Source organism: Thunnus albacares, chromosome 4 (assembly GCF_914725855.1).
Source record: "Thunnus albacares chromosome 4, fThuAlb1.1, whole genome shotgun sequence".
Classification (NCBI taxonomy): Eukaryota; Metazoa; Chordata; class Actinopteri; order Scombriformes; family Scombridae; genus Thunnus; species Thunnus albacares.
In genome coordinates this window covers 13,163,716-13,452,073 of record NC_058109.1, presented here as the reverse complement: position 1 = coordinate 13,452,073, position 288,358 = coordinate 13,163,716, and the positions used below count along the sequence as shown (strand labels likewise).

Here is a 288,358-nt window from a genome sequence, read left to right as displayed (position 1 = left end):
TGACTTAAAAATAATGTAGGAAGAAGGTTAAGAGGGGGAACCATTGGCCCCTTGGACCCTCTACTTCCGATGCACTTGTTTACACATCCATGAGATACCAAACAAGATTAACATCCATTAGGAGTCCTATTTATGTCCAACTAATGAATATAAGTCTAATATTCACTCTCCTTTTCATTCTGTTTTTACGTAATGTAAAGTGAAGAAAAGCAAAACAGTAAGTTTGATGCCCAAAAACCAAAACAATGAGCAGAAAGTTGCAATAAAGCTCGGTAGAGCTGAGGATAACTGCACAGTTGTGTGCAAATTCTCTGCAGGTTCATCATTATAAGCAACTCCTTTCACACACAAGTTGTCACATGATCCATTGTTCATACAAAATAAAGTACAGTGGGTAATTCACATTAGTATACATATTATTTGATTGTGAAACTTATATATGCAAGACCCTTATAAATCAATTCTAAAACCTCTTCTGCTCTTTGACTCTGTAATTTATCTGTACTGTGCAGCAGTATCTTTCATTTAGTAATTCTGTTTATAATATACATTTAATTATCACATGTAAACCAAAAGATCTTGTAATGCTTATGTGCTATATGCTTATGTGCTAATTAATAAACATAGTTTAATTAGCAGATTTTATCCTGTTTTATTTATTCAAAAAATACTGTAATACTCTCATTAAAGATGACATTAAAAGAACCTTTTGATATTTTAAGAATGCCTATTCACTTTCTTGCTAAGAGTTAGATGAGAAGATAGCTAGATAGTACTCTTCAGTCTGTACAATAAATATGAAGCTACAGTACCGCCAGCAGCAGGTTAGCTTAGTTTAGCAGACTGGAAACAGGGGAGAACAGCTAGCCTCTCGTCCAAAGGTAACAAAACCCACCTACCAGCACTTCTAAGCTCAATAATTGACGCATTATATTTTGTTTGTTTAATTCTTACACAAACAGAAGTGGGGAGTTGTGTATGGTTATGTCGTGGACTATTCATTGGTCGGACGCAGTAACTACTTTAAGTCTCCATTGGTTGCCCGGCAACTTCGCTGTGATGACAAAGCCCCAGGAAGTGTCTGGTCCCGACAAGAAATACACCAGCACATTACCCTTGTAAAACCATGACATGTCGTTTTCACTTTTCAGTTGGAAGATATGACATCTTGATTCCAGTAATGAAGTTTAGAGGCACTGGTTGGCTAATTTTCTGGTTGGCTAGCTGTCTCCCCTGTTTCCAGTGTTTATGCTAAGCTAACCAGCTACTGCAGTTACTTCATATTTACCGACCTCTTTATCAAAATCTCAGCAAGAAAACAACTTCCCAAAATGTCGCACTATTCCTTCAATATCACAGGGCTCTTTTCACTCATTAAATCCATTTGAAAAAGATTTTGACTCCAGGGCTGCACCTCTTATGGGAGCTAAGCTTTAGTAATCCATTCTTTACCTGTAGTACCAAACATTCACATGGGCATTAATGCTGGACATCATTTTTTATGATTTCAACCAAGATTGTTCTTATCCTTACGGTATAAAGTTTTATTACAAGCAACTTGCTCAAGCCGTGGGGCAAGTTTCAAAGATAATCTACAATCTCCAGTTTGGGGCTGGTGCTATAGCTTTGAGGAAGGATGGCAGAAGGGGTGAGAGGAAGAGAGAGAGGATAGGGAGCTCAACCTCTGTCAAGCTTGCTGGCCGAAAAAAAAAAAAAAAAATGGCAGTCTGTTTGATTTCCTCCCACGGTCTCGTCGGAGCCTGAGTCACTTCCCTGCTGAGCTTCACCACTGCTGCTCTTTTAAGTGTGCAGCCGGGATGTTCACATAAACTCAATTATGTGTGACACATGTACAGAAACACACGAGTGCTCATGTCACACACACACACACACACACACACACACACACACACACACACACACACATATACACACAAACACACACACACGTAGGATACATATATGCCCGAGAACTTTATGAACTACACACAGTATGGGTACACTCTGACACACTTCACAAGAAAACGAGAAAATTATGAGCCCAGTGTAACGGTTTCTGATCTTTTTTGTCATTTTAAGTGGTTCTATTTTAGGTTAAATAACATACATCAAAGCAACTGCTGATGACAAGAACTGCCTTTTCAACTCAGTTCTGTTCTCAAATGGCTAGCCACATTTTGCATCTCAATGATTCTTTACCAATCATTATTGCCGAAACACACAGCTAACATAATTGAAACCGCTTGCAAAAAACCAGAGTGGACCCACCAATTCATTAGTTGTTGTTTGTGGAAAACAAAATGGCCTTATTACAATTTCCTTTATTATCCGAGGGTATTATTTTCTTTCATACAATCCTCCTCATGAATGCTAATACAATAAGCGGCACAGACAAGTTTTTCATTCGGCGCCTCCACTGTACATCTGATAAAATCTTATCTATCCAGGAGCATTCATTGCAGGTGTGTGTCAAAGCTGTGTCTCGTGTCTTCGGAGTGTGTCTGTGGGGAAATGAAATGAGCCCTCGATCCTTCCACCCTTTCTTCTTTTCCCTGAACAGTGAATGAACAGTGTTGTGTAGTCATCATATGCATAGTCATCTCGCCTATTTAACCAATCAGTTCCAGGCTGGGCGATAAGGGAAGGGACTCAAATCCATAGAATGAGGTTCATCCTCAAATGAAATTTGTGTTTATTGATAAACCTCCCTTGTAGCATGTAGCCTCACTGTGCCTTCCTCCCTTCCCTTCGCCCTTCCTGGCAATCTGAAAATTTAAATTGGTTCTGCCCCAGTCATAGTCAGTCTCTCCTTGTGCTCATCACTCACACTAGTGTAATATATTAGAGATAGTGGAGATGGACTAGATTATGTTGGCAGGCTCAGTGATATGTGTGTATGTGCATATAGTGTGACTACAAGTGCTGTGTGTGTAAGGCATGGTAATATAGGCATGTTTCATTTACTAAGCACGTTCATGAGGTGTGTCATTTGTATAGGAAAGGTCAACCAAGGTGAATTTAACAGCTGGTAACAACATGATATAAATAATCCCTACTTCATCCAGACTTTATATAATATCATGTGCGACCCAATATATTGAAATTGCTTACAGGAGAGGTGTCTCAGGAAATTAGCCATCTGCCGTCAGTTTGAATATAAGTTATTAGTTCGTTACAAGTGTGCATAGTTTAATGTCTTTGTATATTGATACACATGTGCCAAGTTAAGGCATAACTAAATCAGACTGGCAGTGTAATCACAGGTAGCTCCCCACTGACAAAAAAGATCATATTTGCTGACTTTGTTGGACAAGAAATAAATAAACAGCTCCTAGATGTACTGTATGAGATCACTTTTGCACCTGTAGTTGGGTTTGTTCGGCCCTTACCAAGGAGAAAGACAAAAAAAAGTATAGTTCTGGTCCAGTAATTGTTCACATTGGCTTTTAACAAATGAACCAAGAGGGATCAACAAGAAGTGGGATGGTTTTGGTGACTGTCATATCCTCCATCATCAGCATATGTGGACGCACATGGGGAAATCAACTTCTGGCATGACAGCAAGTCACACTGAGCATCACTGCGCCTTATGTTTTTATTTATGTACTCTGGTGTCACAAAAAGACCATGGGGAAATGATTGAGTATGAGCATTATTAGTCAAGACTGCCACTCAACCTCATTTTACAAATAACAACGAGCAGGTAGAACCAGGTGGAAAAACAGGCATCTTTTACTGTAATATTACATGCGGATAGTTCTGTGCGGTCATTGTCTATTACTTACTTTATAATGAGGAAATTCAAAAATACACAAAGTAGGATATATCACTTTTATTTTAAAAATCCTTTCACTGTTTGATTGAAAGTCCATGGCCAGATTTTGAATTCCTGCTCAAAGCACAGATCTACTACCATGAAATTTTATGGTTGGTGCATGTTGCTTTCACACCACTTCAAATACTATTTTGCCTGCACCTCTGATATGTTTATTGTCAACATAATTATTATACACTCAACTCGAGAATTATCCACTTTTGTCATATTGCAGAGCGTGGGCTGTTGATTCATGGGAGGATGATACACATGATACATCTGTCTGACTCTATTTTAAATTGAATTTTTGTAGGTCCTAATACCTGCTCTATCATGCAGCTCTTTTACAGTTACAGATATCACATGCCTCAGTAAGGTAATAATAATATTTGTCCAATACAGAGTACATACAGTATGTATACAGCACTAATGGAGGGTCAACACAGGTGGTTCTGTGTGTGATTAGATGAATGTTGAACTGCACCAAACACGTTTTAATATGGTCTTTACTGAGCCACTGCTGGCTATTTGCAGCCACTTCTGACCCAGAGAAGTAGATCACAGAGCTCACAGAACAGCTTAACAGAGTACAAAGGAATTCAACACAACAACAGATGTGAATAAATTGTAAATCACCATAATCGTGTTCCAGGAGGCCCCAAGAAATGGATGATGTCATTAGGGGCACAGCCGGTGCCTGGTCCCAGAACAGCCTCTCAGGTGGAATGTACTGCAGTTCCTCTATTCCCTTGTCGAAAGGTAATGTAGAGTCCAATATCTACTCTCTTCTCAGAGGGGGAGGCTGCTTTCTTGTTGAATAATTGAGACCCAGATAAAAGACCTATGGTTTTGCATTAGACAGCATGGCCTCATTGGCTCTCGCGTTCTTTTAAAAGCTGTGTTTTCACACCTTTTGTACTGTCTACTTTTTCCTTCTCAGTCTCTGTCTGACCTGTTGTCTGATACACACACACTGCTTTTAGGGGATAATTGCCTTCATAAATAATTAGGTGTTGGTGTTTCCCAAACTAATAGCTTCCCCAGCATTTGGCAGGGCGTGTTTAAAGTTACTGATAGGACTTTGCTGTAAAAGATAAACTGAGGTAATGTCTGGGTTAAAGCAATGCATCCTCATCTGTTTCTCCTAAAGGTGGGGATATTGCCATAAAAACTTCCAATTGCTAGCCAGCAGATCTTATCGTCAAGCCAACATACACATTCGCACTACCCACCTCATCTGCCCGATGACAGTCAGGGTTATTGCTCCGTTCCCTTTACTCCTGCATGCCCTGGCAACAAGCAGGTCAGTGCAACATCTCACATAATACAGAAATCAGAAAAGTACCACCACACGCCTGTTAAGGGACCTTTTACCACCCCCAAAACATGAGTCTTTGATAATGACTTTATGTACTTGGTCCACACAATCTAATCCAACTTGCCAAGGTGGAAATAAGGATCAGAAGCACAGTGAACCATTTTGAGAATTACATTCTTTGATTTCTCCTTTGCTTTCAAGACTATCCAAGTGTTGTAATTGCACACATATTCATTATGCTTAGAGCTCATTATGTTCTCTTTCCTGGTTTTAAAAAAGAAAATGTGGGAAGTCATCTGTGTTTATTTCTTAATGAAAATGCTTAGAATTAGTTCAAATTAGGTTAATTATACAATGATAATACAAAAACCCAATAATGAACCCAGGTGAAAATTGGATTTTGAAAATAGCATTTGCTGCTCAAACCCAGTATAGTATTATTATACTGTATATTTTAAATTACATTGAGAGATGGTGTCACATGACTAGCAGTTCTTTTGCGTCGTCTTCAATTTTTCTCTTCACTTTGTCTTACTGGTAGCATAATCAGAACAGTATTACAGTATTATTATTACAGTATTATTATTGCAGCAGGAAACACAACAAGTTTTACATGCATGATATATTCAAATTTCTTAAAATCTGAGTATATTTAGAGAGAATAGATAAAAATAATTTTTTAATGATGAGCCTTAATTGTACTTTACAGTATAAGGCTAGAGCTGGACTGAGATCATGAAAAGTGAAAATGAAGTGTGCACAATAATTGGCTCCAGCTTGAATTTGATGACCACTTACCTTGAAAGGTCATTGGCCTTGATACACTGAATAAGTCACCAAAGCCCAGACAGTCTTAGGTTTCTCCTTTCTCTATGAGCCAGCCTCTCTTACTGCGACAGCATCTCACAATGCCATAGTTTTCTGGCTTTGAAGTTGCCTCATAGAGAGGCCACAGTTTGTTCGCTTTTGGGACAATACAAAGCAGAAAGAAGTGGTGTCTTTCTTGTTCTTTCTATTGTTCATCTCACCTTAAATTCAACCCTGGGTCATGCAGCCTGCTAGACCTTGGATGACTCCCCTGTTGTCAGATATGAATGAATGCAGGAATGCAGGCACTGAACAAGACTGGTCTGAAAACACAGATGCTTGAGAGAGAGCAGGGGTATAGAGATGTTGTAATAGGCTATTTTTCTTGAAGAGGAACAGGTTTTCAGTGAATGCAACAAACCACATGTTCTATGAATAAGTGGTGGTCAGTGCAGTAGGTTTTAATGTGGTGTACTGGGTAGAAGAGACCAAAGTGGTGCAGGCAGGTGTGATGAAAAAAAAAAAGATGGGGAAAAAAAGGCTGGCTCTGCTGTGGGGCTGAGCTTCAGCACAGGACTGGAGGAGAGCATGATGACAAAACTGAACTCCATTTGAGATAACACATCCCACCCGGTGCTGTGATGCAGCTATGGAACACATTCAGCCTCACATATTCAGATTGTGCAATGATTTATGCCCAGATGTCCCCAGCTGGCAGGATGCCTTCCAGTACTGTCTGCATGAACTACCCTGGACTGTGTTCAGACTTGTACTGTAAGTGTTGTACCAAACCTTATAGCATTTACTTGTACAGCTAATATATTTCATAATATATGTATATGTAACATAAAATAATAATTAGGGATACTCTGATTAGTCCTGACACAACTGACACCATTTTCTAAAGAATTTGCTGATCTAATACCAACCAATCAACTGATTCCTGAGCCATAACGACTCTGTGAGGCTGTACTGAGCTAAATGCTCACATTAGCATGCTAACATGCTCAAAATGATAATACTAGAATGTTGATGTGTAGCAAGTATTATGTTTACCATGTTCACCATCTTAATTTAGTATGTTTGCTTTTTAGTTTGCTGTTTAGTAACATTTGCTAATTAGCATTAAAGACAAAGTACAACTGGGGCTGAAGGGAATGCCATCAGTCTTGCATGTATTTTGTCATAAACAAAACAATTGGGTGGAGCTAGATAAACGTTCATCCTCTTAGGGTTTATGAATGTCTGCACCAAATTTCATAGCAATCCATCCCACAGCTGTCCAGATATTTCACAAAATATCAACCTGATGATGGTACTAGAGGACTCAAGAGATCACCAAAATCATTAGAAAACATTGTCTGGGAACAATGAATGTCTCTGTAAAATTTTGTGCCAATTAATTGAGTAGATGTTGAAATAAATAAATAAGTGAAAACTTTGACCTGCTGATGGCACTAAAGGAATAGTCAGAAAACATTTATTCTCTCTGGACTCTTTTTGACTCTTTTGGACTACTTATTATTTCACTCTTGATATTTCACATTCTTGATATTTCACGTTGGATCATAAATATCAACTACATTGTATCATTACAGAAAATATCAGGATCACCAACATCAGTAGGATTCTTTCTCTGGGGACCATGAACGTCCGTACAAAATGTCATGGCAATCCATTAAATAGTTGTTGAGATATTTCAGTCTGGACCAAAGTGGTGGCCCAACCGACATTGCCATCCCCAGAGAACTAAAATTTTCTCCATCAGAGACCCAGTAAAAGTCAATGTTTTTGCCTCATGTACTGTATGTTATTGTTGAATCTGTACTTGCTGCAAAATATTAACCTTATACTTCCCTCTATGCTACTACACACTTCAAAAGTAATAGGCTACTTCACTGGGAGTAGTGATTCATTATGTCTTGTTATATTCCAAAACACCCTTTCCCCCCTCTTGATGTCTCTCTGAATCACTACTGGAAAGATGGAACGATATTACAAATGCCATTTCTACATCTCTATGAGACACCTGGTAAAACTGACAATCTATAGACAATATTGTGTTTTTGCCAATCCATCTGTCCTTATGACTGAAACACAGCCCTACATCTGTTGCGTCTTGAGTTTCACCAAAGTTATAGTTTCTCCTGTCTCAGGATTGGATGACATGCCCCGTAGCTGCCAAGTCTGTCTAGTTTACATGGACATAAGAAGTTTCGATACTGTTCAAACATAATCTGAAAGCCCACTGATGTTGGATCAGGCAGTGAAAACTGTTTTGAGTAATGTTTATCTATATATCTCACCTACTGTATTTTTAAAGAGCTACTGTCACACTATTTTAATTCATTATCTATGTACAATAATTTACAGTATCATCAGACAATTCTTCTGTGTGTATGATAGCTGTGCTCACTTTTGGCACTTTTCTGTATATTCTGTGTTCATTTAAAGGTTTTGATTGGCTGAACAGCTTCTAATGCTAATAAAGTAAATTTCTCCCACAGAGATCACTATATAGTCCTCTTATCTAATCTAACTATAACTAGTTGAAACTAGTCAGAGCCAAACAGTTATGCCTCTCTGTATACATCTTTAATATTGAAGATCAAGGCCTGTGAAGCCAGTTCAAGTAGACCAATTTAGTGCTGCTGTACTCACAAGTGACATACTCTGCTCATTGCAACACATCAAATACTTCCTTTAAAATGAGCTGATTCGTATCAACTGTCAAATGTGCTGCTTATTCTCTTGCTCTGTTTATGTTGTAGCATCATTGCTCAGTTTGTAAGTGCTGCTGCTTGGCCGCAGCTAAAGATTGATTTATGGTCACTCAGAATGGTTCTTAGACATGTTGTCTGACCATGTTGGATATCAAATGTGTTAATAGTTGTTCCAAATGGCCAAACTCACAGGCTTGCTTATTTCATTTTCCACATGTAGATACATAACAAGGTTGAATTTCTTCCTATGGTTTTAAAATCTACATTTTATTTAATTATGCATCTTTTCCAGTGTAACCAGGATTACCCGCCATTACTGGTAGGTTTGATTTCAAAATACAAAACAGTAAATGATTAATATATTCTTGCCATTCTATAACATTTTTAGATTGTATTGTAATATTTTATTTTAAATCAAGTAGGTACACTACAATAATTCTTGTTGGCATAAGCTACTTGTGTCTAGCATACATCACTGTGGTCTGCTTGTTTTCAGTTGAGCTTGGTACGCCTGTGCTTGGCATACAGTGTGTAGTACTGTATATGGCTACACATTGCAGGGTGTTTTGGCGTTTCAGCAGTATGTTTGTTACTAGCCCGTGGGTTTACAGTTCGATGTAGGCAGGAATTTTTTGGGGAGGTTTAATAGCATTTCTTCAGATCTGGTTGTGGCCTATAGCCTACATTAGATACAATGTTTGCATTACATGCTTCCTGCTGGTATGCCTTGCCATTTAACAGATGATATACAGCACAGTTATTTTTATTGATTGGAATTGTTAGAGTTTCACTTTCATTTTACATTATTTCTAGAAATCAGTGTATGTTTTGGCATTTCATATGATGCTCTCATTCTGTTGGTCACCATCTTGATGAAAACATGACTACTTAACTGCATCTCCCTGTTGTGTTTGGAGACAACATTGCATGGCTGTATGTGATGCTGTCTGAGAACAGAAGCACAAAAACAAGTATATTCACTTGAATATTATAATGCACCATCTCACTGCCAACAGCACATATAGTATGACATTTGTGAAAGGCTGTAGTGGCAAAAAATATTAACAGCCAGCTCCCCTTGGGCTTTCAGAATATCCAAAGCTTATTTTGAACAGCTGTGTGGTATGTTTGACACATTTTTGAACCAGATAATGTAAAGCCTGCATTTATTTATGCTTCATGCAATAAAAATTACTGTACTATAGTACTATATTGAACATTTTATTCATATAAAATAATAAAGCATGTCTAATATATCTTTTCTTATTTAATTTCAAAATGGTCTACATCTCACATAGCTTCAATAGTTATTATAAATATAAATGAACAGAAACAAAAACAGAAATAATACAAACCTGCTACACTATACTAGCTTCTGGCTTTCAAATGTTTTATTTAATACAGCACATCAGGCCACACATCATGGAAGCATCATATCATATTTTCTAGTATTAGGTTGTATGTAATTTTTCTCATGTACTCTAGAATATTTCAAGGGGGCACTGAACATAGCTGGTGTTCACAATGACAACTTGTCATTTTAAGGGAAAGTCTTTGAACGAAGACTTGTATGTTGCGGATATACTGTAGTTAATCAAAGCACCAGGGAAACTAAGCATTGAACAATGCAAACCACCTACGCGGCTTTTCAAAGAGAAGTCGTCAAAAGGCTTCAGGGCCTGCCCCTCTCCCTCTCCACTATTAGAACATTAAAATAATTGCCAACAATTATGATTGGATACAGTGAGTTTGCTAAGTAACTGACAGTTTTTTTCAGTTGATTTTTTTCTTCTCCCGCTGAGAGAGCAGTAGAGAAAATGGATTCTCTTCCAAGAAATATGACAGTAACAGATAAAAACTACCTATAGATTACCACCTGTAGATAGTGGTTATTTCTTTTTTTATGCTTGAAATGATTATATGATATTGATATTATTAATGATTTAACAGAAATATTTGTTCATATATGGTATGTATATGCATTGCATTTTTGCTAAAACAAGGTGATCTCTGGATGCCATACTCAATCACATGCTCAATCATTCTCAAAATAAGGTATATGTTATACAAAAACTTAACTTAATCTTAACAATACTGAAAGTGGCTATAATCGATATTTTTATAATGACAATGTATCAAGTAACAATGTGTAGTGTGAGAAGCATCACTCATAGTGATGAACCTTCAGATAATTATCACTTGACTCTGCCGCTCCCCTCAGCTTCATGAAGCTTTTGAAGTGAGTTTTGGCTCATTGTTTAGCTGTCAAGCCCACAACTTTAGTGTTATGGTTCACTCTCAATAATCTAGCGTTAATTTTGTATGCAGCTGGCAGCTGCTGTTTTCAACAAAGAAGACAAAAAAGCTCTAAAACCCCCACTGTCACACAGTTCGCTAGCTAAAGACCTTGTGGAATTGGTAGAGACCAAAAACTGAGCTAAAAGAGAGAGAATAGCTATTGGTCTCACATTTGCCAGGTGGTCAGACACACAACTCCAAATGACTGATAATGTTGCTCTGTAACTGCTGGATGTGTAGTAGTTTGCATATCAACTAAAAAGGTGATGATATGCAAATTATGTGTTCACAGCTTGCTTCCGCTGCCCCCGATGGCCAAAAAAGGTGTTATTACTGGTGTATGTAGCAGATTTAAATTTCCCATACATTCATACACAAATCTGATTTTTTTCTTCATCCCAACCATCCATTTTCTTTACAGCTTATCCTTTAGAGGGTCGTGGGGGAGCTGGAGCCAATCTCAGCTGACATTTGGCGAGAGACGGGGTACACCCTGGACAAGTCACCAGTCAATCACAGGGCTAACATATAGCATAGAGACAGACAACCATTCACATTCACATACGGGCAATTTACACTCAGCAATTAACCTCTGGGTTCAAACCTAGAACCTTTTTTTCTTTTATTTTTCATTTAAAATGCAGACTAAAATAGAATGTACCAGTGTGTTGCACATGTAAACTGATTTCTGGTCAGCACTTAACCAGTGAAATGGCACACAGTGACTTGCCACTGCTGTAATCAAAAACAGCCAATTTTAGATGTCAGACTGATGAAAGGCCACACCACACAGTCTGATGTATTTAAATTCAACAGACTAATGCAGTATGGGGGGGTTGACTGATGAAGTAGCCTATGGCTTCTCACAGGACCTATGAATAATTTAATAGAGGTCCAAGTTTAATAGTCTACATTATAAATGAGGAGGAGGAGTACTACTTAAGGTATGTCACAGTACTGTTTACCAAGTCTCACCTAAGTCTCTCTCTGTCTGTCTGTCTGTCGACTATCTATCTATCTATCTATCTATCTATCTATCTATCTATCTATCTATCTGTCTGTACTGTCAGTCTGTATTCTTCTTCCTTGCCCCATTCACCAAATGCAGCAAAACCAAAACATCTTTCCAGTTTACATGCTACATTTCCACTGCTCCATATTTTCTCAGGCCCAGAGAATCATGTTTCCTTCATCTGCTGGCAGTAGCTTATTCACTGGCGCTGACTGATTTATACAGAGGATAGATGAGGAAACATTCACACACAATACACCTTGGCTACCTGGTCTCCTATGGTTGTTGGTGAGGGAATGGGATCCAGCCAGAAGCTATTGTAGCAGTCTGACACATTGAGTTATAGAATTCATTGCTGTATGAGCCATATAGAGTATAACATAATATAATATAAGTCATGTAGACTGGAGGGGTGGTTTATTGTGTGTATTTTGTCTGTGAATAGGCAAGGGAAGAGATAAGGTATGGAACACAGGTACTGTCAGGATTCTCACTGAAATAGAGCTCTTACAGATTGCAAAAACAAAACAAAAAACCAAAACAAACAAAAAACAAAACAAAAAGCTTTAAAGTGGGAGATATTGATATGGGCCATTATTTATTTAATTCCTCGTGCAACCACTTCATATTTCTGACCTGATGCATGCCAAGCAGTGGCTCCAAAGGTCACTGCTATGGCAGAATATTTTATCTAAGCCATAAAGGCAGAAGTCAAACTAGTTGTTACACTAGATTACCTTTTAACTTTTTCACACACACATATATGTATATATATATATATATATATATATATATATATATATATATATATATATATATATATATATATATATATATATATATATATATATATATATATATATATATATATATATTATTTTTTGTTTTCTGTATCCTTTCAAATATCTGTGTTGAAATGACTGTAATGTGGGAATTAATTAGATCCTGGTGGTGGTGATTTCAAAATGAATGAATGGTACACTAAAAAATGCTTTTGTATTGAGCTTTAAATTCAATTTAGTGAAATTGATTCATGATACATGTTGAAGGAAAATTCACATCTATATGTTAGGAAACATACATAACCAAATAAATGAGACAAGTGTTTTGTCTTGTGCTATTTCTTTTTATCGTGTCTGTGTAAGGCTCAGCATTCACTCATTTTTATCTGAGAAACAGAAAGGTCACAGATGTATCATTGTCAATGCCCCTGTCAAAATGTCCCCTGAGGCCCTCCGAGGTTGTCATGATACCAGATGCTAAGTACAAACCCCAGTCTTGCCTTTATTCCACTCGAAAATAGGCTGCTGCTGCACAGTGTTGCAGCCCACACACATGAACATCTCCACCAATGTGTCACTCTCTGCGTACATATCGATCATGCTAGCTTTCACACTGTCAGAGGTTAAGTTAGGTCACTTGTTGGCTGCTTCCTGACTCTCTAGTAAAGTGTCAACTGGGTCGGGGGCTAGATGTTAGGTTAGGTCCCATTAAGATGACCTTAGCTCATCTCATACATTTCCACAACAGTATTTAGGGTCAAAAGGATTAATAACTACTTCAGCAGGGGATTTACAATGATTGCCATGTCACAGTGAGGAGGGCTGGAGCACTGTGATTTCTGTGTTTTTATGGACAGATAAAAGAACACACACAGTGTTGGGGGAGTGGTTAATTTTCAGACTGTCTTCACAAGAAAAATGACAGTATAGGTCAAAAATTCAGTTGCCAAAAATGGCCTATAGTTATGTTTGAGTGGCGGACACTATCTAGCAGCTATAGTAATTATGACTCGGAGAAGTGAAACAGTTCAACTGACGTCAATATATGATGGCTAGATAGATAGATGGCAAAAAGAGGACTTAGCTGCAGGAGACCACTGTTTGCTTCCCATTTCCAACCACTAGTGTCATGTTTCCAACCGCGCCATTACCAACAACGACTGTCGTGGTGTTTACTGTTGCCATGATGATGAAGGTTGCCTAACTTTAAGGAAGCAGTAATTTTAACTCACACCACCTTTCAAGTCATTGTAACCCAAACCATGACCTTTCCCTAACCCTAAGCAATTGTTTTTTGCGCCTAAACCTAACCAGACCTTAACCACAGTGTTGTGATTATATACAACATAATTTTTTTTCAGTTTAGCAATTACTGCTGATAGATGCGGCATATTAGAAAATGCTCCTGTGGGTTGTTCCGATCGACCTATGTGGTCATTTAATTATGAGGATGTGTTGTTAATTTTAGTTTTATTGCATACCAAATTTAATCCATATGAGTATATGTATGTAATGTAACCCTGTATTCTGTATTATGTTTGTGATTTATTCTATAAGAACTGGTTTTAAATGTAAGGTGTACAATGTTAACAAAAAGTGTAAAAAAATAAATCGAAGGTTATTTTTAGCTTTAAGCTTATTTTATATTCAAGTGCAAAACTGTGACTATGTCTGAAATCATTATACTGTATATAGTGTGTTTGCCAGTTTGCTATGTCCAGTGAGAATTATTACCATATATAGTGGACTCTCATTGCAACATAGAAAAATACTGCACAATCAATGGTTATTAACAAAAGAGGTATCTACCATCATGCTGCCACATGAAGGAAGGACCTGAGTAGTGCACAAAAGTGTTTTTTAATTTTGCTAATTATCTCACTCAACACAGAAGTGAACAAATTGACACAGTACCTTTGAGTACACATCATGCAGTTTCTTGGAAAAGACACATATTTTTCACAATAATCTATTTGATACTGATTACAACCACGAATGATCCTGACATACTGGCCACTTCGCAGCTCCACTGGAGCAGTTAGGATTAAGGGCCTTGCTCAGTGGTACCTCAGTGGTGTTAATGAGAGAAGGGCAAGCACCACTCTTACACTTTCCCCACCCAGATTGATCCAACCAGACCAGTGACCTTCTAGCCTCTAAATTTAATGATCTATAAATTGAATGGTTAATATTATGGGGACTTGCTTTTTGTCCCCAAAAGAGAAGCGAGTCCCCACAATGTGACAGTATAAACAAATTTATGTCCTCACAACATGAGCAATACAAGTATACACACACACTTACACACACATAAAAATCTTGGGTAGGAAAGGATCCCCTGCTGAAATTCTCCAAAGCCTCTACTGATCCTTTGAGAGACACCCCTGCGACTTCACAATCCAGTCCTTAGGTCCACTCATCTCTGCTCTGCTCTGCTCTGCTCCTCTCTGGGTTTTAATCTGAGAGTTTTACCCTGGATTGGTCAGGGTAAGCCTAAACATCCCGAGGCTCTTGGAAATATGAAAAACAACCTCTGGAGGAAATATCCCAACATGACAGCTTTTATTCTGGTTCATCTAGCTCTAGGCATGCACCGAGTCATGCCAGGTCTCTTCACTCCTGCTGGGATGTGCAGACCTGGCATGAATCTCCCAAATGCAGGGACCCTACAAGGGTAATCCTCTTGACCATCTGGCATTTTAAGCAGAGTGATCTTTTCTGATGAGACTGAAAGAGTCTTTCTTTGTGTAGAAAGACTCTTAGAAATCCAACTGCGTCCATTTAACTGAAACTGAAAATATCTATAACTTTGAACCCTGCAGCTAGAATAATTCCACGAATTACCTGAGGTTCTGGAAAATCCAACTATTATACGATACTAACCATTGCTGATTCAGCTCACAAGTGATACTAACACCTTTAATGTACAGCCCACATCCCAGTGTAGACACTTAAAAAGCCCATACTGTTGTATGGTACTGAGGATTATTAGGGAAAACATTTTCTATGTTTCAGAGAACAGTGTTTGGTGCCAGAAGTATCATCTTAGCATCTTGCTGTTTCTGTTGTTCATGGATGCTTCCATGGTAATGGAGACACTGCTATTGTGGTTTCTTACTCACCCTGTCATTACAGAATCAGACCGCTGTCACCTTAAAAATAGTGTGAATTACATGATTCATTTCACAGTAAGAGCAATAAAAGGCAGGCATTGCAAGTCTTTACCTTAAAAAGTGAAGGGGAGTTCTCACATCATTGTACTGGATACCTGTGTGCCCAAAGATCTATTATTTACTTCTTTAAATAACTAAATGGTTTAGGCCAAAATACATTTGTGATCTGTGTTTCAAACCATTCAGACCACTCAGATTGACTGGTACTGATTTGCTTAGTGTTTCAAGTGTCAAAACAAAGGCTGGTGAAGCATCTTTTAGTTTGTATGCACCACTTACAGTATCTGGAACAAATAAAATCTGACGTCTGGTCCAGCTCTAAACTCTTCTAAATCAAGACTACAAATATTTCTTTATGCCACTGCTTTTTATCAAATTTGGGGCTATTTATTTCACACTTAAGTGTTGTTTTTTATCCATTTGCATGCCTTATGTAAAGCATTTTAAATGGCTATTTGTCTGAATGGTGCTACTAAACAAATACACTTGCCTTGCCTTGATTGTCAAATTCAATAAATCAAATGAGGTAAACACTTATTAGCGCTCACTTTCCTATAATGTCCTCTAGCTGTATTGGTGAAAGGACAATCCACTATACTGGAATGCTAAGTATAGACCAATATCATGCCGATATCTGTAAAATGAGGAAATGTTTGGGAATCATTTTGGTTTTTACCATATTAGTAATTAAAATTGGGTTCTTGACAAAACCAAAGGCCTACAAGCCCATTACTCTACAACTGACATGCAAATGGACCAAAGTGTTTTCAATCTTCTGACTATCTAAACTCAGTATCCTTTAAGCTGTGCATTCTTGTTATTCTAAAGAAACTCATGAGCTGCATACTTATGGTAAGGTATAACTCTTGTCTCTGTTCCTCCCTCTTGATACACACCTTCAGAGGAGCACACACAGCCTGAAAAAATTGAACAGTACACCCCACACTGTAAAAACTGTGTGTGAAACCCACAGTAATTTCCTGTGTTTCTGAACAGTTAAATACTGTTAATATTTTTTACATTATAGTATTGTGTATTACTCAACATGATACTGTAGAAATCACGGTAATAATCCACTACTGTAGAAAATCACAGTAAACATTATACTAGTGTAGAAAATCACAGTAATATTCATACTAGTGCAGAAACTATTATGTTACTGTAGAAAGTCACAGTAACCATTATACTACTGTAGAAATCACAGATATATTCATACCACTGTAGAAACCATTATGTTACTGTAGAAAATCACAGCAACCATATGTAGTACTGTAGTTAAAGGACCAGTGTGTGGGATTTAGTGTCATCTAGTGGTGAGGATGCAGATTGCAACCAACTGAATGCTCCTCCCCCTCCCCTTCCAAGCTTGTAGGAGAACCTGTAAGAGAAACTCGCAAAAAGCGCAAAAGGCCCTCTCTAGAGCCAGTGTTTGGTTTGTCTGTTCTAGGCCACTGTAGAAACATGGCGGTGCAACATGGCGGGCTCCCTGGAGGAGGACCGGCTCCCTATGTAGATATAAAGGGCCAGTTTGGGACTTGACAGCTTTTCAGATAACATTATCTCATTTATTTATTTATTTTTCCTTAAAAGTATTTTCTTTTTAAGAGAGAGCTTGTGTTAATAGGGACTTATACCCTACATAAAAGGTTATAGATGTGTTTGGAAAGTGACAAAATCAAAAAGGAGACTTTTTGCACTGTAATTTCAGATATAACTAAGGAATTAGAAATCAATGACTGGGTCATCAGTCAAACTGTTTTAATGCCAGCTGTTCCACCATGGTTGCTGCCTCAACCGATAATAGATTTCTCCACAGTGGAACAAGTGCATTCAAGCAGAAATGCATTTAATTTGCAGGCTTATGTGAACACTATGCTACATGAGAGGTATGGGCATTATGTATATGTAATATTTATGTTGTTTAATTAATAAATGTAATAATTGATGTTTCTATGGGTACCAGCTCATGTAGGCATCCAAGGGAATGAAACAGTAAACCTTCTGGACATGGAAAAATGGATTAACAGCAAATCAGGCAGAGTTGGCAATACCAATAAGTAAGGCAGACACCAAAGTTTTCATATGGAACAAAATTGAGATGCAATGGCAGAGGATATGGGTTAAAGATACTAAAGGAAAGCCTTTGTATCAGATCCAGCAAGAAGTCGGAGAGGGAAGGTCACTGGGGAAAAGTAGGAAAGAAGAGTGTCTGATTAGTAGGATTAGACTGGGACACACTAAATTAAATTTATCTCTACACCTCAATGGGAAGCACCCAAGCAGAACATGTGATGTCTGCAATCAAATGGAGACTGTGGATCATGTCATTTTTCTCTGTCTTAAATATGCAAATGAAAGACACTTATTAAGGAACGAACTCGAACGTAAGGGATTAAACACATGGACCTTAAAACAATCTTTGCAAATAGCTCTGGAAATTTGGTTTTAAAGTATGTCTTCACCTATCTATATACACAGTACTGATAACAAGGATATAAGAAGAATGTAACACAACAGTTGGTGGCAATAATGCTCCGTCCAGTTGCAACTCAGCATTAAAAAGAAGAGTACTTGTGTTCATGTCTGTTTTTGTTCAGTACACAGTTGTCAGACGGATAATGTGGACTTTCTTGACATCCTACAGCTTGTTATCTCTGGCTGCTCACAAGTGTGTTGTGCTAACATTATATTGTTACCTATTGGTCTGTTAGCTAAAAGAAACCCATAGTTAACCTGACTGCATTGTGTTAAACTGAAACAGCTTCAAGTTAGAAATATAACTTGTCAACATGCCTTAACATTGCAGATGTTAGCTTTGTATCTTCTGCATTAGTTGGGCATGTGAGAGTACTGTAAATAGTAGTTACCTGGATGTAACTCCAGCTCTATGAGTACTTGCAGAGCCCCCTAACAGACTTCGCTATTGGTTTACCCTCTGAGGTTCTGCCTTGGCACTTGAGAAAGATCTTTGCACTCAGTGCCCAATCAGGAGGTAGGCTCTTCCTCCCGGTGGAGCCAGGAGGAGCCTCAGCCTGATGCTGCCAACCCAGGCAACAGAAGCAGGATTCTTGAGAATCCACCAGCAGCATAGGTGAGGCACAAGAGATGTAGGATCTACCGGAAGACATAGTTTTCTCTGCAAAACTAAACTCGTAGGCGAATCGTTCTCAAGGTAGCTGAGTGAAAAAGGGAGATAACCAGCCATAAGTGGAGCAACCGCTGGGGCAAAGGGGGCAACTGCCCCAGGGCCCACGTTCTGTACCCCAGAGGTAAAATGGGGAGAAAATACAAATCGGGTGCATTAAAATGAAAGGAGCGAGACAGTAAGAAAAGTTTAATTGTATCCTGTGCTCCTCTTACATCTTACTTCTCGCCTTGCTCATCCTTTCAACACAACCACAATGATTATGGAACAGATAATCAAGCTAAGTTACTGCTAGTGCTACTAGCCTGACAGTGGCTAATGACGAGGCTAGTTTTTAAAAGTGACTGTGATATGTACAAAGTTTGTTAACCTGTTCAGATGATTTGCTTCTATGGAGGATGGTGGGATACAGAAATGGACTACAATAAACTACAGCAGGCTGAGCAGGGACAACAATTGGTGAGTGAGGCATCTATAATTAGTTTTGTTTAACTTAAATGTTGGTTATGAAGAAATCACTCGTCACTCCTCACGGGTGATGACCTCTCCTGCTGATGAGCCCCGTCTTTCCCCATCATCCTAGGTCTCACTATACCATGTAAGATTTTTATTTATTTATAAGTAGCTCTTTGAAAATCCACAGTCAAAAACAATTTAGTCAGCTCTTGTGGATGTTGTGCTTGTTATACTGTGTGCCTTTTTTTTTTTTTTTTAGATATATTTATTATTTTATTTAATTTGGCTAAACCACAAGCACCCTAGCGCTCATCTGCTTAGATCTGTTCTTATGTACTAACTCACACAAACAATGCTGTCAAAGTTTCCTAGTTTTCACAGAGAAAACAGTACTTTAAGGTAACAGAATTGTTGTCAATTCAGTGTTTAATCATTACTCATCAGGAGAACCTGAACCTGAAATTCTGTGTGTGACCAAATGGATGCTGTTGATGGAGACCTGACTTCACCATCACCTTGGCTGTCCTCTTCACATTTTCCTTTATGCTTGCTGTTGAATATCAGGAGGAAACAACAGCATCACTGGAGTCTGTTCAATAGGTATTGCTCATCAACATTTTTACATTACATCCTATTTCCTTTACATTCTTTTTACTTTCATTTTCCCAATGATTGCTAAGATTGCTAAGGTTATTAAGATGTCTTTAAAAGCTTGTTACAATAGGTAATTAAAATCTTGTTAGGTGTAACCTATTCTAAAAAAAGCTTACTTCTATGTTTGACAGTCTTAAAATGGCATGTTTTGACCATAGCTTGGCTATTACACTGACAGTAATGGTAAAACATTTTTGTTTTTCCATCATCTACAGTAGCTCTCATTCAGTTTTCTGAAGAACATGAAGAAGCAGTGGAGGATCAAAGTGAAATCACCCGCCTCCTGACCTGCAAGGATCCAAAGCTTTTTGGCCCAGTGGACTTGTGTTGCAAAGTGGACTGAGGTGGGCTTATGGACTCTTTACAGACAAGTACGCATGCACAAACACCATTTTGAGGACTCTAAGGACACCTACCTACCTGGTGATTTGACATCTCCCACAGTTGAGTTTAGATTACCAGAGTGTTTTGTTTTAAGGAAATTACTGTGTCTAGCAAACAATAAACAATCTTTTTACGTATTGGATTTTTAATGTTATCTTTGTAACATATGCTAATGTTTGTAATATATACAGAAGATACAGAATGCAGAATGTTTTCAGAAATTATAAGAACTGGAAACACTGAAAAGGAAACATTCTTATTTACCGTGTTAAGTTGATGCCCATGCAGTCCAAACATTTCTTGCTGTTGCTACTTTACATTAAACTCACTGCTGCACTGGTGTATTGGCTCTCATCAGCCTGCACTGCCCACAGCGTCTCCCACACTGACAATTTCAATCTCTTCTGGGAACACAGACAATAGTTTAGAAACGATGGCATAAATCCTAATTGGCTGGGGGCAAAGCTACTATCCTCGAATATTTCGTATTGTGTTGCCCACTCAGGTGATTCTCTCTCACACAGCCAAAACATTTCCTCGATGTCCACTCATTCTGAGCAGTCCCACTACTACTGACGTCCCCAAGGTCCTAGCGCTGGTTGTACTGTTTCTTCATGCTTCTCTTCCGCTGCTCATGTTGAGCCAGGACCCTCTAGCAACCCTATAAATTTCCCTATTCCAGACACTTCTTTTTGTAATAGATCAGCAAATAATTTTGGACTTGTGAACTCCTGCAATATAAATACTACTAGGTCCAGCTGCCTACAACTGCCCAGTGCTCCCCGTCGGTCTACTCCTGCCTCTACAATCCCACTCATCTACAACAGGCCATATTCTCCCGAGAGGCCTCAGTAGGGAGCTCATACCTGCAACCTTCATCTGCACACAATTTTTTGGTGACACACCAAAAAATTGGCCTTCTGAATGTAAGATCCCTTTGTAACAAATCATTCATAATTAATGATCTGATTGTCTCCAATAGCTCGGATGTTCTTGTGGTAACTGAGACATGGTTGACTCCAACAGACTCGGCTGCCTCAGTAGAGGTTACTTCCCCAATTTTAAACACTTCCATCTTCCTCAACCCTTCGGGAGAGGTGGTGGCTTAGCTGTTTTTTATAAGAAGTGTTTTAAGTGCCCTCTTATTTCATTTGGCAATTTTACATAATTTAAAGTCCTGAGCTTTCTCATTTCTGGACCTGTTCCCTTATTGTGTATTTTATCTTATAGACCCCCAAAGTATAATAATTTTATTACAGACATTTCTGAGCTCTTGTCTGTTGTTTTATCCAAGTATGACAGAGTACTTATGTTGGGTGATTTTAACATTCATGTTTGTTGTCCAGCATATCCCATATCTGCTGAGTTCCTAGATCTGGTTGAAACATTCAGCCTCTTTCATTCAGTTAAAGGAGCTACACAATCCAAAGGTCATACCCTCGACTTGGTAATTTCTTCTGGTCTCTAGCCAGAGAACCTTGAGTTAGTGCACATCTTTGTATCTGACCACAAAGCTGTTATTTTTAAAGCACCTGTACCCTCTCCTGTTTTAAAACCCCACCCCATCATATGGTCTTGCACTTTTATTGCTGACTCTGTAACCAAATTCAGTGATGCCAATTTCCAATTGTTTTTTCCCACTACAACACTCCACTGACAATCAGAAAGCTAAAATCAAACACCCTCCATTGGCTAAATGATCACATCAATCATTGAAACAACAGAAAATTGGAACGCAAATGGAAGCTAACTGAGTCTGCAGTCACCCACAATACTCTTAAGGAATGTATGACAAACTACCAGAAAGCAGTATAAGATGCAAGATCAGCATATTTCTCTGACATAGTATCCAAAAACAATCACAAACCCAAAGTCTTATTCAGTGTAATCAGTTCTCTTCTCAATGGTCCATTCAGAACAGATCTGTACCTAAAAATGACTGGCCAGAGAAATTTGCTGCTCATTTTACTGTGAGGACAGAGAGCATTCAGTCTCAAATTTACTTTCCCAGTCTCAAACCATTAACAGCTCACAGACTCCATTTCCACTGATGCTTTGCAAATTTGGCACCTAGGTGGTAAACAAGAAATAGTACAACAAACAGTCCCTCATCGGTGGAGACGCTCCTGCACAGAGGAGTGTCATGATGACACAGCCGTGACATCACCGCCCCTTTAAAAAGTGAACGCACCCTGAAGAACACACACTCCATGTTGAACTGAGCAAGAGGATCTTCTGTCCTCTGTGAGTCAACTTAACTAATGGAGGTATCACCGTGCACGTGTTTTCCAACACCAATCGGAAGACTCTCTCCTCGCCGGACGAGACGAGACTTCACCCTTGTTCACCCGAACACCGTCCCTGGATCTGAGAGAGACCGCTACTGCAACCAGTGCTCTCACCTCCTGCAGAAGGAAGGAAAGGATTTTCCTTCAGGAAGACGCAGAACTTCTCTGCCCCGTTCTTCTTCAACTGAGTTGACTGCTGTTTTCTCAGCCACGCTGCCAAGGACCAGCTTGCCGTAAACCTTTGCCGACAGCACGAGGACAGCCACCGTCAGCATCCGAGCCGAGGAACTGAGCCGGACCGAAAGATGGACTTAACACACATCCTGCTTGCTTTCTGAAGCGACCAAATGAGAGGCTTAAGTCTGGGCAGAGACAGTGTTATTGTGTGTTAGTTTCAGCATCAGTGCTGTTGTTTAGCTTTTAGCTTTTTAGCTTTATTGCTATTGTTTTGTTGTGTGGATTGACGGACCGCCGAGTCCACTTGCTCTGCTTTACTCTGAGGAGTATTTTAAGTTTGCTGCCTGTTTAGTTGTGTTCACCACGCTAGACTATTTTGTATTTGTCCCACTCGGGACTACTGCTGTGTTTATGCCACTGTGAGTGAGAAAGTAAGTTGCTTTGTCGATCAGAAACCAGACAACGTGTGTTATAGACTGCCGTCTGTACGCGCGTTTTCTGTGGACAAAGGAACCGCTTCTTTCCCTCTGCTTTCTCTCCTCCTTCTTCTCTCTGTTTCGACTAACCCACACACACGCATGCACACACACATACACACACTGACATCTTTTTACACATCTGATGGTCAGATAATGTTAGAGACAGTGCTGCTCTATCTTTCCTTATCCGCCATCAGACACGTGTGTTTTTCATGGAATTGGGTGAGCGCAAGACGCCGACCACCAGGCAGCGCCATCTTGCTATTGTCTAACCAAGACACCGCCGTACTTCCGCCATTTGCTTCTCGCGTGATGTGACTTCCTCCCATAGTCATGTCCATGTCCCAGACTCGCAACGTCATCATGTCAGGTCACGCCGCCATCTTGAGACACACACACACACACGCATTCACCTGCATGTGTTCACCTTGTACATAGCTTTGTTTGTGTTTGCTTTGATAGGATTAGATTTTAGAATCATTGTTTATTGAATGGAGCATTTATTAACTTTGTTGATTCTGCTAAGTTTAATAAACACTGTTATATCTTTGAAGTTCTTTTGTCATTATTGTGTTTAACATATTGTGGAAAGTGGCTGATTGAGGGAGTCAGAGCTCGAATTCAACCCTTCTTTGTTCACCCATGAATATTAATATCTTTTAGATATTAACATTCTAGGTGAACCCTTTTATGAGACTACCTTGTTTGGTTATTGGTCCTGGTTTCCAGGTGGTGCCCCATAATTGTTAATTCATATTAGTAATTCTGTTATTGTTATAATTAATTCATTATCATTGGTAATTGATAAGTATTGCAAATAATTTACTGTGCTCCTCACAGATCCAACAGTTGGTGCCCGAATTATTTATTGATATTAATAATCTCTTGATTTCATAATTCATAATTATCTACGATAATTCAAAATTATCTATGATAATTATGAATTATTACTAATAACCAAATGCACCTCTACCAGTCCCAACACCTCTGTTGGTCATTTTATTCTTTCAGTTATTAACAGTTCTCTAACTTCTGGTAATTTTCCCATTTGTTTTAAACATGCAATCATTCAACCATTAATGAAAAAGCCTAATTTGGTTCCCCTATTACTCAATAATTACAGACTAATTTCTAAATTATTTTTTTTAATTTTTATCTAAGGTGCTTGAGGAAGTTATTTCAACTCAATTAAAATCTTTTATGAATAATAATGGTACTTTTAATAGGCAATGCAAGTTTATTTGTATAGCACATTTCAACAAGGCAATTCAAACTGCTTTACATAAAATATAAATGGCATCAATACAATGTAAAAGTAACACAAGGCAATATGAAAAGACATTTAAATACAATTAAAAAGTATTAAATTGGGAATAAAAATGAGCTAAAATAGAATAAGACAGATAAAACAGGAGAGTAAAAGTTACAGGTGCAGTGTGAGATATTAATAAAAAGCCTAAAATTTGATTTAAAAAAAAGGCAGCAGCAAACAGAAAAATCTTTAGTCTTGATTTAAAAGAACTGAGAGTTGCAGCAGACCTGCAGTCTTCTGGGAGTTTGATCCTGATATGTGGAGCATAAAAACAGACGACCTGAGAGGTCTGGATGGTTCATAACGTAGCAGCAGATCAGAAATGTATTTTGGCCCTAAATCATTCAGTGCTTTATAAACCAACAGTACTATTTTGAAATCAATTTTTGACAGACAGGAAACCAGTGTAAAGATCTGAGAACTGGAGTAATATGATCCACTTTCTTGGTCTTAGTGAGGACTCGAGCAGCAATGTTCTGAATCAACTGCAGCTGTCTGATCAATTTTTTTAGCGAGACCTGTAAAGACACCGTTACAGTGGACAAGTCTACTGAAGATAAATGCATAGACAAGTTTTTCCAAATCCTGCTGAGACATAAGTCCTTGAATACTTGATATATTCCTCAGGTGACAGTTGGCTGACTTTGTAATTGTCTTAATGTGGCTGTTGAAATTCAGGTCTGAGTCCATGACTACACCAAGATTTCCGGCTTGGTTTGTGGTTTTTAACATTATCAACTGAAGCTGGGCAGTAACTTTTAATCGTTCTTCCTCGGCTCAAAAAACAATTACTTCAGTTTTGTCTTTGTTTAATTGAAGAAAATTCTGGCACATCTAATTGTTGATTTGTTGAGTACACTCAGCACTTGTATTGGACCACAGTCCCCTGGTGATATAATCATGTTAATTTGTCTGCATAATTATGGTAAAATATTTTGTTGTTATCCATAATCTGAGTAAGTGGGAGCATGTAGATATTGACCTGAAGAGGCCCCAGAATGGAGCCTTGGGGAACCTCATGTCATTTTTGTCCACTTAGATGTGTAATTACCTATAGACACAAAGTAGTCCCTGTTCTTTAAGTAGGATTCAAACCAGTTGAGTATTGTGCGAGAAAGTTCCATCCAGTTTTCCAGTCAGTCTAGTAATATGTTGTGGTTGACTGTATCAAATGCAGCACTGAGATCCAGTAGTACTAAGACTGAAATTCTTCCACTGTCTGTATTTCAGTCGATGTCATTGAAGACCTTTACAAGAGCAGTCTTAGTGCTGTGGTTTAGTCAAAATCTTGACTGGAAGACATCAAAACAGTTGTTTAGTGCCAAGAAATGATTCAGTATTTGAAAAACAGCTTTTCCAATGATTTTACTTAAAAACGGGAGGTTTGATATGGGCCTATAAGTGTTTATTAGTGAGGTGTCTAGATTGTTCCTTTTTAAGAGTGGCTTGACGACAGTTTTCAGGGCCTGTGGGAAGACACCTCAGACAAGAGACATGTTGAAAATTTGAAGAAGATCTGAAGCCATGCAATTAGAAACATTTTTGAAAAAGCCTGTAGGCAGAATATCAAGGCAACAGGAGGAGGATTTCAGATGTCGTCTAATGTCTTTCAAGTTTTTGTGGTTGATATGATCAAATTGTGTCATGCTACTTGAATTGATTTTAAGTGGACAGAGGGACAGCACATGTCTTGTACCTGATATGTAGGCACTGAATGTTTGTCTAATTTTCTGAATTTTTTCACTGAAGAAGGAAGCAAATTCATTGCAGACACTGGTGAATAGAAGTTCAGAGGCTACTGACACAGGAGGGTTTGTTGACAGTAGCAAACAAGGAATGTGCGTTATTATTATTTTTTGCACCATAACTGTGACAAATGTGTCAAAACTGGCTGAGGACTTAAAGCCAGTGGTGGAGGTAGATGCCAAGGGAGGTTTAGGGGAGAGAAAATGGGAGCAGTGACCAGCATCTTCTTCTGGTCAGTGAACTCCAAGAGGGGGGAGGAGGGAGAAAGGGTGACTGGAGAGGAGCGTGACCTGGATAGGGTTTGGGGGGGTGAGGAGGAATCCTCACAGGTGGTTGTTGGTGAGGGGGGTGGAGACTCTTCCTTTTGGCTCTGATAACTCTCATGTTTGAAGTTCTCTTCAGTTGGGGGCTGTGATGGCTCTCTTTTAAGGTTTCTGCCATGCTGTGCTATGTCTTCTTGTTTTGATTCCTATTGTCTCTTGTCCTTGGTATAAAGAACAGATGGGTGCCACAGGAAGTTAAATAGGTTGGAGATGAACAATTTTAGTACTGACTTGTTCAGGCAAAGTCCATCTGCCTTAAAAATATGTCTGTGGTCCCAGAAAAAGTTCAAATTGACAATAAAATGCACTGAATGGACAGTACATGCATTTGTTCAGTGCCAACAATCTGCTGAATCTCTCAACTCTTCCTCTGACTGTTGTTAGAGGGCCACTGATAAACACCTCAGCATTCGAAGAGCTGACTGTGTTCAACAGATCAATAAAGTCTTGTTTTAGTACTTCAGACTGTTGTTTCACAACATCATTGGTCCCTATGTGCAAGAGGATGTTTTTCACAGTTGGATGTGGAGCCACGATATGCAGGATTCTTTCTGTCATGTAAGAGACCATATCCTTGGGAAAACATAGTATTTTGGTGTTCTTATTGCACATGCTTCTTGCACCTTGTGCAGCAAAGTCCCCCACAATCAGAGTTTGAGACGCAGTCATTAGCTTTCCCTGTAGCCTTTTACTTTCTGATTTACTCTTAGTCCTTACCCTGCTGTATAAGGATGAGAGGTTATCCAGGTCATCAGATGGAGATCCAGGGTCCTGCAATAGTGGAGCAAATCTGTTCTCCAGTTGCACACTTGGTTGTTGGTGAGGTTTGTTGCTAGCTCTCCCTTTCGCAACTGTCCACGGCTGTGTCCTATTAAGAACAGGGGTTGAAGAGGTGCTCTGCCTGGATGATAATGGAGGCCAGCCAGTCGGCCCTAACCCAGCCTGAAATTACATGCAATGTGACTTAAACTGTCACGGGTAAAGTGCAGTCCCTTGTTTAGAAACTAGTGAACCAATCAGACTAATTCTTCATATTGTAGGCTGATAAAGACTAGTACTCGGACCTTCAGAGGGCAGAACAGAAAGAGACAGCATCTGAGAAAAACACTCTGGTGTTTACTGTTTTTGGTTCTCCACTTGGCCAAGTGCTTTCAATAAACATTTTCAGCATTTAGACATCAAAAGTCTCATGTGTACCTTTCTCCACTGCTTACCATCGTTCAAAATATCCACAACAATGAGGAGGTCATAAAAATGTTGAAATATGGTAATAATCTACTGTATCTACAAAAAATTACAGTCCCAGTGATTTATAAGTTTCCAGGGGCCGTTGCTCATAGATTCTTACAGAAGAAAAACAAGAATATCAGCAGAAAAATACAAGCAGAGGCAAGAGCAAAAAGCAAAGCTTCTGCACTGCAAGAAAGCAGGAAGCATTCTGCTTTTCAGTCAGGTTTAAAGCTCGCCATAGCACAGAGACAGCCCTCATGAAGGTTTCCAATGATACACTTTTAAGAGCTGATCGAGGTGACTGCACAGCCCTGGTGCTTTCAGATTTGAGCACTGCCTTTGACACGATCAATCACTCCATTCTCCTGCACCATCTAGAAACCTGAGTTGGTCTTAAGGGAACTGCTCTTCATACTACGTTCATACCTCTCCAGTAGAACCTTCTCTGTTGCCAAAAGCCTGTTCCTCTGTTGCCAATTTTAATTGTGGTGTTCCTCAAGACTCTATCTGTGGCCCACTGCTGTTTTCACTATACATGCTTCCCCTCTGTCAAATCAATCAGAACCTTAGTACCTCCCATCACCGTTATGCAGATGACACACAGTTGTATGTCCCTCTTCAAACCAACAACCCCAGCAGCCTTAATTATCTGTTTGCCTGCCTCAGTGAAGTTAAATGTTGGCTGTCCAAAAACTTAAAATACAATGACAGTAAGTCTGAGGTCATAGTTATTGGTCCCACAAATTCTACCATCCTGCTTCACAGTAAGCTTCGTTCCTTGACCAAAATAATTAAGTAATCCGCTAGATTTGATGCAGATATCTGTTTTGATGCTCAAGTGAAAAATGCTGTCCAGTCATGCTTTTTTCAGCTCAAAAAAATCTCAAAAATCAGATCATTCCTGTCTCCTACTGATTTACATAAGGTCATACATGCATTTATTTTCTCCTTCCTCGACCACTGCAATGTACTTTATGCCGGCATCAGTCAGAGCTCCCTTCACTGACTCCAACTGGTACAGAACGCTGCTGCCCAGATTTTAACTGGCACTAAGAGATATGAACATATTACTCCGGTACTTGCCAACTTACACTGGCTGCCTGTTACATTCCGCATTGATTTTAAAATTCTACCTATCACTTTTAAAGCATTAAATGGCCTTGCTCCAAATTACATCAAGGACCTATGTGCCTGGGCGTTCACTTAGATCAGTGGATGGGGCTCTGCTGGTTATTCCTAGGTCTTGGCTAGTGACCTAAGGTTATTATTGTTATTGTTGTTATTATTATTACCACTGTGTGACTTTTATTCTTTAATTATGAAGCTTGTATAGGAAATGCAAAACTGATTGCACTGGTGCTATTGGTCAATAAATATTGGTCTACACAGCAAAATGTCTTGTGCTGTTTGGTCGTTGTTGTTTGGTAAAAAACTTATTTTGTTCTGCTGTCCTTTCCAAGGTAAAATCATTTGCACTGCATCACAGAGGTAATTGCAGCAGTTCACTATTCAGCATGGGTATTTCTGCTATATGGAAGAAGGCCATTCGATTTCTGTAAACATGTTACGCACGTACGCTGTGCACAGTTAAGTAGTAAGTATTTATGTTTGTTCCTGTTCAACAGTTAACAATAAATAATTGTTATTTAAAGAGTTGGTTCTGTACTCATTTATTGAAATTTAAAAGTGTGGTTTGAAAGTTTACAACACTACACAAATAACCATAATCTAATTTACTGCAAAATGTCTGGTGCTGTAATCCAAATACACAATACCATAAAATCACTGTATTTTATTTTACAGTTGCGTACAGCCACTGTAACTATAGATACAGTATCATTATATTACTGTGTTTATTTTACAGTTACAATATTACTACTGTAAATACAAACACAGTAAACCTACTGTAATTTATTTTTACAATAAGTTACTTGTCAATGGCTGCCAGATAGTTACTGTAAAATAAAAACACAGTTGTTTCACAATAAGTTTACTGTGTTTATATTTACAGTAACTAACTGCCAGTTAGTTACTGTAAAAAATCATGGTAAGTTTCTTACAGTGCAGCTGCAGCAAACAGGGGTAGATGGAGTGCCTTGTGACCATTCATCACCACTATTAGGTCATAGTTTCCAACCTGACGTTAGATATACATCATTGGTCAGACACAGGGACCAGGGGAAAATAGAAGAAGAGGTTTGATGGTACAGTAGGAGTCTGGTGAGATTAGATTATGTGATGTCTGAATACAAGAACATGTTAGAAGAACTGGCACACCTCTATTCCATTTAAAAACTGCCCTACCAAGGATTGGAAAACAAATTGGACAGATAGGGATGAAGTCTTTGGCAGCCTAAGGTCTATACACCAGTTATTCTTTTGAGGAAAAGGGTTTGCCAGGCCACAGGCCTGTATGTGTGAAATATTTTAGAGTGCATGCACCAAACACAGCAGGGTTTGCTTCAGGAGGAGCTTAAACATGACTGACACATGGTCAAGCACTACCTGAAGCGAACCCTAGTCAGTTTTGATGCTTTACAATATTTCTCACCCAGAATGGCCTGTGGGTTTATCTAAAGAGCTGCCCATCTCTTCTTTACTTCATTGTTGATATATATATATATATATATATATATATATATATATGTGTGTGTGTGTGTGTGTGTGTGTGTGTGTGCATATATATATATACATGCCTCTATGATGCATCCTTCTATGCATCAGCCAAAAAATGACTGTACAATGCAAATACAAGATGGTAAGGGAAGTAAACAACGGCATCTCTTTGCTAATGCTAACAGTTGACTTAAAAATGCCCCTTTTCCCTTCAAACCTCAGATGGAAGATCACAGAGGGATCCATCCTGGCAGGGGACCTTTTTTTCCACACAGTGTGGATTAGAGATTCTCTGTGTTGATGATTGGCTAAGCCCAACTCGTATTGACATCCAGGCAGGTGCCTGCCTATCATTAAGATTTAATAAGACTCGCCACATAGTTCCTCATTAATAGCTGCCCACAGGGCACACTCAGGACCTTTTGCATAGAGAAGGGGAGAGAACAAGTGAGCAGCAGAGAAGAGAGGGTGGGGTGACTTGAAAAGAGGGAGACGACACTTTCATATGGTTCTACTGACAGAATATTAATAAAGCTGGACACATGTACACGCACACACACTACACGTTTGTAAGCCCATACAGTCCTGCTCTGGGCTCCAATACACAGTGTGCAGAAATCTACTGCCTCTGAAATTCGAATTCAAACGCCAACCAATTACTTCAATTCAAAGGAAGAGTTTGAGACTCTCAGTCTAAATATTTGAGCTGAGGGAGCAAGTGGAGTTTTGGGAGTAAACACATTCTCTGTGTATAGGCCTGATGATGTCAGTTGTATGTGTGTGTGTGCATGTGTATGAGAGTGTGTCATGCATACACAGGACTGAGGACTTAGAAATACCTCAAACACTAAATCAAAGGAAAGAGTTGTAAATCTACCCTCTAGATACTCACTAACTGCTGAACTGTAAAAAAACATGAGCTCAACTGCACAGCTCCTGAAGCTAGCAGTTCCAAAACTATTTTTGTTGATCATGTTCCTGTGCATGAATCTGCAATGCCGAGTGTTTTCTACAAATCTGATTGTTAACCAGCTACCATGCTCTCTCTGTTGTTTCAGTGTGAACAATTGATTTGCCTTTTATTACACAAATGCTTAAAACTTGCCTTAAGTTACCTCCAACATAAAAACCTACTGCTGTTGCATTATATGGAAGCTTTTTGGTGATGTGCGCTAAGAAACCTCTTCACTCCACCATGATTGTGGAGTGAAGAGGAGTGCTTTAGGTGTAAACATAACATGGGCATTAGACTTGAAGGGGAAGCTCTTAAAAGGCTCTTCTTTTCAGAGTCTGAGATCCGTGAAGGGTAAAACATGTTAGGCAGCTGGAGTGTAATAAAGACAATTGAAGGTATGCACATGTCCTGTTGACATTTTGATGGAGAAGCAAGGTCTGCTGAGCTGAATTTTTTTCATGAGAAAGCTTGGTCTCTGGTGTTTCTGCATGGAGGCCAGGGAATCAGGTCAACTAAATTACCTCCTATACAGAAGACAATAGCTCTGCTGAGTTTGTAGTCAGACCTGAATAACTGGCAACCAGAAAGTGGTCCCACATGCAGACACACGTCTCATCTGTGTTGCTGCTGTGTTTTTTTTTTTTTTTTCTGTACTGACAGCAAATTTAGTATTTGGTCTGCTGATGCTGTCACAGCTTTAAATCTTGTCTTTAAACATATATTTATGAAACCCCTTCTTTACTGACCATATGATCTGTGTTCTTACTGCCAGATTTTAGTTTTATTTTTACTTGTTTTTTACCTTACGGATGGTCTTATATGTAACTGTCTTTCATGCTGTTGCCTTTTAATATGTGTGATTGTTGTCTTTTTTATGCTATCTCCTTGCACTGGAAAGCACTTTGTGCTTCTTGTTTGAAAGTGCTTATTATCACTGTTATTAGTATTATTATTATTATATTGTAACGTCTTACGGCCAACTGATCTGCTCTTGTAATATATGTATTTATTGATGAAACTCTCATCTTTTTGGACCAAGTGGTAAATTTAAAAGAAAGTGCATTGTCATAAAAATGAGCCAGACAGAATGCTTAAAAAATGGTGTATCCCTGCGTTTAAAGCAGTCTGTCAAAGTCAATCTGACAATGTAATAAGTCTTTGAAAATTTTATTTCCAAATTCTCGCAAATATTACAGTGTCTTGTTACAGAACAAATATTTTATAAACCACATATTCTAACTGTAAAGTTTTTGGGCAAAAGTGTTTCCTAATCACACATCCAGCAGATGCAGGCTAAGATGAGTATTGATTTGGATTCTGTCAAAAAATGTAAGTGCAATAAGTAAGTGCTCTAGTTGGGTCCCAACCAACAATCTTAGGGAAAACATCTGTCTGTTTGCGGACAGATATATGTTCACTAGCTAGTTACCAACTTTGTCTGTGTGCCTGCAGCTTCTGGAAACGAGGCTGATGAGAATAGCGAATAGAGTTGTGGGCAGTAAAACCAAAAAAGTGATCTTAAACATGTTAAACTGCACTGCAGAGCCAAGGGAGACTAGTGAGTCAGGTGATCATTTTCTGTGGGTTCATTACTAAGGGCAACCATGCTGACATTATAAGTAGATTACATTTAGTAGAGTACATTTGATCCATTGTTAAACTTGCAGTGCAGAACTTTTGTTTCCCTCTTCTGGCAGTGAGTCTATGGGCGTTCTTCACCTTTGGCAAACCAATCATTGCTAGTGGATGTAAAACACATCACTACTGGTGCGCCAGCGCAGAAAAGTTGCCACACACACCAAATTTAAAAGCTTTGTAGCCTATACTGTGAAATACAACAAGATTTATCTGGCATTAATCAGCATTGTGTGAACTAGTTTGGCAAGGGCTTGAATGTAACACATTCATTTATATGTAAAAGTCCTGCATTCTAGCTTTAAAATAAAAAATATTAGTGAATTCACCATGAAAGTGCACAGTTAACCTAAATACATGCTTTAAAACGCCCCTTCACAAACCAATGGGATGACATGACAGCCTATAATGGTTACATCTCTTGTTGTCAAGTTGCACACTGCTTACAAAGTGATGCTGGCTCAGAGTGCCTACTGTATGTATATTGAATATGACATCCAACAAGATCAAGCCTCACATACGATACAAACAATAGTACATAAAACTGCAAGAAGAAAATGTCATGGCTTATTCTAGACTGATGCATCTTTTTCTCCTCCATCTCTCCAGCACTCTCGTCTCCGCTCCCCTCTTCCTCCCGTTCTTCTTTTGGCATAGAAATAAAAAGTCTAAAAACTAAACAAATTCTGACAGGGACATCATTACACACCATAGAAAAAACAAGTAAATGTCTATAAATAAATAAATAAACTGCCTGACTTTCTTAAATGCATGGGGCTTTAGTTTATTCAGGGGATGGACAATAGATGTAACATTGTCAGACAGAGTTGAGACCGGAGCAAACAGAGTGTGTGGGCGTGTGAGAATGACAAACCAGAAAGTGCTTGTTTTTAAAATGCCCTCTCCATCTCGCAAACTGAGTAAAATATAGTGTGATGCCAGTTCTGCTGAAAACATATAGGCATCATATTTTGAGCGGACTACAAAGAGCAGATGAGAGAAATGTCATGCACATAGCTCACCTGAAAAGGCCACTGCTGTTTCATTGCTCTTTTCTTCAAATCAGACCCTCATAAGAGCACCATTATTTCAACAAAAAGCCCCTTTGACAATATAAGGCTGTGTTCCTCCTTGCACTCACTGGTATATTATTTTGACTTGTTATGAGACTTTGTTCCTTTCTCTGTCAGCATCTGGTTTTAAATTTTCACCTGATGTTGTTTATACTTAAATCTAAACGAATTCTGTTATTATATTTCTAATTATATAGAAGTTTGTATGAATAAAAAAATGAGAACAAATTTAAATCTCTCCATTAAATCTCTAGCCACACGGTGAGAACCTCTCAATCGATATTTTCTTCTCTCTATCAGTTCCAGGCGAGTGAGCATGGTAGTGGCATACTATTAGGTTATTACAAAAGCAAATCAGTCAGCAGAATTAATTTTCTTGAAAAATATGAGTCTGGGTAAAGGGAATTAATAACCATTGCAGAGCAAGTAGCAGCTGAATTTTCATCACTTTTCCCCAGCCATTTCTACATGCATGCATGTGTCTGCTTTGATGATGACTGGCTGTTGTTTATCATGAGGATCTTTTGTTCAGTGGGCATTAAAATGAGGAGAAATTTGCTAACATAAAATCTCTTGGAACTCTGAAAAGCATGTTTTTTCTATTACTAGAAAAATCTCATTTTTTGAGTGCAAAGTTACACTGTAAGATATATATTGCACATTCACAGGTCATGAAAAGACAATTTCATTATACAGCTCATTTGTCACTCACTTCCAATAACTTCTTAAATCTCCTTAGCTGCTACAAGTTTTAGTTGTATTTCATATTGAGCGTGCATGTGCACTGTAAACCATTTATGTGCTTGATCAAGATGAATGTCTTTATCTACCCTCTGTCTACAAAGACAAGTGGTGATCAAGCGCAGAGTTGTGATGTGTAAAGAGATGAAGAGCTTGTATGCTCTTCAGAGTGCAGTGGTGCTGAGAGTGACTGGAGAGCTGTGGGTTTAAAGTGACTGGAATGGCACAGACAAAGCACAAAATGTCTGGTTGGAAAACAGTTTAACCATTCCCAGAAGCTGTCCCCCTCTATTTTCAAAATTGCACAGCGGCAGCATGTTCTGCGGTTTAATTCTGAATCTTTCTTTATTCAGGCGACAAGCTGAAGTGAAAATTGAAGTGGGCGTCGGAAACACTTTATTAGGAAAGTTCAGTGTCGGTTCTCAACTGCTCGGTGACAACAAATACTGTAAATATTCAGCTTAGGGTCATTTCTTTATTTGCATTTTTCTTTCTATTTCTAAACCCCAAAAAAGTGGAAAGGCTGCACACTCATAACTCAGATGAATTTGTTTTAACAGGTGAAGATTAGTGCTGAAGAAGGCAGTTTGCTGAGGTGCTGATCTTCATCTGTTCAAACAAATTCAGTGGAGTCATGAGTGTGCTGCTTTTTCACTTTTTTTGATGTATGCCTGCAAGCCAGTGTCTCACTAGAATAGGAGTGCATGTTCCCTCAATGTCCTATTTCCTATTCACCTATTAAGATAAACAATAACTTCCACATTGAGTATTTATCAGCTCTCGTTTCAAAGTATTGCAAAAAAAATTACCTGAAACTCACTGATTGCTTCAATGACATTATTACTTGAGATAAAGTAGATTTTAAACAGTGAACTCTTTTAAATAAGTCTCAACTGGATTGATCTGTGCATAAAAAATGAGGGTAGCAATTATAACACAAGTTACAAATTATTTTGACCCATTATTACCCTGTTACAAAAACTCTATATTACCTAGATATAACCTATTATTTCAATAATTATCTCGCTATAATTAATTGTAAAGTGCTAAAAAATGTAGAAACATTTAAACAAAGTCAGTGAGACCAAAATGCTTGACTCCTAATTTCCTACACTGTGTTCAAAGGAAGTAAAAAAATCTATCTAATGGGTCTAATCTTATCTATGGGGAAAGTAATTGAGGTCAGCTAGTGTGGTACAGTCAACATTTCCACTTCTGCAAGTGTCCTTGCTTTTTCTAACTTCAAACACTGACTCTCAGACTATGAAACGCAGAGTAGAAAGTACTGTACCTGAGGTCAAACACATTAACAGAATGGGAATATTACTATGCAAGCTGCATAGGTAACTAATGTTTAGGCTTCGGGGATACTACAGGGCTTTCTGATTAAATGTGCTCATGCGTGCTGTCCTTATTTCCATCATACAGATGAGGACTTAGTTAATAAGAATGCAACACCATGCTCTTGCTGATACTGTGGAAGGTGTGAGTGGGACAAATTTGTATTCAACAGCAGCAGATGTTGTCATATGCTTAACTTCACTTAATCACTTCTGCAGTGTCATGCAAAAATAGCCCTTATGTAGATCAAATAATAGCACCTACGGCCCCAGAAACCAAAAGAAATACTTTCTGCCTTCCTCACTCTTTGGAATTATTTGCCTCTTGTGTTTTTCCCTATAGGTATTGCATATTTCCTGAACTCAGACACCTAACTGGAGAGAGATTTAATGACTGCATTTACATACATGCAGTCTGTATTGATCTGCCTCGGATCCTTCCCAGTCAGCAGATTCTGAATCACCACCATCAACATTAATGTCATAACATGCCAGTTTTAGAGACAGGCCTGTAATGGCACCACAAACAACTTTAATAGCACACTTAGCTTTTGGCTATTATGCATACAAAACAACCTGCAGTCTTATTATCAACTCACGTGGGGTTTTATGTGAATATTTAGTGGTATTAGAATTTTTATTTGTCAAGTTCACATTTGTTTATTGTGGTGGACATAATTCACAAAAGGCACACTGAAAAAAATGTCCACCGGTATCAGTCAATATGAATTTTTGCTGCTTTTGAAGTTGATTTTCTTTTTTTACCCCATAAAAATTTAAATATGTTATGGAGCCAAGCTCCCCTTAAAGCTTCAGAAAATCAAATTAATCACTACTATGTGAGAATTAGAGTTCATGGCTAAGCCAATAGAGGTGAACCACATCTGTAATTGCCATATAATACTGAAGCATGACTCGTTGGAAGTGAAATGTGAAAACTGCCTTGCCATCATTTTCTCTCTCATATATGTGATTTCATGCAAATGTTCTAAACCCTTGGAAAAAGAAGTAATGGCTCAGTTTGTATAATGACTTTTTATGCCACATTTCACTATTAGAGATAGGAGGTGGCCAGTGCTTTAACACCACATAAAGACTCAAAGGTAGCAAATCTTGTATATGTATGCAAAACATTTGATGCTGATGTACTTTATGTTGCAGAAAAAAAAAAGTAGTAGTAGTAGCAGTTGATGGTTTTGCTCTTGGCTGTATAAGTAAATTGTACATTGATGTTGTTTGTCTTAAAGCCTGTAAATGCCATAAACACATTACAAAAAGTAATATTTAGCAAGATAGTTTTAGTTTTTTTGGCAGGGTTTTGACATTCCCCCCCAATGAACCTTCCACAACATAGACTGAAGTAAGATGTATTTGGTTTGTGCTACTCAAAGCATTTACTATAAACCATTACATTTAAAAAACTCGTCAGCAATGTCTTGCTACAGAGCAATGTCTGGGTTACTCAAGATTATCCACAGACGTCACAGTCAACAGACAACAATTAATGGGCATACTTCAACACAGAACAAATGATTAATAAAAACTGTTAACAGTGAGGTCTGTTGATTGCCTTGAGGTTTGTTTCTGAAAAGAGAAACAATGCCACTTTTCTGTGCCTTTGAGTGTCAAAAACAAAATTCCATGTAGCTGCATTTTATTGAGGTGGTGGTGTAGTTGTGTTAGTGATGGAGAGTCCAAGACCTTGTTATATAAAATGACTTTGTGACACAAGGTAGGTGGAAGGACTTAGATGTACACTCTGAGATACGGAGACACAGGAAGGAAGGTAAGTGGAAATTCTTTACTGAAGTATAAAGAAGTAAGAAACTAAGTATAAAACTGCAAGACAAGAACTCTTGTGTACAGCAAAGAATACAGCATATATATATATATATATATATATATATATATACACACACACACACACACACACACACACACACACACACACACACATATACACACATATATACACATACATATATATATATATATATTTATGTATATATGTGTGTATGTGTGTGTGGCAGCCCCTCAATTTATTTTATTTACTGATGAGGATCGACCACAGATGTACTCTCAGCAAGCGTCCACTGACAATATTGCACAGGTGTGCTACTCCTCCCATGGAAAGCAGTCAACTAGAGAGAGAGAGAGCGAGAGAGAGAGAGAGAGAGAGAGAGAGAGAGAGAGAGAGAGAGAGAGAGAGAACCAAAACACACCACCCAGCATTCATACTAAAAGGTGACTTAAAAATAAATAGAACACACACTCACACAGGAGCTCACAGGGGGTGAGATTGTAACACTGTGCTAGATTCCACTAGGGTAAGTGGGAAAACATAATTTTATTTTGTGAATTTAGTGACCCTTTAATGATGCTCATGGTGAGTACACAAGCATGCTGTAAAAATCAAAGCAATCAATTAAAGCTGCATAGCAAAAATAAAATCTCAAAGAACATCAACATGTGCAAAAACAAGTCACTTTGCTCTAATTTCTCTCTCTTTCATGTGTTTGCCATGTCCATCCCTCTTGGGAACGTGCTGTGCAGTGTGGCTGTTTAGTCAGTACTGTACATTTTTAAAAATCTCTCCATCTCTCATTCGGTCAATCTATCAGGTTGCCCGCTCGTGTCAGGCTGTCGCATAGCAGCGAACTTGTGAATGACTGATCGCCATCTGAGGTGCGTAGTGGAGGGTGCTGCCAAGACACACCTCTGCATGGTAAAGGCAGCAGTCAAGTACGTCAATCAGAGCTCCCCATGACCTTGTGTCAGATCAGACAGCTCCAGTGCTATAGCACAGAGGACACATAGTGGAGGCCCTTTCACCACAGTGGTCAAGAAAGAGTCATTTTTCCTACAATGGATGCAAGAGGCATGGGGTCAAATGTTTTTTAATCCACACACCATTATTTTACATATCACAAACAGCTGCTATTTATCTACAAATCTGGCACACCTATACCCATTTAGTTAGTGGTTGAAATTATGGCTTTATATTACTACCTTGATAGCAGTAACTAACCATACATTCATAACCACACATTAAGCTGTTTCTAGAATAGATCCTTATTGTCCACTGGGGTGGAAAATTGTCTTCTGCTCAACAAAACATGAAGACACACTATACATGGTTCTTACAAGAGATAACGAAGCATTCAGTGGTCACATTACACATTAAAAACAGTTCATGTCATGCCTGTGACTTAAATCTAATCAGTCACTTTGCAGAGGTAAGAGTTAAGAAATTGGCTGAATGGAGGATGGGAGCTATCTGCTAGGATACTCCTCACTTTTTACCTTGTTCTGTCTGTAAAAAGTTGAATCAAGGACTTTTGGGGTTCACCAACTATTATGCTGGCCACCAGGACAAGTTTATTCATAGAGCTACAATTTATTTATTTATTTTATTTTTGCACAAGAACTACCTAGCCAAATTGTATATATTGTACAATATTTTGTTGCATCTGTGCATTTTGATTGGATGAGAGACATGAGAGTCAACCATGCTTATCACTACAGTAAAGCATGGGTACATTTTGACTGCTTGAGTGTCATCACTTTGTTTTGTTTTTATTTATGTGACATAATTCTTAACCCTTGAGCTCACTAATCATTTCTGATACTACTACTCATACTTATTACCTGTGGAATACAAAGCTTTGGATGTATTTTTTATGTAGTCATGAGACATTCAAAGAATGAGTACATCTAAAAAATCGGATGAGCCAATTGCAGAGGAAGAGCATGAGCCTTTTATAACTACCTCTAACATTAGAATTACTGCACAGTCAGTCAGTGTTGGAACTGGAAGATCTTAAGTAGGTTCAAATAGATTTTGACAGTAAGTCAGAATTAACTGTCAGACACAACACCCACTGCTGTGGAGGGACGCAAAACAATGTTGCTTAGCAACAAGGAACAATTTTTTTCTTGGCAGAGGACAAAAATACATTTGGTTCTATCATTGTTAAGATCAATACAATGTGCTACATCAAATGTTGCATAATAGGGTAAAATACCCAGAGTAATGCTATACTGCTGTGCATAGATCACTCATTTGCATATGTTACTGCTTAAATATAATGCTTAGAAAATACCCCCTTGAGCACCACAATAGATAGAGTTTACTTTAGGGGCCTTTTCTCAGGACCCAGAGTGTTGACATCTCCCTCCCACTCTCCCACCGCTGAGGCTCTGCACACAGCAGCATCCAGACTAAAGCACTTTGTTTGGGATTAGATTTAAGAAACCAACATGGTGAAAGTTTAAGGTCAGCTGCTCCCATACCTTCCCCTCGTATGCTCACATCATCAGACACAAGCCATTCGAGACAATATGACAGACTCATCTTCTTACTACCATGCTCAGATTAGTGCACATGCACAAACACACACACAGACACACACACACACACACACACACACACACACACACACACACACACACACACACACACACAATAGCGGTTACCAAATGATATCAGAATGATACATAATGTGTGATTGTATCTCATCATATCTTCTACCTACAATAGTTGATTTTTTTGGCTGCTTGAAGGCAGTGGAAACAAAGCGTGTGTGGCCGTAAAACCAAAACAATGAGCTCATAGGCGCTAAAATATTCTGTAGAGCTAAGGGGAACTGCAGAGTCTGGTGATAATTCTCTGTGGGTTTATCACTTCAAGCAACCCCTTTCACATACAGGTATTCATGTGATCCATTGTTAATATGAAAATGTTGACTACAATCCCTTTAAAGTAATATTTCACAGATAATTACCAATAAAAATTCAAAGAATGTTACAACATTTTGTAGAAATACAAACAAGGTGCCAGGAATGTTGGCATAGGTATTTGACAGGACAGCTTGTAGGATGGAAAGATTGAGGGGGCCCAGATTTTCCAAACAGTCTCTAGAGAGAGGAACAGCACAGAGTTCTGGGAACAGAGATGACCCAAGACCCCCTCTGACAGGGAAGGGTTAGCAGGTCAAGTGCTAACCACCCATGACAGACAGATTCAAGACACATTTGCCACAGAGTAAGAAAAGTCTAACCAATTTTGAAAATAAGAGGGACAATTGTTAGCAGAGTCCATGTAATGTCTGTCTTCAAGCTCTTAACAGCTTGAAGACAGGACTCAAAGATGGAGCGTACTGAGCAGTCGTTTGGTTTGATGGCACCATTAAGCTGAGTGTCATCTGCATAGGAGTGAAAATTAATTTCAAAGCTGTGGGCTACTAAGCAGGAGCATACATACTGGAACAAGTGTAGAGCCTTGAAGGATGCCATTCATTTAACTGTGGCGTGATCAGCTATTCATAAGAAAGGCACACTGGGATATATTGATAAGACATTACACAAGCAAGGTAATGGACTCCAATGCGCTGTGTAAGATACAATGTATTTCTACATTCATACAATAATGTAAATAAATAGGATTTCATGTCAAGTTACATGGATCATTATTGGAAAAGAAAGAGCTATATTAAAAATTAAATAAATAAACGTTGAAAGTTCTTCAAGGTGCCTTAATTGACCTTCTGAATTCTGCACTTCCAAAAAGTGAGCCAGTTTAAATAGGTCTATAGTGGTAAATACTGTAGTCCTGTGATTGGTGAGGCCTTGATTGGCTGCTACCATTATATTTTCTGATAGAACTTTCTGAAAGGAAAATAAAACTTGAGCTCAGTGTATGGCATCTCAGGTTAAGTTGATGTGCTTCATGGGCCTTGACTTGTGCTTCTTTCAGTATATATTCAACAGTGTAGTTATTCTTAGATTAATACACAGACATCTTTCAAAATCAGACTTACAGCCATGATTTCTTGATATGGAATAATGTGTTCAGAAATTTACACAGAAGCTTTCAACTTACTTAGAAATAGTGTACATTCACACAAAGTATGTGGAAATATAAGAACCAGAAGCATCTGAAATGCAGCATGGATCTACATATACCGTATACTAACATACTGCATATGTGTTCCTATCTAACTGTATGCACAAGCTCAATATAAGAGTTTGGTGGAATATTGCACTTTCTCCATTTGTGAGCTGTGGATCTAGAATTGCATTATGAACACAAAATGCTGTTATTTCCTCCTCACATATTCTTAACATCTCAGTAAAATAGACTGGTATACAATAAATTGCCTCTGTGTTACGAACAAGCCCTCCCCATCACACACATACATACACACACAATGTAATGCAATGCCTTGGTAATATTATGTGACTAAAGAAACTCTCTTTGGGAAAATAACTGGATTTTACCCCCCAATATAATGTCTCCGAGGAGGGTAGAGAAAGATTAATGTGGTAAATATGAAAGACTATTTTTAGGTCTCCTGGACTGCTTAGCATTGAGTCAGTCTGGTTGCTGCTCCACAATGCAACTAACATTAAATCTGATAAGGAGAATAGTACTTCACTCCTGATATTCCTGTTGACAATGTGATTTGTTAATTGATTTCCAGATTCTCTCATTTCCTCTTGTGTCGTTTCAAACTGTGATGTTGCGCTTCAGCATTGTTTAGTCGAATGAATGGATGCGAAAGCGCTGTAGACATAGAATCTGCAGATAGTTTCAACTGGCAGATTTTCTTTGAAGGAGATCCCACTGCCTGCAATAAGATAGGATCAAATCAGCACAGATTATCAAGTCATGGTACTTTACAACCCCTGCTGGGGGGACTGTGATCTAGCTGTGGGCTACGGGAGTCTCAGTGATATCTGAAAGTCTTTTCTACCCACATGCTGCAGAAGATGAACAGAGAGATAGGAGCTGATATACTTCAGATGTCTGTCAAATGGGTGAGATAACTGGGCTTGCCTGTAGCCTGAGCAAAAAGACTGGGACAGTGTTGCTCGATAGGAATTGTTATATTGATTTGTGGGCAACAATGTTTATTGATACATGGGCAATGGTGTTCTGTGTGAACATCTCATCCTAAAGCCAGATCTATGAAGAAATCACAACACTACCTTTTATATAGAGTATGCACATGTATCCTTTAATGTGGATATATAATTTTTTTACGTCTTCACGCCAACCGGCGGGGGCCCTTCTGTGTGGAATTTGGATGCTCTCCCAGTAGGTGTGAAAGTGAGTGCGAATGGTTGTCTGTCTCTATACTTTATGTTAGCCCTGTGATTGACTATCCAGGTTGTTCCCCGTCTCTCGTCCAATGCCAGCTGAGATTGGCTCCAGTGATACAAAATGATAAACTTTTTTTTCTCTTTTTATTGACATAATATTATTAACAGAGCAGGTGGTAGAGTGGAGGTTGAGAAACACTCAATAAATTGCTGGAAACTATAACAAAAACAGGTAAATGAGGAATAAATTATCCTTTTAGGTGCCGCACTTAGAAATCAAATTCATCAAACCACTGTAAGGTAAAAGAATAAAATGAAGAGTTGTCTGGAGTGACAGAAGAGCTGTCTCTTTTATACAACTTTATGGATACCAGTAGGAAAAAAAATATTGACAATATATCTTAACCCCAAAACTGCCTTATACTGAACTACCATGTTTAAATGCACTGGAGAGTGAATGCAAGTAGAAGGTAGTGGCTTGAAATCCACATAGTAAAACACGGATGATGCACTATTGATTTGGGCCTCCAGTTGCTCTTCTCTGATCTCTGAAAACTGAGAAGGGTACGTCTGGCAGGTGTGTTGATTTTAACCTGGGGCCTGTAGCTCACTTTGACATAGCTAAGAAAATACTCCAGTACAACTATAGATAGATCTGGTAGAATCTGATGAACAGTACTGCTGACAGAGGAACTGCACTGAAGCTGCAGATTGCTTTTGCTCCACTTCGAATGAGTCTTAATGTCTTGTTTTAATCTATAATGATATGTGAGATATTAATCAATGCTTGATAATAACAGTCTTTGAACATGGACTGAATAACAGTGGAGTTTACTGCTGATTGTGCTTGTATAAATTTATGATTTAATTGATAATATTTAGATGTCAAATTTATTTTGGGTTATGTAAGTAAATCTGTTTCTACTGAAATGAATGTTTGGTGAATTGGTGACTCTTTAAATTCATAGCGTGTGTGTTGTTTTAATGTATTTTTATACACCATGAAAACTTGCCTGCAGGGATAAATAAAGTTTATTGGATTGTATTAAATTGAATTGAAATGGCCCTGCAATGGCTAGAGTGAACCTTAGATGAGTCAAAGCTCCCCCCCCCCCCTAATTTGACACACAGCACAGACAAAAACTTATTAAATTAAAAAGAAAAAAGTGATGGAGTTGGTGTTTGGTGTTATAGTTTTAGGAAACAATATTGCTCAATTCTGTGTCTTGGCAAGCTTTAAGAGTTTGTTAAAGCAGCAGAACACCCCTCCTTTCTCTATGGCCATGCTTTTATTATATTTTATGTATTTTGTTGTATTTTTCCATGTTATCTATGTATGTCATCGCTTGGAAGAATCCAACCCCCACAAGGGTGTATATCACATTCTCAACCTAATGCTTACATCTTTCCTTTTTTAAAAACTTGAGTAATCTTGTCTGCACATATTTTTCACACCTCTATTGTACACTACCTTTATAAATGTTATATAAAAATAAAGTGCTAACATTTTACTTTGAGTCCCCCTATCTAGTATTAATAGGCATATAATGTCTTTGTCAACAACTGTAACTCCTACACACATGAGTGAAGGTTATAAACCCATAGTGAATGACAAACACTGTTATGATAATAATATACAATATGTCTCCATAGGAGAAGTTATAATTGTTGAGAAATTGTACATAAACACTATGTACACAAATAAACACTTTGCCTTTCTTTTGACTATAGTTGACTATGTTTTGTATAGTCTTTTTTGTGAGGATTATAAGAGGGACACTTTGGGCTCCCTCACTTCTGCCACATCTGTCCTACAGAGATATACTGTATACCATAATGTATGTGATGTCTGTGTCATTTTAAAATAAAGAAAAGTTAAGAAATAAGCTGTTAATTTTTAAACACTGCTTCTATACTTCTTCATCTACTGTAGCACTGTAGCTTTCCATAGGGAGGGCACTATGGAGGGATAAAGGAGTCACTATTGTCTATTACAACTCTATGAACAGCTTCCCATGCCACTCTAAGAGAAGAAATTCTGTTTGTGAGGCCATATTAATAACTTATACTGTCCATGGTGCTGATATGGGATCAGTTTTGAAGCAGCTCTCTCCTGCAGTCTGTTTCGAAATGAAGAGTTTTCTATGGTGCTGATTTGGGCTCAACTTTGCGATCTGCTAGTTGGAAATATGAAAATGTCCACAGACCTGATTTGGGATCAGCTATGAACTACAGTATATAGTGCTGCTATGGGATTAGCTTTGAAGCAGCTCTCTCTTACAGTCTCCTATTTGGAATTGAGGAGTTGTCCATGGTGCTGATTTGGGCTCAGCTTTGAACCACAGTCTACTATATGGAAGTGAGGAGTTGTCCATGGTGCTGATTTGGGCTCAGCTTTGAAGCAGCTCTTTCTCCCACAGGCTACTGAGTTGTACATAGTGATCTAGGCAGAAGGCCATAAACAGCAGCCTCACAACATTTTTAACCTGATGAGCCTGCTATTACAACACATTCTGACAGTTACAGCGCTGTAACTAGCTGCTCTCTGCTCTACATGTAATCATGCCAAGTTGATTTACAATCTATTGTAGAGCTATAAGCAAGAGGTTTTTTAAACCAGCTGGTTTCCTTCAAAAACACAAAGTAGGAGGCAATTGGGTCTCTTTCAAGTGGTTCCAACATTGTGGGCTATTGGTTTTAGAACAGGGCCAAAGCAATACTGGAAGTGTGAGAATAGATAGGAGCATGTGAAGAGATGGCTGTAATACACAATTGCATCTGTGGCAGTGGAACATCTCTTTATTTGGAGAAAATAGATTGCTTCAGTAACCTCTGACTAGATCCTTCCTTTATAGTCATTTCCACACAAGAGATAGACCATAGTTTTGGTACAGTAGAGTATCCCGGTAACCCCACCCTCACCATCTATGGACCTTTACCCATGATCCTCTCTCTCGCTCTCGCTCTCCCTCTTTCTCTCCCTCCCTCCCCCCCCCCCCCCCCCCCCCCTCTCTCTCTCTCTCTGTCTCTCTTTCTCTCTCTGTCTCTCTTTCTCTCTCAGTGCATTTTATTGATCTGCTGCTGTTTGTGTCTTACAGTACTATATCCACAGATATTTATGTTTGTAGCTGCTGGTCTCCGGTTCCCATTACGGGCTTGAGCGATAGGCATGGGCAGTGTTTCAACACCTCGCTGCTGAGGAAAAATGTAATATTCAAGAGACATGTCCTTAGTCAGCACTTCCACCCCAAGAGCTGGCTTTGAAAAGGACCAGGGACATCTAGTATACTGAATCCTAGTGTAATGATTGAGCTACAAGGAAAAAAAAGATTAAAAGACTAAAACTTTGTTTAAACATGTTCACCAAATTAATTAAATTTTTCCCTTTCAGAAAAATATTTTCAATCAAATTGAGTGTTTCAGCTATTGTTACATGACTCTTAAAAGCATGTGTCATCTAGATACGAGATATAGAAATCTGCACTTAGATATGTTTGTCTTCAAAGCATCATGAGGCAACCTTTAGAGATCCTAAAGGGAAAATCACAGATGCCTGAAACGTAGGAGGATGATTCAACAAAAGAAAACAATCTCTAAAATTATATATACCAATCATATACAACTAATCCATTTGCCAAAAGATGGACATTATTTTGGGGAATGACTAAATGCTTCTAACTGATAAATGGTTACTTTTTATGAATAGTTAAATAAAATAATAAAAAATAGTTAAAAATAATATTAATGCCAACAGAATGATTATGCAGAATCATTCTGGTTGATGTGAAATCCTTAGCCCATACCATGAAATTTACATTTATATGTAATCTTTTGCTTGTGTGTCGACTAATGATTAGTACCCTTCCAGTTGTACCTGCTAACCTCGGACTAACATAGAACATACAACCCATTTTGTTTTCACTTTCTCTCTCTCCCTCTCTCCCCACCTCCTCTTTCTCTCTTTCTAAGTATCCTCCTCTATTCAGCACCTCTCTGCGAACATCCTCTGCACACTGGCTTTTAAAATCCTTGTTGGTACATCAGCTTCCTAACCCTCCTAACCTTGCTGACTGAGCCTCTCAGATACTCCAGCTGGTTGTGATGGTGGGTAATCTGCAGCAGAAACCTCCCCCTCTCTATCTTTGTCTCACTCTCTCTTTTTGTCATAGTCTTGTCTCTTGTCTCTTATTCCCCAGGCACACACACACACACACACACACACACACACACGCACGTACACACTCTGATTAGCAGGTGAACCACTTCAAGGAAGCAGTCATACTTGACATTTTCACCTTCTCAAATACCCAAAGAAAATTCATCTGAAAACCACCTCCGGACTTCATCACAGTCAAATGTGCTCAAGCATTTCTTCATTTCCCCTTACTGTTGTTTTCTACCACTCATTCAAGTAATAAAAAAACGATACCGCATTTCTCTACTGCAGCTGAAACTCACTGTGGCCCCTCTCACTCTACACTGATGAGAATCAATGATTCAACAATTTACATACAAGGCTGTACAGAAAATCACAATCTTCACTTTTGTAAAGACTTCCCACTGTGGAGCAAAGTTGCATATGGGGTTGAGGAATGCAAGTGAATAACAAAGGAGAATTTGAAAACAAGGCACACAGTGGACTACAACAACCACTGTTTGCCCAAGCTGTAACGCCTTTAGCTTTGAAAGTTTGAAAGTTATGGATTCAGCTTATGTTTCTGTTTTTGTTCTCTATCAGAATACACAAACCATTTCTGTTGACTGTAAATGTAATGGTTGTAAGAACGCATAGAGTACAAACGTTGGGTAGATGTGAAACTGCTCAAACAGACAATTATCTTTTAGAGTTTACATGCATTCATCTATATGGCATACAGCAATTTTACAGTGTGTGCAGAAGAGATTACGGTCTGTCAAAAGGGCTGGATAAAAACAAAAATGCCTCTATAATTACTTTTCGTTTCTATTGGTGGCTCCGATGATAGCCATACTACTCTCTCTCTCTCTCTCTCTCTCTCTCTCTCTCTCTCTCTCTCTCTATCTCTCTCTCTCTCTCTCTCTCTCTCTCTCTCTCTCTCTCTCCTCCACCTCTTCTGTGGTAGGTTCCCTCCATCACCACCAGGGGCTTTCCATACCGCACCGTGCCGAGAGCGGCTTGGCCGTCTCTTGCCCTGCGCTTCTCGGAACGGAGACTCCAGACGCGCAACGCGGATGCAGACAGGGCGCACAGAGCGTCTGTCCCTCTGATTTTCATCTCACCGGGGATCGTATACCTTTCATTCCGGGAGAAGCGGCAAGTTGAGTAGCCCTCACCGCATCTCTCTGCAACTTGTCAAGGCAAAGGCATTTGTTTCCGCCACCCAGTAACACAGGTAGGACTTTGGGGTTGTTCTTATTTAATGGGAAAGTTCACTGTGCAGCGGCTCGCTCGTGTAACATACAACTCCACTGGACTTGACATAATGCCTTTCGATATTGCACTGTGGGAGTTTTGTGCGTACTGCAATAGGGGGAAATTGCATAAATGCATATACATCAGTGATTTTTGTGTGCTTGTTGTGTGCGTGCGTGTATGTGTATGAGGTGAAAGGGGAGCTTTTGCATTTCATTGAGCTGTATCCATCCACACTTCAAAGATGAACATCACCGTCTAACTTGTTGCCACTTGTAACACAATTAACGGCGTGTTAGTGCAGTCGGTAATGAGCGCTGCGCAGGAGTCCAGGCGTGATTCCTATCATGCAACATGATTAACAGAGTAAACAGGCTAATAGCAACGATTTCCAGTGTACAGTGAAGTAGGAAATGGTGTCCGGCGGGTTACACACGCTGTGGAATGACTGCATATTTATGATTGCGTCGCAGAAATTTGTTGTAGCATAATTTCAGTGAAATGTCCACAGTAAGATTGGACAGCGGTTGTACTGTTTTGTGCGCATGCATTCCCTTTGGCATGGCTAAAAATGAAAATTCTCGGGTGATAAGATTTTTCAGCTACCTCTAATCAAGAATGTAAATGTGTGAAAATGTGTAGTCAGCCCACAGTGGTAACAACACTGCCGACTTTGGTAAATGAAATTACAGGGGTGTAAAGCGACTGCACACACCTCCTGCACAGTGGGATGCGTTTCCCGAGGACTGCAGCCACTTGATGCGCCAACAGGATGCATTTGGGGGAAGTTGGATGTGTGCCACTGTGCACTAAAGCCATGCTGTTAAATGACTGAAGGCAGACTTACAAGCATACTGCCATCAAAACAGTTTCATCAAGAAACAATAGGATTCGCATATATCCAGCTTTGTGATAATCCTTCACAGACGCAGTTGCAGATTAAAAAGTGTCATTACAGGCAAATAACGGTCGATCCTTTCTCTTTTTGTTACTATAGTGAACGCTGCTATGCACATATTAAGATTATAATCAATGACTTCATGTTTAGTCATTCATATTTCATATTTTAATCATTTAATCTTCACGTGGATCTAATGGACATTCACAGATCAAATTGGCATCAATAGCAATTTCTATCCCGTTTGATTAATTTTGCTGGACAAGATTCAAATTTTGTTGAACATGCTTTTTTCAGCAGTTATGCTTGCTGTCTCTTTAAATTCTGCTTCTCATTTCACAACCTTTCATTATAATTTGTAACCTACATTTACCTAAAATGTTACCTACATTTACTTTCAAGTTGACCACCAATCAACCATCCAAATTATGTGTGAACCTGACATTTAGATTTACTTAAATATTATCTGATCTGTGCAGCTCATAAAACAGTCTCACATACAGCATTTTCTCTGATGAGACAAACCTCATGCTGTCATCATAGAAAAAGCGTCACTGTGCTGCAGTCTCAATGACACTGTTGCCATACATGTCATAACTACAAGACTGATCAAATTTTTTTCATCCCAACTTAATATTTGTTTTGTAGGCAGACAGACCGTTCATCTCTGTGGTATCTGGATGAAATACAACCTATTCCCAACAGGAGGACTTGTGTATGTGTTTGCTTCATATTGCAGAATATGATTTGTGACCGTGAGGTTACAGTACACTTTAAGCTTGGATATTACTGAGTGACCTTGGCTGAGGTTAGAAATGCTCAAGTTTACTCCTCTGGGGTGTCTGTATTCTTGGCCATGTGTGCGTGTGTGCGTGTCTACATGTGCTCTGTATGTGCCTCAGTTGACCATTTATCTTGAGCTAATTGGTGTTTACGAAAGTGAGAGAAATGCCTCTTGTCCCTATAGGCAATCAATGCCTTTAATTTTCCAATTAGATGCAGATCTGTGCAGGAATCTGTCAAAGAGGCAGGACCTCTGGGTTAGGACCATGACCTTTATTGACCCTATGTTTGGAAAACTGATTTGTTTGGAAAACTGATTTTGCAGGTTACAGTATCGGATGAAAAATGGTTGGTGTAAAGATCAGCAAAACTTCAGGCAGATTTAAGGCAGAATTAATGATTTAAAGTTCTCTTAAGCTTAACAATTTCTTATTTTTATTCTTATAAATAATGTAATCAATGTAAGGGTGTTTTTACACAGTGTGTAAGACAGTATTATCTGTTGTTTTTTGTGGGGTAAAAATATCTGACAACATGGGTGTACAAAATGTGTGAGTATTGTGAAGATTCCGTCATGATGAAGCCTCACAGTTTCATAAATGTGTCAAATTTCCTATTTATTCACTTAATCCATCTCACCTAAAGCCACAGTGGTCAGGTCCCGTTTGGTTACAAAACTCTGTTAAAATTGGTTGATTGTAGAGCTGCAATGATTAGTTGATCGTCAGAAAATTAAACAGCAACTATTTTGATAATCATTATAATAAATTCAATAGTTTCAGGTTTTTGACTGTTGCTCGGATAAAACAAGACACTTGATGACTTCACCTTGAGCTTTACAAAAATGTTACTGGCATTATCAAGCATTTATCAGTGTTTTCTAATGTTTTATTTGCCAAACGATTAATTGAGAAAATTATCAGCAGATTAATTGATATTGAAAATAATTGTTAGTCGCAGCCCTGTTTGATTGACAGATATGCGGAGCCACACATACAGTATGTTTGCACATACTAAACACACTCTATCTCACCTAGCTGATTGGTAATACAGAATATAAAACCTTTTCTCTACTAGACAAAAGGGAAAAGGAATACATTTGCCACCTTACTGTCCATTACAGACACGTATCTGCTTTGTATCCTGGAGTCCTCATTTATTCAGCCGGTGGTCTAACCAGCGTGTACATTACAAGGGCCATGTAGCAGTAACCCAGATGGCAGAATGGGCTGATTGTGATTTATGTACCAAAAGTGAATGCATTACTGTGAGCTTCTGGAGTCAGTGCCAATTCCAGGCAAGCATTTTCACACATTTTTACAACACACACACACACACACACACACACACACACACACACACACACACACAAATCGTAGAATCACACGCTTACTTGCACACAAAACTTTGTTGACCTTAATCCTCAGGACTGGGGTACCTTCAGACCTCAGAGGTATATGTTTTGTTATATCTCACAGGACCTTTATTCTATCATTTAAATTTTTCATGACTTTGTCAATCAATTTGCTCCTAATGGCTTCATATCGTTGTTTTCTGTTTCTGTTTTAATTAGTGCTTTTTTAAAAATACCAATGTATTGGAGTCCTGGGGGACCCCAGTCAAAAGCACCTAATTCCGTCTATGCAGTTTTAATAGATGGAGCTAATTATTGAGTTCATGTTTGCCATGGGTCCTAATTTAAAGTATCACACACTATTGGGGTGGGGGGTGAGGGGGGGGGCACTCTGTCAGTCATTCTGAAGGCTTTGTGGAAAGATTGTACTTGTTATAAAAGCTGCAATTCGTATTAAAGAGATATATATATAATTTTGTTTTACACAATCCTAAAAATAATAATAATGATTTTTTTCAGATGATATTAATTACATAACTAATAATGTTTTGAGAAGAAATAAGTTAACATTTTGCTATGATGGTTGTTTCTGACAGTGGTTTATTCTTAACCTCAGTCGGTAGTCCTTGTATGTTAAATATGTTGGTAGGATGAGGGTTAATACCGATGTGTGGACACACACTTAAGGTTCTGTCTCTCACTCGGACATTTCTTCCTCTCTCTGTGCTACACACACACACACACACACACACACACACGCACTCACACACACACATACACACACACACACAGCCGTGTTTCCATCACTTCAAAGGACATTACATTGATTTACATTCATTTCCTAGGGACTTATCCTAACCTTAACCATAACCACTACCTACTACACTACACACACACACACACACACACACAAACCCACCCATGCATGCATGTACGCACGCACGCACACATGTGCACACACATTTCTCCAGAAAAATCGTTTAGATGAAGCAGTCCACTGTTGTGAGACATTGATTACCGTTTACCAAGCTGGAGCATAAATGTAGTGTTAAAGGAGAGATGGCTTGGATAGATGTAAGGAGAGAGAGAGACAAAAAATGAGAGAGAGAATGGGTAAGAGAAAAAGAAAAGGAGAGAGAGGCTGATAGATGGCAGTCATGTGGCAGTAAAGATGATAGATTCAGAGGTAAACCAGGGGATCTTTATGGCTAGCAGAGAGGGGACCGATTAGGCCAACTAATTGATCTAGACCTGTGGTTAGGTGCCTGGTTCATCTCAGGGAGCTTAGTATATGCTCTCTCTCTCTCTCTCTCAAACACACACACACACACACATTGTCACAGTCACACTCCTCACTCCTCGCACCTGCTGTCTTGTCGTCGGTCAGGGACGGTCAACCCTTAGTCACTTCATTACCCCCTCCAGGCAGGGACTGCATCAACCATATTAACTCTTGAGCTCTGTGATGGAATCACCAGGTGGGAGGAGATAGAGAGCTGAGGGCTGTGTACAAGCTCCACAGTTGATTTACCAGCCCTGTTTGCACCTGATTTCAAGGAGAAGGTTATAGGCAACACTTTGATCCAACAATTTTAGTGTACTGTGGCTTTGCAGAGGCAACCCAACCAGTTTTTTTGATGCTTCTACTTGTGATGAAATAGGCTACTAATACAGGCATATCTGTCATTGTTGCAGCAGTGTGAGTAGTTAAGTTGCTGTGAAGGTGTACAGGCTAGCTAGCACCTGTCATGAGGTGCTGTTCACATAAGCACTATCATGTTTTTTTTTCACAAGTTATAAAGGAATAGTTGAACATTTTGGGGAAAAGCTTATATGTGCTTTCCTGCTGAGAGTTTGTTTAGAAAATTGATACCACTTTAATATCTGTGTGCTGAATGTGAAGCTAGAGCCAGCAGGCAAATAGCTTAGTTTAGCATAAAGACTGGAGGCAGGTAGAAACAGCTATCCTGGTTCTGTCCAAACTTCAAAGATTTGTGACTAGCACCTCTAGATATTACTAAATAACACGTTATATCTCATTTGTTTAAATAAATCTGTTCACAAACGGATGTAAAAACAAGTTGTGGTTTTATAGGAAGTTACATGCTGGACAAATAATGTGGTGGTATTTTTTTTTTTACTTCGGACTGAGGCAAACTAGCTATTTACTTCTGCTTCCAGTCTTTATTCTAAGCTAAGCTAAAAGCCTAACGCCTGGGACACACTGCCCTCCTCTACCTGAGCGGCATGTGTGTGTCGCTGAACTGCTGCGACTCACACGTGTGTGGTGTCTACACAGACAGCGTTGCTGCTGTTGCGCTGCTACTGGCAGCCCTATCTTTCTACATAGACTTTGACTTTGTTAATGCCCATTAATAATAGAATGTTTCATATAATTTCATTACAAATTTAATTTATGCTTAGTTTAGACAGAAAAATGTTAAGGAGTGTGTGCTCAGTTGTGAAAAATGAATAACAATATGTGAGGTGAAAGTGGCTTTGTTTCTGATGGGCATGGTGGGGTCTCGTTGGGGCTACTTCTGTGCCAGCCTCATACACTCCTCACACAGGACAGGTTTTTTTTATTGATTATATTGATTATTCCTCCAGTTAAACCCCTGCTGTCACCTCTCTAAATGAAGATAATCCCTTCAGACGACACCAAATTCCCAAACGAGCCAAACACACTCCGACAAACAAACCTGCAAACTAACTGTCAGGAGGGAATCTGACAACAAATAAGGAAAATAACAACACCAAATCTCCATCTGGAAGTAGGTAAAACAACAGGCAGGAGTCCTGGTTTGAACTAATATCACAGAAAGCAAGCAGGAGTCGAGAAAAGAAGCTCTGTGTGTCACCGACTCCAGGCTGGAGTTCCCCGCCAGAGAGGCTCCCTGCCCCGGCATGCACAGTGCAGGCTGACCTGCAGTGGTTACACTTTATATTTTTTTCATGTCTGTTACATATTCTGCAGATACAGACATTGAAACTACAGTGAAAGGTGTAATGTTGCTGGTATGATGTCAATATGACTATCAACGGATCATTTTCACTGTCTATTTTTGCTTAGAACTGCATGCGTCACATGGAGAAAATAGGCGAAACACCCAATCTCCAGATGACATGCCGCTGCAGCTGCGTGCGGCTATGTGACTGCTCTAAGCTGTTAACACAGGCACCAGAATGAAAAACAAGAGGTTCTGCGATGCACACACGCTGCTCACGCAAGCAGAGTGTCCCAGGCCTGATGCCCGTAGCTTTATATTTAGTGCATTCAGACATGAGAGTGGTAACAATCATCTCATCTAACTCTCGGCCAAAAGGTGAATCAGTGTTTCCCAAACTTCCTTTAAGTATGAGCATCTTATTCTTAATCCTGTAAAATGTTATTTAATATTTTTAATATATTTCAACATTCATAAAAACATAAAATATTTCAATATATTTTGTCCAAAATCAGCTAAATCCAAACACACAACCAGGTCATTGACCAATTATGTTATTTTTCAGACCATTTAGAGAAGTTCAAACAAAATGTAGACATTCTGCTGTATCAGATGGGTGCTCTGAAGATTTTATATTTGTATTTGAAAGCAACTCAAAGGTTTTCTCTTAATGATAATAATTTTTGATACCAAAAAACTAAAATTGCACTAGTTAGACTCACATTTTTTAACGTTACAAGTTCCATAATACTGTAACTGCCAGCCCAACCAAAACAACAAAGAACTAAGCTACAAGAGAAAACAGACACTAACAGGATTCAGATAGCTACTGAGTCCATCTGTCTTCATGATGCAATAAAATCTGTTGATATGAGATCGGACTCTAAGAGGTAAGAGGAAAAGAGCCCTATTGAATGGAAGGTTCAAACAAAATCTGAATACACCCTTTCAAATATACAGTAAAGGAAGTCATCCAGCCTGAGCTCCCAGGATAATGACAGTATAGGTCGTAAATTCAGTAACCAAAAATGACCGATAGTAATGTTTAAATGACAGATGCCATCTAACAGCTGTAGTGATGACCCAGAGAAATGATGCATTTCAGATGAAGTCTATATTAGGTGACATATTTCCATATTTGGAGGTGGCAGGTTAGGATAGATAGATAGATGGCAAAAAGTGGACTAGCTGCAGAAGGCTGCTGTTCACTTCCTGTTTCTAACCACAAGTGTCACATTTCCAACCACGAGTCACAATAGTTTTTTTAAATTTTTTTTTTTATTACACAAGGTCAAAGGAATACATATACATAACAACAAGGAAAAATATTAACAGTATCACCACCAACACCAACAACACATTAGAGAAGAAAAAGGAATGTAGAAAAAAAGTGCTTCCCCTTATCACAGTGCAGTATAGGACAAAAGGTAGGTTCATATCCATATATATACAACCAAACCCATATATACATACATATATGCATAAACACATACTCACACTCCCATACATAATTATTTACTCAATTATACAACCAAAAAATTAACATGTTTACATCCCTTTAGTTCGCCCTTATCCTCCTTTTTTATCTCCAGCCTTCACCCTGACTCAAAGCATCCCACCCACGTTCAAAAATTAATTTCTGTTCTTTATTCCTATTAGCATCTTTTTCAAGAACCCACTGATACTTCAAAAACATTTTGAAACGTTCAGTGTTTAATTGCTGTCTTTTTGTAGTTCTAAATGTATATGCTTTCTCCGTCATAATAATGATGTTGGTTAAACATTATGGTTAAAGGACAACTATAAAATTTGAGTTGTAAACCAGATCCACTCTTCAACTTTAATCCAAAATACTGCAACTTTCTACAATACCAAAATAAATGAAAAATCTACATAAGTCACATTGTTGGATGCTCCATTTTTTAAGCATTTTCTTCATAGGCAAGTATCTGTAGATTAGTTTTAGTTGTACAAGTCTAATGGAGACATCAAATACATATATTTATTTATTTATTTACATATATATATATATATATATATATATATATATATATATATGTATGTGTGTGTGTGTGTGTGTGTGTGTGTGTGTGTGTGTGTAGACCCATGTAAAAACTTGCCCCCGTGGGATACATTTGTCAAACAAATCCTCCCATTTGAATTGAATAGCTACTGATGCAGCATATATTTTCTTTAAGATGCATGTATAACTGATATATTTTATTTTTTATTTTATTCTTGTTCATCCATGTTGCATCCTTAATATAGAGGCAACATGCCATTTGTTTTGTAGATAATGATAGTTTCCTTTTCCAGGTCTGTGGTATAGCTGCCTGGAGTTGATTATATGCATGAAGGTCACAAATACTATTGTATACTTAATATTTTACAATATTCTATAAATAAGATAAGACTTGATTTCACCTCACTGTTCAAAAGATCATTTATAAATAATATTAACATTTATAAAATAACATTAATTTGATAAACAAAAACTATCAATTTTCAATCAACTATATGTAGCTTTCTATTTAAGTTGTCTGTCATAATGTATATGCATACCTAGGACCATTTTAACTTGTTAATGAATCTCCGAAGTTAAAATATTCTTAACATTTATAAATGAAATCTAAATATATGTTTTTCATTTACTTTTTTAAAGTAAGCAGGGGTATTCATAAAGCCAAAATATTCTATTATTTTGACTATTTGCCTAATATTGTCACTGATAGATCTATCTTGTTGGAATCGACACTGATCTGGTTTAGTTGTTAGTACTTATTAAAATCTGTTTGTTTGCAAGACATTTAGCTAATATTTTATCATTGTTACATTGTAGTGTAATTGGCCTCCAGTTATTTAATATAATTGGATCCTTCCACATGAATCTTGTTTTAATAATAACAAAGTCAGGACAGTTTTTTAAAAACTGTAACTACAATTGTCATGGTGTTTACTGTTGCCATGACGATGAGGTAGTAACTTTAACCCACACCACATTTCAAGTGATCATTTTAATCCTAACCATGATATTTCTCTAACCCTAAACAAGTGGTTTTTGTACCTAAACCTAACCAGAGCTTGACCACAATGCTGTCACACCATAAAACATAATTTTTTTTTTTACAGTGATTTTTAATGGTTTTGGAAAGCTGCCAATAGAGGCGGCATAGTAGAAAACACTCCTATGGGTCCCTCTGGAGTGCATCGCACAATTGACCTATTTGGTCGTTTAATTATGAGGATGTGTTGAAATCATCAAAGAACCTTTGGCCAGTGAACTGAAGAGGGGACTTTTGGGCAGACTAATGCAACTGCTGAGAAATTAAAGTACTTTTTTTGTATCATATAAGCACTGCATTACTATTATAGTAAGTCTTGACATTCAGACTCTTGCAAGCATCATGCTTTAGTTGCCTTCATTCTAAGCATGATAGTTGCACATTCTTGTATCATTGATTCAACAAATATCAGAGGACAAACCTACATTACTTGAATTTTTATGATATTTTTAAATCATAATATAATCATTGTTCGATTTTTTTCATAACATTAAGAAATATTCAGCCTTGTATATAGCTGAGAATTACAAGATTTGCTTTTGGACACAGCGATGAGCCATTCTAATTACACTGATGAACATATTGCACTTGATACACAGTACATTGTTGATGTTTGAAGAAATGCATTTGATGTTCAATTCTCCTAGTGTGCTGTTGTTTGTTTCTCAGCCTCTCTACCTAATGTGCATGATTTTCCTGGAGGCAGGACTCCATCTCTGGTGATGGGATCCAGGTATTCAATCTGCCTTCTGTAGCTGGTCTGCTGGTCTAGGTTTGTGCCTCTTGCACTGGAGTGGGAAGAACAACTGCTTTGTAAACAGGCAGTTCTTCACCTGGATGTCACGGTTCACAAAGACTCTTCCTCGGAGTCTGGCATAACACCAGTGGCAGAGCTTATGCGGTGGTGTATTTCTGCATCAGTGTCGGCTTTGGAGGGATGAAGGCTGCCAAGGTAGGGAAAGTCATCCACATTTTTGAGGCCGCTGAAATATCTAATGTGCGTTGAGACACACACAAGCAAAGTAATTCAAAACACACATATGCTCATGCACACACATGCTCATGCACACACATACACATACTAACGTACACTGATAGAAGGGGATTTTTTTGTGTGCCAGAGATTAAAATGAACAAAGGATTAGAGGAGAATTGAAGAAGAATATGTTATTATCATATTGTTTTGTTTGCTCTTCTCAGATTTATGCATGCAACTCAGTGTGAGGGGAGGCTTTGGGGTCATTTTAATAAGTAAACAGTCTACACTCAATAGTAGTTAATTTTACTCGGCAAGTGACTGTAATGCCAGTAAATATGAGTTTCATTCTGTTTGACAGGGAAAGCTCATGTTTTTTCAGCTCTTGTCTCATCTCCAATTATCTACTGGCAGTATAAGGTGACATTTTTGCAGACTGAAGATGGTCATTGACAATGAGTGTCCCTGAAATGAGATTTATGATGGGCTGTCAGTTTCAAAGACTAACAGAGTGACTCAGGTACAGCTATAATAGAAAAGATCTCTCTCTGTAGTTTAGATGGCCTGCAAACTAGACTATTAAAGACTCCATTATTAAAATAAGCTTATTTGATGAGTTAACTTGGTTCAGTAAGTTAAAATTATTTTCAGAAGATAAAAAGGCAGCCTTGAATGCCAGATTTTGTACCTTTGTGACTGAGAAAACATTTATGCACAGTGACTAAAATGGAGTATTATCTATTTTGTGATCAATTTATTAATTTGAATTAATTTTATAGTGAAAGGGAAACAAAAATAATAATTACTCCGCGGCAGACAACCCACCTCCCACAGTTCAAAACCCATCCAGTTTCACATAAACATCCAGGGGATATAATGCATCAAACCATATTAGAAGCTCGGTCAACCACTTCAATAATTCTTCAACTGTAAGTAAAATGGACTGTCGGGCTAGAATGATCTCAGTTTTAGCACCATGCATCCTTGCTACAAATAGCTACAAATGAATAATATCAGAAAGGTGTTAATCCATTGGGCTTTAGTAATTGAGAGCAAGGTTTCCACTTTAAAGCAACAAAGATCAAATCAGATCCAAGCCACATTTGGAGGTGGTTTGAAATGCAATTCCAATCAGATTTCTACAGATGTGTCTCAGTTTGGCCGCTCAAATTGGATTTCAAAGTATCTTTTGCGTCACTTGCAACGCAACACACAACGACGACATCAAATCCAGGGTGATGGAAGTGCATCAGAGCGACTGAGCAGAATCCATGCAGCTACTAGCAGAGCGGTATGGAGGACAACACAGGCAACAACAGTCAACAGAGTTCTGCACCACAACTTGACAGTGCGATTGTTTGGAGGGCAAGATGATGGATCTCCATTTCTCATGCTTTTGTGTTTGATAGCCACATCACCAGCGTATGTAGCTACTGGTGCTTTTGTCGTTACCACAGCAACCCATGCAGATAGGTTGGTGATGTCTGGACACACAAATCTGTTACGATCTCAACACTTACAAATAACAGTGTGGACAGTCTGTCTTAAAGATCTGATTTGAGAAACAAATCTGATTTGTCGGTAGTCTGAACAAAGCCTAAGGCTGATTGGAGACTACAGATTATCTATCGATGTGAATGTGAGTGTAAGTGAGTGTGTATCTATGTTAGTCCATCTGTGAACTGGCAACTTGTCAGGGTATTTTCCTGCCTTCTGTAGAATCTATGCTGGGACAGGCTCCAGCACCTTGTTACCCTGAGTAAGAATAAGCCAATAAGACAATGGATGAATGAGCAAACGTCAATACAGAATTTGTATATTTGTCAAAATTACCCTCCGAAGCTTTTCATGGAGTGTGTGTTAATGCAGCCTAGCAACAGACAGTTGGCTCAAGTGAATTGTTAATACAGGGTTTGGCTACCTTTCTTTGTCTTCCTCTTTTTCTCTCTCTTTTGCTTCTTTTTTATCCTCATCTCTTTCTGGTATGATTTTAATGTTGTGGCTGAAGAACAGTTCTAGCATAATGATGTTTGTTATGTAATATGGGACTGACTGACTGATTGCAAAAACAGTGATAGATGCCATTATACAGCAAACATGTCAATTGCCTTATAGACTATAATACTAGCTCTTTCCATTTCTGCTTTGCAGCATTAAAAATGGAAGGAAATGTGTCGTGTTAGTAAAATTATAGTCATTATTTGCAGAACTCAAAGAGTTGCAATATCAAGCAAATGTTTTCACTGTTATAATCTGTAACAGTTACATTGTATTTCATATATTTCATGAATAAAAAGCATCCATACTGGCAAAATATAAAAGAGTAAAGTGTGTAAGGAAAGTGTGCATATGTGCATGTATGTCTATGTGTGTGTGTGCGTGTGTATGAGTATGTGTATGTAAGAGAGAACAAAAATGCCATTGCTTAATTCTCAGTAAAAAAAAAGAAGAAAAAAACAAAAACCTGACAAAAAAGAAAAAAACAGTTACATTGTATCTGGACTGACAGAACAAAACAGCAGGTGTGGGGTAAGTGGCAGCTTTAAGAAATGTGTCTGCAGTCTGCATGGATATCACTTCCTCCAGGCAAAGTAATAACTCTTATTACAGCCCTTTTAGGGACTCCTTGGGAGTGGAACTAAGTTGTTTTCCAATGTGATGCTGTTGGCACCTTGCAGAGGCATAATGGAAAAGACATCCTTAAATAATTGTGGTTAAAGTGATACTGTGCTGTTGAACGAAATCTCTGTCAGGCATGCGAAAATGTCTTATAAAGTGTGGTGTGATGCAAATATTACAAGTTTAATTGTGTGGTGGAATTTTACTCGGGCTGAATGGGGTGAATGATTGAATAGTTTAGGTATGAGTGCATGATATGGTTTTATAAAGTACTCTTTCATGCTCTGTCCTCTCACTGCCACCCAGTAGCACACATACACAAACACCAAAAAGCATCCAAATTTTTAAGTTTTTATGTGTTTTCTGAATTATGCATTGGGAACATTCTCTTGGGGATAGCTGTACATTCTTACTAATGGTATTAGCTTTTGCTGGGTAAAGCATGTTTACACAGACTTGTGAAAAAAAAAGCAGGCGCACACACAGAGACACGCACACAGAGTGCATGTGCATGCATGCACACACACAGATACATCATACACATTTAGAGTAATACAGAGAGCCTCCCTGCTAAAAGGTTCAAAACTTTCTACCCTTGTGAAAACATTTCCTTCTTGGGTAAAATTAGGGAACTTTTGCATGCAGAGGCCAACCAATTTTATCTCCAAACTTTGCTTCAAATAAATATTATTTACTGCATTTACCAGGCATACATTTGTGAAGAAATCTCCATGGTCATCAATATGATTCCTGCATTTTAAAATTTGTTATAATCAAAATTATTGACCCTTTTACTCTGCAACAGGCTTCTTTGTGTGATGTGACATGCACTGAGGTCAGTCCGCTTGAGTAATCACCCTGCATCACAGATTATGGCCAGGAATCCATCAATTGAGCTGTCTGCACTGGACAACAAAGCCTTCAGTTCAACATCCCAGACAAATAGCTGATAATGCTGAGTTGTAGTTCATTTTTCCTTTCAATAGAAAAAGCATAATCTCTACAATACTTCATAATAGGACAGAATTCAATAATAAACCCCAGACATGTACCCGAGAGGGTGTGAAAAAAAGCTGTACTTAAGAAGTCATGAAACTTTGACATAATCCCCATGGCTCCCTTGGAAGTAGACAATGATAAAACTTGCATGAAACTCAAATATCACTTATTCAAGGCTATCTCAGTTCTCTAATTGTGCTGTGAACATTTTGGGTCTCGAATGACTACATAAAATCAATGCCAGATGAGCTGGCTGAAATGTCACCAAAATCAAATTAAATCAGTGGAAACTGATGTGTAATGTGGAACATTTGAGTAGTTTTTGCATTCAGGTCACTATAATTATGTGTTGTGTACACCCATTTTGCCTTTTCCTCAGTCAAGGGCTTTGAGATAAAATGCTCAGCTCCTACATTTTGAAATTATGTCCATAGTTGCCTGTTAACACGAGATTATAAAATGGCCTCCTCTTGTGTTTTCTTTCCTGTCTCTGTATTTGTCTCACCCTCTGTCCTTTTCTTGTACACTATCTCTCCCTCTGTATGACTTGATTCATAATTATTTTTCAATTCTCCCTCTTTTCCCTCTGTCTGTATTTGTGGTTCACAGGTGGTTAGAATTGTGGATTCACATCAAGAAGAGTTTGATTATGCCACCCATCCTATCTCTTTCTGTGTGGAGTCTCAATGTGTGTGTGGTTTTCCTACTAGTGCTTCTCTTTTTTCCCCACAGTCCAAAGGCAAGCAGGTTAGGTGAGAGAAACTGTAAAGTTCTCTGCAGTATGCATGTGTTTTTCTGTCTACTGTGGTAGCCCAATGCGTGCTGGGATGGACTCTAGCCCTTCAAACCCTGAACTGTATAACCTTTTTGAGACTGTATGGATGGAGGATGTTTCTGTTTCTCATGTTTTTTTTGGTCTCTTGCAACAACCTGCAACATTTCCAACAGCCTTAGCTCTGCTGAGCCCAGACCATCATTTGTCTGCTTAATGACCACTGAGGTGCCATGTTGAGTCATAGTGATGACATATTAAGGTTTATTCCACTGTCTAATTTAAGCCCTGGTGAAAGAGCATGGCCAATAATTTCTTCTTCCATTTAACCACTGCAGGTTTTCCTCTTCCTTGTGAGTTTCCCAACTAAAAATGTAAAGGTCTGAGCACTGTTTTTATTTGCAACCATGTTTTCTGGAAAAAAGCAAATAAAATTCCAACAGCACTAACATTTTAAGATAATCAGTGCTGTCTGAGAATAGACATAGATTTATTTTATTGATCTAAGTCACTATAAAACTATAAATTGCCATATTTATTGACCAAAAATGAGCAGGATATTATAAAATCTCAGAAACTGTTTCATGCCTCTGCCTTAAAGTGAAACATCTGGAAACTTGGCCAAATTTTGACATATTTCAGTAAATCTGGTTTGCAATTAAGGTGTAACCACACTTATAATTTGGTAATCAAATGGTAACCTCTCACTGTAGTTCCATAATCTGGCCATTTTGAGTCATTTTTTTTATGTTTCTTAAGTCACTATTATCTGCCATTTTGACATATTTCCTGCCTTAGTAGCAAAAATATGGTATATTATGGCCATATCCATGTCAACCAAATCCAATAAGAATTAATAAATTAATATTTGAGTATACCACAAAATTTTCAAACAATAAAGCAATATACAGTATGCCAGATAGATTAACATTTTTTGTCCTGAATTGTTAAAATTGCTAATTATATATATACAATTTATGAATGGTTAGACAGGTTATTTTGTTGTCATGACGTCTTTTATGATATTTCACACACACACTTACAACTTTTTGAGTTAATATCAGCCAAATGCATACAGTTCCATCAGTAGTTCATATCAGAAAAGTGATACAAAGGGGGGTTGTATTTACTGTATTTGTTGTTTTCGCTGTCTGATCATGCAGCCTATTGTATTTCTTTTTCATCTGATAAAGTATACAGCTAGAGAATTTAACATCTACTGTCTTTATCACATACAGTATCATCTTACCGACTTGACATGGATTTCTCGTATGGCAGTACTGGATCTTTAAGTTTACAATTATGTAAGTGCTCTACAAGGAGGTTTATTGAAATCTGAATCACAATAAGCAACCTGTCACAGTCCAGACACAATATGTTCATATCGCTAGTGCTATAATGCTGGCTGACAATAATACCCCATCTACACCTGGCATTAAAATGTGATCTTTATCTGGATACATTATCCGGATGAAGAAAAACACATTTTAATGCAAGGTGTAAATGCACTCAGAGTGCATCGTGATCGGAATGTGATTAAATCAGCCAGACCACCTTTGGAGGCAGTCAGGCTTGCGTTGTTATCAGATCTCAGCTAAGTGTAAATGCAATCTGTACAACTTTACCACATTCATAAGAAAAAAATTGTCCCAGTAAGTTGAAAGGTCAACTAGCTCCACCTCCTCCTGCCACCTAAAGCAAGCCCTGCAACGGATACAAGTATCAGCAGTGGCTAGACATCTTTCCTGGCAAAGATTTAGAAATGAATGACATTCATTTGTGACAGCTTGCCTTATTTAAATCCGATCACAATGTGGGCAGGGCACAACTGAGAAAACGAGAACAAATTTCAATACAAGGTGTAAATGCAAAGACCCATGGATTGGATATCATTATCCACATAATGTATCCAGATACAGGTCACATGTGGATCCTAAACCAGTTAACTAATTTATCCATTGAACTAACTGGATTGTTCATAGAAAATGCAAAAAAGAAGGAAATGCAATGAAAATGAAGGAAATGGGGTAACTTGAGAAAAATTGAGAGAGAAAGTGTATATTATTTGTGTGGGTTTGTTTGACTGTTTAATATATTCCTAATCTCCCCATTACTGCTTGCTTTGGGACTTCCTGCAGTATTAGAAAAAATATGCTAAGAACCCAATTTTCAGTTGAAAGAACCTTTAAAATTTGAATGTATATATAACACTGGAGAAGTTGAAACACCAACACTAGCAGCTCTGGGGAGTCATACACAGGAGCAATGACTTTTTTTTCCCTTTCTTGTACTTTGTCTTACTTTACCTTGTCTAAGATTGTCTCCTTTTAACAAACCTGTAAATACAGAAAAAAAGACATTGTACACTTAAGGACTGACTAAAGCAAATACACAGAAGAAAACACATGTAAATAATGATTCAAGCCATGAATAACATGAGAAAGAATATATGTGTTATAATAAACAAATGAGGGATGATGAGGGATAATCAGGGTAGCTAACTCTGCAGCCTGCTACTCTGGAGCAAATAAAAACTGCTGAAAAATGAAAGAAAAGAAATCACTGTGAAGTCATAGTCACCCAAACTATGCATCAGTACTTCTAGTCTTAAAAGCTATAAAACAAACCAGAGAGTAGGAAATGACAGACAGCAATATCAGTATCAGATTGGATCATGTACTGCAAGACACCCTCAAGAGTGTGTTCCTTCCCAGATTTGCAATCCTGCAAAAACCTTAAATCTCTCAGAGGCTCAGCCAACAGAGTTTGTAAGGTTACAAAGCATATCTGCCAAGACGGTTTGGGAAGTTCCCTCTCCAGTGAGCTGAGGCTCGTTTCACAGAGAAGTTTTGACTAGACTCTAAAACATAGATAAGTTGAGCTTTTAGTTGAAGATTCATGGCAGTCTGATTTGAAATATCTTTGAACAGTTGCTGTGGTTGTGTCATTTTGAGCAGCACTGTACTCTCTCACTGGGTACAACACAGCCTCAGTAGTCTTTAGTACACCATACACTGTACAGTGATTGTACTTCAACTTTATTTACATAAGGTGATTTGAAAATATATCTCATTAGATAAGATTAAGAGCTAAAAATTAAATTAGGGTATGTCTTGTACTCGCTAATGACCTCTTGAACTGGATGGCGGTTGGCTAGAAATGAGAGAGCTGAGTGGCTGACACAAATTTACCACTGTGGTGCCTGTGACCATAGCAGTTAATTGCAGAACAGCAGTGCAATCTACAGTTTTATATATATTTTATACTGCAACATGACTGCTCATGTAGCACATTTTTGGTAGACCAGGCTCACATATGAATGAGGAAGTGCATACGCCTCTGACAGTACCAGTGAATATGACTGTGCAGGCTTAATTCACTAAACACCCACAAGAAATTACAGGCTTCACTGGGTTATGTGGTGTTTTATGTATTGTTAACACATTGCTGAATTTGCTGTACTCACATTATCTGTCTCAGAGAATTTATGATATGAAGATGTCACATCTGTTTTTAATGGTGCACAGCTGCATGCACACAGTAATCTGGGGACACGCTTGGATTTGTAGTGATAATACATATCTTTCCAAAGATTAAACTACTATGTGTGCATGTGTTAGTGTGTGTTGTGTGTGTATGTTTGTGTGCACACTAGAGTTACTACAGTTCTGGGCCTGTCTCTCCTCTTTGTTTCTGCAGCATAATGGGCTTTGTAAGATAATACCCAAGAGACATAACAATACTTCTGAGCTAGGGGATTGTGAAGCCGTCCCAGTTCGCAGCACCGCTTTGGCTCCAAGCTTCAGCTATGATTGGAAAACCACCAAACCTGGATTTACCGGCAAATGATATTAATCGCTGCCGTGGTCCTCTTCACTTTATCATTTTCTCTCTTTTTAATCACTTTGCTCTCAGTTTCTAAGCTGTTTTCTCTGTATCTTCTACTTCACTCCTACAATGACACTCAATGTCAAAACAGGTTCATCCTCATCCTTATCAAAGCAATAAAGAGAGACCATGGAAGGATTCAGCTGTTACTGGTCGCTAGTGTATTATTGTTCAGCTATTGATTGGCTCTGTAGCCGTTTCTTTTTGAAAAATAAAAGCTGATCCAAAATATCGCTCGTAGTTACATAGTTACATACAAAGCACAAGTAACATCATCATTTCAAAATGACTTAAAAACTTGGATATGGATTCAGTTTCTAATCTCCAGTGTTAATGTCAATAAAAAATAAAAAAAAATAAAAAAAATAAACATGCTTTGTCAAATTTCATCATGATTTTTGTGGCGCTATATCAATCTTTGTTACCACTCTTTAGAAAGCATCCTAGAATTGACAGAGAAATACCCTTTTCCAAGTAGAGGCTCTCAACTCTCACACCGAGCTAGCTAGCACAACAGTTGAGGCTTTGTCTGGCTGACTGTTTTAGCATAATGGTGTGTTTTAGCACACTGTTTGTGAGAAAAAAAATGTGCAGACTACAGCAAGCATTTATGTAGCATTATGTATGAAGTGGGCACGCATAATAGACTATAGCATTGTTGTGCAGTTGGAATAGTCTCTCAAAATTATGAACTCTGCTAACTTGCTAAAGGTAGCGGCTAATGTTATGCTAGCTAGCTTATCAACTACATTACACACACAAAACAAACATTATTATATCACTGATGATAACAACTCAACATTTAGTTAGAGACACTGAGTAGAGACTGGTAAACTGTCTGTTTAAGCCCAACATTTTCACATAGCTCCACTCCCCAGCACAGATGTCAGTAAGACTGCCGGCTGCTGAGCCTTGTGAGCAGCCATCAACGAGCTCTTAGTGCCGCTGAGTCAAAGATAAAGCAAAGACAGCAACATGCCAACATGAATAATACAACAGTTTACTGCTGTAAGTAAGTTAAGTAAGTAATCATATACTATGTTTGTTAATAATAAATGTAAATATATTTACATTTAATATATTTTTTCCACAATTTTATTATGGATGAAATTAGCTGCCATATTGTTAGCAACTAACATTGCTTTGTGGGATGTTTGTTTTAGTATTGTTCATCTGTTACTTCTGAACTTAGTTAGCCTGTAATATATCCCAAAATTTTATCACAGTTGTTTTTGTCCATATGCTCTGGTAGGTCACTCTCAGCTGTTGTTTAAAAGCTATGTTAGCTTCCACTACCAGTGAACTAACAAGATAGCAGAATGATGTTGAGATGCCATATTGAGATGATGAAAGTGGTGGTGTTATCGGGCTCTTAAGACACATATACAGTGGGTATGTCCTTTTTTACATGTTGCCTCCACATTACAATTAAACACTTCTGTTTGAACATTGGCCAAGTGGTCCTTTAATTGGCTGTTTCATTTACAGTGGATGAAGTGGCTTGCACATTTTAAAGTGTGCTGTTGAACTATGTTGTGCTACACCAGGCTTCAACACCACTCTATACTGTTAACCAGTAGGGGAAAAAACAATTAGGTAAATAATTTTGCCTGCAGTTTTGGAAACAGCAGTTTGAAGTCACGAAGTCTTTTTCATCCCTGTTTCTGGCCTGTGATGCAACTATATGTAGTTTATTGGTGGAAACATATTTTCATAAAGACAGTTGTACTTTAAACTGTATTTATGGAGCATAATTGTCGTGAAAAGGTTTGTGCTTTTTTTGTTGCAGCCCTGCATCTCAGTCTCTCAGTTTGCCAATGTGATCAACCTGAAGCAATGACAGACTGAATGTAAATGATGAATCCTTACCTTCACTTACCTCTGTGTAGTAATTATTATTAGCTCAAATGTTTTATTTGAATTAAGCAGTATTGAGCTTCCTTCACAAAATTACATCACATACAAAGAATTGCTAATTTTTCATCAGTTTTCAGTAAATTCTCTAACAAACTTTTAATTTCAGATTGCTCTATGACTGTCTAAACCACTTTTACATAAACTATTAATGCCATTTTATCATTTCTAGAATAGGTAAAGACATTTTTTGTAATTTTTAACGAATAAATGTTAAATATAACAGTATAACTAGAGGTATAAATGATGATTTTGACAGCAGTGTGTATCAGGCTCTCCTGGTAATTGCTTTGGTATGGGAGATGTTGCACTCTGGAAGACATTGAAATAGATAGCGTAATTCTTTTTTGTGAGTGATGCACTGTTTATTAGAGATCTATCAAGTGAGATAGGGTATTGCCTTGTAACTCTACAGTACCTGTGTTTATTTATTGCCCTAGCTTGATGCCTCTAGAAGGCCTGTAATAGAACTGATAAACAGGACAATTATGCTCGGGGCTCCTTTAACTTGTATTGATAAGGACATTTGGCACTAAAACATAAACTGTCTGGCCTTCATTCCTCATGGCAGGTTATATTTTAGTATGGCCAACAATTTTTGCGGCAGCAAATTTTACACCTAGGCAGTCACTTGCTCATCCAGTCTGTTTGGTTATCCAGCCAATTAAAATATTGAAGAGACAGAAGAAGAAAGGTGAGATTATCAACTAGCCCTTCAGTCTAGTTCCAACCATCCAGCCTGCAGTTCATCCATCTGATTTTATCTGATTTACAGCCTTTCCTTCATCCACCTATCTACCAATGTGCATTTACCTTACCTTGGCTGAATGGCTGATATTGCCACCTCACTGTTTGTTTTTGTTTCAGTCACTGCTTTCAAGTACAAATTCAGTCACCCAGATAGGCATTCATTTTGCTTCAGAGGTCAAAGGGCTGAATATCCCAATCTCACTTTTCCATTTCCGGCATACTGTATGTCAATTTTTGTTTCCAGCATTCAGCCACAACTGAGAGAACATAAACTAGAGTTGGCAGCTGACATTTTCAACCTGTCTGTCACAATTCCCAGTTTACATGAAATTTTGACAGTGAAACTGCCATAACATCTCCAAGATGTTTATTAAAAAAACATGGTGATTAAGTGTTACAACTAGCTTATCTGTTTTCATTTGTTCCAGTTTTATAGAGCTGAGCTAATACATGTCCCTGTTGAATCTCCTCCTCAGCCCCTACGCTACTTGCACATTTGATCATGAATGGACAAAGCACTTGACTGTCAAAATATGCTGTTGCCTATCTGTAAGTACAGTACATGAAAGCAGACAGCATGCATTAAGTTTTAATTTGTAATAGGGGGAATTGTTTTGACTCCTTGTCCCAGTTCCCTCTGTGATGTGTTAGCATGTTTTACTTGTTATCCAGTATTGTATGCTCCTCTTCAACTATGTGCACTGTACCAACTTTAAAATGGTAATTGTGTTTGGGAAATGTGAGATGCCTTCCGGTTAAATGTTGTCTAATAGGCTTTTGGCCCAACAAAAAAAAGATGCTCTTGTTTCAACACTCATTTGAATTAGAAATTATAGCCTACCCCCCGTCTTGAATCAACTGAATTCAAAATTGTTTTGGCCACCTGCTCTGACTTACTTATCCCTTATACTCTTCCCTTGGACTGTTACTAGTGGAGATGTGACTTGACAGACAGGTTCCAGCTATATGAGTCTTTGCCCTCCTTCCTGCATACTTATGGGGGATTATGTAGCATTGCAGGTTTTATATTACATATCAGTAGTGGATTCTCAACTCTGTATGTGTTTGTTTGTGTGTGTGTGTGCTTGTGGGAATGTCTGAGGCAAAAACAGTGAAACCCTGTGTGTTTGTATGTGTGTGCACCTGGGTCTTTGTGATGTCTGAAAGGTTTTGGTGTCCACAGTGACTGGTTTGTCAGTCTGAATGACAACTATGCATGAACCTGTCATAGTCTTTTATATGCTCACCATTGTGAGCAAGATTGAACCCCTGAGTTACTTGGGGTCATTTGTGTTTTTTTACATACTGGTAATGTTGCACTGATGACACTTTAGGTAGAGCTTGTGACCTGCTCCTTTCTGAATGTGTGTGAAAGGCATCCCTATGAACATATGTTGCGAGCCTCTCTGCCTAGCATGTCTGTGAACTTCTATCCCAGCACTCTGTGATTGTACTGAAAGCAGGTGTCTGAAAGCAGGTGCATATTAAAGACGCAAACATGTCGTAGATGTTCAAACAACCTCCAAATGCTCACCACAGCAGGTGGTTAAATTCATCTCAACTATCTAGAAATTAGAAATATAGATTTTCTTCAGTTTTGCAGTTATGGGAAAATGAAGTTATCAGCAGTCGTGCAATGGAGAAACTGTCCCCTGGTTCGCTCGGGTCATGTTTCCTCATATAAGAGGTGGAGGTGGCAGATGGGGAGGAAAGGAGGACTGATGGAAAAGAGAGAAAGGGAGTTGAAGGTGAAATGACAAACAGTGTACAGTAAATGTCACTGCGGGCTGGTATAGCCGCAGCAGATTAGTGGAAGACACAATAGTAAACATTCCTGTCCATGATGAGATTGATCATGTTGATTTTAAGGATTATCTGTTGTGAAATTTTGGGTTCAACTAGAAATGTTGGTGCAGCATACAGTCTGTTGTAAGTCTTGTATTGCTGTAGATTTATCTCAACAAAATTATTATTTAAAATTGTTATATTTTAAATAAATTAGTTGATAACCCATTGATATACCCAGTTTTTCTCAATAATTTTTAATCCTAGAGTCACAACTGGCTCAGCCCACTAGCCAGTCAGAGGGATGTCACACTTGTGACAACTGACAGCTACATTAGATCTTGTGTATATCTAATAAATGAGAACCATACACATATGCCTTTTACTTTTATCAAAATTATATTTTTCTTCCCACTTTTGCCTTCATCAGGGTTCAAACACTTGGTTAAAATGTTGCACTCAATCCAGATGGCTGTTTGGAAAGGCTGTAACACCAGTAGCATGGAAATATGTTTCATGTTTTTATTTTATTGTAAAAGGAGATGTAAGAAAGCCTTAGTAATGAAAATAACACAGTTTGTCTGATTGTCTGACGTAAAAATGCAATAACGGGCACACAGACAGACTTAATTAAAGCAAGCACTATTTGGAAAGCTTTTGCTTGCTCCTCAAATAGATGTGTGAAGGAGGAGTTACTGTAGTTTTTTCAAGATTGCACCTCAGGGAAAGAGGAAAAAAGCAGAAGTGTAAACATTGCAAGCACATTGCAAACAAACAAACAAACAAAAAAAAAAGACAGGAAGCAGCTGCAGCTCCTCCAACAGAGGTATCGAACCTACATTTGTGCAGATGAAACTGTCCTTCAACACAAATCAAAAAACTCAAACAATACACTGTAAATGCAGGGCACCCACAAATTTGTTCAGGAAACTGCATAACTTTGAGGAATGGGATCAACAAAAGATTATGTAAACAAGCTACAGGGACTTTTGAAGCTCAAGGCGGGACTTTGAGTTTTATGACCTGGATAACAGTAGGCTGGAAGTCTTCAAATCCTTCATGCAACAGCTTTTTTTCATTACTTCTAGGGCATCATAAGAAGTCTACATCAAAAAGCTTAAAAAACGTACCTCGTAAATTAGCACACCAACTGTTGGTTGTTCGGTTGGTTACTCTTTGAAGCCCAGCACCCAGATGTTTGTCCCATCAACAAAGCCATATGTCTAATGGCCTTAATGCTGATATTTGTAGCCCATCTCTCATTTTATTAATGAATGCAAACTTATGAGTAAAATGCATGTATCAGCTTCATTATTTATCTCCCATCAACAATCTCTCTTTCACATATTCTGTTCTTGTGTGCTGGCAGTGAGAACCTTTATGAATCATTGGTTGTTAATGGGACATTGACTATTCCAGTCACAGCAAGAGTGAGGGAAGGGGGCAGCTGGGAGTCCCAGGGGGACTCAGACCCGTGGCAGATCCATTATTCATGGTTCACCATGGGCTTGTAGAGAACACTGACACCCGACCTGCCTAAATCAAACAGGGCCAGTGAGTTTAATGCCCCTTGGGAAATGCAAGGCTCAGGTAAAGGTGGGGGTGATGGGGGGTGGAGAGGGAGTGACGGTGAGGGTCAGATCAGAAAGGAGAGGAGAGGAGGGGTGAAGAGGAAGAGAGGGGAATGGCCTCTCTTCTTACTCCACTGGCTCTTGCTTGAAAGCTGTCAGCACAGCAGCGCTATATCCCTCTGCCTTGCTTTAGTATGCTGTTTCTTTTTCTTTCTTTCTTTCGCTTTCTTTCTTTCTTTCGCTTTCTCTCTTTGTTTCTTTCTCTCTCTTTCTTTCTTTCTTTCTTTCTTTCTTTCTTTCTTTCTTTCTTTCTTTCTTTCTTTCTTTCTTAACTGTCCCTTTTTTTCTACCCTCAGGTCAGTAACAGGTCTAATCATAAATACTAATGCTACATTTTGGAGTATACAAGCTTTTCATAGTTGTTCATCTTGCACAACAACTTCTGTCGAGTGCTGATAAACTTTACATTAACCATGAAATTCAATCCATTAATGTAAGGCAATGTGATGGGAAAACCTCATCAACTAAATGTTTTGATATTATGTTAGTGCTTTGCTGAACTACTTAAAGACGCAATCTTGTTTAAATTTTAATTCAAATTTATCCTGTGTGCACCCCTCCTTCCTTGCCTGAATAGAGGGCATCAATCAGTCAGATGAAAACAAACAAACAAACAACTGCAGCCTATAAAAATACTTTATGGTGGAAATTAGGTATGTGTGTGTATGCACAAACATTTTTTTTTTAGGAAGAGTTTGAGATCACTACACTTAAGTATCAGTAAGTCTTTAGAGTATACGGTAAAACTGTGTGAGGGAAATCAGTGAGACCTCACTGGTGTCCTCTGTGTCATTGCTATGCAGGACAGTGCGTAGTAAGGCTCCATTCAGCCTCTGAGCCAGAAGGTGACATTGTATTGAAGCCAAGCGCTAAATACCCAACAAGGGACTGATTGCCTTACATACACCAGCATTAGGTTGAGTTAAAATCACAAAAAGCTTAAATGATCATGAGAACAGAGCAAGACACGCTTACACAAATAGTCTTTGAGTCACTATTTTGTTAAAATCTAAGCTTTTGCACAATAGCAAAGATATCTGCATCATCGTCATGTACAGTAAATGGGTTCAATGGCTTCATGAAATAAAAAAGATAAACAAACTTATGTTAAATATGAATAATTTAACATTAAATTATGAGAGATGCATCTTCTTTGAATTAATTCCCTGCTCTCGTTTTTACTGAGCTGGAAAAAAAAAACCCTTAGCAGCAAACGCCTTTAAGATAAATTTTCTCTTGATAACTTCTGCCCCAATGTAACAGGTCATTACCGCCTTGTTTGTGCATGTCTGGTTTCTCTTGAGTAATTCTATAAAATCAGTGGAAAATATAGCCATGGCACAGCTACATTAATATTCTTTTATTTATTCTTTACTGTGTTCCTATATGATGCACAACTCATTTCCCACAGACAAAGCACCCCTGCAGTCCCTTGTAATTACCCAGAGAGATGTAGAGTTCTTGGGTTTGCATGTTTATCTCCTTCACCTAAACACATCCCATGGGCAGCCACTTCCTGTTCACACTGCAAACTCCCCTGTAATGTGTTTTCTTTGATCTTGTAACATTGCTAATCTAAGTCAAATTTCCTGAATTTGCTAATAAGATAATCGTTGCCACATAAATTGACATTGCAATCAATAGTCAGAGCACGTGAACAGGGGGAGGAAACAAGCAAGGGTGCTGAAGATGTAGCATATTGGCATTGTCACTATGTATTACTTGCAATATTTTTATTGATTATGAATTTAAGATGTAAGATGTTTTTAAATATAGTGGAAAGTTTGCAACAATTTGTTTATGCTTTATATTTACAAGGCAGTGAGTAAGGGGACCTTGTTCTTTTTGTCTGTTCTGTCTTGCCAAACGTGTAAGCTCTTTAGCATGCATTTTCTGGAGCGTTTTTTGGGAAAATAGCCAGGGGCACTAAGTGTTTCATCCGATCTGCAGTGTCACTTCATTGAGCTTGTCACTGCGTTAGCTGTGTTGCTTCTAATAAATATGCTTTATTGAACAAGCAGCAGTTTACAGAGTTTCAACAAGGCACAGCCAAGAAAACTGCCTTTAGCTTAAACTTTCTTCTAAGTGTTGAAAGGCTCTCATACTTTATGCAGATATGTAGTCACAACAGCAATACAAAAGGCAGAGGAAAAACAAGCAAAGGAAAAAGCAAAAAGGAAAAGCAATCAGTGTACAAAGTTGAAAGAAGTGTGTTTCTTTTTTCAGGTAGATTCAGATCATGTTTGATCTGGTAGGTTCACAGTTCCACATAACAAATTGCCATGATGAGGGAGAAATCATCTTACAAAGAAGCACGGACAGACATTTTCAAGCAATTTTTGCTTCTTTGACTAGAGGTCAGTGTTTAGACGGAGAGAACAAGGCACAAAAGGATTAGAAGGTTGATGGCCAGGTGCTCAAATCTCTGCTTTGACCAAGGATTATCAGTGATAAAAACATGACAGAATAATATGGACACATACAGAGCATGTTTTTGTCTCTCCTTTCCTCTCCCTTCCTTGTATTCTACAGCTTCCCTCCTCTGCCTCTTTCCATCCATTGCCAAGCCTCCGATTAATGCATTTGACAAACCACTGAGCAAGAAAGGGCATTAATAGCTACTCAAAGCAGAGAGCTATCATGGGATCCCTTGTTGTGAGAAAATTACGCATCTTCAGACCCGCAAGGCGGTACGGATAACAGAACACTTCTACACACTGTTTTCTAAACACTTACTTGGCCAAGCCTGAAAAGAAAGAGGCGGGAGAGATGAGGGCTTCAACTGGCAAGACCAGGCGAAGGGGACCGGGGGGGGGTCTGGTCCCTGGATGCATGGGTAAAGGCCTCTGCTTCTGAAACAGCTTAACCCAGTATCATGCCAAAGTGTGTAATACACACGCCGATCCACTAGAGGATACCATGTTAGTGTCACGTTTTGCCTCGCCTAGACGTCAAAAGTACACACATGTATGAAGGTGCAGTACCAGCAGGGGGCAACGGCAGTTGTGAAATAGTCATGAAAGCAGGACAACATAATTTGTCTGTGCTTTCCAAAACTGTTACAAATCACTGTTAAAAAATAATTATGTTTTATGGTGTGACAACGCTGTAGTTAAGGTCTGGTTAGGTTCAGCCACAAAAACCGCTTGATTAGGGCTAGGGAAAGATCATAGTTTTGGTTCAAATGAACACATGAAACGTGGTGTGGGTTAAAGGTACTACTTTATTGTCATGGAAACAGTAAACACCACGACAATCGTAGCTACGTTTTTTAAAATCCGACTTGTGGTTGGAAACGTGACACTCACAGTGGGAAGCGGGATGCTAACAGTGGTCTCCTGCAGCAAAGTCCACAAAGTCCACTTTTTGCAAGTAAGGATCTATCCATCCACCCAACATGTCACCTCCAAATATGAAAATTTGTTACCTTATATAGACGTCATCTGTCATCTGCGCCACTTGACAGGCTCTTTGAAAGTCGTACACACGTGTGCTTTTCACGCCTAGGCGGAGCAAAACATGACACTGACACGGTGTCTTCTAGTGGATCGGCGAGTGTATTACACGCTTTGGCATGATACTGGGCTGAACAGCTAGTCCACAAAGGCCTAATCACCAAATGACATGATGATCCAGCTTACAGTGGCAGGCTGACAATGAAATTGTATTCCATTCCTTCAAATACACCATGGGTCTCAAACAATATTCGTACACACACTGTTTTTTATTTTCTTTTGTGTGTGTGTGTGTGTGGATACTGTATTTAGACACAAGCATGTGAGCGTGTATGGTCATGCTTGTGTTAATTTTTTTATGCATCTTGCTGGAGTCAAAACATAAACACTTGCCTAATTCTCATGTGGTTAATTTGCAAAAAACTTGAGAGTGTTTTTGCTGTTTGATGTTATTCTCCACAATTGCTCTTGACAAATGACCACAAAAAGGCTGCAGTGTTTACTGGTGTCTAAATGCATAGTGGGTTTTGACAACTGTATGACCTTCAGCACGTTGTCCTCTGGTGTTTTCAAGTGGCATAGACACTAAAGACTCGAGGTGAAAAGAACACACATTTAGTTCCAGGCTTTGAACAAAAATAATGATTAAAAATATTTCCAAATGCATGACACATTCAAGGGAATGGTGTGAATACATTTAGCTAATTAGCTTTCAAAATGAGAACTAGGCAAAACAAAACTCTTGGTTGAACTGTCCCCCTTCCCACCCCCTGTAATTTTGAAACAGGTTTGTGAGTTTCACATTTTAAAAGATTATTGCATTTTCACTTAATAAAAAATATACAGCGATCTTTGCACTGATGCAAGTTTGCAGATTTTCTTAAAACATATGCATATATGGAGAACATTGCAGGTAGAGCTTTACTTTTTCTTCAAGCAAATCTTGGCAACAAAGGTTTGCTCACTAAGGCAATTATCAGATGTTTACTCAGTTTGTTTCCAAAGGGTTTAGTGGCACAATCCCAACTGAAGTGCTATTTGCTCCTCCTAATTAGTCATCAAGAACAACAAATGTATTGTCAACAAAAGGAACATGTGAGAGTGATGTTGTCAGTATTTACAGCGAGTAATTCCAACTCATGTAATTTCTTGCAGTTTAAAATATATAAAAGCATTAAATGGTATTTATAAATTGTGAATGACACAATTCATTATTCAATTCAATTAAGTTTTATTTATATAATGTCAAATCACAACAGAAGTTATTTCAGGGCACTTTTCACATAGAGCAGGTCTAGACTATACTCTTTATTTTACAGAGACCCAACATTCCCCCATGAGCAGCACTTGGCGACAGCGGAAAGGAAAAACTCCCCTTTAACAGGAAGAAACCTCGAGCAGATTCGGGCTCTAGGTGGGCGGCCATCTGCTTTGACTGGTTGGGTTGAGAGAGAAAGAGGGAGGGGGAGAAAGGAAAGAGAGAAGCACAATAAAAACAATAATAACAATAACAATGATAATAATAAAAGAAATATGACTAAATAGAAATATGACTAATAATAATAAAAGCAGGTGTGGATGTCAAACAGGATCACGGGGGTCCCCACATCCACAGTCCATGGAAGCCCGTGATCCAGAAGCAGGGGGTCCAAGACCCTGATCCATAGCAACCTGTGAGACGAGAAAGCATGAAATCTGCAGGTGAGAAGCCAAGTTAGTAACATGCATTAATTGGACATGAAAACTGAAGTCAGTCTTACTTATTATGAAACTTATTATTTACTTATCATGAAAACTCATGACATGTTGTTTATTTTTATTTTATTAGAGAACTTTTTATTTCAAAATGCCCTTTTCCATGACCGTGTCACCAGTGCCAACTCCATTGCTGTTGTTTTTACCCCCCTCACTTTTTAGCCATTCACATGTACCCTCAGCCACTTAGCAGGCTCATCAACTGTTAACATTTAGTCAGCTAGCTCTTTTTAGGTAGAGCAACAACAATGGTAAGTTCATTCTGAATCAACCGACTGGAAGTTGCCTCTGTAAATTAACACAGTGCACAGTTCCATACAGTCCAGTAACTAACCTCTCCTTTAATTTGACTTAGCAGTTCTACACATGCTACAAATCTAGCCAGCTAACCAGCTGTGTTGGCTTGTGAGCTTGGCTTTGTTACTCAGTATTAAAGTGAAGAGGCAGTGTTGACACCAGCAGCTACCTTGTTTATTCAGTGTTACCTCTGCAGCGTTTTGCTTTTAAAATGTTCTCTGAGAAAAATACACAATGCTGTGAAGAGTAAAAATACACAGAGGCTGTGTCACTCCCTGGTTAACTCATTCACTATTCCTTATGTCACTTAATAGTTTACTTTGTAGGAAATTCAGACACTTATGATCATTTTGTGTCCTCTATATTAAGAGAAATATTAAGCAACTATAATTTCTGTATCTATTAAGTGTAACAAATTGCACTGTAGGATTGTTAACAGAAAGTAGTGTACATGCTATGGGCGTTAATTTTTTCATTCCATTGCAGGAATTTCTGAGGGCATATATTTGTCACACAGAATTTGGTGGACAGTAAATATAGTGCATTAATTCCTAACTGCTCATGCTCCATATTAAAAAACTAGTGTAGCTGACACTTCACCTGCAACTACTCCCCCAGGTTCCTGCTGCATCTGAGAATGTTTCATATAAATTATAGTAAACAAACAATCCCGAACATGTTGTTCATAAATGGTGACATATTGACCTCAAGTTTCTGGTGTTACGTACTAAACAGCATTTTATTATGCCTGAAAGATTCCCATAGATAATGTGCTGTCCTAGCCTCACATCAAATGTAGGAGTCCCACAATTGTAATTACAGTTATGATTAGACTGGGCTAAACCAGTAGAACAGAAGTATAGAGGTAGATGAACAGAGAGGAGATGGGGAGGTTAGTGGCGTTTCCTCATATAAACTGCACCTGAGCTAGACTGTGGAAGATAAAGAACATTCAATTTTCTACCCTTGATTGAATGTTTTAGAGCTAGACTGTGTAAATAACACAGGGCTGGGTGTATGAACACATACTCACATACCCACGCTCAAACAAATATATGGGGCACATTGTCACGCACACGATGTACACCACCGAGGAGAGATTAACATTTTTGAGAACACTTGCTTTATTCATTAATGCAGTAGCTATAGACATAATTGTGCTCCCAAACTCTCTACTGTGGACGTAGTGTGTGTGTGTGTCTGTGTGTGTCTGTGTGTGTGTGTGTGAGAGAGAGAGAGACAAGGGAGCACGGGAAGATAAAAATGTGAAGCTTCATTTGAATGGCTTTGGGCTGTTGACAAGGGTTGAGAGAAAATGCTTTTCCTCTTGTATGAAAAAAAAAAAAAACGTAACTAAAACTAAAGAAAACCTCACATGTGCACACAAACCCTGACACACACACACACATGTGAACACAACTGCGCACTCACACACACATAAGTATACATCCAGGCAGTGATCTGACAGGTGAGAATGGCTTACAGCTAGGTTAAAGGGGGAGCACACTACATAAGCAGGTCACCTCTCCTGGGACACAGCAATTTCTTGCACTGGAGATGGAAAAAAAAAAGAAAAAAACAAAACAAAATAATGCAATGCAATGAATAGGTACAACCTGGTGATCCTTCAGTTGACAGTTTGTACCCCTCTCACCTTTGTCTGTATTTTCTTACAAGTGGCTTCCTCATTAAATCAAATTCTCCACTTCAACAAATGTCTGGCAGCCTTGTGAAAAATGGCAGCGAGTATTTTAGTGTATTATACAACAGCAATAAGTTGTATGACCTTTCCCTTTTAACACTTGGTCCATGCAAATGGTTTATTTCTGAGCATTTCTAAGAGTTTGCATAGCCTGGTGTAGTATGAGTAAGGCACATCTTGACCTTGACCTTTCACTTGGTGTGTGGGAGGGAGGGAAGGAGACAGAGAGAGAGAGAGAGATACCCATAACATATAGAGTTTGGGTATTTCTGGCTTTATTAGACCATTTTTAACAAGCAGTGAGAGATTGTAGCAATGAATCACCTGCTGTAAAAAGGCTAAAACCTTAATGTTTTAAACATCAACTTTATAGTAGAACTTTGGAATACAACAGCAGTACTATAACAAATAATACAGTATATACAATACAAGACAAGTATATTATATCAATTTGGACCTGATAACACCAAATTTTGCTTTGTTGTGTAAATATGGTTCTGTGAATGAGAATTAAACACCGGCATCTCATACAGATTTAAATTGTACACTGGTGTTATTGTTGGAAAACCTCCATGGCTTTGTTGTAAGATCATTCATTCATGTCCCACAAATACGCCGTCATAGATTAAAGGACTGACTTCACTCAGAATGTCAGTAATTATTTCCAAAGGCCTATATCTTATATTCATTTTTATTTATTTATTTTTTTTGTTATAAACGTCAGACATGGTGATTTTTTTTGTCATCTAAGTACTCTGCCTCTCAAGATGAAAGACTTTGTGAGCCAGACTGCTTTCACTGTGTTTGGTGTGCGACAGTGCACTCTTAACATGTAGCTAACAATGCTTTGTTTTTGCAGAGACTGGACAGGCCTTGCTCATCGAACATGTTTGACTCCCTTGTTTTATAGATTCTTCAGTAGAGACCATGTGCACTAATGGGTACCACCCGGTTAGAACATGGTCGAACAGACAGGGAAGTCTGAAAGACATCTTACAATACAGCTATCATCTTCTTCATAATGTGTTGGCCACAGGAGCGGCAGCCACTCTTTAGAGTTTTCCTGCTGAACAATAGTTCCATTTGGACGGGTCGATGAATGGTAGTTGAAGCAGGGTCATTCAGAACACTGCTTTTTTCTATTGAGAGGCTTGTGAATTTTAGGTTCAGGTAAAAAAAAAAAAAAAAAAAAAAGACAAGAAAAAACAAGACTCTCAGGTCTCCCTCCATCGCATTTTGAAGATAAAAGCCTCATGACTAAGGTGAGATGCATTTTAATATCAGGGAGCTTTTCCTAGAGAGTCGACACTTTGACACTGAAGCAGCATCTGTGTCTCCTTTCTGGTGCTTTGCCTCTAGTGTGGTGAAGTCTCTGACTGTAGAGACAGGGTAACTTTCAGATGTTGGCAGGCTGTGATTAGTCAGGCCTGTACTCAGCAGGCTGCTCATTCTCATATTAATTTTTCCATGTGTCTCTTCTAACAGAAGTAATGAAGTGGTAATGACGCACAATGATAACAGTAAGAAGAGGCACTTGAAGTTGACGATCATATGTATTATCTTTTAAAAGGGAACATTGTTCTAATGCAGAAATATTTTAATTATAACAACATGGCAGTGACACCAAAACCCTGAATGCAATTTTTTTTTTTTACTGTAGATAACTTCAGTTAAATGGTTTTCTTTCTTATTTGCAGCATATATGAATATAATATTCATAATTTTCTTTGTAGTTAAATTGGACCTGATCAGTCAATTAATTTTATTAGAATATCTGTAAAGATCATCTAAAAATTATCTTTAACAGTGACAACAAAATTATTTGTATTTGTATTTGAAAAGTGGCAATAGGAGCAACAGTTCTGTTTTTGCTTTTATTACACTTTTAATTTTAGGATATTAAAGTGTTAAAATAAGTGTTCTTCAATAAACTATTCTAATAATTATGAACACTGAAATGTAATATTGGTTTATGGTTTTCATAAACCCAGCACACGTATAACCATAAATATCATTCAAAAGAAAATCATTTTAAAACTAACATTCAGTTCCTAATCCATACACACACACACACACACTCACACACACACACACACACACACACACACACACACACACACACCAATAACGTTACTGTTTTGAAAAGAGGACAGTTATAAGGATACACTCACAAATGGTCGTTAAAGCTCAAAAACAGGTGTAAGCTAACGCACATTGCCATGAGCTACAATTAGCGAAATAGCAGAACAAAACATAATTTGCTCTGCACTCCCAATTCACAACAGAGAAAATAGCGTTAGCTCATACCAGGAAACGTGTCACATTGAGCTGATGATGGAAAAACAAGTTGAAATCACTGACATATTGCCTGCGCCAACATGACAAGACAAACTACAGCAGCAAACTAAACTTAATGTTAGCAACCGTTAGCTCCAGACAGCCACTCAGTCAGGGGAAATGCACACATAATTTTTATTTAAGCAAGCCAACAACAATGTTTTCAAACATGGACACTTTTGCAATTTTGCTGGAAGATTTACCTCAGGGTCAACTCATGGTATACTTCCAAGTTCGAGACTGCCTTGTATTCTGAAAATATCCCATATTGTTTACGTTTTTTGTTTATTATATACAGATTAGCAGCGACATACACGCACATACACTCACACGCTCCGTTCAGCATCACGTCACTATGCTCACATGAGGAAAACTTGCTATTTGACATGTTTTCTTCCCCCCAATTTTTAAAATATTTTTACAAAATAAATATTTCTTAAAACCCACTATTTATGCTTTGCCGAATACCAGCTTTGGCTCCACCCTTAATATGAATGTTATATTAATAGATAATAATAATAATAATTATCATTATTATTAATAATAATATTTTTTACCTGAATTCAGCAAAGAAATCCGATGAAAGTAAACTGGGGGAAAAAAGTAAAAGTAAAACCTCTGTTGCATCTCATAATAACCACTGTCTTTAATTTCAGTTTCAAAATCCACCTGATAGATGGCAACAATGCTCAATGCTTTACTTGTTGGTATACTGTTGTTTGCCTGAAACTGTCTCAAGGCCTGGTCTTTATCTGATCTACACTGCTGTGTTTACTTTGTTCCCTTTTACTTCAAATCACTGTAATTCTTCAGCTTTCCTCTATGGCCTTCATTTCCCTCATGCCCAACTGTGTTTTTTAGGTTTTACAGCGAAAAATACACATTTCTTTGTCTTTCAAAGCATCTTTTACTAGGATGCTTTAAAATCTATAAAGAGCATAGGAATTATGTTTGCAACTGTTTTCATGTAGCCTATGTATTTGTGAGTTTTCTTTTAGTTGTCAGTGTAACACATTGCATAAGGGGGCAACATGCTCTCTCAGTGAGAGACAAAGGCTGGAGCTAATGGTACTAGCTAACAAGCGACATTCTCTCATTAAGTGGGAAGATTTTCTGAGTGGCCAGTTAGTTGGAGGACATTACACAAGGTCAGAGCCTCTGGCTGCCATGAGAGAATAAGTGAAGTAGAAAAGAGGCAGAGCAAACGGCCTAAAAGACAAGATACTTCCTGTGCTATCTGAAAGCTTCTCTCTTCTCTGACTGGCAGGGCTTGATGTGAGAGGAGTTTGAAGTTTGGACTTTGGTTACTGCTACTTTTCAACATTGAGCTATTTCAGTCTTGGATGGTGTGTGTGTGTGTGTGTGTCTACAGCAGGATGTGTGCTGGTCCATGTATCTATTTAAACTGACTTTGCTGACCATCACCAAGGGGCAAGGCGGATCCTCCTCCTTCCACAAGGCTATAGGGTTGCAAGCAGAATGGGAAATCAATAACGTCGATAGGATGAGCATTAGGATGGCCAAGTGGTTTTAACGGCGCCATTGTCATTCCACCATTTTTGTAAAGCAGTTTGTGGGCAATTCTCTCTACAGTCTTCAATTTTCAGAGGGAAGACAGACAGCTAAAGAGAGACAAAGACAGAAGGAGAGAGGCAAAGAGAGGGGGCTCTCAGACAATCAAACTGGAAGCACATTTCTGACACGTCGTCTATTCGACAGCCATTCACAAAGGCTTTCAAGGTGTGATTTTTTTTCCAGACCATCAGTCCCTGAATTGAACCATAGTTGTTTTCTCATCAGCACTGAACGCACAACTTGCCCTTCACCAAGGAGGCTGGCCTTTATGAGCAGGCTTCCTAACGTTAACGTTAATTTCAAAAAGTAAACAAAAGTTCTATCATCAAATGGTTTGTCCTTTATGTCCTTTTTGGTTCAGACAACAATATCTGATGACTGTATTTAAAAAAAAACAACAACAATTACTTTACGAGGCCCTATGCAAATTCTGTAATGTTTAGAACTTGTTTCAAATCTCATCCTTTCTGAGTCAACAAACTAGTTCATGCTACTTTGTACTTTTAATGTATGACCAGCAAACATTTGTTTTAAAGCTACTTTTCCAAGTTTTTCCTCATTTAAAGCAGCTTTAAATTTGGGCTAATTCAGATTTAATCAGTTCACTTGTTCTTTCTACCATCATGGCCTTAATAGACCTACGATGTATGTTATTCTAATGCATAATCTGAACAAGTTGCAGCAAATAACTGGATGACTGTGTGTTTGTTTTGTGCTACTATCAGTCCCAGACCAGAAAATCATCCGGGTCCATCTGGATTGAATCTATACACTGGTACGAAATCTGAATAAATGGGTGTAGGGTAGCCTCCCACTATCTCTAACTGTTGGAGATAGCATAAAGAAGGCTTAGTAATACACACCAAGCTACCATAAAGTGTAGAACTAACAAATTAGAAAGTAAAAATGAATTAGCATTAGAATCTGTCATTCTTTTTAGAGTTCAGTGTTGAGGGAAGCTCTTTAGTCAGTCAAATCATTTATTATTTGGTCTGAAGCTTAATATAAATTATATTACACTCTAGCCCAAAAAGAATGGTTGACACCAAGCCTTTGCGCTGTCAGATTTACACTGATGGTCATTTCCCCAAATGCCACTGTTCTCATAAAAGCATCACTTTGAGGTGTCATTTAGCCTCATATCTGTCTAAAAGTATCACGTAGATCATCCTGGTTTGTAGTGACATCTCTTCAGAACAAATCCTTCTCAGACAGAGAGGTTAATCTAAATCTTAATGTCATTTCCACCGCAGCCTTGTTCTGTATATGCTCATGTGCTTAGTGTGGCTTTGCAGAGTTGTTTAACTAAGACAAACACAGATAACCCAATTTCCCATCATAAAAGTGTGGATTATTATTACAGGTGAAAGCATGGCTAATTTTTGATTCTGTAGAAAATGGGTTCTTTGTCACTAACTTTCTTTTAGCATTCAGATCTTCACAATGTCATTAATTGAATGTGGGGTGTTATTATGTTTAAAGGAGAAGTGTTTTTTACCATCAGTCATTGGCAGGGAATGTAAGAAGTTCACTCATGAGCAAATACACAAGTAGTAATGTCCAGCGTTAGCGAGAGAGACTGGTGGTGATGAAAGACTGTAGATGACAAAAGCAAGGATTAATAGAGGATGAGTGAGACATTCAGTAATAATAATAGTAATTCTCTTCCCCAGCGATTCACAAGTCACATTGTCTTAACAGAAGCAGTAATTGTATGCAGGTACCATAAACTACAAGATATTGTGTCCTGAATTTCTTTAAAAAAGGAAAAATTAAAGTTACAATATTGGTTCTCCAATAGTGTTATACAGATGATTCTCTGCAGTTCTACGTCAATATACATGTGACCAGAATGCCCTGCATGAGACTGCCAGAATAAGTCTTCTTTGGCAAGCTGAAAAATGGCAAGCGAGCACAAGGTGGCCCAAAAAAGCACTGCAAGGATAGCCTGAAAGCCTCCTTGAAGAGCTTTGGATTTCACCTGAAAAGCTGGGAACCCCTTAGCTCAGGACCGACCTGCCTGGAGAGGAAAAGTCCAGGAAAGTTCAGTCCTCTATGAGGGCAGGAGAAGCTCCTGTGCTATGTTGAAGAGGCAGAAGGAGGGACTTGTGACTGCACCTCAGAGCTCTACATCCGTGCCATGGTCATCGTCAGCTATGATGGACGATCAAGAGAGAAGAGAGACATGAAGGATGAATGCATAAAAGGGGACAAACAGTAGTGTACAGAGACTTCTACACATATTCCTCTACACTGAACATATATTTTTTTTTGGGTACATGTAAAAGTAATAAGCCGGTCATAGTCATTAAATTTTAATTAGTCATGGTCTTATTTTAACACCTACAGTATTTAGTCTAAAATCTGAGGAGACAAGTAAACCCATTTCACAGTAAAACTGTTAACATCCATGCTGAGTCACGTATCTACGTTGCCTGTTGACAAATGTCTAACAAGAGAGCTTGAAAGAAAAGAAAATGTGTTTAAAAGTTAAAGAGGCAAAGACAGAGACAGCCAGAGTGAGATAAAATAGTTTATGAAAATTATTGTTTGCCTTTTCAATTACAAAGCATGTAGCGCTTTTAGAAAATGACACCCAAATCTGTTTTCGAAAGCATCTGAATCACATTTCACTTTAGACATCTGAGAGTTGTTTGCATCCGTAGCTCGTGCTGCATTAAGCTGAATAGCCCATACTTTGGAATTTAATAATATTCTCAACAATTCTTAAAAACTTCTCCCTCGCATGTGTTAAAAGGAAACTATTACCGGTGGAGATACAGGGCTATCATTCTTGTGTTTCAGAGGAGCAACGGTTTTGCTCCTCTCGGCTGCCATTTTCTGAAACATCATAATGAGGTCTTCTTTCAGAGTAACAGAGTAAAGCACACACACTTTTACACACAGACTTGAGGTGTATGAAAAATAGTTTTGGAGTAGATGCCTTGTGGAGATGAAGTTTAAAGCTCGTGTTCTGAAAAAAAGGCAAAAAGCTGTGTCAGACATAAAGAAGCCAGATTGTTAGTGTGAAAATGTATAGTGCATTAAATTTGTATTAAAAATGCTTTTGGGGTTTCCTTCTTTTACTTTATAAGTTTAATCAGAGACTCTGCCTTGTCAGTCATGAGGGTGCATATAAAAAGTGCAACGATGCAGCATTCCCTGAAACCGCAGCTGTAACATACAAAACAGAAATCAAACAGCAAGGATTCATGCTACGTCTTATGATAAGAAATTCAATCAATACCTGAATAAAAATACAGTAATGCAGTCCTGTACTGTATTTGAAGTTAGAAGTCTTGAATATTTTTCTCCAGTCAGTTATAGTCTCAGTCTGAATGAATGTTGTTGCCGCATCTCCTTTACTTATCTTTTTTGAAACTTGCCTCGTCTAAGAGACTTAAATATCAACAGGAAAATTTTCAGTCTTCAGCTTCACTGTATTGGATAGACCAATTTAACAGGGCTTCACTTCAGCCTGGCTCCATAAACAGATAAGAATAACCCAGAGGAGCTAGGAGAACCTTTTCCTTTCCTTGATCGTGTTATCTTAAAGGCATATTCTCTCACTTCCATCGGATACTGTCATGTTGCTCAGCCCATGTTTTATTTCTCTGCTCTGCACAGGGGAACCTTGTGCCAACTAAGAAAGGCAAGGGAAATTGCCCCTTCCCTTCCTGTCTTTTTGACTCACTGTATAGCTCTCCTATTCCTTTTCTCAGTAGTAAATAATGCTTTTTCATGGCATGCATGCTCAAGCTCAACAGTGTGTTGAAAGCATTTTATGAAAATCAGGAGTTGTTTGAAGTTGAAGCTTATTTCAAACTTAAATCTCCTGGCCTTCTACTTCAGCCCCTCCGCTTTCCTCATTCTCTTTGATATGCAGGCAGTGTACACAGAGCTGATTGAATTTGTATTCATTTTTTGCTCAGTCTTTTTCTTCTTTGAGACCTAATTTCATCAAATGCATTGGTATTACTGAATTTCTGGTTGTTGATAACCATCTCTGCAATCATTTACCCTTGATGTATTTTGGCGAAGATTGCTGGATGAGAAAGATGAAGAAAAGGTGTCTGATTGACTTGGGTATTTATTTTGCTTTCTAATTGCTGTTTGAAGTGGTATACACATGAGAGGGGGGGTGCTCATAAACCCTTGTGAGTCTCTGCAGCTTCCAGTGTACTGTAGATTCATTTAGAGTACGCTCCTCAAAAATTACACTCCAAACCACTCTCACTTTTGCACTCCCTCTACACCCCTCCCACACACTCCTACATATTGGCAGCAGACAGTCACTTTCACATTTTCTCATAAAAACATACAAGAAGTCACAGACACACTAATGCACACGCTCACACAATTCACACAATGCGCAGCCCGTCATCACAAGAAGAACGACAGTACGGGTCTAAAATTCAGCTGGAAAAAAACTGTGGTTTTGGAAAGCAACATGTTACGCTCCTAATTTTGAAAAAAACGCTTCTATGGGTCCTTCTGGAGTGCAGGTAGAATTGGAATATGTGGTTGTTAAATTATGAGGATGTGTTGGACTTAGATACATAAACAAAATACCTGAGTGAAGACTCTGTCAGCCTTGTCAGATTTGACAGTCTGTCTGTAATTAGCATGGTTTTGCCTTACAAATCAATACATCTCTAGCCTTTTGAGTCACTCGTCGAGGTAGGCTGTAGTCCGTTTGAAAGTGTGAGTGCGTGGAGTACAAAACACAGATTGCTGCCGTTAGTTGTTAAGAAAGCTTTCTAGGCTCATGAGTCTGCGGGTTTATTTAAATATGGACAAACAGATACAAACAGAGCACACTGGGTAACACACAATCACACATGCTCTCTTTCACTCACATTTAAACACACATACATGCACACATGCACACACACACACACACACACACACACACACACAAATACTGACTGAATCATAACTTGATGTGTTTTTAGCCACAGGGAAGTCCTTTATCCACATAAATAGATTAACTCACAGTGAGCTCTGATCAGCTTAATTTGGATTCAGCCTACTTACCCCTCCCTGGTCTGCCTGTCAGTCTGTCTGCATGTTTGTCTGTCATTCTGTCTACCTGAATGGCAAGATGTTTCCCTGTACGTCTGTGTGACACTATTAAGCTGTCTCTCTCTGTCTAGTTTTTAACTAGACAGAGAGAGACACCGGCAAAAAAGTTCTGCCTCCACCCATTTTTTTTGCTTTCTTCCCCTCTAACGCTCTCGCAAAGCTCATTTCAGTGCTCAGTTGTTTTGCTGTTGTAACATGAAAATCTTTATCTTGAACAATAAACAGATGAAAATGTTATATTGTTTTATCCCAAAAAGAAGTGCACTTGCTTTAGATGATCGTTTCTTCTCCTTTTTTCTTTTTAAAACTACATGTGATGAACTCATTCTGTCTGCATTTCTCGGCACGGTGTAAATGCAATATATTGACTACAGTATTTCTCATTGCATGCACCTTCCCCCCTGGAGACTGACTGACAATAAAATAACAGAGATGCGGAAACTGTCAATTTTCCTGAATAAATATCTTATCACTGAAAAGTCAACATTTTTACAAACAGAAAATATGTTGTATTTTTCAAGTCACATCCTTTTCTGACATTGAATTATGTTTTTGGGGTATTATTTTTGTGCACCGATAATTGAGTTTATTCAGATGCAAAATCACACTTGTCGTTATGACCCCGTTGAAAGCAGTTTCTTTGCCTTATCAGAAAGTCATCTGGACAAAAGCAAAACTCGCAGACTGAACAAAGCCAGACATCAATGGATTATTCGGTCATTTGTTCATATTCAGGAACTACTATTTATTTGGTGTTCACCACAGCTCTGGAGATGCTTTACTTGTCATTAATAATTTCATTTTTCTTATTGTGTCACTGAAGCACTCAGTAAATGTTTATGAGGTTTTATGTTTGTTCACATATGCTCGTTGCACTTGAACCAGTTTTCCTGAAGAGCCACTAGTCACTTAAATCTTGGTGGATGAGGGTTTGGGAGAGCATGGCCTGACATGAAGGCGCTAAGACGAGGGGCCGAGGCTGTAGAGTCCCATTACAGGGCTCAGTCTGTTTTAACAGAACTAGGGTTACAATGCATAACCATCAGTTCTTTGTTCTCTAGCTTGCAAAGATGCGCCGCGAGCCTCGTTCATTACTGAAGTCTGAAGAAAGACAGCGAGATGAGGGTGAGAGAAGGAGAAAGGGATGGACACAAAATGGGAGGGGAGCGGGAAGGCATGGGAAGGAGAATTATATGAAGGGCCAGAGGGAAAGAGGGGACAGATAGTAGGACAGAAAGCATGAGATGCTGAGGAAAAGAAGGGGGATAGAAATAATGAGGGATGGAAGGAAAGTGGGGATAAGCGAGGAATGGAGGAGAAGGAGGGGGCAGCAAAGAGAGAGCTGAGTGGAGCTGAGGAGGCGCTGGGCCTGGGGGATTGCTGTGCGTTTATCCTCCTCTGCAGCAGGCTTCTGAAGCACTACCTCAGGAAACGACTTTAAAGCAGGGTGGCTGCTGCTCTGCGCTGATCTGTTAATACCCACAGATACATGAGGCTTCGCCATAGTACTCTGAGGGTGGGGTTGAGCGGGACAGTGTGTGTAAGTCTGCATGTGAGTTAGTGTGTGTTTTTTGATATGTGTTCAAGGATCATATCATATCTCTTCAGACGATATCCCATCCCCACAGCTAGCTTGCCCCAACTCACCCGCAGACATGAAGTTACCGGAGCGATTAAAAGATTAGATTGGACTATCATTTGGCTGTGTGTCAGCATTGTCACCTAAAGCTGCTGCTGTGAGGGGGACGGGGGGTTGTAGCTACCGTGTTTTAGGATCCTGTATAAATAGACTCCTGCCTGCTGGGAATTGGTGTAAAACTCCCCCAGAGCCACAGTATGCAGCAAAAAATACACACTGGGAGGTGGAGAGGCTGCATGGGATTTGCTTCACAGAAGACCATGTCCCATGCTCTCAAGGGGGGCCTACATGATTAATTCAACGAAAGAAAAAATACCTAAGGGGGGGATAAAGATGCAAGACGTGAAAGATCACTTTCTTTGTGTTTCGCCCTCCTTTTTTATTAGGATTTTTCTGATAATGAAATCTACTGTATATGAGTTTTTTAAAATTGTGTTCGTGTAAAGCCAAAATGTTCTTTATAAACTAAATAATAAGTGTCCCATTTGTCAAAGTGTAGAAAACATCTTTTTAGACTGTGTTAAACTGCATTGGGAACCATCTCAGCAAAATTAATTTGTTCTGGACAAATGTTTTCCTTTGCTGCCCCATCCTTGTTTGTAACACACAGTCCCCCCGGAACATACAGCACTTTCTTGTTTTACAAATCTATTTGAGGAAAGTCTGCAACAAAGCTATCTTCCCCAGACTAGACAGAGAAATACTTCTTAATAACTAAATTTGCACATTAACCCCAGTGCTGTCCCTCTTAACTCTGCAAATTTATTTTGAACAGAGAACGTACCATTAATTCATTGGATTTGGCCAACAATGATTTGACTTGAGTGTCATGGAGGTGCCGTCATCTGACTGGTCCTAAAACATGCTGGGCGATTGTACGTTACTGTCTTTAGTTGGACTTAACAATGTCAGCAGCAGATGATAAATTACTAGACAGAGAAAGACTCTATGTTCCCACACAGAAGCAACACACTGAAGTGCTTTTACTGTCTGAATATGCTTGTGCTTGTGTTTGTATGTGTTTAAAAGTATAAATTCCACTCAGGTTATGTCCAGATAGGAGGTAAAAAACATTAAATGTTGTGGTTGACACTTGTTTTCTCAGTTAATTATATAGTGATGCTTAAGTTGAGGTTTAGATTTGGGTTTGGTATATAGTGGTTATGGGTAACGTAAGTGTTAATTTCCAGGGAATAAGTCAGTAAATCCTAAATATGTATATTTACTTGAATAGTCCTAAAAATGAGAGGTATTTTAAGAACACGGGACAACCAAGTGATTAACAATAAAATCATTCATATAAGACAAACATCACCACCAGTATGAAAATCTATTGAAGATTTCACATTGACTTAATGGCTGCTTTGTTATTTTTTTGAAGTCAGTGACAAAACTATAGCAAATTGCCATTGTGGGGATAGAGAACTGATACATTAAAATGCTCTGAAGTGATGAAAGACTCTTCACCATCACAGCAACATGTAAAAGTAATGAGAGACAAAAGGAATAAGAAGGACAGGAAGATTAAGAAAGCAAAAAAAAAAAAAAAAAAACCTCCAAAAAAACAAAACATTGCAGGCCCAGTGAGGAATCCACACCATGTTGGTGTTTGTTCATGATAGGCTCAAAGCTTCAGCACCTCCTTAAGGCCCTGTACTACATACCTTTCAACAATAATCTCCTGAAGCTTCCTTTTGTTTTCCGCTACAAGTAGACTTTTCATCATGCTTAAATGTCAAAACTCCATGTCCTAAGCAAGCCTGGCTTACAAGTTTAAACATGTAGTCTATCAAACATTATTATGTGCCACACAAGCCCACTAGGGCAAGAGAAGAAAATATCAAACAAACAGGATTTTCTTGGCAGATCCAAGTAACTGAGATTTATCCAATTGATTTTTCACTTGTGTTTATCTCAATACGTATATTGACTTTCTGACATATGTTAAAAGTGCCAGGATCCTACTATTTTCTTTTTTCTCTTTAGGATCTCTTATTTTAATTTCCCTTTTTAACTTCTTTTTTAATTACAGTGTTGTAGTGTTAAATGGACAAACAGAATGTTTTCTTGCTCATGAAACAGATTGTCATTTGCAGTGTGTCTATAAATGTTTCCGCTCACACTCACTTGATCATGTCAAACAGGGTCTGTCGGTGCCTGTACACTGTTAGTTGTTTCTTATCGACCAGGGCCACTTATCCACTTGATCAAAATCACCTGTATTCTCAGATAACACGACAGGCTATTAGAAAGACATGGTTAACCAGGCATGTGATATCGCCCACAGTGGTCTTTAATGATGATGTAAACAGCAGTGGTACTGGGTCATTGCTCTTGTACATACACCGAGCCTCTGCAACTTGTGTATCACCATGTATTTGCTTATGTATAATATTTTGTGCTCCTTAGAATAAAATATAGTCTACATAAACAACACAACAAATTACTGATAGAAATTGATCATTATAAACTTCACAAGGTTGAATATGTTGCAAGGCTGTTTTTGGGCTGCAGTAGATTGCCATTTAAAGGCATTAAAGAGTTTTACAAAAAAAAAAAATGTATGAAATTTCAGATATGGTACAGAAACTTTAATCAATGAACATTCAATGGATAGGCAGACATTTCAGGCATGTGAAATGAATTTATTTGTGGATTAGTCCGCCAGGTATGATTGGAAAAATCTATCTGCACAATTTGTTGAATTCTTCCCATTATGTAAAATTCCCTGAAAGTCTCATAGCTGCAACATAAACTGAGCTCATAAACTAGCTCTTTGAACTGTGTTTGCACTTGCATTTTAAGTCAACCAAACTTCTAGTTAAAATGACCTCCACTCCAGCCAGTTGAGAGAGATTGTAAATAATGTTCCCCTTAATTAAGAGGCCTAAATCCTGGAGCTTCATCCTGCTGACAGAGTCTGTGACTTGTAATCTGGATACACAGTTACGGTGTTTCAGGAGCTTTTTGTAATGCCATCGTAAGGACAAAGTTTGGTTGATTAGATTCAAGTTAGACAGTAATTAACAGAGTTAAATAGCTGCACCACAATCTCCAGGGACCCCTGTATCTTACAGTCGAGGTAAAGGACGAGGGGCAGTGGGAGAAGAGGGAGGAGGTGGTTTGGAGAGGTAAAGCAGGTAATTAAATGGAGATTGTAGGCTATTGAATGATCTGCTGGGCAAATACAGTACCTCCTCCTCTTCCTCCCTCCTGGCTTCCCTCTTCCATCCCTCGCTCTCTAGCCTTGCACCTGAGATGAGGATGACAGTTAATGATGGTGTTTTTTAAAACCACTTTAGTTCCTGCCCTATAGCTCACTCTGGCTCTCTCCAGACAGACCGAGGTTATCTTTTTTTTTTTTTTCGCCTCTTCTTTCATCCACACCATTTTTCTCTATGTTCCATTAGCAAATTGCCTCCCCCTCTTTCTCTCCTCCTTGTTTCCACCTCCCCGCTTGCCCACTAACCCTTCCATTAGAAATCTAACTGGGGAATTTATTCATTTAAACTGGGAAAAAACAATGAAGTTCACTCCAGGGTCTGTTTTATTTTTCAGAAGTCGGAAAAGGAGCCACGGAGCGTGAAAGAGACTGATGCTGGATGGCGTGGTAAAGACAACCTGAAGGACCTGAGAGCCATCATTTGCACAGAGTGGCAGCAAGGTCATCTGGCAAAGGAATGGTGAGTCTGTTATTTGCATATGCCATGGGCTATGAGGTAACAAGTTCTGCTTAGCTTCTCCATTTTAATCATTTTAAAAAGTGTTAAGACAACCATTAGTAAACTGACCAGCAGACTGTTTAATTTGCCCAGCAATTATCTACTTTTACGCATGCGTTGGCCTAGATAAGATAATCCTACACATTGTTCATAGAGTACAAAGAGAAAAATACAAGCTCTATAATTTTATTGTCAACCTGTATGATTAATGTTGATAACAGCCGTAAGACTTTATTCTAGTACAACATACAGTAATTGGTTGACAGGCCATAAAATTACAGGTCTGGATTGAGAAAGTTCAGCCTAATAAAGAAAATAATTCCTCCCTAAAGCACAGAAGAGGTAGTATTAACATATAGGCAAGTCTAAGTAGCATATAATCAAACAAAATCTCTTTCTAAATAAATACATTAATGTGATCCATTATTACTAATCAATCTATTACAACCACAGCATGTTTGTATGCACAAGACAATAGCGGCACTACATTTGGGGTAATCACCACTTGATTATCATAATAAAATAAGTCATTTAGTTAAAGCCAAGTCGATTAAATAGAGAGGGAGACAAGGAGAGAGACACTGTTTCCAGTCCATGTGTGATTCACTCAATATTCTGTCCTCATTTGGGTTTCACTACTGTATGTGTATTCCCCATGCTCTGGATTACCCCACATCCAAAAACTGCTGAGTCATCAGCTTAGAGCCCTCGCTGGCTGCTTCTTGTCTTAATATGTCTAGTCCTGTGTCAGGTCTTTGGATATCAGGGTTAATATCTAACCGAAGGATCCAATCATCGAGATTATGTGTGTTTGATTTTGTTTACACCATCTGCCATCAGATGTAATTGAATGTACTGCATGGTATAATCTGATACATCCGGGGGTGATGTTTTGCTGCTGCTGTTGTATTTTGTGTGTGTGTGTTCGTGTGTGTGTGTGTGTGTGTGTGTGTGTGTGTGTGTGTGTGTGTCTCATAGAGCCCGTAGATGCCCTGTAGGAATCCAAAATAGCCTGTGGATGTCCTGCAGGAATTAGTCTTATTGTGAATCATGCTCACTGAGCTAAAGTCTTAACTCATTAAGGTGATATCCTCTGCATTTCATTAAGTTATTGAAAGATGCTGCGCATCCTAATGTAAGTGGTGCATGCTGGTATTCATCAGTGTATTCAAAAAACTATGACTACATGAGCAAAATTTGTTTTACCAGGTACAGCCTAATACTGCTACTCTGCTGTTATTTTGTATTTTTGTTATTTACATTTATGTTATATATATATATATATATATATAATGTTTGATGAAAGCCTTTTAATGTAGCAGTAGGTTATAGCTGTGAACGTTTAACACCACAGTTCTCGTTTCCCCCTAACCTGAAGCATTTGATACTCACACCTGACATGCACATTAACATTTTAGTCTGATGCTGCCATGTAGAGTGATGAGCGAGCAGACACAGTAGGGGTGCAGTGTCAAGCTCAAGGACACTTTGACAGGGCACAAGGCTGCTGCCAGGACACATCAGCAATTGAGGTGATTAAATTGTTCCTATTACCAGCAGGTGTCTCTAACTGGCTGGCTATATATATATACATATATATACATATATATACATAGCTTGACAGAGGGCACTCATATAGATGGATGAAAAAGAAACAGAAACTTACTAGCAACCTCCCTTACCTTTAGTGCAACTAGTGCAAAACTTACTGGTTTTACACTTTGCTTTTTTTATGGATTAAACAAACCAGATTTAACATGTCAATGAGTGAGCTTTAGAGTTGCTCATAGGCAGATATGTTACCTTTGGACAGAGCCAGGGTAGTTGTTGCCCCCTGTTTCCAGCCTTTATGCTAAGCTAAGCTAAGAATCTGCTGGCTGTAGCTTTGTATTTAACAGACAGATATAAGAGTGGTATTGATCTTCTCATCTAAGACACCAAATCAACTTGTTTCCCAAAATGATGAACTATTCCTTTAAACTGAAATGTGCCTTTCCACCTATTACCCTGATTTCACGCATGCATATCCAACCAACTTCTATAAACCCCACACAATACAGTAATACCTACCAGTGATGTGAAATGTTACTGGAGGAAAATGCATTCCGTGTTTATACAAGGTTCAGCAACAGCTTTTGTCATCACACAAACAAACAAACAAAAGCCTACAGTAGACTTCAAAGCTGTATCCAGATACAAAAGGAGGATGTTACATGTGATTTCCTTTTTTTTTTTCACCCCACAGAGGTTCTACAGTTCAAAGAGCTATACTAGTCAAAAGTATGTCACTGGTACCAAGCCAGAATACGGTATTACTAGCTTTAAATCCTTCAGTGCTGATCAAAACCAAACTTACTGCACACACAGAGAAACGAAACACACAGTCCATCACACATACACGCAAGAGCTCATGCTTTGATGACAATAACTTGAACAATAACAGCAACAAAAGTGACCCTTGTGGCACCGTTTGCTGGCCAGATGACAGCAGTAGATCATACCATGTGGCTGACTGACTTTTTTATTTATTTTTATCCATTTTTTGACTGCAGTATTATCAAAAAATTATCAACAAACAAAACATTGTTATTTTGTTCCTGCTCCTTTGGTTTTATAGATGTTAGAGTTGCAGGGTCAATGTGTAAAATTTCTCTGTCTACAGTCCTCGGACTAACATAAATAGTATGTATTGATTTAATATATGCATTTTGATTTTAACCAGTTCTACTGTTAAAATAAGTTCATGTTAAAATTTAGCCCTTGGAATAGTTATTTTTTGAAGGGGGGTGGTGGGGCACTGGTATGATTGGAGATGAGAAGTATTCTTCTGAGTATGTTGCTTCAACCCCAGGGGTTTAACAACTAAAGATGTGGATTAACTTTAAATGAAAATATGACTGTAAAGTCTGCATGTCTGAGTTAGGGGGGGGTTTAGAGGCTTTTCCAAATCTCAAATTCCCACAGTTCAATTTAGTGAAATGTGTAATGTGCAAGCTTTAAAAATTGTCTGAATATTTACACTATGCCTGTATGTGTCCATGTATGAGTTTCTTCTTGTCAGTGTGTTTATGTGCGTACACTGCCGTATTTGTAACCGTGTGTGTGAGAGAGAGAGTGTTAAAGCTTTGGAGTTCATTTGCTCCTGCTTGTGTGCTCACATGCCTCCATGTGTCTTATAATCCAGGAGACTGGCACACATCATAGCGTTGGGAGCTGGGGAATTCAGAATCGTTCTGCCACATTCATCAGTCTAAAGAAACAGACAGAGAGAACTTATGTGGCTGTGTTTAGCATATTACACAAAATAAAAAAGAATTTGACTGTGTGCAGGGAATGGCTCCCTCTCTCTCTGAATGAGGAATCCGCTGTGAAGAAGATTCAAAGGGGCAATTTTACACCAGTTTATGAGCAAGGGAGTGAATAGAGGATGCACACTGCCTAGAGACTGCCAGATGTTACACAAGGGAATCCATCTGAAGCAAGACTGACCAAGGGTGGAATGATCCTAAATTGGCTCTGAAAAATTGGGTCCTCATATACAAACAGATGAAATGTTTAGAGAAAGAGAGTGTTTTATGAGACATTGTTGCCAGTCTAATTCAGCATCTTTTTCATTACCTTTGCCAAGGAGGTTATGTTATCAGCTCTGTGTGTCAGTTTGTTGTTAATACGACATCTCAAAATCTAGACAACAGATTTCAATCACATTTAATGGGAAATAAAGCCATGGGACATGGAACCAGTTTTGCTGTGGATCCCAAACCAGTTTTTTAAAGATTTTACAGCATTTTTTAAGGTTTTTCTTCTTTTGCCATCAGCTACAGTTCTCACTTGAATGAAAATAATCTGATGCATGAATCCCCTGTTCCCATCGCAGGCTAAAATATAGATGCAGATTAGACATTCCTAACTATTTCTATTATTAAAAAAAAGCTTTTTTTGTGCTGACCTAGCAGAGGTACAGCATGTGCTCTCTGAGTGCTTTCTAATTTTGCAACATGTTTTCAGAGCACTGTTGAATCAGCAGAGACATGATAACATGCTTTATGCAATGCAACAGAACCACATACAATATACATGCTATTATATTTAATCACAGTGTATTTACTCATGAAACACAGGTAATCATTATAAAAAAAACCCTTCATCACCAGTAGCTGGCATCCAACAGTTTGAAATCTAATGAGAATAGCATTGTTACAATCTCTAAAAGCTTGAAAAAATACAGTGAGCACTTGCAGTATCTACCAACCATTCACATCGCATAATATTTGATCAAGGTTGGAGAGTTACATTGCTATCACATTCAATATGAGAGAGACCAGTTATTTATTTAAGTCTCTTGAGATAGATTTTTTTTTTTTTACAAACAGGGAATGGGCCAGAATATCAGCATAGTATGTTTAAAGATGGAATAGCATTTTACAAGCACCATGTAAAGGACAAGAAAATATATATTAATAAAAAGGCCATACAGAGAAAGAGCAGCCTGGCCTGAGCAGCTTAAAAGCATATAGTGTATAGGTATGTGTGATATGTCCTTATGAAGGCTACCTGGTCATTCAATTTGCGGTCAATACCATGTGACACTATCATATCAAGGCTGTCACCTACAGAAACTAAACAACAAGAAGTTACAAAGAAACAGCCACAAAGCAGAACTATAGAATTAATACCACAGAAGATACGAATGGTCAGACTTTTTCGAGCTACATTGGCGCAAAAACACTAGATGATGTTAAACTGTAATTTGAAGATACTGCTTCAGATGGCTAATCCTATAAACACAATAAAAACACACCCCAGTATGAGACTGCTGTGTGTTCAAACCCTGTTAGCCATCTCCAGAGATGCAGTGATTCCACGGCAGATGGGAGAGGTGAGACGCAACAGCGTAGTGCACTCTGTTCATTACATTGGGCAAACTGTGTGTGTCTGTGTGTGTGTGTGTATGTGTGTGTATCTTTGAGATTGAAGCAACCGCTGGTCTAATCATTTGGTGTGTTAGCTATGGCAGGTGGCTGGCAGTCAGGCGTGCTCCATGTTAAATCCAGCTCCTGTTGCGTTTATTGATCTTTTATCTTTCAAGAAGCAACAAACAGGTATTTTTGCATCTCTAAACACTGATGGTGGTTGTAGGCTGTGAAGTTGATGCAGACATTTATTGGAAATCATTACAGCATGGCGTATAGATATGGTCGGTGAATATATGTGTAGAAATCGTCCTTTAAACTTGCTTTGCCGCCGCACTTTTCTTCAACCATAAATAAATGAATAAGAAGTCTTTAGGGGGCAAATGCTGGATACTGTTAACAAGGGCTACCAAGATATAAATCACGAACCCACTGTTCTTGTTTTACAGTACATGTTGCTTCCCCTGTATTGCTGTATTATAATGACTATGAGATAAACAGCCACACTAGGGCAGCGCCTGTGATTCTAACATTCAAACTAATAAGTTCCCATAAGTCTTTTCTCTCTGTTTCAAAAGCTTTCCACACATTCTGTGAGCTTTCAGTCCTTTGACTTCCTTCTCTATCTTTCACCAGCTGAAAAAAAAAAGAAAAAAGAAAACCCACAGACATGAAACCGGAATGGAAATTCTGCCAGGCGCTGCCACCTCCTCAGATGCAATAGTGAACTAAGCAAGGGGATCTTTGAGGAAGCAAAGGGACTTTTAATGAACAGGCCCTTTATTGATCTGTGGACAAAACAGTTGTTAATTATGTGCGGGTGGGCATTTAATTGAGGGAGTGAAACAAGGTCCCTGCTTGCTAGGCTAATGCATGGTCAAGAATGAGGAGAATTTGATTGAGTCCTGTGCCATCGGGGTAAAGGATGAGACACAAACAATCACTCAGCCAGTGCCTCTGGATCTTCCTTTCTCCCTGTCGCACGTGTGTCTTTTTTCTTTCTGTCTCTCTCTGCCTTTTTACTTTCTTTGTCTTTTAGTGCCACTCGCTGTCTTATTCTACTCTTCCTTTGTTTCCAGACTAGGAGGAAATGCCCTCCATCTTCACATTTTCCTCGACTGTGTGTGCTCTTTTGTCATCTGTTCAGCCCAGTCTGACTCGTGCGTCTTTGATTTCCTGACTTGTATAAATGGCAGCAGTGAGGTAGCGTCTAAAGCAATACAGAATCTGGATGAGGAGCATATTGACTCAACATGTTGTGTGTGTGTGTGTGTGTGTGTGCGTCTGTGTGTTACAGCACCCATGTTTCTGTGGTTTGTGCAATCTAGTGTATCTCTTTGATTTGTGGTTGTCAGTCATCATCAGCCAGACAACTTTTATGGCTCTGCTCAGTGAGTCTTATCATGTGCAAGCACAACTCGCCTCCGTCTCTGCTGACTGTCTGTCATATTGGGCCCATGAACCTCCTGAAACTGATGGTCATTTAATAGGTTCTCGACAGCAGTTTTAGTCAATTACTCTATTCGATCAAATTTAAATGGGTATAATGTTCTCTTCCAAGAACTGAGAAATACATGAATCAATTAAAGATAAAGAATAAATAAAGATATGACTTTAACATTAAGATTTTATAATGCAAGATAGAACAATAAGAAAATATTGCTTACACTCATTCATGACCTGTTGTCTGAGAAAAAGCAATAATACACAACACATGAGGCTTTTCAGTGAAATTCTGAAATGATAATAAATGAAGACTTAGGCGCACACACACTTCTGAATAATTTATATGTGGGGTCATTCTGGTCACCTATGTAGGGCAATTCTATGAGGCTTAAGTCATCAATCCCAGTGTACTGTGCACCATGAGCAACAATATAACCTCAGTCACTCACACCAGACACCTTTGGAGATGAATGGCGGTGTTTAACAGAGGAACTACACAAAGTGTAATCCCTACAGAGGAAGAGTTGTGTTGCTTGAGCATGAGTGTATAAGCTCAGCGTGACTTAGATTCTCATTAAAAGAGGCTTATTTATCTCTACACCTCCTAAAGAATCAAGGCTGGCGTCTTCAAGTCTTTGGGCTGGCAGCAATTACCATACCTATCAAGTAGCTTTTATAACGCCTGTTCTGTGTCATAAGAAAGATGTGCCAAGCTATTACTCAAGCTGCCGGCACTTTTCACAAGGTGTAAGTGCTGAATGCGCTCTCAAAATGGATTTATGTAAAGGGATCAGTTTCTGTGCATGGAAAAAAAAAAACACCTCCATTATGGAAGTTAAAAATATAGCTTTGCCATCTTTGCCTGTCTGGAGAAAAGGGAATAGTATCTTGTAGTTGTAAGTTGTTTAAATCCCTTGTGCTATGAGCTATGCTTTGCATTTGTCAACACTTAGTTTATAAAACTAAACATCAAACTTAGCAATTGCCTACTAAATACGGAATCATTTCAGTAACATATAACACAGTTTAGTGGTAAACAATCAAATTACTAATTGTTTTGTTTCATTTGAAACATCTTTGTTCTGACCTTTATTTAATCATCTTCAGCACAGATGTGAAAAAAGAAAGAAACAGCAGCATCATGTCAAACAAATAAGAAAATAAACATTGTTTTTTCGAGAATTCACATGGAATAAAATTTTTTTAAAAAGTCCAAACATAGGCATAGAAAACATTGTGTACTCATAGATAAAGACAAATGGCTCTGATGCCATGTTCACATTATATGCATGCTACCTTATTTATTAGTTTCTGCAATGTACATACCATACATACTAAATAATAAGGCATCTGATAAGTAAATAAACATAGATGTGTTGGCTCCAACAAAACCCTAATTTAATGTAATTTTGTATATGACAATTTAACTCTGCCTACTACATAATCTGAGACCTCCGGTAGACAATTTGTTCTCTCAGTGTATAAATTCCACTTGTTATTAAAAACACTGGTAATCCCTACCCATGTATTTTGGAATGAATGATTTCAAGAGCAACAGCGATGTCAAAACCTTTACTCTATGTTTAAAGTGATTATTGGAGGCTTCATAAATAAATGAGTCCTGCTGGTCAGAGTTTTTTTTTAGTCCTAGTTTAAATTTCAGTACAATGCTGAGGAGTCATCGTGGACCACTTAATAAATTCAGGGAGTGATCCTCAAAACACAAAACAGCTTCTTGAGCTTAGAGTATCCAATGTAAATTTAGCATATGAAAAGATAAATGCACACCGAGGGCCTGACCTGGGTGCTGCATACGGATTCAATGATGAGAAAGGCGAGGCAAAGACTGTTTCATCTCAGACACTTGAGGAAATTCTGGGTATCCCTTACTATACTGAGGAATTTCTACTCCCGCACCATCAAGAGCGTGCTGACAGGGAACACCACTGCCTGGTACAGAAACAGCACCAAACAGGACTGCAAGGCCCTGCAAAGAGTGGTTAATTTGGTTGAACATATAATAGGCGATGCTCTGTCTGCCCTGCCTAAAGTATATTTACACCAGGCGCTGCAAGAATAAGGCTAGGAGAATCCTCCCCCTCCCTCCATTATATTTATTACTATTCTCATTCTATTTAAACTCTTTTTAATGAACAAATTGAAGGAACTGGCAGGATTACATTTCACTGTGACTGTATTTTATATGATTACATGTGACAAATAAACTTTGATTGATTGATTGATTGACCTTAGTTGAGCTATAAAACTTTAATAATGCAAAAGGTCTTCCACATGTTTACCTACTGTAGCGTCTGGGTCTAGATGTAGAAAATTCTTCTGCTCATAGTGTTTTGTGAGTAGCCATAATATCCCACTGCTGCTTGGAGGGCTATTACTGTCACAGTAACCCAACAGGGTGTCATTATATGGCTAGCAGCTGCAACTATTTGTTTTTTCCTATGTTACACTGGCATCACAGCTGTGTCTGTGTCTTTGTATGAGTAGTGTATGAAGAGGAATGTATGTGTAGGCATTGCATATGTGTGTGTGTGTGTGTGTGTGTTTATCATGCATCTGTTTGTGTAATATGTATCAAGTGTGCCTGTGTGTGCATGTGTGTAATCTACGATGCTCTTTTCTCCCAGGGTTCATAAACTCCCATTGCTCTATGATGAATGTCTGCTACTGTGGTGCATGTGTGGCCTTAAAATGAAATGGTTGGCTGGCCCCTGCGGGAGCACTACATACTGTGTTCAGACACATCATTACTGGTATGGATATATTGATTGTTTGTTAGTATGTTTTTTTTTTTTTCTTTGTTTGTTTTTTCTTCTTATTCTTTTCAATTAGTTGCACTTTCACAAAAATTAAAAACACATGGCACATGCTACAGTGTGTCTAAATTAACCATCATTAGTACGGTTTGAGGCATTTTCATGTTATTTGTGACTGCCCTCACCAAAATAACAGCTTAGAAATTCCCATGTTTACAACTTCTTGCATCCATGCTGATAATAACTATTCTTTTTTAAAAATGATCAGCAATGGTTATTTGTTCAAATGACATATGTTCAGTAGCAAAGGTGGAACCAGCATGATGTTATTATCCTGCTGAAAAATCTTTGCGGTAGAGGTAAGAGTGAATGGATTGGCATGCAAAGTGTCTGAATAATACACCAGAGACTGGGGTTTGCGTCCTGTCTCTCACAAACAGACAATATTGGTCTCTTAACTACGACCATGACCTTTCCCTGACCTTAACCAAGTACTTTTATTAACATAAACTTAATAATAACTTAACCATAGCAACATCAGATGAGAAAACAACTCTGACCTTTTTGTGGTTGAGGACCTTTTGGTCATTTACATTAGTGTGTGGCGACAGACCTCATTTGTCACTACTATGCCTATGTGCACATACTTAGACTATTGTGTTATTTTAAGTTATACATCAAGGGGACGTATCATGCACATCTCCAGGTCTGTATTAATATTTAGGGGCTCTACTGGAATATCTTTGCATTATTTACAGTTCAAAAAATTCCTTATATTGTCTTATACTGGCTCTTTATGCAGCCCCTCAGTTCAGCCTCTTTCTGAAACAGGCCATTTTAGCTCCTGTCTCTTTAAGGCTCCCCTCCCAATGAGCCCACTCTGCTTTGACTGGCCAGCTTCCGGAAGTTGCATCTTGGCAGATTTCTGGCAGCTTGTGAGGCTCCATAAACAAAGAATAGTAGTATTATTTCACTTTTTTTACTCATTCTTCACTTGAAATAGAACTTCTCAAATACATCCATATAACATGTTCAAGCCGAAATCTGATTCAAAATGTGTGAGTGGGCAATGTGAACAATCCATGGAACAACCTTAACAACAAAGGTTATGGAACAGACAGCCATTTGTGGGCATAGGCAAACAATCTGATGTCATCACAAGGAGGAAGGTGGTAACATTGCAAATTCAGTGCAGTCTGAAGCCTTAGCCTTTGACTGTCAGGGAGCATTTTTACATATTGTTCACCTCAAGGTTTGGACCTTTGATCATGTTTAACATAGACATCTGACATCCTAACAGTATAAAAATAACACGAAAGCACAAAAAGCATTTGTACTCTTTCAGTTTGGTAATTTTGATAAAAAATATTTTCACTTATTTTACATGCACACAAATCAACTACATCAGTTAGGTATATATTGTACAGTGTACAGTGGTATACGTAATAGACAATTGCATTAAGAAAAATCCTGAAGCTGTTGTGTTATGAAAATACCCTGAAGCAGGTGACATTACATTTTTTAAGCCATATGGGTTACATTGCGTTTTTGTCTTATATCATCAATCAAGAAATCAGCTTAATGAAATTCAGTCCTTGAAGCATGAGGTGAGGAAGTCATATTATTGATGTCTAAAGGAATTTACCTGAACAAATTATCAATTACATTGCTTCATAATCAATATTAACTGATTACAGTTAATATTATATATATTATATGTGCTTTACTAATGTGACTGAGAATCTGTGTGTGAGATTTTTTTGTGACTGGGTTAGCTACAGCCTTGTATTTACTGTACTTGTCTACCAGCCTCTCATCACTAGGTAGAGCAAGACCCTTGTAGTTTTGCTCAATGTGAGTTGAGATGCAGCCGGTTACTCACAGCTTTGAATAAGAAAGTCAACCCACACACTCTACTAACATTTTGACTGAACACCTTCAGGGCCCTACTGTCTCCAGTTCAACATGAGTGTTTGGAACCAATCAATCATTTTATTTTTCTCAAGACCTCAGGTGTCTCTCTCAATTCTCGAGCAAAGCATTCAGAATCTGTAAGTCTTTTTTATGCCTCCACACCGACGCGAGCCATGACCGGAGGCCAGTGACGGACTGACCATCGGGAAATTGGGCAAATGCCAGAAGGGCTGCCGACCATGGGCCGCTTGAATGGGTCATTGCATTATTATTATTATTATTATTATTATTATTATTAATAATAATTTTTAAAATGATTTTGTCTTTGATGATTTTTTATTCAAAATGTTATTTTATGCATGCAGCCCAAAACATTTAAGATCGGTCCAATTGTACCTTTTATTAAACACATTCTCCCATGATCCCCTCGATGTAGCTAGTGGAAAGGTCAGGTGAGGGCAGAAACCGGAAATTGAGCGGGTATGAAATTTACGCCAGGCTAAAAAAAAGGGGGCGGGCAGAGAAAAAGAGAGAAAAAACGAAGAACGTTCTGTTGGCTGAGGGTGAAAAATTTGCAGGAATAACAGATTTATTAATTAAAATTAATAACAGCTAGCAGTGCTAATGTTAGCGTGGCCATAAAACCCAGAATTGAACTTGTGGCAGAGCCATGGGAGACAAACAAGATGACGAGGGAAACAAACAAGAGGAAGAGGCCGAAGAATCAGACTTGGACACTGGACTTGTGGTAGAAACTGACAATAAACAACAAAAAGCCTTGGGAAGTGAATTACCAGAGACAACTGAAGCAGGAAGGGGGAGTGGAGCAGCAGGTGCAAGTGTGGCTTCAGAGGATGCTCAACATGATTTTTTCAGGCGCCCAAATTCCAGCACACTGGAATTGTTTTTCAAGTTTCACCCACATCAATCAACTGACGGACGGAGAAAGAGATGCTAATGAAGCTTGACTCTGACGATTTGATTGACAGGGTTGCATAAAAAAGCAAACTCCTTCGTAGCTTGTTAACCACCTGAAGGCAAGACACATTTATTTATCATTATAATACAACGTAGCTTCTTTGTAGCAACATCCATATCTGAAGCATTGTCTACTGTCATGGCTACAACTTTGTGTTCTATCAGAATCAGCTTTACTCACCAAGCATGTAAACACATAAAGGGAATATACACTTCATACCTTTTATTAAATTCCATCAGTCTTCACTACAAATATTATATGAGTCGGGACAGACATGGATGTAAACTGCAACTTGACTGGTTGGCAGAGGCATACAACCGCAAGGCAGTGTTTTTAGTTTCTTCTTATATGAAATGATAGCATGGACATACCCTTCCTCCCAAAAACTCCTGAAACCTAACAAGAGAATTTCAATTTCCAGCAGCGATCTCTGCTAACAACCTTGGCCTACCAGGATATACAGTATAAGGCCATTACAATTCATAGAAACAACAAGAAACAAGGCAGAGCAGAGGTCCCATAAGACTAACAGCAAATGCATGGTCTTGTCTCCCTGTGTTAAATCAACATCATGCTTTGTTTAAAAATAATTTTTCTTGAAGCTTTGCTCCCACTGTTTGTATCTTTGCTGTCTGCGAAATGTTTTTTCTCTGAAGTAGGATCAGACAAGCCCTAATGCTTTATTTTGGCATGGCGACACGACAAACTTAGATGACACTGATTGCTTGTGTCCTCCACTCTAATGCTCTTGTTAATTCTCCAATGAAGCTGATTGCCACATTCAGATGTGCGGACGCTGTTAGAGAGGAAAACTGTTAGCAGTGCAGTGACGAGGTCCTGCGGCAGCCTGCCATTAATTCAGCTACTGAGTTGTTTCACCTCTTGTCTTTCCCTCTCACTCTCTCTCTCTCTTTTCCTCTCACCCCTCTCTCTCTCTTTTTCTGTCCCTCAACTGCTTCACATAACGCTCAAGGAATTAAATTAGAGCTCGCAAAATCTTCAGACATGCTTATTACCGGGCTGGCATTGTTGTAATGTGTCTGACCTTGACCTGTTAAGGATTAATCCAAGCAGACAGGGCTGAGCGGGTGCTCCGGCTGATTCCCATGCAGAGCACAGACACCAGTTGTGTTTACCAATCTGAGATAGAAGAGGAGAACAAACAACAAGTACCAGCTCCAGTGACGGACTCAGGCTGAGGGGCAGGGGCGAAGAAATATAAAGGGCACCTGATACATTCAGTGGGCCCCTATCATCAGAGAACAACGATGCACTTTTAGTATAAAGGCTACATCCTCAGTTAAGATTAACATTTTATAGGGTGATTCCGAATATATGAAAACATAATCTCTGTATTAAAAAGGAACTACTTTTTAAACATTTATTTTTTGAAACATCTCTGTAATAAAATACAGGGAATGGGTAATGTTTTAAATGTTTATTTCTCAAGCACATCTACAGTAAGAACATGGAACTATTAATATTTTGAGAATTAGCTGTTTTGAACAGTCTTGTCAGGCAAGTGAGAAGCAAGATTGGTGAAATGAAAAGGAGAATTCTTTTGGTCTTTTGAGTCTGTAAATGTTAATGATCTTGTAATGGTCAATTCGGATGTCTGTCTAAATGGACAGCAGCAGAAGATCTGAGAGCCTTCCTTCTCCACACCTGTCTCTAAGCTGGATCTTGATATCTTCAATTTGGAGAATTATTGCTCGACAGTTGCTATTGTCACTGGTAATGTAGCATATATTTTGAGGAGTTTTGTAAGTTTTGGGAATGCTGTGTCCACATCATTTTCTTTAAGGCACATAAGCATAGCTTGCTGCTGGTAGGAAGGGCATAGGAAGAGTGGAACACCTCAAGTTCAGTAACAATACTGTCTCTCTCTTTGTCATAGAATTGGCAAACATCCTGGACACACTGGCAGCCCTGTCATTTGTCATGCCTTTCTAGTTACTTGGGGTGATAAGGCACTGACATACAGCACTAGAACTGCACTAGCCCGCTTGCTTTTGTCATGTATATTTTTACCCCTACCTCTCTGTTTTTTTTTCTCTGTTAGCAGGGCTACTCAAAGGGTTCTCTTCCAGATTTCATAAATTTCATGACAGGATAAATATCTTAAACTTTTTTAACATGCCTAAGCACAGGTTTAACTTCTACTGGGCATCCCATCTAATTGTTAATGGCTAAGGCAAATGTACCTTTATCTCTCTCATCTCCTTCCTTGCTGCCTCTATCTGCATTTTGCAGATTCTTTTGTATTGTCTTAAATTTTATATATCTGCTTGGCATTCTGTAATCGTAGGTTAACCAAAGCTGATCTCCCTCTGATCAAGTGCAAGTTAAACCAAGCCAAAGGATTGTAAATGCATTTTAGGTAAAGAATACTCGAATTATCTAATGATTTCCTCAAAGACTTTACCACAAGGTTGATTTCTAGTTTGTTCCAAATATTTAGTATAGTGATGGCTAAGTATGTATCTAGCTGGCTAGCTACTATCCATCTAGCATATTGTCAAACATGTTATGGGGCTTTGGACAGGCCTAAAAGATTATTACAATGGCAACTCATAGGGCAGTACATTACATCCTTTTCATTCAAAGGGCACATTTTCTTGTTTTTGCGGGTTCTTTACAGGGCACATTTTCTTCCACTGAAAGGGCACCCATGAGGAAACTTCATTCCAGATTGTCACATTTAGTGGCTCTCAATAGGGCATTTCATCCTGATTTACCCATAACTAAAACAGTCATTGCCGAATTTTGGTATGTTTTCTCCTTTGTGCTGGCACCTTAGAGAGCACATTATCATACTGTGGGGGCCCCTTAGAGGGCAATTTATCATACGGTGGGGGCACCTTAGAGGGCATTTCATCACACTGTGGGGGCCCCTTAGAGGGCAATTTATCATACTGTGGGGGCACCTGAGAGGGCACTTTCACTGTATTTTTTTGTCTTTGGGGGCACCGGCGAGATGGCTGCTGCCACTGCCCCCCACCCCTGAGTCCGCCAGCGACCAGCTCCTCACTCGGGGAGAGCAGTTCAGACTGGACTCACTGTGTCACATCATGGGGCAGGAGGAGAGGGATGTGATGACAAATGCATGTGGGCGTTAAACATGCATAAGTCAATTTTTTCTATGGGCTCCATTTTCTTGAAATACGGTGCAAATGCAAGCTTCATCTCCAGCACACAGGAGCGTGATCAGCACATTTTTGCAATTTGGTGACCTTTGGCAAGTTTGGTAAGCCTCAATGGCGTCTCCACCTAAGTGTAAACACATTCATTTGGAGCCAGGAAATTACTAAACAGGTACAGACACATGAAAACTGAATAGCGCACTAGGAAAATTGCATACTGTATATTTGCACTAGTACTGGTTTTGCTCCTCCAGGAAATAGAGCCCAGTGTGTATGCCTGGTGATATTTTCAAAAGGTTAAAACTGAAAGAGCAAGGAGTCACAAACATCCCAGTCAACATGTCCATGTGGGCCACACTTACACAGTGTCTACACAGGAGGTGTAGCATGAGCAGCATGTTAGTAGAGCAGCAGCAGCAGCAGCAGCTTCAGTGCTGGGTCTATGTGTCTGCACAGGATGCATACAGGCACAGTACTGAGTGTGGGTCACCTGCATTTTAAAAGCACTTAGAACCCAACACACAATCACTGTAGTTATGTGAGTAAAACAGAGAAAAACTTGAAGCATAAAAATACGCTTTGGTTCACCCACGTGTGTGTATAGCGCGACCCGTTATGTGACCTGTGTAGACAGCTGTATTGATTAAAATGGAAGTATATCCCTTCAGTCAGATGCACTTGAGATGGATGACTGGAAAACACAACTGAAATGCTTTCTGTGGAAACAGAAAGGTTCGTTAGATAGGTTTGTGAGGGGCTGGCTCAGTTTGGGCAACCCATATGGGCTCCATGTACTGTATGTCTGCCAGTGTGGTTGCTAATAGGTCTAAATTGAGCTACAAGTGGGTTCTATGTGAGCAACAATCCTCAACAAACAGCTCATATGGATAATTTTGTCTCAACTTACTTTAACTACTGTTTGCCAAGCCCGGATACCAAAAGCTATCATGTAAATGAATGTAAATTAAAAGAATAAATTAAGTATTAGTTTTGCATTCTTCTCCTTTTCCTCCAGCACTTACTTCACTTGCCTTAGGAATTATCCATATCTTTTTTCTAGTAAAACAAATCTAAGAAATTGAATAATAATTTCAAAAAAGCTATGTGCTGATCTGCCATGAGGAGCACAGTGGGCCATGTACCAATAAGCCTTTAATAAAACTAACATTTGAAAAACCTCTGCGATGGACTAATTAAATGCACCCAAACTTGATCTTCAGAAAAAGGCAATATATTTAATGAAATATATTTAATGGCATATTCAGTGGCAAAGAAAAAAAATCTGTAAATAGAGATACCAACAAAACAGAGATTAGACCTTGTAGATGTACAAAAGCATATTCAAGTTGTTTAGCACAACTGCATAGGTGGTAATTCAAAGTGCTTTAAATAAAACATTCAAACTAAAACACCAGCACAATAACAGCAACATACCAACACAACATAACAGAAAAACAGACTGGAAGAATTATTAAAAATTGCTCAGCTTTCTTGGCCTTTGTTAACGCTCAAGCAGCGCTGTTTTGAATCAGCTGTAGCTACCTGAGATCTTTTTTAGAGACCTGTGAAAAGCATTATAGTAGTCTAAACTACCAGAAATAGGCATTTTTCTAAATCTTGTTGGGACATAAACTCTCTGATTCTTGCAATGTTTTCATTTGGTAATCTGGTCTGGTCTTTTTTGTAACTCTCATGATGTGGCTGTTCAACTGTAAATCCATAATTGCACCAGGTATCTGATTTGGGGTTTCAGTGATAGGGAGTCTAGATGAGCAGTAACTTTCAATGTTTCTTTTTTGGCACAAAGAAGATGTATCCCAATTTAGAAAAAAATGGCACTTCCAATCATTTGCTCAAAGCAATGGGTCAATGGGTCCTTTATAAGTAACAGCATTAATTAGATAATTTCAGCAAATGGGAGAGTATAGAGGTCAAATACAAGAGCTCCAAGATTTGACTGTTGTGTAACTCCATGTGCCTTTTTAGTTGGCTATGAAAGATAATTGCCAATATGAAAACAAATGCACATGTCCATGTCAGGTTCTTCTGTTTTTGTTTCTGATTCTGTTTTTCTGTTTTCCCCACATAACCCAGTTTGAACCTTTTAATAGTGCAGATACAAATAACAATCTGATATGTATGGATTGGTTTGGAACAATGGCAGTGGTCTACTGAGTGGAAAAACAGAGATGAAAGCATCCCTATGTGTAAAGGGAGCAGAGAAGTACAGTGTCCAAGACTCTATCTCCTTTTGCGCAGTGCATCCTGTATAAAATAAAGTAAAAAACAAAACAAAACAAAAAAAAAAAGAATTCTACCTTCAATATATTATTTTGGAATCTATAAACAACACAGAGGGGAGTGCTCAGTATATAGTCCTGTGTCCTGGCCAGAGCGTAGAGTATCTGCTGATCCCTTGGGCTGCTCTTCACTGGGGCCAGTCCAGTACACTGCATGAGGGAAGCTCAGCTGCTTCTCACATGAACACACACACACACAAGGTTTTTTTCATATTCCTTGAATTATTTGAGTGTGTTTTGTACATATCTTACAATCGTGTCCTTGTGCTGATCTCTGTGGCTGCCACTGTTTCCCTCTGACTATCATCTACCACAAGTTTAGGGTAGCCATGGCAGCTCTTTTTTCCTCTTGTCTAGCAAGTTTTCCTGCTGAAGATCAAACCCTTTCATCTCTAAGTCTTGTCTGCATCTGTTTGCGCTTGGCCTCATCATCTTCACCTTCAAGTTCATCCTCATCACCATAATCCTCCTCATCCAACCACCCAGACTCATTCCCCATCTCCTGCATTCTGGAGCCTCCCTATAGCCTTCTCTCTCTGTCAGCCCACCCTCTCATGTGCCAGCATATGTGAGCCTATCATGCAGTCAAAGAAGGTACCAATCAGTCACTGTCTGAAGAAGGACAGGTTTTCTTGAGTAAATCCATTGGATCCTTGATCAGTTCAAGCACAAGCAGAAAATGTACAACAAAAACATGTACAAAAAAGAAAATACATAAAACTCATGTTAATATCCCAGTCTTCGGTGCATCTGCAACATGATGTGCATGTAGCAGTAAGTGCATTATAGCTGGCAGGTATTGCAGTGACTCAGGTAATAATCAAACAGCAGCAGGTGAGGCTAAATGTATGCGATCATTTTTTTTTTTTGAGGATGGAGTTGTTCATGGTGTACTAGAAGCAATCAAAAAATCAGGAAGAGCAACATATACAAGATATTAAGTAATGTATGACACAATATGCCACCAACATTCAGTTTGAATTAAAATTTAAAGTGTTGGAAAAGGTAATAAAGTCATCTCTTGATGACTTGATGGAAAGATGTTTTCCTCAATGATAAATTTATCACTTGGTTAAAAATGATATATAATACACCAAAGGCAAGAACATGAGTAAATGGTATAATCTCAGATCCCATCAGTCTCTTTCAGGGAATACGGCAGGGAGACCCTCTTACTTTTGGCCATGGAACCATTTGCAGTGAAAATGAGACACAATTCTAAAATACAAGGATTGGTATTGGTACAATAAAAGAACAAACTAGCAATTTATGTGGATGATTTGATCTTTTACCTAACTGACACATCACAATCACTGGAGGTAGTTATGGAAGAAATAAAACAATCTAGGACAGTGTCTGACTAAATATGGGTACATCAGAAGCAATGGTAAGTGGGCGGCCAATATTGCAAACTATTAAATCTAAACAAAATGGGACCGAATTAAACTGAAATATTTAGGGGTGACCATCTATAATGATTTTAATAAGCTTTATCAATATAATTATGGGGATTTTGAGAGTCAAATTAAACAAGATTTACAAACATGAATACTGATCCCATTAACAATAACAGGAAGAATTGAGATCATTAAAGCAAATGTTTACCAAGATTTATGTTTTTATTTAAAAACTTGCCAATTCTCATGCCAAAAACATAGATAAATCAAATTTTACCAATAGCATAAAATTATGAATACATTAATTTGGGGAGAAAGAAAACCCTGAATAAAACTTAAGGTGATCAAATCAACCAAACTACATGGGGGACTGGCTCTTCCAAATTTAATCAATTACTATTATGCTGCTTTAATTAAACCAATCACTGTCTGGTTATGCAACTATTCAGCAAAGTGGAAAGAAAAAGAAATTCTACAAATGGGTACACATTGGAACATGTACAATATATCTGCTAAAATGACTACTAAGGGCATTAGAAAAATTGAAAACACATGTATAAAAATACAGTAATGGCCTGGATAAAAAACACACAAAACCAAAGGATATTCAAAAGGATCTAATACTTATGAGAGAGATTGCAATGGACAGGGACTTTAAACCAACTTTAAACAGCAACACTTTTAAAAACTGGGCAGGTAAATGCTTGACCCTACATAATCAGATAGTTACAGATAAAGGAATAGATACATTTGAGAATCTATCAAAACAATATATATATCAAAATTTAATTTTTATAGTGACTTACAAATGTGAAGTAACATTGTAAAAGAAATAGGACTAAATAAAACAAGTGCATCTAATAGAGCTAACACAAAAAACATACTAGGTCAGATTTATCGCATTGTGTATGAAGAATCTAGAGGTCAGGAAATCAAAGCAATCACCAGTTGGGAGAAGGAACTGAATTATAATTATATCACCAGAAATATGGAAGGACATATGTAAGTAATAATACATGGAAAACAACAAGTTCATTAATTCTGTTATTCAAGCAGTGTGTTCTTCTGAGGTAACACCAAGGTATTGGCGAAGATGTGGGGAGGTAGAGGCCAAGTACAGCCATATATTCTTTTCCTGTCTGGTTTTGCAGCAATATTGGACTGAAATAAGTGAAGCTGTGGACACCATATTTCAGTGCACAGTCCTTTTGGGGCCCAAGCAATTATTACTTGGTAGAACACCACAGCCGCTCTCTCAATACATTGATAAGTATCTCTTTAGAATTTTAAGAGTGGCGGCACTTAAGCAGATAACAAAAAACTGGCTGGAACCAGCGGCACTACAACCAAGCAAATGGAAGGACACAATTAATGAAATCTATAAAATGGAGATAATAAATCATAGGATTAGGAGTCTAGCTAAACTGTTTGATGTGAGATGGAAGAGGATACAAAGAACAAATATTATACAAGAATAAAAAACTGTATACCTCAAAATATTCCCTGAGCCAAAGGGATCTTTCACTATTTCATCACTTAATTTTCTTAATCAAATGTATTACTACAACTGTTGTTGCCATTACTTGTTTATTTCCTATTTTTTCTTTCTCCTCTTAGTCCTTTTTTTCTCTTTCTTAATTTGGGATATTGCGATGGTGGGTTGGGGTTAGGGTGGGGGAGGATATACAGTGGTTATTGTAAAGTTGTTTGCTCCTTCTAGTTTTCCATTTTTTGAGAAGTAACGATTGTAAGGGATCACAAATAACAAATAAAGATTAGCAGTGTTTAGCAGTGTCCACTTTGTAGCATGCTGTAAGAATGTTACATGTGGCACTTTTGTTGCCTTGCTGCACAAACCACTGATTTAGGTTGGAGCACCTGCTATTTTCTACGCAGAATTTAAAAGCAGTGGAAACCGGAGCTGGGTTTTAGAGCCACACATTCTGTTCCTAAAAAGAAAAACCACCTCAGATTTGAGTTGTAGATTGTATGATTCCACCATGAGTGAGATCTGGATGCCTCTTGTTATTGACATATGTTTGTCCAAAAGCATCCCTAACTAAAACAAAATGTGGGGTGATTTTTTTTTTTTTTGTGGAAAGGTGACGCTTTTCCAAAGGAGGACCATATACACAGTTTCTATGTAGGTCATTAGTTCTCAAATCCTCTCTTCTCAGCGGTGCTAATCGGTTGCCTAAATTTAGTAATCCTGTTGGCAGTGAGGGCAGAGATTCTCTGAGTTTGGCTTCTGCAACACTTCTTAGGAGCCTGCAGAAATGTTGTCTCGCCAGTTTCTAACATCTTCAAATGTAGAAATAGCTGAATGAGTTTTGGGATTATATTTGTTGTTTGACTGTCATGGGGCCATCATTATTGCTCTACTAGAATATCTTTGCATGATTTACAGTTAAAAAAAACACCTTATTTGTCTTATACTGGCTTTTTATGCAGCCCCTCTGTTGAGCCTCTGTCTGAAACAGGCTGTTTTGGCTCCTATCTCTTTAAGGCCCCCCTCCTGATGGGCCCACTCTATTCTGATTAGTTAGGTTTTGGACACTTCCCCTCAGCAGATTTCCATCGGCTCCGTAAACAAATAGTAGTAGTTGGATTTCACTTCCTTTTTTTCTTTCTTTTTCTTGTTCTTTACTTGAAATATAAACTTCTCAAATACATCCATACATGGTCGAGCTGAAATCCAATCTGAAACATACAAGAGGACAAAGTAAACAACCCATGGAACAACCTTAGCCACAAAGGCTACAGAATGGACGGCTGTTTGTGGGCATGCATGAACAATTTGATGTCAGGGGTAACATTGCAAACGAAGCGTTCAGAGCTGGCAGAAGCCTGGACTTTTGAAGTTTGACCATGTTGACCATCTAATATCATAACAGTATATAAATTACAGAAAATCACAAAAAGCACATGTCCCCTTTAAATATACAGGAGACAGATAAATATTTTGTATCCACAAAACTAAATGGCGGAGGTGTTGGATCGATATGATAATTTTGAGGACATGTTTGTTTATGAGTGAGGGAAAAACATACCTTACAGTAGCTTACAATACCTAAATAGATAAATAATATAATTATAATATACCTCGTAATATAATGTCAAAATATCGGTATTGGATTATATTAGACTTTACAAGTCAATGTGTTATTATGGTATTTATCAATATGAGACAGAGACATAATAGGTTAACAATTGAAAATAATAGCTCTGAAAATGTATTTTCAGCTGTTTTATTTTTTGCATTTGTATTCTGTGTGACTGTGTGTGTGAAGGAACTAAGTGTATTCCTAAACAGGAGGTTCATCACTTAGCGTAGACTCACACTGTAAGCAATACACATAGTATCCCCACAAACACATGCAGACATCAGCATTACCTCATGTGAATGAAATGGAATGTTGATTTCCAAAACCAGAACCTATCATTTCGCCAGTGCATAAAGCCCAGGACCACGCAGTCTTAATGTTCATGGCCTCTCCTGAGGCCCCCTAATGCCAGTATTTACCGAGGCTCCAATTAGTATGGAATATTCTTTGGATTTGCAGCACGCTGAGTCTTATCTTTACCACAGAAATGTGGAAAAGCAAAGGAATGCAGTTATCTCCTGTTCCAGTCGTTTCCATAGCAGCCATCAAACTTGAGTCTCTGACCCCTAATTTGGACTCTCGCTTGGCTCCGTAGCCCCTATTAGCCCTAAAATACTCTTTCTCTTCTCTGTATCTCTTATTCTCCTTCCTTTTTTGTCTAATTTTTTTCCACTTTTTGTCCTGTAACTCCAATGACTTATCCTCTCTGTCTCTCTGTCTCTTGACCACATTTCTGTGTCCCCTTTTTCTCTGTCTCTCTCTCCCTCTTCTTCTCTCCTTGTCTTTGTCTCTATTCCTCTTTTCTCCCTCGGCAATGTTTTGTGATTGGCAGCTGAAGCTTGACTGCCATAGAGTTAATAGAGAATAGAGAGGAATACCTAGAGGATTTACAGCTGAGTGGAGACGCACAAATAAGATAATGACTTGGGAATAACAATTTCACTGCACCGTTTGGGAAGGCACTGGAAAGAGAGAAAGAGACAGAGAGAGGAAAGAGAGAAGACAAAGAAAGTCTCAAAGACAGTGAGGAAGAGAGGGAGAAAGAGAGGCAGACATAAGTGAACAGATTCCAGGGGCGGCCGACTTAACAAGATTTTTCTAAATTGGAGAAAATAGTCAGAATCCCTGTGGGTTTTGAGGAAAGATAAAGCTTTGTATTTTTAGACAAGTAGCACTGATGAACTAAAACAGTTATTTTCCTTCCTGATGCATTTTGTTTTGATACGAGTGTGGTTGATTGCTGACCATATCTTTTGTTCCCTAATGGATACAATAGGCAATTTGAATATTAATACTTACAAGGCATATTTATCTTGTGTGTGTTTGTGTGCGTGTGTGTGTGTGTGTGTGTGTGTGTGTGTGTGTGTGTGTGTGTGTGTGTGCGTGTTTGTGTGCGTTTGTTTGGTGTGGGGTGTCTCTGCATTTGTCTTATATGTTTTGTTTGTGCTGTTTACATTCCTCATCCAAAACAATGGCTAAGTACCAATATAAAGACATTTTTCCCACAATGAGGGAAGCGCCTGGTGAGGAGAGATAACCCACTAAAATTTATAATGCCCGAGCATCCCTTTAACTTTGCCAGACAGGAGTGGGTCACCAATCAAAACCATAATCTATAGTCATTTGGTTGTCAGAGTTGTTGGTTGAGTTATAGAGGCTGGCGGCACTCAGAAGGCCTTCTTAAGGGACCTAATCTCAGACTAAAGACAAGGGCTCTTGGTAATATCATTTTCCCCCTCTCGCTTCACTGCCTTGTCCCTCCATCATCTCTTTGACATCACTCAACGCTCAACAAAGTAGCTAATGAAGCAGAAGAGGAGAGAATATTTGCCCAGTAATTAAGAAAAATGAAAGGAAGTGGAGTTTGAAAGCTGACACGGATGCACACTATAATTGTCCTCTCCTTGACGTGGGAGTATGGCGTAGGCTATACTTTTCCAGTACGATCTTCTTAATTCAAGTCTCATTAGCTTTTCAGTCTTTACAGCCTTGAGATCTCTTGTCTATCTCACAGTATCTTTCTCATCCATTGCTCCCAATATCTGTGTCTTTCTTTTCACCTCCACAGTCATGTTAGCATTTATTCATTGCATTTGTCCATGAATTGAAGAGCTCAAGTGAAAAAGGCAACAAATGTAGTCAGCCATTTTCTGTTGAATGTGTTCATCTTAGACGGTCGCAGAGTTTCTCTCATGAAGACAAATGGTGAGTACCCAACCTACATCATGTCTTAAAGGTCATTCACAACCCATTCAGGTTCCTTGATAAATACTCAGAAATACAAAACAGGGCACAAAATTCAAAGTTATCACATCAAATCATCTCCATAAACCAGGTTTTAAAGTTCACATACAAGTCTGAAATGCTGACCTCAGATTATCAGTAATATGCCGGCATTGAATGCAAAGGCTTAGAGGTGTGCTTAACTGCTTGTGCACCATATAGGGAATTTCACTCTTGTCGAGAACACAGCTGGGATTCTTGAAAAACTGTTCAGAAATGTACTATTACTAAGCGGGCCCCAGGTACCAATTTTTCACACTGTTTCCTGACAATGCTGGGTGCCGATTATATGTGGATCCAGACTCATTTTATTCATACAGTCACAAACACATATAGAACTGGTATCACATAAGCTTCAATTTAGTGTAAATTCTGAAAGAGGTACTATGAGTCACCTAGGATTATGCCTGTTTGAACTGCAGGCAAAATGTTCCTGTAATTTTGTCCTCCTTATCGGAAGTTATCCATTAGAAGTCAACCAGAGGCTTAAAAGAGCTGGTAAGGGATTTATTCAGTTTACCTGACCTTCCTCAGAAAGATGGGGGTGTACCTTGAAGTGTTAAATATTACCTAGTTGTGCAAACAACTAGGTATATTCTAATTATGGTAATTTGCATTCTAAGCATTTTGCAAAACAGAGTTTGTCCTTGAAAATGAAAACAAATTTGTATTTGTATTCAAAATGTCCTTCTGTGTCTTAACAGAGTTATGTTTGCATTAAGAAGCTTTTAGTTGTATTCTCTAGAGCCATCAAAAGAGAACAGACATCTCAACATTTATTAAGTTGCCTTGATTTGCATTACTTTTTAAAGTACAGGGCATATACATTCTAAAACATGACTACTCTAACCAGATATAGCTTTTGGTTGTGACTACTCACAATTTTTACTCGTCAATACTAATGTCAGAACATCACAGATTAGACTATAGCCTCTCATGTTTGTTGATATCCATAAATGCAGTCATCATTTACTAGATTACAGGAATCACATTGGTTATTGGTTGTGTAATTGCTCTGTGTTACTTATAGAGTTGTATTTATATTTTTCATGGATTTAGGAGGGACGGCAGTACATAGAAAATAGCTACCATATGTGGTTGGATAATCAAAGCAATTAATAGTTAAGTCAAATCCCAAGCATATTATTATATCCCAAAGGGAATAGGTTGGCTGTGTAAGCTCCATTTTAAAGAGATTTTAAATGGATGACTAACTCAGTACCAAGTGTAATATTTGACCTCTAGTTTTTACATTGATTAGAAATATTTTTACATCTTAATTTAGTTAAAGTTCCCTCATTTCAGGGTATTAGTGTGCAAATTGTGCTAGATTTTTTTTCTATTTGCAAGCCCATTATTAAGTAAGACAACTATACTACTGTGTAATTTAAACAGTTTTCCTCTTCTATTTTCCACTCATAAATAATGTTAATCTAAGAGTAGCATGCCATGCATCCAGTCCCAATATCTGTTCCTATTATAATTTCTATTGCAGCTTGTTCTTTCACAACATTTGTCCACACGTACTGTATACATGAACCAATGTCTCCCCTGTAAATGGTTGGTTGTCCTGTTCTTGTATTTTCTGAAGGCTACAGAGCAATATGTGAACATTTCAAGCAATTGCTTTTTAAATTATTTTACAACAACAATAGATACAAAAAAAAAGAAACAGAATCACCATTCTGCAATATATAAAGCAATGTTCAGTTTGCATACTGTTGTACACACCAGTGAAATTTGGTATTTTTACAAACTGATGAAGTCCAAGAAGTCAAGCTAACTCCATCTGGATTTAACCCCACCCCCCTACTAACACAGCCACCCTCCTCCTGCCGGTCCACTTCTGGCTACATGCCGTGATTCTGATTGACTTCTGATGGACATTATTCTTTTTATGATGGTAATAATAACTTCAATGCTGTCCTAATGATAGTGATCATAATGCTGGGAATTCACTCTCCCAATAGTGTGTTGATAGCCGTGCGGCAACCTCAGCAGGGAGTGAGCAAGCTGACTTCAAAGGTATGATTTACCTCACAGTGGAGTGCAGGGCAATGCAGCACACGTGGGTGGCTGTCATTTTCCTGGTGAACGTCTCCTTTCTGATCCTGTAGTTCATTATTAGTGCTGTTCACTGGCCAGGTACTTGAGGATTGACTTTTTAGGAGGGTGCATACTTGCATATAATGTCTCTTCAGATAGCCCATCCATTTTGTAATATCACTATTAGGGTGATCTTTGGCACGCGCTGTAGTGCCAGTTTGGATTAGACAGCGAAGGAAAGTTACACGAAGCTCATCTTGACATTAATATTGATCAGTTCGCCAGTAAACGCTACTACTTTGCTCAGCCGCAAATTGAACCCTAACACTCATCCACTCCCCTCTCTCCTTGGAATCCCTCCTGCACTGGCCTGGTCATTTTCATGCAAAAGATTGCCTTTTCTGCCTCGAGGAGAATACAATGAATAGATTGATTAGGCAATATCGTAATGGGGATAGGGTAATGAGCCTGTCAATCATACAGTATACAGTGTCTGACAGAGAAAATAGGCCCAGGCAGCAGAATTACTTTACTCATAGACAGGCACATGGAGGCTAAAGAATTGTTCTAGGATGAGTCAAGGAAGATCATCTACAGAATGAAACAGTCACAGATTGCACTTGAGGGTTTATTATTCATTGTCATCTATTATTTATGCGTTGATTATGTACGCAGTGAGGATTTGTATTCATCTAAACTTAAAAAGAATATATATATAAATAATGTTGATGCCTACCTAAATACCAAACCTGCACATCAAAGCATGTGGCTGTTGAAATTGTTTCCACTGAAATTAAGAGCTCTTTAATCCTCTCATGAAAACAAAGGCTTCCAACTGACAAGAATGAACAGTTGCATCTTTATTTACTGGCAATAAACTGGCAAGTAGGAAATGTATAATCAGTTGATTTGTGTTATGTGACACCCGGTCTATTTCTCTTATGTCTGTGATATCAACTATCCCAGAGGTCAGGGGTCACGTAGTGATAGCAGCTCACATGTGATATTTTTTACCATGCACCTCCCTTACAATGAATTAATGCTCACTATAGATATCAATTTTGAAAAGCCATACATGTAGCATATACATGTGACTGATATAAATGCCATCTGCAGTGCCTAGTCATTCCCAGTATGAAAAAAGAAAATTATAAACCAAAAAGGAAGGAAACCTTCTTCATGCCATCACATTTGTTTTGCTGCTGGGCATGGAGTAAATTTGCTTGTATCTGAAGTGAGGCAATTTGTTTTATTTGACTTCTCACCACATAAACTGTAAACTCTGGGTCTCCTAACCCAGAAGAGGTTTGCTACAGAAAACAAATGGGTGCTGTAATGACCCTCTCCAGCAGAGTTCAGTTTTGGGGTGTGATATATGTATTTATCCTAGAACGTTTGCTCTGTTTATCTACGACCGGGGTGGATAACTAGTGAGTTTCTCCCTGTTTGCCTCAGTGCTTGACCCTTATATCTTCTCATGGATCTCATCATTTCCTTTGAGGGTTGTTAGAAATTGGGGGAACAACTTAAAATATTTATAGGGGTTCAGAAAAACCATTATAAAATTCAGGGCACTTTTAAAGGTGCATTTTTCAGATAATGGTCCTGGCAGTGGTGTGTATGTCAGTGTCTGTTTGTGTGTTTGTGTCCGTGTATACTGCAGAGACGAGAGAGAGAGAGAGAGAGGGAGAGAGATAGGCATTTGTGTTCATGTGTGTGTAACTATGAAGAAGTGAATGTTCAGCCAACTATTGATTTTGGAAAAGGCTCTAACTGAGATGATGATGAGGTGTGTCCTGTGAAGTGGCTATTATGTGAAATCAGTTGCCATTGGCTGATTCGGTGTGCTCTATATTCATTGCTGCCAGTCCTCCAAAACAGCTCTGGCTGCATCTTCTTAAGATGCGCCATTTTTCATTCAAATCCCTTATAAACAAAACATGACATAGGTACTGCAACATGGCTTGCAGGTGTATCCACCATAATCGTTCCATCTCTAAGAAGAATTGTCTTAATCGTCTTGTTTTCCGTGGCCCTTTGTAAGATTTTAAGTGAGATTTGTGTGGAAATCCACCAGTTCTATATTTTTCAAATTCTATAAAGAAAGTTTGTGTTTGGTGCAATGCTAATTCTGAGCAGGTGCAGGAGATTTTCAGTATTAACCACTGTGAATACAAGGCAGAGGGAGGTGAGGGAGAATTTTCTTCTTTCTCAGACTATGATCTAGGATACAGGATCTATGATTTTAATAGGACAGGTTTACAATTTTTCAAGTCTGTCTTAAACATTGAAACAGGTTTTGCTCACTGTAATCTTGCTTGCTGTCATCATTCATTTTCTCTGAGTTTGTCAAATAAAGTGGATATTTTCCACAGTTAAAGTCTTTTTAGTGCCAAATACCCTCTTTGTGTCTTGATGGACAGTGTTTTCCTGTTCATCTGCAGTGGAGTGATCATAGCAAAGTAATGGCACTAAAAAGACAGTAACTTAGAAAGATATTGACTTGTTTTGACTAATTTGGATGGCTGAAGTCTCATATTAGGAGGGCTCTAGATTTTATCCCCCATCACTTACAATGAAAGCACATTATGAAGGGATCTCTTAATGATCTTTATGAAAATGAAGAATGATTACAGCAAAGAAAACATTGTTCATTTGAGCACTTGACTATTGTTTCAGGACAGACTTGAAAAACTGTGAACCTATCCTATGAACACAAACCTGTAGTTGATTAAATAATATAGTATAATAACCAGTGTTAAGGGTAATGCATTGCAGTAAATTACTTATTATTATTAATTATTATTTTGTAATTACATTACAGTTACTGGCCTGATGAAAACTGTGCGTCTGCATTAGAAATAACATCTCAACATAATTACAACCTGTGTCAAGCCAAACCTGTGTTCACATTTTCAAGTAAAGTTATTGTGTTCAAGCTATATGTACACATATAAATACTTCACAGGTGCTGCAAAGTTCAGTTTTATAGAATGTAAATGTAGAGATGTGTCACAGTCTGCTGTGTGGCAGAGGAAATGCTTCCCAGTCTTTCAAACTAATTCTTAACAAGATGTAAGTGACAATTAAGGATTGACAAAATAAAAGTAATGAGTTATGCAATGAGCTAAGTAACAAGCAAAATAATCTCATTACATCTTAAGGAGAGTACTGAGAATTGAGAAATGAATTACTTTTCCATCGATACTTCTTCAGCACTGACATTTGCAAGGGACACAAACAGCCGGTGTCCTGGCTGTTGACATTTGACATGAAGTTCCCTCTAATTCTTGAGTAGCTACATAATAATTACTGCAGTTGTACAACCTGTCCCCGGGCTTGGATGCTTGACCTTTCTGCAGTGTGTTCTTAATGTGAAAACAGGGATGTCATTTCCTATTGTGCACTCCAAACACAAAAACACGTCATCTCGCAAGAACTGAATATACTGTGTGATTGTGAGTGCGTGTGAGTGTGGTTATGTGTCTTTCTGTATGTGAGGAGGAAAGGAAGCCCAAACTGGCAACATCCACAGCAATAACCTAACTATGCTGTGCCCATATCATATGGGCACACTATACTTAAGTAGTTATAAGAGGACATATGTGCCATATGTCTTCTTTTCTGATATTTATTTATTATTTTTTCTATTTTAGACTCTAATGATCGTCCAGCTTTTGTTAGAGTCATGCTGCACCTCAGGATGTAGAAACAGAGGCATTTGGGGGGGGGGGGCTGTCTTCACACACAATTTCACAACCATAAACACACGCTCACACACATACACACACACACCCAACCACCACGACACTGAGAAGGGTGAAAAAAAACACAAGTCAGGTTTGGTCCTCTCTGACCACAATCTGGCCTAATGGGAATTGTATGGCTGAGTGCACCACACACCTCGCAGAGTCAGGATGTATGGCCACCCAGCGAAATCATTCCAGCAGGAAAAATGAACTACACCGAGAAGAAAAGTAGGGGTATATTATAAGGGGATGGAGAATGAGGCAGAGAGAAGGAGGCGTGGAAGAGAAACATTATTGGGTTGGTAACAGTGGTCAAATGTAATGTGTTTCTTTTCTCTTTCTGAGACATAATTAGATCTCAGATTGTTTTTTCACACATATGTACTGTATGCAATCAATTATGGTCATTAATTGGCTCTATGGACTGACTGTATGGTTATAATTCTGGCACAGATGATTATTTTTGCTTTCGCTGGCAGAAGATGCCTCAGTACACAACAGAGGCGAAGCTGTGTACAGTGTTTGCCTTGTTTTTACTTTGTACATATTTACTCTATGCTTTGAGGTTTGAGATTGGCTGTTGTCACAACATATTGCTCCTCTGGATTCACACAGTGATAAAGAGGAAAGTAAAAATAAACATGTTATTGCCACTGAAGTCCTCTTGAAATGTTTATTCCTCTGAATATATGAAAGGATTTGAGCTTGTATGTATCATGATTATGAACAAAGCAGCTGAAGTGTGATCAAAGTGAGACAGAGTAAATACACATACACACACACAGAGGGACGGAAAAGGTGAGCAATAAACAGAAATTATGAGACGGATTAAGAGATTACTCCAGAACAAGATTTTTTTTTCATTAATGAAAGCAAAACATTAGCAACATACTTTTCTATGGGAGAAACCGGAAAAAAAAAGAAAAAAAACACTTTTGCACTTTTGAGGTTTTGCCTGGTGTGATTTGCTTTTTTTTCCAGAAATGTTACAAGAGCTCTGCTTAATAAATATCCATAGCTCTTGCTAATATACTATCACTCTTGTACGTTCAGTACGCAGTGCAAGCATTCATTTAAGTGTTAAAACATGATGCGCATGGCAAAGCATAATTAAGCGTTTTGAATTTCTTTCATATAAGATTCAGCTCAGAGGCCAAATGTAGTGAAAAAATGGTTGAAAAACATTAAATGCTGATTACATTTCTATTGTCACTTAAGTTCTTTCAGCCTGTTTATGCCTTTTTGTAAGTGTGAAAGTAAAAGGTTAAAGGGATACAATGTGTTTTATTTGTATATTATTGGATTTAAATTAGTTATTAATTGTGAGTGAACTGTTATTATGTTTTTTTACATATATTTAGTTGTAGTTGGGTTTGAACATTTAACTGGCATTTAAGAGTTCAAATAGATACACTTAAATAGATTTGGTCAATGGGTTATGATCTCTAATATGCATTTATTCCATTTTTCTCATCTTTTAACCTTTGATATACATTTACTCACTCATTTTTCACTGCTTATTGCTTGCTTGTTTGCTTTTGCATTAATTCAATAATATATGTAATCCTGGAGGTAAAGTAAGGTCTTTTTTATATTCTGTGTATTGTATTGAACCCTTTATATGCCACATGGTTCAAGTTCATACATTTAAGCGTAAAATGCTATCATTTCCTCTGTGAATGGTGTAAAAATACAGATGAAGTCACGTCTGTTTGGTTACCTGTGAGACTCAGAAATTACATATTAATATTCCTCCAGCAATACAAACACATTATTTAGAAGAGAGCTGTTATTTGTATCTTGCAGTCAGGTCAGCAGGGTGCAGGATGACTGGAAATGAACAGTTATAGCAGCTGCTGGTTAAGTTGTGTCAAAACCAGGTTCTTTTGATTACGATACCTATTTACCATGGGCAGGCTAATTCTTATTCATCTGAGTGAGGGCTGGACTGTGCATCTGTACTGATAACAGCTAGCATGGCAGTCATTTAGTGAGGTCCTTATTTGGTTTCCCAAAACCCTGCCTCCAAGTTTATACTTTCATTTCCTCACTTCGCTATGAGACTTAAATCACTGGAAAAAAAAAAAAAAATCAATAACATTCTCCCTCCAGTTCCTCCCTTTGGCTCTTTAATAGACTAACTGCCCAAAACCTGCAGGTAAGGATATCATGTGCAGGTGACAAATGTGATGAATTCTGATATTACTTGAAGAATGGATGTGAAATGACAAAGAGAGAAAAAGAGTAGATTGGGTAACATAGTGTTCCATTCTGAATTTGCACTACATACATATAAGGAACTTTGTGAAAAAATTGCCTACTCACCTTTCTTCTTGTGTAACAGTGCTTTATACACCAGAAAAGATTGCCAATGGCACAGTATACCAGTTTCTAGGCAGATATTATCAGGATGCCAAGTGAACCTAAGGCTAGTGCAATAGTGTACAAGTGCATTTGCTCAATGTAAGATACAAATCCCCTTGCTCCAGACTAGTCTCCTGATCCACGATGCATCAATCCTCCCATCATAGAAAGAGCAAAGAACCCTGTCATTCTTGTTCCGCAAGATACTCAACTTGTTGACATCATTGCACTCCGACTAACACACCTAGTTTTGTATTTGCATTGGCTGGAAGTTGCTTTGAAAGGCACCAGTGGTGTTTAGTTGCCCTAAGAGGGTCCTAAGTATAGTGGGCTTGAAGCTAAGGGCAGACTCAGATCAGTATGTTGACAGACACTAGCGCTCTTCTACCATCCTGGGCCCCATGTGCACTGACAGCTGTCAACTACCTTGGCCATCACCTGTCTTTCATAGAACGCACACACTGACACGCATAATATTTCCTTTGCACACATGCATGCACACTAGCACACACATGTAAGTAGAAACACACACACAGAGTCACAGAGGAGCAAGCTTTTGGCTCTGGTTTTTAGTCAGGTCTACCCCTCCAGATCCCACTGCCCTTTTCTTTTTGTTTGTTTCATTCATTTGCTACCCCTCTCTCTCTCTCTCTCTCTCTCTCTCTCTCTCTCTCTATCCCTGAGTCTCTTTCTCTTTCTCCTGGCCAAAGCTGGAGATACAGAGCGCCAGCCACCCGTGAGATGAGCGATTTAGTAATTGTGCAGCTGGCAGGCCAGGACTGTGCAGCAGTAGTGGACACTGTGGCATGTATGGGCACAAAGACTAGTCCAGTGGGGAGAGAATAGGGAAAGAGAGACAAGAAGAGAACGACAGACAGAGAGACAGAGAAAAGAAAGACAGAGAAAAGAAAGACAAAGAGAATGGAATGGAACTGTGGCAGTTCCTGAAAAAGAAATTTAAGAAAAATTAATAGACGTATGGAGAAAGCGAGCAAAAAGAGAGTGGGTGCAGGCTCATCTTTGTATGTGGGTGGAAGCTTTAGAGTTTTGAAGAGTAACAGCAGTATTGGCATGGGAGAGAGGGAACAAGGGAGGAAGAGAAGGTGTGGGGGGGGGGAGCAGAGATTTGAAGAGAAAGGGAGGGAATGAGGGACGGGGGTGGAAAAGCAGCAATTAGTGTAATTAGGAGACCAGCTTTAGCAAGGCACTGACAATATGTCACCTCTCATTATAACCCATAAGCAAACACAGCAGCCTAATGCAAGGCAGCACCCATTCTCTAGACAGTTCCCTGTGTCAATGCAGATTTTGTTCTCCCCAGTCACGCTCGGCTGAATATCATTGACTTGCCAATACGACATGAGGTTTTGGATTCAAAATATAGAGTCCAGTCCAGGAGAGAGAGACCCAAACAATGGCAAGGTCCAACTAGCATGCTGCTAGAGTATGGGATGTTTGCAACACATCCTCATAAAAAAACAACATTATAGTAAAGCATTAAGTAAAGCAACCTAGAGTTATGTTTACGCCATCTAGAAGCCGTAGTAATGCACTCCGGCTTTCCAAAACCGTTACAAATCAATGTTAAAAAAAAAATTATGTTTTATGGCTCCACTTGGTTAGGGTTAGGGAAAGATCATGGTTTGGGTTAAAACGATCACTTAAAATGTGATTTATACTTCCTTAAAGTTACACAACCTTTATTGTCATGGCAACAGGAAACACCACAACGCTATTTTTTTTAAAAAAAGGTCCTGACTTGCAGTTGGAAACGTGATGCGAACAGCGGTCTCCTGCAGCAAAATCCAAGGTCAATCTAGCCATCCACCCAAACCGCCTCCTCCTAACAAGGCAAAATCATCTTATCAAGTCATCACCTTATATTGATGTTATCTGAACTGCGTCACTTCCCGGGGTCATAATTACTACGGCCATTAGATGGCTTAAACGTAACTATAGGTTGTCTTTGCTGGCCTGAATTTTAGACCTATACTGTAGTTTTTTCTTGTGAGGATTGGCTGTATGTTTGGCAACTAAACAGAAAGGAGTCTAGATCCTTGTTAAATTACAAGGGAACTGATTAATTCAGATGGATGTAATGTGTTAGATGTTTGTGCAGAGGTAGTTTGAATGGGAGGATTATGTTGTGGTCAGCTGGAAGTGATGTTTGGACAATTGTGGCACTGGGCCTGTATTGTATTTTGAAGCTTTGAATGATTTGCTTCTGCATTCACTGGACAATTTTATGCACCATATTATTTTTTTTACATATGACTGTGCTTAGTAACAAACTATTATTATGTCTATGTCTTTTTCTAAACATTAGTAATATTATGTACAGTATAAAATATGATAAATTAGTTTGAAGTTGTATTTAATAAGAGAAATCACCATTTCAGTGCATCAAATAAATAGCTAAGAGTACTGCGCACAGAATACTGATAGCTTTCTCATTACTGAATGTTTGCCTGAGTAGCAGGCACATAATTTCTGCCCATTTTTGAATATTTACACAGCTTCCAATGTGCCAGTACACTTGTTTTCATGGCAACCCTACTGTACTCCAAAGCAAAATGTTGTTTTATTCTCTTTCTTTTTTGTCAGTCTCACTGTAAACAGCCATTAAAACTTTACCATTGCTACATAAACACTTTACAGAAACAGACATGTTTTCTGTTGTGCCTCTGGTTCTTTTTTTTTCACCCCTCTGTGACATGGCACCGGGCCGCTGAGCCAAGTGACTGTGACAAATTGGGATTGGAAATGACAAAATAGGCTATTTAATAAGCATGGCGGAGGGGATTGGACTCTGGTGTCGGGTTCACTCGAATAAGCAGACTGTCTGAACTCCTCCTGGGCCCGGCTTTGATGGCAGCTTTCATCCATCTGATGGGGAGATTCTGGCAATGGAAGATGGAGCCGGGTCTGTCTCGCTATCTATAGTGTGTGTGTGTGTGTGTGTGTGTGTGTGTGTTTGTTAAGTTGTGCATGCTGTGTGCACAGGGACGGTTTTGAGTAAATGCAAAATCAGTGCACATATCAATCTGAGGCAGAGATATACTGTGGCGAGCAAGTGAGCCTGGGGGGAGTAGATGTGGCCATGTGTTAACCTCAGGCTATTAACTTCCAAATATAAACTCCTTCCCTCAGATAGTAATCACTTGTGCCGTTTTTTGGTCACCATGGCCCCTGAAATGAGACGTTGTTATTAGAGAGAGATGCAGTGATTTTCCCAAATGATACCAGGCTCAACTGAGTTGTCGCATTATATGTTTGGGTGTGTGCGTGTGTGTGGGTGCAGAGAGAAATGTTTGTGTTTGCTTATACATATGCGTGCGAAAACACGAGAGAAGGTGTGTGAAAATGTGCATGTTTTCACATTTAAATGCAGTGATCATTAATTTGAAAATGCTAGCAACATACAGTGTCACGAGAAAATGTGTTTTAAAGTAATACAGAACTGGAAAAGATAAAGGATTGAAAGGAGAGAAGTAAAAACAGCTGGAAAAAAAGGACAAACACATCAACCACAGAGGGAGCAATGCTGAGACTGTTAAGCAGGCAACAGGCAAAAAAGGCAATAAAAGAACAAATAAAAGTGACAGAGGGGTGCAAAAAAGAAATGATTGAGAAGGAAAGTGTGGATGGGCAGACAGCATAAGGGATGATAGAAAAGGTGTAAAGTCAGGTTGATGCAGGAAAAGAGTGAGTAGAAGCCAAAAGAAAAGCCAACAAAACAAAGTGATGAAGAAAGAGGAGAGAAAAGCAATAGGTTTTAGAACTTGTTGACAGTGAGTTAGACATGGAGACCGAGAGAGACAAAGACAGATTAAGTCAAAGAAGTGCATGGAATATAGAAGAGGACGGTGAGGGAAGATGAGAAGTGAAGAGTGAGGAAAAGAACTAATGCTTGAATGGGAGATAGGGAGAGCGTGTCTGGATGTGTGATGTGTATGCTTGCATATATTATCAAAATCAAATGTTTGTACTTAAGTTTGCATACATTTTTCGGTGGATATGTTTGTGTCAAAATGCACACACATATGTGTGTGTGTGTGCATTTGCGTCTTTACATGCAGTCAGTTTTCTTAATGATACCAGCCTCCCAGGAAGGCAAAAGTTTCAGCCCAGCAGGAAAACACTATATTTTTGACCAGCTCCAACACACACTAATGTCTGTGAAAACATGAATTATGAATTAAAGCGTGACATTTTCCACTAATGTGCAATTTCAATCCTATGAGGAATTTAATATTTCCCTGCCTCAAAACATCTCATGGTTCAAAATTTAGTTCTTTGGGTTATAAATCACAACTGCACTGCACTCTTGGACTGATTCAGCTGAGCTGTTAGTGACTGTCGTGTTAGAACTCAGTTCTCTACCTTCGTCTGATGAGAAGAACTGACTACAGACTCAATGCTATTGTTGTAATAACTATGATTTAAATAATTATTACATGTTCAGATGGGTTTGCTTGCCAGTGAAACTCATTGCTATAGAGCTTTATACTGTAGTTTTGAGACCTTGAACCACACTATATCTACAGTACACTATGGCTGTGTTTTTCTAAGCAGTAAATGAGATAATGGATAGTTTGGACATATTCACCTCCATTTTTCATTTGTGTGAACCTCTGATAGCTCATGTTTTGATAACCATTTTAAAGCTTTGTCTATTAATGTTGTAGCATCCCCTTTTTTTATTATGAAGTCAATGAGACCAATCAGGGCCAAATGTATGAAATAAAAACTAGATTATAGAATTTTCCTTGCTTTTAAGGGTACATGGCTGTTATAATATTGTTTTCTGTTTATGAATAAGATTTTCTAAGGCTTTTGCGCCTGTTTTTCGGGTGCAGATGTGACACATTCTGTCCCAAACACTTGTGCTGTATTTATCAAACAGACACATCAGGCTGGAGTCACATTATGTGTCATTTGTGGGAGTCATTGCATATGTTTTAAAATTAGGATTGTACATATAAAAAGAGGATACACTTTAATAAAGGTTGATCATGTATTCCACCGGACTTCCTAAATTTGCGACTGTTGGTTTGGTGGGAAAAATTCTCCATTTCTTTTGTCACCAAAGTTATGACTCATTAATCCTGATGAAGACATGGATATCTGAACCAAATGTCATGGCAATCCATCAAATGTCAATCTGCTGGTGGCACTAGATTAAAAGTCATGGGGCCACCAAAGTCACTGGGATACATAGTCGTCAAGGAACCATGAATGCCTGTACCAAAGTTTGTGCCAATCCATCAAGTAGATGTGGATATTTCACTAGACAAGGGAAACCTTTCCTCTGCTATTAACATCAGATAGAAAAGTCAGAGAATCACCAAAGTCAGTTGGATTCATCCTCTTGGGACCAAGAATGACAACAAGAATGTACAAGTTTTCATTCAGAGGAGGCTGGTCCATAGAGGGAGAGGAGTTTGCTCCTCTATTTTTGAGAGGCAAGAGGGAGACTAAAATATAAAAAAGAGTATTTGTTTGAAATAAACTATTACCAAATCACAGTACCATTTATAAAATATTTTTTCTCTGTTCTTTGGAAAAAATCCATTAATGAAAAATTAATGAAATTTTAATTAAAAAGCTTCAGCAATACCTGTAAAGGAGGCAATAGGGGAAAGGGCAGTCTATGCGAAGCGGTGAGAGGAGAGCAGAGGAGGACAGGCTTCTGCTGTCCTCCTTAGGGTGGGATCTCTGATTAATTTAATGTACTTCATTTTTGGTCATGCTAATCTGTTATTAGCCAAAACACATAAAATGATGCTCCAATGGAGGACGTCCTCCCTAATCAATCAACAACCAGAATGCAATATTGACATTGCGTTGGTCCAATGATAATTTCCTCTACCACTGTATTGTACGTGAGTGTGACAAACTGGTGGTAAAGCGATAGATAGATTCATATTTCACACAGTAGCATATTGGAAAAGAAATTATAACATGCAAATTTTGAACTAATACTGCTACTATCACTAAAAAAATACATTTTATTTAGGTCTTTTCAACAGAGTCCAAATTTCCTCTTTTTCAGATTTGTTTCCCTTTTTTTATTGAGCAGTACGCAGCTACTTGCGTTAGCCAACACAACAGTTAGCTTGTTGATATCAGGCTGGTCAATCAGCAGCAACAAAGTTCAGTTAACTAACAAACAAGTTGACCAACAGCCACAAATGCAGTGGGACATTATGAAAAGGATTAGTTATTTCATGTCCTTGAAAGAAAGAAGACAACATCAGACAGTGTGAGTCAGATACACCTTCTCTCTCTTGCTCTGTTTCTTTGGTCGCTAATTTCTTCTCTGATGGTTAAAAGTCTCTCTGTTGCTGTTGTTGTTGAATTTATCTCCATAACAAGAATGAGACAAAGATAATGTGCTGTAGATAGTTTGTCTTGACACTGAAGCTGTTGAAGTGAGCTGTCTGAACTCACGTGGAAAGAGCTTGATTCATTTGAAATGTATCCAGTTTTTAATTGAGTGGTTGTTCAGTAACCTGTTGATGTTGTGTGATGTGTGATTGAGTGTGCAGGAGGTCTGTATGCTTGCTCTTGAGAATTTCTTTGTTTGTTTTTAAGCTGAGCCATATATTGAGTAATAAGCTTAAAGTAACTAGAATTAAGACTTTTTAAATATTAAAAGTAACTAGAATAACAATAGTGTTTACACTGTCAGCTTTGTAGGCAGTTTTTTTACATCATGCATATAGATAAGAGTGTGTAAGTCATGTATTTGATACATGCATTAATACTTTTTGATATGAACCTGCAGTTTTAGATCTGTGAATGTTTTTAGCGTTCAATCTTTCTAGTATTCAGCACTGATCTTTACCTGTATCAGATTATAAGCTTTGTGGTACTTTATTTATTTCTGTATACTAAGAAAATACATAGGAAACACGTATAAATTATGTGATATGTTGTCTGTTTTTGATGGAACATAAATTTGTGGTCACGATAGAACAATGCTATAAATTTGAAGTTCACCTTGTTTAACTTTGTTGTTGAAATTAAAAAAATGACCACTTCTTTGTTTAGAAACAATATGTATAAATGTCTTTAAATGAGCAGCCTTTTTACCACTCAAGGGGTTTTGTTTTTGAAAGCAAATTGTTTTATGGGCATAAAAATTGTAGGATTCCATGCTACATTCTGTTTGAATATTGGTAACTATCATTTAACAAGTTATGCTATGAATAGAGATGTAAGTTTCGGTTAATTTTGCTTTCAATAGACCGACACTCATTAACCAGTAACTAACAGGTTAATTTTTAAGAAAAGTTGTGATGCAGCTTTAGTGTGTGAGAGCTGTTCAGCAGTTGGTGGTTAGAGCTAGCTCGTCTGCCCTGGTTAGCTTGACTTTTAGCTCATCACCTCACCTCAAAGTGTTTTCAATGCGTAGCTCTGCGAGCAAAGTAGCTCTTGATGGCATAACATACTTGGGCTTGAGGTACTGAACTAGCTCTTTTAATCCCTCGTCATCCCTAGCTATAAATTATGTTGGTGTATGGTATTTTAAAATCTTGGTCCATGTGCCCCTTTTTAACTTTGAGCACATACCCCTCTAAAGGTCTCTGCACGGCCCTGCATTTGAACATAAGAACATAACATAACTTGAACATAAGAAAGTAGAGATAAGTAGTCAACTAGTGTAAAATAAGATGATGCCATGGGTTGGTTTTCCCCCTGTCCTCTCCAATTTTTTAAGTCACCTGCCACCGCTGTTTTCATTGCATGTCATGACATATCTGTTGAGATATTTTAGTCTTGCCTCTTGTTGCTTTTTATAGATATGCCCTGTAATGCACTGACAGAAGTTTCTCTGTAAATCTACCTATACCCAGTAACATAACAAAAACAAAAAATGGGAATTTCATGTGGCTGGTAAGGCTTTCTGCTTGTCTCTCTTGCCAGAATATTATGGGATCTTGATGAGGTGTTATCAGCTACCTGCTTTGCCAGCTTTTGTCGCAGCTGTGGAGTGTGTGTTTGCTGTAATTGTCAGTGCCTTAAAAATGGGCCAATTTGATCTTCTTACTCTGAGGTCACAGGCAACTGGTACAAAACATTGCAGAGATTCATCATGATTCATCATTTTCCACCCAAGTTAAAAGGGGTTTCTGTGAAAAAAGAAGCAACAACAGCCTAGTATATTTTAGTCAGTAATTCACAGTCATGTGCACTCCACATCAATCCACAACACATCTAATTTGATGGAAGGCCACAATAGAGTTTGTGCTAATGCAGGGCTGGACCGGGACAAAAAATTGGCATTTTTGGCCCAGACTGGCCCCCCACAATCAGTCACCACCCACACTAGTACACCATCCTTGCAGTCCCCTAAAACATGTGTAATCTACTATTCCCCCAAAACACTACAAAACTGAGTAGTAAGTGCCGTGGGCAAGTGTTCCACTGCAAGTGGATCAGTGTACTCACTCGCTCTTGACTGACTGATTTAAAAACACCTGCATCATAGCAGGCTCAGGATGGGCAAAGTAGTCTACCGCTTGTTCCTCCCTGTCTCTCTCCTCCACTGCTACCCTCAACAACCTGGCTTGACTAGACAGTGACATAAGGAGAGAAGGAGAAATGATTACAGTTAATTGGGTGGGGTATTAACATGATTATAAATTCAGATCCAGAATTGTTGGAATTCCCTGACAAAAATGTGCAAAAAGCTGTACAATTTAAACAATATCTTACTGGTAATGACCAAATAGTTGTTTATTCAACAAATGCACAGAGCTTTTCCATCTTATTTCATTGGATACTAACTATTCAGTTTGTACAGATTTGATGTATCCAAATATTGATGATGACTATTGCATAAGGTGTTTACACAGTTAATGAACTGTATAAATATGCTGATGACATGGCGCTAGTCCGTCTTATGCAGACAGGGGGCACAGTTAATCAGTTAACATCTTTCCACCATATTGAGGAGCTTACTAAGTGGAGTGAAGACAGTGCCCAAAAGTAAGACTAAGGAGCTGGTTAGTGTGAGTCATCATAATGCCTGTCATTATTTTCTATCCATTTTGATTACTGATCAGCCTGTTGAAGAAGTAGAGGTGTTAAAATATTTAGGAACCTTTTTTGAATGCACTTTTACAGCCAACACAGAATACATTTTTAAAAAAAGCAATGCAGCACTTGTATCAGGAATCAGGAAATTGGATTCATACGATATAAGCAAGAACATTTTAGAGACTGTTTACAGAAGTCTTGTTGAAAGTGTTTTACCTTTTAATATGTTTATATGGTATGGGCAACTGGGGACTAAGAACAAAATAGACCGTCCAGAATTACAAACATGGCCAGTAAAATTATCAGGTAAGAATAGAAACAACTGGAATGTATATAGAAAACAAGGGTGAAACAAAAACCCAACAAATTGTGTCTGATCCTATTCATCCCCTTTTTAAAGAATTCATAAAATTGCCCTCAAGATGCCATAGAGCTGCTACAGTAACCAAGAACATTTACAAAAAGTCTTTCATACCAAATGCAATAACTGCTAAATTCATAAACACCATCCACACTTTCCACATTTATGTGCAATAAAGATTATTATTATTATTATTATTATTATTATTATTATTATTATTATTGTTATTATTATTATTATTATTATTATTATTATTATTATTATTATTATTATTATTATTATCATTATTATTATTATTATTATTATTATTATTATTATTATTATTATTATTATTATTATTATTATATCACCTTTTTGTTTTATATTAATGTTCAGAGAGGAGTAATAGACCTGTGTATGTGATAGCATAATTAAATCAAGGGTGTGCGTGTTTGTTTGGGGAGTTTAAACTACAGTTGACCTTTCTCACATGTGCACTGGTGCTCATGTGCTTACCACGTGAATGTGCATGCTTACTGGACAGCAGCACTAAACAGTTTGAACATAATGTAGGTGGAGAAAGGTCTGGAGTAGGCTACATGTAGGTCTACGTTACCCCAAAGATAGTAATACCATATATATCATAATAGTCGCCACATACTGCCACGTATTTTTTTCCTTGTACTAGGCAGGCATACATTTTAGCACAGTAGACCTACAGATGTAACTTATTATACAGTCTTTATCAAGGGAACCCTTAGCCTAATAATTTTAATAATATTATGATACAATATGGATCGAGGTCACTCATTGCTTATCCAAGCTAACATTAGCTAATTAACCTTAGAATAGTCAGCCAAAGTTGTGACAGCATTAGAGAACTATGCTAGGCTAAAAAAATACTACAGCTACACTATTTGGCATTGACTGACTGAGTGAGCACCAGCAGTAGCTGACGGTCTCACTTTATGATAGCGTTAGGAATATGTCTTATCTTATCTTATTATGTCTATATCTTATTATCATTGTCATTAATTGAATTAATCATCATTCATCGTCGTCATCATGGCATGGCGCACACAGTACCTCCCTGCGTCCTCCCTGAGAGTCCCTGTTTCCCTGCATGCTACTCCGTGCTTACTGCTTTAACTACGCTCTCCTCCTGCTCACTCTGATCCTCGGCTTCCATGTCACACGCCTGCTTCTCTGCCTGGCACTGGTCATGGCCAGCCACCTCTCCTCCTTCCACCTGTTGCTGCATAATGGTGGGTACTGTCACCGTAGATGTTGAAGCTACTGCTGCAGCCCCTGTAGCAAACATATCTGTAATTTTTGCTCATTTGGTGGCATCCACATCTAGATTCATCAGTTTTTTGGCCCGCAACATCTCTGCGCCCCCTTTCTTTTGTTTTTGCTTATCCATTTTGACAACTGACAAAGACCCTCCTTCATCCACAGATGTTTGGCTCTGAGCCATGGCATCCAGGGGCGGATCTACCAGGGTGGCATGGGTTGGCAGCTGTCACCCCTAAAAATGCCTTGCCACCCCAGCTGCCACCCCAGTTTTGGATATCTAATTCAAAAATATATATATTAAGATGTGGCTGGTCAGAAATTTAGAAGAGCAAAACTCCTATGTCTGAGTGCAAGTGAATGCAGCAAGAGATGATGCCAGCTGCCGCTAGCAGTCCCTGCAGCGGGCAGCAGCTCTGTTTTCTCTTGGCCCCTACAGCTTTCTGTGCAGCCTCTCCTGGTCCCGGCCGCACACAATTACTGCTGATGGCTTTTTTCCTGCTAAATGCGTGTGTGTGGTTGCCAACTTCCACTATTAGAAATACAGAATGGCTGCAGATGGATAGTGGCGGGGTTGTTTTGTTGAAGCGTGTTTTGTTTAGTAAGAGTAACTTGTGTTTGATTGTATGAGGGTCAGATTAAACCTTACTAAACCCAAATATTCACTGGTCCTACAAGTGTCTTTGGATTTCCTGCAGCTACCAACATCTCTGAAACAGCTCATTGTACAGACAAACATATCCAAATTTCAGATCAGTCATGCAAGTGCAAGATACAAAAGCACTCAGTGTAAAAAAGCACTAAAATCACTCGCTCCAAAGCCCCAAACAAGAGGCCACATTAGTCAGCAATGCAGTGACAGTTCATTCAAAGCTTATCTGAGAGTTCGCACTTTCACCACATTTTCAAATTGAAGCTCAGAGAAAAGGACTTTTGTTTAATCAGCATTACTGGATAAACACTGGATATCTTGGATCATTGGCAACACTAAATGTGTGGCTTCACAGAGTATATAGTAAGTGACACAATTGATGAATATCGTCTTTATATATAGGTCTCTACCTAGGGGCCGATTTCCGTATGGAAAGCTTGCATTGACATAATTACTGATCACTTTGAATCTTATTTCAGAAACCTTTGGGAAAATACTGAGGGGCATGCAGGAGGTTGAAAGAAACAGCAAGTGAAAAACAACACACATTCACTCAGACTTTTCACAACATTCAGTGTTAAGTTGTACACCATTATTAATAATGAGGACTATTAAAGGAAACATGTTAAGTCACTCTGATTCTTATTAGACACTTGTAAAAATGAAGAGGAGGGGTGACATCACCAGTTTTTTTCTACCAAAGAGAACACCAACTAATGAACAGAGAGATACATCAGGAGAACTGGTGATAGAAAGAGAGCAACAAGGAAGAGAAAAGGTGGAGGGCAAAGATGACCAGGTGACGAGGTGAAAGAGGGAGAGCAGAGATGAAACCACAGAGATGAAAAAAGACATGTATTTGGAAAAAATGTCTGAAGATTTGGAAATAAAACAATTTATTGATTTTAATGCCACCTTTAGATATTTCTATTCAATGTTTTACTCATGTGCAACAATAATGCAATGTTATTGAGTTAAAATATCTTTTCCAAGAAAATATTGATACATATGATTGTAATTAAATCAGCATATATATATATATTTCTGTCATCCCTTAAAGTCTCTGTGACACCCTCTTTCCACTCCATGAATATTTCTCTAGATCAGCCCCTGATGACATCTGACACAAGAAACAGAGAGGACAGAGGGGGAGTGGTGGGGCTGGCCCTGTAAAAGATGTAATTGCGCCAGCCTAGTGTCATTATCAAAAATGAACCAATGGGCCGCTGCCCTTGCTTTATGGGCCAGTTGTTTGTTTTTTGTTGTTTTTTTGGTTGTTGTTGTTGTATTTGTTTTTTAATTAAAAATTAAATACCTGCTATGCCAGATTACCAGTCCAGCACTGGGCTAATAGCAGAGCAGAGAGGCAAAGATAATAAATGTATCACAGTGTGAAAAAAGTGGGTGACAAACCCAAATGGGCCACTGACCAATCAGCTTGTTTGTCAGCCTCTTCCTGGAACAGAAGGTAATCCTTAATATTGAACCCTGTAACAGGTGCAGGGAAATTACAGCAATGAGAACAAATTGGCTAGAGTTTACATTTATTTCCCTTGCAGTTGTTCAGGCATTTTAAATTGCTTGTATTGCACACAGTAAATTAAACAATGTGCAATTTATTTATATATTTAGAAATTTGTTTAATGCATTATTCATATTTCTTTGAATATGGGCTTTCCAGAATATGGTCATTTTTCCTGATTAAAAAAAGCCATTTTATATATATATTCTACTCTTCTACCTCTAGCTTTACTGCCCCCATTCCTCAATTGAACAGATGTGTGTTTCAAATACCAAACAGAATTTTTTATTCTTCCCCACATAAAATAGCACTGTCCTCATATATCATCCTATTAAAAAACACACATGATTATAAGGCTATAAGGCTATAATGTAGGCCGTATTAAACTTATTATCAGTTTCACAGTCTTTAAAAGCATTCTTATTTCCAAGATGAACAAAAGATACAGAGACAAAAATGTGTACTGCAGATTAAGTGTCCAAAACTGGCTAATAGATATTTCAGTCATAATCCTCCACCTGTTGCTTTGAAAGCACTATCACTGTAAACAATGTGCTACAACCAATGAGAGCAACCAATTCATCGGTAAAGCTCCATTAACCTTTCCTAACCCATAATCAACAATTAGCCTGTTGCTTCTGAGTACAATCAACAGTAAAGTAGCTATGAGCTCCAAGATATCTACACTAATGTAATGTGATGAAACCAGCAATCAACAAAACATAGGCAATCACAGTGCGACTAAATCTTGATACATATTCCAAAGACTTATTGGCTAACAGTGGGACACACTGATCACATAAACCAAAACAAAAAAAAAAAGTTAACCAATTAAGAACAGTATGACATTATAGTTTCAGGTAAAACAATACCATAACCAATGAGTAAACCAACCTATATAATACAATTGTAATAGTAATAATGAATATATTTAATCATTGTATTAGTTTTATTACTTTGATCAAAGCGGAAAACTCAGCAGTCATTGGTTTGAGCCACTATGGCCACCATACTCTGGACATGCCTGCTCAAATGGATTGTAACACTCACACATACTGTTACATTATGTGCCTGTATGCATGTGAATGTTTGAGCATGTGTGTGCATATGAGAGAATGTGTGTCAAAGAGACAGAGGGGGCTGTCTGCTGGCCATTGGCCCCATGCCTATCAGTTCGCCGTGATCAGTCTTGCTTGCCTGTCGTCTATCCGCTGCCAGCTGTCAAACGGCCTGTTCTGGGCATGCCCACTGATGAGAGGCTGCAGCCATGCTCTAGAATCAATCCAGCGCTCTTAATAGGTCACGAATGGCTGCACAGTGCTTGCCAATAGCTTTGGAGTGGCGAATGAGTAGAGGAGGGAGTGGAGAGAGATATAGGGAAGAGAGAGATACACAGAGAGAGACAGATATGTCAGCCATATTTTTATCCCCAACAACAAGTTTTGCTGGCCACTGCTAGAGAAGAAAGGGCAGTAATTGACATGCTACTAATTTGCCTCGGCTAGTGGGGGGCCTTGACTACACTGTAGTGAAAGCCAACTTTGAATGAAACCAGAACAAACTAACATAATTTTTTCCTTCTCTGTCTCTGTCTCCCTCCCTGACTCATTAGAGTTTCCTACTTTTGGTCCTAATTACGGGTAAATGTGTACACACTTAATGAAATTCCCTAAGTAGGGAGTCAGAACAGAAGGAGAAGGAGATTCATTGGAAGAGTGAGAATTTTGTTTTTAGATACCAAGCAGTTGGTGTTAAGCAAATGTTTCAGTTTGCAAAGCAACTTCTGGGCCAATGGTGCACGCAGAAAAATATTTGATACAAATGCTCTCTAATTAAACATATTCAAACTGCCTGCTGTACTGTTAAGTCATCTACTGTAAGGGAACAGGGAAAGTGTAGATAGGAAAAAACGAATTAATTTTATCCTCCCAATGCTGTTTGCCTTTGAGGCACAGAGGAATAAACAGTACTGTATGTTTTTATTTCTTTGAAGTTATCACTCCACAGCTCAAACATATCTAATTGGAAACTTGAAAAGAAATTTTTTTTTGATCAATTCAAGTCAAGCAAGGGACATAAGATGAGGGTGTCCTTTGATTGACTGTCATTCAAAGTGCAACAAGAAATTCACTCCAGTTTATTTGAATAAATGTATATGTTATGAAGTGTACATTGTAAAACATATATTTTTGAATTTCTCCTGTGTTGTAGATGACTCCTAAAAGACATTTAGCTGAAGTTACAACCAGTCAGAGCTGTCTATTCTGACCTGTTGTGTACTGCCATGGAGCATGTATGCAAAATTCTACTGCCTTACAAATTTAGTTAAATATATTTTTTAAAAGTATTAAAACAATGTAATATGTCTCTCTGTCCACAGTGATGTGCAAGCACCAGGGACCTGCCTGTTAACTGTCAAAGTTTAGACCAAAAGCACCACTGTGTTAACAAAGCAGTGATCTCTGTGACTGTTTTAAGCCCATGCTCTGAGTGTATGTTCATGAATTTTCCACAATGGAGGATGAGTATCAGACAAACTACACTGAATAATACACACATTCCATATAAGATAGGTTATTAGTGCAGATGTACAGTATTTCATATATCATAGTCTGCTTTGTAAGCCCATTTGGGCTAGGCATCTATTGATGCAAGATACTACATTGATATCAGAATACAGACTCCCCTGGCCCCATCTGAGTAGTTTTTATTTGTTGGACACAATTTAGTCCATCTAAATGTCAATATATTTTAGCACTATTTAGTTGTACATATTTTCTGGGTGAAATGCCAGGTTTTTAGAGTGTCCCGTGTTGAAAACACACAAGGGGCAGCATTGGTGTGGGCGTGTTGCTACAGGTAGCAGTGACAAAAAATGATCCAGGGGGTCCATTTTGAAGGGTTATTAGATGCTCAGACACTGCACAATAGTTTATTCCCCTATGAGACAGAATTTTACGTCTCTAAAAACTTGTCAAGGCACCCTTAATTCTACTAGTCCTTCTTGATGATTTGTATGGAGGGTTTTAAGGGCTGAAACTAAATATGTAAATACATAAATAATTATACAATTAAATGCTTAAATAAATCAATAAATATATAATTATATAATGAAATGCTTAAATAAATAACTAATTATGTAATTGAATGCTTAATTGTCACCATAAATTAATAAATCACAAATCAGATGAGACATTAATTATATAAATGTTAAATATATTTGTGTATTTATTTATTTTTTCATATATATACACATTTGTATATTAATTAATTAATTCATTCATTCTTTTTCTTTCATTAAGTCACATCCATTTGAATTTAGAACGATGATTAAACTTAAGTTACAATCTAACTTTCTTTATAAGTACTTTTATTTATCCATTGTGTAACTTGCTGCAGCGAAATAAGTAACGGATAATCAATGAACCATCGCTGTGCATCGGGTGGTTCTTTGCCTCCACATCGCGCCTTAAAAACATTTAACGCACACCTACAATTTGATTATCCCAGTTATACCATGGCCATTTGCCCACAATATAACATAAAAGCATTCACAAATTTTTGGTGAAGGCTTTGAACTCAAAATCAAAAGGTTATGAAGCAAGAGCTTACCGCTGTCATGACAACTTGACATACTGTACTCACCACCACTTTTAACTGAGGCATAAAATTCACATAAGTTGTCATTTAGCAGAACCACAGAGTATGTCTCCAAATCAGTGTTGTTTTGTTTTTGGTAGAGAAAGTTTCTCAGTATATTAACTGCCCATTTTGTTGCCTTTTTGCATTAATCTCATCCTTCTCTTCCTCTATCATTTTAAGCTCTTCAGGTGTCATTTTCTTGTGATGTTTTTTGCTTGGTTTCTTTCTTTTCTTCTCTATTTCTTTTTCCTCTACTGTGTCCCATTCTTCAAAACTTCATAACAAGTAAGCTTTGACAGCTGTGCTCTTTAATGTTGCTATGGTTACAGGTTGGGTAGTGGATGAATTTAGAACGGTGATTAAACTTGAGCCGAACTATGTGTGCAATATACAGTTTTAACGCACACCTGCCAGCCAATCAGAAAAGAGTATTCACCCAGACCACGGTATGCATAAATGTGTCAATTTCATCCATCAAAAGTCAGGGGGTGGGTTCAAGCCTCTGATTGGTCACGCTGCAGCCTTAGTTGCTGTACTATCTCCGCGAAGATCGTGAATACAGCTTCATTAATTTCTGTGTCAGTCACGGCCGATATCATTCCAATTCATTCAGCGAAGCCCCAATCTGATCTAAAAAAGCATAGGAATTGGCATTTGTCTTCATCTGTTCAGCTACAGCCAACATATCTACCATTGTAACACACGAGATTTTATTAATATCCGCGTTAGGTTCTGCCATCTTGAATTAGGCAAAAGCACTAGATTCAAGTTCAACCACCAATCGTAGGGCAGAGTCCACCCCCTGACTTTTGATGGACGAAGTTGACACATTTATTTATTTTACTGCAGTAAGTTACACTATGGATAAATGAAAGTATATATATATATATATATAAATAAATTAAATTATAAATAGATAAATTAATGTGTGAATAAATGAAAAAAAGTAAATAAATGACTGACTATACAAATAAATAAATACACAAATAAATTTAACATTTATATATTTGATATCTCATTTAATTTGTGATTTATTTATTTATACTGACAATTAAGCATTAAATTATATAATTACTTATTTATTCATTTATTTAAGCATTTTATTATATAATTATATATGTATTAATTTATTTATGCATTTAATTATACAATTATTTATGTATTTATATATTTAGTTTGGCCCTTAAAACCCTCCTTACATTGCATGTTTAATGGTAGAATTGACATAGCGCTACACCATTCACACACCAGGTAATCTAACTAGGGGGTGCATTTATTTGATTGGACAAGGAAGTGTTACTTAAAGGGTACATATCATGCTTTTTGTGATGTTATTTTTACATGGTTATAATGTTGGATATCTATGTTAAACATGGTCAACGTTCCAAAACTGAAGGTTAACGTATGTAAAAATGCAGCCGCCCATTCTGTATGCTTTGTTGCTAAGGTTGTTCCATGGATTGTTTGTGTTGTCCAATAGCATATTTTGGACCAGATTCAGGCTTGAACATATATGGATGTATTTGAGAAGTTTTCATTTCAAGTGGAGAGTGAGAAAAAGAAGTGAAATCCTCTTACTGCTGTTTGTTTACATAGCCTCATGAGCTGCCAACCTGGCCAACCAGAACAGAGTGGGCTCATCAGGAGGGAGGCCTTCAAGAGACATAAGCTAAAATGGCCTGTTTCAGACAGAAGCTGAACTGAGGGGCTGCATAAAGGACCAGTATGAGATAAGGAGTTTTTTTAACCTGTAAATGATGCAGAGATATTCCAGTAGAGCCACAGAGTATAAATATAGACCTGGAAATGTGCATAATATGTCCCCTTTAATGCAAAAAAAGTCATCTCTCCCATTGTAGTTCAAGAGCAAGTAGGAATACCCCAGTGCTACCATCAGTTGCCACTCCATCGGAGAGCAGGTGGTACTTTTCTGCTGAGAGGGACCACAGATAGAGCCACACACACTGTTGTAGCCACATCTACAGTACATGAGCAGATGGTGGAGAAGCAAGACATTTTTCATATTTGCACCAGATAACTAACCCCAAGGTTCTTTGCCTCTCTGGTGGGATGCAATGCAGTGGGCAGATAGGCAGTGATATGAAAATAGGATGCTCTGTTAGTGACTATTGGAAACAGCCAGCCACATTGTTGGCTGACATGACTGTGGAACTAAAGACAGAAATATTGGAACTTGCTCTTTAATATCACAATGGGGGTGGCCTGGCTGCAGAGGGACACAACTCCGCCTCAACAGAGGATGATAATAGTGTGTCATCTCCACCACCAGGCAGCATGGATTGGTTATCATCCTCTGCAGGGCAAATGGTGGATCTTAGTCAGAAGAGCCTGGTCACATTCTGTCTCACTGCTGTCAGAGCAAAGCTCCATCTGAGGAGAATGCTGGAAAATAGGCCTATCACTGCCAACAAGCACACCCCTACTGTTACTGAACGCAGGCAGCGGCATGCTCAGTGCACCACTGGTATTGGTCTGCCATGCCAATCAGTCCAGGGCACAAAAGAGGAGAGACAAACTCATCCTTGACTGCTGAATTGTCTCTGTGGAGTTCAGTGTTGTTATGTCTAGTGCTAAAGGAAAGTGTATGAGCCAGAGCAGAACCAATCATTATTGTGCAAACAAACCACCAGTTGCAATGTATAAAGTTAATGGTGCATTCAACAGATTTAATATGTGAAAGTCAAATTCCTGGTCATGAGGACTACTACAGAGCCTTTGAAATCACTGTATATATTGCATCTGTAGCAAAGAGACCTTTATCAAGTCTGAGGAGATTACTCAAGTGACACCATCTGAGTGTCTCAGCTTGGCTTTATACACTAAAAATCTGGAAAGCTTGAGTGACAGACACAGCAAGTGAAGTTTGAAAGACTTATGTTAGGGAAGGACACTATCATTGTATTACTGGAAGTGTAAGAACCAGTGTTTTCAAAGCTTGATCCATATATTATGGTATAAAAGCCAACCCTTTGCTGCTGTTTTAATCTGTCCCTTGCAATACCCCCAATTTGTGCAATATAGCATCTCTGGAGTATTCCTTCAGGTCAAATATATTGTTCACTGTTCAAATTCATTAGTAGTCAACTTACAAATCTCACATACTTTATTGCTGCATGACTTCTTAATCCACCGTATCACATCAGCGCCTGCATCACACACCTAAATATACTGTACAATAACATGTCCAACATATTATTGGTGCAAATCTCCATATAGCTCCTCCTTTTAAAATACAAACTGTACTGTAAAGTGAACTAAGAGGTCTAAGCTGTTTAAGATCTTGAATTGTTTTCTCTGGAGATTGGACACCCCCAGAGCAGTCGGTTTCCAATACCACGGACATTGCCTTGACCAACAATCTGAGAAGGAATTATTTCCAGAAGCTCCAAGCCTGCTACCGGGCAGGAGGAGAGCAAGATTAGAAGTCCTCTCCCAGCCGCCAGAAATACAATAGGTTAAACCACCTACTGGCCTGAGGAGCTTTTCTTCGAATGGTGTTGCAATCTTCCTCTCTTGGGGTTGTGAGGCCTGAGACATACTAAATGTTATTGTTTCTCCTTTTTTTTTTTTTGGCACCCGCCTTTTGTTCTGAATGTTTCAAAGAGACCATTAATCACACACACAGCCACACACAACACATCAGTCTGTCTCATTTCCTCTTTTAGTCTTTCATTTTAAAGTTCTTTCTTTTTTTGTCCTTCTTTTGTCATCTATCCCCTTCCCTTCTCTTTCTGTCTAACCTCTGTGCGTGTTTCACAACAGCCGAGGACCGTATCTGCTCCCCCCTACTGCTCTCCAATGTTTGTCTGAAGTATTAGGGGGTTGTTGCCTCATTGGATAGAATTAATTGATTAATACTTTTATCCAATTAGTGCTCCCTCATGCAATTAATCAGCTGGCTGAGGTTAGGGCCGCTCCATCAGTCGGACGAAAGGCAGACATATGCTATGGGTCTTGTGTGTGATGACCAATGACCTCTCTTTCTCCTGCTCTCTCCCTCTCCCCATCTCTCTCTCTCTTTCCTATTTTCCACACACCTGGTTTCCTGTCCTCTTTTCACTGTTCTGCCATCGCTCTCCAGCTCACAGCACATTGTTAGAATTCTTGCTGAACACAAGAATCGCTGGTGGAAACAGTTTCCTCCAGGTAATCCTAACAAAACTAACACATGTGGCTCAGACCACAGAGAGGTAAAAGAAAGGAAAGATGAACAGAAAAGTGGTGTCAGAGGATTTCTTTCTTTATTTATTATTTGTGGGTACAGTGAAGTACAGTGAACAAGTCTGAAACATCAGCAGTGTTCATGTTATAGATAGTACAAGTGACATACCATACAGTGTGTACACTGCACACTAAAATAAAAAACAACTCATTCTAAACTCTGATTTTGATGTTCAGATAACCTTTAAAATAAAATTCCTGATTCAGCGCAAATTGCAATTATGATAACAACAATTTCCTTTTCTTTCTCACAGGTTTGTCCTTTTCCTGCCTCTGAATCACTGACTGAGTTGTCATGATGGACAAAGAAATACCACAGGACCTTTGAAGAGTGAACTTCACACACCAATGGATTGTTCTTGAGGGAAAAGCCATCGAAGATCAAACAAAATCACCAACAGTAAAACCAGTTGGCCTTTTCTCAGTTCAAGGATTCTGCTGGACAACAGAAGAGTTTTCTTTGCAGAAAAGTTCAATAGAGTCATTTTTGGACAGTTTGGTACTGAACCACCTGAACCATTGAAGAAAACACACCAACCACCCAACGATTGGAATTGACATGGCGGGAAGTGAAATTGGAGGCACTGCAAGCAGTAAAAAACACAAAGTCAAGAATGGATGGAAACAGTCACTTTTCAGAGGCATGCTCCTCAACGCCATCGTATCTCCAATTCCCTCTAGTTTCTCCACTGAGCAGTGAGCCAGTCTAGTAAAGCCTGTTGTTTTCTGTTGCCTTCAAAAAGACATTTTCCAAAGTCCATTTTGGTACATAAGGTTATGTTATGAGAAAAAAATCTGATAAGCTATTATTAAGTGGGGTAGATACTGTAATAGAATCATAATGACTGACCATGTTACAATACAAACAAGTCTTCGGCATGTGGTAGGAACCCAATATGCTCCATGACCTGCCCTGTATTCAGCAGATAACTTTAGAGTGATCCATGATCCCATGGATTAACTTTCAAGTTCTCATACAAAGGCACACGTTTACTCTGGTGGAGTTTTATTTGGTATAAAACTACAACCTGAAGACTCTTCTTGTCTGCATGCAATTTTCATATTACATGTAGACCCAGGTTGGGTTTCTTTCTTTTTTTTTCTTTTCTTAATTTTAAAAAAATCAAAATGGCTCCATTATGGACAGCAGGAGCTGGGACACTGTTGGCAGTGTTAAGCCTTCTTAGCTGCTGTAGTTTTGGCTGGTGTGAAGCCTCAAGGACTAGTGGTTCGACCTCAGAAGGCAATAGACAGGACCAAGGACCCTCATCGCTTGAACGAGTCAAGAGAGGATGGGTTTGGAACCAGTTCTTTGTGGTGGAGGAGTACACAGGCACAGAGCCCCTATACGTAGGAAAGGTAAGACATTTAATTTTATGACGTAATACAGTGGTTCACAACCTTTTTTGGGCCAACGCCCCCCTATTCATTATCCAGGTCCCTTACCGCCCCCCATCAATTAAAATATAGGCTATCTGTGAACCCTGAATATTAATGTTGATTATTATTCTGTGTTATATCATTAAAAAAAGCATGTCATTGGTTGCCAAATAACACTTTTGATTTAACTGGACAGTTGGACTATATTTATCATGAGTTTGCCAGGGAGCAATAAAGCCATGTGAATAGAAATTAAATTTATGAGTGTTAAACAAATGCAATGGTTAGAAATTTGACATTCAAACTTTAATTAGGTCTTGTTATTGATCACAAACAGCAGCCAATCAGAAAGCGGTAATTTGGTGCTAGTGCCAAACAACAGAAGACAAGAGCAGCCAACCAATGAAAAAGTCTGAGGCTGCTGGAAAAAAGCAGAAGGATATGTATCCATAGCTAAAGTATTCAATAGAACACTGGCAGCATTTTTTCTTGTTCAGCGCCATTTTGCTGATATGATGTGATTGCTTTTGTTTTATGATGCTGTCCAGTTGATTAAATAATCTGACCTGCAGCAGTCTGGCAGAGAGAATTTAATAAAATAACCCAGTTCAAGGGTTAGTGCCACAGGGGTTTTGGTCGGGGGGTTTGGGGGTCCTCCCCCCAAAAAATGTGATGTTATTTGACTAAAAACCTATTAGCTACTATTAGCATTACTATATTTATTTAAAAAAAACGCATTGTGTTCCATGAAAAAATAATAACCACAAAACATTGGTAAAACAGGCTTATAGTGAATGGAGATGAACTGCGATTTTCTCATCTTCCCATAGTCAGGCTGTAGCCACTAGCCAGCTGTGGTTGAAATGTTATCTTTATCTTATCCATAGGCCTACTCTTATCGGTCCGGTTCGTTATCAGTACTCTTATCGGTTCTTTTTCATTTCTAAAGAATTGTTTTGTTTTGTTTTTTATTTTAAAAAAAAGAATAAATTCAGAACAGGATTACAACAGATTTATATTTTAAATGTGACAAAATATTGTTTCTACAGCAGCAACAGTGTTTCCATCAGCAAAGTCACTGTAAATTCAATATCTCACTAGAAAGAAAGAAAAAATGTCAGTAAAATGAATAATAATCCTGACATCAAAATACTGAGTGAAGTTTAGAATAAATAAAGAACATAGACATCAGTCACTATCAGTCATTCCTCCTGTCCTCTGTCCTCCTCCCTCTGCTGATGGTTGAGAGGAGGGCTGATTTGAGTCAGTAGCTAAATTTTACCAGTTTACAAGAATTTGCCAAATTTTACAAACTAAGCTAAACACAAACACCGACAAATAGAACAGAGGAGAGGACAGGGGAGCTAGCGTGACTATAAATGACAGCAAAACATTTTAGAGACTCACAGAGCTGCCAACTCTCACGCATTGACCATGAGACTCACGCAATTGACACTCTTCACATACTCTCACGCTACATGTCCAAACAAATTCACAACTGATAACATTGTGGCATGAAAAGAGGACACTGACAGCACACAGACAGACAACACATGCTGAATTATCTCAGTCAGCGGCTCTTCTGGCAGCAGCACAGCGTTTCTCCCTCTTGTCTGGCGTTGTGCGCATACAGGCATAGGTGAAAGTGAGTTACTGTGGTTACAGGACGCTCTGTGTCTCTGTTGCTCTGAAACTTTCTTGTGATTCCCAATAATAGGTTTTTAGGTTAGTATGCCTATGCAAAATCATGAATCTAAGTACCTCAATGCTGAAATCTACTAATATAATATAATTTTACTTTTTACAGGGTTGCCAACAGCCTCTAATCTCTCTCACATCAATTTCTCAAATCTCACGCCAAATAAAAGACCCTGCTTCACCACAACTGGATCAAATCAGTGCAACTCTGAGGTCAACACACCAGGTTAGCTAAGGCTGTTTCTCAGGTGGAGCAGGGTTGGATGAGATGAAAAAAAATTCAAATATGAAATAGTCATTCTTCTAATAATCATTTCCTCACCTGATCAACCCAATTATATATTGTTCTAAGTTTTCATAGCACCCTCAATTTAATTAATCTAGACTAGTGCCGGTTTCTTGACTTAATCCAAGAGGTTAGGTGGTGCAGAAATGCACCCCCAGACTCCCCAACCAATTATGTATCTTTCCAAGTTTGCTCCCCCATTTTAAAACATAACCAGGCACCCATGCGTAGAACTGTTTACTTCTATTTGGATAGACCTCAGAGACTAAAGTGGGTGAGTGTTGGATGATGGGAGCGACACATATATGACTTGGTGAGGAGCATCTATGGTCCTCACCAAGTCATCCTATGTTTTGGAGAGAAATATGTGTACTATCTGGAGTGTATATCAAAAAAATTGGCAAAAAGACCCCCACAGAGAAAGTATACACAGAAAGTATAGCACGTTTAGCAGAGCAGCATCAGCGAGTGCTTTAGGAGGCATTTAGGTACAGCGTTGAGGATAGGTCACTTGCGCTTTGAACATGCACAGAGCCCAATAGGCTACACAAATTTGACTGTAGCTATTTATGTAAAATGGAGGAAAATAGACTTGACAGTGCTGTGAAAAAACAGGAAATCCTGAAGTCTAATAATAAAATTGTGAAAATGTGCATTTAAATGTAGGACTAAACTTGCATTAAAAACAGACACACAAACACCTCAACACCCCCCCTTTTAAAAAATATTGTTTCCAGCGCCACCTGACATTCTCTGAATGCCCTCATTGAGAAACACTAATGTAATATCCTATGAGGAACTTTGTGAATATGTGTTGATTCCTCAAATTGTTGCTTTTGAAAAGATAAAAAAATATATTTTAAAAGCAGGAATCCCTGAGGATGTAGTTAAGACTTAATCAAGACAAAGACAAGTCTAACAGACTTTACTTAGGACAATATATAAAGGGATTTTGTGTGATGAATTTCCAAATTTTCGTCAAATTAGGGCAAATTTCTGTATGCTTTTGTCATCAGGATGAACACATTAGTAGTTGGAGTCGAGTCTAATCACATCAGCTCCTCTCATCCATGTAGCAGCAGACATTTTTCTAATGAGGAGTATTACACTTCTGATCAATTCCTCTAAAGTGAAAGCTGTTATTGTCTTTGAGGAGCAGAATCCCATGATGTAAATATACAGCATCCAAATATAGATATACAGCAACACAAGTAGGCCTTCAAGGGCAGTCATCTTTTTAAAGAGATGAAAGACATAAATTCTTGTCAACATGCTTTTCATACAAAATAATGCACACAAGTTGTTTTAGAAGACAATAAAGTCTCTGCAGTTAGGTTGCAATCATAGTAATTTGTACTACAATGAGATGCACTTCCATTCCTACTGTCTGTTACTAATATTTATATCCACAAAAGTGATTGAAAAGTTTACAGTGAGTTGATGTGTCCTTGTGGGGAGCAACAAGATCAGAGCCTAAACACTAAACATTGTTGCCGCACATATTCTACATTTACATAATAATTTATTGGCTGACTGAACTGCACATACTGTAAAGCAAGAGTCTGTGCATTTATGTAATTGCTTAAACTCACAGCTCTCCATAAAGTTCCCTGTAATCATTTTAATTTAAATAACACAGAAAATTATTTTGATTATCAGAAGAAAACAATGATTGGATGGAGCTCCAAATATTTTGCACTGTATAGAATTAGCCGAGCAGTTTGGTGCGAGGAAAAATACAGAAGTGTGCTTATTTTGCTAGTGTCCAGTGCAGTATTGGAAGATTTGGTGAAGGTATCTGTGCTGTTGGAGATATGCATGATTATTCAGAGCATCACTCACAGTGGAGGCTGTTGTTTATTTGTTTATTGTTGAATGGCATTCAACAATAGTTGCATTGAACTTGCTTTCATGCCTCTGCCAGTAATGCACCTGCATTAAAAAAACAGAGCCCTTGAGGTCAAGACCATAACATTACAGGTTTAAAACCAAGAAAAGATCAACATCAAACCCAGATCCCACTGGATTTCTGCAAAGACCTCTGAAAGGTGCTTTATTACCAGTAAACAAGCAATAAAACTCTTTGTCACTGCAAAGACATTCACCATTAAAAATGTAAAGGTCTGAACACACTGTTGTGTCTCCTTTACATTGTCCAAATATTTATATGTTTTTCTTTGACAACACTGTTACTTTTTCACCGACACAGTGTTGCATGGTTTTGCTGTGACAAGGCATGGGATGACACATGTGACCTCATGTGTGTGACTGAGGAGTACCTGCCGTGTTTAAAAGAGGGTCATTATTTAGCTGACAGTAGTGTAGTATATCTTGTGTAACATCGGAGTCACTGTAGTTTTGGATTTTGTTTCACTCTTATGTTTCTCTTGTAGTTTTCATCAACGCACCAGCAGCCTAACTGTACTCTGATCCACTTTGCTCTGCTGTGCTGTAGAAAATCTGTAGAAAAACTGCAAAAGTCCATTGACTAACACTTAATGCAAACCGAGCACTTCCTGCAAATGTTTCACATGAACAGCTTTCAAAGGGTGAACCATTGTACTGTAAAGCAACTAAAGTAAGTATTGACTACAGGCTGAACAGAAGTTCTGTGCTCTGCTCAGATGATCTGAAAAGAGTCCACATCTAGATTAGGACATTTTATGGTGCTTTTTTTTTGAGTTTCAGTTTTAAATATTACTTGAAGAAATGGATGCTGACAAGCACTTTCTTATGAACCTTAAACTTCCAAACTTCCATGAGCCACCAATGGCCTTTTACTGTTTCATTCTCATAAGTTCCTATAAGTTTTAATCATTACAATCACACATAATTTAGCTGATTTGCATAATGAGCTATAACTTCTGAAGAAAGTCCCTTATAATTATGATCCAAACTTCTGTAATTAAGTACTAGCTATGTATCACTTTGTTAAACAAAGCCTAAAATCACCCACTAATAGCCTGTTTCAACCAAAAAATTCCAGGAGCTATGGAACTACAGGAACTGAACAAGAAACTAAAAGTCCCTTTTGCACATTCCTGTTTGCGTGTTCCATTGCATTTAAGGAACCACAAAGATTAAGCTAATTAGACAGATTAAAAAGCATGTTATGCAATTTATACACAAGGAACAGACACAAAGTGATTCTGTTGTTCTATGTATTTACTATAACTTTTGCAAGGATATATTTCCTTATTTTGTGAATGAAGTGGTACACAAGTAGTTACTGCGTTGTTGGAGTTTTACCAATCATCAACAGCCAGCCCTGCAAACCTCACGCCTAAAGTCCCTTAACCACCAGGCAGAGCATGGACTTTTTTGCTAAGGTTTTTGGTCCCCCAGGAAAAGTTTCTGCAGTAGAATGGCCCATATCTATTAAAAACACAGTAATTCTATTTTGTTTTGTTTTGCAAATAAATGAATGTCTTATATTCGATTCTCATTGCAGGAACTTTTCCAAGAACCATTTTAGGAACTCAGGAGTCTTACTTTCCTTTTCACCAGAGGAACCAGGGTGTAAATTTAGTTCCTCTGCCATGGTTCCTGGATCACAAAAAGTCACTGTTGCAGGTGGTAGTACTTCATGAACTAGTGCAGTTTTATTCACTTATTAAGCAATAAGAAAGTGTCAACAAAGCATAATTTGCTAATTGTTTCATTGAGTTAGGTTACTTTTTAAAGCAGACATTTTTAACCATAAAACACTCTGCAGATTGTTGCTACTTTGGAGACAGGAGCTCTGGAGTTTTCAGTCTCACCTCTGTGTGTCCTCTTTGCATTCCTTCATCGCATTCAAACACAGTGTCAATAACAGTAGATTGCAGCACACAACATGATGAGTAAGTGTTGTTCAGTCGTTGCCTCATATTTAAAGTTTTTCACACACAATGGAAACACGAACAGGAATGCGCAAAAGGAGCTCCCAGTTCCTTGTTCAGTTCTTGTGGCTCCTTAGTTCCTGGAACTATTTGGTGAAAAAGCTGCAATACTCAGTGATGACAGACTCAGAAATGCCCTTCTCTTTTATGTTGAGGGCAATGTCTTGACACTAAAAATGTGATCAATGAATGTTATTTTTTGAATCTAATAAAAGATAATGAGTATATGTCAAATCAAATCTGTTTGCTATCATCTCCGTGCAGTGTGTACATTTGGGAATATTTTCTCCCTCTTTTTTCTCCTCTTCTCATTCACATCCTATTCATCAGATGGTGCTCAAATGAACTTCAGTGAGTTGATGAGAGTGGACAACATGTACGATTCGATTGCCTTACATGGGACATGATACGAAAAGACATAATATTAATGCAGACAGCATGAGATTCAGCCATGAGTCACACACATCAATCATGTGATCCCCTTGTTTCTAATCATTTAGACATGGCAATTGACCAGCTAATATTGCATCTGCATATATTGATCTCTTTATTGTTACAAATGAATGAAGATGTTCCCTGCAGCAGGGTGTTAATTATCCCTTGGCCATTATCCGTCTGTCATTGTTATTGTGCTGCATTCCTGCTGTGGAGACACAACAACAAGGCCAAGAGGCAGTTCTGTCTGTCTACTGAGAGACAGGAAGATAGAGAAAGAGAGAATGAGTGATGCATGAGGAACGGAAGGAAGGAAGGCTTCGTACATTGACTTGTGATTCATTACAGGACAGGGCGCCAGGGAAAGCAGTGAACTGATATAAAAGGGTTGAGGGGAGCTCAAGGGAGTGACACAGCAGGAGGCAGAAGAGAGATGATTTTATTAATAAAATTATCTAAAGTTATTGCACTTCATGTGTCTAGGGCACCAGGCAGTGTTATCAGGGCTATTAGTGGTGTGCGTGAGTGTGGCTGTATGTCTTTCTGTGTGTAACTCTCTCACACACACTCACACACAGATGGACTCTGCTGGATTTTTGGTATCAACACTTTAATTTGAGCAGCAGAGGATTAAAGCCAAGCAGTGTGCCTCTGTACTGGATAATTGCAACAAGCTTTTTTTTTTTTTTTTTTTTTTTCATATTACTTCAGCCCAACTCAGCAAACTTGCCAAGCTTGCTCTGTCTCACACTGTGGCTGCCACTACTCTGCTAATGAAATCAGATTTACCAATAAAATGGTCACTCACATGACATTAAACTGGCAGCTTTGGTCAGTACATTTAGATAATGAATCCTTGTGGACTTAAATGATCTGACAACCATATTTTTTCCTGCCAACTGTTTTTCGAAAATGTGTTGAAATGGAGGGAGGGGAATCAGAAACACACCGGAAGTGTACTTCTGTAAGAGACAGAGTTGCTGTTGAGTCCAAATAATCCTAAATGGCTGTTGTTAAGGGAAGTAAAGGAGGCAAAAACAACACTTTTTTTTTCTCCTCATGTTTCTTTCTCCTCTATTTTAACAAAAGCTGTCAGATTTAAATCCATTGTGTGAGTGTGTGTGAGTTGGATTAAGTGTAGCATGTGCACATGTTTTGTGTATAGTTTGAGTGTTTTGTGTACAGTTTCGTAGAGTTTTTGTATTCATCCAACTCTCTGGTCTTTATGGATGTGTCTGGTATTGTTGTCCTTATTCTGTCTCAGCGTGTACACTGAAAAAATGTGCTTGCACAGTCCATGTCCAAGGTGCTTCTTTGTCCTTTTTTAACTCCCAGCATTCAATCTGAAGCTAAATGAAACAGTCATCTTTTTTTATTCACCAAAATGTCTACATCCTTCTGAAGAATATCAGCTTGATTTATCGCGTACCATATTCTGTGGTTCTGCTTTTGGCTATAGCAGGTTTGGCGTAGGGTTGGACATACAGCATAACCTCACTAAGTTGTAAAATAATGCTGTTTTGTTTTTTGAAGTGTTAGTAAAATCCAACAGGTTGTCAAGAGTGAAATAGAAGAAAAATTGTTTTCATTTTTCATCTGTTACATGTTTTTCTTATTCAGTATAGAGTTTCTTCCATTGTACGTGATACCTGAGCAGTCTTGGGTGGCACAATGTTAATTCTGTTTTCTGTGTGTTTGTGAATGAGATGAAAAAGTGTTTGACCAGTCAATCAGACAACAGAAAAATGCACACACTATGCTTGTTGCAGCAATTCTCCTCGTCGTGATGATCCAAGCTATAATTAGTCAAATCCAGGTCCAATAGTAGCAACATCACAAGGCTGTCATCAAAGAGGAACAAAACAGCTCAAGATCGGAGGAAATGGAAACAAAACAGAGACTGTGCAATTCCCTTTTGGGAGGAAGAGAAGGCCATTTTGTTTTTTCTGCACCTTTTGGGAATTATTTTTTAACTATTTTTTGTATATGTTATTCTGCTCTTCTCTCTCCCCCTGTGTTCTTTGAATCTTCTCTGTACTTCCATCCTCTTTCTTTTAGTCTCATCTTCTTCCTCCAATCCCTCCCCATGCCATCCCTTCTCATCCCAGCACCATCAACCCCCGCATTTTAATTTCTCTTCTCCCTCTGACTTTCTTCTCTTTCTCTTTTTCCTTGCTTCGCCACAATTTACTCTCCCCTCTTGTCTCTGGCTCTGTCTCCCGTGGTCTGTACGCTTCCTACCCCGTAGCTGTCTTCACCTATACTGTCTCTGATACAGTCACCTTGTTAACACTTTGAAGCTGTTAAGATCAGAGAGCTTGACAAGCTGCAGTGAAATGTGGCAGGCCTACTGCTGATTACACAGACTTAAATATAAGACAGCCAATTTGCTCCCGCTTTGAAACCCTCAATAAACCAAGGATTCAATGTAGCCCGCATTCTGCTATCGCCACTGAAAATGTAAAATCCTACTCTACAAATATCTTGTTATTCTATTCTATTCTTCTTTCATATGATGCAGGTTATTACTAAGCCTAAACATTTTAATTCAACTCAAAAGAGCTGACTACCAAATAAGAAAGAAACTTTCCATCACTTCATATGAGTCATGGAGTCATCCCCTTCAGCAGGTTAGTCTACACTGACAGTTAGACTCTTTGTTATGACCCACAGGTGAACTTGACAGGGCATCAACAAACTTCCTCTCCCCTGAGTCACCCTACAGCTCTCCACTGTAAACCCTCAGGCGTTGCTAACTACTGCTTGCATGAAGTTTAACTTGAAGCCAGACAATGAAACATAATCATTGCTAAACTATGGTGAGAAATACATATACAATAACTCTCTAAACATACTGCAGTATGTTTAAAGGATGTGTTCTGACTTTTTAACGTCTTATTTTAATACTGAATTGACATGCTATATGTACAGTATGTTTAGAGATTTATTTGTCACTGCAACCACTCTATCCATGCAGGCCATGAAGCGACCCTTTAGATGAGGGACAAACACAACACTGACATAAACTTGTTAGCAAACAGTTGTCTATTTATGCATCCGAGAGAAAATGAGTAACATTCGTTTGGAGTCATGTTTATGGCCAGTGGGCAAATTTAAGAACAATATGCATTGCATTTTTTGGTTTTCCACCAACCCCTGAGGGAAATATTTGGCTCTTTAGCTGCTGAATTCTCCACTGTGTTGGCTGCTAACTTCTTTCTGTCGTTTGATGCTGGGCAGGCAGTGTACAGTACCAGAGCTTTTTTGCTTAAAACAGCTGTCTGCTATACAACTGGAAACATCACTGATTAGAGCAGTGAGACTGAACCAAGACCATAAAGTTGTGGGCCGGAAAATTAAAACAATCAGCTGAAAGTTGCAGAGTAAACAGTAATTGCAGAGTTTGGTGATAACTCTTGGTTTGTCACTACAAACAACCACTTTCACATTAGACATAGTCATTTGACCCATGGTATAAAAATATTGATTACAGTGGCTTTAAGCAGTCTGAGTTTGCCAAATTAAGCTGGAATTACTGTGACCACTAACTATTTCAACTTACACATGGGCATTTGAGTATTGTATCATTTTTTTGTGTTAGACTTTTAAAACAACGTGTCATTTAACTGAAACAGTATTGAATCTGAAACAGTAACTCGATGCTATAGTTTCCTTGTGACTTACCAACTGTATTTCACAAAATGCAAAACAAATCAACATTGCTTTGGCTCATTCTGAATGCATATTCCTTCATTTTGGGTGTGTGTCTTTATATGTAAAAAGTTCAGGCCTGTATGTATGGTAAAGCAACTCTGCTGCCAAAAATGGTTATAAAATGTTTATTTCCAACAGTGATGCATTTTTACTGTGGAGAAAAAAAACCCATAATGCCCTTAAAAATATCTAAAACTCAAATTTTACAAACACTCATAGTTGTGTGCATAGTGATGGACAGTGGAGAGATGAATTGTGCCTCTGGAATGGTTTCCTAAGTTCCTGGGGGCACTTTGGTATTTTTTTTCCATCTGTAAAAATGAGTCACCATTGGAATCCATTGTTAGTGACTGAATTTAAGCTGACTAAAGCTGCTGTTCTCTGTCACTGAAAAATCCACAAAGCTTTTATGACCACTTTGTAGCCTGCAGGGGGAGTGTTGAACATCAAAAGGTAGATTTTGTGTGGAGTATCAATTTAACATTTATGGTGTTTTTGTGGGTCTGCACGTGTATGGTTTTATTGTTTATAACCTTCCCTCAAAAATTCTGACCTGGCCACTAAAACTAAAATACACCAAGCCCAAACACCACCCCGAGTCAGGCCCAAAAGGGGTGGGATGCTACAAGGTTGTTCTGCATAGAGGAATTTTGGCCTGAAGAGGCCAGCGCCAAAGGAAAATCACCAGCACCAAAATGATAAGAATTAAGAACAAAAATAGCAATTCAAATCCTCTCTGAATGTGTTTAATAGCAATTTATCAACAACTGTTGAACAAGCAGAACATAAACTTAAATACGAAGTCTTAAACTTCCAGCAGTCAACTCCCCTCTCATCCACAGCCGCTATATTTTACAAATGCGGCTTGCACTGAATAAGCCAGCTAAACTGCACTGTTTTGACTGGGCCTGGATGCTCCGCTGTGAAATGTGTCCACTAATGGGAGAGAGGATTTCCTGTGATTTTTCAAAAAATAAAAGCCGTTTTATTTCTAGTGAAAATCTTAAAAAATGCTGAATTACAACTGCAGTGTACTTTTTGCATCATGTCCTGCCTCCTACACCCCTTGCCTAAACCCCACACCCCTCTCTCTCAAACTTACTCCCCTCCCCTCCTTCCAATGTTGTAATAATTTTTTTTTTATTTTTAACCAATTTTGTTAGTTGGGGTTTCATTTACTCAAGCATAACAGGCATTTTTGTTTATCAAATGGCCAGAAATAGATAGAGCATACGACAAATAGATTTCATTGCATTCACTGTACGCAGACCGACGATGTTTACTGTCATGCATAGTCACCCCTCAAAGGCCCATTCTGAGCCAGGAAAAAACCTGTACTATATTTCATTATATCACTGTATCCATCAGATGGCACAGCTGCATAATCTAAAACACAAAGAGCCCAGAGAGAGGCATGAAAGATTTGACCAATGAAGCAGTTATGATTCCTGGTTATGCACAACACTAGTTTGTTTTGTCTTAATCTTTTTTTCAAACACATGAATTTAGCAAAGGCACATTTGCACTCCTGGTTATTTTTTTGCTAAGCAAGTGACATCCTGGCTCTGACCTTTAGTTTGCAGAGAACAACTTAGCTAAGCGTAGTGTGTGTGTTTTTCAAGCTGCCAACTTGAATCACTCCAGTGAAGATAGACTGACAGACGGATGGGTATATCCAGCCTGAGGGGGGAGAAATTGCATCGCCCCAGCAGAATGATGAACTCACTATGTATTTATGTGTGTGTGTGCGTGTGTGTGTGTGTGTTTGCGTATGTATGTAAGCACGCACAGTAGGTAGGAGTGTGTGTGGTTGAGTGCACACATGTACAGTAGGTAGGAACTAACATGCATGGTGCCAGCCTTTGTGCAATTGAATTAACACATGATGACAACATTTCACACACATTCTTGTCTGCAGAATCTAATTTAGAAATACAGAGAAAGGTTAAGAGAGAGAGTGTCTGAGGGAAACATATCCAGTGGCGCATGAGTATGCACACTTTTATTGGGTAACTCTCACAGTGTGGACCAATGAAACTTCTTTTATTATAACTGAAATATTGATACTGCCAAAGTATCTGGCAGTATATTTTCTCTGACTGTTCATGTATTTGTCTTCAGGATGATTCAGAATGGAGAGAAAAGGCAAAAACAGATAAAAAGGGAGGGTGAAATGGATGAGGGAAGCAATATCAAGGCACAGGCTTGCATTATTCCACGGTTTTACGACAAATACTTAATGAAAAACCCCGCGAGGATGATAGAAGCCTGTATTTAATTAAGCCTTTATAAAATATTAACCAGGGAGGCCAGGGCGATTTCCCCTCTCCCCTGGTCTGCTCAGTAGATTGAACCACAGTTACAATGCATAGGCACCTCTGAATTATAATTTCAGATATAAGGTGAGAAAAAGAGAGAGAGAGAGAGCACAGGTCTAGTGTGCACTAAAGAGCCAAAGGGGAGGCTGGGATGGGGGACTGATGCTGCTCCTATTGCTGCCTCTGGAATGTCTTCTAATCACATTAGGGGGGAACTATAGTGCTGATTTATAAGGGCTCTTTTAAGTTCACTTTTCAGCCCCAGCACCTCTATGTCTCTACCTTTAACAATCTTTGAAATGACTTTGATCTCCTAATTTGGGCGTCACATAGTGTGAAGGGCACAATGTGCAAAAAAGGTGTAAATCATCACTAGAACTGTGATGTCTTTTTTTCTTTTTTATCACGACAATGATGATGGCTGGTCTATAGAGAACTTGGAGAAGAACTTAAGCTTCAAATGCTATGGGAGAAAATGGGGATAAGGGAATGGGTGGAAGAAATACTAATGTCTTTTGGTCACAGCTGATGACCAAATGTCATTTTCTGACAACTATCAATTACACAACCCATCAGAATTCACGGCTGTTGGAACTAAATAGAAATTTTCATGGTGACAAATAATCTCAATTCAAAAGTCAGTGTAGTAGTTCCTCTGAACTTTCTATCCCATATATCAGTCTTCATCAGTGAATGGAGCTGGCTCAGGTGTCATCATGTGACCCAAGAGTGGTCAGCTCTGTCGTGTGATAGCAAGAGGTCATATTTTAGGGAAAGATATGTAAACTCTATCTTCTTTCAAGAACGGTCTTTAGCATTGTGTGAGAATAAGATGTCATTGACCTCCATGATCTCCATGATATGGCCAACCTTTGACTCCTGGTTCAGGCATACATTCAATCTCATACAAAATGTTCATAGAAATGAAAAAGATTGAAAGCACCCATAATTTGGTCAGTTCTTCTTAACCTGCCTTCAAATGTAGCATTGCATAACAGTTTTAATTAGAATACAGAAGCTACTTTATCACTCGCAAACCATTGTCTGAAAAAGGAAATCTTTAATTTTATTCATTTTATATCAATTTACAGATTCATACAGACTCAGACGAAGGTGAGGGCAACATCAAGTACACTATCTCTGGAGAAGGGGCGGGCTCTATCTTCATCATCGATGAGCTAACAGGAGACATCCATGCCACGGAGAGACTGGACCGTGAAGAGAAAGCTTTTTACACACTGGGGGCCCAGGCCCGGGACCGGCTCACCAATAACCCTCTGGAACCAGAGTCAGAGTTTGTCATCAAGGTCCAGGACATCAACGACAGTGAGCCCAAGTTCTTGGAGGGTCCCTATATCGGCAGTGTGGCGGAGCTGTCACCCATAGGTAAGGCAAGAAACATGTAGTACAGTCAAATAGGGAACATCTGGAGAGCTGTTTCAGGCTTTGGGCTCAGGGTGGCCCAAAGGTGCACATGCTGTATAACATCACCAACCACTGTATATTGCAGCATTTTCAGGAGGCAAAGTCGGGTCTGTAACATAATGTTTTGTCCTGGGCTCAAGGGAAGCTAGAAAGTGCCAAGAAGAGCAATATGCAAAAATTCTCTCCCATTGTGAAGATGGAAATAGGAAAAAGCAGACAGGAGATGTTAGATGAAAATAGATGTGGAGTCAGTGAATTCACTGTGGGTGAGGAGGGAGGGAAGTAAGAATGGTAACATGGACATTTCAGGTGGATCCCCACACGGGCTGTGTCTGAGCTATGACCCGTAGGTAGGACAGAAATTGGAAATGAAGGAGACAGTGCATGCTTATAAAGAAAGGCGAGGTAGATGAATTACATTACTCCCAGATGAGTTTTGTGGCTGTGTTCTGACACGCTGTTATGAGGCAAATGATGAAGGGGGGGGGGGGATCAGCGGGAAAGAGGAGCCGAGGAGAGGTGCTTCACAAGAGTAGATAATGGCGAGGGTATAGCACATGTTGATGAAGGCTTTTGACATTGAAACCACAATGCTTTTAATCTTGACAAACATGTATTTATTGTGAGCACCAGTATTAGCGGTGCCCCATGGCTGCTTAAAATTCTCAGGGAAATGGAAAAGACAGGTGAACGAGGGCGTCAGGGGCTTCATCAGCATGGTATTAGTGTCAAATACACAGCTGATGTTTAATAAACAAAACTCTGGCTGTCAAGAGATATCACAGTGCCATGTGTGCTCATAATGTGTGTGATACTGGTATGAGTGTGTGTGTGTGCATGCATATGCAGCAGAGGTGGGGGGGTGCTTCTTGTTTGAGTGACTCCAGGAGTGGTGCAAAATGGAATGGCTCTTCCCTGTTCAAGCCTGATTGGAATTAATTCCTGCTTCCTCAGCATGATCCAAACTAAGGACATTTCTGCCTACAGTGCTGTCTAAAACTGAATGGGGTCTGTGTGAGTGAGTGAGAGAGAGAAAGAGAGAGGGGCAGAGAGAGAGAGAGAGAGAGAGTAAGGGACAGAGCAATAGAAAGGTTTCAAAAACAGGGGAAAGATAAAGAGAAAAAAAATAATGCAGAGTTTTAGAAAAAGATGCAAAGCCCTGGGAAGCAAAACAGCTATTATCTCCTCAAGAAAGACAGAGATTGAGTCATAGAGACCTCGCTTAGTTAATGTTAGTTAATGTAATCTTAATGATCACAACCCTTCCACTTTGGCTGCCCCCCCCCCCTTGTTCGACCCTGCCACACCTCAGTCAAATTACGCACTAAATGAGTGTGCTGTTCATGTTTTAAACATCTTTGTGAAGCACTAGCCCTAATGAGGTAACAGCTACTGCTTAGTCAAGCATTCTCTTGCTTCATCCCTGAATCTTTTCTTTCTGCTGTTCTCCTGTTGAACATCAGCTAAGGCCAGCAGTTTTCTTTTTTTTTTTTTTTTGTGGCATGTCAGTGATAAGGTCACAAGCACAATGACAATAACTGAAGGGAGTGAAAAGAAAAAAGGAGACGGACAGACGAGCATGACTGTCACATGTCATTCACCAGCTCTGCTGCACATTGCCCTTCCCGCCCACATGTGTCAAGAAGTACTGATGGCATGGATGGGTTAGGGCACATTGAAATGGATGGAGACTATCACTTGTCTTGAATATATATAAAAATACAGGCTATCCATATTCAATATTCAAAATTCTTATAGAATTTAGGGAAACAAATCCCCCCCAAAAAATTGATCCTACTAATAATTATTATCTGTGTAACCAAAGCCTGATATATCTTATTCATATGTGCCGTGGACCTCCGTTGTTTCTAAAAACACATCAATGAGCCATTCTGTTGATACTGAGTGATATGTCCCTTCATAATGATTAACATGGGAACTGTTGCACTATTTTGAGTCAATTCCACATACCCCAACTTGCTGGCATAAATACTCACTCATTCGCCGAAGTGTATTAATCTAAAAATAGTCCCAACAAATGCACTAGTTACTTCTGTTTGAATATTGTTGGCTAAAAACTACAATGCCCAGCTGATTTACCGACTTACTTATCCATCTTTGAAAATCTAATTGCATTTATGTAACCTGGACTGATGCATTGTTGCTTTTTTTCTTTTTATTGAGTTTGTTGACAGGAAAAAATATATAGAAACACCAGCCTTATCCTTTAAAACTAGGGTTATCCACTAATTCCAAAGATCTAATAGTTTGTTTACTTTTGCTTTTCCGATGTCCCCTGAGCTGTCTTAACACCATCCACAATTTGTTTTAATTTTTTCCAACTGTGAGTTACTCCTTTAATTCATTTGCTCATTGCATTTTCAGTCAATATTGTCCATTACCACCACGAAAATCAAGGAGATTTTACAAGCATGCTAGCATCTTTAAATACTGTATATGTGATATTTTTACTTTTCCAGTGTGAATGCATTACAAATACTATTCCTCAAAATCTTTTACAATGAGGACATTTAACAGAATCTGGACACAGCTCCTGTGATCTGAAGCCAGGCTGCGTTTTATGCTGTGATAGAAGCAGATTGCAAGCATTAGCCACACTAGTGATATGCTCACTGTGCTGTTTTATGGCCCACCATACAGCAAACTGCCTTGGAAAAACGTGAGGCCATAATAACAAGAAAGTAATCAATAGTCACCTGCCTGAGGCATATTCATTTTTACTTATCACTCCTGTCATGTCCCCCAGTACATGTTTTTGTCATAGCTTCCGAGCCTAAACCTCCCCCGCCCCTCCTCCCCACCCACTCACGTTGTAGAGGCTTTCTGTCTATCTGTCTGTCTACTCAGCATCTGCTACCAAAAATAACACTTGTGCACATAGTCTGTTTGTTTTTCAGGGTTGGTTAACTCAAAAAGAGGAGAAGAGAGGGCAAAATCAAAATAGAACGGGCAAAGACGATGATGAAGTGTGAGGGTCTTAGCTCTGTGTTGTCCTGTGTAAAATGTGCAGCTAATGAAATTGAAATCTTAAATCAAATTTTTTGTGCACAGGTGAATGAACGTTGCTGAGAACTGTGCATGTCGTAATGTGAGGAAGGAACATGGATGGAGTCACTCTGCAGAATGCTAGCTGTGTCCTCTGACTCGTGATGATAAAGTCTGTGAAAGATGGATTTAATGCAGTGTCTAGGTCAATGCTTGAAGTGGGAAAAAAAATAAGTGCCAGTATTCCCCTTATTCACATGTTGACAGCCGGTATTAACAAATTATTAAGTCTTACATTCTGAATTTCTACAGCAACTAAAAGACACTAGGAGATATTACTGATGTTCCCAACATAAATTTATTTAATCAAGGGGACAACCATTTCAATTATTAGAGTAAAAAATAGTTGACTATATACACTAGCTTTAGTGTTTGCCGACAGAGAAAAGCAGGCAGGTGGGAACAGGTGAGTGTCATGTTGTGCCACCTGGGTAATGCACTTTATTTAGGGTAATTATGAATCGCCCAGAGAACCTGATATGAACAGGGCAGAAAAGAGTAACAGCCAGTAGTGCAGGCAGAAATCACAGTGTGGGTGGGCACAGAGAAAATCAGATGGGCCTAGCCCGTCCAAGACCAATCACAGGCTACGATTAGGTTCTAAAACACATATATTAACCAAATTAGGCCATTACAACTATACTAGCCTGAATGCACCACAGTTCAAACATACAAACCTTATACTTCGTCAGAGGTAATGTTACAAGTAACAAGACTAACATTAACAGCATTGCATAGCCTGGCACAGCGGCCACATGCTCCCACACACACAGCTGACAGATGCAACAGCATCACTAATCAAGCATATGGATAGAGGTACACCGGCACCAACGTGACACTTGAACATAGCCTGGCACGGTGTCCACATACTGTAAACCACACACATGCACTTACACACACACACGCACACACACAGAGATGGCAAACACAGCAACATCAGCATAAAATACAGTTGTACACCCAACAAAAACTATAACCAATAAACAATAATATTGAAATAGGCAATAGGCTACTACAATCTGAAATTGTAAATTAGCTTAATTTTGATGATTGCAGCAGGAGATGATGAGGCTTAGTGTTGAACACTAAAATAATTTCATTATAAGGGGGAAAAGGCAGAATTAGCAGCCATGTACGTGTTGTTACTACTTTGCAGTTGTAAGAGGAGAAACCTGATGCAGGATTTTTTTGTGAATCTGGCAATCTGCTGACAAAATCAGCAGGGGGAGGAGCATAGATATGGCTGTTTGCAGCTTGCTCTCTCTCTCTTTCATCGACTGTCCTCTCTCTTCCTTCATTTTCCTTTGGTCTGTGGATTGCTACAATGGGGGGGGGGGTATTGAATTAAAGTTCTAGTTACAACCACAAAAAGTAAGCAGGCTAAGAAACCAAACTAAGTGACCTGTTCTGTCTGTCTATCGATCTCCTCTGTTCCGTTTCAGTACTGTGGACAGTGTGGCCCAAGCATACCACTATGTAAATAGCTGAAAATTATATTGGCTGTTTTTCTATAGATACATAAAGCTTAAACAGAGGGGGCAAAAAAATACAACTGCAAGCCCCCTCCTGGCACCGAGTCTGCACCAACAGCAGGAAGGCCCTGTGTTCAAACTTGACCAGGGACAACTAATGACTTCTGCAAATATTTCCTGGGGTTTGCATATTCTCCCAGTGGCCTCTGTGATCGACTGGCCACCTGTTCATGGTGTTCCCCAGCTTCACTCCTAGAAAATAGATGGACTTAGCTGTTGTCTGGTCAGTGAAGCACATTTGTCTCTTTGAGAAGATGCATAAATTTTACCCACATAATGGGGCATTGGAGCAATGAATCCTCCATCTGCCTTTTGTTTACCATCCCCCTGTGCTAAGCACTTATGCTGTGGAACAGTGAATTTATTGTTTTCTCATCTTTAATCCTGTATCTTGTATGACAAATGCACAAGGATCAGTAGTCTTGAACAGTAATCCTTGAAAACTGACCTCAAATAACAGTAATTGCCCACCACCATTAGCCTCTGACCGGAATGTAGATTGGCTTTTATTACACCTACTTGTCTTAAAACACTAAAACCACAGAATTCTCAAAGCATGCTGTACACAATTTCTTGATTTTTAGTGTATTAATATAGTTGGTGCAAAGATAAAGCAACATGGGACAGACAAGGGTCACACATTAAATTATTTCATATTTATTAATGCTGGATTTACCCTGCATTATGTGTAAAAACAAACAAACAAAAAAACACAAACCTGTTTTTTCATTTGCAAAAATAACTGTGGCTGATCTTGCCCTGATGAAACCAAAAGCCACAGAAACTGTCTAGATGTCTAAGAAGGCTTGAAGATTGGGTTCAAAACCAATACTTTGAGTACTGACCTTTTTAAACTCAACAAGGAGTACAGCTGCGTGCCCCTGAGCTGACTTCAACATTCTCAAACTATTCTTTAGGTTAGCTGCACTGTAGAAGTTGTATGCATCTGTGCTGTTTGTATATGTGTGAATATATTATATGTGGAAAGAAAAAGAGTATCTGACATAGTTATAATGCAGCTTTAGATACCTTGTATTAGTAGTTAATTATATTCTTCAGTACATTTTCAGGATAAAATGCATTGTATACTGGAATCAAAGACTGTTCATTATAGGCCCATTTGATTAATGGTTGCTCACTCACAATCTAACAGGTCATCTTTCTCTTTATGGCTCATCATCCTCTGTATTTTTGGAATAAAAACTGACCCATCATTAATGTAAATCAACTGCGATGTTAAAAGCTAATGTTGTCTCATGTCCATTTGTGAGCTGATGTTAGAGGTACAGGTCTGTCCATTTAAAACAGCCATCCTTCTATTATAAAATACCTCTAATTCATCTTCAGCAAAAAGCCCTGCGTCATTCTAAAAGTCCCAATAACAGTCACTGAGACCACTTAAAGTTACATAATGTGTTAACATAAAAAGAGGTAGATAACCTCAAAGGCTGGAAGCTTGAATAGTTTATTTGTGTGACATCACGTAACATAAAAGTTTACTTTGAGGCAGGTACAAAAGGATGTAAAGACAATTACAGTAATGCATGTGATATACAGTATATATTTTATTTTATTAAGGAAGAGTTCAACATATTGGGAAATAGATGTATTTGGTTTCTTGCCGAAGAGATAGATGAGAAGATCAATACCACTCTCACGGTACACTTAATATGAAGTGGGAGCTGGTCAGCTCAGCTTAGCGTAAAGACTATAAGTAGGTGGATTCAGCTAGTATACTGGCACCACTAAAGCCAGGATGTCACTGACTTGCTAATAAATAGTTCCAGCACATAACTCCCCATCAAACCACAACATTGTTTTTACATCACATTTTTTATACAGATTAAATAAACAACATATCATGTGTTATTTAGTGATCTTTAGAGGTGCTCGTAGCTTTGGACAGAGCCAGGCTAGCTGTTTCCTACTGCTTCCAGTCTTTATGCTAAGCTGAGCAAAGCGTCTGCATGCTCTACCTTCATATTTAGTGTACAAGCATGAGAGTCGCATTGATCTTCTCATCTACAATAACTCTATGAAAGAAAGCACACATGCGTGCCCAAAATGTTGAACTACAAAGGAGTCAAAGAGTGGAGGGCATGCATTTGAGGAGTTTGTTCAGACACAGTAGGATGTTGTTGACAGGAGAACACAGTTGCATAAGTTCTCATTCTGCGTAAGGGTGTGAACAAGGCAGTACATGAGTCACAGGAGTATGTATCGGTGGAATATGGCTTGACGCATCTCAGCTTGATGACTTACTGTAAGGACAAGGAAGGGTTTTGTTGGAAGATCAATGTCTCATCTGCATACAGGCTGATCTTACGTTGATTGCTGGATGGTTCTGATGCCTTTGATGTGTATGTTACTAAGTAAAGAGACACCATAAATACAAGGCAAGTAGGACAGCAACTAATGATAATTTTCATTGATGATTAATCAGTTTCTTTAGGAAAATAGTGTAGAATGCTCATTATCATTTTGTGGAGCTTATGGTGATATCTTCAAATGTCTTGTTTTGTTTGATCGTCAGTCTAAAATCCAAAGATTTTCAGATTACTATCATGTATGACACAGAAAAGCATCAAATTGTCAACCTGAGAAGCTGCAACCAATAAATATTTGTCCTTTTTGCTTAAAAAGTGACTAAAACAATTATTAAAATAGTTGCCAATTAATTTTCTACTAATAAACTGAACAATTAATTGACTAGTCGTTTGTAGAACATTTAAAAAGGTTCACTTGTTTTCTGAGGAGACCGTATGGATTTCCCTGGTGACATTTTACTGTAATAGCAGATATTTTTCTTATTTTTAATTTTTTAAATTTGATTTGCTATGTTTGTTCAGATTGTTACCATTTAAAATTTTTAGATCTGAGTCTGTTAGGTCTTTTAGGAATTAAGTTTTCCTATTTTTAATATAATTTAGTTGAAATTAGTTTGTAGTTTTTTATAGCTCATTCTAAGTTATCTCTGTTATATTACTTCCACTGATGTTTTTAATTATTTAGTTTTACATTCCAAATTAGCTTTCTGGTCCTTGTGTTTCTTTCCTCTTAGTACACCCAAAGTATTAGTGGGCCTGAATAGTTGCTTGCAGCAAGGCTTACAGATGAGAAGTGGTTGAGATAGATGAAATTTGTCTTTAAAATGGTGCTCTGAAGACTGCAAAACCCATTTTACTGAAAATAATAAAATATCTGTATTGTGATAATAATATGTATTATGAATGATTTGCTACAATAGACACAGATGGATAGGCACATTTTCTGGTTCACTGTGTATATTTATTTAAAGAAATGTAATGGGCATCCATTCTGATACAAGACTATTTTCTTAAGTAAGTGTGGCGGTAGAATTTAACACAGGTGGAAAAATATTTCTTTCCTATTTTTTGTTGCCTCAGGCAGTGTGTATCTCATAACATGAACTGATGTGATCATAAGAATTTGGGCACTGAATTTACCTTTCTGTATCAACAACAGCTTTTTTATGGTGCTTATATGTTAATCCCAGGTGGTTTATATGTAAGGACATTTTGGCCTGAGGTTTATGTTTTGGTAAGCCTCATCATTAATATTTGAATTGGATCCATCTCTTTTCCCCTTGGTTTTCCCCAACCATAGTAAATGTTTAAATATTTATGTAGCTTTAAGCTAGACCTCAAAGTTTTAAAAACCCACAGGCTTAAGTAAAATCAAACTGGTATGCTGCCAGTTTTTGACAATACTACTTAGTCGTATAGTTCAGAGGCTTCTACACAGTTAAGCATTGGCAAGATCAAGCTTTTAGACACAATATCTAGAGCACAAACTGCAGAGACGTTATTGGCAGTGGCATACTGGCACCTCGAGCTAATGCTTATGCTCTACACGCCCAGCTTATATTGAAGTAATAAAGACAGGCCTTTTCCAATTTGAAATCAGTATTACACCATGTTACAACATGCATACTAAGACATCTGTATCTCTGCTTTTTCAGTCTTTATGCCAGCTGACTGACAAATAGCACATTTTGTCGGGTTGGAAGCCATTTAGTCACTGAGGCAGACATTCTTTCCCACCACTCAAAGGTTGGGTGACAGCGAGGGAGTGGGGTGGAAATGTGGCTAGGAGGCGTAGCTCTTGGTGGTGGAATCATAACAGGGTGAAAAGTTTCCATGGAGCTAATCCTGTGATTGATGTGGTTCCATTAGAGAGGACCTCAGGACCTCTGAGTGGTAGAGATGTGGCACGACACGCCATCTGTGCTGTAGCCTCTAACCTCAGGTAACACTCACTGACAAGTCACAGTGTCCAGAGAAAAACAGTCAGCCAAATGCAAGTCTGATAACAGACATTAAGCTGACCACTATCCTCAGCTATTATCTACTAATGACATGAACTGATATAGTGTAGACAAAACACACACAAAGGACAGAGTTCAAAGTAGCACAATAGAAGCCTTAAACTGACATTTATCCCATTTTCTTTCAAAGACACAATCTAATCTTTGACATTAGGCTGGAGAAATTAACGACAGAGATACATTTTAAGACAATGCCCTGCACTTTTATCTACTAAACAAATGTCAGCATCTGAGGCTTTCTTGCATTCCTTCATACCTCAAAGCATGTTATCTCTGTAAATGCCACAACTAGTGGTCTCTGGTTGTGCATTTTTAGGGATCATTTCAATCATTTTGTTTGTTTGTTTTTGGACAAATTCATTTTATAATGGAAACTATTGATTTCAAGTGTCAAGCATACTGAGTTTAAGGATATCAGTGGAGTTTTCAAAATATAAAAAATATGCTATGCGATATCTGTATGGGCAAATTAGCTATTGAAAAAGACATCTGGTACACAGGTGCTACTTGAAGTGAGATATGGAGATTGACAAGACCCGAAGCCCAGGGAGCATATAGTAGGAGAGGCATAGTGGAATGTACTTTAAAAGTGTCTTTGTGAAGGTCACTGCCTTATCACTATATACAAAAGTATAACATGGATGTTATATAATGTGGATGTTGCACACAACATATACACAAAATAACTGGCATTTAAAGGCTGCTTGTGGTGACTGACACAGAAAATAGCGCTAGGCAGAAGGAAGCAGTATAAAGAAAGCCCTGTCTATAAAAGTTTAAAAGTAAATATATCAGTTGACCCTAAATTACTTCTCCTTGTGTTGTTTTGACAAGCGACCTTTACAGTATACATGCAAAAAAAATCACAGCTTACTATGAGCTAACAACTTAGAGGCTTTTGTGTGAATGAAGTTATAATTCAACTAAATAACCCATTTAAATGTTTTTGTGGATAAGGAGTTCAAAACAAAAAACATGTCTCTTTTCCTTCGTTTTTCTCTTCTCGTCTCTAGGTTCTTATCACTCCCTCAACCTCAGCATACTCAGCATGGATGATAAATTCCCCGCTCCCTCTGTATGTAATGTGAGAACTGCACAAGGGGATTAAAGTAATAATCACCCCTACTGTTGCTGTGGTCCAGAGAGGTTGCCCAGGAGGCTGCAAATTACTGCAGTCACCATTAGGACAGCTCAGCCCTGTTATGCTAACAGTAGATGAGACATTTGGAGCAGCAGTATCGCAGGAGAGAGCAATGCGACAAGGCAGGAGCAACTTACAATCAATATTCTCTGCCAACCACCTTTATGTATATGACCAGTAACATCCACCATTATGCGCTCAACCACAGTGCTTGACATAATTGATTTTGGCTGATCTGTGTGTGGTCATGTGTATGAATCGGTGTGTATGTTGGGGAGGGCGGAACCGAGACCCTAGTGAGAAAGAGCGAGAGAATGTGTCATTCGGTGTTTGAAGAGCCACAGCCATGATAGAGATTCACAAGTGTGAAATTGATTAAGTTTCTCGCTATTTCATTATTGCACATTTGCGGTCACGCAAAGAAGCATGGACACTCTATATAGCCTAGCGGAAATTAAACATTATTGTGCAAGGATTAAATCAAATATGTTTATAGGTAGCATGAAGATACAGGGGTGAGTGGTGGGGATTCAAATCAAATGATTCATCTGTAAATGCGGGTTGATATGCTTGAAGGATTTTTAACAAAGTTTGACCAATTTTATGTAGATCTACAGCTATTGGATGCACAGGAAGGTTTTTGTATTCAGTATTTATTCTTCCAGACCAAGATTTTACAGCTTTTTGTCATTGTTTCTCTAAAGACAACTGCTTAAAAATAATGAGAAGTTAAGACTTAAAATTGACACTAGTCCACAATGTTGTCTACAAAACAAATAAAGATCCGATCTATTAAAATACACAAATTCAAAGTCTAACAAAGATTAGATTTACAACCTCTTTCAGGAGAGATGAAAAATATCTCTAAATCCTTGTAGGGATCTTGAAGAGGATCAATGTAAGCAGGCCATTGGCTTTTATGACATGGCAGATTTTTCTTCCCTTTTTACTTCTTTCTCTCTCTCCTCCCTCTTTTCTCTCCCTCATTCTTTCCCCATCTCTCTCTCCTGGGGCATTTATGTTGATGAGAGAGGAATGAATCACAGTAGAAGTAGTGAAGAAATAACTTTTCATGTGAAAACACCTCAGCTTTTATAGCTTTACTAAATGATCCATAATGCGGGCGGGGAGCACTCAGTCCTGCAGATTAAGGCGGGTCGGAGTGGGAAAGAGGCTCAGTGCTGCAACCGTTAGACCCCTCCACTGAAGCTTGCACCAGTACGGCACCAGCTGAGATGGGCACAAATCTCTTTTACGAGGCTGCCTCTTAAATAGCTGTCAGTCTAGTGTCTCACACGTGGCGAACTCCTCCAGCTCCCCTCACAGTAATTGAACCATCTCTCCCAGAGTGCTGAAATGGTGTGGGAAGCCATTCCGACAGCCTGTGTTGATGCCATTAAACCAAACTCATGCATAAATCTATCTATATAGCCATCGTCACCCACCCTCCACCATATCCTCCACGCCCAAAAATCAACCCTCCTCCTTACTCCATTTCACCAGAGATGGCCCCAGAGTTAGTTTTCATCGGAATATTATTTACATTATCCTTCAAGGGGTATTGTGCACTGCTTAAACATAATTTGCAACACAGACTATATGCCTATGTTGTTATTTTTGATTGACTGTTGCTTTCTTCATGTTCTTGAGACCATGAAAATTTTGTAGCAAATTCAGAAGTACCATGTGCATACCAGAAGGACACAGACTAAAGGAATTATTCCCTCATTATTTCCATTAGAGTCTTATCTACTTTATGAAATTAGTTTTAATCTTGTCAACCGGTGAGATTTTATGTGCCATAAAAAGGAGTTCTTGTATTATTACAATAGAATAATATAAATAACAACTGGTAAACAGAAGTTGAAAATAATGCGTAATAAACAGCTGCCATTCAACCCCAATTATGTCCCAGGCATTTTTCTCCGCTAGAGGATTAAATGAATAACAAAGGCATATCCTCATAATGGTTGCATAGCAATGAGATGTTATTGCCCCTTCAAGTCCTTCGTGGTGAGGCAAGTCACAGGGAGAAACGCTGCCAAATACTGACACTCTCATGAATCCTCTCATGGTTTCAGCAAGACCTACAGTCACAATATGCTTAATTCATCAATCATGGTTTATAATTCAACTCCAAACTTCACATTTTGCGCTGACAAACAGTTGTAGCATCACACAAATATTAAACAGAAAAACAGTTGTGTTACTTTTTAATATTTGCATATGAAAATGAGAATGATCCTGTCTTATCTCTTTTAATATTGTTTTGACGGCGAGACCCACATTGTAAATATCTGCAGGCTGCACTGAAGGCATGAGGGAGTGAGATGACTAAATGTGTATTTGTCAAACAAGAGTCACAAGTTGGCTCAGACTTCTGACAAAATTATTGGGGTTACATATGTTAAAAATGTGACTAAACGTGACAACGAACTGAAAAATAATGTGTCATTCATCTCCTCTGGTTGAAAGTTGCACTTTTGACCTTGCCGAGTTGGGAAGGGTCAGAAATGCGTTACCTCTTTTGTACCTGTAAGAACACCCAAAGTGATGTCAAGGTGTACTTAAGTAAACAGACACCCTACACCAATGCAGCAAGGTAAGAACACGAGGTGCTGGGTGTCAGCAAAATAATTTCAGTTGGTATTAAACTACTGCTGTTAAGTTTTCTGTTTTTTGTTCATTTTTTAATTGAGCAATAACTACACACAAGGTATAATTGAAAATGTGAAGAATATGATGTGAAAAGTTTTTTTTGCATAACCAAACCAAACAAACTCAGCCCAAACAAATGTGCCCAAGAGGGAGAAGAAAGAGAGACAAACCTTTGTATTCTGGTAATTAAAATTATTATTGCTACAGTGCATGCTGTCTCATCTGAGAGTAATTTAGGATTGAGCTTTTAGTTGGTGAGAGAAAAGCAACTCTTTAGATAATGAATATCAGGAGCTTCTCTCGATTAGACATACGTCTCCTATTTCTGCTATATGCATTACATTCCAATCTGAGAAAGTCAATATTTTTTATTGAATTCCCACAAGTCCATCAGCAGTAGAATCTCCTTAAGTGAGACGCCAACCATGCCAACAGATACTGTAAGTAATGACTTCTCCCACTAAAAACACTGATGCAAGCCAGAGCTTTAATAAGAACCCAAGTGCCAAACTCACTGCCACACTTCTCCTTTTTAATATAAACACAATAAAGTAGCATTTGCATTTATATAGTTCTTCCAAGCCATCTAACATTGCTGCCTGCCAGTACCCAGAAACAGCTGAGCGTCAAACTGATTGTTACCTGGGGAAAATTAAGATAAGGGAATAATCCCATGGAAAAAAAAAATGACTTTGTTGGACCCACAGCAGTAGGGCCAACCAGGTAGAAAGAATTAGCAAACCCCTGCCTGTTGCCAGTTATGAAAATTCCTAGCTTCTATATAGCCTTATGTTTTCAATATGATAACAACAATATCACACTCATCCTCCAACTGGGATGCAGCATATCTTGATCTTCTAAGAATCACACCGGTGTGTATTTTGCATATTTGGATGAGGTAATGAATGTATGATACGACTCACAATATGAATTAAAAGCTCATTCCAACCTTGTTAATATGCGGTGCTTTGTATCCACTGGGAGCTGCAATATATCAGGATTTAACTGATAACCACACAAGGTTGTTGACAGCACCAGAATTCTTGATACTTTGGTGTTGCATATGAAAATACTGATCCACCCATCCGTCTGACCATTTCTGTGTGTCCTCATGTATCCCTTTTCACACTAGTTGTTTGTTAGGATGATTTGCCTTTGAGCTAATTTGTCACATTTCAGTTCAGAATTGCAGCAAAATAGCACACTCTCATTGGTTTCACTAGTAAGGTACACCAAGTAGACTGCTGCATCATATACTAGCTATATGTTAGCAGGCAGACCTTCCTGCTCATATCTACTTTACCTACAGGCAGAACAAAAAAAATGCTATAGGTGACAGCAACAGGATAGTGATCTGAGCTGTCTGATTTAATGGCCGGGTGACTTAATGATAATCCACTGGCCTCTCCCTCCCTCTTTCTCCCTTAGGAGCTCGGTTGGATGACAGGAAACAAACAGTGCTCTGACACTTCCCGCTAATTAGCATCATTAGCATACAGCCATTATGTGGCTGGACAGTAGCATGACAGGGCTCTGAGAAAGGCTACAGCGGTGACCTTTGGTGGACAACACCAGCTGTCATTAATTACCCATAGCATTGGCCAGTGAGATGGAGACAAAGACTGACTCCTTGTCCTTGAGGAACGTCTCCCTTTTTATCTTTCTTTTTCCATAAGTGAAATCATTTATGGAAGGAAAAATGTGCTCACACGCTAAAAGGCAAGTATGCTGTTGTTTCTTAACCTAAAAATGAAGAACCTTTAAGTTTTGTAGGCTTTAGGCTGAGCTTTAACTAAAAGGTGTGACTAAACGAGGAGATACGCCTGTGTATTTGCTGCCAGAGGCTTGTGTATATGCACACTGTTGACAAATAATATACTAAACTGAATGGGAAATAATGACTTAACCACTGTTACTCCACAAATCCCAATTTTAAAGGCTTCATGTGGAAATGACTTTATTCTCCGCCTAAGTGCCAGTAATCATGAGTAATTCTTTGTTGTAGATTTCTTGAGCTTCTAACAGTCTTTGAAGATATAATGTTGACGTTATGACTTTGTGTTCCCTTTCATCTCTGAGCACAACTTCTGTGCTGATGAGAGGCAAAACAACTCCGAGCATCGGAGGAGTGAAAACATAATTTGAAACATCAAAAAATTTGTTTGGAATATGATGTGCATAGAGATGAAATAGTTACCTGGTTCAGTTTTACCCAAATGCATTAACCTCACTCTCCCAAGTATAATCACAGACAAGTATGCATGAATGCACAAACAGGTACACAGTCATACACACACAAACACACATACACACACACACATAGCTGTTACTATACTTGTGAGTCCCCTTTGTAGACATGATTCATTCTCTAGCCTTCAACCTATACCTTAAACATTGCAACATGGAAAACCCTCAGTGCCTAACCTAAACCAAATTTTTACTTGACAACAAAGTGTAGCCTTCAAATAGTCCTTAGTGAGTGCTATATCCTTACTCTCAAGGTCAGAAACTCAAATTGGTCCTCGCAAAGACAAAAATACCGGAGTTTACACACACGCAATACCCACATCCCCACAGCTGCCCTTAAATATACAGTATACACCACCTCCTCCTCTTTGAAACTGGATTAATCTAGAGTTTCTCAAGTGACCTGACTCAGAAGTTTATATTCTATTTTTTAACATGATGTTACGTCTCTTTTCGACAGGAACGTCTGTTATGAAGGTTACTGCATCAGATGCTGACGACCCTACATATGGTAGCAGTGCCAGAGTGGTGTACAGCGTTCTGGATGGAGAAAAGTTTTTCACCATAGACAGAAACACAGGTAAGAATTATAAAGACTACATTTTCAGTCCCCCCTACGCCTGTTATTTCTTTTTCTTAGAAGATTTTCTTGTGCTCCTTATTTTTCTACCTTGAGCAATCTGAAGTTCAGAGACCATAATTCTCAGATCCATCAAAATTTGCGGCCAAAAACATAAAATCAATTGGCCAAAAACAAGCAACTTTATAAAGTTTCAGCCAATAACTCCTGGCTCCAAATACTCTAAATACCATATGGCATAGAGTTAGTGCCACCATTGAAGAACCTTCAAGAAAATTGCATTGTTAAAGTGATGGTCATTAAAAGCTTCAATTGGCAAAAATTGTGACAGTATTCAAGGGATGGAGTGAAATATCTTGACACTCATTGATTGCAGTGAAAACTGGTGCAGACGTGTGTTCCTCGGTGGACTTTGGTGATCCCCTTTACAGACTTTCCAATTATAATCACCAGCAGTTCTAAGGTCTGACAACATAGAGCTGAGTATGACAAGCTGAGTGCTAAAATAGCCACTGTACAGATAATAAAGCCTTTTCATACTGTAGGTGACAACATGGCCTTTCCTCTGCCAGCTCCTTAATACCAAACTTTAATTTTTTTTTGTCCCACTAGTTCTAAGACTCTAAACACAGAAATTGTGTCTAAATTATCATTTACCAATTACCATTATGTCAAAATCCTGGGCTCCACCAGATCTGGATTTAGCCTATGAAGAATCTTCCCAGCTATATATTTCAATATTCCCTGTTTCCTTACTGGTCTGGGGTTTATTGGAGCGATATGGCCTGACCCAGTCTTTCAGGAGTAGCTTAGCACTGGTGTTTGCCCCCTCAGGGAAAAGCACAAAAGTTTTAATTATATCTTTTTTGGTCTCCACCACTTTGACTTGGCTGGCCTGGGTGCCTGGATGATAAATGGCTTCGCCTTTGTGGGACTAAACCAGGAGACTGGATGGTTTATTCCAGCTTCTGTCTCACAACCCTCATTCTATCCACCTCCTTTCCCCATTTTGTAGGCGGACAGGCCAGCCTAATAGGTGCGAGTCAAGAAGGTCAAAATAAAGAGGAGACAGAACAGCTGTGAAATCTGCCTCATTAATATCACTCTCACTCACCCTGACAACAAGCTGCAAAGCAAGTCACTATGTTTTTTTTCTGTCGCTTTTGCCGAGCTGGAATTGTAGGTGTTTTTGAGTATTTGAGTCAAAGGGGTGAATCTACAAGGGCTGAAGCATTGTATGTAAATAAGGAAAATATCTTTTTTTTTCATTTGAAAGTAGACTTAGATATCATTTTTACATACAAAACTACTAAAATAATTCATTTGCAATATGCAATAGCCACTAAAACACAGTTTAATATTTGCTTTATTGCTCTTACTGATTATACTTATACTGTTATAATTTAGCAAGAGACAACTATACGTCCTTCATCTGTGAATATAGTATTCTATATCAACTTCAGTGTTCTATGAAAAAAAGTGTCCCAACCTTTACTGGACCTACAACTACCTAAGGTTTGTGTAAAGAGATTTGAATTATTCCAAATAAATACAAGATAAATAAAAAAGAGTTGAATATTTTCAGGCTTCTTTGGTCCTCTGTGATAGTAAACTGAATATCTTTGGTATATGGACAGTTGGACAATTTAAAGACCAGATGACTTATCATTGAATCGAGAAAATAATCAACATATTAATTGATAATAAAAATTATCATTAGTTGCAGCCCTAAAAACATCAGGAGCATCCATATTTTCAAGGGGAAAAGAACAAGGTAACAAGCACAAGGCAACAACAGAGGTGCTGTATACAGTATGAATGCAGCTGAAGTTGTTAATGAAGAGATGCACGACTTTATGTTCTACGTGGTGTAGATTTGTCCGCAGTGCTCACAACAGTGTCAGAGTGCAAGGACATCTCCAAGCAGACACTTGGACAGGTGCAAAAAGTCATACTGAGACCTTTAGCCTGGCAGTATTGCTTTTGAAGGTACACATCAGATTTACATTTCCATTGCCTAGTGGGTTGAAAACAGAAATGCAATTTCTGTGAGTAGAAAAAAAAAAAGATGGGAACATCATCTTTCATTTTAAATTAATATTATGCATCACCATACAGAGGCATTATTTCACAGTTGGTGTACACGGCCATACTACCCGGTTAAATTGGTTAATGTTAAGGCTACGTGGTACGCATTGGAATGTGGACCACACCGACTCAACTGACTGCATTAATGAATCCAGACCATGTAGACTCATCTACATGTAGTCTCTACCATGACGTTTGGGGCTATCATGCTGTATACTAGTTGCGGAATGGGGCTTTACTTTTGACAGCCCTAATTTAGATGCATCCCCTCTGGCCTTTGGTGGATGAAAGAGGAGCATGTCATCTGCCTCCCTCTTTAACTCCAGTGCTGCATGTACTGTATTTTGGCTACACATAGAACATGGCCCTGGGCTAAATGTGACTGGAATCAGTGAGTTGTGTATCCAACACAACACAAACCTTTGGGAGTGAGACAGCACACCAAACCCAGGAAATGCATCAATAGATACTGATGTGGAAAATCCCAAGGGGTAAAGTGGAATTATATTACTACTGCACAGTAAACCAGTCAGCTACTGATGCTGCTGCTGGGCCAAAAAGGAGAATGTCTCGTTTATATGAAGAAAGATCATGTGCTAGTTTGGGTGAGCGAGAGAGAGAGAAAGTCATATATAGAAATTAGAAAGATCCCAGAATTGGCTGCTTGAGCAACCACACATTTTATGTAAAATGTGTGTAAACAAACAGAATAATATACCAAATAATCTCACACTAACAAAAGAAAATCACCTATTTAATTAATTTAAGTACAGTCATGAACAAATTTACAAATTTATAGAGCTATCCATAATAATTATATAACAAAAATTAGCAATGCTATATAAACTCATACAGTATATTGTTAATGTATTACTCCTGTTTAAATACTCTTTAAATAATCTTTTTCCTTTATAGATGCCTGATACTTTCTGATAATGTTGTATTTCCATCTTTACCTCAAGTAGCATTGTACTTTTCTAATAAGGTGACTTTCTTACCCCTAAAATATAAAGTTTGCAGTTGCCTTTTTCAGTCCTGTAATGTCTTCAGGTATTTCTTTCAGACTGTGTACAGTCAGACAACCTTTACCAATAAGATAAGGCAGACTGCATGTAGCCTGAGAGGCGAAACCTGGGGTAAATCAGCACATAAAGCACACAGCGTACCACTCAATCCTGCTCCATTAGCTTTTGCTTTGAGTGTATTTTAATAACCTAAGGAAACCCAGATGATTGTAGCAACATTTTTTTTTATCAGCTTAGATCCTCTCTCATCTGGGCTGTGGTATTTAGACAGTAAAAGGACATATTTCAGAGAGATTTTAGTAGGAAAATCAATCAGAAACAATAAAAATGAGGGCAAATATACCTTTGAGTACAGAAATCACATTTGACATACCCCTTTACAGCCTGTCTGCAATTTGCCATAGTAAACCTGAATGCTGTTTTCACAAATGTTTGCCATGGTGACCAAATTGGTTTTTCAGACCTTTGTGATATCCACTAATAGATAAATTATTAAACCTCAGTTGAAAGGGGAACTAGATCTTTGCATGTAAATTGGAAGACTGGCATGGCTTAACTCAATTATGGGAATGTTTTTAACTAATCATTGACTTTGTTAAAATGTAACAGAATGTGCACTGTGGAGTAAATGAAGCCATTGCATTTGTTTTGCCTCTCTCTGCGTGCTTCCCAACTCTCTCAATCTTCTGTGTATCACTTTCTCTATGTCCCTCGCTTGGTTTTTGGAAATCCACTTCTCAGATTTGAGTGCAGTCTTACTCACCATGGAAGAGTTGTAATGCTGTTCAGGGTGGCTGAGGCATGCCTTCATTCTGCCCCTATATATTATTCATTTTAATACAGCTGAGCCATAAAATGGTGTATGCGCAGAGGCGCAAATATGACACAATCTCTTCCATCCAGCCTGTCTGAGTAGGTGAAATGGAATGCGCTGCACTTGTGCCTCTATAATACAGTGCTTAGCAGAAGTTGATATTCAAACTGAGAGGGGAAATATAGTTGGTTATAAGTGCTAACCACTAATGCAACCTTTCCATTGGCCTCACTTACTACTGCTACTCTTTCCCACTCTCTCTCTTTCTCTCTGTCTCTGTCTCTCTCTCTCTCTTTCTGTATGTCTCTGTCACTCTGTTTCTATCTCTCCTCCATCCTTCAATCATTAGGGATCATCATGACAGCAGTGGCAGATCTGGACCGTGAGACACAGGATCGTTATGAGTTGGTCGTCAAGGCAACAGACATGGCAGGACAAATGGGCGGTCTCTCCGGCTCCACCACGGTGACCATAGTGATCACAGACGTTAATGACAACCCACCACGCTTCCCACAGAGTGAGTGTCTCTCGCACATTTTCTTACTTTAGACAAAGAAAGAGATGGTGAGACACAGGTGGAGAGTGAAGAAATGGCACAGAGAAAAGAGTTGGAAATGACTTTGAGTGTGAAAGAAAGAAGAAAAAATTAAGAGTGGGAGGAAAAATAAAGAGGAATGTGAAAGTCAAGACGTAGAAACACTGGAAAAAATGATAAGACACACAACCGGCAGGCTGCTGACACCAATAAGCAATGGCGGCATCAGCGACCATATTGAATGGCCTGTGTGTAGTCTGGAAAAATGACCTAACTTAAATATATGGGCCAGTCAAGCCCGCAGCCCATAACAAAGTACTCTATCAATTGTGGAAAATTGATGCGTTCCACTGCAGGTTTGATCATTCTTTTTAAGCCAGGCTCAAGAGAGGACTGAATCAATACGGTTGATAGTACCCTCATTGTAATGTTATGGATTTGGATTTATGAATGTGAGAGGTTTTTTGGGGGGCTAAATGGCTTTCAGATGGCTTTCAATACACACGTGTGCAACAGTCAAACCATGCAGCTAAAAATGCACGTCACACCCACCACACAAACACACTTATTTCAACTGAGAGATACCCGTCTATGAAGCAAACAGCTGAAGATTCTGGTTGATTTTATGACATGCTGTACCAAAAGAAGTACGTGTTTCACATTAACTATGAGTGTACTAAAAGTTTGTCACCTTTTTAGAGACAATTTGCACCTACTTCTCAATCACAGACACATTAGCATGATAAATGCTACTCCGAATAATAATTTGGTTTGTAAATAAAATACTGTTTCCATTCTTGCCTCCATTCCACCAACTCCTTATTTTGTCCTCTTTTTGGAGTTAAACCGTGACACGATTACGTTTGTTACAGCTGGGGGAACAGCATCTGACAGCCTGGTTGATTGTATTTGATATGTTTCCACACACCTTTACTTATTTCTGTATAAATCCCCTTTTCATCTCTCAGTAAATCATATTTACCCATTTAGAGGGATAAACCCTGCAGGATTATAGTATCTTCACTGTATGGTATGGGAAATAGAGTTCAGAATGCACCTTCATAAATAAGATGCAAAGAAAGATGACATACTGTATATGTAAGGACTTTGATGTTTTCACATAATTTACCCCAGGGGATCAATAAAGTTTTATCTTCTTACTTTTATCTTTTTATCTTGTTCATAATGAACTCTGGCAGATCTTTTACATTTTCCTCAGTCTCTTCTGTCATTTAGAATATAGCTTCAGATTTAGGTTTGGCAAAATGTGTCAGCACAAGTAAAATTTATCATATACTTGTTCATGCAATTCACTTGGGTTTAATATAATATGCTTTATAATATTATACAATACAGTGACAATTACTTATGTTTTCTATTGTAATAGGAATATAGTATAATATAAATCTAGTATAGTTTGCAATAGGTAGTCCCAACAGAAATTGTTGTGTATTGGGAAAAAGATTTGTCATTTTGTACACTTTCTTTTATGTGAATGCAATGACCAAACTGACAGCCACTGCCTGAAGTCTTTTACTTATCCTGTTCTTTCAATATCCTTTCATCCCAACTTAATTTTCCCATTACCCATCTCTTCCTATTTACTTTCTTTATCTTTGTTACTCTCAATCCCTTCCGCTTCCCACTTTTCTGTTTTTGCTCTCAATCCATCTCTTTTACCAATATCCTCACTTCCCACCCCTCTTTTTCCACCTACGGCCATCCATCTATCTTTCCTCATCCTTCCTGTACTGGTGTTTTTCCTCTTCTTCTCCACGTTACCATTGTCTCTCATCCCTCTTCTTTTATGGTATTTTCTACACCTACACCTACACTGTTTTTTGTCACTTCATCCCTCTGTTGTTTTGCTAACTCCTTGTTTTATCCGTCCATACCTTGTCCATCTACGGCCACCTACTCCATACACCAGAGATGTACCAGTTTTCAGTGTCAGAGGGGGCGGCTGTCGGGACACCAGTTGGATCTGTCATTGCCACAGATAACGACATGGGAGAGAACACAGATATGAGCTACTTGATCACAGATGGAGGGGAACTCTTCAAGGTCACTACTGATGTAAATACACAGGAAGCCGTTGTCTCCATCAAAAAGGTAAGATTAAAGGAATGCTGAGATACTACTGATGTCAAGCCAGTCTTGATTTTTACCAGTATCATAGTTGACAAATCACATAAATACACTCAATTTTAACTGCAAAAACCTCAAATTAAATACCCACTTTTCATTGCAAATGTCGTGTTTGACGACCCAGACTCTCTATCCTCCTCAGCACAAAGCCAAAAACCACAAAAACAATATTGCATGCAGTTATTAGAATGCTCTTCCCTAGAAATCAACATGTAACCTCTGTTGGCTAGCATTTGACAAAAACTGTTTGGGGTTTTGTTGGCAAAGGTAATATCATTTTCTCCTACAGCTTAGTCTTTCTTCTCAGTGGGCAGTGAACAGTTCGTAGGTCCTGTTCAGACAGAGAAACTCAAGGCACACTGAAGAGGGGGAGAGAAAGAGATGATTGGTCTTTGATGATTGACCATCATTAGTTGTTCACTGGGGTTTGACAGGTGCTGTCAATGCCATATCTCCTCAAACGTTGAACTGTCTTCAGGTTTTTTTTCAGCGTACAGACAAGAAAACATGGGAAAAAAAGGAAGAAGGAAAAAAATGCAGAGTGCTAGCAGTCGCCTCTTTTCATTGAAATATAAACCGTTTCTCCTAAGTGACATGTTGTTGCGAATGGGCCTTCATGGCTGAATGAACCATGTTACACTCAACCAGCAGCAGTGTTTTGGTTCAATGAACGGTCAATGCCTTAATTATTCTACCTACCAGTAGTGATGACCTAGTGGTTAGCTGGTGATGTGGACGCAAATCTATGCTCATACATAAGTAATGTTGCAATACATTTTCTTTTAAAATCTTTGTCTTTCAGCCGCTGGACCATGAGACCAAGTACATGCACAATGTTGTGGTGGAGGCAGTAAACAAGCATGTAGACCCTCGCTTCGTGGACCTGGGCTCCTTCCGCGACCAGACCATTGTCCAAGTCACCGTGTTGAACATTGATGAGCCACCACTCTTTCAACCAGCAGAAGGCACTATAATGGAAGTACAGGAGGATGCCAAAGTAGGAGCACTGGTTGGCATCGTCACTGCCAGGGATCCAGATGAAGAGAATAAACCTGTCAGGTATGACAAGGACCAACTTCACCAAAAGTAAAAATACATTGCACCATTAAAGAATTGCAGAATATTTATCAGACTTAGTGCTTGTTCTCTAATTAAGGTGAGAAAAAAGGGTTATGGCTGGCTTTTATCTACATGAGTTAAATAGTGATGAAGTTTTCAAAGTTCCAAACTGTGATTAGTTTGTAATCGCATAAAAATACTTGGTCGACATTGGAATACAAACTACTTACTTACTAAAATGTGATGGTTAGAGCAGATTGGATCTTTGGGTGAGAGAGAAAGACAGATGACCCAAACGTTCAGATGTTGTACAAATGTGCATATGTGGTAATTACATTAAATTTTCCTTAAATTAAAACAATTTTGTTCTGTTAATAATACAAAAATATATGAATAAGCAAGAAAGAGTTAAATTTACTACAGAATAAGTAACAACTGCTTTTTAAAAAAAGTCAGTGACTTGATAAAATATTGTGTGTAGTTGGCATGTAAACCAAACCAAAAATTTTGTTGAAAGATAGCCTTATTGCTAAATATGAACGACAATATCACAAAAAGTAACATTCTCTATGACAAAAACTACATCATGTCTGAGGCTTGGACAGGGCACTACAGCACTGCAACAAGTACAGCCACTATCATGTCCACTATCATGCACATACTGTATCACGCATCTACTATATATTGTTTTACCACCCTAAATATATTTTTATTGGAATAAAATTATACAATGAAAAACGTAACTTTAGAGTCCCATAATTCACGAGCCATGAATGGATAGATAGGTACCTGGTGGGCTTAAGAGCAAAATCTTTTTTTCTTTTTTTTTCTAACAATTCCTCTTGAAGATGGAATGAAAGCCCAAGAAAACTGTGAACAGTGGGACTTGTACGATGGATAAAGCTGTGTAGTGTATCTCTTTTTTCTCTCAGATCACGGTGTGTGATAAAAACAATATCATCTGGTAATCTGTATCAAGGTCTGTGGTTTATATGTCCTCAGAAGAGCAATTGCAGTGTGAGAGGGGAATATAGATAAGGGCTAAGACAGTCTCACTGACAGAGTGTACACCGACACACGCAGGGCCTGTGCAAATTACCTCGATTAAAAATGCATGAGGCTCAGAGTTCCAGGTGTAATAAAGTACAACACAATGGCAGCACTGTCGTTCACCAGTGTCTTGGCAGCCCAGAGCCAAAAGAGTGTGTGTGATACGTGTGCTAGCATATATGAGTGTGTGTGTGTTGAAGTGTGTGCATGTATTTGAGTAAGTGAATGGGTGAGTAAGAGGAAAGGAGGGAGTGAGGTTGGCGAGAAGCCACCTACCGGGCAAAGTTACTGATCTCATAGCCTCTGGCATTAGGCAACACACCCTCTTTAAACTCTGCATAATATGCACCCTGAGTGATGATGTTTTAGTGCAAAATATCCATGCACTGTGTTTTGCAACAGTAAAAACAAGCTGCAAATGGAACTACTCTTCATCTTACAACTAAAGCAAACAAAATCTAACATACAAGGATTCAACCAGGTAAATCAAACAGCTGGCACACAACTTAGATACACTTGTCAAAAGATGCTCTTTGAAACAGGACAAGCATGAAAAAGAGATTATCGTCAAATTTTAAGGACATAAATACTACTTTGTGGAATGTGGATGTGGTTCTGATGGGTAAGAGACTTAGTGTTTATGTGCAAAACGATTGTTAAATGACTAAAAATATGGTTATAACATTCCCCCACAAAAATCATCATATACTGTAAACCAATTATTCTTTTGTTTCATCATGGTAGGAGTGTGGGGAGACAAAGATAGACAAAAACAATTTGTTTTGAGTCTGTCATCTGAATCCAATTCTTAAGAAAAAAAGAAATTGTGCAGCGCAATCTGAAATTTAGCAAAGGAGAGATAAATTCAATTTTAATGTTTATACTTTAGACAGATGTCAATGCCAGATGTAAATGAAAGCCAGCCAAATCTAATTAGTGTTGTAAATGGGATCTGTGTTAATACTAGATGTAAAAGGGCTGTTCACTGACAGATACATGGATGCATATACTGTACATGTTGTTGTATATGTGCATCACTGCCATGGTGTTGCTGTAAATGAATGTTGATTTTAATTCAAACTAAGGTTGTTTTGAAGGTATTTTATCCATATCTAGTTAGCCAATGACTTATAATTAATAAAATAATTATTTTCTTCCTGTAGTTAATAATCAAAATCAGTGTCATTATTGACATTCAGGGACATGAAGTAAATACAAATGCTGACGAATTATTTAAATATACCGTAAATCATATATAAAGTATAAATCAGAAAGCCATTTAATCAATGTGCTCTTCTCTACATCACACTAGTTTATTATATGTTTCCTTTGACATTATGTTTCACACTGTAGACCTGGGAGAATGCTGGCTGGCATGTTTGTCAGAGAGGTCTTAAGAGCTGATAAAGCCCATGGTACTTAACTATGGTTTATGTGGGTATAAGCCAGCTGTGAGCGTGCGTGTGCAGTGAGGGGAAGGAACTAAGAACAAAGAAACCTTTCAGCAGATTTCTGTTGACTCACCAATCTTTTGAAAGCACCAAGTACCCCAAAGAAGGAAAGATGCATTTGTCTTTTTTTCTAGAGTGCACAATGAAATTTTAATGTTTATTTTCTTACTCTGAATAGGCGAAAAAAAAGTCACTATATGGAGGCTTGCAGTGACGGGACACGGTGTTATTAGGGTCACAGGACCTGTGACAAGACTCCAGTAAATGCCGTCAAAATATAATTACTCTAACCTTGGTGCCTTCTCTAGAAGTTATTATTATTTAGCGAAGCCCAAAGTTAACTCTCCAAGTATTGGTTAAGCACTTAAGAAAAATGTACAAAGACCTAAATTAAAGGCTTTGAAAAGTGAAATCCCTCTTTACTTATTGACTCTTCTTAATAACCCATTGTCTCTCTCTTTCCTCTCACTTACTGTCTCTCTCTCTCTCTCTCAACATCTATGTCTTATTTTTTCATATATATTGTTACAGGTTCTCCATCGAGCGGACCACAGACCAGGAGATGATCTTCCATATTGATCCTGATTCTGGTGCCATCACACTGGGCAAGATTTTGGACCGAGAGACCGCAGGCTGGCACAATATCACTGTGAAGGCAGTAGAAGCAGGTACATCCCTTCCCAATCGAAAATGATCTTATCACACATAGGATTTGTACATCTTCATACTACTATGAAGAGTGTGATATTATTATCGTCTGATGAGCTCTTCACCCTGTCAACATTTTCATCCCACAAAGTCAGTATAATTGTCTCTATCAGGTACAGTAGGAGCCAAAATGATTTTAAAAAGGTTTTGATATTCCTATGTGCTCGCTATGATCATTTTGGATCTCAGCATGTCAAAACAAGGCTGGAAGAAACCCTTAATGGGTTGCAGCAGGATACAGCGGACAAATTTATCAGCATTGGAATGAGCAAATAATTAAACTTAATCTTGATAATCATTCACAATCACAATTAATCTAGCAGCCATATGCTCTTCTCATATCACTGAAGGGAACTAGAAAAACTACAACTTAGATGACGGGCAACGAAAATTGTTCAGCTGATGATTGGCAAGCCTTGTTGACACCCAGCACCTGCCAGTGATGGAGACTGTACAAGTTGAATTAGCTGTCCAGCATTTGCTGACTCCCATCAGAGGTGATAAAGGGTGACAACCTCAGACTGTGATCATTAGCTACCAAAGCTTTTCGCACTTTTTCAGCTGTAGAATGTTGTTGCTTTTTGAGAAAGACAGGAAAGAAGAAGGAAATATATGGTAGTGAAATGGACATAAGATTTTAACAACTTTGTCATCTAAGAATGAATATACAGTAAGTCTCATGAGAAAAAAATGACTTAATAACAATAATAATTAATCATAATTAATTCTAAAATCAGTAATTATAGGTGTAGGCAAATTGTACTTGTGCATTTTTGTGAGTTATAGTTTTCCATATTGTAGCATGTACTGGTAAATGTTTTACGTGTGAATGAAAAATATGCTTTTAATGTTCAGAATTGAAAACATAGCCCTGTTTCTGAATTTGATAGTGACAGCAGGTTCCAATCCTATGTTTTGAGCTACTGTTTTCTTGACATTTGGATCACAAAATTGCAACTTCACTGTACTGTATATTAGTAAAAGTAATGCTACTGTTCTGTTTGAAATCTGTGCTGAGATAGTTTTCATTTATTCTGCCAAGCCATCAGGGACATCATCCTCAGTGGTATCCATCAACGCACTGTCAGCGTCATCTTTCTGATACCAGGGAGAAAATACAGTCATCATTTTATCACTTGTCTTAGATCTGACAAACACATCACTGAAAATGAAGGAAGAATTTAGATTTTTTTTGCAATGGGTCTTTTTGTCATAGCAAAGAAAATGAACAATGTAATAACTTGGAAAAGCTGAGAAGTTATAACTATACCATTTGAAGTAAACTTGAGAAAGGAGGGGGCTGGGTATTCCCTGCTTTTTCAATCTTATACAGATGAAGTGATTTTGTGATTGCAGTGAAAGCAGAGGAGATTGCATTCTGCATCTAACTGGTATCAACCATCACAAACACAAAAAGAAGAAAACAATGCACATAAACAAAGTTGATTTCAAAATGTCTTCATATTTGTTCGTCTCTCATATAGCCTCACATTGTGATTACTCCAATAATCAATACAGCCTAAACTGAATAGTACTTACCAGACACACATGTGCAAGTCGGAAGCAAGTCTCAAGTTACTGTGGTGAGAATCAAGCAAGTCGAGTCCCTGCTACATATAAGTCAAGCAAGACAAGTCAAGTCATCGCTCAGGTCGAGCAAGTCATAGGTCAAGTCATATGAAATTCTGATGATCTATCCCAGTTTCCATACACATTTAAATAGGTTAAAAGACAGTGGTCATGAAAAGTTGAGTTTTATTTTCAACATTAACGAAAATTTTTGACATTTTGTGGCAATCATTAACAAACCTCCTAAATGAACAACAATGGAGAGTCGGGCTCTGAAGTTATAACATAGCACTATAGCTCTAAAGGGCTCTAAAGTGCAAACAGAAGTACGACAAAAACCAGCCAATAGGTTCGCTAAAAAGACACATTCACATACCCTTTTTTTTTGGGTTTTGTAATGATAGATGAAGTTGGATGTTGTGCTGGTCGTGTCACTGATTTTTGAGCTGCAGACCTTGCATACCGCTGGTCTCCTCTTACTTCCGTCATTGACAACATAATCCTTGAATCCAAATAGCTGTCTCGTGCATTGGCCTCTGCTGGTCTGCCATGTCCTAGTAGGTTGCCAGGTTTGCACGCATTGCACTAGAAATCACACACTCATGTTTCAAGAACAAAAGATAACTTCTCAAAATCTAGAAAAATGCAAATATTTAATTAAAAAAGTCAAGTACTTTTCAGTCATCTGTCTCAAGTCTAAGTCAAGTCTCAAGTCATGAAATCCAAGTCAAAGTCAAGTCAAGTCTTTTTATCAATGTTTTCTCAGAACCAGTGGTGGGGCACTCAAGTCATGTTTCTTGAGTCTCCCACCTCTTGTACTTACTCAATACAAACATTAAGACAAAATTAGGCTGTGAGTCTTTTCTTTTTTGAGCTGAAATTCCCAGAGCAATTTGGACGCTTTTGTGCTCTGCCTCTTTGTGCTTGGCATTATGTCATAGGCACATTTTAATGTTAATTGAACATTTAAAGCAGCCCTACCCCTTCCAATATCAGACATAAACACATGCCTGCACTTGATAGATAAAGCCTCTCACATTGCCTTCCAAGGAAACATCTGGACAGACAGAGTCAGTGGTCAACGCCATCAGAATTTCCATCCAGTTTCTATATCGCTTGTTAGCTCATGGAGCCTTGAGAGCTGTAGACACACACAGACAGGAAACAGAAAGAAAAAAAAAATCTAGAGACATAGAAAGGAAAAAAGGGCCCATAAGTGAGATGGGAATAGAGGGGGGTTGGAGGGGAAATAGCTATAAAGCAGCTAGCTAGCTAGAGTATTTTGAGAAAGGACTTCATTTTCTCCATAATGATTTTGGTCTTTTTTGTTGAGTGTCTCTGCTCATTAAGGCTGGAGAGCCACAAGGTCAACTTGTCTGAGGACATTGTTAAAACTAGAGTTTTGTGGCACAACCCTTAATTATTCCCCAGTCCATTACTGACCTTTGAACTATTGTATTGCCACTGTATCAGTATTGGACAAGTGACAACAGCTTTCTGACAATGTTCGGTGTCTGTGCCCTAGGATTAACCCGGGCTATAAAGCTGCGAGAAGCACACTAAATGTCAATTACCACACATGTGTCTGTGGACTAAGTAAAGAGGTTTAAGTTAAAGTGCAAGTGTGAGCAGAGTGTGCAGGACTGATATCCCTCCAATCAAACACAAATATACACACATACACATAAAGCATGTCTTCAAATTCACCCAATGAAAAGTTAGAACTGCTAGCATTTCTACCTGCAGACATTGTTACTGTAAAAGAGAAAACAACCCCTCATCTGTATAGTATTTGTCTCCCTTCCAGAGAACACAGAACCTCCTGAGAACAGGAGGAGCATTTAACTGCACTGTCACTAGCCAGGGTACTCGTGCTTCCTGACAGTCTTCTCCATAGAAACATATCGGGGTAAGTTAGAGTGACATATAATTTTCGAAAACTGATAGCAAGTATGATATCACCTTGCAAAACTGCTTTTTTACTCAGACAGGTAGGTGGGAAAAAGGAGAATCACCCAGAGGGCAGAAAGATACAAAAGTAGCTGGAAAATCTTTATCTCTTGCAGTATTGCAGGGAAGAGACATTTTCTACAGCATAACTTTTCTCACTTGCTGTCTGGCAAACAAATGTACACTGTTTGATTTTTACAGCATTAGAACAATATTCTGTCTGACTCCAAATGAATCACACATTTGTTGCAACATTGGGAGGGGAAATTAATGTCTCTTTTCAATCAAAGTTGGAAAATGCGAATTTGCAGAGTGCAATATGTGGTTCACAGTCAAAATGAGATGAAATATGGTAACAGAGTACACAAAAGAGGATGTTAGTTTTTTGGTTTTTGTTTTTTTTGTTTTTTTACAAATTATGCACCATTGGAGGTTTAAAGTGTTCTGTTTGGATGAATGAAGTAGATGCTCTTGTAGTGAAGAGGACATCTGTCAACAAGGATGGGGGAGATTTAATAATGTGTAATTAGGGACTAGAGTTTATGACCTTGCTGATGTGTTCTGTTGCTCTGTTCTGTTATATAATCACTCACATGCCAGTGTAGTTGCGGAGGAGAAGATACTGAATACTCAAACAGTTGTGTTGTGTTTTGTTTTCCTACACTTGCTAAGTTGACACAATTAATTTGTCAAATAGCGGTCATGCACAGTATATAGAGTGCTTGTGGGGAGTCTCTGGCACTCAAGGCCACAGAGTTGCTCACTTGCACTGTATTAGTCTAAAATGACTGTGAAGATAAATGCTTACATACACTGCTACTGTCATCAGAGTTATTTAAATGTTGTTTGTTGTGTTCTTATGTGTTTGCCATATAGAGTGCTTTAAGGAGTAGCAGTCTTCACTGGGATAAATGTGGAGTGAACTTTCTATTATGTTGTTTCATCATCCGCCCATTGGTGATTCAAACCCAACTCAGTTAATTTTGATGAAAGAGAACTCCTGCTTCCACCACTGATTTGCAACATGTTCATAATTCATATTATTGCACTGATTATCCCGAGGAGGGACCATTACCACTAATTGGATTTTGATGAAACTTGGGGAAATTGTGCATCTCCCCAGTTTGTTGTAGTATAGGACTTTTCATTGATTGGTCAAGAGGATTGCTAATAAACAACACAGTGCCTAAAGAAAGTGTATGCACATCCCATCATGATATCAGGTACATGGGCAAAAGACAATCTCAAGATGAAAAGGTGCCCACACTGAATATACGCTTTATTTAATACAAGTATGACATTACATCGTCATCAGATAATTTGGACATAAATATAAGTGATCTATTCTTCCTGGGAGTTAAACATTTGATTGCACCCCAGTGATTTATATAGAGATAATATCTCTCAGTTTTGTGTTGACAATATTGAAATAATTTAATGTGTATCGATCGAATGGCTCAATCTGGGATTCACACCTGTGGCGAATCAGGACCCTCTTAGTCATATGTTGAATATTATCTGATGAAGACATAATGTCAAAATGTTGTAATCGAACTAAATAAATTGTCAATTTGGGAGCATCTACTTACTATGTGGGCATTTATTTTTCTCAGAATTTGATTGGTCAATTTGATTCATTCATATTATTTGCATTTAAAGAAGTCAACCAAACTGACTTTTATATATACTGTACTGACACACTACAAAGGGGCAGTGAAGACTTAATTATGTTACATTGTTCAGCTGCCACATAGTTTTATAAGGAATATACATTTGGATAAGACAGTAGAAGAATTAAAGAAACACATCGCATGAAGAACAGATGTTAATTCTTATTTTTTTCTATTTTTACAATCATCAGTTTTTGTTATATTTATGAAGCATCAATTAGTGTGTATAGTATTTTTCTAATTGTGTTTATACTGAGCATGTCTTTGAGTTGCTCTTGGCAACTTGGTTGATCACTTGCTTAGCTGTTTATCTGGTGTTGTATCATGTATTATGAATCATATTCATATCGATAGGATGGAAACCAAGTTGTTTGTGCTTGATTGGTGTTTACATCAAAAGTCTAATTGTGATTTTTATGTATTGATTTGGTGTTAAAGGTTTACCAAGAGTGTTGTTTGCATTCATTTTGGCCCTAGAAGGTTTTCTGTCATGGGAATCATGGCACAAGCACAGTGAAAAACTAGAAGCATGTTTTGATTTCCTTGGTGTGTCAGACATGTGTGTATTCCCAGTTGCTTGAAGTGTTTAGTCTTGATAGTGATGAAAATGATTTTGTTGTCTGAATACTGTAATGGAAATAAGCAACTCGGATCTGAGCGTGATTATTATTTTTCTCGCCTCACTGTTAACTTTTTTGAGGGCAGGGATAAGGATATAAATCAACACCTGAATCTGAAAACCCTCGTCTTTGAAGTATGGTGGAATGTTTAGTTTTGCTTTAAGCATGTTCCGTGTAATTAGACACATTTCCAGAATATTTTCAGTAATTCACTGTGTTCAGAGGGCCTTGAAATGTTTTGTACTATTTACATGGGGGGCATTTATCGCAGCTGTCAGGTCTTAAATACACACACGCACACACACACACACACACACACACACACAGTTAACTGTAATAAAGAGATTTTGGTTGGACACCGGTGAGTCTGTGTAATATTGGATCTATGCAACCAAAGAAAAATGCTCATAATACTTTGTAGCCTCTGTGCTTGCATGGCCAGGCCTCTGGCTCAGTAAAGAGACCAGAAGCAAACACCGTTGAGTGCATTTGTATCCTCATTCCCCCCTCCTGACAAAAGTGACATTTTAAACCAGACCGTTTCCTCCAGCAAAGAAGATGAACCATTTGGTCACAAGCAGCATGACACTCCTGACACACACCCACACACACGCATGCAGGCACGCACATGTATGCAAAGACATGCATACACACTCACACATCCTCTATCTGTCTTCCCTGAAGTTATGTCAGTATAATTCAGTGCCTGAGAGATCTACTACACAGTCGTTCTGAAAGATTCGCAACAGCTGGTGAGTGCCGCACAGATGCAGAGCATGCCAATAATCTGTTGAAATCCCTTTATTCTTCTTCTCTATCTGAAGACAGATTTAGAACAGCGCCACTTGGTCCAGATGAATGAACCTGTCTCACTGAATAACTCCTTTTTTTTCCCCATGGAGGGAGTTTGGGATGGGTAGAGGCGGGGCATCCTCGCATAGTTTCATCTGTTTTCAATTCTGGGAATTGAAATGTAAAATGTGTAACATCTGATGATTGCTGGTTTTCATTCTGGCACAGCAGGGACAGCAGCATAATGTGAAGACAAAATTAGAAGAAGAGAAGAGATATCTAGCACTGGTGGGGCTCTCTGTGCATTTATGTTCTTGCTGCTCCGGCAAAAAGCAGTCAATTAAAACCCTGCATTGATGTGAGGATTATGCTATTAGTTGAGACCAGCATTCTCATTAGCTGCTGTGCCACTGCTGGGCAGAACTGTGTGGTGAGATAGAGGGAGAGAGCTTGAGAATTTGTCTGCAATAGTCTGTTGATTATCTGTCTTGCCTTGCTGTCCTTGGTAAACCTGTTTTGTCTTTTTATTATCTACCCAGTGGCCCACCTATATGCCAGCTGTCAACATTTCAGTCATCTGTCTTTTTCATAGACTAAAGAAAATCATGGGCATACAGTAGTGCTGCTGAGTTCACCCAAAGGTTTCTGTTGTACTTTTTGAAGCCTGAAGTTTGGATTTACCCTCGTCATGTTGTTGCAAGAGCTTTAAAATTCAGATGTTGGCAACAAAGAGGAAACTGGGTGGAGCTATTTTGGTGCCCCAAAACATGTCACTCTGTAAGCTTTAATATCTTTTTTTTGGAATAGCTATCACAAAAACATATGTAAAGACAGCAAAAGACTGGCTTTGCCGAAAGAAGTTAAGTTGAAGTTTCTAAGAGCCTCAGTTTCCAGAGCCATTAGAGGAAGTGGCAACAGTTCAACAAGCAACCTCTTGCAATCATGCAAACAGTCCATGGCCTTTTTTGGGAGGATGTTGTTGCAAAACAGGAAGTGAGCAATGTCTACATTTGTTGACTGTTGGTAGACAGTTCATCTTTCCCGAAGTTCATCTTTCCCAAACCTCTTGACCATAAGATTACCCTAAAATAGTTGTGGTTGTCCAAGTTCGCCAGATCAAAAAACAATCATGAGTCAATTTTGTTTCAGTATCTAGTATCAGTATTTTGTTTGGTTCGTCCATTCTGGGCTACTGTAGAAACATGGCGGTGCAATATAGCAGGCTCTGTGGAGGAGGACCCGCTCCCTATGTAGATATAAAGGGCTCATTCTACAGGAACAACAACGCAACAATTCTTATTTTCAGGTGATTATACACTAATTAAAACATACTTATGAACATTATATTCCATTTCTGCCAAGTTTGTTCTGCTAGATGCCACTAAATTCTGCACACTGCACCTTTAAAGAGTGAGTTTACTTAATTATACTTAACTATCTGCTATATTTGCATAATTACAGCTATTTAAATTCATTCAGTGGAGCTCCTTTTACTGCAAGGATTTATGTGTGTTTTTTCCACTAGTGGATAATTGTCAGTGTCTGCATGTTGTAACATTTTCTGTATGGTGGTGCTCAAATGCATGAACTGGGTGGTGACAGCTGTGTATACTGATTTATTCATAAGCTGTGTACTCTAATTAACCAGGATATCCAGACCAACACTTGAAGCAACCAGATCACTCGTTTAACACAGAGATAATGTTCCCTCTCTCTTTCTATTTCCCTTTCCAACTTACGTTCTCTCTAACACACACACACACACATGCACAGACAGAGGCACTGGGGGCCTCAGGCTCCCTTCTGTACCATACATAGTGTTTTATGAGTAAAATGGAAACTCCATCAAACATTATCATATGATTAAGAATGGGAATTAAGATTCAAGAAGAAGTCGCGCTAATTTGAAGTGGGTTTTGATTGTACTAATTATATAATCTTCTCCACTCCCACGTTTACATTTTGGCCCATTAAGAAAAATGCCTAGAGAGTGCATTGTGGTGTTATTCCTCTTGTTTTATCTATTTGAAAATGGCATGAGAAATAAAATTACAGCACTACATTTGCAGTTTTGTCAAAAGCATTTATTTGTCATTATCATTGTGCTGAGGTGTGCCTCTTGCACTCAGACTATTAAACAGCTATATGCTGTAGTGTCATTATCAGATAGTGGGAGACAAAAATGGAATCTTTGGTACCATTTTCATGTCACTCACTGGTGCCAGAAAGTGTTATTCAGGTAATGGGTGCAATTTGAGCAGGCATTAGATTAAAACCCTTCAGCACTTAGCCACAATGCCAAACCAACTACCTGCTTCCCTGTGGAAAATTGTATTCCATCTAAGTCTTGTCTTACTCATACTGGAAGCAGATGATAGAGCACTGAGACTTGTCTACACGGAAAGCGTTTCAGCTGTGTTTGTCATCCATCTCACGTGCATTTGATGGTACAGATACACTCCCGTTTTAATTAATATGGTTGTCTACATAGGCCATGTATCAGGTCATGTTTTACTTATGATTCAGTGTATTTCTATGCTTCAAGTCTATTTTCTTCAATTTTACATGCAAAACTACAGTGATTGTGTACTGGGCTCCGAGCACTGTCAACACACTTGTGTTGTCTATACCTTGTCTATACCAGCCACTTGTAGCAAAATCAGCATGCCAGCAGTTTTAGCAGCAACTGAAGTCCTCTGTCGATGTCTATACTGAATGCATTCAGCCGAAGCACTGCTATGTTGTTGTTGCCACGTTTTGGCTGCACTCACAGCCTTATACACAATCACTGTAGTTGTGCACTTTCAGTTTATCTTCACTTATGTCTAAAGAAAATAGACTTGATACCTAAAAATACACATCAGGTTGCAGTTACCTAAGTGCAAGTAAAATGCAAGTCGAAGTAGACAGCCTGTTACTTAAGACACACTCCAAACAGGATCAGAACCGTAATCAGCCAGTTACCAAGCCCCAGTGTTGTGTGTAGCAGTCTTACTTTATTCAACCGCCCGTGGTTTGTCTCACAGAAAGTCACGCAAAGATATTTATATCCACCACAGTTCTATTAAAATATATCGACATCCAGCAGACAGATTTTATTGATCTATTTTCTTTCTGTTTTTCATATAGATAACCACACCATGGCATCCCACTCAGCAGTGAGTATTCGGATTCTGGATGTAAATGACAATCCTCCTGAACTGGCCACACCATACGAAGCCTCTATATGTGAAGATGCCAAGCCAGGCCAGGTAAGTTATTTAATGCAAAATCAGATTTAGACAATTTCACATGTATTTTCACAGTAAGAATTTAGTCTGTTTCATTACAAAGTCAAAATGAGATGGCATAAATGAATACAGGATCGCAGTTTGTTGAGCATACCATAGTACTGTAAGAATAAGTAGATACACTTAACACAAGCGATACACACTTTGAACAACTGACATTTACAAAAAAAGGGAGTTGGCTAGTTTGATTCAAAACAATTCACACATGTCATTAAAGTAGAAATTTCCAAAAAGAAATGTAAACAATTATTTATATTGTTAATTTTCATTAGTCTCTAAATAAAATATCATCTTGTTAAAGCTGGTGTAATATTAGTGAGTTTTTCATGCAGACAGAATACTAGCAACGACAAAGTTCTCAACTCTGACTTCTATTTTTACTGAAAATATTGGTAGACAGAAGAGTTGTCTCGATTGGTGTAAAGTAAGGTCTCTGATATTTCAGGCAAGGCAAGGCAAGGTAAGGCAGTTTTATTTATGAGGCATGTTTCATACACAGAGGTTGATTCAAGGTGCTGTACAGAGAGTTAAAGCAACACAATACAAAGGTATAACAACAAAATCCAAAGTTTAAAACAACATGACTAAAAAAGAGCAAAATAAAGACATTTAGTTAAAAGCGCTTGGGAAAAATAAGGTTTTCAGTCTGGATTTAAAAGCTGCAGGGTTTGGGGCATTTCTAAGATCAGGCAGTACTGTGCTGCATAATGACTAAAAGACGCTTCTCCTTGTTTAGATTTTGCCCTGGGCACCACTGGCAGTCCAGTCTCTAGTGATCCAAGAGATCTTGCAGGGTTATATTGCTCAAGCGTATCAGTTATATATTTAGGGCCAACTCCATGTAGAGATTTATAAATAAGTAATAAGACCTTAAAATCAGTTCTGTGGCTTACTGAAAACCGGTGTGGAGATCTAAGAACTGGGGTGATGTGGACTGTCCTTTTGGTTTTGGTCAGAACTCTTGAAGCTGAATTCTGAATAAGTTGCAGGAGTCTGATGATCTTTTTAGGAAGTCCTGTCAGAAGTCCATTGCAGTAATAAATTTTGCTGGAGATAAAAGCATGAGTCAGTCTTCCCAAAATCTTGTTTTGTCTTAAGGTCCCTGGCTTTGGCTATGTTTTTAAGATGATAAAATGCTGATTTTGCTATTTCTTTTACATAACTTGTAAACTTGTAACTTTTGGCCGTCAAAACTCAGGTCAGAATCGATTAAAACACCAATGTTCTTAATCTCTTTTGTTTTTAGTGCCTTGTCCTTTCAGTGAGCAGCAACCCTGAGCCTCTTATCTTTGCTGCCAAATAAAATGAACTGTTTTTTCTTTGTTTAATTGCAAGAAATTTTGAGACATCCACTTATTTATTTGTATTTGAGTGTCATCAGCATAACTATGATAAGCAAGGTTGTTGTTCTGAAGGATGTGGCCAAGTGGGAGCATGTACAGGTTAAACAGAAGCAGACCAAGAATTGACCCTGGAGGGCATGCATTTTGAATTGTAGTTCCCAATAGCAACAAAAAAATCCCTGCCCTCCAAGTATGATTTCGGCCATTTTAAAATTGTTCCAGAAAAACCAACACAGTTTCCCAGTCTAAGTAGACTGTGAGCAACGTTATCAAAGACTGCACTAAGATCTAAAAGCACTAAAAATGATGTCTTGCCTAAATCACTATTAAAACGATTATCATTTAAAACCTTTATAAGAGCCATCTTTGTGTTGTGATTGGCACGAAAGTCTGATTGAAATCGATCAAAACAGTCATTTAAAATTAACAAGTGTGTTAGCTGATTTGCTATAATTTTGCCTAAAAAAGGTAAGTTTGAGATGGGTCGGAAGTTGCTGACAGTAAAGGTATCTAGGTTGCAGTTTTCAAGGATGAAAGAAAGCTGCCAGACAGAAGTAATGCATTCACTATGTTAAGAACATCAGTTTCTATGGAGTTAAAAAAACATTTTTTAACCAGTATCCTTTGTTATGTGAGAAGCTCATTTGATTTAGAGTAAATTGGTGACTCACAGATAAGCAGCATGGCTTCGGGCTTGCCTTTAAATTAGCTTTTTCTGATTTGCACATGGGCTGTATGATTATTATACAAAGTGACTTATATAGAATGTCCTTCTTCCATTTCCATTATTCTTGGTTTAGACATCAACATTAAGTTTCCCAGGTGGTGCATGCACTATATATGGAACAGCCAGCAACTCTTCTTGACATTATTTTTTCTTCTTTTCTTTAATCTTATTGTTTTAGCACTACAGGTAGAAATCAGAGTAACTAGCAAAACAAAACTACTGCTATGCATTTGGCACAATAACAATTATGTCTATAATACTATAATAAATTATATATTGCAAAAACGAATGGAAGTGAAGGATACATGAAAGGACAGAAGAGAGAAACATACTCTGCTATTACTATAAATTATGTGTAACATAATTTTAACACAGACACAGTAACATGAACATGTGTATCGTTGTTCAAATGAAAAAGTCATAAATTGGCAATAAGTAGAGCTACAATAAAGCAGAGGACTTATAAAATTAAATTTTGTAGTAGTGGTAATTCAGAAAAGGACATGATTTATTTCTGTATTTTTATCGTGAACATTTATTCTCAACCTCTTGAACAAATATATGTAATAAAATTCTACACTTAAGGTTCACTTATTAGCTTTTTACAGAGCTTCCAACAATATGCCAGGGCCTTCGTCAGCAAAGTGAAGTTGCTTAAGTGTCATTATGTGACAAACAGAACCTTGATAATGTTATACCAGATGGTCATATATCCATCAGTGAACAGAGACAGTGAACCTTGAGTTTAGAATATTTTATGACTTGTGTTGGTTTTTTGTCCCACTCATACTCATCAGCCACTTTCTTCTTGTCTTCCTAGAATTTCATTATTCATTATTACTATATTTCTGGTTTGGATCATTTTAAATTGCACACTATCATCTATTTGACACTTTATACCTAAGGCAATTTTCAAGTCATCTGTTGGGCAAAGGCACAATTTACCAAAGAGGATTGGTACCAGAATAAACTGTTTTCTCAAGAATACATGTATTTTCACATCTTTTTTAAATGCTTGGTACAAATTAAATATTTCACAAGATATTGAATTTGTGTCTATGTCAGAAATGTTTTTCTTTAAACTAAGGATTTGGGGAATTCATATTTGAATTGATAAAGAGTTTTTTGGGACTATTCTGGATGTTATTTAGCCAAGCTCTCCATGAAAGACATCATGTTTCAGTCAGAGAAGTGTACTTAACAGTGGCAGTGCCTATTGTACCACAAAAATGTATACAGTTGTAAGTATAGAGTAAAGAACAAAATTGTAGACAAAATGAAATTCTAGAATGACTTTTATATGCATCATTACCCAACACCAATCAAACAGTGGGAGTCTGTTTGAAAAATTAAGGCAAAAGACAACACCATGGTTCTTTACAATTCGATAGGAGGTCAGGTCTTTCCACTGATCACCATTAAAAATGGAAAAAGTCATTAGGGTGTTTTATTCTCCTTACACAGTCAACAGGCCCTGGGCTGAGTTGGACCCAATTATCATGTGCAGAGCAAAGGAATAATAAAAAAAGCAAGGCTTTAAAGTGGGGCCTCCATGCTGGAAGCTGCATTTACATGTGTAATGAGGCTCAGGCCTCTCCTCCCCTTGATCCACAGACTCTTAACCACTTATAGCCCCCCTGTGCCTCTGCAACACCGCCCGCCTGCGCTTTTCTAGAACATTGTCTGGTCTGATCTCCCTCACTCCCACCTCGCTCCCTCTCCCATCTGCAAGAGCCCACATTAACCTTCAGCTCCTAATCACACGGAGATGATTAGTCTTCCAGCAAAAAGATCATTGCTGGCTCCCAGCATTGTAAAAGAAAAGGTTTTTTAATGCTCTCATTAGAGAGAGATGCAGTGAAATATTTCACACTGTAATTGCAGACCAAAGAACAAGATTTGAAAGTAAATACAGGTGAATTTGACATTGTATCTATCTATCTGTTGGTTTGCTCTGTACCTCTGCCTGTCTATCTACAGGGCGTCAACAAATGACAGGAACATCTGACAATATCTATTCATTCTCATTCATTTCTTTCTTGTCTGTTCTAGCTTTTTTTGTATCGCTGTTCTTGTATGTTGTTGTGGGGAGCTCTGTCAGTTGGCTGCTGAGATTGAATGAAAATGTGTTAGCCTTGGGTCAAAGGCTTTCTAACGCTCATTTTCAGTCTCAGGGGTAACCACTGAGGGGCATAAGGGAAACAATTTTCTTCTCCATGTTATTTTCAGAATAATATAAAAAACTGGTACCAGCAGTTGTTGTCGGTCCATGTACCTTCCATCCAAAGTTGTGTTCAACTTGTCTGATAACAGGATAAACAAATATACAATGCATTATTTTGTTTTTCCCAGTTTTTTTGTGTGAATTAAAAAAAAAACGGATATCCACATACGTTTCCTATTTTCATCTTCAAATCCACAATTGGAATAGAAATTAAACCAAAACCAGAAAACAACTTGTTTTTTTGCTTTTATTGTTATATCTATAATCTGCCCCTACTGCATCGCTACAAAAATATTGTCAATGGCTATGTTTGCTATAGTATAGAGATAGATAGATAGATAGATAGATAGATAGATAGATAGATAGATAGACACACACACACACACATGCACACACAGGGAGACATGCACCTTTATGCACGAGGCATTGTTTAAATCTCCGGTCAGGATCTAATGATAATTAATGTTCTGTGTTCTTCGCATCCAAAAGGTCAGCTGTTACACACACACACACAGTCCAGGTTCAGTGAAATTGTCTGTTGTAAAGCAACCATCCTCCTGATAAATCCTGAGCTCCGTCAGAGCTGTCTAAAAATTCCATGTTGTTATTACAGAGGCTTAATTTTTCTCCCCCTGTAGACTTCCCTCTGTCCCATCAAGTTTACAACTACAACTTTTAAAGTTCAAAGTTTTTATTCATGCTGCATCACCCCCCGCCTCTAGGAGGCTGGCAACCAATAGGCCCATTTGTGTAGTTGCAATAATTTATTTTTTTGTGCCATGTGAGAGCCAGTCCAGCAAAAATAGACCACGCACGTAAAAGTAGTGCAGTGGGGAAAAGAACTGGGTGTGCCCAACAGAGCTGCTCACTGTAGACATTACAGTCCACCTCCACTGGTCCCTACGGGGACAGGTGGTAATTTTTTAAATTATGACAAGCAGCTTGAACTTTCCAGGCTCCATCTATCCATCCATCCATCTATCTATCTATCTAGGCAATAGCAAGCATATCCAGTGATTATGTTTTTGTAGAGATGCAGCTGGGGCAGATAATATAGATATGTAAAAGCGAAAAACAAGTTGTTTGCAAAAGCATGATCACCTTTAGTTTTCAGCTGAGAGCGAGGGACAGTCAGTAGGTCGTGGTCAGACGACCTAAGTGACCTTCTGGCAATATAGGGATGGAGAAGATCACTGATGTTCTCAGGTGCCTGTCCATGCAGGACTCTATACATGATAACAAGAACCTTAAAATGAATCCTAAAATGGATGGGAAGCCAATGTAAAGAACTTAGAATAGGTGTAATGTAAGTCATCCTGCTGGACCTGGTTGACAGTCTTGCAGCAGCATTCTGGACCATCTGTAGACGGTTCAGAGATGACTTGCTGACACGGGATGATTTGAAAGCGTGCATAATCATTTCAAGCTCTGTGATACGACAGTCTTGAGTTTTGCAATATTTCTTAGATGGAAAAAACATGTTTTTAATGATTTGATGTGCCAATCGAAATGCAGTCCTGGTCAAATATAACACCAAGATTTCTTAAGTTAGACCTAACAGCTGAGGAAAGGGACCCAGTGCACTTAGCAACATTGGGAGCTATACTATTGGGAGTTAGAAGCAATGATAAGAACCTCTGTCTTGTCAGTATTAAGCTGTAAGAAATTGTTTGACATCCAGTCCTTAATGGCAATCAGACAGTTGTGCAACACAGACGGTTTGTTGGGGTTATCAGGCTTAAAAGAGAAAGAGAAAGAGCTGAATATCATCAGCGTAACAGTGATAGGAAATATCACTAAATTTGATGATAACCTGATCTAAGGGAAGTATATAAAGCAAACAGAAAAGGACCCAAAACAGAACCTTGAGGCACACCACAGGAAAGAGCAGCAGTTTCAGACGTGTAAGGACCAAGTGACAAAGAAAAACTCCAATCTGACAGGTAGGAGGAGAAACAGTCCAAGGCACTCCCTGAGACACCCGCACACTGGCTAAGCCTTTTAATCATTATTCTGTGATCCACAGTATCAAAAGATCCAGCAGCACTAAAATGGAGCACTCACCCACATCGGAAGACATCATTATGTCATTATCATATACATGTATTGTACAGTGTATATATACACAGTATTGTAAATATACATACCTCTGTATTCGAAAGAGACTAATAAGGCTAATTAGGTACTGAGGTACAGTTCCGAATAAAAAAAAATACTTTGCTGCCTAATTTAGTTGGGTTTTTTTAAGTACAATGAAAAAACACAATGCCAATACCTATTATTTTGATTCACAGTATTCTGTAAGAAAATCAGAAGGGCTGGCACTCTGCCCTCATCTAAAACCCTTTGCTCTCTTCAGAAGTAATCAAGTTGTTTGGCAACTGTCCGATCAGTGCAATTTGGCCACATCCAGTATGCTAGAACTTGCCCTGGATTTTTATTTGTGTCTTGCTAAGACACATGACAAGCCATTCTTTTAGGAATTACATGAGGTGGAGGCTGTATACATGCACTGTAGGTCCAGGAAGTTGGAACTAACAAGATGATGTCACACAGCCTTTATGAATCTCTGTCATTTATAAATTGATGCGTATTTTCTCCTCCTCCCTCTGCCTATGCAGCACACATTTGCTCTGTGCCACTTTCTGAAATCACAGCCACATGCTCACACACACCTGCAATCACACACAGACACACACACATACACACAGTCTTCCATCAATTCAGAGGACGTAACACTGACTCACATTAATTTCCTGGAGATTTATCCTAACCCTAACCATAATCACTACTTGCCTAACCCTAACATTAACCTAACCCTAACCATACCTCAACTTTAAACCAAGTCTTCATCCTAACATTAATGATTTACATTTTGAGGACTTGTTTTTTGTCCCCACATGCGACTGTGTGAACAGATGTTGCAATGTTGCCACAAAATTAAGGAATACCTGGTGCACATACACACAGACGGCAGAGTTACGCTTTGCACAACATAATTAACAAACATTATACTTCAAGAGGATTCATAAACTGTCCTGTGCAGTCCTCAGACTGAAATACATGCCCAGTACAAAACAGTGGAAGTGGGAACGAGGTTGAAGCAGAGGATAAATCTACCATCATAGCACACTGAGAGAACATCTTCAATGAATACTTCCAAAATATTTGTGCCACCAATTTTTGTTACTGTTTTGAGTTACACTAAATCTGCATCCCTGTACAGAACCCTGTACACAAGGTGTCTGCTTGGAATAGAAGTAATAACAGTCAAGAATGTCACTGTCTTCTTTTCTGAAAGCAGGTCTAATGATCTATAGTATAGTGACAAAGCTCATGATGAAGACAGTACATCTGAGACTACTATCTGAGACAGTATTTTTGGATCTGTATCTGCTTGGAATTGACAATTTGACAGTCAAACAAAGAAATAAGCATAATGTAGAGGCTTGCTACTATGTGTAAAGTTATTTTAAGAGCAAGGTTCCCACATTTGTAAGGTTATGGTGTTCTCTTACCTTACATATAAATACAAAGGTCAAAATTGTGGGATTCTTTTGGAGCAGAGGGCTCTTTCCTGATATGTTGAAGCACTTTGATGTCTGCTTCCCAGGATGCACTTATTTATTCAGTAAAATAATATGCCAAAGGAGGAGCCCAGGGGTATAAGCATCAGCCAACAGATGTTTGCGTGTAAAATGAGCTTCAATTTTGTTTCAGTTCCCCTGAATGTTATTAATCAATTTGGAAATTTGGACAGGGCAATGGCTCTCGGAAATAGGCGTAATTAAATCCATTTTTCTTTCACCTGGATTAGACGTCAAACACTGGCAAGCTGCCCTCCTTTGCCTTATTGCATATGCCTCTGGTCCCAGACGATGTGCACTTTGCTCACTTCATCTGGCCTCTGTGAAAAGAAAATCTGAAGTTAGAAAGAGTTATTATTGCTTTGTTCAGTTTCTAGCCTACTCACCTTCTTCAAAGGCCTGCTGCACTGGCAGAATTAATTAGAGCCCACACAACACCTGTTATTTTGCAATTGAATCAACTGTCAAATTGCTTGGCTCAAGATTCAAAACTTTTACAGAAGAATGGTCCTTAGTTTGTTGTTCCCACTGCAAATCAGCTAAAACTCGCTTGTGAGGCATTATGAGTATCATATGATTGATAGCAGGACTTGATTGTGGCTAATTATAAGCAAACAGTAATTTATTTTATACCTAAATAGTTCAATCATGCTGTCAGTGGAACAACAAGGCATATAGCACACTATAAGTGATGTTTTTCTGTTTGGTTTTTAAGAGTTTCGTTAATATTTACCCAAGTGACAATTACAGTGAAAAGTGCATGTGAGGAAGTCATGTGTTTGTGTTGTTTTTTTCATGCTTTTTGTGTGCATATATGTTTGTATGTATCCTATCCTGTATATCTATCTTTTTGCTAGCACTTTCTGTTTATGATAAAATGTATCAGAAACACATTCACACATTCCTTTGTTTTTGCACAGACATATGCTAGAATGAAATGTTGATGTGCATGCACACACCCACACACATGCTGTATACCTGTATACACACAGCCTTCACTGTCACACTCTTAATATGTCAGATCAACCCCCGGTACACTAAGCTAATGAGGAGCGTTCCATTGTCTCCTGTTGTGTGCTGTGTTATCACCCAGTCTCGTTCATGGAGTGTCAGCTCTCTGGCTCAGGTCTAGCTTTCGGTGGAACCACAGAGAAAATCAGATTAACCTAAGCCTTTTAACTGCGGTTGGGTTTGATCCCATTTGAGAGTTGGCAACGCAACCTATTTTGTTTGTGTTTAGAGGCAGAATGCATGTGATGGGAGGGGGTAGGGTTGGCTGAGAAGTAAATAAAAAAAATGGGTAACACAGGCTAAGCAGCTTTTACTCAGGGACACAGTTCAAGCCAGGGCCATGACACAAAGTGTTAAATAGCTTCTCACCTTTTATTTACAGCACCTTCTAGGGGTCTGATGCAGGTTTATGTTCAGAGATGGAAAAAGAAATCATAATAAGTGACTTTAAGAGGAATGGAAAGAGATTCTGAGTAGATTGGATTCATACTTCTATCCTGCTATCATACAGAACACATGTACTCAACCATGGCAAAAAAGAAATGCATTCTTAATACTGTACATTTCTTAATATATCAGTTACAGGTGCTTCTGCATGGAAAATATAGTCCTATCCACCCCTTTTCATGAGTAGTTTGAATTTATTCATACAAATCTTTGAATAGATGCCAGCAATAGAAATTTGAAACAAAGCCAAATTATTGCAAAAGGTTTGTATGCATGCCTGAGGTGGAAAGGTTGGCAGTGAAAAATAGATTTCTCACACAAGCAATTGTTGTTGCGTCTTCCTCTGTAATTGCAGCATTGTCACTTTGCTGCCATTTACCCTTTCATGCCACATTCCACATTACATTAGGAGGAAAAAGAATAAAACTGTCAACCACCACAAGCGTTATGATGTGTATAGACAGAAGAGACACATTCATTAATTGAAATAGTGTTATATTGGTTAGCAGCACTGAAATATCACAAGAGTTTTAGAAAACATTCTGATGAACATTTTAGTCAAATATTAAGGGAATGTGTTTTTCTTGTCATAAATTTCAGGTTTGGCAAAAAGCCAGTGTAGTGACCACATGACCACATTTAATTTTAATATGTTAGAAGACCATTTTAAGTAAAAATCTTCAGTAAATATTGTCTTGTTGGTCAGGGGTTCAAGAAGTGATTCATTTTCTATTATTGAAGGTTTAGATTCACAGTAAACTGACAAATGTGCTATTTTTATGTCTTGATCTTTTTTGGAAATTTTTGGAAAGTCATGATAGACTGTACTCCATCCTAACCCCAACATATTTCTGCTATTTCTGCGATGGCCATGACTAGGACATAGAATGTCCCTTTGATTCAATAGTGTAACATAATCTCTGATTCAATCAGTGAACACTGTAGAATGCTAAAGTAGAGCCTGCACACCAAGACTCTATTTAGTAACAATGTTTTGTTCAGTGGAGCTTCTTCAGGTCAGGTCAGATTTATCATATCTTTAGAATGTACCTTTTTCAACTGGAAGCAAGTTCTTCTTCTCATTAGCAATGATTGCATTAAGCAAGGCGGGGAGGGATATCCTAATTGTGTTTGCCTTGGGCCTCAAAGTCTCTCAACCTGCCCCTGTGTGGACTACACACACACACACACACACACACACACACACACACACACACACACACACAAAGACACACATTTTGAACTACTGTGCTTTGGAAGACCCCGAGTGACATAAGGTATTCCTTGGCCCCTAACTTTAACCCTCACAATTGCAGGCCTTACCACAACCCTAAACTTAACATACTGTAAAAAATAATTATACTCTTAGCCCAAGTCTTGATCCACAAACTGCCATTTTGGGAAATGAGGACTGAGCAAAATATCTGTACTTTTAGAGATTTTCTGGTGTGATCTCCTCACTTTCAAAGTCTAAAACCTAAATGTGTGATTATTCACAGTATGTATTTTTGCAAGTTAGGAAATGGAGAACTATAATAACATGTAATATAACACCCACTCACTATGAGTAAAGTAGTGTCTACACCTTTCATAATGCATTGTTAATAAATCATACATTCAACAAAATAACTTATTGATTAAAGAAGTTGTGTAACTGCCCAGCCCGCTCTCGCTCCCAACTCGGCACATATCGAATCTTGGTCAGGACCCCGTGGCGCCACTTTTTAACGCACTGGGTACCCCTTTAGTGTCATTTTTTAATGTGCAGGGTAGTCAAATACACTTCTGTTGAGCTCCCACAACGTCTGAAATAGACGCTATGAGACCAATGACGAGGTGACAAATTTCAGCCTGGGCGCCAGAATAAAACATTGGCATTGTACGTTTCTGCAAACCACAGATATGTTGAATATGTACATTTCAACACCTGTAATATGTAGCAAATTAACATTTCAACAATACGTATCATATCAACATTTCTGAAGTGACGTTCTTCACATGACATCTATATAAGCTGATTTTCTTATTAGGAGGTGGAGGGGTCGGTGGATGGCTTGTAATGTTGTTGGCAGAAACTTGGGAATCAGCACAGACTCAACACAGAGCACGGTTCGAGACCACCTTTTCCACCACCACGTTTTCATTTTATTTTTTATTTTAACCCAAACCATGATCTCACCCTAACCCTAACCAAGTGGTTTTTGTGCCTAAACCTAACCAGACCTTAACCACCATGTTGTCACACCATAAAATATAATGATTTTTTAACAGTGACTACCATGATACTGTGTGTTGAAAAACTACAGTAAAGGGGTACCCTGTGCGTTAAAAAGTGATGCCATGGGGTCCTGACCAAGCTTCGATATTTGATGAGTTGGGAGTGAGAACATGTTGAACTGCCATGTATTTTGTACTCATTTGAGTCAAGCTAAGAAGAAAAAATAACAATTTCACAATATCCTGCTGTTTCAGTTATTGTATGTTACTCTGGATAACAGTTAGTTGCAGTAAATCCATAAAATGCAATTATAAAATTCTACTACTGCAAGTAAATATACAAAAACAAAGCAAAGAGTGAAGCACTTTGGTACCATACTGATCACTATGCTCCAAACACCTAATCAAATACCTCAATGAGCCATGACGGTTTTAAGATGTGATGCAGTTTATCTATGACCATTGAACAAGGTTGTTGTATTGGATTAGACAGAAATAATGAAAACCTGATGTTATTGTATTTACAGCTCACAAGCCTTAAATCCCTTCTTGATTTCTACCATTGTGGATCCATGTCTTGATTTTCCCATTATCCTATCTGCTGCACCTCACTGAATGACACGTGAACACAATCTCAAGCCCATTCCTTGCCCACCTTGTGGTATTTATCTGACTGAATGCAGAGGGACAGATATCATATAGTGCCATGTGTGCAGAAAAAAGGCTGGGTGGAAAGCCAAATACTATACTAAGTATGGCCTGGGGTAACAGAGGCCTGTCAGCTCTGCTGTGCCGTGTCACAGCTGGCTGAGTGGGTCACTGCGACAGATCACCTCAGTTTGGCCATGGCATCGCCAACCTCCAACCCTTGGGAGAGTCAGTTTGAAATAGCTAAATGTTAGGCCTGTCTGAAACACACACACATCACATCATGTACACGTGAGCACTACACTTACTCACCTCATGAGTGTACAGCATGGATACTTAAATAACCACGAACACACACACACACACACAGGCACTCAATAGACATATACAATAGAAGAAAGTAAAAGAAAGAGCAAACCATTACAGATAAGGAAAAAAACCCCAGACAGGCTCACAGTTTGCCAGACAGTATTTCATGAGGTGTGTAGGAGACTGAGTGAGTCATACTCACCAAATGACTCTTCCTTTTGTCTTCCAAGCTTCCTATTAGACGAACCAGCAGACCTCACAGACTTGAATATTTACTGATTCCATCTTTTTGGCTGGACCACAACAGTGGGGCCAGCCCTACAAACATGAATGTCATGAATGACTGAGTGAGTCACAGAACGTTGAAGTTACACCATTGGTTGGCCGAAGGCCGCCAAAGTTTGGGACAACCAAATATTCCAGAATGTATTTCACACCAACCAGCAGCAATGGCAGATATTTTGATGGATATATAATAAGACCTGGGACACATTCAATCTGAAAACAGTGTGCACCATTTTGCTACGGTTTCCAGGTTGAACAGCATGTTTCCTCAAAACATGTGAAACGGTGTGAAAGGGTGTAAAACAGGCTTTGAGGTACATTTTCTTTCATTTGGTGGGTGTGTCAGAAGTGTTATGAGTGAGTCTCCGTTTTGTGAGCAAAGACGCGCATTTCAAATACGACTTCAATGCATTTCTTAGACCTCAGGGATACACACAATACAAGTAACACTGATGTAAACTCAATCTTTGTTTTTTACAAGAAAAGTCCACAGTGCTTTACTACCAAAAAAACTAATATATTTAACAAATATTCTATAACCTGGTGTATAAAGTTAGTATATATATCTTGTCTATTCCATGTGGACTATCTACAGTATATGCTAGTGATTGAAATCCAAAAACAATGTAATGTTAATGTGAGTGCTACAAGATTAGGAATTAGAGATGTGGACGTACCAATTTAGATAATACAGTAAAGTAAAATAGTACAGTAAAAAAAAAAAAAATTCTTCCTAGAAAAATATGTTGCTTTTTATCTGATCTTACCGCTTTTCTTTTGACACTTTGGCCTCTAAAAATCATGAAAATGGCATGCTGGTATCCCAAAATTGAATCAAGTCCAGAGCAGTGCGTTGTGAAATTTTAATGTGCCAATGGACACCATGAGGAGGCTTTTTACTGCTGGAAATAATGGATGTGTTTGAAAACACACCTCTGACGTTTCTAGTGCATTCCAGGCTTCAGAGATGAACCTCTCTCAGCTCATTTTAAGTAGTTGTGTGTTTATTTATTTATTTACTCATTACCTCCCAGCTGCCATCATGAAATGGATGATTTCTGCTGTGAATGAGAAAACCGCCTCCCTCTCACAACCTTGACCTTTCAGACACCTCTAGTGCAGATGGGCTGTACTTTTGGGAAAGTCTCCCCTTCTAGCTTTCCAGAGATGCAAGAGATTTAGGGGGGTCAGGAAAGGGGACTGCTAGATAGAAATCTAATTAGGTGATTGTGCTTGAGGGAGCTTCACTAGCAGCTCGATAAACTCCCACACGCTCGCTCTCTTCCTCTCTCATTTCCCTCTCTTGCTCCACTCTCTCTCTTTCCCTCGGCAGTTTGCGCTCACCCCGAAATGCCGCCTGAGAGTCCCCCTGCTGAGGGCACATTCACAGAACGCAGATCAGGGCTCACTTACTACATCTTCACTGCTGTTCATATCTCTTCAAAGAAATGAGTAGATTCGTCCCTTGGCTGGTTATAAAGCTGTTGCTTACAGTGTCTTGACTTTGCTCATTATTCTTTTACCTTCAGACTGGAATAAACCTGAAAGGGTTTCAAAGAGTGATGAGAAGATGAGAAGATCGGGCCTGTTTCGGCAAACAATTGTATTTTTAATAGATCACTGTGGATTGACTGGATATGTGGTGGTCTCTGCCTCATCTCTTTGGTTTGTGTGTAAGAATGCACACACATGTACAGAAGCCTGGATGCAGTTCAAAATACAGTAACAGTTGAGTCCTATGAAGAATTAACACATTTCGTTGAAGGAATATGTTGTTAGTCCCTGTGCAGTTTATGTAGCTTTTACCCTCCTTTATCTTCTCCTTTCAAACAAAAGTGAAAAGTGTATCTGGTTATTTGAAGTGTACATTCGGTGATGGTTTTGGATTGAAGTCTTGAAAAACTGTCTAATTTTGTTAAATCTAGAGTCTTGTACATGTATAGAGGTACACAATACAATGCAACTTGTCTTAGACTGCATGGCAAACACTAGAGTCATGCAGTGGTAGATTTTGCAACTCTGTCACCTATAGATTCAGTCCATTTCCAACTATTGTGCATTAGACAGTGCTTATACTGGGAGTAATTCTCAGAGCCAAAGAAAGACACAGTGTGATGTTTATCTTACATTAGCCCTTGCCCTAAAGCATTTTCTTTTATTTGACAGACAGATGAAGTAGTCAAGGAGCTGTAGGCCAGGATGTGCCAATCTCGGAAATGAATAGAGCAATAAAAAAACAGTGCATATTGCGGCAGCACGCAAATGATTTGTGTCATGACACTGCCAGAGTGTGGTTTTGCATGCAAAATAATATGTGTAATAAGTGTTTGGATGTTCATCATACATTGCCTGCATGTGTTGTTCTTAACCCTTAGTGAAGTGCTTTTATTATGGTTAATTTCAAATATACTGTACCTTAATCATATTTCAATTTCAAAGCATGGATAATGTAGAATATCTATTTTAAAACATTAGTGATCAACATTTTGCAGGTGCATTCAATATAAACATGTTTGATAGAGAAATGTGGTCACGGAAGCATAACAGTTCACAGAATTCATTTTTCCATTGTAGAATAATTTAATTTAGAAGGTTTCATTTAGTCATATCATCTTTTGCTAAAACAATTAACTCTCAAACGAAATAAAAGCCATTACAGTTTATGAAACTATAGCAGTCTGGACCATGGGTAAGATTTTTTCTTGTTATCATTTTCTCCTTTTCATTTTCTCTTTTAAACACCATTGTAGGAATATAGGCCATAATTCCTGGCTCATTTCTGTGTGTTTCTTGAGTGCAGATTTTGCAGTACAGCAAGGAAGAAGTGTATGATTTACCCTGAAATCATGCCTTAGCGTTTTGTAATTACAAAGTAAGCCATATTATCCCGAACAGCCTCCCTGAGTTGTGGGTATGACTAAGCCTGTTCTGTGGCTATGATGCAACATCAACGCTGAGAAGCTGTTTATTGTGAAGGTTTGTGGCCCGGAAGTGCGCTCGGCAGTGGCTTAGTCACAGTAATGCATAGCCACCGCTCAGGCTTGTAATTCAGAGTTGTGTGCAGTTCTATAAATGAATGAGTCTGTCTCGCAAAGGCAGGCAACACAAGCTTAAAAATAACACAATAACACAGATGTCTTAATGCGTGAGAGAGTTGTGGAGAATTTCGACAGTATTATTGTTTGAATAATCAATTTGCAGGCGAATTATGAATAAGGGACACACTTTTCTGGAAAGGACAAGAATGAGAGTGAGATACTTTGGAGGAGATAAAGCAAAGGACAAGGATTCACAGGAAAAGGGAATCACAGGGATGGATAGAGAGAGCAGGCAGAAGAGGCAGAGAGCTGGAGGAGTAAAGATAGACAGAGGAAGGATTCAGTCTAGTAAACAAAGCTATGTTTAACATTTTGAAAGTATCCTGCCTCTTAAAGATGTGACTGCTACAGTAACAGCTGAGTAATGGTTTGATATATTTCCCTCGATCTTATCTGAGGCTGTGAGCTTTTGTGAGACCGGGAAAAAGAATTACAGCCATCGAACATCCTGCTTTGATCATTCTGAGAAATGCTTCACTTAATGGTAGTTCTGGGGGCTGTTTGTCATGTAGGTCTCCGCTGATTTCTAACAGTGCCTCTGAACAGTTCACCTTTGCCTATGTGTGTGTGACTGAAGCAGAGATAGGGGGAAGTCACTGCAAGATCAAATTTGTCTTCTGTAACAAGACGAAGAAAAACATTTATTGGGACATTGTATAGTATATCTCTGCCTTCCAAAACCAAACTTGGTTTTGGCACCCTTTTGAAAGGTTTTACAGAAGTTAGAAAAGCTAGTGGAGGATGTTATGAGATTACCTGTGTCAGTCTGTTAAGTACAGTTTTTGTCATGGAAATATCTCTCGAAGAGCGACTCTCCCAGCATTGATGGATTTTGATTTCCTCTCACACGACGTATTGCAGAGTAGTCTCTCTTGGTCAGTTCAGTTGATTGTTGAGGATCATAGTTAAGATTGAAATGATTCAAAAATCTGAAAACTGAGCATTCATTTTAACATAGTGATTTTAAAATAAGGTCCAGCAACTCTCTGCCTTTCTCTTTTGATGGCTCTTTCTTTTTGGATGAGTGAGAACAGCAGAGTGATATGTGCAGTGGGAGTAGTGCCATGCACACAAACGCGGACAGCAGTGGGCATCAAAATGGCTGGACAGAAAATAAAAAAACTGAGTTTCCACAAAGTCAGTGGCAGCACTCAGCTTTTATATAACTGTGTTATTGACAAAAATGACTTTGCTATCTGTGCTATATGTCTGCTGCAATCTGTAATAGACAATACAACAGCGATAGATACTGTACATGTACACAGTGATAAAAGAGACTGATCATCATACTCACAGAGGCAGATTCTGTTGTTTACCTGTTCACAAATTTGTATAATTGTTAAAAAGTTATTGTTATACATTAAGGTGTATTGAGTAATATCATAATCAAAGGTCATAACATAGTAAATATTCATTTATTATTCTTTTCTAACCATCTGTGTGAAAATGTTTATTGTTTCAGTGTTTATTTTCTGTCTCTGTGTCATGGAGTTGCCAAAAAAAATGTCACGACTAACTTCACAAATAAAGGAGCCTCAACCAAAGAGGAAAATTAAGTTTCTTCCTTTGTAGCATGAAAGTCTCATATTTTAAGCCAACAAATACTCACACAAGTTCAGATACTGTTCAGTGCCTCAGCACTATAGTTGTGCAACATCAGCTCTTGCAGTTGGGGTTGTAGAAAAATCAAGTAAACCACATAAATTTTAAGTATGTATTTTCAAAATAAGAGATACATTACTGAAACTAAAATCAAAACACACATTATTTGACTGATTATAGACTGATTATACATCGTAGGCCACATGTTTTGGGAAAAATGTCTTACAACAAATATTAACAAACCTTTGCCTTTGCACTTTGCAGTATGCTTTATGCAGCTTGTATGCTTTATTTGACTCACGTTGGATTGAAGATGTCCTCTGGGAAAAGTAGATTTTTGTTTTGTTTTTAAGTGGGAGTATGCAGTTAATAAAGGTGAAGGAAATCAAAGTGATATGCAGACTTATATGTTGTGCATGGGCACAGGAAACAGCGCCGACGGATGTGATGTGAAAATATCATTTATCAGCTTGTGGTTTGATGCAGGCTGCAGAGTAATAGGATGAGAGGAGGATGAATTGTCACTGAGAGGCCTGTGTTAAGGTGAAAGGATCTCCAGGGGCTGTTTGATGTCTGTTCAACTCACAGTGAATCCTATCTCACCTTATTGTGTCCACACAGAGTTCTTAAAATTGGATCACAGTTGAGTTTTTATCTTTGAATGTGGATCACTATTATTGTATTAGATAGGAGGACTACACCCTTACCTAGTCTTTGTGCCTCTCTTCATGTTTCCCCGCACATTTGCATTTTGACTTTGCTACTTCTTGGGGCAAATATGGAATTTCCCTGTCCTTTTCTGTTCTCTAAAGCCTTTTAGTGAGACATTTTATTATAGTTTTGCATTCCTAACATTAAGATTTTTTTTATATTGCTGTGTCAACTTTCTGGATAAATCATTTTTATCTCTTTGTGACTGTTGCCCCTTTGAACTGCAATTTCATAGGAAGCTTCTGAGTCTGATGCATCCAAGTACACTCACTCCACCTCACTCCCTTCCTCATGAAAGAGGCATATGAAATGTAAAGTGTAAAGTGCTTTTCATATTCATTTTCTTGTTCCCATTGAGTGGATCTGAGTAGAAAATGTAACCTCTGTTTCTTCTCTTTCTTGTCCTTTTATTTCCGTTTCTGCGTTGGTTGCTACTCTTTCCTCAGCTAATTCACACCATCAGTGTGGTGGATAGAGACGAGCCACAATCTGGACATCACTTCTACTTCACCCTGGCTCCTGACGCCTCCAGCAATCGACACTTTACCCTGTGGGATGTCAAAGGTGAGGGGCAAAGTTCGTAGATTGGGTTTAGGGGTGAAGAAGCATGTTTGAGTAGCTGTGCGGATGGCATTATCAGCATAATTTGATTTCTACGGTATAACTGCACAAGCAGGAGTCTGTAAAATCAAGTGATATATTTGTCTTGAGTTCTGCAGTATGATGAAGCTAATGACGATAGAAGAATTTAAGGTGATCTCACATTTCCCAGAGTGATTGGTAATTTGAAAGTTGTATGAAATGCTTGAGGGCGATCTGCGAATGTAGACCATAAGGTAATATTCAGTTGGTTTAAAATACTGCGGCTGACAGGTGCCAGATGGTTGATGTATTTAATATAAGACAATTCATAGAGTACATTGCCAAAATATCTTAGTATAGTCTTTTTCAAAGTGAAATTCAAAACACTGTATTTTTCTGTGACTCTGAATTATCAGGCAGATTTATTTTATTATTATTTTTGGATAAACACCACCTGTTATGGTCCTCCAAGTAGAGTAATATTATTAGAAAGTATTACACTCCAACACGCTCTGTTTACAAAAGACATTCTTCACAAATTGTCTTGAGCGCACAAACCACAACTCTATACTGAACTGATTTTTTATGAATCCCATCATCCTTGAAATATGTATAGGCTTCTTTGTTTAAACACTGTTTAAATCCACATGTTTTTTTTTATTCCTCTTCAATGTAATGTCAACAGCTTATATAATTTCTTGAAGTGTCATCATGAAAATTGCATTTTGTTGAAACACAACATTTCTATGTATCTGCAAAATGTAAGGAAACATTAAAATCACTGTGTTCCCCAGTGATGACTTTGCTTTGTCAGGAAGATGGGCTTTTTCATGCTTGTCTGTGTTTTCACAAATGCGCTGGCAGATCCCTCGTTTGGAGATGTGTACCTAAGTAAATGTGACATCTGGCTAAATCAAGATTGATCTGACACCAGGAAAATGTCAGGGGAGCAGCCCGAGCTCGGGAAATGTCACCATGTGGAGGCAGCGAGGTCTGCCGCAGTCCCGCTCGCATGCGTGTGTATGAATACACACATAACATGGTTCTTGTATAATGTACATACACATACTGTATATACACACATGCAGGAATAAGTATGTCAAAATGTATCCCTCTGGCTTTCTCTCTCGGTACACACACATACATAAATACAAACATACAAAAGACTGTCTGCTTTTCTATCTTTCATTTTCTCACATCTACCTATGTGCGCACATGTAGGTGGATGAGTGACATGGTGTATATGTAAGTAATTAAAAGAATAATGAATAATTACAATATATTCATGCTTACATGTAAATGCCACACCTCCCTCAACACACACACACACACACACACACACACTACCACAGACCCTGTATATATTTTGGTGAAAGACAAACAAAACCACACAGACTTTTTATCCTCCCACCCCTATTTTTTCCCACTCTGGTGTCTCTTTTCATGGACACATTTGTCAACCTGTCACTTTCAATCTGTCACTTCTTCTTTTCCCCATCATGGCCTCACATTGCGTTCTGTCTCCAAGCCTTGACACACAATGATGAAAAGTTGTTTTTTTCCCCCCATGTTGATAAACTCTTTTAAGTTGTCGCTTGCGTTCTGTACAACAAAATCTCATCTTTGCTCAATAAACTTTGCGGTTACATGAAAAACTGCCATGATGTTGCCTGGAAAATGCCCCACATCATGCTTAAAATGGAATCCCATACAATACAAAGCTGAAGAAAGGAAGACATTCACACATTTTCTTGAGCCATTCCAAGTATTCGGAACACTTTTTGGATTTTTTTAGTTTTTCTCAGTCAGTCCCAAAAATTTCAAAAACTTTTACATGTGTCACTGCAGAACTCATCTACTGTATAAAGCATTAATATAGCAGTCTTTCAACAACCAGGAGGAGTACCACAGCCAGACAAAATCCCTATAAAAGTTGTTCTTCACTCAGATTCTTTAGGCTGTCATAAAGTGTATTTTTTTCCTTTTTTGTCTTGTCTTTTTTCTGTTCTTTTCTTTGGTTACTGCATTTGCTTTTTACTTTCATAGCTCTGTGTATGTGTGTAAATGTATATACAGCATAAAGTCACTTTTTTATAAATTGTGCCAGGAGTTCAAGTCTGTTCTCATAAGAAAAAGAATAGCATTGGTCATTTGTTCAAATACATGTTTTCATTTTCCTATCCTTTTCACAGTATTTATTTTTAGCTAAGCTAATAACGGGACTCTAGAGATGGCAAAGCGGCCATTAACTTGTATTTTTGTTTATTTTGTTTAATGATGTTGTGATCATAAAATCATGATTTTATCTGCAGCTCAGCATCTTGGTAATGACAGCCTAGTATTTAGAGCTGCAATAAAATGTCATACTTTTTCCGCTGTCTTACAACAGAAACAGATAAGTAAAGTTTGGCTCCATTATAAGCAAACAATCACTTGATTTACTACTTCCAGATAAAGATGGATGTAGGAGATTGTTCTTATCAAACCTACATATGGCCATGGTTCTAAGTTTATTGGTTTTCATTCAAAACTACACAAGATGACTCATTCTATAAGTATCCATATGTCTTGGAGAGAATCTTCTTTAAAGCAGACAGCAATGGAAGAGAATGTTGTGTAAAAGTCAAAAGGACAAACTCAGGGGCGAAACATTCCCGTACACAAACAGTAATATGAAGATTGTTCTACATGTGCCAGAGAAGCACTAGGGCGGCATGGATAACAGTGATATATGTTCTGGGAGATGGATTGCTTGGTATCCACTATGCAAGTCTACCCCACAAAGCTGCTCTGATTCTATTTGTCAAAGCCTCCTCCTGTATTCTGTCTTACATTTGTCTATGTCTCTCGGGAGACGGCTCATATGTGAAGTTTAATTTCAAACAGTGGCTCTCTCACTCATTTTTTCTTCTGTTTTTATTTGCTTTAGAAAAAAAAAAAAAAACATGATAAATGCTGACAGCGCAAGAGCAGTTCACTTTCCCAGTGAAATAATTCAACCCCAAGTTAAACTCGAGAATCCTGTCACTCTCCCTTGAAAGTCCTGGAATTGTGCATTATGGCAAATTATTTATTCAGACTATATTTAACAAAAATGTTTGTTTTTTTTGTCTGACCATTGCTTGGAGAAGTTATTTTCATTGTATTTTTTAACCAAATGGCAAACATCTTACATTGTCAAGTATAAAGTCTTGAAAACTAAGATTTGTCCTGACATTTTGGTAATGTCAAATAGACCCGCATGATCAGCATTCATCAATTCTGATGCAGCTTTGTAGTCTGTGAGCGGAGAAAGAAGTTTTGTTCTTCAAATATTAAATCACTCGTGTGTAATTCTCTGCTTTATCTTGTCTCTCTGATCCCCAACCCCCAACACACTCACACCGCCCACTCAGACACCACTGCTGGCATCCGGACCCAGCGGTCAGGCTTTAACCGCCATGAGCAGAATGTGTACTTCCTGCCCATCCTAGTGGTTGACAGCGGGCCTCCCTCCCTCAGCTCCACAGGGACCCTGACCATTCATGTCTGTGGCTGCGACACAGGTGAGTGCTACTGTACGAGCTGCACCATTAACTAACATTATCATCACTGTCACCTTCTGCATCAGCAGCAGCGGTACTAAAAGGTAATCTACATGCCATTGTTTTGGTCAGCAAACAGTTCTTATCGGCTTATGTTTGTGGAAAACAAAATAACTCAAAGCCACAAATCCGCAGACAAATGGCAACAGAGATTTCAGCTGGGTGAAAATATAAAATATGCCTGATAAAAAAACACACTCTTTTGATAAAACAGTGCTTAATCATTGTCCACTGAACTGACTCATAAGTAGTGTTGAATCTGTATAATAAATGCTAATTTTTCTTTTGCAACACAGAGGGAGCCATCCAGTCCTGCAATGCCACAGCCTATGTAATGAGTGCTGCTCTCAGCCCTGGAGCTCTTATAGCACTACTGGTCTGCATGCTCATCCTCATAGGTAAGCAGATGGATGTACTCATGTAAGTATGTATGGATGGGTGTATGAGGGGCTAAATGGATGGATGGATGATGGATGGACAGATGGATGGATAAGCACAATTCATTAGTATTGCTTTTCTGGGGTCATTGCCAAGTTCAACTACTCCAGCAGGACCACCAGGAGCAGTGCATTCAATAGTGGGATGTACCAGTTAAAAGGCAAGACTGAGGGCTGCACCTTAAGACATTACTTCACATCTTCCACCCATAAAATCATGCAACCATGCATGTGTCTTTTAATGGATTGACCACTTTTAGAAGCTATCTATATTTCAAGATTAAAATTGCACGTGCAGTGGCAGAAAACGACGAATGACATAAAAACAAGATCAATTTTTCATTTTTTCTTTCACAAGTGACTTTCTTGTTTGACATTTTGTTGCTACTTTTATGGAGGAGAAAGCTTTTGTTTAAACAAGAGCACAGATGATGCCAGGGTTTATGAATGATATCAAGCCACTTTGATCCTCAGAACACAGACGGAGATGGAATGAATGGGAGTGAAGTGGAGGGGGGGTTAGAGAGAGCAAACAGGCAAAAGAGCTGCCTCAGCACTTGTATCCCTCTGGAACAGCAGGCTTTAAATAGACAAGGCTTTCCAGACATTCTCTGACTTTTATACACAGACACGTACACATGCATGCACACGCTCACCCTCTCAGAGACCGAAGAGGTTTGGTATTGTCATATCTGAAAATTTTATGAGTTAGCTCCCCCTCCACCACCCCACCATACCACCCCCCACCCAACCCCCACTGTACATCTTCAACATCTTCAACTTCCCACTCCTCTTTGACAGAAAGAACCGACAACGCTGTCACTGTGTTTTGTCTCCCCCGCTCTTTGCCTCTACACATTTTACATTGCGCAGGCAGTGAATGATGGATGATGTGACACCAGGCAGCTTTAACATTGCTATCTATTTCTTTTAAGAGCTTTTCTAATGAGAGCTGTTAAAACTTTGTCTCCATTAAAGGCAGAATGAGTAGGATTTTCCTAAAAAACAATGTATAGACTCATAGAAAAAATATCCCTCTCAATCATCACTTATGACCCAGTAGAAGTATATGCAGTGTCTGTATCTGCAGAGACCCTGCCCTCTGCCTCTATTTTCTTATTTCACTGTGTTCAGGACGTTCCCGGGCTTCAACCTTTGGGCAGTGGGTGTGTAGCCCCCAGCCAATAACAGCGTGCAGGGTCTGAGGGCGGGACTCTATAAAAACGTAGCGACATAGCGCTGTACTGAGGAGGAGGGGCCAACTTTGAATGTTATGTTTACAAACTGCAACCGACAAATCCTACTCACTCTGCCTTTAACCAAACCATCTAGTGGAGTGAACTTCAAAAGCAGAGCATCATTTATTCATTGTGGTTTTAAAAGCCTCAACAAAAATGTTATGTACAAATCTGAGGCAACCTCTGCTGGCTATTAAAAAAAAAAAATGTTTGCAGTATATCGTGGTTTTCGTTTTCTGGGCTAGATGACATCCCCTCAAAGACCTGTGTTGAAAATAATTCTCCGGCCTTTAAACATGTGGAAAGCAAAACCCTGTGAAGATAAATATAGTTGTATGGTACAAATTCACGTAGTCAGAATTTTGCTCATTGCAGCCTGATGATTTAAAATATACACCACATTTGTAGCATGCTAATATGCTTAAACTATTTTGTATTATTTTATGTTTCATGCCATTTTGATTCCACTAATGGAATGATGCCATGCTGATTCCAGCGGTGTCAGTGACTAATCGGTGTTAAGTCCATGCCACTTTGAGTTACTGATTGGTAGAAAATGGACTGAACGTCTCATCAAAGCACTGAAGGACAGGCTAAGTCGCATCGCCTGGCTTCTGCCAGTCTTCATGTGGACAGGAAAATCAAAGGGCTGTAGGGGCTGAGTTCAGGGGGATGAGTAGTGTTTTCACAACTATCGTGTGGTGTGAATAACAGACGGGAGCGAGGCATGTGGCAGCAACCTTATCTTATCAGCTGCCATTGCCACAACACTTTACTGTTCCTCCTTTATTTACTGAATGCACATGCACACACACATTTAGTGTGTACGTGCTAAGCACACTTCCACATGCTTAGATAAATCACTCCTCGACCATGAACTGCAAAGCAATCAGTTTTTTCTATGCACCATTACTGTGTGCACCTTGTGTACACACACACACATACAAACACACACACACAGCATCTACTTAACCAGCCAGCCAACTTTCCCTGTCTCCAGAGGCTGGACCACCTCTATTACATCAATTGTTGGATGATGAGAAAAATGAAAACAAATTTCTGCCTAATTACTTTACAAACAAACAGTCCCTCCATCAGTTCATTTATAGGCCTGATGTGATGAATCCATTCCACTGTGTCGCAGCATCTGCATGCATCCATTCCAATTACATCCCATCTGCTTGTGATGAACTCCTGGGTGGGGGCAACCAGCGCAGCCCAAGGGTAAATTAACCGTCTTGTCAGGAACGCTTATCGCAACATCTGTACACATGGGGACCAGCTTTGTATGTACAGAAGGCAGCTATACACAGGTACATATGGTTCCTACAAAGGTAAATTCTGTACATGGTGTTGTATTAACGTTGCCTGAGGCATACTAATCATCAAGTTAAATAGGTTTTCAATAGCTTACGGTTCAAGATTCTGTGTACCTAATAGGCAGTGACACTCACGTATTATCAGTGAGGAAGGATTTGTCAGAAGCGGGGTTATCTTATCGTCTTTGCTTCAAACTGAACTGCCACATATTGTCACATACTGCCTCTTCAATACTATTTACAGAAGAAGTAGCTGATCTGCACATATGAAGAAGTTCATAAAATCAAGTTTTCTACCTCCTATTACTGTCCTCATTAGTGTGAATTTAGAGTAATTGTCTTAGCGCTTGTTTAGTATGCATGTCATTGTGCGCCGCAATTTACCACAAACCATGACTGTTTCCTCAACCCCCGTGGCAATTAATTCGCCCCATTCACGGAGGAGAAGAATAAACACAATGGTTACAGACACCGCTTTCCCAGTGGAGCCCAGCAAACAATATAAGAAGAGAACGACTGTACATTATCAGAAAGAGATACTGCATAAAATACCCATTTCAAGATCAGCGAGCTCTTTAGGATGGCACAGCTCTTTAAGTAAGGAACACACGGGGCGTTTTCATTCCACAAGTTATTTTTTAAGCCATTTACACCAAATGAAGACAATTACCAAGAGCAACAACTAGTCATTTATATAGATTATGTGCTTGAAACTGATTGGGTTTTCTTTTTTTTTTTTTTGGAGAGGGCACTTTGCTCAGGAGAAAGAAAAGAATTGGGGAGGGAGATGAAAACACAGGTTAAACATGGTGTTTTATAGTCACATCCTGACTTCCAAGGTCACTTTCAAAGAGTCTATTTGTCCATGGGCTTTTTTCATGCATGCTAATAAAGTGCCTTAACACGTGAATTTCCTGTACACAGCACAAAAAGTCCTGACATCGATCTAATTTGACTGGGAAACGATCTGAGTATATTTCATTTTCACAATGTATGAATGGGTGTACTGGTGGGTTCCAAGCATCAAACAATCTGTGCCGTCCCAGACAGCACATGTTCCATTGTAATTGATTGTCTTTTTATCTCTATGGGCTTGTAGGCATTTGTTTTAGGCAACAGGCTATCTGTTTCAGAAGATGCATGGTGCCTACTGGTTAATGATCTATCTAAATGTCCCTTCACTGGCATCCCTTTAGAGTACTTCCTCATTGTCCCCGCTAAAAGGAAGAAAAAGGGATTCTGCCCACAGTTACACAGTAACATTATTCATAGCTGATTGGCCGCAGGAAATACACCCTGGTGCCAATCAAAACTCATTAACTTAGGGTCTATTTCAGGTCTATCTTAATTCAGATGATATTGTAAGTGGGAGAGAAGGAATAAACATCTTCTGGCAAGATTTTGTTTTAACAGTAAGCTACTGTAAAGTAGGAAAGAAGTTAATCAATCCACTCCTAACTACTATAAATTCAAGCAATACAAAAGAACATCAAAATAATAATAATATTATGGTGAATAGGTGGTAGCTAAATGATTAGGGAAGTATACTTGCAGCCAGAGGCACACTGATTCAATATTTTAGTAAGGAAGCCCTAACTGCTCCTAAACTGTAGTTGTAGTGGCAGTCTCTAATATAAATGTTTATAATCATTCCTTTAACTAAAGGTAACACCCACCCTGTTGACTTGATGTAATTTCTTTGCTCTTTTTTTATTAAATAAATTAATTGTTGCTTGATTTTAGAGATATTGTCATGATATTGGTCATCTCTATCTTAGTTATATGTTGCATTTGAGAGCATTTACCAAGTACTGTATATCAGTCCCTGTCCACATTCTTCTTTGCTTATTAATTTGTTGATCAAAATGAGGCTTGATTGCCGTTTATCCATAGGACTATTGTAAATGGCGTTGGTCATTATCTTTCTCATACTCCCCAGTGGCATAATTCATTCATAACTGGCTGTAATTGGTTTTTATCATCACTGAAAATGACACTTGATGTTGCTGCAAGTCTGAGAGAAATCTGGTGGAGGTTTCAGAGGGACGAGTGCAGCCCTGAGGATGGATGATGAAGTCAGGGGGTGGGTGTCTGAGCTAAGTGAGACTTTTCTAATCACAAATGTAGGCAGTGATTAAAATAACTAAGCTGAAATTAAAGCCTCATTGATTTATCTGTGCATACAGCCTTTATTTTCCTCTCATCTCATTAGACTATATTGTGATCCATCTCTATTGTTTTCCCCTTTTTTAATCCAGACTTCATTTTCCAAGGCATTTCTTTCTCTTTGTAGGTGGTTGCCTCTGGTTTTATGTAGTGATGGATCTGCAAGGTCTCAGTTTCACTGGACTTGGATGAGTATTGATATACAGATTGGTCTCCATTAAGCCTTTTGAATCATATTTCTGGGCAAGGCAATCAGGATTGTGGAAAATCAATGCTCATGCATTTGAAATGTAAAACTTGATAATATATTATCTTCCCCTGCTGTGTCTTTGCCCTGAGAAAGTTACCATGAGAGTAGTTAGAAACTTTCCCAAGGAAAGTAATTGCAAATCCAACATGCATAGTGCATATTTGATGTACAGCCCCGCAGTATTTGCACTAATAGTGTACACATTTAGTGCAATTATTTTCTTTTGTACAATTGTTTTCTTAGTACTTATTGCCCTGAATCTTGGTTTGGTATGTCATTCTTTTTAGCAAGATGAAGAGGCATTCCATTTTTGTATGCAAGCTCTTTAACTCAGCCTGACAACTCTTAATCCATGTCTACTGTGCTGCAAGAGAGCTAAAGCCGTGGATTTCAAAACACTTGCTGTAATGACAGCTTATAAAATCCTTTAAATAGGAACCTGTCTTTCTCCTGGCTTTTATCTCATTCTACTGCTCATGCTGATCTGACAAGTTCATATTATAACCCGCGTGTTGTGTTATGCTAAAATATGTGGGTGCAACATGTCCCAACACTTAAGAATATCACGGTCTGCTTTGTAAACTGCTTCCATTAACCTGTACATATTTGACAACTATGTGCAATTATAATCTTGCTGTTTCTCTCTTTCTCTATCTTGTTCTGTCTCCCTCTCCATCAGTTCTTGTCTTGCTCATCCTGACCCTCAAACGCCACAGGAAGGGCCAGAGGATGACAGAGGACGAGGAGGACATGAGGGATAACGTCATCAAGTACAATGATGAGGGCGGAGGGGAGCAGGACACTCAGGCGTATGACATGAGTGCTTTGAGGAACCTCTATGACTTCCCAGAGGCCAAGAGCTGTGACTCTGGCCCTGACATCCGCTCACTGCCACAGTGGATACAAGCTAATCGGGTAGGTGGCGGTGGAGAGGGAGCTGCAGCAGCAGCAGGGGCAGACTTCTCCCTATTCAAAGGCTACATCCGAAAGAAGGTGGAGCAGGCCGATGCTGACCTTTCAGTGCCACCATATGACTCCTTCCAGACGTACGCCTTTGAGGGCACCAGTTCACCAGCTCTTTCCCTCAGCTCCATCCACACGCTGTCCACCACCTCCGAACAGGATTTCTCCTACCTCAGCGACTGGGGACCACGTTTCAGGCAACTGGCAGGCTACTATGCTCCAGGAAACCCTGAGGAGGAAGGGTCCTAGCACAGCGTCTCCTTTGTAGAGAGACGTTCAAACTCCCCTCTGTCCTCTTCTTCCTCCATCTTCTCTTCCTCCTCTTCTCACACTCTGGCACTCTATTGGGATCATCAGAGCCAGCACTGTGTACTCCTTAAAGACAGAGCAACACCTCTTTATCTCTTGAAAGAAAAATCCCAGAGTCAAACTTTGAACTCAAGTTTTTTACTTACTTGTGTTTGGTTTTTGAGTTTTCAGACTTTAGCATGAAAGCTCTGGCAATGATGAAAGAGGAAAGAAAGAGAGATGTCAAGTCCCCAAAAATGCTATTTAGATACGTCTGAAGGGAAGATTTTATCTTCCAACTCATAACTGAGAACCTTTATTTTAAGCTATGATACTGTTTACAGAGTTCAGAATATCAGCATTACATAAGTAGAGTTTAATCATGCCAAGGTAAACTGTCTGGAAAACCAGTATTTATTTAAGGAAGAAATATTTATGTATTTATTTGTTTTTATGTATTTATTTATTTATTTACACCATTATCACTATCTTAACTACAACAGTGAACTCTGCTGAAGTGCTAAAAAAAGTGAGGGGAGGAGGACATTATAAATGACATGACATGGAAGAAAGAAGGACCCCGTGGACTCTACACAATACTGGCACAGAGGTGACATCTGGGTCATTTAAAATTACATTCTGGAAAATATTTGTATTTATTTTCTATGACCACTTTTGTAAAATAACCAACTTAAGACCAATAGATGAAAAGCAAAAGTAAACAGAATGAGGGAACAGATGGAGCGAAAGAACTGGAGAAGAGAAGAGCTGCCAGTTCAGTCTGAACGGTTGACACTGACATACTTTTCCTGTATTTTAGTGATTTATAAAGGAGGTTTTTGGAGGTCACAAACCAAGGACAATTGTGTGTTAACAATTTCTTTTCTTATCCTCTCCACAGCCAATTGTAAGGCAATAAGGCACAAACCGCAACAGTGATTTAAGACTAAACAAAATGACTGTTTCATGGAATTGACTGGTGGCCAACTTTGTCCCACTGGGAGCCGATTTTTATTCCAGATTTGTGTGTGAATGTGTACAATATGTTCAATTCATTTTATATCCTGAGAAATTTGTTTTGCTTTTGATATTTTGTTTCCTTTGGGGAGGGGGGAACTAGTGACAACAAGATGGTTGTGTCTGATAAAGTGGGAGAGGTTTAAGGGTAACACGTGATGAATGGACTGGTCCCATCCACCTGATATCCACAACCTATTCAATGTTGACCTTAACTTGCAAATGTATGGAAAATTTAAAAAAAAGATTAAAACAAATAAATATTTAATTTTTTTGCTAAAAACCTACATCTTGCTGTGTGCAATAAACTACATTACTCAGTGAATTTACTCAGTAAATGAGATTACAGCGATAAAGTAAATAGAGCATCCGTGTTACTAATTATTGTTTGCCACTTGTTTGCTGAAGATGTCCCCTGAATTATGAATAATTGTGGAGCTAGCTTGTGTTTACACCAGGGGTAGATTCAGAGAATAGTCCTAGATGGAAACAAACAGACCATATGACAGGCCACAGCCAAACAAAGACTCTGCTCTCAGCATGGCTCCCTCCTGGCTGCCTTCTGCCAAACTACTGTAATTGTCGTAGTCACCAGAGGATGCTGAGGCATATGAAGTTGCTTTCATCTTTATGATCTGCTGCTAAAATGGCCAGTGAGACAGTGGCTGGGATTCACATTCAATTGCTTTCATAACTGGGTTTCAAAGAAAATGTGAGTTTTTTCAGTCAGTAGTAGGTCTACTATATCCACTCATTGTTTGCTGAAAGATGACATAGGACTGTTTCAAACATGAATTATCCATCAGTGCTAAATATATATATATATATATATTGCTTTTTACAGACTTTTATGGACATGTGATTGAAAAAATACAAAGTCAGAGCAGCTGTCAGCTGTCTTTTTACGCCTATACAAATTCTGGTGTTGCACGCTTTAAAATGGTGTTGCAACTGACAATATCATTTTGTTTCAGGGTTTAACTCAGTCATAATTTGAATGAACACCTTCAGTTTCTGTAATTCAACAAGGACAAGGACGTTTAAAGAAATTAAGTAAGGTTTAAGTTCAAACTTACAAATTGATTTAACAATTTGAATAACATTTTACATTACTGTCTGCATCAATTTGCAGTGTAGTTTGTTAGTCTGTATCGCTCTATATTGTTTCAGTATGCATTTATTTGTGTGTCTGTGCCAAGGAGTGATTTGGCCACCCATGATTAATTCTACCCTTTAGCCTAACAGCATTTGCTAACTGATAAGTAAATGTCATGACCTGGATGGATAATGTAGGTCACCATGAGCTCCACAGTAACACTCATACAAGGAGGGATGAATATAGTATGTGTGTACCTTTTAAAGAAACTCTGGACAAGGCAATGTCATCCGGATGGCCACAGGTCATGTGACTAATGCTGTGAAAGCTGAGGTTAAAGAGTAAGCGTATATTCAGGGGAAGAAAGCTCCGCTGGTCACTATTTTCTCTGCAAACGAGTCTTTCATTCATCTTCCATCATTGTCAAAGAAAAAGTCATTTGTCAGTGATGGCTTGCACATGTGAACATATGAATGTTTTGCCATAAATCAGAACATTTTCCCCTAACTCCAAGGGCAATGAGGGGCCTGTCATTAGTTATGCAGATAGATGTTTGGTGATTGACAGTTCTCTAGGGGGATTGCAATGTACGCATTAAAAATATCAGAAATTTTATCATATCAGGATAACCCCCTTGAGATGTAGGCTATCATCTCGATTTCAAGGGGGTCCCAAACAAACACTCACAAAAGAAATGGAAAAAAAAAAACAGACACAACAATATATAACACAACATTGACAAAACAAACAACAAACAACCAAACAACAAAGTAAATATCACAAAAAATAAATAAAACTAAGAAAAGGAAAAAACAAGTTACAACCTTAGACTTGACACAAGGAAAAGAAAAATGATCAATCTATAAATAAATAAAGTAACCGTGATGACGATGAAGATGAGAAAACAAAACATTTTTAAATAAGCGAAATGATGACAGAGAACAGATATTTACAGGTAACTCATTCCAATCAGAAGGATCAATCAGAAATAATTAATAATATCCTGTCCTTTTCTCTCTGTACTTGGCTGGATAATGACAATTGATTAAATATTGGGGGGAAATATGAATTTGCACTGTAGAAAATATCAATCACATATAGCCTTATAGCTGAATAGAATTTGAATAGCAGACACAGTCAAAACAAAGCTTTCACCTTCACCAAATAACAACAAATCCATTTAGCTAAAATCCACTGCATAAGCAAACTCGAATTTACCCAATAAATGCAAATGCAGCACTCTGACAAGCTGAATTAATAAAGTGAGATGACTATTATAGTTAGATGGCCATTGACTTTACAAAAATTTAGATAGAGAAGCGTGAGCCTATGCTTTATCCACAAAATGACACCTTCCCAATGGCCAGACAAGCACTTCATACAAAGTTTGGATAATGACAATGACTTGTCTGCTGTTCTTGTTCCAGTGACAGTACATTACTTCGGGTTGTAAAGATTTTTTTTATATATACAAAACAAAATCAAAAACAATTTATTTGTATAGTACTTTAAAAAGTCAGTACTTGAAGTGCTTGAAACTGAATGAAACAGTCTTGTAAGATATAAACATAATGCTTAAAACAAAGAAAGACAAGATATGGTGGAAATAAAGGGATAAAAGACATCAAATAACAGCGTGCATCCATTTTCTAAACCACTTATCATGTTTGAGGTCACAAGGGACATGAACCTTTCCCCAGCATGCACTGGGTGAGAGGCTGGGTACACTCTGGACAGGTCACCAATGTATCACAGTGTTAACACATGTATACAGACCTACAAGTAATTTACTGTAGAGGCTACAGTTCACCTATCCAGCATTCCTTTGGACTGTGGGAGAAAAGAAGATCACCTGAAGGAAACCAATGACGGCATGTGGATAACATGCAAACTCCACACAGAGAGGCGCCATGGGACTTGAAACCGGGACCCTTTCGCTTTGAGGCAACAGTGCCACCATCAAACAAAAACACACCTACAAATATAAGTTTTAAAATGGTATGATAATATTGATTTTGCTATTGCCTGAACTCCTCAGGCAGGTTGTTCCAAATCACAGGGGCCCTGATGGAAAAAGCCAGTTTACCCCCTCTTTTAAAGGACCAGTGTATAAGATTTAGGGACAGAAATGGAATATAATATTCATAAATATGTTTTCATAAGTGTATAATCACCTGAAAATGACAACCGTGTTTTCGTTACCTTAGAATGAGCCCTTTATATCTACATAGGGAGTGGTTCCTCTTCCACAGAGCCCGCTATGTTGCACTGCCATGTTTCTACAGTGGCCTAGAACGGACAAACCAAACACTGACTCTAGAGAGGACCTTTTGCATTTTTGGCATGTTTCACGTCCAAAGCGTTCTCCAACACACTAAGGGGGGAGGGGGGGGTATTCAGTTGGTTGCAATCTGCAAATTCTTGCTAGATGCCACTAAATTTTACACACTGGTCCTTTAACTCTAAATGTATCATCCAAAAGGGCCCTGCTGAAGTATCAGAGGCTGTGCACTGACTCACAAAGGGATAAAATGTTTGCAGTATAGCCAGGGGCCAGACCAACAACAAGGCTTTAAAAGTGATCAGTAAAATTTAAGTTTAGAGAGGATTTTGCTTTTTGCAAGCCGGTGACATGCAGAATTCTTCTGATTCATACAGTACAGTAGAACAGTAAACAAAGAGCTTCTTTATGAAAGGATAAAAAATGGCTTCAAATTCTTTGTTTTTTATATCACAGTGGGATACGAATACTGTCATTCCCACTGGGAATCAACAGCTCTATGCAGGGTTCATTTACTGATTTCATATTTTGGTTTGTCAGTCTGTATGATTGAATATTTCTGGTTATTGCAATTCTCCCACATAAAACTGTGCTCTCAGTTTGCAAGCATCAAAAATGACCTATCTCAAGAATGTGAGTGTCAGTGACAGCAACGTCCAGGAGAAATAAATTGAAGTCAAAAACCTCATTCAGACAGGATTAACATTACAGGAGGAGGTAGGGAATCAAATATTCACTTGGTTCCTCTGTAATTTAACTCATCATTCTGGACAGTGTTTAACGCATTTTGAAATTATCCAAAAGAGAAAAGTGGCACATACTTGTAGTTGACATTCCAACAATTTATTTGATGATCTTACACGGTCTTGCTCTCATGATTGTCGAATTGGTTCCCAAATAGGCCTTTATGTTGGTGTTAACATATTTCCGTCTATCAGATTAGCAAAAATATTTTCGACTTCCTTCATTTTCACACAAGTCAAATTTCGCAATATGCTGATAAAATGCGGAAGGAAAAGCAGTCCTCCCTGTTGAAAACAACAATTCAAGTGACCTTTCTCTGGATTTAAATTACAGGGGTACCAGCAACTTCTCAGAAAAACAGTAGGTAATCGCTGCTGTAATTCTGACTGGGATGGGAGTGAAAAATTACCCACATATGCACTCTGGACTGGATCAAAATCACTGACTAGCGCAGTTGAATAAGAGGAATGATTTCAGTCAAAATGGGGATAAAGATTCCCTTCCCGTTCTTCAGACATTGGACTAAAACACCAATGTAGCAAGTATTACTACATTTGGATTTAAATTATGCACTCGTAAATTATATGGGGCACCACCTCCATTGATTAATTGATTAGGGGAACAATTAATTACACCAAATGAATCATTCTTATATCTGAAAGTCATGAACTCTGAATACAATGACCTCAGTGTGTGTTGTAAAATCACAGACAAATACAATGACTTGGCGATAAATCAAGATATTTATTGAACTATCAAGGAATAGAGATTAATAGGGGAAACTAAAAAAAACAAAACATATTTACAACTAAATTGGATAAATGAATGAATGCATGAGTGAATGGGTAAAGTAAATGAACAAGTTATTGCTGAAAGAATGAAGGAATTAATGAATGAATGTTATCAAAAACGAGTCAAAAACACCATGAGGAGCCAAGACTCTAACTACAGCCAATAAAAAATTAATTTTTGAATAGCTCTTACATTAACTCTGAGACAGGAGCATGGTAGATGGCTTCCCTACTGTTATCCTCGGGTCGCCAGAGTGACAGTCAGATGAGAACCGTTGCAGTAGGTTCAGTGAAACAGCTTTGGTTCACTGCTTCTCAGAAGGATGAATCCAGTCTCAGACTAGCTGAGGCTGCGTAATGGACACACTCAGCAGGGAGGTGTCCAAGTCTTGGTGCATTCAGTGGCAGGCTGCAGAGTTAGATACATGGAGCTCTAAACTAATGGGAATAAACCTTGGAAAAAGTCTTTAACTACACGATAAAAATAGGAGATTACAAAATAATAGATTATTCTCATTTTCTGTCATTAATGCCAGCACATCATGAAACAGTGAGAAAACACATAAAAAGTGTAATATTGATTAACCAAATAAAATACAGAATAAAATCAATAAACCTTCATTTCTAATCTGTAATTAAATCTATTGAGGAAACATTATCCTAGCAATCGAACCATAGCTAAATAATACACTTACAATGGTTAATATCAAATAAATCAAATGCAATAATACGTGTGACTTATAATTAACACATTTTGAAGCAGAGTTTGAACTTCCATGACATCAAACTAATTAAATTGTTCTAAAACACAGTAAAAGATAACATGGGTTAGACAAGTCAAGAGTTTACACATTTAGTAGCGTTTTCTGACCAATTCAGACACTTATTGTGCATTAAAAACAAAAATAAAAGAAGGAGGGAGAGACTTACAGGAATGTGGCTTCTCCCAAAATTTACGACTAAAGAGATAGTGAGCTAGCAGAAGAAGGGAGGATGGTGCAGTCTGTATCTGAAAAGAAAAACAAACTTGTTAATTCCAACTGTCCATTTTCATTCCGTGGGTGGTGGGAAGAGGCACAGGCTTTTAGTCCTGTTCATGTCTCCTTGACATTCTTATACCTTTAGGTCAGAGGTCATTTGGTCTGTGTATGTGTGCTCCTGCACCTACACAGACTGTTGACCAATAGAAATCCTAATGTTTCTGAAAGAATCCAACTTTTCTTTTATTCCTGGGTTCACTCTCCTACACCAGTAACAACACAGGAATCCAGTGGGATATGCCTGAGTTCACCAGTTTCTGCTATAATATCTGTAAGTATTGTCCATATGAAGCAATTTTTTGCTAACATGCCAGCCACAAGAACTTGATAAGATGATAGAGTTAATCAAGGCTGGTTGCTTTGAGTTTGTTATGGAGTCTTTTTGTCCTTCTAGTGGTCAAGGATTTTCAATGTTTAATTCTGAGTTATGACTGACACTTTTTCAGATATCAATAACTGTATAGCTTAGTGGTTGTGGTTGAAAACCAGCATATATATGAGTCACATGCAATGTAATGGATTGCACCATGTGAGTGAATCCTATGGACTTTGTGCTTGAATGTCCATCCTTCCTGTTCTGTAATTGTCCTTGATGACTATGGTTCAAGTGAGCTTCTTGACTCTGTCAGAAGCCCCCTCACTGTACATGTACTGTATGTACCACATCTACAGTGATCCTGCTGCTTTGTTAGTGTAAATGACGTGAAAGGCCATTATGCAGGTTTGTAACATTGCAAAGCCTCTATAAACCTTTTTTTCCCTTCAGTAACTGTCATAGGTTACTAAAAGTTATTTAATTAAATAAATAAGGATAAATGTAGTAGATATTTAGAAGAAGGAGAGAGCTTCTGTACTTTGACTCCCTCATCTCATCTGGCTTTTGTTTATTTTATATGTATGATCATGACTAGATTTTTCTTCATTCAAGTATTTCTTAGTTTTCTTGGTTGGGGAATTACTCTTATTAACAGGTGTACATAAATTCCATGTGCTCTTCCTGGTGTTGGCAATTTGGATCATACTGCGATTTGAGGGAGGGATGAAACACTGGGTTCTTTTTCTCTCTAGTTCTGATTTATTTTTCCTTCCAGGCCAAGTAAAAACATTTTACTTCACTGCTAATTGCTTTAGCTGTTTGTTTTGTCTGACCCTTACTAATGTCCAGGTGGACATCTACTTTGTTAAAGAAGTCATCGCTTTGCACAGTGTAAGAAGCACAAAAAGAGTGAAAACCGGGCTCTTTAGCATATACTGTATCTGGGTTGTCTGTCTGGTCCTTTTGTTGGTGCTCCAAGTCTCCAAATGCTGGCTCACAACTTCATCAGAGGGGTTTTTAGATAAGGTTTAAAAACAAATGAAACATGGACTTTTAAAGCACTTACTATATAGGTTTGGTGACATTGAGGAAACACTTAACTTTGGGTGTTACAGGGATCATACCTGTCATCCTCAAGTTTTTGAGGGCTACATAAGATATTTTAGAAATCACACAGATCTCAAAAAGATTAAAATTCTACTAAAAGCTGTATCAAGGTTTTGTTTTGTAGTCAATTTAAAACATGTAGACCTGATTTAGAGGTCAGTGGTGACTCCTTTATAAGTCATTGCACAGTGGCAATGTAGCAGACAATTGATTTGACAATGCCTCTGTGTTACTACATTTGAGTCTGCCTCAACAGCATTTCTGTCACTTTAAATAAAGGAGGACATCTCAGTGATGCCTCAGTATACACTGTGGAGAACATTAGTACTTTATAGTCTCTTGACATGCAGCTTGCATGGGTGCTGTGAAGAGCTGGATTTCACGGCTTTAGATAAATGAGAATAAAAAGTATAAAATTTTACATATTACTAACATGAAAAAATATGAAGCAGAAAACCATCACAGTTTTGCTTAGGGTGCTCCCCTTGGCAGAATGATGAGTAAAAAACTACAAAATGGAGAACATCTGCGAACTCTCAGTTACAATTGCTGGTATTTGTACTATGTTTTTAGTTTATTATGTCAAAATAGAAGTCTTAAACTAAAATACACTGACAGCATTAAGTGTATTGAAAGTACAACGTTTTTTCGTCAGGCATCATTCTCCTACGAACCTGTCTACCAGGTGTGCATTTTGACCACACTTACTGTAATTATTAATTTGTGAAGGACCACTAACAAAAAAGATCAAGAGAAACAAAAAACAAAAAACATTTTGCACATTCAAGCCTCTTTCCATCTGTGCAGGTCACGAACATCCTGCACAACCTATTACATTATTTTGCTTAGACACAAAATAACTCAATATAAAATTAGATATATTTTGTGTACATCACAACGTTCTGATGTGGTGATATAAATGTGATAAAATAATACCTAAATAGGTATTATCCTACATGCTGAATATCATTAACTTTGGGCACAAAATTCAGTGGATGTCCTGGTCATAGAATAACAGACCTCCAGCCTCGGATTGGCAGTCTGACAATCCTGGCAAATGCCAGATGGGCCAGTCCACCTAGTGGGTCACAAGGCCACCAGCAATGTGGGAAAAAAGGCGGGAAAAAAAGATAATTCAACCTGCCATCTTCTCATCGCCTAAGGTAGGACATGTTATTCTATTCTATTTGCTGCTTAAGGCCGCTGTGCTATGCAGTTTTTTCAAATGATGTCAGCTGATTAGTCACACTGGGTCTGCTCCAATGGGGTGCAGGCATGCTGTTTGTCACAGCCTGACAATACCAGCGAATGAATGATTAAATAGTGTTGCTAGCATGAAATCCTGACTGTTAAGCCTGGTGTGTGATTTGCATCAGATCAGCCGTGAATACATTGCCAGACGATTGACTATAAATAGTTCTCACATTTCCAGATCATCATGGGAAAGCTTTTGTCTAGTGTGAAAATTAAGTTTTGGCTGTTTTGTTTCATTGACAGCATTGCATTTTGTCATAGACTACATTCATGACATATGATTATGTCATATTTGTTTTATTTGTGAAGTTTGTGGATTGTAGTACCTCTTCGGGTGCCGACTTGTCATCTAGGCTATTTCCTTGCTATTTATTTATTTATTACATTATTTTATGAAACCCTGTAAGTACACCTGTTGTTAGGGTGTCAACTTGATATCTATTGCTAAGCCTATATGTTAAAAATAGCCTGATATTGCTTTATGCAAGTGCGTGTGTTGGGGCCGGGCCAGATGAAAATTGCCAGAGCTGAGTTTGTTCCCAGTCTGATTCTGCAAACATTCATATAAATACTGCAGCTTTGGAACCACCTCCTCTTTTCTTCATCATGTTCGGCAAACCAACAAAATCCTTTGCTTTGTGAGGAGAAAGGCTGACAATCTAACTACCTAAGTTACACAGTTGAAAAGTCGCTTGAACCACTCACATATCTCTTTGTAGATGCCCTTGAGACCCTATTTCTGTGGCCTTGCACTCTTCAAGGCTTCACCAAGGCTTTAGATGATGCCTCCCTCCTTCAGAACATCACTTCACCTGAGCTGACATCAACCGTCATCACATTGCTCCTAAATGTTTTCAAAAAATTCTTGTCATTTAACAGGAGCTCCCTTGAGGTACCAACCTTTTAAAAAATAAATAAAAACCACATTCAAAAAGCTGAATACAATCATGTTTGATGTCATATGCCCCCACAACAAAAGGCTACTTTTATTTGCCCTTCAAACCCCATGCAGCAGGAAAGAACCCTGCAGATCCGGTGCCTGCAGCACAAGGTGCATACTAGTAATATTTAAACCAGCCATTTCACCAGCACCTTGCAAAGGCTTATCCAAGGAGACATATAAGCTCATCCCTACCTGTCGAAAGTTGTCTTATTGAACATGCAGCACTTCATTAGTGATGATCACATTTAAGATTTATGGATGAATTAATGGTTGTCCAGGCAGTTGATCTCTCTTCTGGGAAGTGTTTCAAGCATGAGCTTCGTTTCCCACAGGGAGGTAGACAGAGTCTCTCATGCTGCAAGCCATACTGCATTAGTCTCTATATAGTAGGAAGACTCAGATAGAGCATATATCACAGTATGCAGAGGTGTTCTCCCACTATCCTCCACAATTTCTTGCCCCGGTTGGATCAATTGTCCTCTAAATGATCGTAATTTTGAGATTGTAATTTAGCTCTGGATTGACAAAGTATCAAACTCATCAAGGTCAAGGGTACGGCCGTCTTATTGTGTTTCTCAAAATGTGTCCTCTATGCATGTTTTATCACTCTGTAAAGCTTGTTTTTTTGTTTGTTTGTTTTTTGTTCTGGACTAAAGTCTGAAGTATGATTTATTTTCGTGTAAATACTAGAAGTGCTTTTACCCTCGCTCCCTCTTGATTGACTATTCAAACATTTATAGTGGCCCCACAGACATCAGCTACCAAATAACAATGACTAATCACTTGAATAGGCATTCAATATACAATAACAATGCTAGATAAACCCCAGTAAATGGTAACTGAAAAGTGATAAACAGGTTTGTACTGCCAGTTTGATATGCTTGCCAGCACTTTGTTTTCACACTTGTGCTAAAATTGGCCATAAAACGGCATTTGTCACAACAGATGCTGTGAAGATAAAGGAAAAGTACTGTTGAGGATATGTGAATAAGTTTTGTGTCTCACATGAATGAGAATTGTGTTGTGAAAAATTTGCCATGACTTTGTAAATACAGATTTCATCAATGCTGTTGCGATTCATTTCTATTCATGAGAAGAGGATGTTATAAGGTCATCTCAATAAAAAGGGCTTGAGTCTCAGAAGAGTCTACTCGAACAATAGTTTTAAGAGACCCATGGTCTGCCGTAGCCACACTCTTAGATTAGAAATCACATGTGCCTGCATTAATAAGAGACAACCTAATCTAGGTATAGTCATTCCAGTGGCTGAACAATGGACATGTCTTTTAATTAGAAAAAGGAAGAGATCCTGTTTAATGAAAATAAATAAATATATATTGAAGGGAGGCTCAGTGGTTAGCACTGTCACCTCATAACTGGTCAGCTAGGGCTTGTCTGTGGGGACTTTGCATATTTTCCCTATGTCTGTGTGGGTTTCCTTCCACAGTCCAAAGACAGGTTAGGTAAATTAGAGATTCTATCTGGTCGTTAAGTCTGATTTAAGTTGTGACGTATTGACTGTTTCTGGGTCCAAGCCAGTTCAAGGCTCTCATCTATTCAACAGTGTCCCTTGTTGTTTGAATAGATCTGAGTCAAAGAAAAAATAATTTATGGTAAGTTGTTCAATACGTTGTGTTAGTTCACTAATGTAACATTACAGCTATGGTAACTTTACTCTTGCCGCTAATGTTACTACCCTTTTCAAAGTCCGTGTTTATTTCATCAGCAACTTGTTAATGAGCAATGCCAACTAGCTTAACGTTAGGTTAGTATGCTAACATTTGTGTCTGTACCATTAGCTTTAACAGACTAAAATGCTAGCTGATTGTTAACTATACTGGAGATACCAAGATAAACTACAGCTTGCATGTTTAACTATATTCAAGTAATCTGCACTAGACTACACATTACATTTCCCTTTGTTATCACGCAGTAGATAGCTACTTGTGTTAGCTAACACAACTGTTAGCTTGTTGTAGCAGCCATGAAGGACTGTTAAGGACTGTTGTTAAGCTAACGCGAGAATGGATTTGGACTGGGGGGTGCAACACTGGCAGCAGGCCGCCAGGGAGTGGATGGAGAGCTCTGCTCTGCTGGTGCAGCCTTGGGCCTCGCTGCCTCAGCTGTCAGGGCTGAACCCACTGCAGGACTACAGTGGCGTAGTCAACTGGGAGAGTTAGTTTAAATTACTTCATCTCCATGAAAGAAACAAGAAGACATCAGATAACGTGAGTCAGATATGCCTTCTCTTTCTCTGTCTCTTTGGTGGCTAATTTCTTCTCTGATGGTGAAGTGTCTCTCTGTGGCTGTTATGTGAATTTATCTCCTTAACAAGAATGCAGCAAAGATATCATATAATGTGCTGTAGGTAGTTTGCCTTGACAGTGACGCTGTTGAAGTGAGCTGTCTGAACTCACTTGGAAAGCTGGTTCAGTTGGAATTTATCCAGTTTTTAATTGAGTGGTTGTTCAGTAACCTGTTGATGTTGTGTGATTTGTGAACAAGTGTGCAGGAGGTCTGGCTGCTTGCTTGTGAGAATTTCTTCATTGTTTGTTTTTAAGCTGAGCGGTACATTGAGTAATACGCTTAAAGTAACTTGAATTAAGACTTTTTAAATACTAAAAGTAACAGAATAAGAATAGAATAGAATAACAACAGTGTTAACACTGTCAGCTTTATAGGTTATTTTTTGTATCTCTCTATGCATATAAATCAGAGTGTGTAAGTCATGTATTTGATACATGCACTCATACTTTTTGATGTGAACCTATGCTTTTAGATCTATGAATGTTTCTAGTGTTCAGTCTTTCTAGTATTCAGCACTGATCTGTACCTGTATCAGATTATAAGCTTTGTGGTATTTTATTTAGGCTATTTCTGTATACTAAGAAAATACATAGGAAATGTGTAAATCATGTGATATGTTGTCTGTTTTTGATGGAACATAAATCTGTTGTCACAATAGAACAATATTATAAATTTGAAGTTCACTTTGTTTAACTTTGTTGGTAAAATGACACATCTGAACCACTCCAGAGCACTTCTGGGAAAACCTTTCCATCCCCCCAATGAGGAGCTGTGGCAGAGGGGGAACACCTTCAGCCAGAGGCTCACTCTCCCCAGGTGCAAAATGGAACAGTTCCTTTCTGCCAACAGTAATCAGACTGTACAACAGTGCCTGAAACTAAACAACTAAACTACAATATATATATATAGCCGATATATTGTTTTTGAAAGCAAATTGTTTTATATGCCATTCAGTAACTGGCATATAAAATTTCAATTATATAGTGTGATGCAATTTGTTGTAACAATTCCATGTTACATTTTGTTTGACTATGGGTTGCTATAATTCAACAGTTTATGCTATAAATCATGTTGGTGTATAATATTTTAAAATCTTGTTCCATGTGCCCCTTTTTAACTTTGAGCCCCTCTGCCCATCTAAAGGTCTCTGCACGGCCCTGCATTTGAATACAAGAACATAACATAACTTGAATATAAGAAAGTAGAGATAGGTAGTCAACTAGTGTAAAATAACATGACACCATGGGTTGGTTTTCCTCCTGTCCTCCCCAATTTTTTGAGTCACCAGCCGCCACTGTTTTCATTGCATGCCAGGATATATCTGTTGAGATATTTTAGTCCTACAGACCTATATCTGGATGAGGCTGACATGGTTCACTGACATCTCTAAGAATCTACTGTGACCTACCTTCAAAGACAGGATGACCAACTCATGGACAACAAATATTTAATTAAACACATGGAACCTTGTTTCTGCTATCATGTAGACTATCTGGGTCTGACTGGGTTTAGTGATCTTTGTAAGAGACATTATTTATTCCAGCCTGACCAAAATACTTGATGTCTGAAAGTCAGTTTTCTCTTGCTGTGACCTGGTTGGTATTTCTGTATTGTGGGACACTGTGTTCACTGAGTTCAGAGTTCTGACAGGACACAGATCCATTGCTGTGGTGGAAATGCAGTGCTTAGCAGAGCCCTGTCCACCGAAGTTTAGTTGACCTCTGGGGCACAATATTCTGGTAATTATTTCAACTATTGTAGGAACTGAATTCTTGGTGGTTCAGAGTTCACAGCCAAGTTTATTTATCAACATTATTTATAGATTTTATTCCACATTTTAGCTACTTGGTGTATTTGTGTGTTTGTATTTTACTGTCTTTTTTATTCAACAAGCTGTTGAAAACTAATTGCCTTTAGTGGGATTAATAAAGTTGATTGATTGATTGATTGGTTGATTGATTGATTGATTGACTGAGTGTTGCTTCATAGTCCCCCCAGTGGTTCATATATTGGACTCAGTGTGAGCACAATGAACACCAGAAATGGCTGAGCATAAAATCATATTATGTAACAAGGTCTGTAGCTCTTAAATAACTTTTCACCATTTTTGTAAGTTAGTATTAGCTAATACTAACTTGTAGACAGAAATGCTGAGGATTTCTTGTCACCAGACGTTTTGGAACAGTGATCCATCAACCTAACTGACTATATATTGTGATGGTAGCTTTTCTGATGTATTCTGTTAGAACAACATTATTACCTCCTATTAAAGATACTGGTGTCTCACTGCAGGGAATCTGTTCAGCTCGACGTCTTCTACCAGTTGATCAGATGACAGCAGACAAACACACGTCGGCTACCTCAATCTGCATACAACACAGAAAAACCTTTAGTGATCAGTTCACTGAAGGTTTCAGGTCCTAAATACATACAGCTGTAGTCAATTTTAAGGTATCCTACCGCAGTAGATATATAGAGTTGAAGGTTTTAATATCAGCCTAAAAAGCAAAATTCATGTATCTTCATCCCAGTGTCATAACGTTACAGTTGATGTGTTCATTGCCCCGTAAAGTTATATTGTCACAGCATGCAGTCAGTGAGGATTAGTCTGGTGCAGATTATTAAAATAGAGAATGTGAAGTTGATGTCAATACAGTGTTGAATTTTGGATACGCACCATGTTTCGAGGATCCTGCTGCCTTTCTGTTGTTGAGTTGTAGCTATGAGTTGGTTACTTTTAACAACATTCCTGCATCAATGAAAGTGTGTTCTTCAGCCTACACATGTAGGCATTTGTAGCATTGTGTACGGGATGTTTAAATTGAGTGCAGTCCATTGGGAAGTTTAAAGCAGGGCTATAAACTGGAGTTACTACAGTGAAGTTCACAGTTCATAGATAGTAGAGCTGATGCAAGCTGAGCTAACACCACGCTGATATAAATAACATGCTGACAACTGTTTTCAATATGTTTTGCACAGGTAACCCCTGTGAATAAATATGTTGCACCAGTTTGGACCCAGAGCTTCATTCTGAACCCAAACACACTCAAGCTAACTGGCTAAGATTTATCATTAGCTTAATGAAGGATATTTTAGAATATATTGACTCATTAACAGTTGCTACCCTGTGCACATGAAATATGTAATATTTAAACTTTGGAACATCTTGTGTTATACTTCTGTATCCTTGTGTGTCCTTAGATGAATATCATCCTCTCAGTCTGCCCTGCTAGGAGAGACAGCATAATGGGGCCTATGTTGGGGTGTTCATGGGAGCATCATTTATTCTATACAATTCTGATGTGGTGTTTTTTCCTTCATATTATATACAACACTTTCCTTAATATTAGCTAATACTGTTTATATTACCAAGTGTCCACATCAATGAAAAATGTAATAATAATCCATGATGACAAGTCCACTGGCCTTGTATTACATTGGCTTTAATGTTGCATGTACATTACATTCAAAAAATTTGATGTGTAATATGGGGTTAACTTTTCATATTAATACTGAGAATAAGAAGCGAGAAGCACAGCCAGGTCTGCTCAGGTAACAAGTACATTAATAAAATATAAATGTTTATGATTTCTGTCAATGTTCAAACTGTGTGTCTATCTCTACATTTCTTTTAAAGACTGTGACAAAGTAGACCTGAACAGTAGAGGGTCTTTTGTCTGAGGTGTCTTCATCTTCTGCAGTGTACTGTGGCACAGGCTACTTCGGTAAATACAATACAATCATGTGTAAATTAATTTTATATAGATCGGTTTGAACTTAATGTTAGTATACTGTATGTGACCACTGAAATACAAAAGATAACTAACTTTCCTCCTTTGTTCTGTATGATTATTATTCACTTCATAATAAACTTAGCTAAAGTTCAGATAATTATTGTTCTTCATGCTGAACAGACATGTCATCGTTGTATGTCCTTTAACTGTCTAGTAAGTTTTGGATTTTGTTTGGTTTAATAATTGAGCCAAAAAGAGGATTGCTACTTTACCTTTGTGAGTATGACTGCGCTCTCACAGTTTGCTGGCTTGTGAATTAACAAATATTGCACCCAGCCACTGCAAAACTGTTTATGAGCTTCTAGGGATTTGAAACTTTTAAACTATTTAACGATTTAACCAACTTTTTAGCCAAACAAAACAAAAGGTAAATAGGTAACCACTGTAGCACCATAGCAGGCACTGGAGGTAACAGAGCACATTCCTCCAAAGATGGCACCCGAGTCCCAATATGCAACGTGGCGTACCTTCATGTTCTCTATATAATTAAACATGCAGGCTGTAGTTTATCTTGCTACTTCTAGTATAGTTAACAATCACTTAGCTAGCGTTTTAGTCTTAGTAACGTTAAAGCTAATGATACAGACACAAATGTTAGCATACTAAACTAATGTTTATCTGGTTAGTTAGTTATGTTATTGAACTAACGTTAATGTATTGAACAACCTACCATCAATTAGTTTTTCTTTGACTCACATCTATTCAAACAATAAGGGACACTGTTGAATAGGTCTTTTTGAATACACAAGCGTATGGCTGGAGCAGGGCTGTAGCCAGGTCATGATTGTTATTAAGTCGCCCAAACAAACATACAAATACAAAAAATAAAGCTTCTAAAAATGTTTAAATTATTTGTATTTGCCATACTTTTTATTTAGTTAACTGTTCAATTACATGTCCTGTAACTTCTATCTTCCTATATGCTGCCTCAACATTTTCTCCCCACTAAGTAAATACTAAATGCCTATATACAGTACAGTGTGTTTCTAAATGTATTAGCCTTTAAGTAATTAAATTTTAAATACACACAGTCTAAAAACACTGGAATCAGCTTATAAAATAACCAGCATAAGTAATGTGAGGACATGACCTCAGTATTCAGTTACAGTTTCAGCCCCAGGCTGGAAAAGTTAGAGTTATTGCAATTCAGTTAAAAGTGCAGAAAAAAGTGAGAAAATACATCAAACAAGCAGACGCACACAAAAAAAAGATTGTGCGGACACTCAGATTGAGAAGATTTGATCTTGGCATAGCCCATGTACTGTTTGCATCATCATCATCATCATCGTCATCATCATCATTAAGTGATACACAAGGGATTGTGCATCTCCCAATAAGGAAGGCCATGACAACTAAGCAGCTTTAGGGATGTCCTCCTGTGGATAGCACCTTAAACTGGAATTTCATTAGAGGTGTTGATTTAAGAAAACAAAACTTTAAAGAATGACTCAGGGAAATGTGTATGTGTGTTTATGAACAGCCTAACCTGCATTGCTGCTTCAAAGGGTGCACTCAGCTATGAGGATATTTTTTTTTAGTCCACATCTCCCCTCTACACACCTGACATTTCAAAAATGAAGAGAGGAAGCAGACATGAAGACTTAGCCCTCATACATTATTAACTGCACGGCAGCAGAGAGGAGAGGCCCTGATTGAGAGAAACTGCAGCAGGTCTCTAGATGTCAATCCTCTGAGATGCTTTCATGTCTTCTCTTATTGAGTTGAGTTGAAGCTGATTTTTCAGACACTATGGAGTCTGATATATTTATGGAGAATATCCATGAAGGATGTCCATTTGAAGTCCATTGATTCGACAACTACAGTCTAATACCTGTTTGTTTGCTCATACCGCTCTTTCCATGCAGAGAGAATTCATAATCATCCAAAGTTTAAAATGTAATATATACCCTAAAGCAAAACTAATTTAACTTTCTCAACTGAATGTACTAATGGGCATTTATACACTTCCCATTTCCCCAATCTGTCATATTTGTGTCAACATTTGGGAGATCTCAGACCTGGATGTATCCAAAATCAAAAGAGATCCCACAACTCAGAATGGTACCCAGAACAGAGATATAACAAATAACAGAATAATTAGATGAGATTCTTTGTTGAAGGTTGCCAAGCATTACCATGATAATAGAAATGTAATTAGCAATAACACCTAGAAAGTGGAGGCTGTCACAAGGGTTAGCGACATTCTAATTTCTTTTTTTTTTTTTTTTTTTACACTAGCGATTAGACAATGTGTGGTGTTGTAAGGCTCACTGCGGCTTTGAATGAGTCTTTATAGCTTTGTCGAATGAAATAATGTGAAGCGCCTATCTGGATATTTTTGTACGTGCTGGAATTATGGGTTTATTGAAGCTGTATAATTGCATTTTATTGTTTCTTTCTTTCACCTCTCCCTTCCTCTTGTGGCTCATACCCCATCCGCCCTCAGCGGAAAGTCCTTTTTATTTCTATTTTACTTCTGTACAGTAAATTTGATCTCCTTTCATTATGCAAATCAATTTAATTTCAGCTAAAACCTGGAGAGGGCAAGCGAGGGAGACTTGGTAAGTGAGAAAGATGAATTAGAAAAAGATGAAAAAGAAATACAACAAAATGCATTTAGAATGAAGCATTAGATTCTCCCTGGATCTAATTTCAATGGATTAAACCTTCCATTCCCCCCCCCCCCCCCCCCCCCCCCGTTCAGCCTTTTTATCCATGACGCCTTCTAAGTTGATTTAGGTTGACACCTGTTTTGCCCTAAAACAATTGCACTCCTTGCCCAATGTCGGTGGGTGAGAGACAGATGGAGCTTTAGGATAAACTGTCTCAGTGATTACCCTCTCTGTCTTGTACAGTAAGTCAACATTATAAATCTCAGCAGAGACAGTGGCGCAGTATCAGCCAACTCTAAAAGCCAATTACTTTCTCAATGACCGGGCTCATGTAATATTTACAGCGATATAGTGGGTTCTACTTACTTCAAGTCTATAGAATTGTGATGTGGAAATAATAAAATTATTATCTTACATTTTCAATAGTGCTCTTTATCTATATGTCACTCTAGAGGCTGCTGCTCCAGTGTGACAAGAAGTGTTTATACAGCTGCACAAAAATGAAATATTAATTTTTAGTTTAGTCTTTTTTGTTTGTTTGGTTTTTCTCATTCAGCATAGCAAGGATTTCTGAGAAGATTTTTTTTCTTTTTTTTTTTTTAAGAACCAAAGATTACTTTGATGTTCATTTAATGCAGACCACACATGCATACAGTCTGGCATGTTTACCACCGGAATTTCCTTTAAAATGCTGCTCTTTTACTGCTATACCCTTGACAAATTTAATTACTATTACCAAAGAGTTCACAATCAAGCAGTTTGATAAGTGATGTGAAGGCAAAAGGCCAGACCCCATGGTGAGAAGGTTGCAGTTGCTCTCCGCATGCCATCCGATGAGTGTGTACATGCTTTGATTGTGTGTGTTTGCTGTATGTGGCCAGACAGACGCTGGGGAGTGTACAAGCTGTCTCAGCTGGCCAGTCCTTGCCCACACGAACCAAATGCCTGCCCGAACACACACACATGCACACACACACACACACACACACACACACACACACACACACACACACACACACACACACAGATAGACAATGAATGCCACTGGCAAGGTTATTACTCAGTCTCATGTGTCCTTATGATCCCCCCCTCTTTACTTTTTGATCTGTTCTGTTTTTGTATGAAAAATAATGAGGACGTCATTGCAGATACATCAAAGAGGTCCAACGTCATCTTCCTAAATGTGAAAGGATTTGTGGTTTAGAGCATCGCTGAATAAAATAAACAGGGTAAGTGCACACTTATGTCTGACATTTGCTTTTCATTCATTTATTCATCTGCATCTAAGGCATCTCCATTAATCAAACACAACACTACACACTCCAGCCTCCAAAATTACTATCAAATTGAATCAACCTCTTTACCTAACGACAAAAAAGGTCTAATATTACCAGAATAAGCCTCACAAATGTACGTGCACAGCAATAGTGCCAATATTCATAAAGTTACATTGTCTGTCCCTGTCGAAATCAGATTTTTTTCAGTCACCTAATGCTGATTGAAAGTGATATTTGGACCTACACAATGCCAAGTGGTTCATTGCCTGGACATAGTGTACATGACGTGTGTTTATGGTGTTTGTGGCCTCAGTTTCAGCCAAGAACAAACGTTGCCAACTCCTGTTTCTTGGCTTTCACTTGACAAGCATTTTCGCTCAGGGCTTTTAAGTCACATTTTCAGAAGTAGAATGTTGTGCTTTTTGATAGAGGTTAGGTGCTCTATGGATCTAATATGTATTGTAAATCATGTTTTGATGCTAGTCTGACCTTGTTTGATTCACAGTATGCTTCAGGATCAGCTGCAGTCTAATATATTTATATACAAAGAAAATAGTGGTTGTTCATACACAGAACTGAACAAAATCTGTGTAAAGTGATTTCACATGAGGTCATATTTTAATATCATCTGTAAAACACTTTTGTAAACACATTTTACATTTTCTAAGTCTATTGTTATGTTAGCTGTGCATATATTTCATTATGCATATATCTCTACCAGGAGAATGTAAAATGATCAAAAACACCTGGCGCCTGCTCTGGAGACACCGGTTATGTTGCTAACAAATGCTAGTGTTGCTCGGGGGAGTTCGGCAGCTTTGGGATAATTTTACTACAGACTTGTTCACTGGCTAATTATTATGGATTATGTATTAGATACAGACGAGTGACAAATTACAGGAAAAACTGGTACAGGTCTGAATGCTTGACCCCTACAGTGAGGGGATCTGGTGGCTCTGAGGGGATCTGGTGGCTCTGTTATGCTGTGGGGGGCATTTTGCTGGCATGGTTTGGGTGCATTTGTCCCCTTACAGGGAAGGGTCACTGCAAATCAATACAAAGTTGTTCTGAGTCATTACCTTTACCCTATGATGAAACATTTCTATCCTGATGGGAGTGGTCTCTTCCAGGATGACGATGCCCCAATTCACAGGGCATGAGGGGTCACTTAATGGTTTGATGAGTATGAAAATGATGTGAATCATATGCTATGGCCTTCGCAGTCACTGCATCTCAACCCAGTCGAACACCTGTGGGAGATTTTGGACTGACGTGTTAGACAGCACTCTTCTCCACCACCATCATCAAAACACCAAATGAGGGAATATCTTTTGGAAGAATGGTGTTCCTCAGCCTTGGCATTGATTCTACAAGGCTCTTCTGAAGGGATGAACACCACAATAATACAAAAGAGAATATTTAAACATGCATTTGATATAATATTTGGTATTACGAGAATTATGTCACAAATTGTACCACTTAATAATTACATTACAGTACACTTTGATACATGAAAAAGCAACAACATATTTTTACAACCATCATTGTAACCTGGCCACTGGAAAAGTGCAAATATTCAGTGCTAATGAATTTGGAATATTACATCTGTTTGTCAGCAAAATAATCCATCAAATTATAAATGCTGTCTTCAGAGAGGTGCTGATGATTGAAAATGTGTCAGTATAATTTCGTTATCTAAGAATGAAGATATGTTTGTCAACCAGAAGAAATATAGTATCAACCTATTGATGGATGACAATATTCTATTTCACACTGACTGACACAGTCAGGTGTCAACAAGTCAGTGTGGACACATTCTCTCCATTTGTTAGTAAATGTTTCTCTCAACAGCAGAGGAAACTTTTTGGTACAAACTTTTAGTGCCTCTTAGTATAGGAGGACTCCTTGTGAACAAAGTCAGGACACTTAATTTTTACTTTTAGGATTCTTAACAGTCAATAATAAACATCTTTTTTTTCATTTTCCAATATTTGATATTTTCAGAAATTGTGGCTCCAGATTTACAATGGGCCTTTTATTTTACATTAATCATGGAAATATGGCTCATGATGTTAAACTAAACAAAGTTGCCCACTCAGTATGGTTCAGTGAAGAATTATGTTTTTGCCACCACTTTATCCAGCCAGTCCACCACATCTGCATGATACAAAACAAAGTAATCTGAAGTGAAAACTAGGACAGTTTGAACAGCCTACTTTTCCTCATACAGCTGGCTGTGGCTGACCAACAGGTAGACCTAAAGGTGTAATGTTTATTTTAACTTTGGTGGAGACATCTGCTTGGGACTACTTTACCCACAACAATTACAGTCTTCATATGAGCAGTGTGTTCTTAATGGCATTCTATTAATATGCGTAATACACTGTTTATACAGTAGGCTACAATATATGACACTTTGCCGCTTAGCATGAAATTTGGGCCTGAACAGTGTATTGAAAAAGGGACAGCTGCAATTCACACAGTAGTCATCTAAGAGGTAAAAAAACAGTTTGCGCTCATTACTGATTTAAATGCACAAATACATTTATAAACAAATGTTCCAAGGATGAAGTTTCAGACTGTCTGTGTGGTGAATTTGTTACACTTTAGAGTTAATTAAGAGGAACAAATGATTTATGTGAAATTCCTTGTGATTACATATTTTTCGCATTCACTTGAGGGAAAAAGTGTGTCCAAACTTTTGACTGGTACTGTATACCTAGAGCTTCAGGAGGCTGACGAAAAAACAAATGTTGCCAAGAGCAAGTTTTCAAAACAACAACTCCACACTTTACTGTGTCAGCTTTTCCAGGACAGCAGCCTGCACTTAAAACTCAAGCATGGATGAGGCTGAAGAGCACTGAGAGGTGGACCCTGCTGTTCATATCAGTCTTGTACACAGAGCTGAAGGAGTCCTCGCAGCCCCATGAAAATGGTATTTCAGTGAAAGGGTAAATGCCCAATTGGATGTTGGCTGTCTGAAAATGGCAGCAGTGTTTCCCCCACAGCCCTGGAACAGGATGATTCTGCAGCCTGGTCATGGCCTATACAGCAGCGGCGATGGGTGATGGGATGCAGAGGTTTGGCCAGTGGAATGAAGGTTCTAAAGGCACATCTATAACTAACCACTTATTATTTTCTGTTGTGCACAGAGATCTTATGAGAGTGTGGCAGGAATTTTCACCGTCACGGGTGGTCTTGTCTCATTATGCATCAAGGTCTGACTGGTGTCTAGAGTATATGCCTGACAAGGAATCACCGACTGAGTTGGACTAATGCCTCGTTTGAAAGAAGCAGGCTTCCCTGTCTCTCATGACTGTGGCAGTTTTTTGGTATGTACAGCATTGAACATGTAATTAACATAGTCAACTCCTGATTGGACTTTTTTTTTTTTACATTGCCACTATAATGGCATATGAAAAAATAGTTAATTTCCAAAGCAAACTGTTTCCACTTATAGTTTCACCTGGTATCTCATTAAAAGAAACTATATGGATCTACAGCTAGGGCAGCTGACCTAACCACCATGCCATGTTAATCCATGCACACAAACCAGTTTGTTTACATCTAAACCCATCAACATATTTATTTTTAAGTATCGCATTAGAAAAGGTTAATGGAAACAGTAAATTTTGAATTTGAATTTTGCATAAAAGTTTTTTAGCTCGCTTGAGTTGGTTTTTTTCCAGTTCACAACCTTTGTTTCTTCTACTATGTTTATTACAACCATGTGTAAGGTAGCCTATACAGCCAACTTCTGACAAAAGTATGCTTTGCATAGCCTAGTTTATTTGCTCCAAACCAGTTGATGGAAATGCGTCTAATTGGAGTGGGACCTGTTGATGTCAGACAATCATAAAACAGATGTTTTTTTTAACGGCATGGGAGTGATGCCAGCTGTGTAACTACTGCTTTAATCAGCTTTGCCATCCTAAAGACTGATTTATATAGTGGGGAGGAGTAGAAAAAAATTCTGTGCTTCTATTCCCGGTGGGAATCAGAAAGAGTGCTATTGGTTGTCACATCAGAGGACATTTACATGTCCTCTGACATTTACATATCCTCTGATGCATGTCAATGTTTGAGGTTCATATCGCTTCCCATAATTTCTCTTCTTTGAGTCTGTATGAGGACTGTATGGGAGGGCTGATGCATCACTATAATGACATTTTGTATTGCTTTGTATTGTAGATGAAAGTAGGCAAGCACGTGATATGGCTTCAGTTCCAGTGAGTCTAGTATTTCCAGAAAGGTTTACTCACTCTGCTAGTGGACTTTCAGACCAGGGCATCCTTTACTAATTTGTCCTTTCGGCAACAAAGAAAAGCTGATTCTCTTAAACTTCACTTAAACCATTTGGTTGATTCAGCATAGGTAATACTGCTTGGCCCATATGTTGTATACATCTCTAACAATGTTGTTAAGCTGTTCATAAGAACTTAAGCCAACATTGCTAAACTCATTAAATTATGTGTGGTGTCTCATTTCATGAGAACTCAGCTACATCTTCAAAGAAAACAAACTATCTCTTTGGAAAATTTGTATTTCATTGAAGCTGTGTGTCAAATGTTAGTTATGAGGGAAGTATTTCAATGGATTTCAATTCATAATATGTACTGTATGTATTCTTAAAAATCAACTTCTCTGGTAACCTTGTCTGTCCTTATATCCCTTGTGCTGAATGAAAATCACTTGCCCCTGGAACTAGATCTTCATTCCGGTATGAATTCAGCAAGGCATTTTCATTATACACAGAACCAGCATATACAGTATTTACCCTTTGCTGAGTAAGCTGGTCGTGCAGGAAAGCAGATATGGCACACAATTAATTACCAGTGTTTGTACATCATTAATTTTTATTAAAGTCAGCTGCAAGTGTGAGTGAAATCATTCTCTCCATGCACTGATAAAACAGATAAACAGATCATTAGGCTTTTTCATGTCCAAAGAGGGAAAAAGTAGATGCTCGCAAAAAGCTAAAACTCAAATAATTAATCAATGTTCTGTAATGTGAAGAGATCATGTGACTTATTCTCAATTGAGACATAATGATGTCTGGAAACCAGACCCTGAGTCAGACAGAGTGCACCTCTTAGATTCAGCACAGGCAATCAATAATATGCTTGTCAAAGCGGAAGGGTTGGTTAAATTATAGACAAGTACCAATCATTACCATAAACTGTGTGGTTCATTAGCCAGTATCTTCCATATCATTTCATTAATTTAAAATGCCCCTATTAGTACATCATGTATTGAGTGTGGTGAGTCTTACCGAAGAGATGTGCGACCACAATTAACTGTCTCGCTATCTATATATTATGAAGTCTGCTTACTATGGCCTATGATTTTCAGTATAAAACACTTTGAGCTTTGTAAATATTACTTTTAATTATGGTCTGTGTAGGCAACTGACCACTTATACACTAACAATACATCACTAATTTACTACTGTTCTCATAAACTGTGGAAGCTGTTGCTTTATAATGTAAATGGATTTCTTTATAGTGTGCTGATGGATCATCTGCTGCAGAGCTGGAATTCACTGCAGTATGACATCCAAGGTATAGCCAAGATTAAATCCTTTGAATAATTGCATTATAACGGCTGGTATGAAATACTGCCAAATTCATATTTTACCACAAATTCATTTTTTATACACCGCATCCCTGTGTTTTTCAAACCCGGCAACACACTAAGACAGAAACTGGCCCACCTGAAAGACCACACACCCAAACACAAGAAAAGCAATCTACTGTATGCAGTCCAATGCAGTGTGGAATGCACAGACTTGTATATAGGGGAAAGTAAACAACCATTAAACAAATGCATGGTTCAATACAGGAGGGCCAACTCTTCACGTCAAGACTCAGCAGTTTACCTACACCTGAAAGATAAGGGACACTTTCGAGGACAACAACGTACATATTTTGGAGGACAGATGGTTTGAAAGAGGAGTGAAGGAGGCAATCTACATCAAAGTAGAGAAACCATCCCTCAACAGAGGAGGAGGTCTAGAACACCAGTTATCCCCCACCCATAATGCTGTCTTTTCATTCCTTCCCAGAAGACTTAACAATCATTCCTATTAGGCCTCATGTGACAACTCCAACGACTGTTGTTTTCACTTGGTCTCAGGTGACTCCAACGACTAACGACTGTCGATACAACAGCCAGGAGCACTAATGAACTGATACTCACCCCACAGTGGTTAAATACCTGGGACTCCCCACCAGTCAGTTAGAAGTGAAGAAGCCCCTTGAGTGAGAGGCGAAACATCTTCAAGTATCTACAACCAAGTCCATTTGTCCTCAACTCAGCCCTCATTTGGCTCACCACACCACACCACATCAGCAAGCCAGAAATTTACCTCCAGCAGTTAGTTTCACCACTGTTGTATTTGTATTCACACAGGCCTGTAATTGCCATAAGTGCAAATAAGTGCAATTAACAAAGCATGGCAATTGCCTCTCATCTCTCTTCCCTCTTTCTGTGTGTTTTTCTTTCTCTCTCACTCCCTTCCCTAATGATCCTCTCATTTTGGTAGACAGATCTGCTGCAGATTAGAATCTGGGACCAGGACGACAGCAGAAATAAATAATGGTCATTACAGTGTGTTCAACCAATGCAGCACCGGGAAGTAACTTGCTCATTTCCTGCCTATGCGAAGCCTCCATGGCTCCCTGACTTTTTTTTTTCCCTATGAGATTTATAGATGAGTAAAAATAGGGTTGTGAATCTGATTTATCACAACAAAGCTCTTTGGCTAGATCTCTCTGCCACAGTGCCCATGGTCCTCTCAGGAGAACTTCACCTGGCATCCAGCCACCTACCACTCCATCTCTCCCTCCCTCCCACTCTGTGCTTTTATGGTTCTGTGGTGCAGAGCTAATTTCAGTCAATTTCTGAAAAGCACTCTGTTATACTGTGAAATGGGTCTCCAAAGAGGTCACAAGGGAGGAAGTTTCTGGTTGATGGGATGTTATTCTATGTTACAGTATTTTTGAGATTTCCTGTGTTTGGCAGCAAATATTCTAACTTCCAATTTTTATAATGTCAACAAACATGGTTTCACATGCTTCCCACAAGCGTTGCTAAAGTAATTACGTGATAAAGCATGAACTGGGAATTATCAGTAAGATGCTGTGGGCTAATCCTATTTTACATATAATATCTTGGGTGAAACCATAGCACTGTCTTCTGTATAACTGGGGTCAAGTGTGAGAAGTAAGTAAATCAAGTAAGATACAATCTATAGTCCTTTTTTTATAATGAGCTTTGGGGATGTGCAGAGAGCCCAGGTATTTGTATTTGTATCTCTAGTTGTTGAGGCAGTAAAAATATTTGTATTTGTATTTGTATTCGAATAAAAGTGGAAAGAGGCTTAAAAATCCCATTTTTGTTTTAATTCCACTTTTAATTTTAGAAAATTAAAGTTTTACAATAAGTGTTCATGAATAAACTTATGAAGGAGGTCACCACACTGGGTCTTGAACTGGAGTCTCCCAGATCATAGATCACTGCGCTGACTACTGAGCTAAAACTTTACTCATTGCCTCATTGCAGACAGACCTTTACCTAATTATACACCCATAACACAGAGACAGCACAGCATGTAATGTGTAGGGAAGAACTTCAAAGGTGATTCTTGCTTTGCACTTTTCATTTATTGCCTATTTTTTACAACCTAACTTTGTGGAAAGGAGTAGCAGAAAGGAACAACAGGTTATGGAGAGTCCCTTGGGAGCACTTCACATGTGTCAGTAGCTCAGCTTTATCTCCAGGGAACACCCTCAATTCTGGGAGTGATGTCCAAATTAGGAAATGTGTGTCATGCAGCAGGTGGATGTGACTCCCCTCACTGAGACCTGCTGATAGACTTAACAGCGGAGCAGAGGAGAGAGACTGAGATAGCAATGTAACCGACTTGCACGCTGGTATTTGTTTTTTTTTCTTCCCAAAAACAAATAATTCTTAAAATATTTGTATGAAGCAAATATTCGTATAAAACCCACTATTTGTGCTTTACCGAATAATGTATTTGTATTCTGATAAACAGGTAAAAAGAGGAAATCAGATTTTTTTTTACTGTAGCTATGACTCACCTAAAGTAAAAGAGTTAGAGACAGGATTGTGTACAGTTTGGAATAAACAACACAGCAGCTTCAGAAAAGAAGATACCTAGCATGTTACCTTCCAGTGTGCTTTTTCAAACTGGAGAAAAAGATGTTGCTTTTCTAACCACACTACGCCCATTCACCACCAATCAAATTATAATGTAATTTTCATCGTGAAAATGATCATGAATGAGGCTGGAGATGTGCAAAACACATAGAATATCAGAGACAAATATAGAATTGCATATAACACAAATTATGTAAAGTACTACAACATAAATTGTGATTTAATGGAGCAAGTCAGCACTCGTAAAAACAGCCAGGAAAGGTCTGCTATTTAAGGCTTGGGTTAGACTGGGTTAAAACCTGGTATATGGCTGGACCATGTATGAAACGCTGGAGAGCTTTTCATTTGTACGTCACCTAGTTATCATCAGACATGGACATCGCCAGCATTTTTAAAATGTTTGTTTTTACGTAAATTTATTTGTATAGCACTTTTCATACAGTAGTTGTGACTCAAAGTGCTGTACACATAAAAAAAACATACATTGTACCTGATTTTGGGTGTAGACTATATGGTGCTGTTGTAAGAAGGGTTGAGTTAAGCTTTAGACTAGTTTTGATAGTAGTAGTTTTGATGTTTTATATATTATTTACCCGAAAAATAGTTTTAATGCAGTAACAATCAAGATTATCATTAATGCTAAGTGTAAGTGACCCCAATACAGTGTGTTTCATGTGTGTAAATTTGCATTTGTAAATGTATTTGTTAGATTGCTTTTTTTTAATTTACCATGAACACAGAAGTGCTATTTTTCAAAAGACACTAGATGCATGCAACATGTGGAAACTGGCAGGAAATTTCACTGATGATGGTGCACAGATCCTCTCTTCTCATGTAAAAGTCACATGACAGTCTCCTTCGGTAGGTAATCGTGGCAATCTTCTAACCTGAACAAATACTAAAACTTAGTCAAGTGTCATATTAACAGTCCTACAGCAAAAATTACAACAGCTTAATCTCCGCCATTGCTGCTTGCTCTCGGTTGGTGCAAAATGCATCCTGAGAGAGAATTCTTCCCTTTGGCTGCCTTCAACCAACCAATGGTGTAACGTCATCACTTGGTCAGTGACTAACTCAGTCAGTGACAGACCTTTGCATGTGTAGGGCCACCCAATCTACTATGAATCCTCCATTCAATGGAAAGAAATTGCAGAAAAATTGTACATTCTTATAGACTGAGTTGTACAATCCTCTAGCCCAGGTTGGAAAGCTTGCAAAACAAGCCCATTCAATGGAGCATATTAGCAGGCACTGTTATTCCATCTGATCTACTATGCACCTGAATTTGAAATCCAGAATTTGAAGCTTTGCGATTGACTGACTGGAGGACACACAAGTATTTTCTTCACTGTCACCATGTTAATGTTTTCTTTTAATGATTCTGATTGAATGGGCTACTTCACGCTAATCCCAAAACCAAGAATCATAAAAACACAAAAAATCTCCAGGGTTGTATAAATAGCAGCCTATACATGTGTCAGTATTTGACGACCTGAGAATCAGAACGAGTTGGTCTTATCAGCCCTAACCCTAACCCTAACCCCAACTCTAACCCAAGCACTTCAGACCTCCAAGCCTGTAGTAATGTCCTGGATTGTCAGCAGCATTGTAATCTCTGAAGGTTTAGCACAATGTTTCTTATCTGTGAATATTTTGGTTGGTGATTTTTTTCCTGGTAGGTACCACCAGAACTCTGCAGATGATTTTGTTCATATGTGTAGTTTAAACTGAACTAAAACCATAAATCAACTCAATTTCCCAGAGCCCTCGGGTTTTCGCACCTAGACCTGAACTCCACCTTATGGCAATAATCCCTGGCCAGCATGCGGAATGGAGCTGGGTTAGATATGGGCGGGGCTGGACATCCAATGGGCAGAGGGGATGGATGTCCTAATGTGACATACAGCACCATCTGCTGGACGCCTGCAAGAAAGAGAACTACAAATCTGTACTCAACTAAATATAATGGAAACTTTTATTTAAAACAACTTTCCACTAATTAAATGCATAGATATATTTTAAATATACATTTTTATACCACATGTGCAATGTGGTACTACTATGCATGTACATTATATACTGTTTATATAATGCAGATATATTGTTTGTCCCCAAGGCACATGCATATTTTTATATTCAGTATATTATAGTGTATTTTAGTTCATTATTTAATATTATTTAATTTCCTTATTTATTTTAATTATTTATTATTATTTATTTATTATTTAGTCAATGGGCATACTCATATCTAGTTCATATATCTTAAATGCTACATTGCACTGCATGTCATAGAATAATAGAAAAAGCAAATACGGTAAATGTGTAACGCAAATAGCAAGTGTACAATAAAAAAAATCTATACAACAGTGAAAGGTTTCGCTGATGCAATATTTTCCTTCATCTCCATCTTTTTGACTAAATTCAACCTCTCAAATCAACTGCGCTCCTAAAAAAGGGACACTAATTTTCAAGTTTTCATTTTCTACACATTCCAAAAACCTTACATAGTCAGACTGAAATTTGATTCTGAACATAAATGGGTCTATCATATCTTCCCAGCCGTTTTGGTTCATCGTGTTGCTGGCTTCACAGAGGTTACGGACAGTCTCCTCTCTGTCCAGTGGGGCCATGGAAAGAATTTGAGGTAGGATGACTTTATCTCCCAGGTTCTGTGTACAGCACCACTGACAGGCTGCCATAGCATTACTTATAAAGGAGTGCTTCTCCTACAGGAAGAAGAGGAATGATGCATGCATTGCTACTACACTGTACATTTACTTGGAGGAATATTTTACCATTTTTATAGTTCTGCTGCTGATTTGCAACAAGAGCCTTTGGAGTTGTAATTATGACACAAACTTTGAACGTGCAACATCTCCTAAATTTAGACTTGTTAGTGGAACAAAATAATTTTTTCCAACCATTTTCAACAAGTCAAACAGCTGCAGATGAACAGAAGGAAGTGCTGAAATTTCAGGTTAGGTACAACAGATTGCATATCACAAACCCCATCCTCCTCTTCAAAGCTGAGAAGAACCCTTTCTTCTGTGGCCGTCCTCTCTGCCAGTAGGTCCTCATTCTGGAAGACACCAGAGAAAATGAATTACTACTGCATGGTTAAGCAGTTAATATCTATAAACAACTATAACAAATTTAGAAAATTGTTGTGATAAACTATACAACAGATTAACATTACTAAAAGATGTACAACAATTGTCAATCTACTAGCAAAATAGCAGCGCAACTGACAGTGGTTGTCAGTTTACAATATTTTTGGTAGCAATACATATATATGTATGCAGTGCATATATGATATAGATACAGTATATTTTAGTAAATATTTAACAGCTATACCTGTTTTATATACTCCAGTATAACAGTAACACCTCAGTTTTCTATTTGTTTACTTTTACCTTTGTTTTAACCATTTACTACTATTTCAGATATTTATCTTTCTACCTTGCTTGCGGATCAGATTTATTTTTCAGAATATATATACACACTGTATGTATGTTGTATTTTCATGTGCAATTAGTTTTTAGATCAAGTTATGGTCTAACATTGGCTTTTACCTTTATGTTTCACTGTTGCCTGGTTTTTCATATGGTTAATCACAGAATGCCTTTCTGCTGTCTAAAAGCAGAATGGGCAGTTATAAAAAGGTGAATATGCAGACTTTAGGGCCACAGGTTCTTCTCCATCAGTTAGGAAGGTATGGTGTCTCAGACAGAACACAAAAGTGGAATAAATTAAAATCAGAGTCTAGATGTATCAAATTTCCATTTTCATGCCCCATAATCAAAACCAGAGCTCTGCCTATGCTCTTCCTCTTTCTCCTCTTGCTGCTGGAGCAACAGCAACTGATCTCTTTCTCCTGGGCGCTCCGCTGCTGAGAGCTGCAGCTTTCTGCTCTAAGCAGACCGAACACCTTCTTCACTGCAGCGACACAAGAGCCTGTTTAAGATGAACTAAGATTAAGATTCAGTAAACATGTTTATTTACAGCCAGCAGAGCTGAACTCCTCAGCAACACAGAAGCAAGCAGCAAGACCGGGCTGTATCCCGCTAGGAAGCCACGCAAGCCTGCAGCTCGCTGGACTCCTCCGACCTGCACAGCTGGATCACTGACTGTACAGCACAATACTGCACCTCAGCAGCCGGCAGCAACCTGTACCATGCACAGGCCTGCAGCTCACTGGGCTCAACAAAGCAGCAAACCAAAGCATCTCCCTCGCCATTGACTTGGTAACGTACTGGGCATGGCATAGCATGATAGCAAATGACTAAGCAAGACTGTTTAACTTAATCAATGTACATGTATTGATTTGGTTTAATGTTGTTCATTGAGCTCTATCGTTGTGATGTCGTATTCATGATCAGATTATTAAATAGCCTCACCACTAAGTTGATGTTAGCATGCTTCACACACGTTACATCCAGTGACTAGGCCTTGCATGCAACTACCTAACCGCTTCGTAACCTGGTGCCAAGTTGGCTTTAAATATAAACACACATTTACACACTCTTTGTTTTGATAAAATATGTGTTAAACACACAGAGGTTTCTTTGTTAACCATACTGTTTGTAGTTTTCCTCTGTTTAACGCCATGCGGCTTCCATCACCATTTTGAATCCAGTCAGCCATTTTGTTTTCCTGCAATCCACACACACACACACACACACAAATATATATATACATCTGTATGGCCTCATTAGTTAGACTACATATTGTGTGTTTTTACTTTTGTTATCCTTCTAAAAAAAATGCTTTTGGATATACATGCTGTCTATTTAATGTTGCACGAGAGTACATTTTGCCCACCTGCAAAGAACTCAAAAATACTTCAACATTTACTAGCTACTTATATGATAATATTGGTTGTAGTTATTAAGTTAATTATTAATCAGAGTTCCAAATTGATAGCTTAATATATTTAATGAGACTGTATCAATCAATTGGCTATCTTTTCCCTGTCTTCCAGGGTGGTGCCCCAAGGCTGGACTTGATGTAAATTAAATCCTATTACTTAATACAATTATTATTTTTCCTGATAATTATTCATTATTTCTGATAGGCAAATTTAATCCAAATGTCCTACATAAATGGTGCATGAACCCAACATCCCCCTTTATGACATATTTTCACATCACGCTATTTACAGAATGTAAACGTATGTGTAGATGTCAGATTAAAGGCTGTTCAGTAAATACACTGAGAAATCAACTCAAGTTTAATTATTTTTCTATAGCTTCCAGGATTTCATCAGCACTGTGCAAAGGCAAAAACAGGATCTTTACATAAAAACACAAGTGCAAAAGTATGCACATATGGCTGTGGATAGTGCATACACATTTTTTTGAGGAGATACACAGGCACAGTGAGCAAGTTTCAGCCCTTATTATCACTTCCTCCTAGGTATCGCTCCAGGTGTTATAGTTTTCTCTCCTGTTTAACAGGGAAGGATACACATGTTGGAAGTGATTTTCTCAAAGGCGTTTTACTTATTACACCATCTGCCAGTGCAAGAAAATCTGAAAGCTTTGAGAAGCACAGGAAGAACAGGAGGTGCAGACAGAACTCTTCCTGTTTGTATGCCTGAAAAAATTCCCACAAAACCCAACCCTTTAAAATGTAGAATGAAGGCCATAAAACCCTATCAATCTTCTAATTTATAGTTTACTTGTTCATGATAATTACAGAAAACTATATTTCAAAATGTATGTGATTATGATTTTCTAATGTTAAAATGCACGCAACACTATTAATATTTTTGAGCTACACTGCAATAGTCTCTCTGACTTTCTGTTTAGTTCTAATCACTATTTGTTGTGTGGGTAATTGTTTGGCTAATTTGGGACTTGAAAAAGACAAGCAGTATGTCACTACACAACAAGCTATGTTCACAGCACTCTAGTCACATACTGACCCAAGAGAGTGCAGCAAGGATGAATGACTGTGATAATACAACTGGTCTCCCGGCAACAAGGAGGCAGTTCCTTTTGACTAGATAGAAGCCCGGGGATGAAAATATATTAAGTAAATTAATTGAAAAGACCTCCAAAAAACAGGGGATTGAGAGATATGTGTGCAGGTCCTCCTGTGGGAAGATGTATCCGAGAAAAACTAATTTTCCCTCAATTATGTATCAGACTATTGTTCCATGGATGGTTTCATATAACATTGGAAGCTTGGGACTCACTTGTACGTGGGATCTCTTCAAATTAAGTCTGTTTTGTTTTCTGACAATATTATTCTGCTCATCCATTACAGTCACATTGCAAAAACATGTAATTTTGTTGCAAATTAGGTGCAACACAAATATCCAGCCACAAATGTCTTGAATTAATAACAAAATAATCATGTCTTTAAATCGTTCATTTTGTTATGTTACTTGGATTCTATTGATTTTGTCAGACACAGTACCTTTTTAAGTAGTAGCAATATCAAAAAATCAAATTATACTTCCAGGTTTGAGTCCTCTAATTAATTATGAGTACTGTACTACAGTTTACATTGATCAGCCGTCTATAATTAATCATATTTTTGATGTAGAACCACCACCATGGATTGCTGTTATACCCTGTTAAATTCTCAATACAACACACTGGTCCATTATCTTTGAACTGTTTCCATTATTTCCAACAAACTTAAGCTAAGACAGTTACTACTTATTTGACAGTAAATCAACAATAATTGCTTTAGATGTATTATTGTGTTAGCCTGTGTTCCCCTGAGAACCCATTTACTTTAAATTGGCTTATCAATAATTAAGAGAATGATTTGTGGCATACTGTGTCTTTGCTGTGGGCAAATATGCAATGGGTCAGACCAGTGAGTTGGATTTTACCTACCAAAGTGAGGTTGGCTGCCGTGGCATGGGGAAGTGGTACCAACAACGGCAAATGTGAACAGAAAATTTTAAATAATCACAGGTACACTGCACATTAGCGATGCAACAATTAGTTGATTAATAATTTAGTAAAACAACATTGATTAATTGTTTTGAGTCATTTTTCAAGAAAAAATACTAAAATTATTTTGTCCCAGCCTATTAAAAGTGAATAGTTTCTGGTTTCTTGATAATAAATTGAATATCTTTTGGTTATCAACCTTTGGTCAGGACAGAACATGACATTTGAGGTAGCACCTTGGGCTTTGGGTAAAAGTGATCAACATTTTTCACCACTAATCAATTAAACAACTAATCAATGAATTGACAAAATAATCAACAGATTAATGAATAATGAAAATAATTTTTAATTGCAGCCCCAATATAGATATCATCAAGGTAGACTGGTGGGAATTTTACTAAATTAGGGGGATGATAGTCAGAATAAAAACACATTTGCTGCCTTAAGGTGAATGAAAAACATGCATTGTACCATTTGTAAAAGAAGCTCAAAAATATCTAGAGTGTTTCACCATAGCTACTTTCTCCCATTAAGAACGTGGCCTTCTCTTAAACTCTGAATAGTTCTCATTGCATTCACAGGTTAAATATCCCTTCATTAATTGTCAATCCTAGTCAGCTGTTATTTGTCTAGTGCCTTTGCATAACTGTTACTGATACAATATTGCTGGATTGATGGAATTTGGTTTGCAATAGTGAAGCCATGAGTGCCATGTGTTTCACTGAATTCCAGTGTTCCAAAAGAGAGTGGCACTTTTTTCTTATAAAAGAAAAATGTTCTTTTTTAAAAAATAAAAGTGTATTTTTACAGACATGTCGTGTAATGCTTTGATCAGAGATAAATAAGCCCTGCTATCTATAGTGCTTGACACAGATGTGTTGATTTAACTTGTCTCACTGTAACATCTCTTCAAGCCTTCTTCAGCATCGTCTTTGTTTAAGTTGATGGCACATTCCTGTAACACTCTCTATTAGGGGTGTTACCACTCTCAAAGTCCATGATTCAATTTTACATTTGATTTTAATGTCACAATTTGATTCGATTTTAGACTTAAACTTTTTTTTTTCAGCACTTAAAGCTATGCCATTCTTAGACTATTGAGTCTTGATTTGTAAAGATCAACGTATCAGATTGGTTTTATGCCCTGACAACTCCCATTTACATCTTCAAGTTCTTCTTTAAAAGGATAGGCTACATGGTATCAAGAGTGATATAACTGTCATAGTAATTGGAATGTACGACACTAAGGCCGTATGTTCAAATTTAAATAATTTATTTAAAATGTAATAACATTAACTTATTTTAGCAGTCAGTTGGGATCAGACTGTTAAACACAAAAACGAAAAGAAGAGCAACTAGATGGCAGAAGTACTTTACAGCTTGAGTTTTCTCACCTGCAAAAAGCCGCCAAGATTAATCCTGAATCTAAGTTTCAGTGTTGCGCTTTTAAAACAGTCCCTGCACACTCATCTCACAGCTGGCTCAACACAGAGATCAATGTTATTTATCCAGCTTGAGGATGACTCGTTTTGGTAAAAATTAGGTTGAAGCTCATTGTCTACCTTGCTACAGTAGGCGTCGTTTATGTTTTAACAATGTTTCGCTTATGAGTTATTGATCCGGGAAGTTCAAATCTGTCAATATATTGTCATCTTTACCGAAGTGGGTAGCATAGCTTACAAACTGTAATTTTTCTGTCAGTGATGCGTTTATTATTTGCACAGCTCACGGGGAAGGCAAAATGTTGCCACACTGGTGACTTCAGGGAAGCAGGAGGACTTTCCAGTTCTGTTGTTTCTCCGTCATATCCGACTCTGGTAGTGGTCATGGTGTCTCGAAAAGTAATGCAGCTGCAGGCTACCGGTAAGCTACGCTGTGTCGTCTTTGAAATGTTGTTTTTCTTTTTCTTTGGATGTGCGCCAGACACGGACAAGTAGGCGGAGGTGGAGAGAAAAAAATTACTGAGACAATCACCAATCCTGCTTTTGATTTCAAAGGTCGAAATCAAATGCTCATTTTGATCGATTTTCGATTTAGAATCGAAATCATGACACCCCATACTATCCATACTTTCACATTTTCTCCCTTGAACATCCATCTGACATGAATTTCATTTAAGCACAGGCAGCACAGTATAGAGAGGCCGAAATATCAGCGGTGAGCTCAATTATTATAATTTTTCAATCACTGTGAAGATTGATAAGAAAGCTGTTTCTCTCTCTCCCTCTCCTTCTCGTTCTCCCCTTCAGGTCTGACTGACTCCTTGGGCCCATGAAGAGCCTGGGTGGCCCCTCATTAAGCACATTCTGGATTACAGCTCCTGGCCAGGGCTATTTCCAACAACATGCTAGTGCATTGTAATGAGCCTCTCTGTGTGCTGCGCAAACACACTCAATCTCCCACTTTAATCACAGAGGAGGAGATAGGCTACTCCTCAAGCCCTCAACAGGAGCAGTGAAAGGAAAGGGGGATTTGCAAGTTCCTCCATCCTCTGATGACATATAATCTCCTTGGGAGATGAGTGTTCTGTCTCAGAGCTCTGATTGACATGTCTAGCATTATGATGGAGTGAGTTAGGAGCAAAAGCTGGGAGAAATGCCACAGCCAGGAAAGATGAGGCTGAAATGGTTCACAGGGTGTACAGTGATCCTTCAGCTGTCTGGTCATCCTTTTGGCCGTGTAGCTGCAGATCATCTGTATGTCAAACAGCTTAGGGGGAAATTCAGGACATCATGCACAGTTCGTATGGTGTGTCATCTTCTGCACTTACTGCTTCATCACATTCAAGATAATTGCATCATGCAGAATTTTTATCTTTTCAAAAAATGGAATGATAATAATAATAATAATAATTCTTATTCTTATTCTTATTTTTAGTTAACACCTTTTTAGAGTGCTTACAGACAGAAATACAACATAAAACACACAGCCATGAAAAGTCTGTAAATGCAGTAAATCCTTATAATGCACAATTTATTGGGTCAAATCACAAATATGGTGTGAATATGTTTAAATGAATAACACTCCACAATCAAACCCAACACAACAAAAGTGTAGACATTTTAAAAAATGCCCGCAGGCAGAGTAACTGCAGGCTGTCATGAGACAAGTGCTGAGTGCTTTCCGGTACCTGAACAAATTGCCGAACAACAGCACTCTAGCATTCGTACTAAATGCCAAGATGAGACAAATTCTCAGTATACAGGTCAAGTAACAACACTAAGCATCATCAGTACAGTACAGCCGAGTCAGGAAACATGGATGGTAAGTAAATGAGTGGTGCTGCATACAGGCTTATCTATTAATTAGGAGAAGTTCTTTGTTATTGCTGTTTAAACAACATTATGGAACCAACTACATGACTAGTCTTAAAAAAGAGCAAATAAAAGACCTGAGAATGAGAGAGAGAGAGAAAAAATGTTTCCATCCATCTCTTTATGCACATTTTCAATTACAACATTAAAAAAAGCAGAGAAAAGCAGAATTTTGCTTTTGTTTCTTCTTCATTAGACACATCATTGATGTCATGCTGCTACTCACTGTCACATACCTCCACTCAATCAGAACCAGCAAAACAAATATGTGAAAAAAGACAGGTGTGAAAAGGGGGAACCTCAAAGTCCCCAATTCAAGTCCAGATGGAGGTCCATGTTTGATGTCACCCCCTTCTCTATATCACCATAGCAGCAGATAAAAAGAAAACACCACATGGATCAAAAGAGACAAATGTCATCTTAACAAATGTATTTAATAAAGTGCATCATACTCAGGTCTCCTGTACAAAGGAGGTAACACTGTATGTCAACATTTCACTGTTGTTATACTTTTAAGGAGCGTGTCAAATTCTGCTTATGTCCTAAAAAGAGGCTTGGGCCCTGATAGTTTCCACAACTGAAATTACCTTTTTGATACATTATTGATAATGTTTTTTAAACAGGCTACTATGGCTGAGTTACTGAAGGAAAACTACATATAAGTAAAGCATTTTTCTGGAGTCACCAGGACAGTCTTTGCTATGAGACACAATGTAAATAGATAGCTCTCATTTTTATGCAATTCTGGATGTCAAAAACACTGACAGAGAGGATCTATGGAGAGCTCCCTGCATCTGGAATTTCACTGTAACAGAAACACTGCTTCGAAATTCCTCCACAAAAGAATATCTTTCTCTTTGGACCCCTAATGTCTAAAATTTTGACAGTGACTTAATCAGAAACAAAGCCATTCTGCTCGACTTGCTTTGATTTAGAGAGCCCGTTTGGGCAGATGAGAAGCAGAACACAGTTGACTTTTGAAATGAGCCATTGTGAAAACACATGCTGTAGGCATTTATTGAGATTGAGGACCTGTTGCTGTCTCGTAGGTTGAAGACGGGAGTTGCAGCAGCAATGACTGATGTTTGAATGTAGTGTTGTATGTACAGCAGTGGGCAAAAAGGGCGTCCTGATCTCTACTGTAAGCCCCTTCAACAGTTTATCCATCTGGCAGAGCCATACAGCAATGTGTGGTGTGGTCATTTTTCATCACGCTGATTCATCTGTGGTGATGCGAGATGATGTCCCCATAAATCTGGCCTTACTGGCACAGTGTTTGGTGGAATAATTCATGGTGCCATAAATATGTGGCTGGTGGATATAGAAGAGGAAGAATAATGGTAGTTTTATTAAAACGGTAAATCCAACTACTCATCCATGGTAGAAAAATGGAGAAGAAAAAAAAAAACAGAGAAAGGGAACATGCTCATGTCCATTGACAGTTTGCTCTTCAGTTGAAGGTAGCATTTGAGTTCATTTACAGCTTGTTATGATACGGCTGAGGGGTGTGGGTTTTGTGTGTTGAGAGGAGGCCAATATAATCTGTCTTTCAAACAGGGAATGACATGGGGAGGGGAGGAGAGCAAGCAGAAGCAGGTATGCAGCCTGCCTAACTGGTGGCTGTATTACATTCCACACAGGCAGCACTTGTGATGGATTGACGCCAGCTGGAGAGAGGCAGTCCTGAATCAATTAAGGTGAGTTCATGAAATTGAACAGAGTTGAAACCTGGGGGTTGTCTTTTTTTCATGGGTAATTTGATCAAACCTGTGTTCACCCTCAAACCCCAAGACCTGATGGGCGATAATAGATTGCAATTGCATTACTTTGTGGTGACACAAAAATATGCATTCTAAAGGTTAACATTCCAACTCATTATGAATTTCTAGTGTCAAGGTCTTGTGTTAGCAAACCTAAGCGCTGGACACAGACAAGGAAGCTGATGAAGTTTAGAAGAATTATTTTGGGTGAACTGAGTGGCGATGGGAATGTGGCTGGAGCAGGCAGAGGGTTGGTGAGGAATGGCAAGCAGCAGCATGGCTAGCAGAGGTAGCATGAGTATGGCCGGGGAGCTGGCAAGCGGATTGGCAGGTGAGCTGGCTAGCAAGAAAGCGGGAGGAACAGGCAGGCAGGCAGGCTGGAAATGATCCTGAGGCACAAGAAACAAATGCATTAATCACAGGATTAAACAAAGCATGAAGAATAGTTCTTAGAATGCACAGATGGAGAGGCCACTGTCTCTACCACCACAGTCGTAGAGACAATGATATGGCGAAGAGTGGGTGAAGAGCTGGGGTTGCTTTCCTGACACAAGGGAAAGGGAAAACACACAGAAATGCAAGGGAAGGTACCACCCCCCCAGTGGGTGCTTGCAGGCAACCCACCAGGCTTGTCAGGATGCTCCCAGTGGAAATCTCAGACAAGGCAGGGATTGAGAATGAGCCAACGGGGAACCCAGTTACGGTTCTCCAGACCATATCCTTCCCAATCCACCGGGTATTGGTAACCCTGGCCTCGGTGGCACACATCCATGGTGTAGGCTGAGGGGTTATCGATGATGCGAGGAGGTGGAAGAGCAGCAGCTGGGGGGACAGAGGGCTGGTGGAGACAGGTTTCAACTGCAAAATATCAAAAGTAGGTTGAATATGCATTTATGTGGACACTTTGAGCTTGACAACAGATGGGTTAATGATTGAGTCTGTTTCAAAGGGTCCAGTGTAATGGGGAGTGAGTTTCTTGGAGTCAGTCTTTAACAGGAGATCCTTGGAGGAAAGCCAAACTTTCTGACCTGATTGGTAGGCAGGAGCAGGGGTCCAGTGGTGGTCGGCATTGTGTCGGTTACAGTCAATGGAGCAGCACAGAACAGGGTGGGCATCCCTTCAGATCTTCCAGCAACAGCAGAGGTGGTTCTGAACCTGAGAGAATGGCAATCTCATCCTCCTGAGCAGGGAACAAGGGTGACTGATAACTAAGTGAACATGTGAAAGGTGACACACCTGTGGCTGCACTGGATGGGGAGTTATGCACGTATTCAAGCCAGGTGAGATGTGTGCTCCAAGCCAAGGGATTGTGGGCAGCAACACAGCGCAGCCCCCAGGTCCTGACTAGCTTGTTCCAATGTACGTTGGCCCATGGATGGTAACCAGAAGAGAGACTCACCATAGCTCCAAGGGCTTGACAGAAAGCAGTCATGGAAATTGTCTGAAAACACTAAACACACATATGAAATAATACACAAAACACTGCTGGGTTGAAGATTAAAAAATATTATTGTGCAATAAGGAGACAGAACACACAAAGATTTGCATCAGTTTGTCTCAGCGAGCATAAAGCAAACCCCATTCTATTATAGTTACAAAAGGAACGAAGACATGATCTGTGATTGGTCAAATCATACAAATTTATGGATTACAGCCAATGGCAAAGAGCCACAAGATATACATTTACATGCACATGTACATGTATGTTCACTGGGAGCCACATCACCTAAAGGCACAAATCAAGGAAGAGCTTCAAGCCATATGTGGCCTTCAACCCCTCAACATGTCCTGTTTACTGCAAGAGACAGAGATTTGCCTTCTTTGGGATGAAACAGGATAGAGAAGGCCAGTGGGCCTCTCAACAATAACAAAAGAACATATCTGTCCAAAGGCACACACAGAGTTATAGAGAAAAATGTTATGATCTCACCTCATATTTGTATATGTAAATGATAAGCCAATCCTTTGGCCTTTTATTACTTTTACTAAGCTTTTTTTTATTAAGCTTTCCAAATCTGAGAGATGAACTAGGATCCCCAGTCAGAAAATATGTCGGAAGGGATTCCATGCAGGAGGAAGGCATGGTTGATAGGCAGTTCGGCCTTTTCAGTGGCTGTGGAGAGCTTGGGAAGAGCCACAAAGTGCACAGTTTTGGAAACTCTGCCCAAACTAGTGAGAATTACTGTATTACCTTGGGAAGACAGAAGTCTGGTGATGAAATTGAGGACAATGTGGGACCAGGGCTGACGAGGGACTGGCAGGGGTCGGAACAGGCCAGCAGGTGGTTGGTGAGAGGACTTGAAGCAGGCACACACACTGTACAGACTAGCATGAAGGCAACAGTGTCTGTGTCCATAGAGAGCAGCCAGAAGTGTTATTTCAGGAGGGACACTAATATCTGGTGGACAGACGAACCTGGAGGTGTGTACCCACTGGAGAACCTGAGAGCAGACAGAGTTAAGTACAAAGAGACAGGTGGGAGGACCATTATGTGGGCCTGGGTCTGTTAGGTGGGCTTCTCAGACAACGGACTCAACCTCCCAGGTGACAGCTGCTACAACGCACGAAGAGGGGAGAATGGTGTCATGGTTGACAAGGGCTCCCTCAGGGACATATTGATGAGAGAGGGCATCAGGTTTGATGTTTCGGGAGCCTGGATGGAAGGTGAGGGTGAAGCTAAAATGACCAAAGAACATGGACCACTGGGCTTGACGGGAGTTAAGCCACTTGGCAGGCAAGGTTCTTATGGTCCGTCCAAACCACAAAAGGATGTTCTGATCCTCCTAGCCACTGTATCCACTCCTCCAAGGTGAGCTTCACCACAAGTAATTCACAATTCCCAAAGTCAAAATTCCACTCAGCGAGGGGTCAGCCTGCAGGAGAAGAGGGTGCAGGGATGAAGTTTTTGGTTGGAGAGGGAACATTGGGAAAGGGTCACTCCAACCCCCATATCTGAAGCATCCACCTCCACAATGAACTGTCTTGACAGGTCCTGTTGGATGAGCACAGGTGCAGAAATGAAGCATCTCTTTACTGGTGGCCTCCTCCTCCTCCTCCTCCTCCTCCTCCTCCTCCTCAGGAGTCCAGATGAGTGCAGATGAGGCCAGAGACGTAAACTATCACAGTAGTAGAGACAACGATCTGGCGAAGAGTGGGTGAAGAGCCAGGGTTGATATACTGGAGAGGAGATGAGCTGATGGATGGCAGGTGTGTAGGCTGAGGGAAGCGATGAGCTGATTGAAGGCAAGTGTCCAGGTGGAGCGGGGATCCAGGAGCCAGGAGAGTGAGAGACACACAAACACCAGGAGACAGGAGACACAGGGGAAAATAAAAACACAAGGGAAAGTACTGGGACACAACTGTGGCCATGACATCTAGTCGATTATTGAAAGTTACTGGACCCTGAAGAGACCCTGATATATTTACTTTCTCAGTAATGATAATATGAATAATTAAATATGGGAGTAAGTGTAACATAGTAAAAAAAATACAAGGATGAAGCAGATTCTGCTGTTTCGGTCACTTCTCTGTTCCACTCACATCCATTCCCTTTGCCCTCTGATCAGAGGATAACATTTTGATTGACATTTTCGAAGGTCATTGGTTAATTATCAGTAACTCTTCACCTTTAATTACGCATCAGTGGTATTATGTACATGCTTATTTGCTCAAGACCCCAATCAGTTCGACAACATTTCTTATGCAAATTGGGCAACAATTATCTTCCCCATCAATGATGGAGGAGGCAGGACTTGTTTGTTCCTAACGACATTGTTTGCGATATTGAACGTGTCATTAAGTCCTTCCCTGCAAGGATGCTGTCAGAGTGGAGACCCTTTCATCACCTCTGCACCCCCTGCACTATACAGAGCACTCAACAGAACAAAGCCACTGCAAACTCGACCTCAGCCACTTCAGCCGAGGAGGGCTTGTATTTATGTGTATGAACTTGTACTATATGTGCAAACATGCACACACATCCACATGTATGCTGCCACTGTATCAAATACATCTACTAAAACTCTCCATCAAAAGACTTAACATACGGGACATTCATATACAATATATGGATAATGAGGATATACTGTGAAAGACAGTTGCAAGGATTAACATGAATAACACTGACAAGAATTGCTTGTGGTTTTTTAATTGCAAAGAGCTGTACTTGAAAATGTTTTCTTCATTGTAGCATAATGAAAAAAACATAATATAAAAAAATCAACTGCAGGTGCAAGTACTAATTAGTTCCATAAAAATATTCACTGCCTGTACTGAAATTTCCGGTGATATAGTTGATTAATGTACCTCAGAACTGCTGTTTGGATGTAAGTGTTGAAGAAGTTCATGTTGAATGGTACAATGAAAGCTTCAAACAGAATTATGAACAATTACACTGTGCGGTTTGACAGAGCTGAGGCTGCTGCACCATTCCTGATTGACATTTCTTTTTTAGATACAGATACCTACATCATAGCCATCTTTTCCTATATAGAAGAAAATTGCACAGTGTTCAGTTAGCAGTGAAGGTGATAGATTCTATTGTCTTGATAATAATAATAAAATACATCGTCTGTCTCCCACAGGCTGTATATGGATGTGGATGGCTAATTATAAATGCCAGTGTAGAAGCCTACAGAGCTAGCCAAGTTTATGAGAGTTCACTGAGCCCTCAGCAGAGCCAGAGCGACTCACATTCTGCTCTGAATACAAAATGTTAATTCATGCTGCAGGGAATCCAGAATTGGGTGAGAGAGCAGTAGTATTAACATCGACTCTTTCCCTCTCTCTCTTTTTCTTCTCATCTCACTGTCTCTCTCCAGCTCCGTAACTGACTGCATGCACTCCTATCATGATAGTTTGTGTTCATCCTCCCTGTCTGATACATTTCCTGTTTACTTGCTGGCTACCACTGACCCGATCCGATCCCCCTCTCTCTGACCGCTGGCCAGGCTGATGAACCAGAGCCCCTCGAGCCCTCACAGTCAACATCCACGAAAATCCATATAATTTACTGAACATACCCATATACTGCACCAGCAAATGGCCCAGCATCTTGGCAGAGGGGAGAGGCCCAGAGATTCAGGCAGTGGTTGTCAAAAGTCATTAAGATGCAATGGGAGACATATCCTAATTGGGAATTAAAGGGAAAAAAGGGAATACTGATATGGACTTTTGTAATGCTTGTTATCACCATAGAGTAGTGTGTATCTACTGCCTTGAGCTTTGCCATGAGCCAATGAGACATTTTACTCATTAGTAGAGTAAGTAGTACAGTATGTTTCCATTTGCCAAGTCAAATAGCGCAGAGGTATAATGTACTGCCTGCAAATTTGTATTTTTTTTTTCACTATGCAAAGCATTGAGCATTTTACATATAAGTTTTTATCTGATCATGCCGATCCTCCTACATTATGAGATCAAATTTATGTTACAGTAAAACTTGTTTTGGTAAAAATTGTCATCACACCAAGTTGAAGTCAGTACTTGATTAATAGTTGTAAACTTGGATTACAAGAGAGAAAACTCCAACCATGCCTTCTCGTCCCTTCGTACACATACACACTCATACATACAGTATGTGACATGTGAGTGTTAAGGATTCAACTCAATCGCTCTGGAAAATTGCAACCCTCTAAACGTCAGTGAAAGTGAATTTCATGGTTAACTGTCTGCCAATCTCACACCTCTTCCTCCTTCACGCTGCTTTCAAGAGTGATTGATAGGATTCAAGTCATCCATCCTGGGACTATATATGTCTTTTTGTGGGTTAGATTAATCTTTGTTGCAATTACTGCATACAGGGCAAGGTCATGTAAATTTAATCAGACATGCATGTAAACACCAAAACTATACCCTTATGTCATAGTTGCACCTGTGCCCATCATAGAATTTAACAAGGACAATTATTACAAGTGGTACTGGTGAATGCATGCGTGTTTGTGTGTGTGTGTGCATGTGTGTCAAAACATGAGTTCATTTCTCTCCTGTGTATCTGCACAGCCCACACATGTTTGTCCAAATGCACATGCCTGCAGTGCTGGTTGGGTAAGAAAAGACAATTATGTTCTGTTTTTTGCTGTTACTGAACATAGATAGCCTTTGGTTTCTTTCAGGATGGGATCCATTCTTAGTTTATATCCTTATGGCAGGTTGGAAGAGTTCAGTATGAACACTATCCATAATGCCCAACAGAGCTGCACTAACTGTGGAAGTGACAAAGTGTTGAGTCTGCAGTCCTCTGACAATGGTAATCAGCCCTCTGCTACTGTGCAAGGCTAGTAAATTGTTAGAGTGTGTGTGTGGCCTGTGTATGTATGTGTGGTTAGGGGGGGGTGTTGCTGATATGCTCACAGGTGCCTTAGTCTAATGGTTTAATATGCATTATTGGAGCAGTATAGAACAAGAATAAATGAATAGATTTCCATGTCGAATCTCAGTGCCATCTAGTGTATCATTTAACTTGATCCTAGGCCTCATACACACACAGATGCATTCACAAGACAAACAAGAAGAGAGAGCATTACTTCAAAAGGTACTCCATCCCCAGGCACTTCATACATATGTATAATATATAATATAGAGGATATATAATATAGAGGATATTTTAGTAAATATAATTTTTTAAGCCACTGATACTTCCTTATTTAAAGGGTATATATTGTGGAAGGGGTGATTTCCATTTGTGTTTTGATTATTAAGCAGGTGTAGGTGCTATATAAATACTGTGAAAGTATCAAAACACTCAATCCATGGAGAAATGCACACAGCCTGTATTCAGACAATGTGCATTTAAACAAGTCGTTAGGACTTCCGTAAGGTTGTGATGTTACAACTATATGCTCATTGCATATGTCAGCCCTCAGCACGGCCTACCCGGGCCCACTGTCCAAACCTTTTTTTTAACATTCACATATGAACACCAAACTGTCATTCCGTCACTGAGCTAGCAAGCTACAAGACAGAAGATGTCGAGGAAATGCTGCACAATTGTTTGATGTCAGGAAACATATGTCATTGCACAGCCTTCCGAAGGATACAAATATTAGAGATAATATTAGCATATGCTTTTGTGTTTTCTTAGTTACTGTACATTTTATAGGTTTAAATCAGTTTTTACATGGTTCATGACATTGTTTTGTATCCTTAGAATACATCACAGCAGGCCTTCAAAGATGTACGCATCGAAACTGACCCCCCCAGTAGGACAACAGTTGGCACACAGCTTTCCATTGAGACACTGAGAGAACATGTGAGAAGCAAAGATGAATAAGATCATAAATGAGTAAGATCATATTTGTTTATAAACTAGAAATATATACATATATATTGGCTTGCATCACAGACTAACTAAAAACTATATTTTCTTTGTTTCTAATCAGACACAGTACAGTTTCCAGCGGGTTACTCTTTCACTTTGTTATGGTGTTAGAGCAGAATATATCTATATATTTTTATCCTTTTATTCATAGTCACCCAGGCAACGGTGTCATGTCTCAGTGTTGGCACTGAAACCATTTCCAGTTATCCAGATTTCCCACTGTCTTCAACGCCTGTAAAGGGCCCAGGGTTCAGACCAAGCAAGAGACCTCATCTTGAGTTCGAAGAGGAGGAAGAGGGAGACACTTCCCAAGTTCCAAGCTGAGCCACATGACTCAACACATAACCCTGACGACTCTGTTGTTATAATGGAATTTGAAATGTTGTAAGTCTCATTTCTGTGCTACATGTTACTATGAGTTATCGGCAGATATGTAAACAATTGGAAAGCTAAAGCAAAAATGTGTTGCTCTTTTTGTTTTATAGTGTTATGTCTGATCCAAGGTCCATGTACAGTGATAGGAAATACATTGTTTCTGAAAACAGCCTCAGAGCTGTTTGACACCTGTCCAGTGTGCAAGAGGGAGTGTGATGTCCAGTGATAGCGAATGGGTATTTATGTGGCATTCACTCAGCTTTGCCAAAATTGTCATTACTCCAGACAGTGGCAGAGCCAGCCATTGTTGGAAGCACCACTGTTGGCAACCTTCAGATATCAGTAGCACCATATTTCACTGGTGCAGCCTTCTTCCAACTGGAAAAGATATTGCTATTACCATTCACAGCATATGAAAATTGCAAACAGTGGACCTTTTCTACAACTTTTAATTTTTTTTCATGTATTCATAGATATGCAAGGCCATGCAACTGTACCTGGAACCTGCTATTATCCACAAATGGAAGACAGATCAGCAGAATCTTTTTCAGCAGCTACACCAGTGGGAAAAGGTCGCAGTTGGCAGAAATATGTGAGCATACCCACCAGGTAAGCTGAAACTCAGACAAAACAGACCTGTAACTGAGTTAGTGCACCTTCAGTCTGTCGATAGACATACAGTTGTTACCATGATGTAAAAAAATTACACAGTTATACATCTGTACAATAAAAGTTACCTAACGTTACAAAATAAAAATTTAACACTGTGAAACGACATGCTCCAGTCTTGGTTGCGGAGGTGGTCAGAGTCTATTGGGTTGTTCTGTCTGACTTTGTGTTTCAGGATCAGACTCAGGGTTGAATATGTAGGACTGAACCAACACCATTGTTACTGTTGCAACAGCTGTGTTTTTAGCATTTCTGGAAGCCTTGGGTGCTGAACTCCGGTTATTGTAAGGGGCCTGACGTTTCTGACATGCTCTAAGCAACTGGCCAATCAAAACAGAGTGGGCTTTTCAGAAGGGGGGCCAGGAGCCAAAACAACCCATTTCAGGCTGAGTGAGACAGAGGGGCTGCATCCATGGCTTGCACAGCTGTAACTAGGTGCTTTTTGACCATAAAAATATGCAAATGCTTGTAAACAGACCACCAAAATGAAAATGTTAAACTGAGAAATAGGCATAATATGACATAATAGAAAAAAGAGAAACCTACATAATCATTGTTGATGTACTCATATTCAAAGAAATAACATTTTAAATACACATCATTTTGACTGGTATAATTCATTTATCCTGCCTACACACAACTTTAGACTGTTTCTATTCAGTAATCATTATGAAAGCTGATGCTCAGACAAACACTATTAGTGCATTATATTCTTTTTCCAACTTCAAAAATGAATTTTGAACTGCAGCCTTTAAGCCAACATGGAGCAGAAGTCCATAAAGTGCTCAGAAAAAACAACTAGGTCAACTTCAACTGCTGACCTAAATTATGTTATGTGATCAACAGGTCCAGAGCAGCTACTAGGTCCATTTAATAAAACTTTAAACCTCAGCTTTTAACCCTCAAAATGTCTTATTTCTTCTCAAAACATTATTAGTTACTACTCCTAACAAATAGGGACTGATTTAAGACACAGTCAGGTGTGTATCAAAATCACTTCTCACTATGAAGATGGTTAAAATATGTTACAACCCATTGACAGCTCAAAAAAAACCCCATTTAATTAATATATTCTATATAGAGCTTCTGACAAACTTATTGAGTATCATCCTTTGACTTGAGACATTTTGCTGGTGAAGATACCAGGGAGATGCAGCAGTTCCATAAATTTTGAATGCTGTAGGATAAGTAGATCTGCTAAAATGTAGCAATTTGTGTTGAAGAGTCCTCATACTATACATGCATAAAACATAACATATCATAAAATTCTCAACATTGGAGAACTGCTTAAATACTGACCTTTTTCTGAACATGTCTTTGAGTAATATTTTCTTTGAAGGGCTCATCATCATAGTGGCATTTGGGTTTAGGTTATTAACCATATAAGTAGTGGGGATTGTAAGTATCCTAAATATCTTGTATGACTGCAGGGCAGGAATACAATAAGTAATCATCCCTTTGGCATTCTTCTCATCTGCTCAAGGTCTCTGCGTAGCCGAGTCTCCCTCTCTTGCATCTGTATTTTTTATGTACTCAACTTCTACAATCTTCTATATCTCATGTTGCTTTAATCCCCTCTTCCTTTTGCTGTTTTCCATCTGCTTTCTCGCTCTCTCCTCTCTCTCTCTCACTCCCTCCCTCTCTCTCTCTAACTTCCTTTGTCCTCTGTTGTCAACCTTCCCCTGAGACAGTGTTGTCACTTCTCTTTAGTCTGGCTACTCACCGAGGTTGCGCAGCTGTAATAGTTTTAGATTCCAGCTAAACCTTTGGCTAACTGCATTCGGGGAAGGAGGGGTGAGAACGAGAGAGGGGCAAGTGGAGGAAGAAGAGGAGGTGTGTGTTTGAAGGCTGCAGCCATCCACACAGGCAATTAATGACTTTGAGGACAAACCTCTGTCTTCTGTCTCTGACCCTGGGTTATGCATTTTCTTCCTCGTCACCCCTTTTTCAACTTATTTTCCTCCTCTTGTTTTGTATTTTAAGCACTTCCTACGGGGACAGGGATGTGTTTGTAGAGTTTCTCTTTTTTCTTGTCTTATCAAAGAAATGCATTAAGGGCACAATGGTATTGCTGCCCTCTCCTCCTCTTCTCCTTTCACACAATATTTCCTGTGACATTGTGGGCCCCCTTACAATGTTGCTTTTGGACATGGTGACTGATGAAACAGCCAAGTCTGAATCACTGGCTTTGGGCTTCAGGCTGTGTGGGTGGTGAGCTGTAGAGGGTTACCATGTCTGAGGCATTACAATACAAAAAAGCAGCCTCTTAATATGAGTCTCTTCATGACATTCGTGCCCCTCACATGGCATTGAAAATCCATCAGTGACCATATTTAATGAGCTTTTGATTGAAAATGACTTTCTCAGCGAGGTATTTTTCAACAGAAAATAATAAACACAAAAAATACACAAACTGACTACGACATGATTTGAGTGTAACCAAAAACTGTGTGGTAACACTATTATCACATCCATTCAGTATATTTGCATAAATCATCACATTATTATATTGTAGATAAGGGTCCCTGGGTATCTTAATGAATGTAGCCCCAAAGGAAGAAGTAATGCTAGGATAATATGCTGAATTTAATGCCTTAAACTCAAAGCACCCAGGGGTTTCATTAAGGTCAAACCAAACTCTTTTTTTTCTTTCGGATCCTTGGTTTATTTTTCTCTTGCCCCCACACTGTTGGAAGACGTAATACAGGAGTATATATTATTAAAGTGATGGCTCTGTCTATAGAAGGTCCATCAACCAATCATTAGTTTGCCAAATGTGTAGAGACCTGACATGTGTAATGTTAGTTGAAACAGAGGAGAAAAATATGTCAGGTTTTTCACAGTTTATCAGTGATTTGGTTTGGGCTGATACAGTCATGCTCCTGAGGAGAAAATATTTTTGACCTCTAGTAAATAATTTTAACACTTGGTTGAAGTTTGCAAGAGGCATTTTCACATTTCATCCACTCTGCGGTGCATGTCATTCATTAAACCCAGCAAAGCTGTACTGAAAAGTCAGCCAATTTTACCCTGCAGATGTAAAAATAGGAAAAAGGAAGGTGATTTTTTTAATTTCAGACAAGACAGAATCTTTGCTTCATAATCCCCTGTGCTCCTGGAAAGGTTTGAGACCTTGCTAAGCCTGTAATCTCTGCCTCCCACAACTTCACAAAAGTCAATATGAAAGACCAATTACCAGTATAAATACTACACATTTCCTGTCTTGGAGATACTATAAATAAAAAAGTTGTGAATGTTTGTGTGTGTGTGTGTGTGTGTGTGTGTGTGTGCGTGTGTCCAAACATGTCTGCCCTCTGTGTAGATCCAGGTATCATGCGCCTAAGTTTTGCTTTGTTTGTTTCTTGTATGCATTCATGCATTGTATGCAATCAGTCTATATTTAATAGCAGCACATTAATAGCAGCCTTCCAGAACTCATCGAAATCAGATCAGGTCATCACCACATAAACCCCTTACAGTTTGTCATTTTTATCTGCCTGCATTTCCTTTGTCTCTATGGACACCCTAACCCTGTCTGTTTAATTAAGTAACGTTACTCTCAAAACCCAACTGGGAGCCTTCATTAAACTCCATCCATTATGCAATTTCTACATCACTTACTACAAGAGCTCCTTCAGTACAGGCTAGCTGGTTGCTCTCTACAACAGTTGTGTACAGAGGAGGGGGGGACCCTCAGAGGTAAAATCAAATCAATACCCTCAGGCAAAGGGAGCTAACAAGGTCTATCTAGTGTTGTGCTCTGCTTCTAAGTAATGTCAGGGGACAAATGTGCAGGTTCTCACAGTTAGCCTATCACATGTCTAATGGAGTAGTACTCTGCCTCTGTGTGTGTGTGTGTGTGTTTGTGTATGTGTGTGTGTCTCAAAAACCTACTCAAAAAATTACTCATTGAAGCATGCTTTCCAAAAAATATGAAAATTTGCTTTATCTGTAATGGCTGCAAGGAGTATTTAGCATAACGAACTGTTGTATAAAAACAAAGTCTTTGGTGGCCAGTGCTCTCCTGTTTGCTGTTGTTTGCTGGGGCAGCAGGTTGAGGGAAGTGGGTGCCAACAGACTCAACAAATTGATCCGCAAGGCCGGTGACGTTGTGGGGGTGGAGCTGGACTCTCTGGCGGTGGTGTCAGAGAGGAGGATACTGTCCAAGTTATGTGTCATCTTGGAAAATGTCTCCCACCCACTCCATGATGTGCTGGTCAAGCATAGGAGTACATGCAGTGCAAGACTCATTCCACCGAGTTGCACATCAGAGTGCCACAGGAAGTCATTCCTGCCTGTAGCTATCAAACTTTTCAACTTCTCTCTCAGAGTGTCAGACAATCTGAATCAAAAGACTGGCCCTTTGGACTTAACTCACCCCTGTCATTAGCTTCTAACCCCATAATTTATCATTTATATTTTCAACTGTGCAATACTGACTTAACAGTACAATTATTTTCTGCAATAATTCAGCTTTGCAATACTCTGGTGTATATTTATATTGCATTAATACTGCATTTATACTGTACATTTCATTATTATTTCTTATTATTTATGCTATTCTGCTTTTTAACACATTCATAGATCCCATTTATCAGCCTTATTATTTACATTGTTGTTATCTATTGTAGTATTATATATATATATATATATATAAAGTTGTTATAATATAATGCACATATTTTACATATTTCTTATTTTTTTATTTTATATTTTTCTTATGTCGCTATGCTTATATATACTTTTAGGATGTGAGCAACTGTAACATGACATGAGCAACAGAAACAAACGAATAAAGATGCCTTTCCACCAGGTCAAATTGTCCTCCAACCATGTTGATGGAAAAGCATCAACACTGTTGATTCAGTGCCTGGCCTTGTTGATTTTATTAGTGTGTGAGCCAATTCAGTGGCAAATCGAACTCTTGTTAGCTTGGTTAGCATCTCCTGATTGAAGGGTATGGCGATTGCTTGTGCTCTTTAATTGGAGTGGCTTGTGTTCATGTCATTGTTAATAAGAGCGGAAAAAAGGTGTTGTTTGTCCACTACAGAGATACTAGTTACCTCTTGATGCTTTTGTTTAGCCTCTCTGTGTCCTCACACAATTATTTAGCTCCACTTCAGTCCCTTACAGTTTATTGAAAAGGAGGGAAATTGCAGACCTCATTCAAAAATACCTCTTGGGTGAAAAGGATTCAATGGACTGGATCAGGAGACATTGAGGTTCAATGTTAACTTGGATTCATGTATTACAGATGTTATGTTTGTGCTAAATTGTGATCTAGATGTATTACATGGTGTGCAATGGCGAAAAATGCTTGTCTATAAAACAGCTTTCTATGTCTACAAATACTGTATGGTACTTTTTTGTGATTAGCATATACTTTATGTATTATATGATGTGAAAGTCTTTGCAACACATTCTTCTATCATCCATTTTAATTAGCGCCTGTTTCAGGTCTTTCCAGTGGTTGCTGTTATTTAAGCCATTCTGTGTTCCAGAGCAACAACTCCTCTCCTACTTAATTGCTTTGTTTAACAAAGTGGCAATCAATCATACCATTCACTAGTTACCTGTCACACTATCCAGCCGTGAAATAGATGAGGGACACCATTCCATCTTTTCTTTCAACCAAAGCACTTTTCCCCTGCCACAACCATTTTTTACAGTCAGTGGAGAAGAGAAAATGTGAGGATTTTTAAAATCTGTCAATCTTCATCTTAAGCTTTTTCATTGTTCACTCTCAAGTAATTGATCATTCACAAGGAACTGCACATTACTGAATAATCAATGAGTCCTTTTGCAACAAAACACATATGCAGATCAAACTAAACCAGTATTCACTGATAGATATTCATTACGCCTTCATGTATTCATTTTGTATATAAAATCAGTTCTCCAGAAAAAGCAAGATCTTTCTATCTCGCTGTATCAATTAAGGTACGTTATATTACGTGTGCATTATCGGTTTAGTCCAATAGAGGTGAGTTCCTTTTGATAATCCCTGATAGTATACAGTACCTGAAAGGGCAGGAGAAGGATGTGTTTCAGGGAAGGTTTTTGGGAACTTTATCATTTGATTAATGGAGCATTGATATGCATAGCTTATGAAATGAAAGGCTGGGAAATTGCTTTCCTATCTTGATGGGCTGATAATGTGAATGGGATGGGGGACTTGCCTAGCTCAGTCAACAGCACCTGTCATTACACCTTTGGTCCCTATCAGCCCAGCGATCTGTCTTCTCCCAGTTTGCTTCAGAAGGGTAATCTCACAAAGCAATTAGGACTTCCTCCTTCTCCCCACTGTATTTAAATGGCAAATTATGATGTACCCTCCTCTCCAGCTGTGGTAGACGTTATGGCTGTAGTTGGATGTTTGCTCAAGGTGTTCAAAAAGTGGAGAATGGCTCATTAGTTTGGGATATGGCAAGGTAGAGTACCCCTGCATGAACCATGCCACATAGTTTACTGGAGTATCTTACAGTATTGTAAATCCACCAAACATTTTGAAGTCTGAATAGCACGTATTAATGATTACTGTGTGTGGTTTTAGGACCCAGCCTATTACATACTGTAGGTAGCCCTTTAGACTTAGAAATTAGCACTGTATGTAAAGGTGGACATGCAATCTCTCTTAATATCCTTTAAGATATATTTTAGCATTTTGCTTTACTTGATAGAGACAGTAGATGCAAACAGGAGATAGAGAGGGATATGACATACAATAAAGGTGCCAAGTTGGAGTCGAACTGAGATGTTGAGGTCATGGTATGCATCTCGTTGTGTAGTTTGGAGGACTTTTTGGCGTTTTGAAATAGATGATGCAATATGCAACAATAAAACACTGGCTACATTTGTTGGCTAAAATGGTTAAATATCTATTTTTTATCTGCTAAATATCTGATCTATGAACCACATGGGCAATTTAAGTTATCATATTACCAGAACATAAATAAACCAAGTCGTAACTACCATGGCTTGAGGCTGAAGCCAGTGCACAAGCGCCTTAAAGTGCAATGCCACCAATGGCCACTAGATGCCTGACCCAAAAAAGTTCCTGGCAGATTAGGAACAGATTATTATACGCAATATTTCGGTAAGTTTACCAAATATTGCTGTTACTTGATTAAAATACCTGCCCTATTAGCACAATTTAGCTAAAGTAGCTGACACTAGCCCAGATGTGCACTGATCAGTGTTCACAGTAAGCTAGCATTCGCTTCGGTCTGAGGCAGCGGGGCATGTTTCCAGAGCCTGAAAGACAACGCCCCACTCTCTTGGAAAGTCCTGGCTCCAACCAGAAAATATGGTGCTGACCATAAGCAGCAACTCTGGGCTTCAAGCCAGCTCCAATGCAAAACAATGGGTGACATCACACCTTGCTACATCTATCTTTATAGAAACACAGTGTTTGGTTAAAGAAATATCATCACTGAACGCACATTATGTGTTGTTCATGTTGACAAGGAACTGTGTTTTTTGGTTTATTTTTGAAGAAAATTGCTCCCATGTCATATACTCCCTCGGTGCTGGCATTTGCAAAGATCCATCAAAAACTATGCTTTCAGTGGAACAGGTGAAGATGGGAAACTGGAGCATTAACGTTACCAGTAACTACTGGGTCTCAGTAGCTGGAACTTTACCATCCCAGCAAGTTATGGTGCTGCCTGGTCAAAGCCACAGCAACACGAGCCTCTGCCTGTTGCTTTCCACCACTGAGGTGATGCACATACAAGCATCCAGTTACCCTTTCAACATGTGATAACATACATGACTTGTCTAAATTCTGATAGCTGCTGCAGCCCAGTTTGTGCAATCTATTACTTGCATTGTTAAAGAATGGCCATCATATTATTCGCAGTAAGAACTTGAAAAGTTACTGTAGTTTTGAGTAGAATAGAATATGTAGTACAGCATGCATCTAGATATAATAATGATATAATAAGATAGAATAGAACTCTATTGTCAAAATAGTTCGAAAGTATAGTATAAAGTATAAGACATAAAATATAGCACAAAGTACAGTACAGTCTTCTGTTCTGTCATATTGAAGTTTTCAATCCAGCATTTTTTCAGTGTTCCACTCCATGCACACGCAAGCTGAGTGAAAAGGAGAGTTAATTTGTTGTTGTTGATTGTGTGGTGTCTCAACTGTAATAACACTATTAATCCTTGAGGAAGGCACCTGCATGCCTGCAAATTGTTTTGTTGAAGTACATTAATTTCAATCCACTTTATCCAATTACCTTATACTGACACGCCAAGGATAACCAACAGCAAACTGAGGTGAAGTAGAGTTTATTGTTCGTTCTTTTTTTGTGTGTGTGTTGGTTAATTTTGTGGTGCAGTTCCATTTTACTCTAGCTTTGCCCTTTAACAGGCTCCATGGGCTTGCTCATTCACTGGTGTGGGACAGTGCATTGAAATTTGGAAGTACTATTCTGTTTGGCCATGGGCAAACAAACCAGCTGTCTTCCTGTAATATGGCAAACACAGCCTTCACTATCTTTCAGCAACTGCAAGACCAACATTAACTGAGATTACATTGCACTCGAAAACGGCCTCATCTTCTCTTCTTGACACACTGTTTAGCTGAGGTTTTTGATGCTATGGGTTCCTCTCCTCCTCTGATGAATGTGGGAGTAGAGGATGCTACTGTACCACCAGATTGATACCATACAGGAAGACACTGTTAGGCAGCGTTCAGACCAACATTAGCTCAGTATAAAAAAACACAGTCCCCTTATTCATTTGAATTGGGGGCAATACGTTGACACAGTTGCCAGTGATGAGGGCTTGGCAAAACACAGTAGGGTTGATCCGGCAAGACGCTGCTTTGGCCAATCACACACAGGCAAATGAACATTCCTGGTGGATTACTTTGTAATGTGAACGCCATATTCTGCTGTTTACCTCACAATCATAGCAACAAAAGATAAATCAGTTGCTGCCGTAATAACTTTTCAGAAATGTAAAATCTTGTCTGTGCGTATTACAAACTGATAAGTTTTTAAATGCAAATCTGTAGCTCCAACTCAGAGTTCCTGGATTGTATTTCATAGTCTCACGGGTGCCCTAAACAACATGCTTCCACCAATGCTGTTACTTTCCTTCCTGTTTAAATGCAGGGCTGATTTCAGTCTGAATGCAGCCTTAGACCTCAGCTTCTGGCTGGACTGTCCCACAATGGTTTGCAGTTTCTCCAGCCTTCATATGGCAACACTAAGCTATAGATGGGAAGCACAGCACTAAATTACTGTGTTCAACCTCTCAGCGGTCAAACCGTGTCAGAATATCCTCTGCCAGCCTGTGCCACTGCCTGGCTCTCTTCCCAGTCCACTGTTGGGACCTTTTAGAATCAACATTGTTAGAGCCCTTAAAGTATAAGGGTCCATTTCTAGTTTCTGAAAATAACCACAGTGGGAGGTTATCTGAGATACTCTAGTCTTTCTGCTCAGTGGAAATATTGATGTTGCTGTGTCTTTTTCATCGCTCAACAGGTTTGGCCACCTTTGGCCCTCATTGAGTTTGTTCCACATACATGGACACCTGACTATCGCAGACCCACTATTCAATTTCAGTTCAGTTTTATCTACATAGCTCCATATCACAACAGAAGTTATCTCAGGGCACTTTTCACATAGAGCCGTTCTAGACCGTACTCTTTAGTATGGTAAATCTATATACCCACCCCCTTACAAACCATGTCCTAGATTTGTCACATGCCCATGTGTGCAGGTGGTTAAGGATGATTAGCTGAGGCATATGTTCCAACCACAGTTTCTTTCAGCTGTGTGTCTCTTGCTGGTGAGTGTCGATTTGATTCTCCTCCTCACTTTCCTTTTGGACAGCTAGAATGTTCGATTTTTCCCTATCATTATTGTGTCACTGCTGTTCCGCTATCCTCCTTGTTAGCAAGTGTGTCTTGCAGCTCACGCAGTTTCATCACTTACATCACTGTTGAGCACCAGTTCTGGGGCCATCCTGATTGGCAATTCTTTTCCACTTGTGGAAAAGGAGGACAGCAAGTCTCTACTGAGACACTGATAGTGTGCTGTAGTTCTGCAGACACGCAACCAAAATCCTATTAACTGACTTGATGTTAGTTGTCTTGTCTCTAAAAAAGCCACAAAGGCTTTACATTTGTGATATAAGACGGTTAGGGATGACAAATGGAACAGGATTTACTAAGCAGTACTAAGTGTAAAAACAGGATTGTTTTTGTAATTTGTGGCCAAACCTAAAATGTAGGCTGGCATTAGTGCTGAAGAGATATAATAACTTGGATTTTTATCCTCTCTGCATGAGTGTGAAAGTTAAAATTAAGTAATGACCTATCTATAAATACTGGTTGCCCATTTGTACCATAGATTCCAATTCTTTTTTCTTTTATCTGAGATATTATCATTTAGAACAAACTGTTAGTTTGACAAAGACCTTACATTTAAAATTGTCAAGGCTCAGTTACAAATGAATATGAATGTGTAATGTTTATTCCCCGATGAGCCAATCTTTAATTGATATTGGACAATAGAAATCTAGCTGAGGTAATTGATGGGATCTTTGAAGTAAGGGTAAGAGAGTGCTCATTTAATGATTCAGTCTGTTCATACCTGTAGGGAGGTGTCAGAGCCATGGTAACTGCACAGGTGTTTTCACTGGT

At 38.6% G+C, this 288,358-nt stretch overlaps 1 protein-coding gene and 2 long non-coding RNA genes across 3 annotated transcripts; 2 read left to right on the top strand and 1 right to left on the bottom strand.

The window, feature by feature from the left end:
* The first annotated feature begins 19,596 nt into the window (after nucleotides 1-19,596).
* On the top strand, nucleotides 19,597-21,652 carry LOC122981333. The gene is made up of 3 exons (XR_006403212.1): nucleotides 19,597-19,670; nucleotides 19,973-20,128; nucleotides 20,398-21,652. It is a non-coding gene; the product is annotated as an uncharacterized LOC122981333 (long non-coding RNA).
* Nucleotides 21,653-48,740: 27,088 nt separating this feature from the next.
* On the top strand, nucleotides 48,741-229,830 carry LOC122981461 (cadherin-22-like). Its single transcript, XM_044350209.1, has 14 exons — nucleotides 48,741-48,957; nucleotides 94,760-94,884; nucleotides 148,329-149,433; nucleotides 162,878-163,172; nucleotides 178,664-178,783; nucleotides 183,060-183,227; nucleotides 185,176-185,357; nucleotides 186,196-186,452; nucleotides 189,485-189,621; nucleotides 199,392-199,513; nucleotides 218,208-218,325; nucleotides 221,739-221,888; nucleotides 222,224-222,325; nucleotides 228,017-229,830. Exons 3-14 carry the CDS (start codon nucleotides 149,203-149,205, stop codon nucleotides 228,547-228,549), a joined length of 2,415 nt encoding a protein of 804 aa, XP_044206144.1. The 5' UTR covers nucleotides 48,741-48,957; nucleotides 94,760-94,884; nucleotides 148,329-149,202; the 3' UTR covers nucleotides 228,550-229,830.
* LOC122981463 lies at nucleotides 165,013-189,697 on the bottom strand. Its single transcript, XR_006403242.1, has 3 exons — nucleotides 189,685-189,697; nucleotides 180,207-180,215; nucleotides 165,013-165,103 (listed from the first exon to the last, which is right to left on the bottom strand). It is a non-coding gene; the product is annotated as an uncharacterized LOC122981463 (long non-coding RNA).
* Nucleotides 229,831-288,358: the final 58,528 nt, after the last annotated feature.

What these genes read in the sequence shown, in the direction of transcription:
- LOC122981461 (XM_044350209.1), top strand. Translation starts at nt 149,203, where the DNA reads ATGGCTCCATTATGGACAGCAGGAGCTGGGACACTGTTGGCAGTGTTA. An exon ending in CCCACCACGCTTCCCACAGA is followed by an intron (nt 183,228 to 185,175) that starts GTGAGTGTCTCT and finishes TCCATACACCAG; the next exon opens with AGATGTACCAGTTTTCAGTG. An exon ending in AAGATGCCAAGCCAGGCCAG is followed by an intron (nt 199,514 to 218,207) that starts GTAAGTTATTTA and finishes CTCTTTCCTCAG; the next exon opens with CTAATTCACACCATCAGTGT.